The 288358-nt window shown below is 42.2% G+C and overlaps 1 protein-coding gene across 14 annotated transcripts; it reads right to left on the minus strand.

Moving 5' to 3' along the window:
- Positions 1-74289: 74289 nt before the first annotated feature.
- ZNF516 (zinc finger protein 516) lies at positions 74290-232459 on the minus strand. 14 transcript variants are annotated; one of them, XR_014790192.1, is made up of 7 exons: positions 227154-228433; positions 173058-175076; positions 113085-114551; positions 105003-105107; positions 103958-104025; positions 95388-95496; positions 81261-93708 (listed from the first exon to the last, which is right to left on the minus strand). XR_014790192.1 is itself a non-coding variant. In XM_084850022.1 (7 exons), exons 3-7 carry the CDS (start codon positions 174877-174879, stop codon positions 93649-93651), a joined length of 3522 nt encoding a protein of 1173 aa, XP_084706148.1. In that variant the 5' UTR covers positions 174880-175076; positions 205550-205722; positions 232336-232459; the 3' UTR covers positions 81261-93648. The 14 variants fall into 14 exon arrangements, 12 of the variants coding, with proteins under 12 accessions (XP_084706149.1, XP_084706148.1, XP_084706142.1 ...); XM_084850022.1 differs by lacking the exons at positions 95388-95496; positions 227154-228433 and adding exons at positions 205550-205722; positions 232336-232459; XM_084850016.1 differs by lacking the exon at positions 95388-95496 and adding an exon at positions 198982-199047.
- Positions 232460-288358: the final 55899 nt, after the last annotated feature.

Consider the following 288358-nt stretch of genomic DNA (forward strand, 5'->3'; position numbering starts at 1 on the left):
ATTGAAAGCCCATTAATCTATGGGCTTAGATTCGTGTAATCTAAACCCATTATTTTGCATCTCACAGCCCCAGATGATAGAGAACAGGCTGCGGCCCTCTTCTGAGTGACAAACCGATGGGTACTTGAAAAGTGCTATCATATCCCCCCCCCCCGTCTGCCCCCCAGTCTTCTTTTCTCAAGGCTAGCTTGGATGTCCTATACTGAGGAGGGGGTTGGACTGGATGGACTCTACAATTCTGTGGTTCCCAAAACTGCTATTTTTGATAGAAAAGGAAAAGGTTGGCAAGGGAGTTACATGTACTTGTATGGTAATGTCTGGTTCTACCCTCAGAAGCAGGTAGGATAGATGTAACATTTCAAGAAATTATGAGAAATAACACCTTACATATGCCATATATCCAATCTTTCATTAGACAGTGAGCTTCTCCTTAGTTTGTTTTACTCTAGTTGTCCCACAATCATATCCATTGTAAGCAGTGAGTTTCTTTATGTCTTTATTGGTCTTATTGGATTGTTTTGTGTGTGTATGTGTCTGTTTTGGTGTCTGTATTTTTAACTTTATTTCAAAATAAAATAAAATTCCATGAGGGAAATAACGTCTCTCTCTCTCTCTCTCTCTCTCTTTCTTTTCTTTAATTGGAAACGTTTGAGAAACGAGAAATAGCTGAAGGATTTACTTCATTATCAATACTAATGTTCTTTTTATATATTAGTGGGCTCAAAAATAAAACATAAAACAGACTTGCTATGACATTGCAACAATTCTCCTGGGGAAACTCAACAGATTTTATTTTATTTTTTTACTGATGGGATTAAGAATTCTTCTTCCCTCTCCTTTTTTTCAAATAGACTAGTGACTTTCAGGAAGGAAGGAGGCCCTCTCTGCAGCTTGGCTCACTTGCTTGCTTCACCTGCCGCCTAAAATCTGTGGAATAGGTTGGAATCAAACATAAGGAAAAACATCTAGAATTGTTTTCAGCAAGCATCTTGTGTTGTGCCGCTGCCTCCACTTATAGCATGTGGCCTGCATCATGCAAGCTGTTTTGTGGTGGAGGGGATATGGATAGCTTGACTCTTGTCTTGGCTTACAGGCTGCAGGGATGAGAATAAATAGCCCTTTGCTCTCTTCCGATACTATTATTCTATTACTATCATGCACATACAAAAGAAATTAATGTTTGTACAGAAGCAGCCTGAAATTATTATTTTTCAGATCTCCATTGTGAGAGTAAATATTTCATGAAATTGCTTTATTTCTTGTTCCCTCCATCTTTTTCTTATTGTTTTTCTTATTAGGTCATGGGGAGAATGAAAGAGAAAGGCATATTCCTGGTTACCCCCACACACACACACACTATAATTTATCCAGTTTATATGTGTGTGTATTTTGTAGGGGTTTGAGCAGGGATGCTTTAAACCACATTACCTGTTTTGACCCTTGAATGGCAACGGGGTGAGTATTTCATTCATTCATTCATTCATTCATTCATTCATTCCATTCTCCTTCCCATTAATCCCATTCCATTCTTTAAATGCACCATGTTACTCCTTACTAGAGCAATCCCTTTGGGATTCAACAGGGTTGTTGTACAATGGCAAGTTCAGTTCAGTATTAAGGGGTAGTGGGGCAGCACTTAAATATCATCCCGAATCATAATCCCTGACCGCATCTTGCCCTTCTTACAAACATTTTCAGAAACGTGCACTGGCATATATGAAAACAGGGGAATGGAATATCCTCAATTAAAAGGCAGAATCAAAGGGTAAAATGGGTATGAAAATTAGCCAAACTACACAATATTCCAAACAGTAAGTGGGAGATAAAAGCACAAAAAATGATGCTCTGTAGGCTAACAGTCTGTTTGACAGCAAAACCTATCTTTCTGGTTGAAGGTGCATCATCTTGTCATGCCATAGCTGTGGCGGGGGAATAGTATACCTGCCAAAATTCCTTCTCCTGCACAGCTTTTTAACTTACGGAAGCCCTACCCTCCTTTGTATCTAGTAACAATAAACTGAGCCTGCATTCATGGGACTATTTCTGGTACTGCCTTTTGCCCAAATGTGTAAAACTATCCATGTGCATCAAGGTACATGAATATCTGGATTGTGGCCATTCATTCTGTACATCTTTGATACAGTGAACAAACCATGTATCACTGAATGAGGAAGAGGGTCCTCATGCCATATGATATTGCCACATAACAGAGATTATCTACTCTATACAATTTTGCTCAGAAAACAGCTTGTATATGAGGAAAAATCCATGTCAAATTTAAGAGAGATTATTCCTATTTTTGTTAGCAGTGTGTTTGCCATTTTTAAATTTCTATTTTCACTACATTTGTTATGGATATGTTACTTCAGTCTGCAGAGAACCAAATAAAAAATACCATACACGTCTTTATCCAAAGTTTTCAGAAATGATTCTGAAAACATACACAAACATGATACCCATGTTTGTGTATGTGTGATTCTGAGTTTGTGTGTTAATCATCAGATGTATAGCCTATCAATAGAAGGACAAACAGGGACAAGGTCAGAGGAAAATATTCTTTAGAATGGCTTCTAAGCAGGCAGTAGAATTAGGACTGATTTATGAATGTATTTTCACAATTTACTTGAAAATTTGTAATGTCTCTGCAGCTTGGCAACAAAAAAAAGAGGTGAGGGTAACGTGAAGGAATGCTTCTATTCCACTTTATTGTAAAATTATCCCATGTTACCTGCTCTAATCCCCTGAAAACAAATTAAATCCTCACTAAGCTGACTTTAAATCAATAGTTTCATTTAAGAATAGTGTGACTTAATAAAAATAAAAAACTAACTGGTCCAGCCAATTTAAGAGGGAAATAAATCATTGCCCAAGGAAAGAAACAGATTTGACTTGTATATGGGCCATAGTTTTGTTGAGGGGGATGAGCTGGCTGTCTGAATTAACTCGGCGTATATTACAAATCTCCTTAGCTGTATTCCAAAATCTGCTTGTTTGTGTAAGCAACATGGCATTGAGGGAAAGGAAAATTGCCATGAACTGGAAAGTGTTATGAACTCTGAAATAATATATTTGAGAGTGCCTGATACATGTTGGAAGGGAAAATACATACATACATAAACTTGAACAAGGATGAAACATCACCTAATTCACCAACAATTCTCTGGATCATACTTGCCAGTATACAGTGCATAATATGAAGTGTCCTATGTGCGGCTGACCTCAAGAGCTTCCCTTGAGGTGTAGAAGTTAGATGTCACGTCCCCTTGGAAGTGGGCCTTAAAGCCTGACTTCATCCATCTTACCTGAAATGCTGGCTTCTGGAACTTCAGTAATACTTCTTTCTTTAGAATTAACTATGCATCTGTTCCAACCTTAGGGTGGCCAGGTGTTCTGCTTTACAGAGGACAGTCCTCTGAGGGTGTCCTTTATTTGATGGGCTGTCCAGTCCAAGTCAAATGACCTTAAGGAAGGAGAACAGGGGCCTTGAAATTGCCCATGGACCGTAGACTGAACAGGCACACAGGTTACTTGGTCAGTCTCCTCCTCCTCCACGTACTGTATTTCCATTTCAATTATAGTAAGTATTTCTAAATTTGCACCTACAGATATAAATCTGCATGTGTACAAATGGTATTCAAATTGACATCCTCTTTTATCCTCCTTTTTGGTGATGCAATTCCCTCTTCTTGGACAATGTGTAAGTGCCCCCCCCCCTTCATCACCCAGTGATAAAAGCTAAAGTTGGGTTGGGCGCTTCTCTCCATGCCTTTCAATGAGTCCTGGTTCCCACATCCTCACTTTGTGCTACTGTTCACCCATCCAAACTTACGGATGGGCCTGAGCTCTGTTTTGTGCCTCTTCCTAGCCTCCCTACAACATCAGAACCCCCATCTTCCAGTCTCAAGTATTCCTAAGTAGTTTGGCAGCTGCATCACAGGCAGCAGAAAGGGTGCCCTCTGTAAAGTGTAACCTGAGCCACCAGTTATGGATGCCATGTGCTCTTGTGTAGTACTTGTAACTGCGGCAAGAAGCAAAGCATGTTAATACAATTATCCACAAGGCTTCCCAGTCTTGCATGGAAAAGAGCAGAGACTAATTTTATGCAGCTTGTGAAAGCCACATGCAGCGGGCTGCAGGGTGTAGAAAGATGCAATGCCACATGACACTGAAATGTTTTACTGATTCCCCTCAACACTGCAGCCTATTGCCCTCATGCAGAGGCTTTTGCAGAGGCTCAAGCTCACACACATGATTCCACAGCAGTTTGTCCAAAAAAGAGCAGGGTCCATGGTGCTGTGGCATAACAGGGCAAGGCCTAACACTTTCCAGGGAGAAGAGCCTGCTGTGTGTGTTTTCTGTGTTTTACAAAACCATAGCATTATCTAGAATAATGCTGTCATGGAGGTTCAATACTATTTGGATCCCCATGTCTGCAGAAAGCAACATTTCTGACCACAAATCCCACTTTTCTGAGATCTGATAAGACATTAGTAAGGAAGGTATGGCCAATCTTCCAGTAGGCGGGGGGGGGGGTCAGATGGTGAGTATCCGTGGCCTCTGGCTGGCCCAAATCAGGATAAAACTCTTCCTCTTTTCTGCTCCTCAGGTCAGCTTGTACTGAGGTTGCTTTTCAGAGCATAGCCCTGCTATGATGGGTTCCATTTTAATGAGCTCTCTCACTGGAATGGAGGCCCCTGGGCCAAATCCAGCCCTCCGGGTTATGCCCACGCTCTTTTCCTGGCCACATCCCTTCTGATCATTTTGAGCTTCTGCACTGTTTCCCCCGATTCTGAAAGACTGAAATGCAGAGGCTCGGTTCCTAAGGTTTAAATGCAGAGGCTATTAAGGCTTACTTACTGGTGATAAGAACTTTAAAATATGGTGGTATTTTTAGTATTGGCCCACCCCTTTTGCCTTTGGCCCCACCCCTTTTGCCTATGGCCCCTCCCACCACTGGAATGTGGCCTCTGAGAGCTTCTCCAAAATTGAATTTGTCCTGCATGCTGAAAGAGGTTCCCCATCCCTGCTCTGTGAGTAGCTCCAGCTCGAATTAGGCCACGGATACTCACCATCTGACCCCCCCTGCCTACTAGAAGATTGGCCACACCTTCCTTACTAATGTCTTATCAGATCTCAGAAAAGTGGGGTTCGTGGTCAGAAATGTTGCTTTCTGCAGACATGGGGATCCAAATAGTATTGAACCTCCATGACAGCATTATTCTAGATGATGCTGAATACATGGTCTGAAAAGCATGTCCTCTCATTTGTATTCCCCCCTAAAAGCTTCTAGACTGTCAGACTCACTCTGATGTTAAGATACAAAATCTTAAGGGAACTGTATCAAGCAGTGTCTTGCAAGATCATCAACAACAGTTTTTGTTCTTTTTAGTGTTTGCTTATCATTTTTCTTATCCTTTCTTGATTCTTCGCCTGCCTATTTGTTATATGGATAACCATCTAGGTTAGAGTTGGGATGAAGGAGTGTCGCGCATTTCACATTTGTATTGGATGGAGTCTCTGTTGCTAGACAAATAGCGAGTGGGCTAAGCACTTTATATGGCCAGCAACCCAATGCTATAGATACATGCAGCTGTGATGGTGCACACCGTGGCTTGCACTCATGTGGCTAAAGCAATATCCTCGGTTTAGAAAGGGAGGCACGCCAATTTTGCTGTGCTGCCTCTCAGTGCCTCATCTCCTCTGCATGATGGTTACAACCAAACACTGGTGAGAAGTGTCATTCTGAAGCAGCCAAGATGCCTTTGAGATGCCATGTAGGCAGATCCACAGTCTGCCCCTTTTCAGATTTCAACATTCTCCAGCTCAGCCTTGTCATAGAGCATCTCTACACCAGCCTAAAATCCCGCATTTAAAATGGGGCTTTCTGCTTTCGTTTTAAATGAAGGGTCACAACAGACCCCCTTTACACGTGCTTCCTTTCCCCCTCCCCTTTCCCCCTCTTTCTCCCCCTTATCTGAGTCTTCCATATGTTTCATTGATCTCGCTCCTCTTCTTGCCGCTTTTCCTTTTTCACAAGGGAACTCACAAGTAGGGTAATTTGATACCTCATTATGTCCGATCTATTTAAAAATGGAATAAAGTGCATTAAGTGCAGGAGATGCTCTGGAGGTTCACGATGTCATCTAAAGAGCCCACAAACTTCCGTGAATGAGCAGCAATCTCAATAGCAGGATAAAAGCTCTGTGTGAAGAAGCCCATAGTGTGAATCATGTGCCTTTGTATCTTGGCTGTCTTCACATCCAGTCATTTGCCACTCTGTGCCCTGACTTTTGGCACCATGAGCTGACTCATTTAAAGAGCTACCACTTAATCCAAACCATCAGTCCTTACACTAATGGATGCTTTCTTGTGTTAGGAAGACACTGTCCTTGTGTTAGGAAGACACAAAAAAATCACTGTTTTGTCCTATGTTTAGTTATAATATAAAATCTTTAAAACTGATTATGTTTTCTTTCATCATATTGCATTTTACCGTTTAAACCTTTCTGAACCACTCAGAGATCTTTGGTTATTGAGTGATATAGAAATGTAATAAATAAACAAACATGGATGCCTCTTATTTCAGAACTAACTCAGCTAGTTCTAATTTGTATGTGTGTGTGTGTGTGTGTGTGTGTGTGCATGTGTGTGATCCAGCAGACCCTCTCCGGTACTCCAGTTTAAATTTTTTATTATTACATGTTTTATTTCACCCTTCCTCCAAGGAACTCAGGGCAGTGTACATGCCTTTCATTCCCTCTCCACCCCCCCCCCAAATGTATTCCCACAATAACCCTGTGAGGTAGGTCAGGCTGAGAGTGAAAGTGGATGGGGCTTTGAATCCTTGGTCCTAATCCAGCACTCTTAACCTCTGCACTATACCAGCTCTCATTGTAGTGCTTTATTCCATAAATATTTTAGGCACTGGATATTAATGGAACTTAAAATGGTATTTGTTGGTTGGTCAATGTTGTACGTTACTTCAGGTGCCTTGGGACTGCAACTCAGAAATAATTAGCACTTCAATAAATTATAGCATCCACACAAATGCCATTCAACTGTTATTGGCGGGGGGAAACAGTTGACCAAATGAGTTAAGGTCAGTTCTTATGTCAGGTTTGGGTATGTTTTGATGATTCAGGAGTCACCATACATGGAAACAACACAATGCTGTCAAGAAACAATTCCTCAGTCTAACCTGTTGGCAGATCTACAATCTCATGTGAACAGAATGCTGGACGAGATGGGCCCTTGCTCTGATCCAGCATGGCTCTTCCTATGTTCTTATCCAGTAGTTCTATTCAGGCTAGAGATGAGAGAGAAATTTGAGTCATCTGATCTGCCAGTCCCAGATCAATGTGTGGATTGGACTGTGGCCCACTTTGTAATCTGTACTGACATCAAGCTCCATGACAAGGTGGTCCAGCAGCTTTTCTTTTTTAAAGATACTTGCTGCCTGGAGCAGCCTGGAGCAGCTAAAAAGCATGGCTCCTGCTATGTGCAATGCAACTGAAGCCTCAAATGCCCCTGGGAGCAATGGCAACTGATGAGGTGCCATTTCGTCAAGAGACGGTGATTTTCTTAATTGCGTGGAGAGTCTCCACAGATACAGGAGGATCTCCTGTTCAGACTGTTGCCCTCCACATGTACAGCGCGACAAATGCGATGACGGGGGGGGGGGCTGCAGTGCTCCCCCCCTCACGTGTTCTTTCAACTTGGGAGGAAGAACCCCTGGAAAGGGCCACAGTAGCTCTTTCATCCTTAATAGTCCATGGTCAGTACAGGGGCCATCCTTTGAGCTGTAGAAAGTCCCTTAAAAGTTACAGCAACATTAATGCAGGGAGTTAAAAGAACTACAACAGTTTAGCTAAGGGCAAACTTCACTACCTCAAGCCAACTGAGACAATTTTAGATTTTTACCCATAATTCCTTATATTATAGTATAGCTCTTCATAGTTTAATAAGTTTCCACACTGTTGTGACACCTGACAGACAGTGCCTGTGTTGGTGGGTGAACCAAAGTATGAACAATGCATTGTTGACTGTAACGAAAACCTGTCAATTTCAAAGTGACAATTTCTACTTATGTTAACTGACGAAAGAAAAGGTAAAACACCCTTTCCCAGGGTATTTTCAAAAGAAATGAGGAAACATTTGATAGGTGCGTTTACAGCTAGAACAAAACCTAAAGCTTTAGCTTTACAAGATAAAAGGAAATAATAGAAAGGGGGGAGGAATTAACATATGACTTGATTGACAGGTACTATATGAAAAGCTGTACTTGGGTATATATAGCTCGCTAGTAAAGTCAGCTTGCATTCTGCATACATGGTCCTGGCTGCCCTGCCACGGGAATTTCCCATGCTGGTTCAAATGCATGAAGGGGCAGCTCCCACTGTTCAACATTCCATTCCATGTATAGTCTTGCTTGCACCGTTGTGCTTGCTCCCTGTGTAGTTTTGCTTGCTTATTATAAATGAGTCTTGCTCTTTATAATGAGGTACACCAACAATTAGGTGTGAAAATATCCCGTTTTCATAACAACCTTTCCCATCTCCCCTGATATGTGCAGTCTTGATCAGAGGCCCTGTCATATGTTCCACCCACAAGAGAGGATAGCTTGATAGGTACATAAGACAGGGCCTTTTCTGTGGCAGCACCCTAGCTGTGGAACTCCCTCCCAAGGGAGGTCAACTGGGCTTCCCATAGTGAGTTTTAGCCAGGCACCAAAAACTGTACTATTTCACCAGGCCCTTGATGGATTTTAATATTGGTTTTGGTCTGTTTTAGAGAACGTTTTGTTTCTGTTTTTACTGTATTGTTATTTTATTGTTTTAAATTGAGAGCCCCATTAGGCAGAAAAGCGACTTATACTGTTACTACTACTACTACTACTACTACTACTACTACTAATGATGAGTAGCTGAAAGCAATCCCACAGTCGTTAACCAGGTCAATAGCAAGTTTGTTGTGATGATAAATAAATAAGGCCCTAAAAAGATCAGGTAGGATCAATGGAGAACAAGGGAAGCAATCTTGAAACTTCACTGCAGGTTTTCAGTCATATGTCCATCAGTAGATTTAAAATTAAATACCCAAAGGTTATGTTAGCATTTGGAATATGACTTGTTAATAGATTCATGGAACTCCTGATTGAAATTCAAAATTTATTTCAGCAGTTTGACATTTGGGGACACAATCCAGCATATGATCCATCACAGGGTCCTACTTGTGAGGAGGAGGGAAGGCAATGGAGATCAAGAAGGCTTGGCAGGAGAATTCCAGTAACAGAGCAGCACCTACAGGAGGCAAAAGAACCAGCAATCAACTAGCTCTGCCTTCCCCAAGCTCTGGCACTCTCCAGATGTGATGGACTACAACTTCCATCATCCCCAGCTGGTAGTGATGGGAATTGTAGTCCAGCACACCCAAATGGCAGCCAGTTGGGGAAGGCTGGACTAGACTGCCCCCTTAGTATTCCGAAAGGTAGTTCTAAAGTTTCAATCCAGCTCAGAATTTAGTTCAAGTATTTTCATTTGTAATATAACGTCATTCATACAGAATTTTACATTTTTATTATCTGTGCTCTCAAAATTTCATAGTAGTGCTAACTCTTAGGCAAAACACTGGTCATTTTTTTCCTGTTTCTGAAGATTAACAGAGGAACAGATGAAGCAGAATGCAATCATACTTTTGCGATGCATTTTCTTAAAGACATCACTTTCCCATTTAATACCTTCTGCAATTGAGAAAACGGACATCATTAATGGCACTGTAGACAAATTGAGGCAGAAAAATTGTATCTGGCTTTTAAAAGTGTATGTCTTTAAACTGAAAGAGATCAATTACAAGAGCTATAAACATTTAAATCATTTTTCTGAACATATATGCTGTGAATCTTTTCAATAGAATATTCTTCAATAATAGTACATTTCCTTAACAGCTTTACAGTTCCCTGTTCATTTCAAAGGACTGCTTTCTTATATGAACATAAGTTTCCATTACATTTTAAACTACTGAAAGATGTATGAAAGACTTATCTAGGAAACTGCTTCAGTTAATTTTGCACTCTTTCTTTGGCTCCCTGGGAAATACGCACTGCATATGTGACAATAGATTTATTCTTTGAAAGCAGGGGTGAAGAACTCCCAGCCTGTGGGCCAGAGGTGGCCTGCAGGGTTTTTGGACCCAGCCCACTGCCTGCCTCCTCACCATGCCCCTAACCAGCAATTAGCCTTAAGAAATAAAGGCTCTATACACACAAAAGGGACCTTTTTTCTAAGGCTACTTGATGACTGGGGAGGGCAATTTTCAGTGGGATGGCGGGGAAAGGTGAACGTCTTCTCACTGTGCACTACCACCACCCACAAATCATGGTGGGCAGTGCATGGCAATTAGCCTTAGAAAATAGGTCAGTTCATATGAATGTGACCTATTTTCTAAGGCTAATTGCCACACCGGGGTGGGGGGGAGAAGGGGGAAGAGAGGAGAGAGAGAGAGAGAGAGAGAGAGAGGAGGAGGAGGAGGAGGAGGAGGAGGAGGAGGAGAAAAGGTGACACAGAGAAAAGAGGGGGGTGGAGAGGGATAAAAGAGAGGGAGAGGGAGAGGGAGAGAAAGAAAAGGGGAAAGATTGAGGAGAGAGAGAAGGGTGGAGAAAAGGTGACAGAGAAGAGAGAGAGAGAGAGCAGGAGCGCTAATATTGCTTTGGGCCCACCCACCATTTGCTTGTGACCCCTGGAAGGGGACACACACACAAATGCAGTCCATGAGCTGAACAAAGTTTTCCACCCCAGTTTTAAAGGGGCTACTTTAATATGCAGCAAGAAAAACATAATGTGTAAACAAGAGCTTTTCCGCAAATGCTATATATATCTTTACCTTATGCCATGGCATCAAGAACTTCTGGCTCAAACAAATCATATGAGGCAAAAGAGACACTGGAAATAATATTTAAAGAATTGTACAACCTAATGAGTAATGGTTAGATGCAGGTGTGTCCCCCCCCCCCCCGAATGGCTGTCTTTGAGATAGAATTCAATCTGCATCTTCACTAACAGAGCAATTCTGACCCATCCCAAGGGCCAGCTGAGGGGGGTTAGGACAAGGCAGAAAGGGCCTTCTGAAGTTCTGCTAGTAGACAGGAGCACTGCTGGCCAGCAGCTGAACCCCCTGGTTCGCCTGCACAAAGCACCATGGGCATAGGATTCCTGCTGGTGGTGTTTCTGCTGGCACTAGGCCCCAAAACAGGGTGTTCCAGGGGTGGATCCAAAGTCCCCTTGCTTCTCTGAGCAGTCTCTGGATCAGGCCCCTCACCTATGCCTGAACTGCTGGAGGAGATTCCTTTTTTAAGGATAGATCAGACAGACAGACAGACAGATGATAGAAGCAAGCTCTACTGGAAAATGGGAAGAAAAATACCACCCATTGAGGGAGCCAGCAGGGTTTTGGAAGTGGGGATTTGCCCACCATGACTCACACTCACTCACTCACTCACAAACACACACTTAGGATTGCTCTGCCGATCACATCCTATCCTGAAATGCTGTGAGCCTGTTTTCTTGCTGAAGAGAACAGTTTAGTGTTGTCTTCTAGGGTGGCCATGTGTCCTCTTTTAGAGAGGGCAGTACTCCTTCATGGATCACTGCCTTGTTGTGGCGAAGGGGCTTGCGTAACTCAGTGAAGCCAAAAGCTACGCCGTGCAGGGCCACCCAAGATGGACAGGTCATGGCGGAGAGTTCTGACAAAATGTGGTCCACCGGAGAAGGAAATGGCAACCCACTCCAGGATTCTTGCCAAGAAAACCCCATGGAACATATCACAAGGCTAAAAGAGATGACGCCGGAAGATGAGCCCCTCAGGTCGGAAGGTGTCCAATATACTACTGGGGAAGAGCAGAGGGTATTTCCAAGTAGCACCAGAAAGAGTGAAAGGGCTGGGCCAAAGCCGAAAGGACACTCAGCTGTGGATGTGTCTGGTGGTGAAAAGAAAGTCCGATGCTGTAAAGAACAATATTGGTTAGGAACCTGGAATGTAAGAACAATGAATCAAGGCAAGCTGGAGGTGGTCAAACATCAGGTGGCAAGATTGAACATCGACATCTTGGGAATCAGAGAACTAAAATGGACAAGCATGGGTGAATTTAATTCAGGTGACCATCATATCTACTACTGTGGGAAAGAATCCCTTAGAAGGAATGGAGTAGCGCTCATATTCAACAAAAGGGTGGGAAAAGCAGTACTGGGGTACAATCTCAAAAACGATAGAATGATCTCAGTACGAATCCAAGGCAAATCATTCAACATCACAGTAATTCAAGTCTATGCCCCAACCACTGAGGCCGAAGAAGCTGAGGTTGATTGGTTCTATGAAGACCTACAACACCTTCTAGAACTAACACCAGAAAAAGATGTCCTTTTCATCATAGGGGATTGGAATGCTAAAGTAGGAAGTCCAGAAATAACTGGGATAACAGGCAAGCATGGCCTTGGTGTACAAAATAAAGCAGGACGAAGGCTAATAGGGTTTTGGCAAGAGAACATGCTGATCATAGCAAACACTCTTTTCCAACAGCACAAGAGGTGACTCTACACATGGACATCACCAGATGGTCAATATCGAAATCAGATTGATTATGTCCTTTGCAGCCAAAGATGGAGAAACTCTATACAGTCAGTAAAAACAAGACCTGGAGCTGACTGTGGCTCAGATCATGAGCTTCTTATTGCAAAATTTTGGCTTAAATTGAAGAACGTAGGGAAAAACACTAAACCATTCAGGTATGACCTAAATCATATCCCTTATGATGTAGGTCATACCTGAAGTAAGTGGACTGGAGCGGCGACTGTTGACCCTCCGGGGAATAAGAGAACACGAAGAGTTCTTGGACGGAATGGGGGAACGACAGCAGCAAAGGGAAGACCAGAAGCTTGAAGAGCAACAGCAAGATGAGGCAGTGGGAAATGCTGAGGTGAAGAAAAATGGAATAGAGGATACTCCTTGGAAAAGGATGACAGTTAGGAGAAGAAGAACTAGACGCCACTCTGCACCAGTGGAAGCAGTGGAGCTGTGGAACCAATTCCAGGTACTTGCAGATAAGACTGGAGGACAGCCTGCAGAGGAAGAATCACAGGGGAACCTGCATGAGAGTGAGCAAGAGGCTGAAGGTCAGTCAAACAGAGGCGATGAAACCCAGGCCTACAAGAAGAAGAGAAGAGTGGTAGTAGTGGGAGACTCCTTGCTGCATGGGATCGAGACCCAAGTACGTCGCAAAGACCCGTGGACTCACCAGGTATGTTGTCTCCTGGGAGGACAGATTAGAGACGTAACTGAAAGGTTGCCTGCACTCATAAAGCCCACTGACAGGTATCCCTTTCTTCTCATCCATGTGGGAACAAATGATACCGCCAAGCGGAGTTACAAAGAAATCATGTCAGACTTTGAAGCTTTGGGAAGGAAACTCAAGAACTTTGGGGCCCAGATAGTTTTCTCATCCATCCTTCCAGTAATTAGAAGAGGGATAGAAAGGGAACGAAAAATACTCCGGGTGAATGACTGGCTACGAAGGTGGTGCCGACGAGAGAGATTTGGATTCTGGGACCACGGGCTATACTTCCTGGAAGATGGGCTGTTGGCTAGGGACGGGTTGCACCTCACAAAGGATGGGAAGAATGTGTTTGGCCACAGCATGAAGAACTTCATCAGAAGGGCTTTAAACTGAATCCTACGGGGAAGGGAGATGTAATGTTGGGGGTAACAATGAACGTAGGCACATGCACTGCAATGGAGAGAACAGCTCTGATAGCGCCCAATAATAGTCTTCAGACACATGTAGGAAGAAAGCCAGACTATGAAGCACATGGTCTTCCATGTCTATATACTAATGCCCAGAGTATGGGAAACAAACAGAACGAACTTGAACTCTTAATACAAGAGGGAAATTATGACCTGATAGGTATAACTGAGACTTGGTGGGATGACTCGCATGACTGGAATACAGCAATTGAAGGATATAACTTGTTCAAAAAGAACAGGAGAAACAGAAAGGGAGGTGGGGTTGCACTGTATGTGAAAAATACATATCTCTGCACAGAAATACAGGAGGAGGAGCTTGGTAGCCCCATCGAGAGCATCTGGGTTGAAATAAATGGAGCAAAGAATAAAAGGAACCTGGTGGTCGGAGTCTACTACCAGCCACCCAATCAAGGGGAAGACAAGGATGAAACTTTTGAAAAGCAAATAGCCAACGTTTTAAGGAAGCATGATGTAGTAGTAATGGGGGACTTCAATTTCCCTGATATTTGTTGGGAGACAAATTCTGCAAAACATGGCCCCTCCAGGAAATTCCTGACTTGTGTGGCGGATAACTTCCTCCTACAGAAAGTAGAGGAAGGAACTAGAGGATTGGCTATCCTTGACTTGATCCTAACCAACAGAGATGACTTAGTGGATAAAGTAGCAATTACAGGAACTCTGGGGGAAAGCGACCATGTTGTACTTGAGTTCTTGGTTCTAAGGGAAGCAAAAGCTGAGTGTGGTCAAACGCGTACCCTGGATTTTAGGAAAGCTGATTTTAATAAACTCAGAACAATGATCAGTAAGGTCCCATGGCAAGCGACGCTAACGAGAAAAGGAGTCCAAGATGGGTGGGAGCTTTTAAAAAAGGAAATTCTCAAGGCACATCACAAACAATTCCAACAAGAAGAAAAGGTGGAAGACAACAGAAGAAGCCAATGTGGCTTCACAAAAAGCTTAGGGATGACCTGAAAACAAAAAAGGACACATATAGGAAGTGGAAAGAAGGCCAAGTAACAAAGGGAGAGTACAGGCAGATAGCACAGAATTGCAGGGATGGCGTCAGGAAGTCTAAAGCTGAGAATGAGCTGAGGTTAGCAAGGGAGGCTAAAAACAACAAAAAGGCTTTCTTCAGCTACGTGCATAGTAAAAGGCAGAGGAAGGAAATGGTTGTTCAGCTATTAAATAAGGATGGCAAAACGATAACAGATGACAAAGAAAAGGCAGAAGTGCTCAGTTCCTACTTTGGCTCAGTCTTCTCCCAAAAGAGGGTCTATGACCCCCCTGGCAAAAGCAAAGTGCAGGCTGAAGGGGCAGGATTGCAGCTTGAGATCGATAGGCATATGGTCAAGGAACACCTAATTACTTTGAATGAGTTCAAATCTCCAGGGCCAGATGAACTGCATCCTAGAGTAATAAAGGAACTGGCGGAAGAACTCTCAGAACCGCTGTCTATTCTCTTTGAGAAATCATGGAAGACGGGGGAAGTGCCAGATGACTGGAGGAGTTGTCCCTATCTTCAAAAAGGGTAAAAAAGAGGAACCTGGGAACTACAGACCAGTCAGTCTGACATCAATCCCTGGGAAAATTCTGGAGCAGATGATAAAGCAATCCATCTGGAAGCACCTTGACAATAATGCCGTGATTACTCAAAGCCAACATGGATTTGTCAAAAACAAGTCCTGCCAGACAAATCTGATCTCATTTTTTGATCAAGTAACCTCCCTTGTAGACCGTGGGAATGCTGTAGACATCATATACCTCGACTTCAGCAAAGCTTTCGACAAAGTGCCCCATGATATCCTGATGAGCAAACTAGCTCAAAGTGGGCTAGATGAAACAACGATCAGGTGGATCCACAGTTGGCGACAGAATTGGACTCAAAGAGTGCTTATCAATGGGACCTTCTCAAACTGGGGAGAGGTAACGAGTGGGGTACTGCAGGGCTCAGTCCTGGGCCCAGTGCTCTTCAACATTTTTATGAATGACTTGGAGGAGGAGGTGCAGGGAATGCTGATCACATTTGCAGATGACACAAAATTGGGTGGGATAGCTAATACTTTGGAAGACAAAAACAAAATTCAAAGTGATCTGGATAGATTGGGGCGCTGGGCAGAAAACAACAGAATGACATTTAATAGGGATAAATGCCAAGTTCTGCACCTAGGAAAAAGAAACCAAATGCACAGTTACAAGATGGGGGATACGTGGCTCAACCACACTACAAGTGAGAAAGAACTTGGAATTGTTGTCGATCACAAGCTGAATATGAGCCAACAATGTGATGTGGCTGCAAAAAAGGCCAATGCTCTTTTGGGCTGCATTAATAGAAGCATAGCTTCCGAATCCCGGGAAGTACTAGTTCCCCTCTACTCAGCACTGGTTAGGCCTCATATGGAGTACTGTGTCCAGTTCTGGGCACCACACTTTAAGAAGGATGCAGACAAACTGGAGAGCGTTCAGAGGAGGGCAACAAAGATGATCAGGGGACTGGAAACAAAGCCCTATGAAGAGAGACTGAAAGAAATGGGCATGTTTAGCCTTGAGAAGAGAAGACTGAGGGGAGATATGATAGCGCTCTTCAAGTACTTGAAAGGTTGTCACAGAGAGGAAGGCCAGCATCTCTTCTTGATCATCCCAGGGTGCAGGACACGGAATAATGGGCTCAAGTTACAGGAAGCCAGATTCCGGCTGAACATCAGGAAAAACTTCCTGTCTGTAAGAGCAATACGACAATGGAACCAATTACCTGGGGAGGTGGTGGGCTCTCCCACACTGGAGGCCTTCAAGACGAGGCTGGACAGCCATTTGTCAGGGATGCTCTGACTTGGATTCCTGCATTGAGCAGGGGGTTGGACTCGATGGCCTTGTAGGCCCCTTCCAACCCTACTATTCTATGATTCTATGATTCTATGAATATACAGTGGAGGTGACAAATAGATTTAAGGGATTATGGATGGAGGTCCGTAACATTGTTCAGGAGACAGCAACGAAATCCATCCCAAAGAAAAAGAAATGCCAGAAAGCAAAGTGGCTGTCTGATGAGGCTTTACAAGTAGCTGAGGAAAGAAGGGAAGCAAAAAGCAAGGGAGAAAGGGGAAGATATACTCAACTGAATGCAGAGTTCCAGAGAATAGCAAGGAGAGACAAGAAGGCCTTCTTAAATGAACAATGCAAAGAAATCGAGGAAAACAATAGAATGGGAAAGACTAGAGATCTCTTCAAGAAAATTGGAGATCTCAAGGAAACGTTTTGTGCAAAGATGGGCATGATAAAGGACAAAGAAGGCAGGAACCTAACAGAAGCAGATGAGATTAAGAAGAGGTGGAAAGAATACACAGAAGAACTATACAGGAAAGATCTTAATGTCCCTGATAGCCATGATAGTGCGGTCACTGAACTTGAGCCGGACATCCTCGAGAGTGAAGTCAAATGGGCCTTAGGAAGCATTACTAACAACAAAGCTAGCGGAGATGAAAGTGTTCCAGCTGAGCTATTTAAAATCCTAAAAGATGATGCTGTTAAAGTGCTGCACTCAATATGCCAACAAATTTGGAACACTCAACAGTGGCCACAAGACCAGTTCATATTCCAGTTCCAAAGAAGGGCAATGCCAAAGAGTGTTCAAACTACCGTACAATTGCGCTCATTTCACATGCCAACAAGGTTATGCTCAAAATCTTACAAGTTACGCTTCAGCAGTTTGTGAACCGAGAACTACCCGAAGTACAAGCTGGGTTTCGAAGAGGCAGAGGAACTAGAGATCAAATCGCCAACATTTGCTGGATCATGGAGAAAGCAAGAGAATTCCAGAAAAACGTCTATTTCTGCTTCATTGACTATGCTAAAGCCTTTGTTTGGATCACAACAAACTGTGGCAAATTCTTCAAGAGATGGGAGTACCAGACCACCTTACCTGTCACCTGAGAAACCTGTATGAGGGTCAAGAAGCAACAGTAAGAACCGTACATGGAACAACCGATTGGTTCAAAATTGGGAAAGGAGTACGATGAGGCTGTATATTGTCGTCCCGCTTATTTAACTTATATGCAGAGTACATCATGAGAAACGCCAGGCTGGATGAATCAGAGGTCGGAATTAAGATTGCTGGGAGAATTATCAACAACCTCAGATACGCAGACAATACCACCCTAATGGCAGAAAGCGAAGAGGATCTAAAGAGCCTCTTGTTGAGGGTGAAAGTGGAGAGTGCAAAAGCCAGTTTGAAATGCAACATTAAAAAAAACGAAGATCATGGCATCTGGCCCCATCACTTCCTGGCATATAGAAGGGGAAGAAATGGAAGCAGTGACAGATTTTACTTTCTTGGGCTCCAAGATCACCGCAGACGGTGACTGTAGCCATGAAATTAAAAGACGCTTGCTCCTTGGGAGGAAAGCCATGGCAAACCTAGACAGCATAGTAAGAAGCAGAGACATCACCTTGCCGACAAAGGTCTGTATAATCAAAGCCATGATTTTCCCAGTAGTAACGTATGGCTGTGGACTCTAAGGAAGGCTGAGCGCCGAAGAATTGATGCTTTCAAACTGTGGTGCTGGAGAAGACTCTTACGAGTCCCCTGGACTGCAAGGAAGTCAAATCAGTCCATCCTACAGGAAATCAACCCTGAGTGCTCATTGGAAGGACAGATACTGAAGCTGAAGCTCAAATATTCTGGCCACCTAATGCGAAGAGAAAACTCCCTGGAAAAGACCCTGATGCTGGGAAAGACTGAAGGCAAAAGGAGAAGGGGACGGCAGAGGATGAGATGGCTAGATAGCATCATCGATGCAATGAGTAATTGAGCATGCTCCTGGAGAGAGCAGAGGACAGGAAGTCCTGGCATGCTATGGTCCATGGGGTCACGAAGAGTCGGACACGACTGAACGACTCAACAACAACAACTCTATATAAAGGGCTGCAAGAGGACCATCCTCTGCTTGAAAGTATCCTCTGTTTGAAGGCCTGTCATGTAGATAAGGAACCATAAGAATTGTTGCCCATCATCAGTTAGCACCTGGGCAGCAGATTGAACAGGCAGGCACCTGGGTCATGTGGTCACAATCCTCCGCACAGTGGTGAAATGTATCAAAGAGCACCATCATGGATGTTTAGACAGGAAAGAGTCCTATAACCCCCAGCATTCCCCAGCCAGTTCTGCTGGCTGGGGAATGCTGGGAGTCATACAGCCAGTTCTGCTGGCTGGGGAATGCTGGGACTTGTAAGACTTTTCTGTCTAAACATGCATAGGATCGCACACTTAGGCTACAAACTTATTATATCTCCTTACCTGGGAGTAAGCCCCACTGAACACAATGGGGCTTCCTTCTGAATAGACATGTATAGGATTACACTGTAAATCAATTTGCTCCTTTTTGTGTTTCCAGCTCAGTAAGGATGAAGATAGCCCGGCCTGTGAACACTGGTCTCATTGGAAGTGTCAATTGACAATCTCTTTCTCTCCATCCTTCCTCATGGAGTGATGCTTTTCACACATTCCTTTCACACACCAGCGCTTGCCATTATAGTGCCAGTGTGACAAACATTGCCTAAAGGTTTTAGGACAGTTTTATACAATTATGTGATTCATACATATACCCAGAAATGTTTGGGATTGTCTCGCTGATGGGAGGAAAGCTGATGAATTCACTGAGTCAGTCTGAAAGGAGTTAGTGCAAATAATGATGTTATTTTCTATGTTTGGGGAAACACAATCATGGCAGTCAAACACATATATCATGCATATCAAATAAAGTGAATTCTTTCAGAAGTGAATATGCAATGTATATTTTCATGTTCAGACTTAAGGCTGATTTTTTTGTACATTGTTTCTCGACATCATACATAGATTTTCCCACATCAGTTTCATAAGGAAAATATTTAAGCTCTGTTCCCGCCCCCCCATATAGTGACACCTGGTATATTTACCATGCCAGGGGAGGGTATTAAGGACCACTTCAAAACTGAGAAAAATTCTACACAGAGGACACTTATAAATGGCAGATACTGATGATTATATGAAAAATGTGGCGGTGTGTGAACCCATCTTAAGTGGTCATGGATTACACATTGGTGTGTCACGAATATGTACTTATTTATGTATTGTGCATTCTTTTACTCCACCCATCAAACAAACACCCAGGGCAGCTTACAAGAAAGGTCAAAATAAAATAAAACAATGAAAACCAGTAGAACGCATAAAATAATCAGTAATAATAATGATAGTAAGCAGCATAACATAATCAGCAGAGATAAAACAGACTAAATTCAAAGGGCTGGGAAAATAAAATAATTATTCACCTGGCACCAAAATGACATCACGATGTGATTCCACCCTTAAATGTAGCCTAAAATAATTTTAAATAAAACAAATAAATAAATAATGTTAGGCACCAGGTAGAAGAGCATTCTAGACTCATGGTGGCACCACCGAAAATACCCTTTCTCATTCAGATACACTTGTACTGGACCATGAAGGCCTTTTATAGCTCAAAACCAGAACTCTCAATATTGTTTTATTGGATCTATGTAGAGTTTAGCCTGTGATGAAATACCCTTTGCTCATGTCAACCCACATTCACCATGTGATTATAAATCTACCCATCAATAACATTGTAACAGTGCAATCCTAGACATGTCTACTCAGAAGGAAGTGTTGTTGAGTTCAACGAGACTCACTTCCAGGTAACATGGCATAGAATTACAGTCTAAAGTGAGTTAAGCAGTAACATAGTAACTATTGGTTAATTACAAACCAGGTACATGCTGAAAGTAATCACATGACCACAGGCCAATCTCTTCATGGATCCACTGGGTTAAGTAAGCTGTTTTCAGCATTCTTTTCTTAAAACACAAATTTGGTTGTATGACTTCCTCTTGAACTCCATACAGTAGGCATACATGGACGGTAAAGGATTTCCTATTTTGCCAAAATTAGGGATTGTGTGAGAAAATTCCATAAGGAAACGCAAACATAACAACAGTGCTCTTGACTCCACAGACATTAGGAACTGAAGAAATTGATTCTTGTGGTCCCTCCTATTCTTCTCATGGTTATTTTTCCTATCCATATTCCACACTCCTTCCCTGGATATTCATTCATGTTTAAACTCTGAACTTCACTAGAAATCCAAACTGAATTTTACAGCATTGCTTAACTTGAGCTCAGCTATCCCATCTTATTGTTAAATGCTATGAACGAACCCCATGAAACCACTCGGAGCCTCATGCTCAGAAATGCAAGTCAACATTCTGTAAACAAAGCATGCAGTATCAACAGTTGTCTCCCCACAGAACTCAAGTTGCAGATTGCAGTAGAGCTTACTCAGATTCCAATGTCCTCCTGTGCTTAATGCAACTACAGCACAAGAATACCTAGGACTGGAACATAGTTCTCATCCAAAGGAATGACTTTACCTCTTTGAATGTTTTGCCTGGATTTATAATGTAAAAGTGGCCCAGATTGCAGGGGTCAATGCCAGTTCTCAAGGCAGTGGAGGTAAGGGGTTATGTTTCTATTTGGCTGTGCACAGCAGTTTCCATTGACAGATAACACACAGTAGCATGGCATTCTGACACCATAGTGACTTTTCCATGAAGTTGCATTGGCATTGCTGTCAAATCACTGAGGCCTAGTCTAATGAGTGGAGAACTAGCAAGGTATCAGTTCTTTGCCCTAAAAATCTAAATAAAAGGTAACTAACGTTTGGTTTTGTTGTCATGGGGGTCTCAAAAGTGGTGATGCTCACACTTCCTATTGCCAGCTATTTACTAAAAGAGGAACCTCGCTCTCTAAACCCTACATGGCAAATAAACGTTTACTAATGTGACTTCACCCACCATGCACCTACTTTTCAGGCTATGAATTCATAATCTTACTCACCACTGATATTTAAAACAAAGGGCTTTTCTACATAAGATTGTTAACCCATTGCTTGACCGAGGCTTCTGCTTCCGGATTCTTTGTGGGATTAAGACTGGCTCCTTTACATAAGTGGTTTTCCTTCTGTACCTTTCTATATGTTCCATTACATAACCCCTGGGTGGTGATGCGGTATAGCGGAATTGAGCAAATACACTAGGGTTTCAAGCTGCCATTCACGGATATACCAGACTTTCCCAATTAGAAAAAAATCCACTAAAATGGTTCCAAAGAATGGGAAAGGCCCTAGAGGATGATGACGTCATGTAATACAGCTGCAAACTACCATGAGTAAGGAATCACAAGTGCACAATAACTGCCTCATGTAGAAAGGCTCAAAGCTTACAATCTGGGTGGTGGTTAATAATGGGTTTCATTCCTATGAGTGGAACCTGCAATAAAATGTTGGAGCATCTCTTCCAATTCCCCCTACCACCTAGTTTTCCAGTCTTCCCCAACCATCAGTTAGCATTACATGGCAACAGAGCACACACAGACTTCATTGGGCTGTTTAGGGGTCCCTCTGCCCTAGGTTTTATTTTTCCTAAAGTTTTTAGTACTTCTGTAAATTGGGGTTCCCCCAAATCATCTGATACCTCCCATCTTGTGCAGGGATGGTGCCATTTTGACTAAGTAATGACTGGTGCTCATAGAACTGAGATCACACTCTTAGTATGTGATGATAATCTTTCTGCTGTGTGACTGTTCCCCATCTGTTCAATGCATTTGGCTAACCAGGGTGTGTGTGTGTGTGTGTGTGTGTGTGTGTGTGAGAGAGAGAGAGAGAGAGAGAGAGAGAGAGAGAGAGAGAGTATAGGGGTAAGAATAGTCATTGCTTGACTAAGAACAAAGAAAAAAGTGACCAAGGACGATCCAAAGCATCTAATGCAGTGTTTTGCATGCATGCAGGAGCTTTTCAGCCTGCTCTTCTGATGGCATCCTTTCATCCCACCCACCCCCCAAAAGCACACCAGAAGCTGCAAGGCCCTCAGGAAAAGCATCCCTGTAAAGTCCATGGGGCTGCCAGATGGAAAATTCAGCTACTCTCAGTCAGCATGCAAGAAACTGTTTATATGAGGTGCGCTAACTACGAACTCCCAAATCTGGTTTTATTGATTTATTTATAAAACATGTATACTGCTTAATATAGTAACATCTCTAAACAGTTTAGATACAAACCTATAGTGCGTTTTTTTGTGAATCGCCCAGAGAGCTTTGGCTATTGGGAGGTATAGAAAATGAAATAAATAAACAACAAACATTTTGTGTTGTTTGGATCTCAGCTATTGGCACCAGTTCTTTCTTTAGCTGTGTGTGTGGGGGGGGAGTGATTTTAGCAGAGGAGGGAAGCAGCTGGAGGCAGAGGGAGATTTAAACTTCCCTACCCATGTATGGTGCTCCCAGTCCAGAGAAGAAACCTGCACGCCTGCACTAAAGGAAGAAGAAGAAGAAGAAGAAGAAGAAGAAGAAGAATTAGGATCAGCTACTTGCTATGCATTTAACATAGGGTGTAGTTTAGCCCTTGGTTTTAGATAAATCAGTCTTTATGTCATCAGAAAAGAGTAACCTGTTGGAGTGGGGAGTAAAGGTGAGGTCAGTACTAGCCACCAAACTTCTTATAGTCCTTCACGCCCCCCCCCAAAAAAAACCTGTTGATTTTAACTGAAGGAGCAATAATTATTCAAAAAGAGCACTTCTTTCCTCAAGGCTGCCCTGGGCAGGTGCTCTTTCTCTCTAGTGCTAGAACTAGAGATTTTAAAATTATGTCCCAAGAAATTTCAAAGAATTGGGGTGGGGTTGGGGGTACTTTCTGCCAGGCATTGGACTAGTTTTCCCACCTTTTATTGCAGAAGATTTGGTGGTGCCAAATGAGTTCCTTTTATTCTTTGTCCTCCATTTACTATACTCCTGAGAGTCACAGGCTGTTGCATGACTTTCATTAATTTATATTCTGCTTGTTTCTAAGGGATTATGCCCTGAATTACCAACAATTATTGTAATTTCATTACTGTGAGGGTCTCTCATACCTTTTACCTTTTTATCTTTGCCCTTGAATTCACCAAGAAATGAAATTACAAAGAAATAAAAGTGATCCCAGCCTCATCCTAAGAAGATAGAAATGAAAAAGTGAAAACAGGCTAGAGTCAAGGGGCCGATCTACATTGAGCCCGCCATTGCAATGAATTCGGTGTCCCGTCGTGTTAAACGTTCTCGCATTAAAATGTGATTATTCACACTCACACATTTTCTCTGTTGCAGTGCTTCATCGAATGCGCAAGCTCGGTTCACACTCGAGCGCTGTGCTGTTTTCCTGCGCGCACTTGTCTGATCTCAGATGCTAAGTGGGGTCAGCCCTGGTCAGTAGTTGGATGGGCCAAAATTTCACAACTTCGAATCTTCGAAGATCATGCCTGAATTAGGGGGAAAAAACGCAGAGAAGCCCCGATTCTGCGAGGATAATGCCTTAATTAAAAAAAAAAAACATCTGGAGCGGGGGATAGGAGGGGGTAAAACTTAATCTCATTTGAAGGGATAGAACAACCCCCTGCTCAGTGCGGGAACCCTGATTCCCAGGAGGTTGCCCATCCAACTACTGACCAGGGCCTACCCTGCTTAGCTTCCGAGATCAGACAAGCGCACGCACATCCAGCCCTTTGATTGTTGCTGAGGAAACGGGGGCTTCTGAGGAAGCTATGCGATCAGTAGCCGGAAGAAGACATGGGGCCGTCGAGAGCTGTGATTGGACAGGAGGGAAATACAAACACCGCCATATATGGACAAGCGGGGGAGGGGACTACGACCAGATACGGTAGCAAAGGCGGAAAATCAGAGCACATTAAGGGGAAGTATCGGGATATTAGAGTATTGAAAGCGGGAGCACGGAAGTGGGAAATTCCGGTTCCAATTCGAGGTGGGTACTGCGTAGTGTGAAAGGTGGGTGGTGAAACCTCATTGGAAGCAAAAAAAGGCAGTAAGTATAGAGCCAGCCAAGGTCTCTAGTGGGATCTTCCATGTTAGATCATCTTCATTTGCTCCAAGTCTCACCCATATTCAGGAACTGGGGGCTCACATACACAGTCCAAAAATACAAGTGAAAGCTCTGGTAGCACACATGTACCTCAAGAAATGCTTACTGACATGTCTACCAGCTCAGTTGTTGAGATCTTCCTCAGAGGGCTTTCTTTGGGACCCAGGGCAGCCCTACCATTAGGCAGAATGAGGCAGCAAACCTAGGCAGATGATTCTGAGTGTCATGAAAGGTAAGCAAATTGTTATTTGTTAATACATTATTGCTGTATTTTTACTGCCAGGGAAGGAAGGAGAGAGGCATCTGTGGGATTTTCTGCCTCAGGTGCTGAAATAATCTGGCCAGGCTTGGGTACAACTTGACTGTGTGTGTGTGCGCGCGTGCGTGTGTGCATGAGTGCGGGGGGGGGCAGTTGCTGTTTTGCCTCAGGCAGCAAAATCTCTTAGGCTGGCCCTATCATCAGAGGTGAAGCCGCCCAAACTAGGGCCTTTTTGGTGGTGGCACTCGATCTTTTCAGGAACACTTGCCAGGTGCAGACTTTATTTTGGGGGCCCATTTTATTTGCTCAGCCCTTTTTAGATGGCTGTTTTAAGTTTTTTTTTAATTATTTTGCTTAGCCCTAGTTTATATCTGATCTGCATACTTGTTTTTACTGTTCTGCTTTCTTGTTGTTATTTATTTAATTCCTGTTTTATTCAGATTTTTTTCAGATGTTTTAATCTTTTGATTTGTTAGCCCCTCAGGCAATGCTTCAGGGTTGAAGAGCAGGATATTAAACAAATAAAGAGACTCCTCAAACACACCTTTGTATTACAGAGATTTTGGCGATTCTTTGGTTGAATAAAGCTGTAGAAAATTATAAAGTCCATTGAATTTCTCCAGAAAACAAAAACAAATAATTCTCCCCACCCCCACTCCTCTTCTCATTTTAAGTGACAAATTGTTCATGCTGAATTTCTTTCAAACAAGGAGGCATTTATTTTTCAGCATGCTTTAATAGTCCACAACTTCCTAAAGCATCCTATGCAACCCAAGAAATGTGTGTGCAGCTGACATCCGTGGTAAAGCTGGCCTGATTCATGAGCTGAATCACAGCTGTGATAAGTGCATTCAAAAGATTATTAATGAGGAAGGTATTTAAAACAACGCCGTCTATAGATCCATTGCTTTCATGTTCAAAACTAACAACACAAGGCTGCTTTATTGTGATAAGTCTTCTGAAAACTGGCATATGTCTGTTAGTCAGGGCTTTGTTGCATTTATTCCCCGCTCCTCACAACTAAATCCTTATTTGTCTGAGAGTGTGGCTGTGGAGAAACAGGAGGCAAAGCAAGGGAAAAGGACTTGAGGACCATTTCGAGGCCTAAATGCAGTGGGTAGCGATATCTTGGAACTGTACAAGGTAAATATGGCCTAAATCACCTGCTTTCGCAAGATAAGTCCTTGGAGTTCTCTAAGCTAAATGTACACCACTGAAATTTGATTGAAAACATTGGGATGTGAAGACTGAAAATCACAAGGAGCAGGCAGCAGCATTTAATCTTCTGTTGGATAACAATTCAAGATAGACTGATAGAGATACCTGCTGCATGATAAACCAGTCAATACTGTAGATGGGAGATATTCACTAAAAACAGACACCGCAAAGGCAGGCAATAGAAGGGCGGGCGGGCGGGCGGGCGGGGGGGGATCCTGGTAGTGGATCCTGGTGCTTCTTTACTGTCATTCTGTTCTCTGCTCTCTACTGAGCAAGTCAAGGTCTGTATTTCACTAGGTTACTATCCTTGAAGGATGCAATCCAGCAAGCTCCATTACCCACACACAATGAATTGATGTATGCTGCTGGGTTTTCGGTTTTCTTTTCCTGAACATAATCCCTACACCACTGCTTTGCCAAAATGCAAAGTGCTGTTGTTTTTGAAAAAGCAGGTTGTAATGTGTGCATCTGTCAGGGATGTTCTGACTTGGATTCCTGCACTGAGCAGGGGGTTGGACTCCATGGTCTTGTAGGCCCCTTCCAACCCTAGTATTCTATGATTCTATGGGCTCTTTGAAAGCAACAGCCCTATAATTAGGGTTACCAACAGACTGGAAAAAATGGTCCATCTGATTTTTGGGCCATGGGTTGCCATCAACGGGAAAGCAGGTTCCCCTTCCCGCATCCAGTTTTCCATCCTGTTAAATTATTTTGAAATATTTTTTTAATGGTGGTACACATATATATTGCACACACATGGGGCAGAGGAACATGGAGGACTGTGTATGTGAGTATGTGCTACCAGCCCATGAGTGTACACTTTTGAAGTGGTTTCTGTGCTCAGCAGCAGTGGTCATTTCCCTCGAAGAGCTTGGCTGGCTGGCTCACTGGCTCACTTGGAACAGTGACCCTTGTGCCCAGTGACTTCATTCATTTCATTTCATTTCATTTCATTTCATTTCATTTCATTTCATTTATATCCCGCCTTTTTTCCTCCTTAAGAAACCCAAGGTGGCATACATAATCCTCCTCCTCCATTTTATCCTCACAACAACAACCCTGTGAGCTGGGTTGGGCTGAGAGTCTGTGACTGGCCCAAAGTCCCCCAGTGAGCTTCCATGGCCGAGTGGGGACTAGAACCCGGATCTCCCGACTCCCAGTCCAATACTCTTGTCACTACACCACACTGGCTCTCAATCAAAACTGACTACACTGACTACAATCCAAAACTGCCTATTGCAAGAAGCTATTTATGGCTACACTTACTTCCACTTTCCCAGCTAACATGCAGAGTGCATAATGAAATCCATACTCTACAGCCAAACTCTCTGGTATCACTAGCTCTGCACTTATCATGATGATCATGATGCTCACTTCACAGAACTAAGGCGAGCGACATTCCTAGATCTCCGGTAGAGGCTCAGGATAGCGGATAAACAAATGTCCCAATCTAGGCTTATCAGGCTTAGTGGGGGCAGCCCATGGAAACAGCTGCCGTGTTTGTCCCAGGAATGCCTCTGGGCATGATGCTACATCATCACATACAGTTACTTCCGGAGGAATTCTAGCTCTCATTTTCAAAGGAATGGCTGGAGAGGATGCTGAGCACAGTGAAGCTGACACATGGAGAAGCAGCCTCACTACTTTTAAAGTGAAAAAAGTGTGGGGGAGTAACCTTGGGGCCATCCACTCAAATGTTCACTTCTCACTAGGATGGCTACTTACACGTCGCAAAGAAAGAGGAAATCCACCCCCAAGATTTGCATGAAATTTGCATATGCTTATTTATATGTATAGGTGCATATTTAGACATACTATAGTTTAAAAAGAAATGCAATACATTGCATCATAGTGAAAACAACTGTGACCAGGTGATCTGAATGCCCACTCAGTCAGCTGAGTGTAAATGTTCATGGACAACTTCAACTACTCTCCCTTCTTATGTTTTTTAATCTTTAAACCAGACTTAAATAAAGGACACCTTCAAATAAAGGACTTTCCCCTGACAGCCCTTCAAATGGAGGACTGTCCTCTTTAAAGTAGGATACATGACCATCCTTCTCCCCACCCACAAATGTGCCCCCAGAAGGTGGACTAAATATTTTGGCCTAGCGCTAGCTTTAGGGATGTACGAAATGTACTTACCTTTCCGCGGATTATGTTTATGGGGGGGGAGGCGTTCCGTCCCTCCGCCCGGAATCCTCGATGGGGGGGGAGGCGATCCGTTCCTCCCCCCCAGAATCCTCGATGGCCGGCTGTGCTCTGCGGCAGCTCCACAGAGCAGTGGCCAGGCCCAGGCCAGAGCCGTCCGCAGCCGGATTTCTGGCCGCGGAGGGCTCTGGGTAAAACAAACAAACAAACCACGTACACAAATGGTGGCAGCTACGGCCACCACCATTTGCGTTCCTTATTTTTGGCCATCTTAGTCTACGTAAATATTTACGTAGACTATGACGGCGAAAATAAAGGGGAATGCAAATAGCGTAGCGGGTGCTATTTGCGTCCCTTTTTGATTTGCCGTTTTAGCCTACGTAAATATTTACGTAGGCTAAAACGGCAAATCAAAAAGGGACGCAAATAGCGCCCGCTACGCTATTTGCGTTCCCCTTATTTTCGCTGTCTTAGTCTACGTAAATATTTACATAGACTAATACACCAAAAATAAGGAACACAAATGGCGGCAGCCGTAGCCACTGCCATTTGCGTACGCAGTTGTTGTTGTTTTTACCCAGCCATGATAGGCTACGTAAATCTTTATGTAGCCTATCACGTCTTGAAAAAACAAAAAACAAATCCCCCCCCAAGTCTGCAAATGGCGGCGGTGGCAGCCAGTCGGAAGACCAGCCGCCTCCGCTGCTGCTGCCGCCACCCGGAAGATCCGCCCCAGGTAAGTCTCGTCCTGGGGGGGATCCGTGGGGGGGCGAGGGGCAGGCCGTTCCACCACAGATTTCGGGGGGCCGAATGCACTGCCATTCGGCCTCACTGAGATCCGTGGCGGAATTCTCTGCCATCCCTAGCTAGCTTTAACTTACATCTCAATACTAAATTCTAATTTAGTGGGCTGATATCCTCTGGAAACTAATACACTGTATGCATTAACAGTGTTCTTGGTTCTCAGCTAACCTTCTTTGGTTACATGCATAATGTAGAAGAACATTCCAGCAAGGTCAGTGGGAGTTTCATATCATGGGTTGGATCCAATGGTGCTCTTCTGCCAGCAGAAGAGAATTCACTGGAGGAACAGATTTTCCCTCCCCATGTAGCCCTCCATACACCCACCCCCAAATCTGCTCCAGAGGGTTGGGGGACCCTCCAGAGCAGATCTAGGGGCATGCAGGGGAAGGAGAGGATGGGGAAGTCCTGTTGCTCAAATGGACTAATACTCGCGTGACATTGGATCCAACACCACAAGATTAGGAACAAAAGGTTGGAGACGGACACTTTTAATAACTTTGGCTGCAACTTTTAATCGCTTTCAGTGTCTCCACCTCAGTCATTCATTATATTAGTTTTGATTTACAAATTTTCAAAAAGTATTGCTTGTTATTAAGTCTTTCACAATCTAATATGGGCATGATCTAGCCAAAGTTAACTACATGACTTTATTTCAATGGGGGAAACAAAAACACATGATTAACTGTAAAATTAACATGACATAAAAGAGCTTTCATTGGATTATGCCCTATATATATTGTAACATGCATTATTTATTTTGTACAATGTTCTCTACGCTTGAATCACCAGGTGTGCAGGGCAGTGTGGGCACTAATGTTGATAATTCATATCATTTATCTGATAGATCAGAAGACAGTGTGGCCTGCTGCGTAAATTCATATTTTGGCACTCTTTAAAAGGTGGATTATTATTGACCCAATAGACCGTAACAGTTCCAAAGAAGCCATTACTGTCTATTGTGTAAATCCTTCATGGCACATGTTTTATTGACCCTTTGGAGCCATCATGGTCTGTCTTGTCAATCCAGCTGCCATACATGCATAAAAGGCCTGTGTGCCTAAGATCCTGATAAAACCGTAATCATGTGATTGATGCATGCTCTAAGCACCCATCCACATTCCTAAGCAATGTTAAAGAGCTATTTCCAATCTATATCTTTTCTGCTTCAAAAATACCCATTGTCCAATGCATTTAAAAGGGAGTTGGGGGGAAAACCACAACAAAGGAAAAGGCATTTAAAGAAAATGTCGTAGCACACCACTTCCAGTATATAAGCATTTGCAAGTGCACATATAGTGTGATAGTGTCCTGCATTTTTAATTGGTCAAGATATTTTATTTATTTAAAAACTTTTACCCTACCTTTCCAGTCTGAAAAGAGAGCACTCCAGGTGACCAACATCAAAAGCCATTAAAAACAATCTATTAAAATCTATTAACAAGTCATAGGACAGTCCTTTCCTCCATGCAGAGAGAGGCAGGAGCAATTGCACTAAGCTTCCCTCTGCATGGAGAAAGGGAGCCGCATGATGTCAGGGTGCGGGGCTTTGGTCAGAGAGGGGTGGGGCTTCAGTAGGAAAGGAGAGGCTTTCAAGAAAGGGGCCTGCCCCCGATGTCAGAAAGATGCATTGCTGACTGAGGTGAAAGACAAGGTGCCCCCTGCTCATTCAACATACAAAAGCCAATTGAACTGCCAGTTGATTCTTACATCAACTCTGGTGACAGCACAGCGTGCTCCATCACACCTGAGGGCAAGAGAGAAGCTTAGGGGACACAGGGCAGGTTGCATGGCACCAACAGCTCTGTCTCCAGCACCGTTCACCACTGGAATGTGGTCCCTGAGATCTTCTCAGAAATGGAATTTGGCCCTCAGGCTGAAAGAGGTTCAAATAATTTTCTTTGGCCAAGCAGCACAAAGAAACATCTGAACATCTGAAATAAATTGATATATTATCCCAAGGGATTGCCAGTACCAATGACCTGTTGTTTCTGGGAACAGCATGCTCAGTCTTTTATGTTTATCTATTATGAAGTGCACAGCCATAGCAAAGAGTATTGCTGTCAAAGGTTTCAGTTCATATGCAATATCAGGCTACACAAGTCTTGCATATTATTGCTAACTGATTTTTTAAAAAGAAAAACTGACAAAACTAAACAAAATTCACAGTCCTGTTTAGTATGGTGTTTCAGAACTTCAAGAGAACTAGTACCATAATAAAATATATTTATAATGTATGCCTCCAAACTATGCAGATTTACAGGTCCTAGATATACAGTGGTGCAGTTAGGTAATTGTAGACCCTGGACGTAACTTCTCTCTACTCCCAGCATCTGCCAACCGAGGCTGCCTTACTGTGCCAAATGACAGGGCCGGCCCAGCTCACTGAGCAACAGGAAGTTGCATTACAGAAGATGCTCCCTAAAAGATGCTGTTATCATTGTTAATTCCCACAGTAATTCTCAGTTTCCATCAGATGTCATACAAGCAATGGTGCTGAGAGGACAGGACTTTGGGAATACAAATCCAGGGTCCTACTCAACAGAATGAGCAGGAAGGCCCTAAATACAGCAGGGATAGCTTACCACATTATGAAGTAAGTGAGGTAATACACATTAGCATCTAATCTAAAGAGGCGGGATCTGTGGAGCCATCTGAAGTAAGTGAAGTAATATACCTTGTCATCTGAAGGGCAGAGTCTCATAAGACGATTACGTCCAGGGTCTACAATTACCTAACTGCACCACTGTATATCTAGGACCTGTAAATCTGCATAGTTTGGAGGCATACATTATAAATATATTTTATTATGGTACTAGTTCTCTTGAAGTTCTGAAACACCATACTAAACAGGACTGTGAATTTTGTTTAGTTTTGTCAGTTTTTCTTTTTAAAAAATCAGTTAGCAATAATATGCAAGACTTGTGTAGCCTGATATTGCATATGAACTGAAACCTTTGACAGCAATATTCTTTGCTATGGCTGCGCACTTCATAATAGATAAACATAAAAGACTGAGCATGCTGTTCCCAGAAACAACAGGTCATTGGTACTGGCAATCCCTTGGGATAATATATCAATTTATTTCAGATGTTTCTTTGTGCTGCTTGGCCAAAGAAAATTATTTGAACCTCTTTCAGCCTGAGGGCCAAATTCCATTTCTGAGAAGATCTCAGGGACCACATTCCAGTGGTGAACGGGACTGAAGACAAAAAGGAGTGGGGCCAATATACCAAAACTGCCACCATAATTTAGCTTCAAGCTCTTAACTAAGCCTTAGGAGAGCTATTTCAACCTTTTACAACGAGGAAAAAACTAGAACTGTGAGCAGATGGCCTCTCAATATTCTCCAGCCTATTTGTGTGCAGTGAATTGTGGGGACAATGTCACCAAATTTATCTGAGGGGAGGAGAAATTCTCCGACAGTTTCTCACAGATAGGGCTCGCTATTGGCAGGGGTTGTAACATGAGTTCTTTCTTGTTTCCGAAGAGTTTTTGATTTATTGCTCTGCTTCATAGGTGGCAACAGCATCAACTGTGTTGAGGCTTCCACTTTTCTGAGGCAGAGTTTTGAATTTCTTTTGGTGGTATTTTTGAGCTCATCTAATCACTGCAAGGTGTTTGAGTTCTCTCTCTCTTTATCGCACATCTTTCCATTGCTCTGCAGCCTCCCAGGCCACCTGCACTTTCTGAACAGAAAAAGCCCCATGGGAGGAATTGCCTCATGATGTCTTCCTCATGGTGGCTTCGATTGAAGTGTGGGAAGCTGAGGACGCTACAGGCTGCCACAGAGATTACTGTACAGTGGCTGACAGGACACTTGTACACACTCCTCAGCTACCTCATAAGTAAGGTAAGCCCAAGAGCCTCAAACCCAACCCATGAGAATTTCTCCAAAATTTCTCCTCCTTTGAATTTCTTTTCAAAAGCAGTTTATTTTCTATCCAATTGAATGAGAACAGTCAAAAAACATGTGGGATAAGTTTTCGGCACAGCACTAGAAAAAACTATTTAAAAGCTGGGAAATCACCAAATGATCAGCAATCAGAGGAAATGGGTGAGGCCAGAGGAAGGGGTTGTGGCCATCTGGGGATCTCCAGTGGGCAGGAATGAGACCCCCAAAGGTCTGGGTTTGGCACCCTGGCCTAAAGTTCCCCATCCCTGCTGTAGAATATCTTGGGGTGGGAAGGGGTGTTCTACCATGGTCATCTGACTGGGATGGTGATACATGATACAGCTTTTCAGTGATTCCATTCCTATCTGGAAAGCTGGGCCCATGAGGATATGCTGGGAGACCTCTGTTCTACCGATGGCTTCTGGCCTGTGGCTTCTATCCTGTCTCCCATACTCTTTAACACCTACACAAAATTGCTGGGTGAAGTCATCCAGAGTTCATCTGCATGACACACAGCAATACCTTTCATTTACATCTTCCAATCCCAGGGAGGCAGTGGAAGTTATTAACCAATTTGGATTCAATATTGGAGTAGATAGGGGCTAACAAGCTGAAACTTAATCTGCAAAAAGCAGAGGTTCTGTTAGTTAAGCATATTGGTGATTTAAGTGTGGAAGTTCAAGCTGTCCTGGATAAGGTGGCATTTCCCCTGAAGGAACAGGGAATATTTTAGGGGCACTCCTCAATCTGTTGCTTTTGCTGCTCAGGTGGCAGCCGTTGCTACGGTAGCCTTTTATCACGTTGAGCAGATCCACCAGCTGCAACCTTTCCTGGAGAAGTTGGCCTTGGCCTCAGTCATCCATGATCCAGTTACCTTCAGGCTGAACTGTTATAATTCACTCTATCTTTGAAGACAGTCCAGAAGTTTCAATTGGTCCAAAAAGTGGCCAGGTGAGCAGAAGAGACAAGGCATTTTTTGTGGCAGTGTAGCAACTCTGGAATGCTCTCCCCATCCCCATCCATTCCTTTGGGTCTCTTGGCCAGAAATTGGAGACACTATTATTTCAATGGCCTTTTAATGTATAATGTATTTTCGTTCTACTGCTGCTAGTTTTTAATGTGTAATGTCTTTTAACATCTTGGTTTTTCTCAGTGCTGGTTGTATTATATGTTCTAATAATCTGTCTTATTTGTATTATATGGTTATATGCTACTGTTTTTTTCATTATTCTGTAAGCCACTCTAGTATAATAGTAGATCATATATTACATGAAGATGATGATGATGAAGAAATGTTCATGGAGTCCTAAAAAAAAAATCTTCCTTTGCAACACATATGCTCACTTGGCAAGGACAAAAAGGAGCCTATATTAAATAAAGAAGCCCATATTTTGGGGTCTCATATGTTGTTGCCTCTGCAGCACCCACATAAGGCAGGTTCACACAGTATTGTACATAGCTTTTCCATTCATGTTAGAATCATACCCACTGTTGGCCTATTGTGTGATAAGAAAGTAGTAACGTTACAGGGATCGTTTAAGGGAGCCTGGTCCATTGAGCATATTGAGGATATTCCCAGATAATTACATTTGAATCAGGAGCATAGCAAGCTAAGAAAGGATCTAACTGCCCCTCCAAACCTCCATCCCAGACTGATTTGCTTAAAACAAAATTCTAAATAAGTCACCTCCCTCATAAACAGCTTGTGGTCCACAATCCCTTCCTTCAAGGGGACGGTTGGCTCTTCTGGGATCCATAAATAGAAATGTCAGATTCAGGGAGCAGCCTATTTGGGCAAGGGCCATTTTCTACAGAATGATTTTGCCCTGGAAGGCGAAGATCAGGTAAGAGTGGCACGCAGCTATAATTATTTCTCCCCAAAGTATTGTCCCTATTGGTGAAGGCACCCCTTGTTGCTACCATTGCCATCTGCTGGTACTGGCAAAAGAGGTATACACAAATTAATGAACCTAGCATGAAAGAATGTGGTTACCATTGCAAGAATTCATAACAAGGCGAATTATCTCTCCCAACTTAAGCCCACTATTTTGATGAAATAATAGTTTCTTATAGTCTTTTCCCTGAGAGATGAAACACAGTGACAACAGTACTATACTATTGCCAGATACGATCACTGTTAGATGAAGGCAGGGAAGCAGAACAGAGTTCAAAGCCTTGGCACACTATATGCCTGTCACAATTTATTCCAGGTCAAAAATACAGATCACACCTTCTACATGTATTACAAATGTGTTGTTTGACTGTAGTTTTAGTTACAGAAGAGGTGCTGGCACATGTCAAAAGTATGGGACATGGCACTCCTTCACTGTATGCCCCACTCCCCAAATTTCTGCATTGTAGAGCGCAATGCTTAATACTATAGGCTTGGCCCTTACTTCTTCAGCTGACCTCCAAACAATGTGAAGCCCAAGAACATGGGATCACAATTGTGCATATTCAGCCCTTTAAAAAGGTAAAGGTGTCCCCAGCCAGTCGTGTCCAACTCTAGGGGATTGTGCTCATCTCCATTTCTAAGCCAAAGAGCCAGCGCTGTCCGAAGACGCTTCCGTGGTCATGTGGCCGGCATGACTGAACACCGAGGAGCACAGAATGCTGCTACCTTTCCCGCCGAAGCGGTACCTATTTATCTACTTGCAATTTTTTGCTTTCAAACTGCTAGGTTGGCAGGAGCTGGGACTGAAGACAGGAGCTCACTCTGTCACGCAGCACTCGGGTCTCGAACCGCTGTCCTGCCGACCTTCCAGTCTGCAGTTCAGCGTCTTAACCACTAAGCCACTGCGGTCCCCCCATTCAGCCCTTTAGTGTTGCCTATCCCTTTCTGCCCTACCCTACATTATTCTGTCATGTTATTCTGTCCACTATCAACATTCAAGTTGTAAGCTCCATGGGGCTGGGAGATGCTGGGAGTGGTAGCCCAGCACATCTGGAGGGGACCAGATTGGGGAAGGCTGCTCTACATCATAGGTTTCAGTTCTCTGCTGATGTTTCACAGAACTGCATTCCTCCCATTCACTGAGCACTTTGGTTCCTATTGTGACTACCATTCCCCCTGTAGTAGCAGAAGTGGTCGAATCCCTTGCAAATTTTCTTAACTTTATACATGAAGTAGAATGATCTAGCCATGATCCTAGCCAAGATTTTATTGTTTAACCTACTTTCTGCACACCAGTTAGAAAAATGGCATAACTTCTTGACTTTCCCATCCCTTAGGTCATTAAACATAAGAAGGCACTCATCCTGAGTAGACCCCACCCTCTTGCTGAGAGTAATTGTCGAGAGAATAGCAGAAGCGGAAAGCCTTTCCGAAAGAGAATACAGACAACATCGGATTCTGAATCTGAAGCCCTGCAGATTTTTTCCTCTCCCCCACCTTCCTCTTTGTTGGGTCTTGCAGCTGTTTCCCATCACTACTGTGAAAGATTCAGCAAAACTGAGTGATTCTGTATCACACTTAGTTTTGCAGGCGTCTAATAACTTCCTTGCCAGCTATGCCTGATTTAATCAGGAGAACGGGCCTGATTTATGGTTGTTTGTCCCAAAGTCTGATTTCCTTTGCCCGCACATCCACCTTCTGACTCTGTCAGGGCTAGAATTTCACCATGGTGGGCAACTTGAAGAATGCAGGTAAACAAGGATGCAACCATTATAGCAAGGGTAGACAACCTGATGCTTTCCAGATGTTTTGGACTACAAACTCTGACCACTGGCCATGCTGTCAGGGGCTTACGGGAGTTGTAGTCCAAAACATCTGGTGAGCACCAGGTTGCTTACTGTTGGGTCAGAGTATCTGGCTCAGGTTCAAATCCACATTCAGCCATGAAACTCACTGGGTGACCTTGAGCCAGTCTCCATTTTTCACCCTAACCTACTTCACAGTAGTGCTGTGCCGAAGCCTCACCTGCCCTTTTGCAATTTCCCTGCAAAAGAGGCAGTTCCTTTGCAGGGGAGATAGGGTTCAGGACCTTGGATAGCTTGTTTAGAGTTCTGGCTGGCTCTGACTGAAACCCAGAATGGGTTCCCAGCCCCACCAAAATAGGGGCCACCAGCCCCTACTGCTTTTAACAACAACACAACCAAACTAAAAATGCCTCGCTCAGCTTTCAGGCACTCAGCTCCGAGATAGTCTTTGCCTTCCTGCCTCTCTCTCACTTCCCAATTTCTCTCATCTGGAGCCACCTCCACTTGAAATAGCCCACAACTGCCTCTGATGAAATGTGCTCTGGCCTCTGAAAGCTTGTGTCACAATAAATGCTAGTCTTTGAGGTGTCACAAGACTCTTTTTTGTTTCTGCTGCAACAGACTTAACACAGTGCCCTTCTGGAATTCACCACTTGTTCCAGTAGAGTAAGGATGTAGAACCTCTAGCCCAAGGGCCAAATCCTGCCCTCCTGGGGTCCCAATCTGGCCCTCTGGGGTTCCCCAGAAGGCCAGAACCCTTCCCCTGGGCCCACCCTTTTCATCCAACGACCGACAACTTGGTTGTTTCCCAGCTTTTGTGCAGTTTTTTCCCCGTTCTAAAAGGTTGAAATGCCTCTCCTAAGACATAGTTACTGGCAGTGAGAGCTTTGAGCTAAACTGTGTTGGAGGGAGGGGGGGCTCACCCACCATAGGAATTTGGCCACTGAGAGATTCTCAAAAAAGTTTTTGGACTTCAGGCTGAAAGAGGTTCTGCACCCCTGCAATAAAGGGACACTTCTTTGCCCACTTACAGAAGTTAGAGAAGCTGGTAGTTACACTAGTGCTGTGCCAAAAATTTCTTTGACATTTTTTTTCAACCGTTCTCATTCCATTTGATAGAAAAGACATTGCTTTTGAAAAGAAATTCAAAAGAGAAGAAAAGTTTGGAGAAATTCTCACGGGTTAGGTTTGCGGTTCTTGTGCTTACCTTACTTATAAGGCGGCTGAGAAGTACGTGTGAGTGTCTAGTTTTTCACGGTACAGTTATCTCTCCTGTGGCCTCCTCAGCTTCTCACGCTTCCATGAAAGCCCACAGGAAGTCATCATGAGGTGATTCCTTCAGATCAGGAAGTGCAGGCAACCTGAGCAGCTGCAGACCAATGGAGGGAAAAAAGCACACGCACACACCTTGCAGTGATCAGGTAAGCTCAAAACGCCACCAAAATAAATGCAAAATAAATTGTAAAATGCCCCGAGAATGAGGCAGAAAGACTGAAACTCTTTCATAGGGGAATTAAACCTTCAGGATACTGGAGGATGGATTTTGGCACAGCACTAGCTCCCCCTGTTTCCTAGAGCTGTACACAACACTGCCCCCTCACACCTGCGTTGTGGAGGCTGTAAAATGGAGGCCATGCTGCCAACACAGTTGATGCTGTTGCCATTTGCAGTGGAAGTGCAAAAACGGGTGGGGGGGGGAAGAAGCTGCCCTACAACCCCTGCCAATGGTGAGCCTAGGGATGCGCGGATCAGCAAAACGTGAGCTCGCTAATGTTCTACAAATCGCATCTCGAAGTTCGTTCTGACTGTAGAGTCACTATCGGATTGTGAGCTTTGTTTTTTTCTTTCTGCAGGAAAATCTGTGCGTATTTTCATGCGTATTTTTCCAAATGTATGCATCAATTGTGTGCAATTGGGAGCCAGTGTGGTGTAGTGGTGAGAGTGTTGGACTGGGAGCTGGGAGATCCGGGTTCTAGTCCCCACTCAGCCATGGAAGCTCACTGGGTGACTTTGGGCCAGTCACGGACTCTCAGCCCAACCTACCTCACAGGGTTGTTGTTGTGAGGATAAAATGGAGAGAAGGAAGAGGATAATGTAAGCCACCTTGGGTTCCTTGCAAGAGGAAAAAAGTCGGGATATAAATGCAATAAATAAATAAAATAAAAATCAAATCTCTGAAATGTATGCATTCTTCTCCCATTGATTAAAGTATACTTGTGCATATTTTTCAAAACTACACATTTTCCTCATGCACATTTTTGAATTTATGCATGCTGTTATATGCAATTGCGGGGAGGGCACGAATCACGCTGCAAGTTCAGAAATGTCTGGACTTTGACCATAGATTGCATCTGAGTCCATGTTTAATCCGGGAAGTGCAAACTGGGTAAAAATGAATTGAAATGACTTTCTCACACATTCCTAGGTGAGCCCTACCTGTGAAAAACTACTGGAGAATTTTTCTTTCGCCTGGAGAAATTTGGTGAAATTTCTCTGCCCACAAATATGGTGTAGAATTTCAAGAGGCCATTTGTGCACAGCCCAAAGTTACATTAATAAACTCTTATCTCAGTAGCCCACAACAATCTCCCTCCTAAGCCGGTCTCACTGCATCGGTGAGGTCAAAAGGTGATTTTTAGCTGCACATTATGTCAGGCGTGCAAGCACTGTGCCTCTTGCTGCTGAGGTTTCCATCAATGGTGCCAAATTATGCGTGGCTAGTTTTTGCAAAGTGATCTACTGCTACTGCTCATCAGGGACTAAGCTGAGATGATCCAGCTCATTTTTCTCAAGGCTGCAAGCTGGGCGGGAGGAAGTCCCAGTGGTGAGAAGCCAGTTCATGCTTTGCTCATTCAGCAACTACATTCCTTGGAGTTGGGGAGGGAGTGATATTCATAAGAAACTTAGCAAAAGGTCCTTCTTTGGATCTGATGTCGCAATGAAAAGGTATATTAGCAATGCTTCTAAGGAAAGTTACCATGGGGAAGGAGGGCACTAGGTAAAAATTAGCCTCCTATATGTTTTAAATCTAGAGTAGAAAGATCAGGGTTTTCTTTTATTTCAAAAGTGCAATGCAGTTCTTTTCCTAGAAATGCATTAGGGAAATAGGTTGGGATAATATTAGTAACGATCTCCAAAGAAGATTGAAATACTATATAACATGCATATTCTCATGCGTTAACAATATTTAAAATAACCTCCAGTAGAAAACTGTATCTTTTCACAATTGCCTCAAAACTATTGCCTTTTGAGGTTCTTAATCTTTTGAAGGAAAGTATTTGTAAAACTACCTGTGCATTTATCTGGGCCCATATCTGTGTTAAGACAACATCTGCGTATAAAACTTGCATGTTGAAGCCCAATCTCATTTGGCAAGCTGTATCATGTTCTACAACGTTTGTCAATGAAAATAGGTACATATGTTTTATTGTGAGAGAGGGAGTATTTTATCATGTAGATTACTAAGCAAACATGTGCTAGCTGTTTAGATGGGGTCCAATGTTTGGCATACCTTATTAAACAATTTTGGAAGTTACAACTTCAGAATATTCACTCATTACTGCCTAAAGCACATATATTCATGTTTAATTAGTGTAACAGCTATGCATGTCTAGTTAAGCTCCATTAGCTTAGGTTCTGAACCTACGCATTAAAGGATGATTTGGGTGTTGGAGGCTGGCAAGTGGAGCAAGATGACCAGTTATTACACAGTTCACAGACATTAGGCAGAACTGCAGATCAATACTTCCTAGCTCATTACAGATTTCCAGGAAACAGTAGTCCTGTTCAGGTGTGACGGCTTACATTGAATAGAAGGACGAAGTCATGCACGCTGGCTCCACCCCCTACAGAGAGCTTCGGCTATTGGGCGGTATAGAAATGAAATCAATCAATCATCAATTAATCAATCAATCTCTGGGCACACTGGCCCCGCCCCCTCAGTTCAGACCTTGCCATGCTGAATTGGAAAATGTCTGAAAGGGAGCTCTACTCACATCCACTTGAACATGAGTAGAACCCTCTACACGACTGGGAACCTGGATAAGGCAGGATCTGTGATTGCACGGAAAATTCTGTTCATGTTTAAGCAAATGTGAATAGAACTCCCTTTCAGACTTTACTGATTCAATATGGTAAGGTCTGAGCGGAGGGGATGTGGCCAGTACACCCGGAGATGTAGGGGGTGGGACCAGTTTGCACAGCCCTGTCCCTCTACCCACTTTAAGCCCTCATGCATTCAGGAGAATGCCCGAACTGGGCTACAGCCACAGGGTGGATTCAGATGACCAGGAACCACACAGGAGCGGCTTAAAATCTTACTGCATATAGACTGTACCTATTTGGAAAGACTGTAATTTGTAAGTCTTCAACCATACAGCTCGGCTTAGCTTTCCCCTGCTTTCTACGGGAAGATTCTCACAGCAGCGTCCTATGCATGTCTACTCAGAAATGCCATTTAGTTCAGTGAGACTTACTTCCAGGTAAACACATAGGAATATATAGCCTAAATACACATAGGAATATATAGCCTAAGTGGCTGGAATATATCATGGCCCCGGCCTCGAGCCAGAGAAGGATGAGCCATTTGTCTTTGGTGCTGCTGTACCACTGTATGGGGAACTGGGCAGGTTCCTGGTACTGGGCAGGTTCCTGGTACTAGCCTGGTACTGAGTCTAGTGGTCATGTGCCTGCAGCATCCAAAGCAGGACTTTCATCCCCAAGCCTGATTCACTTAGATTCCTCCCACTCTACTATGGTGCGCATCAGGCAGGAGGCCACAGAAAGGAGAAGCGCTCACCATCAGGACAGAGGGATGGCCCTGCCTGAGTCTTTTCAGGTAGGGGTGGCTGAATATACACATAGCAGTTATACCATTATCATGCCATTATCATAATTATTGGTGCCCACTGGTGTCATGTGTACCAACAGTTATGATAACGGTATGATAATGGTATAATTCCTATGTGTAGATTCAGCTGGTGTGTGTGGAGTCTATTTCTGCCCAGGTCTTGCTTATAAATCACAGGCTAGAGCTAAGAAATCTGTTAAGTTAAAAAAAAAAAAAAAAACTGTTCTGAGGGCTGCGGCAATCCTCAGGAAGTTCCACAGATGTGGCAACAATGGAACTGTGTAATCCATCAGTTTCTCTGGCCTAGAGAAGCTTCCTGACCCAGACAAGATAGAGTCTACACAGAAGCTCTTTGTATCTTCCCTGTAAGCTTTCCCGCTTGTCTTTGGTTTTCTTTAACTCTTTTAGGGTCCAATCCTATGCATATTTAGACAGAGAAAAGGCCTACACTTCCCAGCATGCCCCAGCCAGCACAGCATAGTGTAGGCCTTTTCTCTGTCTAAACATGCATAGGATTGCACTCTTAGTGTATGGTGAGGCCATACCTTTGCTCCACAAAGCCACAGCATTAAATGCAATTGTCTAACTTTAACAATTAGAGTTGACATAAAGGCATCTAATTTGTGTTTAATACCAAGGCTTCTGGAAGAAAGTTTATGAAGGGGGAATCACTAACTGCATTTAAAATGATGTATTTGATGCCCATTTTTTTGCAGAGTAAAAAGCATCTAATTTGCAGACTTTGGGGATGTTTCCTTTGCATTAGTCCAGGGGTAGGCAGCCTGATGCCCTCCAGATGTTTTGGTCTACAGCTTCCATGAGCCCTAACCACTGGCTATGCTGGATGAGCCTACTGTTAGTTGCAGTCCAAACCATCTGGAGGGCACCCCTGGCCTATGTGTTTAGTCCTGTCCACAAAATCACGTTTCTTCTCCCACCATCGCTGAGTTCAGCATAACTTCTGAAGTAGTGAGCCTCCTGTACTTGTGGAAGCTCCTTGTGTAGAACCTCCTGATTATGCAGGGTTCTACAGGAGGTTCCCTGCTTCAGAAATTATGTCGAACATGGTGATCACGGGGCTGGGAGGAGCAGCACAACTCTGGGGGTGGGGCTAAATGTGTGGCCACACTGCCTCCTTTCACCATGCTTACCCCATTCATGCAAGTAATACCTGAACAGGGCTCTTGTCTGAGCTGGGATTGATGTCCATAACTTGAGGAAGAAGTAGATAAAGTTTTGAGCTGCATTTAAAAATAATGAGGAATATGATAAGGTCCAAGCAACATTACAAGTTAGTTTACAACTCTCTGTCAAGAGAGTACCAATTTTTTTAAAGCATTCGCTGATAATGCTCATGATTTCTTACCCAATTTTGAACTGAGTCAAAGGGTGTTTAGTTGTTCCTGATTGTCTGAATCCATTCACAGTCTCATTCCATGTTTATGACATGTCAGAATATTTAAATTACTATCACAACAAAAACAAAATAATTCCCTAGTAACTTTATCATGTCAGCTACTCTCCAAGATGCTTATTTGAATCCACCTACTCTTACGACCCACTGTACCATCAGAATCATGCTCTGGCATCACTCCCTCTAATAGCCAACTCAGGTGGTTGAGAGCCAACAGGACTGGAGCCAAAACAGGGCTACTGAGAAACAAGAGGGAAGTATCATCATTCTCAGGAAAACCCTTGGATTTGCAGAAATACAATAATCTTAAAAAAAAAAAAAAAAAAAACTAATCTAAAGGAAACACCTCAAAAACACAGCCCAACGAGCATCGAGCATACTGAGTAACCATGGAATGTTGAGTGTCAGTCAGAAATGAAAAACCAAAAACTGGGGGGCAGAAATAGGATGGTATATCCTGGAGGAGGGAATGGTTGCCTACATTTCATTGTTTCTTCCCAAATATCTTCTAGGGTGCAATTCTATCCATGGAGAGAAGTCCTACAACTGGCTGGGGAATACTGGGAGTTGTAGGACTTTTTTCTGTCTGAACATGCATAGGATTGCACCCCTACTTTCATTATCCCATGGTTGTTTAAGGGAAGAATCTAAAAGCTCATCTGCATCATGACCTTATTTTATTAGTACACAGCATCCCTAGTTCAAACTCCCCTTTCCAAGGGACAAGACAGCCCAGTCCCATCAAAGGCCTTTTAAAAAAGAGAGATCAAAGTTTGTAACAATGTTCCTGAAACACAATTCGTGCTTGGCATTATTTCATATGCCCTTCATTTTTTATTTGACTGTTTATACAAAAGACAGGCCCGGGTTCATTTATATCAGTACAGCCCAACCATGATACTCAGTGAGCAGCTAATACACATACAAAGCAAGAAAGAAAAAGAAAAAGTGACAGTCTATCTATCTCACTTGGCATGTTTATATGTCCTTTTTAACCACACACACATACACACACACACACACACAAAGAGGAGGAAAGGAGGGGAAAAAAACTGTTTACAAAGTGGAGTGTCAGTAACATTATGTAAAGGAATACTTATCTGAAAAACTTTGATCTTTTTCTGAAACTCCATTACTCTGAGCCTGAAAGTCTAATGGCCCTTTGGGTGGGAGGGAAAAAAGTTTTTCCCCCTTTCTCCCAACAGGAGATGAATAAAGTTTATTGTGCTATCTAGTGGACACATGTAGAAAATCCAGCTCCTCAGAAATAAACTGTGGCAGGCTAATCCCTTTCCTCTATTCCAGAGGCTGCTATATGGGGAATGAAGTAACATACTGACCAGGCCTAGCCTAATGGGATGCCAAGTTAGAATGTTATGCCTTGAGGACAGGCCCATTATCTCACCCACTTAAGTAATGGACATACTAATGCAGCTGAGAGCTAAACCAGACACAGCAGTCTGTCTATAGAATCCAAAGTTCTTCATGTAATTATATGCCCTGTATCACATTTTTTGCAATATTATTACACTTAATTCAAATTAGTTGTCCCACAGGATTTACTGTATGGCTACATGCATAGTTAGGTGAGGCCTATCTGCATGAGGAAGGATTTTGAGAACTAAGCTTAAAGCACTCCAGAATGAAGAGATAAAGGTTAGTGGACACAATCCAACCAAGTTAACTATTTTTAAGTCTCATTGATTTCAACAGGAGAGTTAAGCACACACTTAACATTCTCTTATTAGAATAAATTACAGGCCCTGAGAATGTTTTGCTTTGGCTGGATCATACCTAGTGATTTTTTCCCCAGAAGAAATTGCTAAACTTCTGTGATCTGAAATTGGAATTTTTAGAGTCGAGGCAGAGAATCCAAAAGTTTATGTATTTTCCATAAAGCTGAAGGTCAGCGCATTCTAATTATAAGCATCTGTTTTGATTTTGTTTCTATTTTTGTCTTAGTTTTTAAGAAAGTTTTTTAAAAGGAAGGTACATCTGAAAATATAATCAGAAATTGGAACACAAAATAATAATATATGGTCCTTATCTTCGTAGCCTCTGTCAGGGCTAATTCACACAATCCAAAACTGGCCCTCAGCAAGTATGAAGGTCAAGTGGTCATATGACCCAATTTGCTGTTCAGCATTTGATGAGTGAAAACAAATTCTTCACCTCATCATGTGCTGAACACAGCAATCTGGAGTGTGTGGCAGATTACTCATATAACTGTTTCACTGTATGGCCAGCTGTTACATGCATTGGATTTGCCACATACTGTGGGCCAATTTTTAGCTGGCCCTCACCGGCGGCCCATTCATTACTGGTTTTACTGCCATCTATTCAACAGTACACCATTGTTTCCTTCTATGCTGCAGGGCTTGGCATGCTGCTGTCTCACATCTGTCCTAAGAGGACGTAATCTTGGAATGGAACTTCAGTGTGAGTTGGACCATATGAATGCCAAAATCACAAAGAAAAAGACTGGGTGCAATCCTCCAAGCGCAGAACACAGGCAGGTTGCTTCTGTGACTGTCAATCCTGGTGCGTGTAACATTTCAACACATACAGTGCAGGAGTTCTCCAACATCAGCATCTACATGTGAGGAACAAGAGTGAGCCTTATTCATTAATGATTATGATTATTTATATAGTGTCCTCAATGTGCTTTGCATCGTGCTGGGTAACAAACAAATAACTCAAAATCTCTGACCTGAAGAACTTTCAGCCAAACATTCTTGAACTCACATTCTGCATAGAGCATGAAGGCTGGCATGGAATTCACATGTGCAAATTCAACAGGGGAACAGGCACTACCATATGCCCCCCAAAAGGGATAAATGAGGATATCTCTACACTAGCCTAAAATCCTGCATTTAAAACAGCGCTTTCTGCTCCTTCTTTAAATGCAGTATCACGACTCCCTTTTACACCTGCTTCCTCCCCTGCTCCCCTTTCCCCCTCTTTTTTCCTGTATCTGAGTCTTCCATTATCTTTCATTGATCTCACTCCTCTTCATGCCACTTTTCCTTTTTCACGGAGGGAACTCAAGCGGAACACAACGGGGTATTTGGTAATTCATTATCTGCAAACTATTTAAAAATGGAACAAAGGGCATTTAGTGCAGGAGGGTCACGGCGTCATGTAAAGAGCCTGCAAACTTCCATGAAGGAGCAACTGCAGGATAAAAGCTCCGTGTGAAGAAACCCTGAGTCTTGTAAAGGGGATGGATGGGCGTGACTCCTGCATTAGACATTATTCTGTACATGCAGCAGTGGGAAGCAGCACAATGAGATGGAGTATTGTTCCCATGCTTCACAACACATGAGGGTGATGTGTATGAACCTGCCCGCAGGGCTGAAATTGGACAGTTTTCTGGAGTTGACATTATCAATTCTTGGCTGAATCTACACATAGCAGTTATACTGTTATCATAACTATTGGTGCCCATTGGTGTCATGTGCACAAATAGTTATGGTAACGGTATGATAACAGTATAACTGCTGTGTGTAGATTCAGCCCTTGTAAAGAAGAAAACAGCTTATCTTGTTAAGGGTCCCACTTCAATGACAGAAGCAATCCCACTTTTGCTAAATCATATTCTAGGACCCATAAGCTTAGGGTTGGCTCTACCATTAGGCAGAGTGAGGCTCAGGCAGTAGATGATTCTGAGCAGCAGTGAAGCTGCAGGACAGAACTGTGTGTGCGCCATATGGCCTGCCCTGTACCCCCTAAGTTAGCCTGCCAGTGCTGAAATGAGATTCAAATGGATGGAGGATGGATGGAATGGGTAGAAAGAATGGGTGAAGGCACTAGGGATGTATGTGAATTCTGTTTGTGTTTGTTTAAAACCAGAACTTTCCCCATTCTCGCCCCCAAATGTGAGCACCTTTTGCAGGCACAGCTTTCATATTCCTAAGCTTGTGATTGCTTTTGGGAAATGCATACTTTAGAAATATGTGCACTTTAAAAATACACATTTTGGGGAGCGTGCAAAAGATGCATTTTCATGCCTTGGTCAATGGGGAAAGTATGCATTTGGGTCCACACTTTAAAAAATGTGCACCTAAATGTGTCCTTTGCATGTGTACTTATACATGGTGTGGAGAATGTGGACAGGGAGACATTTTTCTCCCTCTCTCATAATAGTAGAACCTGGGGTTATCCCATGAAGCTGATTGGTGGGAGATTCAGGACAGATAAAAGGAAGTACTTCTTCACACAGTGCATAATCAAACTATGGAATTCCCTTCCACAAGATGTAGTGACGGCCACCAATCTGGATGGCTTTTAAAGGGGGTTAGATAAATTCCTGGAGGAGGAGGCTATCAATGGCTGGAGGAGGAGGCTATCAGTGGCTATGTGCTACCTCCAGTAGCAGAAGCAATAAGCCTGTGTATACCAGTTGCTGGGGAACATGGGTGGGAGGGTGCTGTTGCACTCGTGTCCTGCTTCTGGGTTCCTGGTCAACAGCTGGTTGGCCACTGTGTCAACAGAATGCTGGACTAGGTAGACGCTTGGTCTGATGTTCTTATGTTCTTACTTTTTCCATTCAAACAACAAAAAAACTCACAACTGGGACCGGGAAAGAGGCAGAACAAGCTTCGAGGTGGAACTCAGAGAACTCGACAAGCTTTAGCCCCACTGATTCTCCCAACCCCAGGGGGCATCATCTTGTCCTTTGCCTCAGGCAGCAACATATCTTGGGCCATCCCTGTCATAGACTCTGACTGTGCTTATATAGAAGTAACTATATTTCTCTGTAAAGTAAATTCAGTCTGCGAAAATTATCACAGTATGCTTTGCAGGCTAGTGGTTAAGATGCTGAATTGCAGACCGGAAGGTCGGCAGGACAGCAGTTCGAGACCCGAGTGCTGCGTGACGGAGTGAGCTCCCGTCTTCAGTCCCAGCTTCTGCCAACCTAGCAGTTCGAAAGCAAGAAATTGCAAGTAGATAAATAGGTACCACCTCGGCGGGAAAGGTAACAGCGTTCTGTACACCTCGGTGTTCAGTCATGCCGGCCACATGACCACGGAAGTGTCTTCAGACAGCGCTGGCTCTTCGGCTTAGAAACGGGGATGAGCACCACACCCTAGAGTCGGACACGACTGGTTGGGGACACCTTTACTTTACTTTTTACGATCTTACATGTCCTCACACATGGCCGGCAATCCCCCTTTCTGTGTTGAGATGTGAGGCATTTTGAAGAGACCAGAAGAACCATCATCTATAGAGACCCTTCCCCCTGTACTTCTTCCATCAGAGGTATGAAGATCATATACAAGAGAGAGGGATTTCTCAGTAGTGACACCCTGATTATGGAGTGCATGCCCCAAACAGATTCTCCTGGTGCCAACACTCTATCATTAGGTGCCACAGAAAAACATTGTTGTTTATCCAGGCAGGGCAATCCTATACATGTCTCCTCCGAAGTAAGCTCCATTGACTTTAATGGGAGTTAGTCTCAGCTGATGGTGTATAGGATTGCAGTCTTACCATGTAATCCTATGCATGTCTACTTAGAAATAAGTCTTACTGAATTCAATGGAGTTTACTCTCAGTTAAGTGTGCAGCCCCAGTATGTTTCAAACGTAAAACAGAAACTTAAAACTGAACGTGTTATATGCTGTTTTCTTGTTTGAGTTTTTTGGATTAGTTTATCCTGTATGCAGTCCTGAAATCTGAGTTGATGAAGGGTGATATAAAAGTATTTTAAACAAATAAATAAACTAAGATTAAATGAGGCAAAGTTTCTCACAGAAGGATGTGCTAGGCAGAAAGTAGGGAGACAGGCAGGAAAGGCATGCCTATGGTGAGGAATATAAACTTTCGGAGTTGCATTTTTAAATTACGAAAGCATCTCTAGTAGAGGTGGGTGACCAGGCCTGTGTTCACCCTGAAAATGAATCAGGACCTTTTGAGTGTTCCATTTGAATGCTTGGAAACCTTGAGGTTTCCAAGCATTCAAATGTTCAGAAGAATGCTCAAAGGGACTCATTTTCTCTACTGCCCACAATCCCATTTCCAAGGGGAACTCATCTGGGGGGCTACAACAGAGTTGCAGGCTGCAGAAGCAACTCCCTTAGAGATGGGAGAGTTTGTTTGCAGCATGCTCTTTGCTTTCTGCTTTCCTTTCCTGGCTCTCAATGTGAGAGAGAAGGGTGTATGTATGAGCCGAATCAATGCAGACATGTGACCTGTTCCCAGACACTGTACACCGAATGGAAGATCTGCAAATGTCTGTTGAGCAGAAGGTCTGCATAGCCACCTCGTTGCAGCCATGCCGCTCAACATGCAGATGTCTGGAGGGTGAGACCCACAGAGCACATGATGTCGGGGGCAGGGCAAGCAGGTATAGTGTATAGCAGCTTTCCCCAACCTGGTGCCCTCCAGAAGTTTTAGACTACAACTCCCATCAACCTCAGCTAATATGACCAATGATTGGGGTTGTGGTACTTGTAGTCCAAAACATCTGGAGGGCACCAGGTTGGGGAAAGCTAGTGCATAGAGTAAACATGTAGAAGGTAATGTCTACATAGGGATTATATCTCGTAATATTTGAAACAACTGATTGAAAGAAAGAAAGAAAGAATCTACATATGTTTCAGTATGAGAAAAATAACTGAATGTTTTTTTTTTAAATCACTGCTCTGAATGATAAGAGCAGGGTATAAATCTGTTTAATAAAATAATAATAATAATAGGATATACCATTTTCAGCATCTAAGATGAAATGCCATTCTTTGAGCTTAAATATACATAGAGTTTTTCAAAATGGTGATATGTAATAATAACTCATAGGCTTCAATCCTACACGTGCTGGATGTAATCAGGGATTCTAACTTCGGACTAGTGTAGGATCATGCTGTGATTGAGAGACAGACACACAGACATAGACATGCACACACACACACACACTGGTATGCATAAAAAAAAATATGCCAAAAATATATGTGTGTGCCTGTAGAAAAATCTACAGCCAGTGTTTCTCTGACTTTGGAACTCTCAGTTGGAGAGGACAAAAAAGAGGTGTTCTGGAGATATGTCAGGAGCATGCCAGGAAAGCCGGTGGATCCGCATGATCCAGAGCTCTCCCGTGTCCCCGACATGCCCTGGAATGGGGGAAGAACTATGACACCACTGGAGCTGGCACAGTTAATTTCTCTCCCATTGGAATCAGTGGGGAGGGAGGTTTTTTTTAAAAAAAGAAAATGGCTGAAAACAGCCAAATAAAAGAAAAAACAGCAAGAGGGCACAAGCCAACAGAATATTGGAATAGGTGGTTCTTCTGCCTGGGTACCTCCCTCTCCATCCCCTAGGATTTCTCAGATGCAATGTTATGGCACTGTGGGTCTTCTTCTAATCCTTGGCACATTTACAGAGACCATGGCTTAGTTTGAAAGTCTCCTCTTCACTCTCATTTCAACCTAAAGTTCCTGGGGTAATTCAAAGAAACTCAGCAAAACTTTATGAAAAAAGCAAATTAAGAGAAAGATCCTCCCCAGGGCATCAACAACAACAACAACCACCACCACAACAATAATAATTGCAATGCTGTCTACAAAACAGAGGGGAGAAAAATGAAAGGCACCCTGCTCATAATATGAGTAGTGACATGTTGTCAATACAGAACCAGCACCCGAGCAGTACTAGTGACATCTTGTGGTAGAAGAGAGTGACAGCTCTTCTTTACACCTTCTCCATGAGAACACAAGCTGTCCATAAACATCAAGCCATGTCATTACTCATACATCAGCAAAGAGACATCTGGGATGTTGATAACTGCTGCCAGAATGTACAACGCAGACTGCTTTAACATCTCTCCCTCTCCCCCCCCCCCCTCCGTTCTTGGCTGTGACGCACGATCATTCAGTGCCAGGTTTCCCTTTCGTTCCAAAAACCTCTTGAACTGGAAACTGTTCCTCCCCGTCCCATGTCACTACCCCAATGAATCGCAGTTGTTACTCGTTAAGTTAACAGTAGATAAGAAGATTCTTAGGCGCAGTTTTTAATCCAGCAATTCTTTTTCCACATCGGGGAAACTCACAGAAATTTCTAAGGTGGTGACTTTCTGGGTGTGGAGAATATGGAAGCTGTAAGGGTGTGCTGCTTCTTTTTCATTACTTCAAAGCAATCCCATTGGCTTCAGTAGTCAGGTCACTCCAGAATACACAGACTGAAGTGCTCTGATCTACTTTTAGACTGAAAGGCCATTTTGTGCTGTGCTTGGAGAGAGGTTTTATTTGGACAAATTAGACAATGATTTCTGTGTAACTGTAGCTGGCAGAATGGATGTAGCTGGCAGAATGGAAGCTCACTGGGTGACTTTGGGCCAGTCATAGACTCTCAGCCCAACCTACCTCACAGGGTTTCTGTTGTGAGGATAAAATGGAGAGGAAGAGGATAAAGTAAGCCGCCTTGGGTTCCTTGCTAGAGGAAAAAAGGCGGGGTATAAATGCAATCAATCAATCCCACTGAAATTTGGTAGCAGATTCTAGGGTCTTCCTCCATGGATTTGATGGATGATTCCTGGGAAGATCTTGTGAGGTGCCCTCCCCTGTCGAACCTCATTGGGTCTCCCTGGTCTTGTGATAAGGCCTGGTGTGTCACACTGGGCTAGTACAAGCCAACAGAGAGCCAGTGTGGTGTAGTGGTTAGAGTGTTGGACTGGGATTGGGGAGACCTGGGTTCTAGTCCCTACTCGGCCAGGAAGTTCACTGGGTGACTTTGGACCAGTCACAGACTTTCAGCCTAACCTACCTCACAGAGTTGTTGTCCTTCAAGGAAAGGCAGTATATAAACACAATAAATGTAATTAGGAGTAGTGATGCTAAGTTTTGGAACTGGCGGCAGGGGGGAGTAGTTTGGAAACAACTCCCCAGTCCAGATATACTGAAATTATTTACAAGCCATGCAGACCGCACTAACTTGACTCCTAAATAAGCTTGACCTGTTCTGAACTACCCCTTTCTTCCTCCCTTTCCGAAGTTTTACTTTCCAGCAGCAGAATTTTGCTCCTCTGGCCTTTATTTGGCAATAAAGCCTTATCAGCAGGCTTTATTGCCAAATCCCAGGACGTTTCTGGGCACTGTGATTTCCTCAGACTTTTAGGCCTAGTAAGGGCTTCAAAGTCCCCACAAAGTAACATCCCCTGGGATCTTTGCACTGGAAATGTTCTATTAGTAAGGCTTCATAGCCCAATGAAGGCCCAAGGAGCATTCCTGGCTTTCCTGGGTCATCTCCACTAGTTGTTGCTGCTGGAAGTTATGTTTCATGTATTTATTTATTTTGTCGTTTAAGAAAATTTGCATACTGCTTTTCATTTTGTTTTTTAAACTCCCAAAGCAGTTCACACAATAGAATAATAGCAAATACAGTAACAGCAATCTGAACGACTGGGAGCTTTCTGAGGTTTCAGAGAAGTCTCTGCAAGAAGACTATAATTCTCCAAGAATTATATGGAAAAGTTTTGAAAGAGCAAGCCCATTCCAAATTGAGATGGACAGATTCTGCTATCTGTAGTTAAATATGCTGTGTGTTAGATAAGTAAAACCATGAACTCACTTGGCCTTAACCAAGCTACTCTTCCTCAGCATCAGCTCCGGTCTCCATCGGTCATATGGGGATAATAATACCTGCCCACCTGGCAGTGTTGTTGAAATGGCTACTGAGATAATATTGATTTCCAGCATTGACTCTTGTCAGTGTGATGGCCCTTAGGCCTAGTGGCTGGGGGCGGGGACAGCTCATATCCAAAAATAATTTGGAAGATTCAGTGAGACAGTTGTATAGGAACGAAGGGACTGTTTAATTAATAATCCTCTAATGGCCTTTAGTGATGAACAGATTCCGACTGTCTTCGTTTATTTGTACAGTTCTGTCACTTGAGAAAGAGTTACCCTAGAAACAAGTCAGGAATAAAGGAAATGGTCTCCCCCACCCACACACACGTAGCTGTCTTCTTAGTTTTACTTTAGTACTTGTTAAAGCTGTTTGATCCCCTCTTGTTGATAAATTCTGTCCTATCAGATCAACAAACTCAATGTCTGGCAGAATTTGGAAAAATAATCTAGTAGATCCAAATTATTTCTGCACTGGAACTGGAGAGTTCATTCACAGAAACAGCCTCTGTGCTGTTTTGCTTTCAGTGGCAGTCTCATGACCCAGGATAATATAAGAACTAACCTTCAAAAAGGAGGGGGTCGTGAGGCAGCAGTGCAATGCGAACCATTAAAACCAGAATAAAATATATTTTTCCTGTGGGTAAAAAATATGTTGAATAATATTGTGTATATGCTTTGCATAAAGGAATCAGTTGACTAATGTTATGCATATAGCAAGCAGAAGTGTGTATAAATGGGAGGCCCTGCCCAGGATCATACCCTGCCTCAGCTCTGAAGTTCACTGTGTGGTCTAGTCACTGTTTCCCAACCAAATGTACCTCAACATTTTTATAAATGACTTGGATGACGATGTAGAAGGGTTGCTTATCAAATCTGCAGATGACACGAAGCAAGGATGGACAGCCAACACCCTAGAAGGCAGAATCAAGATTCAAAAAGATTTAGACAGGCTGGGACACTGGGCCAAATCTAACAAGATGAGATTCAACAGAGATAAATGAGAGCCAGTGTGGTATAGAGGCTAGAGTGTTGGACTGGGACTTGGGAGATCCACTCGGCCATGAAGCTCACTGGGTGACTTTGGGGCAATCACTGACTCTCAGCCTAACCTATCTCACAGGGTTGTTGTGAGGATAAAATGGAGAGAAGGCGGACAATGTAAGCTGCCTTGGGTTCCGTGCAGGAGGGGGAAAAGGTGGGATATCAATGTAATACTAAAGAAATGTAAAGTCTTGCTTTTAGATACAAAAAAAATCAAAGACACAAGTATAGGATGGGGAAGACTTGGCTGGGCAGTAGTTCATGGGAAAAGGACCTAGAAGTCTTAGGCTCAGTCCCCACCATGGACCTTGTTGCCCCAAGGGTCCTTGTTGGGAGGGGGTGGACTACACCCCCACCCCAGCCATTTTTCAGCAGGGGAGCTTTTTTTACTCCCTATTCAAGGCAATGGGAGCGTTCTCCATTGGCTTGTATAGGAAGCAACCCCCCCGCCACTACCGGAAATTGGCTGGAAGGGGGACAAGGCTCATCCTCTGCCAAGGACCCTGTTGCCCCAAGGGTCCTAGGTGGGGGATGCACTTCACACATACCCTCCAGCCCTTTTTTGGCAGGCCATCTCCACTGGCTTCTATAGGAGCATAAAAGCCCCCCTGTCAAAAATTGGTGGTGGGCGAGTTCACCCTCACCCCCCACACACAAACCAAGGATCCTGTTGCTTCAAGCATCCTTGGCGGGGGTGCACTTCACTCCCCCCCCCCTCCGCCATTTTCAGCCAGGAGAACTTTTTCCTCCCTCTGCAAGTGAACGGAGGAATCGCTCCATTCACGTGCAGAGGGGAAAAATAGCTTGGCGGGCGCCTCAGCCTGGCCTTGTGCTTGCAGTGGCACCTGTGGGCACTGTGTTGCGGACCCCTGTTCTATTGACTATTTCTGCAAATTTCAGCAGAATGGCAACTGTCTGTTGCCAGCATGTCACCTGTCCACACACATACACACATATCGAAAAAGGCAGACGCTATCTCATGCCTAGATATTCAGATCAATGGGACTTGGGTACATATAATAGATGGTAGGATTGCATCTGTAATTAGGTGCATTGAAAACAATTAGTGGCAAAGTTACGTTATATGAACAACAAAACCTGAAAAAATCTTCACTGGGACATATATGGAGGTGGTGTGGTGGCACATTAAATGCCACCTCTTCAGCTCCTTGCGTATCCAAATTCTGTTCTCAACTGTTCCTAGAACACCTAGCTTGAAGGAGTGTAACAAGGCTAGTACATCACACACAGCTCCCTAACAAGGCCCAGCAGATCTGCTAGTACATCACACACAGCTCCCTAACCCTTCTCCCATGGCTAATAGTCCTAGTCAGCCTGTATTCCTACAGTTCACCTGTCCTGCAACATATGCTCTCTCTTTCTCCACATTACTTTTTCTCTTTATCCTCTGCATATATTGCCAGGACATCCATTTTTCCTGCATTCTGGAAGTAATACACATTAACCTGAGTACCATTTTTCTTGGTGGAAAGGAGGGGTACAAATAAAATAAAATAATACATAAACTATATGCAACAATTTACTTGATTTATTCCAAATGCCATTTTTTATTTCCTTTGTTAAATGTTTGGATTTTAAAAAAGCAGCTGCTGCTGCTGCTGTTGTCGCTGCTGTTATTGTTATTATTGTTGTTGTTTTTGTTATTATTATTGTGAATACATCCAGTCCTAGTCTTAGACAATGCTGTCTGATTCATATGGAAAATATAAATATAACATCATCTCCTAGAAATTAATACTTGGCCAAAATGTAGGATGCAAATCATAAAGGCCTGAATCTTCTACCATGCATTGCATTCAGCCCTTCTTTCTAGGGCTTTCTTCACATGGAGTTTTTATCCTGTGATTGAGATTGCTCCTTCACAGAAGTTTGCGGGCTCTTTACATGACGCCATGAACCTCCAAGGTGTCCCCTGCACTTAATGCCCTTTGTTCCATTTTTAAATAGATTGCAGATAATGAGCTATCGAATTACCCCATCGTGTTCCGCTTGAGTTCCCTCTGTGAAAAGAGAAAGAGCAGCAAAAAGAGGAGTGAGATAAATGAAAGATAATGGAAGACTCAGATATGGGGAGAAGGATGGGAAAGGGGAGGGGGAAAGGAAGCAGGAGTCATTGTGATCCTGCATTTAAAACAGAAGCAGAAAGCCCCATTTTAAATTCAGGATTTTAGGCTGGTGTAGAGATACCTTAGGCGTTGCTACTCAAAGTTTCCACTCTCCTAAAAATCCACTTAATGGATTTACAGCTTTCCTTTCTCTTCATTGCCCTGCCTTAACCTCACAGTGCTACCTCCTCTATGATCCTTCTTATGACAGTCTCCCCCTCTTCTCTCTCCTTCAGTGGCCATTAGAGATTATTCACACAGGCCTCTACATCTCTGTATATCTTAGCACTCATGGCCAGGTCACTTGTGGCCAGGTCACACACACGAGTAGGCCACACCAGGGCTTCATTATTTGATGAGGGAGACTGGTTTCATCAGCACTCAGGTTTCCCCCATGTTTATTTTTGTTTGATTGAATGTTTTGTATATGCCTGGGTACTGGGCAGCTGAAAGGCCCAGGCATGGAAGTGCTGTGTGCACAATACCTTTCCTGTTAAGAGATACTGTGGTGGGCAGAGAAGGAGACAGTCACCACTACTGCAACCTGTAGTGCTGTAACACATACTAGACTGCGGCCTAGCAATAGCGCATCTTATGGAAGGGCTTGTCCTAGTATGTAAGTTGCAGCAGTCACCCTGTTGTGATGGTGGCAGTGGGCTGGCAGTGGCAGCCTGGTTCCAGCCAATTGGTCCTGGGAGGTGGCGGCAGCCAATGGGACCATGAAGAGTAGGGTTGGTGGCAGGTCAGGCCAACAGTAGCCTGGAGCCTGGTCCCAGCACACTGCCCTGAGTCTGCCTGTCTGCCAAATTCATTCACAGCTTTGAATGGTGATCCCAGCATGCAAACTGAAGACAGCATGGGAAGGCAGCCAGCAACAGCAGATGGGGCGTGTGTGTGTGTGAGAGAGAGTTAAGCCAGCTTGAGAAAGGAAGGATAAAAGAGAGACAGAGTGAGGTGCATGGGTGTATGAAGGAGAGATTTGTATGTGACACGTGGGACAGTTGGCTAATTTTGTTGATTGATCTGTTCTTCGTGGATTTTGAGGTTGTTTCCTCCATGAGTTCATTTGATGTGGGTTTGGGGTTACTTCCTAGCTTGCTCTGCTTTCCATGGGTTTGTGTTCTTGGCCATTCATTCACTGATTGTCATTCATACTAGAAACTCTCAGCCTCAGTGTTTCCCATCTGTAAAATGGGTAAAAGCCTTCCAGAATGTCTTCTGAATACTTATTTCCTTAATAATATGCACGCGCGCTGTGTGTGTGTGTGTTTGTGTGTTATACATGCAACTTAACATGTGAACTATGGCTACACTCACCTACGTGAGTTACTCAGTTTTATTTCTTGTTTTGTGTTTGTATCGTGTTAGGTTGATCTGTTGGCCATGTATCATATATATTGCTTCGTGGCAGAGGACTTGGAAACACATGGAATAGTTGTGCATCTTAGATGAATAGGGAGTTTTCTGTGGGCTCCACCCATTCACAAATCAGTACCACCCTTTTATTGCTCTTGTTCTGCCCCAGGTGCTGCTGTTCCAGCCCTTGACTTCACTAGGCTCCACACTTGGGCACACCAGTTCTGGTCCCAAGGCACAGAGCTCAACCTTTGGGGTACCATCTAGATATCAGAATTGCGCTGGACAGCGTTTAGCAATCATACACATGGATCAATCGTGTGTTTTTTCTTTTCTCAATACAATTGCGGTTATGAATGGAATTGCATAGGGGCATAATATGAATTCAGCAATGGAGATACAACTCACATGGACCAATATTTGTGTCTGGGGTATGTTTTCCAGCTGTGATCATGGAAATAGCGGCTGGATACTGGAACAGTGGCACTAAGTTTTCTCTCCCTGACAAGGAAAAGATTGTGCAAAGAAAATCAGCAGCCATCTTGCATGTGTGAACCAGCCCTCTGTGACTTATCGACTGATTCCTGAGTGGGGATTATGTGTGATGTTAACATGCAAACTCACGTTTATGCTTAGACAGCAAGAGGCACAACATGATTATACCACCTTTCTCACAGCAGACCAGCTGCTCCAGACTTTGTGCAGTTCTAGCTCTGATCATTGTTCACTGAAGGCTGCCACCAACATCATCTCTACTTTGCCAACATACAACTTATTGGCTGAGGAACACAATGCCTATTTAAACACAAATGTTTCTATGAACTTTCAAAAGCATTTTCTAAAACAGAGGCAAGAGTCTTCATAACTAAATGTGCCTTTATGTGTGGTCTTCCTTTCCTTCTTAAAAAGAAGCACAGAAACCTCTGTTGATGTCGACTTCTATTGCTGAAATATAGTAAAAAGGAAAGAAAGAAGCAAACACTGTTCTGGACTGAAACTAGCCCCTACTGTACACCATACTCCATTTCTCCTCTGTTTAGGTGTAAATAATACTTGATGTGCAAGAAGCTCCCCCTTTCATATTCATTACTGTCATAGATTTGAAAAGAAAAAAGCAGAGGTCATTTATTAGAGGCTGATTTTCATGCAAAACACCCTGTGGTTGCTGTCACTCAGAGCTACTTAGTTTACGCCCTCAGCCATCTATTAGCAGGGCTTCAGGTCATAACCTTTTGTGGCATTTGGAATTCTAGAACCTCTGATTAGTCCAATATTTACATATCCTTCAGAAAAAAAATGTAGCTCTATAGAAATGCATGAAGTCTTGTAAATTTGTTTGGCCTTTTGTCTGGAATATGAATGGACTCTGAATTCAAAGCAGGGTGCATTAAACTATATTTGTTCCTCATGTTATAGCTGCTCTGTTAATGTGCTACCAGTTAACCCATTGAAGACAGACTGCCCTTTCAAAATGGACTCTTAATGGAGTAGAAAGAACAGTAGCCAGTACAATTAGCAGGCAAAGGCGTACACCATCTAACTTGAGTGCAGTAATCCCTTTTGCATGTTTTTCCCCCAGCAAAGAAATATTCATGCCTGTAGCAAGCTTGATTTAAAGGCCCCAGCAGGGAATCCACAGGGCGAAAATTTACTGGAAGTTGTTAGAATATCACTGAATTATTGTATCAGCAACACTAGGAAGATATCAGGAATCATGTATAATCTTCAATAACATGAAAGAACTGCTCATGTGCATTGCTGAATCAATACAGTAATTTTTTTGTTTGAATTCAGAAATTAGCCCAATTGATACTCTTCCTTTAAAAACACACACACACAAAACAGAGATACTATTATTGAATCGTAATGTAATTGATTGGTTGGTATATTTCATATATTCATATAATTTCCCAGATGCTCATGTGTTTCAAAGTGAATATGACCTGTCTCAGGGAAGAAAATTTATACTGGAAAGTTTTCTATGGGACATATCTGAAACAGAGAATAAGCATCCATCCATCCTTCTCCTTTTAAAAATTGATTTGGGCTCAAACTGAAATAAACTCACAGAAGTGGTTGCTTTTGGTTGAAGACAGTGGCAATATTTCTTCCAGTCTTCTAAGTCAGTGACTTAATCCAGCAATCAAAAGACACCCCCCAGGTTGCCATGGCTACACTGTGGCACCAGGGGAGGTTGCTGGGGCTGGAGAGAAGAAATCTAGTAGTCTGCCTCATAACAGTGACCTTCTATGGTCATGCGGTACATAGGATTTGGGCATAAAATAGGCCCTGTTCCCACCAAAACAGGCAAGCTTCATAACTAACCCTTTCATATGGGTACTTGGCTCTGGCGGGTGACTGTGGAGGCCTGGATTAGCTGTTGAGCCTGGGAACCCTGGGGTATTCCTTCTCTAGGTGGGATTTTCATGTTAAATATTCATTGCTTCAATTTGGCTGTTGGTTAATTCTGAAGTTTCCAACGTGGTGCCCATGGACACTAATGTATGCACAGACACCTCTCTTGGTGCTCACCAGCCAACCTGCCTCTCCTGTTTTTTATTTTATTTTTAAAGATTTTCCTTAAAAATAACTTTGTGTTTTGGGGCTGCCTTCCAGCACCATCTTTCTTTGGGTTCCAAAGTATGGTTTTGTGTTTTGGAGCTCAGACCCCCATTTCTGCCTTGTACTTAGGTTTTTGGGCAAGTTACTTTTCTTTTAGTCTCCCCAGTTTGCCTTCTGGGAAATTAGTGATTTGTGACCCTCATGGCAGCCATTTTACAAAAGTGACAGTTCCCTGGCAGCCATGTTGTGAGAACACCCACAACACTCTCAAAATTGCAAATGTGCCTACCATCCCAAAAAGATTGGGGACTGTTAATTGTTTGGTTTTTTTAAAAAAAAATCATAACTAAATCAGGACCAGTGGGTCTGTGTGAAAAGCAGAGACAACTTTTATTCTTTGTCTCTCCCCTTGGTTAAGAGAGCCAGACGTTTTAGTTTATCTTAACTACTTTTCCAACTTCAGCCTCAACTATGCGGTTTGCCTTTGGACCATTCTATTGTGCTTTCATAAGTATGGGGTTCCCTTAGAGTGGTTTCTGGCCATCTTTTCTGGATTCTTCCGAGAGGCTCTTCCAAGAGGAAGGGACTGTGGCTCATGGGTAGAGCACATATTTCCCATGCAAATGGTCCCAGGTTCACTCTCCAGTTAAAGGTCAGAAGGTCACCCTACCTTGGCGTTGCCATATTCTACCTCTGTACTCACACAGACATGTGTTAATCCTTTCATAACAAAAAGTGCAAAAGACACTACAATCAATTCTGCAAGTCTGTATTTTGATTTATGCACGCAATTGTAATTTGCAGGTACCTAACTGAATGGAAGTTTTAAAATAAATGACTAAAATATTACACTCCCACTTTCAAACTGCTAATGTAATTGATAAAAAAAACACACACAAAGAAAATCATGGTTCTATTACGTTTTTTATTACTAATGATGTTCTCTGAATTGACATAGCCAAGACATTCCATGAGAGACGTAATGCTACCATTTTTATTCATTTGTCTGATTTTCAGCACTTGGAAAAGGGTGCATTGTGCTTCTGCCTGTAATAATAAATCTGATACCATCATTCCTTAAGTTTATAGCTCTTTTCTTTTTAAATACAGGCAAGCCTATGCCACAACAGATTCTGTGCCTACAGCTGGAAAATTATACCATGACTACATTTAACTGACATTTGGTTTTGTTAAAGAGGAGAGGCAGGAGGACTAAAAATAATTCTATCGCTCACCAATGGCTTCTATCATTTGCATTAGTTAAAACAGCATTTTCCAGTGGGGTATGTAAAGCAGATAGGCAAGAAGAATAATGCTCAACGGATTTCTTTTATAAATGGGTCCAACGTGTCCCAGATTTCAACTTCTGTATGCTGGCATTATTTAGGTACTATCATTACCAATGGGAGTTTTGCCATTCAGGAGCTGCACTCTTTTTAAACCCCTATGCAAAAATATTCATATTGCCAGGGCTGGTAGGTAGTCAGGTCCTAAACTGCAGCAGAATGAGGACTATGGGAAGGGAATTCAGCCAAGTCAAACAGGAAGTCAGAAGGAAATTCAAGTGAACTTTTGATGGTGGGTTTAAGTTGTTTTTTATTGTTTCATATGCAGATATGTCCCCTTCATGGATCACTGCCTTGTTGTGGCGAAGGGGCTTGCGTTACTCAGTGAAGCCATAAGCTATGCCGTGCAGGGCCACCCAAGACGGACAGGTCATGGCAGAGAGTTCTGACAAAATGTGGTCCACTGGAGAAGGAAATGGCAACCCACTCCAGTATTCTTGCCAAGAAAACCCCATGGAATGTATCACAAGGCTAAAAGAGATGACGCCGGAAGATGAGCCCCTCAGGTCAGAAGGTGTCCAATATACTACTCAGGAAGAGCAGAGGGAATTTCCAAGTAGCGCCAGAAAGAGTGAAGCAGCTGGGCCAAAGCCGAAAGGACACTCAGCTGTGGATGTGTCTGGTGGTGAAAAGAAAGTCCGATGCTGTAAAGAACAATATTGGTTAGGAACCTGGAATGTAAGAACAATGAATCAAGGCAAGCTGGAGGTGGTCAAACATCAGGTGGCAAGATTGAACATCGACATCTTGGGAATCAGAGAACTAAAATGGACAAGCATGGGCGAATTTAATTCAGGTGACCATTATATCTACTACTGTGGGCAAGAATCCCTTAGAAGAGATGGAGTAGCACTCATAGTCAATAAAAGGGTGGGAAAAACAGTACTGGGGTACAATCTCAAAAATGAAAGAATGATCTCAGTACGAATCCAAGGCAAACCATTCAACATCACAGTAATTCAAGTCTATGCCCCAACCACTGAGGCCGAAGAAGCTGAGGTTGATCGGTTCTATGAAGACCTACAACACCTTCTAGAACTAATACCAAAAAAAGATGTCCTTTTCATCATAGGGGATTAGAATGCTAAAGTAGGAAGTCAAGAAATCACCAGAATAACAGGCAAGCATGGCCTTGGTGTACAAAATGAAGCAGGACAAAGGCAAATAGAGTTTTGCCAAGAGAACACGCTGATCATAGCAAACACTCTTTTCCGACAGCACAAGAGGCGACTCTACACATGGACATCACCAGATGGCCAATATCGAAATCAGATTGATTATATCCTTTGCAGCCAAAGATGGAGAAGCTCTATACAGCCAGTAAAAACAAGACCTGGAGCTGACTGTGGCTCAGATCATGAGCTGCTTCTTGCAAAATTTTGGCTTAAATTGAAGAACGTCGGGAAAACCACTAAACCATTCAGGTATGACCTAAAACATATCCCTTATGAATATACAGTGGAGGTGAGGAATAGATTTCAGGGATTAGACCTGATAGACAGAGTGCCTGAGGAACTATGGACGGTGGTCTGTAACATTGTTCAGGAGGCAGCAACTCAATCCATCCCAAAGAAAAAGAAATGCCAGAAAGCAAAGTGGCTGTCTGAGGAGGCTTTACAAGTAGCTGAGGAAAGAAGGGAAGCGAAAAGCAAGGGAGAAAGGGGAAGATATATCCAACTGAATGCAGAGTTCCAGAGAACAGCAAGGAGAGACAAGAAGGCCTTCTTAAATGAACAATGCAAAGAAATTGAGAAAAACAATAGAATGGGAAAGACTAGAGAACTCTTCAAGAAAATTGGAGATCTCAAGGGAACGTTTTGTGCAAAGACGGGCATGATAAAGGACAAAGAAGGCAGGGACCTAACAGAAGCAGATGAGATTAAGAAGAGGTGGAAAGATTACACAGAAGAACTATACAGGAAAGAACTTAATGTCCCTGATAGCCATGATAGTGCGGTCACTGAACTTGAGCTGGACATCCTAGAGAGTGAAGTCAAATGGGCCTTAGGAAGCATTACTAACAACAAAGCTAGCGGAGATGACAGTATTCCAGCTGAACGATTTAAAATCCTAAAAGATGATGCTGTTAAAGTGCTGCATTCAATATGCCAGCAAATTTGGAACACTCAACAGTGGCCACAAGACTGGAAAAGATCAGTTCATATTCCAGTTACAAAGAAGGGCAATGCCAAAGAGTGTTCAAACTACCATACAATTGCGCTCATTTCACATGCCAGCAAGGTTATGCTCAAAATCCGACAAGCTAGGCTGCAGCAGTATGTGAACCGAGAACTACCGGAAGTACAAACTGGGTTTCGAAGAGGCAGAGGAACTAGAGATCAAATCGCCAACATTCGCTGGATCATGGAAAAAGCAAGAGAATTCCAGAAAAATGTCTATTTCTGCTTCATTGACTATGCTAAAGGCTTTGATTGAGTGGATCACAACAAACTGTGGCAAATTCTTCAAGAGATGGGAGTACCAGACCACGTTACCTGTCTCCTGAGAAACCTGTACAAGGGTCGAGAAGCAACAGTGAGAACCAGACATGGAACAACCTATTGGTTCAAAATTGGGAAAGGAGTACGACAAGACTGCATATTGTCACCCTGCTTATTTAACTTATATGCAGAGTACATCATGAGAAAAGCTGGGTTGGATGACTCACAGGTCGGAATTAAGATTGCCGGGAGAATTATCAACAACCTCAGATACGCAGACGATACCACCCTAATGGCAGAAAGCGAAGAGGATCTAAAGAGCCTCTTGTTGAGGGTGAAAGTGGAGAGTGCAAAAGCTGGTTTGAAGCTCAACATTAAAAAAAATGAAGATCATAGCATCTGGCCCCATCACTTCCTGGCATATAGAAGGGGAAGAAATGGAAGCAGTGACAGATTTTACTTTCTTGGGCTATGAGTTCACCGCAGACAGTGACTATAGCCATGAAATTAAAAGACGCTTGCTCCTTGGGAGGAAAGCTAAGGCAAACCTAGATAGCATAGTAAGAAGCAGAGACATCACCTTGCCGACAAAGGTCCGTCTAATCAAAGCTATGGTTTTCCCAGTAGTAATGTATGGCTGTGAGAGCTGGACTCTAAGGAAGGCTGAGCGCCGAAAAATTGATGCATTCGAACTGTGGTGCTGGAGAAGACTCTTACGAGTCCCCTGGACTGCAAGGAGGTCAAATCAGTCAATCCTAAAGGAAATCAACCCTGAGTGCTCATTGGAAGGACAGATACTGAAGCTGAAGCTCAAATATTTTGGCCACCTAATAAGAAGAGAAAACTCCCTGGAAAAGACCCTGATGCTGGGAAAGATCAAAGGCAAAAGGAGAAGGGGACAGCAGAGGACGAGATGGCTAGATAGCATCACCGATGCAATGAACATGAATTTGAGATAGGGGTGGACGAAAGTCACTTACCTGTCCTCGAAGGATGTTCGCGGTGGGGGGGAGGCGCTTCGCTGGTCCCCCCACGAAGTTCAGGCCGGGGGGGGAGGCTTCCCGCCTCGCCCCGGCCGAAATTCAGGCCGGGGAGGAGGCTTCCCGCCTCGCCCGGCCGTGAACGCGAAAGTTAAAAAAAAACAAAAAAAAACGCCCCCTGATAGGCTACGTGACGATTCACGTAGCCTATCATGGCTAGATTTGCAAAGACAGCCATGATAGGCTATGTCAATCGTCACGTAGCCTATCACGGGTGACTTAAAAAAAAAAAAAAAGCGCATACGCTAATGGCGGCCCCCATAGGGAGCCGCCATTCGCGTTCCTTATTTAGTCGCTGTAGTCTACGTAAATGTTTACGTAGACTACGGCGAAAATAAGGGCAATGCAAATAGCTTTGCCCTTATTTTTGCCGTAGTCTACGTAAATCTTTACGTAGACTACAGCGACCAAATAAGGAAGGGGAATGGCGGCTCCCTATGGGGGCCGCCATTATCCGTACACACTTTTTTTTTTTAAGTCACCCGTGATAGGCAACGTGACGATTTACGTAGCCTATCACGGCTGACTTTGCAAATCTAGCCGTGATAGGCTACGTGAATCGTCACGTAGCGTATCAGGGGGCGTTTTTTTTTTTTCTTTCATTGCAATGGCGGCGGCGGCAGCCGGTCGAAAGACCAGCTGCCGCTCCCACCTCGCTCGAACACCCGCCGAACCGCCGGCCGGACCAGCCACCGGGAGGGACATTCGGTGAAGGTAAGTCCCGTCCCGGGGGGGTGGGGGGGGTTCGGAGGATTTCTCCCCGAAACTTGTTCGGGGGGCCGAACACGTTGGCGCTCGGCCCCCCGAAGTTTTGGGGAGAAATTCTCCGCCAACCCTAATTTGAGCACACTCTGAGAGAGAGCAGAGGACAGGACGGCCTGGCGTGCTGTGATCCATGGGGTCACGAAGAGTCGGACACGACTTAATGACTGAACAACAACAAATGCATATATGTAGCCCATCCTGGGACCATAAGGTGAAGGGCAGGCTATACATTTCAATAATCACCAAACAAACAAGCAGAAGGTCAAAGCTGGCTGAGCAGAGTTCAGGAAGTGGAGGTGGACCAGATGAGTTGTGTATGAGGACCAGATGGGCATATAGGTAGGTAGGCATCAGGGCCAACCCAAGCCATTTGCTATCTGAGGCAAAGAAGATGTCCTTCCCACCCATTCCACCTACAGAAGCTTGGCAGTTGAATGTTAATTCAACACTGGTGATGGAACAGTATCTTCCGCCTCACCAAAGCGCAACAGGCTAGCTCAGGGGGTGCAGGGAAGGCAGCCTGGAACACACAACTCTGTGAAGAGAATCTGCCACTGCTGCTGTCACACCACTAAGTATCTGCAACCTGAAGTCATTGCCTCACTCTGCCTAATGGTAGGGCCACACAAAGATATCAGGGAGATGGGAAAGCAAAAAAGCTTGGTCCTTGCTGGAGAAGCCAGTGGCTCAGAATTAAGACCCAACTCAGGCTTAGATGTTTTATAGTGCATGCTAAAATAGCACTGGTTCTCTATGTCACCTGACAGGTGGTTAAGTTTGGCAGGGCTTAGCCTGGGCTGAGCAAAAAGCAGACTCCCTTTGTCAGTAGCTCCTACAGCCAGCCTCAGCTGTGCCCAGGAGCCTCAGCCTGGAAAACTGACACTGTGTACTTGGAGCTCCATCTTCTGGCCAGTTGCCTCTGTGACAGACAGAATAAGAAGCCAGTATCTGGTTGCTAGAGTGTCTCTCATTTGAGAGATCCATAGGAAGAAACAAAACCACAACAATAAATATGTTATGTAAATATCTAGCTATAGAACTTCCATATAGTGAATAAGCAAGGGAGAAACATTTTTTCACAATCCAAATTGTTTGAAAATTAAAAAGGTCTCCCGCTCTCCACAGAGCAGTTCAGTTCCCCTCTTCATACACATGCAGAAAGATTCTCCCCACAAAACAAGACTTTGGCCAGCTTCCCTGCTAAAACCTTCACATTTACCGAAAGAGTAATAATATTTATTCTCAATATTATGACTTAAGCATCAGAATTTGCTGATGTGATTCACACGGTTAAAGAATGACAACAATGCCATTTTCCCCTCCCTGTGATTCTCCACATGATTGTGAAAGCATCTTCGCAGCCATATTTACTGTATACACCACCACCCTTTTATTCTTGATGAATTAATCTGCAGAGCTCTCAAGACAGCTGACAGCAAACACCACCTGGCTCACAATGCAGCTGCAGGTGAAGGCAGTCTTTGCTTTTATCAAGAGCTGCCCTGCCAGTTGCATGGACCAGTGAGCAAACTGACCTGGAAGCTCTTATAGTTGTCTGGGAGCATCACCTGACATACTCTGGCCTGTTGGTGCAGCAAGTCTTCCTTTGCTGGTGTTCCTGGTAGGTTGCCCACTTATGAATCTCCAAAAAAGAGGAAATGCATCATCAAAAAAGAGGGTGCCAATCTGCATAAATTTGCATGTGTTTTATATGAATAGATACAAATTTGAACTAATTATTCTAATTCAAATAGAAATAAGTACACTCACCAGAGGATACAAGGTTGTGACCAGGCCTTTCACAGTCTGCTGTCCAGGTGCTGTTGATGAAACAAAACCGGAAATGCCCAACCCAGTTGTTCAGGTGCTTCAGATGGGCATCTTCCAGGCCCAGCTGTTTCTCCTAATGGTTCTTTACTTTAAACTGGACTTGGGCTGGATAGCCCTTCAAATAGACGATGCCTTCAAAATAAAAGAATCCTCTGGCAGTCCTTCAAATAGAGAACTGTCCTCTATAAAAGAGGACACATGGGCATCCTTGTTCCTGATTTCCCTGTAGTTCACCCCTATATTCAGAAGTGGGGTGTGATATGATCTGGGCTAAATTCCCATCCTCCATTTCTGCTGCCTCTTGCCCCAGCATTGGGAGCATCATTTTTTAAGAAGGAGTGTGCATGTGCAAACAAATAAGGAAAAACATTGTTTGTTTTTAAATGGACCTTTAAAACTTAAATGTTTCAAACTGCATTCTCATGCTGCTCTGTTTAACATTTGTAATTAGATTGTTTTATTTGTCTTCTTAAATGATTATATGATTTGAGTGATCATTTGTAAGCTGTCTTGGGAGAGCTTTGCCCTGAAAGGCAAATAATGCCCTAAAATAAGTAAATTAAATTAAGCTGTGAAATAATAATTAGCATGAGATCTTCAGTAAATACATGGTATTGAACCAAGGTCTCTGAGGGCTATGTGCCATCCACTATACCACACTAAGGCTGGATTGAACTTTCAGATTCTTGAAACTTCGGCCTGAATTTGGGGGCAAAAAACCAAATCTTTCCTTCATGTGTTTGTGCAGGAGCTGTAATTTTCGGAAGGCAAAATTCACCAAAGCTCCCTTGCAGCTTTGATTTGCTGATGGTCACCATTTTCTTTTTCCAAGAATGCCCTGTTATGAAGGACTTTTCCCCCTCCTAAAATACCCTTCAGAACTGCAGTCTGTAAAAATAAAATGGTGATGTAACAATCAGAACTATTAACGATATGAAAGAGAGCAGTCTTCTTACTTTTTCACCTTCACCTTGGGCTTTCAACAATTCAAAAGCCCAGTTATAGTGGTGATGCATAAACTTAATCCTTTTCTGACTTCTCCTGGGTCACCATTTGGCCTGCTGCAAGCTTAATTCCTAAAACCACAGTATACATGACCATGGTGCCTCCCAGCAGGTTTAGCCTGTAGGCTTAATCACAGGGCATAGCTGACTTCTGTTGTGAGTACAGAGCTGTTCAAGGAAAAGGTCATCTTAGCTCACATTCTGTGCTACCCATTTGGGCAGTACCACTCAGCATCAGCATCATAATAGATTTGTATAAGTTCAAAGAGCTTCACATGCTTTCAGTGCTTGGTCCAGGCTTTTTAGGGTTCTTGGGCAAGACACCCCCAGTTGCCCCCCTCCCTCAGTGAGCAAGCAGGCAATGGCATCTACAGCTCCTCACCACCATCACTATCTGTCTGGCCCAGAGTGAGAGGCGGGTGAACAAGCAGGATGCAATGGTGAAGAGGAGGTACAAGTCCAAGGAGCCCCTCCAGGTGTGTGGGTCCTCAGCAGGTGCCCAACCATGCCTACCCTAGACCCTGGCCCTGTATGCATTATCTAGTTATAATCCTTACAACTCTTTAAGGTGTCTGTATTATTACCCTGCATATTGTAAATGTGGGGCTGTGGCTGAGAGATAGAGTGGCTTAAGTTGCCTAAGACAAACTAGTGAGTTCTTGGAAGAGGCAAGATTCAAACCAGTGAGTTCCTGATTCATAGGAATCTGGCCTCTTAACCAGCCGCTACCATGAAAATCTGCCTGAATATACGAAAAATAACAAAACTTCCTTTAAATTGCTCTTTGGAAGAATGAGGTGGGGGGACAATTTACTATGCTTTATCTGCATTGATCATGGCAATGGAAAGGTGGTTAAAGCCATGTTGAGGGATAACTGATCCACAGCAGGTGAATGTCCTTTCTGTCTTATTGGGTGTGGGTGTAGGGGGAGGGAGAGGGATAATGGCAGCAACTCTTGATTGTTACAAAGCTGTTTCCCCCTCTACCACATTAGTTAAAAAACTCAATGATTTGGTGTGGAAAGAGGAGAAAAGAAACAGATGTTTTAAAAGCTCCAAGTCAAACTGTTTGGAAGGTGTTTGACATATGGGAGGAGGCAATGCTTTTATGGATGGAGTGAAGTAGATATTTATTCCTTGCACCAGCAGAAATTTGGAGTGGAGTTCTCTCTCTCTCTCTCTCTCTCTTTCTGCCTATAGACAGCCCCTGTTCTGGCACAGACAGTCAAACTAAGTTGATACGTACCATTTCCCCCTTTTCCCATTTAAGCTGGAACCCAGTCAAATATTTCTCTTAACCCCATAAAGTATTATTATTTTTTGTAGCCCTGGCTTTCAAATGAAAGTGTGCCTGGTTGAGTATTCCATATGGATTTGATAAAAGTAGCAGGACATTAAATTTCTGTAAAAACAAAAGGGATGGGAGAGGAAAAGGTTTTCATGATTATTGGCATTATACAATACATGGGAAGTCCTGCATAGCTTAATGTTTGAGTGGTGTATTAACAGTCAGGAAAACAATTATTCTTTCACTGAACAACTATTCCAGAACTGCCTGGGAACAAAACTACTAGGAAGTTATCTCAAGAAAATGCCATTGAAATAAGTGGGAGCTGTATTCTGTCCTTATGCAGGCCTTACTCAAGTTGAGTGGAGCATGCACTGGAGAATAATATCCTCATACAGCTCTCCCCAACCTGGTGCCCTCTAGACGTTTTGGGCTTCAGCTCCCATCAGCCTCAGATCACATGGCCAATGTGAGGAATGCTGGGATTTGTAGTCAAAAACATCTGGAGGGCACCAGATTGGGGAAGGCTGTCCTAGTGGGTTGTACCTTGTCTCATATTTTAAAACTAACCCACGTGAATGTTATTCTGCATTTCTTCCTTTTCTTGGACTATTCTCTTGAGTGAGTCCTTCATATTTTGCTTAGACAAATTTACTGCTAATAAAACTACCACACAATGCAAAGCAGGATGATTCTGCAACAGGTCACTATTTCTTTTAGCTAAGTGCACTGAATGAAATTGCAGGTATAGAATCTCACATTTTACATCAGTACATTTACTTGTGGTTATAAAAGCCTGCATGTCAGAGACTGTGCCCCAAACTGTATAAAAAGCACAATCTGTTTACATAAAGTTCCCAGCAGACTGACATCTGCAAAATAGATTTAAAAAATTAAATGTATTCCACAGTTCCACATACATTCAGGGCCAGAAATATTGGAACAAGGATAACTATTTTGGCAGTTGACCTCTGTACACCACCACATTGAAGTTGAAAGGAAACACACCCAGGTGGAAGCGAAGTCAGGACTGTCTGCTGTAATTCAAGGGGTTTGACAAAAGTGGGGCACTAACCATTCAGGAAGTACAGCCAGTGGCATACACACTCACCCATCATTGGTGGCTCATAAGTAATGGAACAAACCAACATCATTTCAAACTTAAAGATTGCCTTTAATACCTGGATGAAAATCCTTTGCAGTCAATGACTGCCTGAAGTCTGGAACCCATTGTTGTTGTTGTTGTTCAGTCGTTCAGTTGTGTCCGACTCTTCGTGACCCCATGGACCATAGCACGCCAGGCCTTCCTGTCCTGCGCTCTCTCCCGGAGCGTGCTCAAGTTCATATTCATTGCATCCGTGATGCTATCTAGCCATCTCATCCTCTGCCGTCCCCTTCTCCTTTTGCCTTCAGTCTTTCCCAGCATCAGGGTCTTTTCCAGGGAGTTTTCTCTTCGCATTAGGTGGCCAAAATATTGGAGCTTCAGCTTCATTATCTGTCCTTCCAATGAGCACTCAGGGTTGATTTCCTTTAGGATGGACTGATTTGACCTCCTTGCAGTCCAGGGGACTCGTAAGAGTCTTCTCCAGCACCACAGTTCAAAAGCATCAATTCTTCGGCACTCAGCCTTCCTTATAGTCCAGCTCTCACAGCCATACATTACTACTGGGAAAACCATAGCTTTGATTAGACGGACCTTTGTCGGCAAGGTGATGTCTCTGCTTCTTACTATGCTGTCTAGGTTGGCCATAGCTTTCCTCCCAAGGAGCAAGCGTCTTTTAATTTCATGGCTACAGTCACCGTCTGCGGTGATGTTGGAGCCCAAGAAAGTAAAATCTGTCACTGCTTCCATTTCTTCCCCTTCTATATGCCAGGAAGTGATGGGGCCAGATGCCATGATCTTCGTTTTTTTAATGTTGAGTTTCAAACCAGCTTTTGCGCTCTCCTCTTTCACCCTCAACAAGAGGCTCTTTAGATCCTCTTCGCTTTCTGCCATTAGGGTGGTATCGTCTGCATATCGGAGGTTGTTGATAATTCTCCCAGCAATCTTAATTCCGACCTCTGATTCATCCAACCCGGCATTTCTCATGATGTACTCTGCATATAAGTTAAATAAGCAGGGTGACAATATGCAGCCTTGTCGTACTCCTTTCCCAATTTTGAACCAATCGGTTGTTCCATGTCCGGTTCTTACTGTTGCTTCTTGACCCTCGTACAGGTTTCTCAGGAGACAGGTAAGGTGGTCTGGTACTCCCATCACTTTAAGAATTTGCCACAGTTTGTTGTGATCCACACAATCAAAGGCTTTAGCGTAGTCAAGGAAGCAGAAATAGACGTTTTTCTGGAATTCTCTTGCTTTCTCCATGATGCAGCGAATGTTGGCGATTTGATCTCTAGTTCCTCTGCCTCTTCTAAACCCAGCTTGTACTTCCGGTAGTTCTCGGTTCGCATACTGCTGAAGCCTAGCTTGTAGGATTTTGAGCATCACCTTGCTGGCATGTGAAATGAGCGCAATTGTGCGGTAGTTTGAACACTCTTTGGCGTTGCCCTTCTTTGGAATTGGAATGTAAACTGACCTTTTCCAGTCTTGTGGCCACTGTTGAGTGTTCCAGATTTGTTGGCATATTGAATGCAGCACTTTAACAGCATCATCTTTTAGGATTTTAAATAGCTCGGCTGGAATACTGTCATCTCCGCTAGCTTTGTTGTTACTAATGCTTCCTAAGGCCCACTTGACTTCACTCTCTAGGATGTCCGGCTCAAGTTCAGTGACCGCACTATCATGGCTATCAGGGACATTCAGATCTTTCCTGTGTAGTTCTTCTGTGTATTCTTGCCACCTCTTCTTAATCTCATCTGCTTCTGTTAGGTCCCTGCCTTCTTTGTCCTTTATCATGCCCGTCTTTGCACAAAACGTTCCCTTGAGATCTCCAATTTTCTTGAAGAGATCTCTAGTCTTTCCCATTCTGTTGTTTTCCTCGATTTCTTTGCATTGTTCATTTAAGAAGGCCTTCTTGTCTCTCCTTGCTATTCTCTGGAACTCTGCATTCAGTTGGGTATATCTTCCCCTTTCTCCCTTGCTTTTCGCTTCCCTTCTTTCGTGAGCTACTTGTAAAGCCTCCTCAGACAGCCACTTTGCTTTCTGGCATTTCTTTTTCTTTGGGATGGATTTCGTTGCTGCCTCCTGAACAATGTTACGGACCTCCGTCCATAGTTCCTCAGGCACTCTGTCTATCAGGTCTAATCCCTGAAATCTATTCCTCACCTCCACTGTATATTCATCAGGGATATGATTTAGGTCATACCTGAACGGTTTAGTGGTTTTCCCGACATTCTTCAATTTAAGCCGAAATTTTGCAAGAAGCAGCTCATGATCTGAGCCACAGTCAGCTCCAGGTCTTGTTTTTACTGACTGTATGGAGCTTCTCCATCTTTGGCTGCAAAGGACATAATCAATCTGATTTCGATATTGACCATCTGGTGATGTCCATGTGTAGAGTCGCCTCTTGTGTTGTTGGAAAAGAGTGTTTGCTATGATCAGCATCATAGAACCCATAGAACCCTGGAACCCATGGACATGACCAAATACTGAGTTTCCTCCCTCGAGATGCTTTGCCAGGCCTTTACTGCAGCTGCCTTCAGCTGCTGCTTGTTTGTAGGTCTTTCAACCTTCAGTCTTGTCTTCAGTAAGTGAAAAGCATGCTCTATTGGGTTGAGATCAGGTGACTGACTTGGCCATTGAAGAACATCCCACCTCTTTGCCTGGAGAAACTCTTGGGTAGCTTTTGCTGTCTGTTTCGGGTCATTATCCATCTGCAATATGAAGCGGCGTCCTATCAGTTTGGCAGCATTCGGCTGAATCTGAGCAGAAAGTATAGCCCTATACACTTCAGAATTCATCCTGCTGCTTTTATCAGCAGTCAGGCCATCAATAAACACCAGTGACCCGGTTCCATTGGCAGCCATACATGCCCAAGCCATAACACTGCCTCCACCATGTTCAACAGATGATGTGGTATGCTTTGGATCATGAGCTGTTACTTTCCTTCTCCATACTTTTCTTTTCCCATCATTCTGGTACAAGTTAATCTTGGCTTCATCAATCCAAAGAATCTTATTCCAGAACTGGGCAGGCTTTTTTAGGTGTTTGCTGGCAAAGGCTAATCTGGCCTTTCAGTTCTTGAGCGTTACCAGTGGTTTGCACCTTGTTGTGAAGCCTCTGTATTTACATTCATTAAGCCATCTCTTGACTGTAAATGTTGACAATGACATGCCTACTTCCTCAAGAGTGTTCTTGACCTGGCTAGATGTTGTGAAAGGGTTCCTCTTCACCATGAGCAGAATTCTGCGGTCATCCACTTTAGTTGTCTTCCGTGGTCTTCCAGGCCTTTTGCTGTTGCTGAGCTTGCTAGTTAATTCCTTCTTTTCCAGGATGTTCCAAACTGATGTTTTGGCCACTCCCAATGTTTTTGCTATCTCTCTGATGGGTTTATTTTGTTTCCTCAGCCTAATGATGGCCTCCTTCCCTCGCATGGACACCTCTTTGGACCTCATGTTGGGAGTTCCAGTGAACAACTACCAAATGCAAATGTACCACTCAGAATCACCTCCAGGCCTTTTATCTGCTTGATTGGTCATGGGGTACCCAGGAAACAGGTCACTCCTGACCATGCAGCTGCTTGTCAGCCATTTGTTCCATTACTTATGAGCCACCAATGATGGGGGTGTGTGTATGCCACTGGCTGTACTTCCTGAATGGTTAATGCCCCACTTTTGTCAAACCCCTTGAATTACAGCTGGAAGTCCTGACTTCGCTCCCATCTGGGTGTGTTTCCTTTCAACTTCAATGTGGTGGTGTACAGAGGCCAAATGCCTAAACAGTTATCCTTGTTCCAATATTTCTGGCCCTGACTGTATTACACTATATAAGTGTTATTGCAAAGTATTAGCTGATGTAGTAAACACAGATCCCTTAACACTTTTAAAGGAGCCTGCACTACAGTTGTGAAGCAAAAAAAGTTTTAACCACAACTGTAGCAAATGACTGTACAACTTGCTAAAAATGCAGAAGAAATGTACACTTTTTCATTTCTCCTCAGCACATCTAGAAATAAAAGATGCTGAACTCTTGATTCAGTTAAAAGTAACCATATTACCAGTGTTTGGAGGCATCATGTAGGGAAGGTAACAGGCCGTTTTCTCTTTTACACCCCACCTCCTGGGTTTCAGACTGCATGTAACATTATTCCTGAAGGGAATTTATATCTTTGGTCAACACACTGATTCTGTTCTCCAAGCAACTGTTGTTGCAGGGCCGACCCTATTATTAGACAAAGTGAGGTGGCAGCCTCAGGCAGCTGATTCTGTTTGTCATGAAAGGGCAGCAAATTGCTAGTTATTTATTATTATTGTATTTTTTACTGTCAGAGAGAAAGAGACACGCTCATGGGATTTTCTGTCTCAGGTGTGGAAATAACTTGACCAGCCACGGGTAATATCCACTTAGGGTGGGGCACTATATTTTGCTCTGCCTCAGGCATCAAAAATGTCTTGGGCTGGCCTTGTATTGTTATTATAAATAACTAATTGGGAATAAATAACATATTGAAAGTAAGTCCTATTGAACACAATGGGGCTTGCTTCTGAGCAGACATGTATAGCATTGCACATTAAATGAGCCAATACAGTAAGCACACATACAAAACCTTCTTCCAAAAAGAAGAGAAGTCAACACTGTTTAATTTGTGTTGACAACACTGGTGTAATTACTATGAGGTATAGCAATCTTATCTGATGTTAAAATATACCACCTTTTTGCCATGTAATATTGAATATATTAAAGACCAGGCTTTTAAACGTTGAATCTCCCTCTCCCCACTCATCTGCAGTGGGATCTTTGCCTCCGTTATGGTTTCATCGTCACATTACTGAGACACGCTTATAGGCACAATAAATATGCTCTCCCGTAGTTTGGCCCTGGTTTGCCTCAGTAGAGTGTGGTCATCATATGTGGTCACACTGATTTCATCATGATGCAACCTGATTCAAAGGTTACCAAGATGACATGTGACCAAACCATGATGAAGTGAGAAGTTTAGACAGGTACCAAACTTTGTTGTTAATATGAAAATGGGCTCCATCTGAGTTACATTTCCCTGTTCAGGAGAGGGACACTTTACAAAATCTCTCTTCAAATGTCTGATTCACAAAGGCTGTACGAGTACACATACAAAAAAGAAAAAAAAGAGGAAGTGAGTCCCCCCCCCAAAGAACACAAAATTAGCATATTCTGATTTATATGGATAGATGGAGATTTAGAAATAATTACTACGGTTTAAATAGAAATATAAGACATCTCATCGTAGTGGGGAAGAATGTGACCAGGTGACCTGTGTCCCTGCTCAGTCTGCTGCCCAGTTGCTAGCTGTTGATGGCCAGTGTCAAGGCCCCTGCTCTCCCTTTGTGTGGTTCTTTATCTTTAAACTAGACCTGGACTGGTCAGCCCTTCAAAGAAAGGACTCTCCGTAGAACATATCACTCACCATGCGGCGGTGACACAAATAATTGTTCTGCGTCACGCAGCGATGTCTCTGTTCCATTGCAGCACAGCTTCTGGGATCCTCAAAGCACAGAGACGTGTTCTAGCATGCACAGAGGGGAACCAACACGTGCATGGAACTGCATGTGCACAGTCATTGCCCAATGTGTTCCATGGGTTAAAACCTGTGCTACAAAAGTAAACATCTACTCGTGCAACAAGAGTTTTCCTCGTCCACCCATGCAGCCCACCCCCCAGACTGGCTCTGGAGGATCCCCCTGACTCTCTGGAGGGTGTACTGGTGGCTGCAGGGTAAAGGGGTAATGTGATCTGCTAGCGGCATCCATTCTGCTGGTGGAAGGAAATTGTTGGCTACAACCCACTGAGTTGGAAAAATGCTCGACATATACAATGCGGATTTCCATTAAAGTGTGAGGCATTGAGTCATACAGAAGAGAATGGGACAGTCCCTGTGCATGCTGAATGGGCATGCCCATAACATGAGAAAACTTTGTGCAGAATACAGATATGCCTCTTTTCACAATTCTTTTCTAAAGATGTTGCCAGGGCTGGCAATTGGGCAGGGTGTAGCAGACAACAGATTTCAGGCCGCTGCTACTGGGCTGCGAATGGTCATATGGGCATGATGTGGCATCATTTGGATTTGCTACATATAATTATTTAAAGGATAGATCAAGTGAAAAATAGACAGTGAGCTTTGCATTGTTTCTTTGTTTCAGAGAGTTATATCACCGTTGTCTTAGCCATATAAAATCACGATAGTGTCATGGCTGGCATATAAGGAGGGAAGAAACATGCATAGCATATGCTCTATATAATAAGTGGTAGAGTCTACATTATCTGCCAGATAAGTTGAACTTGGGAGGGCGGGAAGGAGAGAAATAATGAGACAACTTCACAGCATTTTAGTCCATGTTCTGTTTCTTCACCATACAAGCTCTCGAAGAAATGCAAAACACCGTTGAGAAGTTCAAAGACATTGCTCCAAATGCAACTGCAAATTCAAGAAATACTGACATGTTGAAGACTGGATAGCTCTATTGCCAGGGTTGGGGGGCACACGGGGGGAGGTACAAATAGGGAAAATAAAGAGAGAAAATTCCCTGAACAAAATATAACACACAATAATCTAGTACTTCTATGCAGGGTTGGCTTCATTCATTTTGCTCACTGGAGGTCCCCGATTCTAATGCACACCATAAATCTACCCAGGTTCTTCTGAGCAGCTAAAACATTACTCAGTGTAAATGATGCAGAGACTCATGCAGCTGAATGTATAAATTGGATTGAAAAGTTTGACATACTGAATTAGATTATACTATATAATGCATCGCTAAGCAATTGATATGTACATTATGTGCACAGAGAGCCTGGCTAACTGAATTTTAGCTTCTACATTATTGTGGAACTTCACCTTCAGCTTGTTGCTATGTGAGCTTTAAATGCCAGTGAACATAGGAATGTGTCACAGTGGATTTTTACCCCCCAAAACAGAACATTGGGCTTAGGGTGTCATCAGGAACACTACAGTGTGTCCATCTCAGTCTCAAAAGAAAGGGGTAATATAGCGAAGCTTCTTCTCCTCCTGTTGCACAACTCATCCATCATGAGCCCATAGGGATTACTTGTTGACCACACCCCCATGATCCCTAAATAGCAGTGCTATTCATGCATTCTCATTCTCTCAATGACTCATGTCACAAGATCTGAAAACTCCATGGAACGGGGTTCTCAGCCCTGGTTGCCTTGGGAATACCACCATTGGTTGGTCTCCGTATAACTGCTGATCTACCATGATGGTTTGTCCTCCCTGCTTCCCCTCCTCTAGCATAGCCTCTCCCTCCACAGAAGTAAGTTTTGTCACATTGTACCAAACTGTGTACCTGTGGCCAGATGATAACATTTTAAAAAGCTGCAGTTGGGACAGCCACTAATGGATTCTTCACACTTGGCATTTTTCCTACATGGAAAGCACTTCTGTGTAGACAACAGCCTGCAATCAGCATGGAGATTGCCACATCTGATGTGACTTTACTGTGCGTAGATCAGAGGTGTTGTACCTCAGGCCTGTGGGCCAACTCAGGCCTGCCTGGGAACCCAATCCGGTCCTCTGGGCTTTGCCAGATGGCCACGACCCTTCCTTTGGCTCCACCTCCTTTCCCCCAACTGCCAATCATTTGATGGTTTGCTGTCTTTTGCAGTTTTCACCCATTCTAAAAGGTTGAAATGTCTCTCCTAAGGCTTTGTTACTGGCAGTTAAGAGTTCTAAGCTAAAATACGGTGGCATTTGTTGCCCTGTCCCTTTTGCCTTTGGATTCACCAACCACTGAAATGCAGCCCCTGAGATCTTTCCCCAAATTGAATTTGGCCCTCAGGCTGGAAGAGGTTCAACACCCCATGATATAGAGACACTGGCAACCTGCAGTTGGCCACGGCTTCTTGGCATGTGTATAGACTGCAAAATATACGTGTGTGTGTGTGTGTGTTTATCGCTCATGATGCTCCACACACAAGTTGCATGTTATTTCCTAAATCAGGGCTGCATAACTTGTTGCCCTCCTGTGGGGCTGACAGGACTTAGATTCTCAACTCCCATTAGCCCCAGCGAGCACGACCAATGGTCAAGGATGAAGGGAATTGCAGTTCAAAAATATCTGGATGGGCACAGGTTTCCCCTCCTGTAAACAAAAATAAATGTTAAAACATGGTCAGGAAGAAAAAAGTGAAATCAAGCTGCAGTTCACTTCGTTGTCAGTGTCTTATGAGTTTGTTGTTTATTCGTTCCGTCGCAAGAAAGAAAAGTGATAATATGGAGGAAACAATGCTCTGTGCATAATAGACATGAGTGGCTATTTTAAAGAAGAGGAAAGATATTGCTATCATGCAGGGCACACAAAATCTTATACCACGTCTCATTTATCCTTAAGCCCTGTTGTTGTTTATTTGTTCAGTCACTTCCGACTCTTTGTGACTTCATGGACCAGCCCATGCCAGAGCTTCCTGTCGGCCGTCGCCACCCCCAGCTCCCCCAAGGTTGAGCCCGTCACCTTCAGAATATCATCCATCCATCTTGCCCTTGGTCAGCCCCTCTTCCCTTTGCCTTCCACTCTCCCTATTTATTTATTTATTTATTTATTGCATTTATACCCCGCCTTTCTCCCTCTCGCAAGGAACTCAAGGTGGCTTACATTATCCTCCTCCTCACCGTTGTATCCTCACAACAACAACCCTGTCAGGTAGGTTGGGCTGAGAGTGTGTGACTGGCCCAAAGTCACCCAGTGAGCTTCCATGGCCGAGTGGGGACTAGAACCCGGATCTCCCGGCTCCCAGTCCGTCACTCTCACCACTACACTACACTGGCCCTAGCATCAGCATCTTCTCCAGGGTATCCTGTCTTCTCATTATGTTGCCAAAGTACTTCGCCTTTAATATCATTCCCTCAAGTGAGCAGTCTGGCTTTATTTCCTGGAGTATGGACTGGTTTGATCTTCTTGCAGTCCAAGGCACTTTCAGAATTTTCCTCCAACAAATATCTTATGAGTTAAAAGTACAAAAAGACCAAAGGGAGGAAAAGAATCATTCAAAAACAAAACAAATGCCATTTTTCAGTTATTCAATTTGTTATTCCCAGCCTTTTGGTGATGATCTGCATTCATTTAAAAAAAAATGTATCCTCTATAATTACTAGTATGCTTCTGCTGATCGCAGTTCAGAGTTTTAAATCTTTGTACTCTGCCTGGAATGTTATTAAATATTAGACTTTAGTGTGATTTGTTTTCTGACTGCTTTACTTGGAACTTTACTACCACTCACCACCAGGAGACCTTGAGCACAAGTCTGTGGCAACTTTAATCTCAATTTCTTCAACTAAAAATGCAAAATTAAAGAAAAAGGAGGAAAGCTGAATATTGCCAGACTGCATGATTGATAACGTTGTGTCATTTTCGGACATTTAATATTATAAACTGAATTCTGTGCCACTCTAGCCTAATAGTGACATATTTAACATTTTAAGGCTTCATATAATAATTTTATGGGACAAAATGGCTATTATTAGAAGATTATACTGTGGTACTTTGTCAAATCTTTGTATGTGAACATAACATACATAGATGAGAACTACAACCAAATAATTGTAAGAACCTGATTTCTTTTGAGAGCAGCAATTAAATCATCTTATCTTACTATGTCATTGAATTATCCCAAAGGTTTCAGGTTAATGTCTATTATAAAGTAAAATCATCGCTGCGATACTGAAAGGCCCCTGAAGGAAGGGAAATGATGGCAAAACTTCAGGAGGCCAGGTGTGAGTCTGGATGCTTTCATCATAGCCCCCAGGTTTGAAGGGCTAACAAACACTGGCAGATTTAAGACTAGAAAGACAGGTTATTAGTAGTATCCTTAAAACCTTGCTGCTTACAGAGCAATGGAGCATAGTGACATTGGTTCTCTCCTAGATGGTAAACCTGTGTCTACTTTGTATGATTCAAACTACAGGTGAAGGCTCATCTGATTGAGTTTTACTGAGATGTAAGAATAGGAAAGCCCTTGATCAGTTGGAGTGTTGTTCAAGGCTCAGTGGATATTTGGTAGTTCCATGATTCTAGGCCTACATTGTGTGAATTCTGTTTCTGTCCAGCTTTTATTAATATTTTATACACTTTCTTCATGCCTAATTGCTGTGTGAACCCATTTCAATGCATATTTCCCTTAGAGTCCACCTCCATTTTTAAGATAACTAAGAGTCCCCTCTTGCCTGATCTATTCATGTGCCATGTTTGAACAGCACCAACATACAGGTGTGTAAAGACTAACTCCTCTCCCTGCATTCATTGAATATGAGGAGAGAATGGAACCATACCCAACTACCCCTCCCAAAATGTTGACATTCCCTCTGGCCACACCCCTCAAGCAACTACCCATACAGCGTTAATGACACAGTGGTAGGTGCATATTCCTCTTTCCTATGATTGGGAGCCACAGCCTACAGGGATGTGGGGAAAAATTCCAATGCAAATGAGGTTAATTCGCTTACAGTCATTTGCATAGAAAAAATCATTGTGTTGGGAATTTTTCCCATGCAAATTAGGTTCATTTGCATGGGAAATTTTCCAGTTTGCATCAGAAAATGTTCCGATGCCCTAGAACAGGGGTGGGGAACTTGTGGCCCTCCAGACTTTTTGGCCTACAATTCCCATCAGCCCTTGGCACTGGCTATGCTGGCTAGGGCTGATGGGAGTTGTAGGCCAAAACATATGGAGGGCCACAAGTTCCCCACCCCTGTCCTAGAGAGAACTAATTTGCCATGTTTATTTTACTTGTATTTAGTAATCAAAGCTTTAGAAAAAGGTGTCTCATGTTAATTTTTTGTCCTAATACACACAGGTATTTGATCTGAAATATCTGAGGAGGAAAATTAAAGCACACTAAGGGCACAATCTATGGGGATGACCAAAAGCCTCTGAACTTGGAGGCTTATGGCCATCCAATGCAGAGTGGGAGGAGTGGGGAGGTAATCTTTGCCTCCATGCTCCTCCCACTCTGCATTTTTGCTAGATGGGCTTTTTCACCGGTCTAGCTGGGACTCTGCAGATCGGGAGGGAAGGAGGCTGGGGAGACTGGAGGGTTCTTCGTAACCTGGCCTCCTCACTCCTGTCCCCTCCCCGCCCACAGAATTTCCCCCTTTCCCTACTCTCTGAGGTTGTTGCCTAAGTTCTCTCCTGGGGGGGGGGGAAGCTCAGACTCCTGGGTCTGAGGGTGGAGCACCATTTCCAACCTGGGATCCAGGAATCTGAACTATCCTTTGGCCCCCCAGATGCTGTCTAGGGACCACAGGATTGCTCTCTTAATGTAATATAGATGTTAGATTATGTAGATGGGGTGTGTGCGTTGAATCCTTGTAAAAAATTTTAAGACAATAGTATCTACCTCCCTTTAAATTTAAGGTGGGGGAGGGACACACAAAGATACTGAAAACTGTTGACATGCTATTTAATTGTATCAACCCAAAGACATATGCATGATATGCTGGCAACTACTCATCTGTTTCAACAGAGTTCAACTCTCTTCCACTACAGTTGTTGAGGCACCTTCAGTTTTGCTGTCACTGTTTATTAGTTCCATTTCACTCTGAGACATTTATGTATTTCAATGACATATATGTATTCTCTGTAATACTGGTTAGGGATAATCACCCAAAAATGTTAATTACAACTTTGAAACTGCCAGGCTTGCCTAATATTGTATTTGCATTTGGCATCCATTCATTTCTACTAATCCGCTTATGAAATGGAAAATTTTTCCACAGAAAAATAAAGCACTGGAAAACTTCCACCCCACATCATTGCTGGTCTATCAAGGATACTGATCATGCCTATTCCCAGGCATTTGATGGCATATGATGGGCTCTTTAATACATCACTCGAATTGTTTATAGTTGTCATTGATCTTTCAGTTGTTTTGATGTAAAGGTTGTATTTTAGTGGGCGATGGTTTTAGCTGTTTTCAATATGTACATTTTAATTTTGTTGTAAGTCACTTTGAGTCTTTTTTTAATTTGAGAAAGGCATCTAAGAGATCATCATCATAATCGGACATGTGTAGAGGCCTTTTTCATCAATGCTAAACTTGTGCCCACTGCAGGACATGGGCCAGCAGGTGTATCAGTATTTAGGGTTTAGGGGGCATGGGCTGCAGGCAGAGTCCAGTCCCACCCACCCAGGCATTCAGGGCACATATGTAGGGATGCTGGACAAATTCGAGTTGGATTAAAATGAGCTTGGATTTCTAAGAAGCCGACCTGCGGAATCTGCTGTGGAGCGACCCCCTCTGGCCCTGCGGAGTCCATGGGCTTTCGGAAAAATATCCGCATCCGTCTGTGGGCAGATGACAGAACGAAAGGCACCTGACAATCCGCAAAACACAGACGGAGATTTTATACAGTCCGTACAGCCCTATATACATAGGGGGCAGGGGGAAATGTCTGCATATCCTCACAGAGCACGGTTAAAATGGGACCTCTTTCGCCATGCAAATATCAGGAGCTGGACCCTGATACATGATTAGGCCCACAGCAGAGGGCAAAGGCTTAAAATTCCCCCTAGCCCCAATGCTAGGGTCCCAGTCCAGATTGGCCACACATACCCCACACTGGCTATCTGTCAACAAATCCTCTGCACTTAAAGTTGAGATGTGTGACTGATGCCATGTGTTGTCTTCCCCAAATCTTGCCACAAACAAACTTTTAGCTGTTACTGAGGCCAGGCAGGGTCAGCGCATACAGCAAAAAAGAGGAACTTGGTGTCCTGTGGCTGTTGAGTAAACTGTGTGTAGAATCATAGAAGTGTGTTTCTGGTTCTTCAGAGTTGGTTTAGAGGAAAAAACTGGCAAAGATATGGTTCTATAATATTACAACAAATACGTTATCCTATATAATTAATGAACTGTGTTTTTTTTCCAGTAATTTAATGGGGAGGCTCCATTAATGGATGGATCTCTTTAGTTTACAGCCTACTTTAATCCTTTGGGATAGATCTAACTGCTTGATCCTATGGTCAAGATCATTCTTGTGTAATCTGGCATGTCTCTCAAACTTCTGTGGTGCTGTTGAGATTGCCTCCAATCTGAGGAAATCACACAACTCTGAATCTGCCCTGGGCTGAAATGGCTGCTGAAATTGGAGGTGGGAGAGTTTTCAAGGATGGGAGGGAGGGAATAGGCAAAAAATTCAGGGGTGTGCCATTTACCTTGCCTTTGAAAAGACAAAAAAAGTAGTGTACTCTTATCTCCCAAGTTCTCTCTCTGTCCTGCACTGCTGCCACCCTCCACCCCCAGAAGTTGATGGCAGCAGCAGGAGGGGGAGAGAGAGCACTTAGGGGTGGACTGCACTACTTCTGAAAAAGAGAAAGGGTAAGTGCCTCCTGAATAAAATTTCACCTGAAGAACAGCCGAAATGGCCCTTCCCATTTCACTGTCCTTGAATGGAGTTCCATTTTCGTTCAGCCTTAGTTTGAAAGAGTTATTTCCAAATTAAATATGGATCAATGGTGGTGTAGTTAGCTTCTTTACAAAGGTACATTAATAAAACATGTTTTATGGTTTATATAAGGACCTGAGCAGAATGAATGGAATAGGTAAAATAAAGGGAGGTGCAGAGAAACCAAGAGAAGTGCCAAAAGCTACTGGCTGATGAGGCTAGCAAGTGTTACAAATGAAGAGACATGCTAAGCCACACGGCAAAAGCTAATGAGAAAAACAAAAATGAAGGCTGCGTATCCACTATATCATTCGACATGGAAACAAAGAGTGTAGTTAGTGCAAGAACGTAAATTAGATTTCTGCGAGAGAGATCACTGATCTGCTCAGCTTCTTCCTGTTTTGAGTCGTTGTCTGCATTGGGTTAAAGCATGGGTGAGGAGCCTATGGCCAATGGCCAGGGATGATGGGAGATCTATTTATTTGATTTATACTATGCCTTTCCATTAAGAAAATGGCTCTCAGGTTGTAGTCTAGCATCTGGTGGGCTGCATGTTCCTCACTCCTGGGTTAGACAGAGCTGGGCTGGTATCACAATATTGGCTGGGCTTCTAGAAATCCACCTATCTGCCTTTGGACAGAATGGTGTTAGATATCCTGTAGTGATACCCCCTCCCCACACGTTATGTAACCTCAAGTTATATAATGACTATATCAAGTGCTAAGTGGAACGAACTACTGCTTTAACTTCCAGCTGATAGAAGAATGGTGTCTTCACAGCCACCTCTGCCTCTTTTAAAAAAAGATGCTGGTGAAGACACATACTTTGGGCTCAGATACAAACTTTGGGGGCTCATAAGGCTCACCTCAAAGGACAGGTGAGTTTTATGACCCTAAAATCCTTCTCTGTTTTGGAAATAGCTTATTTCCAAGCCAAGCTGACATGAGACAGAGTGGGGAGCTCTTCCATTGCTACTTTTAAAGCTAAGCCTGTTGCACAAAAGAGCGAACAGGGTAACTGCAGGGTTGTAGGCAGGATGGAGCTGATGGATGCGCTGCTCCAACTAAGAATGTTTTTAAAAATTAGTCTTTTAATTTGTGACATAACAGCTTCCATTTGAAGATGTTGTTTTCTGGTTAAAACTATTAGTGGCATAGGGTGCCCCCTAAAAATGACTGTATTCTAAACTATGCGTACTTCAGCCACCCAGCTTTGCCCACTCAAATTTCACCCCTGGCTCGGGGTAGATTTTTCAAGATCACTATCCTTTCCCCTTATCATGCTTAAGTGAGCCTGAAAAAGAAGTCTACCTTTAGCTATGTTAACTGCAAGCACTGGAAAGGCATGTAAAGGGAGTTAAAGGTAACTTAAGGAAGGTATTTAAGGAAGATGTGAGTTATAAGAGTGTTAAAATGTCTGAACTTTAAAATGTTTCTTCATATACATGCATACACAGAATTTGACACTAAAAAACCAAACATATTTAAAATACCCATACTTGGGCTTGGTAAGAAAGTTGTAGAACTTTCTGTGGATTATGAGGAACTCAATTCTTCTTTCATTTCTTTGAAGCCCCAACTGGCAGACCCTCCTAGTGAGGAAAGATGGCAACAGCCCTGGATTAAAGAGAAACATCTACCACACTGTTGCAGCAGCAGCCATTGAGGTGGTAAACTAGGTGAAATTGAAGATGGCTGCTTTGTGGCGATACAGCGGGAAGGGGGAATTTCCTTCCCTTTCTGTGCCAGGATGTGGAGGTTACAGTACCACAATTAGTACCATCCAAGTGCATGTTTTCTGAAGGGATCGTTGCCCTGGTGTGAACACAGGCTGCTAACGTCAGCAGCAGAACTCAGTGCCAAAGGGTAAGGACTGGAATTCCTCTTCTCTCAAGTGACACGCTATTGACAGTTTCACCTAGAAAGCTGCTTCACTTGCCATTGCTGTACTATTAGCATTCGAAACCTGAAGAACATGGGTGAACGTTCAAAAATCTGAACGGTGGAGTACCTCATTGCACAAAATTTTGTAGAGGATCTATTATGTGTGGAAGAAACAGCAAGAATTCAAGCAGGGCAGCACTCTCATTTATGGAGAATTCTGAGTAACAGCTGGATTCTGTACTTTGAATCAACCACTGTCTGTCTGATTCTTCATCCCAGCAATCCCAGGGACAGCCCTACTTGCAACTGGAAAGCAGCACTGCACCAAACGGCTGCAGCTTTCTCCCACATTCCATTTTAAGGCAGACTGAATGCAGACTCCATAGCTTTGACCTTGCCAATACTCCTCCTTTTACTTTGTTAACCATCTAGCTTGATGAAGAGTTCCAGAGAAGTCAGCCGCTTGTGCACTTTGTTGTAACCTTAGAGTTGGCTTAAAGTTATTGTCCTAATACGGAGTTCAGAATTTTGCTTATGGCCAACACAGCCACTTTGTTTTTTATCCCATTTGTATTGATACCTGTGCAATGCAGTTTTAAATCCAGTTTACAGCTTGATTACAAATAAGTGTGAGTATAAGCAGGGAGTATAAAAAGGGGAGGCTATTAGGGACAGTAAGGGAAACTGTAGTAAAAAAGGGAAATGAAATTTAAAAAGGTCTTCTGCTCAATGATAGAATCAGATTTTTTTAACCTGAATTTCATTCTACTGCTACTTTACATTAGGGTTAATGCATATGAATGCAGATTAGCACATTTGCACAAATGCACATTAGTGCTAATGTGCATGTGCGAATTAGCACAAATCCCCCACAAAAGTGAAACATGAGTCTGCAAGTCTGTGTGACTCAGAGAAAGCTGGTCTACTGTGGAATCTGCAGGTCAGGTTCAGAAAAATCTGAATTCATTTGAATCCATTGCAGATATATCCAGCATCCCTAGGCTAGAATGAGGCTTCTTATATGCGAGGCACACATTTTTATTATTAGATGCACACTTCACTTTTACAATATTTAGAGCAGGAGTAGGCAACCTGTTGTTTAGGACTAAAACAAAACTCCCATATTCCCCGACCATTGGCTACATTAGTTGAGGATAGACATTGTAGTCTAAAACATTTGGGAGTGTGCCCGATTGCCTACCTTCGATTTAGTGTGAAAGATTATGCGTTACCCCACCCACAGAGCTCAACCCGTTTTTCTGCAAGCATTTGGGGGTATTCTCTACCACGATGCCCAATTTATGCGAACAATCTTCCTTTGATGTCTGTTAGTTCACCCATTCCCCAAAGAGTATCACATTCTGTATATCCCAGTATTTATTCAGAATTTGCATTTTCTTGGCAGATAATTTAGTCTCTGGCTTCCATGGCAGAACTGTGATGTGGACCACACCCATCCTGGATTATAAACTGCAAGTTAGAGAGCCGAGTGTGTTTTCCTTACATCTTCTAATCTAGAGCATGCAAGAGAACAGGTTAGTCATAAGGTTAATAAATCGTTTTCCACTTCTCAGAATAACTCTCCTCCCCTGAGGACTTTTTATGGCATTGCACTCATGATGATGGAGATAACAAATGACAGAACATGAGCTTATTTTACCGAAACAAATCAAGGGAATCAGCTAGATTCTCTTCTTAAGTCTTCTAATTTCTTGAAGAGCAATACTTCTTTGACAGTAAGTGCAATGTTGGGTAGAACCCTGTTGGGTAGAACACCTTCCAAAAGGAAAAACATAAAGCCGGCTTTTGTTTCAGCTACTACGATATACAATTTTTGGTAGAAAAATATTCAAAGCAGTAATCAGAAATTCATGAAGCTATTTAAATATTAAATGTGCTTTCATGAAGGCTTAGGGCACTACCACCCCTTCACTGTCATCCAATGCATAGTGTTGAAGTGTACAAACCATGTACTAGAGAGTGCTATATGTACAAGACCTCCAGCAACCGCAAAGGACTGCTGTAGCAAAGCATCTGCTTAGAAAAGAAATAATAGTGAGCATTCTGCATATAGAGAAAACTGGTTTCTATAGTTTAGTGTGAAAACTTCATTTTCAGAACACTTTGCAAGGAGGTACCTTGCCACCTGTGTATTCTACGAAGATGTAAAGCTACCGTTGCCTATATATGGCAATAACTTCAGAAGACATGGCGAACAGTGGAACAAGAGCCAAAATTAGGGCCAGTTGCACATACTTAGAAGAGATTGACAAGACTGTTTAAATAACCTCCTTCGCAACATTTCAAATCCTTGTTTCCTTCTTTATTTGGCCCCACACATGACTATTTCCCCTGGTCACCATCCAAATCAATTTGCTTACTGCTATGTGACATGGTCAGGGTTGATTTTCAGCAGGCTGGCCTCTTATACAGTGCTGTACATTTGGATTCTAGTGAATCACTCCACTCTCCCTTTGATTTGCTCTTCTGTATGGTTTTGTTAGTGCAGCACATGCCCAAGTGAGCATATGATGAGTGGTATGTGTTCAGTAGATTACATGGATATGAGACTGCATCCAATCAGTGGGGGATACCAAGTCTGATCTCCCACTAGTTTTACATCTAGAGACCAGTTCTATGAATAACTAGTAGGAGAGAACATAAATGCATTAGGTTAACTTATTAATAGTCCCATTTTTCTTCATTGATTTTTACTGTTTTTTCAAAAAAATAGAAGATGTATAATTAAATCTTGAATGAACAACATTCCACTGTGTTGCCTATGTACTCGCAGGAATTGTTGTTAAAGACATGCTAGTGCAGTCTTCCCCAACCCGGTACTCTCTAGATGTGTTGGACTACAACTCCCCAGCCAGTGTGACCAATAGTCAGGAATGCTGGTCCAAAATATCTGGAGGGCATCAGAGTGGGAAGGCTATGCTAGTGATTTCTTCTTTTTAGAAGGGTGAGTATAATACATGTAGGATTTTCAGTTTTCATTAAGGTTTTTGTTTCTAATAGCAATAATGACAGAGTGACCCAGTTCACATGGCACACCGGGGCTCACTGTTCATTATTTAAGCCACGATCAGCTGCAACAAGTGCTGAGCATGATTTGAATATACAACCCACTATTGAGGATTGTCGTGTCATGCGAACCCAGCCATTATGGATTATGTCAGAGTTAAACATTGCTAACCAAAGTCAACGGTTTCATGAGGGTTGCTTAACCCTCACGTAACCCCCAATGGTTGGGTTTGGACAACAAAGCAACCCCCCGATTGGGGCTTGCATATTCAAAATGGCAGCTGACATGCACTGTGGCTTATTAGAGGTTAAATAACCCATGATGGGGTGTCATGTAGTGCAAATCGGCCCGTAATCATAAGTAGGGCATAGAAATTCCATTACACAAAATACACAAATGGCAATCAAGGTCTGCTCTTAAATGAATCTGCTACAGCTCAGGCTTATTCAGTAGAAAATTGAGGCCTGCACTTAAACTCATTGATTCAAATAAAAAAAAATTGATTTGGCATTTTACTGAATAATAGGTGCTAGAAGTGTAGCGGTTCACAGCCAAAACTAGGACAAATGTTTGAAGGTGCCCTACGACTGAGTATTTTTGGAAAATGTCATTCATTGAATCGATTTGATGTTGTCTTTTAAACTGGAATTTCACATCCCAGTGATTTGGACACATCCCAAAACTGTTGCGCTTTGGATTGTTAGAGCAACACTTATGGCAAAGCAAACTGTATCGCAGAAATCACAGTCTTCATCTACAACAGAACATTGCATTGAACACCTTTTATATTTTCATTAAAGAAAAAAATTATGCACCAGAGGTAAGTCAGAGAAATTCTGCAAATTGTGTAAACTATTGCTAGACATGTTCTCTATTTGAGTGTTGATCTTTCACACTTAGTTTTAAAAAAAATAATTATTTTTCTCTTGCAGCTGATTATATTCAGTTGGGGTAATTGGGTAGAGAAGTTCTGCTTATCTGCGCAATATATGTCCATTTAAAATTCTACCACAGAAATATTTGTTAACTTCCTGTCAAAATTCAAAAAAATGTTCATATTTATTAGTATTACCTTTTACTGGAATATTAGTACTATTATAATTGTAACTAGCACTAGTAATTATACACCATTGTATAATTGCTAGCAAGTGGTTTGGTTAGCTTGCTTCAGCTATCTAGTTTGTTTTACAAAACTATTTCTGAATGATTTCACCACTTCTGGGAAAGGAACCTTGGCCATTCTTCCTTTCTGCATATACCTTACTCATGTCTCCATGATGGAATGTATTGGGCTGCAAAGGAGCTAGTGTAATGCAGTGTGAGACAATTTTCAAAGCCTCCATTTTCTACATCTCAAACTTGCATCAGCTGTTCTGAAATTATGACAACTTGTGTCTTCTTCCCCAACTTAAAAAAAAATGCTCTGAAGTGGTTTTAAAGCTTAAAGCTACCCCCCCATGTTTCTTTATTTTTTATTTTTTCAAGAATATAAGACCTTAGCCACTGATTTGCAATGGAAATAATCTTAGAAATATAAAAAATGAAAACAACCCTAGTAGTTTTGAAAGATGCCATTACTCCAAGGTATCGATTTTAGTCATTGTACAATATTTTAATGTAGGCAGAGGGAGAATTGCTATAGACGGGAAGCTCACTTTTTTATGGGAGAGCAAAAAGTGGAAGCAAAATGAAAGGAGAAATAGAAAAAGGGATGTCTGATACACCATCTGCAGTGCTCATAATCGAACCCTTTATTGTCTAAGGTACATTAGACTGCAACACTGTAGAAAACCTGTTAAGGAAAAGAAACAGATTGATAGAGGTAGTAGAAAATCTCTGTAACAGTCAGAAGATGGCTTACAAAGTGTGTCATGCTACAAAATTATCAAGTTTCCTTTTTTTAAAAAAAAAAGCTATTTGAAACCCAAAGAACTAAATAAATAAGAACACAAATCATACTAAGCACTAGGGTCTAACTGAATTAACAAATCGATACAATATGGATGATAAAGGAGGAAATTACAAAGCTTGGGATTCACACGTGAAAATGGCTGGTCTTTAATGACGGCTCCCCCTCTCCCTCCCCATTTCTTGTTTAATTAAGTGAAAATCTCATTTCTGTGCTATACACAGCATATAATTATTTAAACTGATTTCCCCTGCTGTTGTTCTTCATGTAGCTAAATTATGATTGTAAACTTTGCTGATTAGTACCCTGGTAATGGCAGTGACAGCACTTTCCTCTCTCTCTCTCTCTCTGTCAGACAGTCCTGAAGTAAACAGTATTCAGGAAGAGCTTTTAAACTCTAAATATTAACTAAGATCCTTCCATATCAACTTACCAAAAAACACACACACCCCAACCCCCACTCCCAAAACAATTAAAACACACACGCTCGCACACACAAATCAACCAACAACAAAAAATAATTATAGCTGTACATGACACTTGTATAACTTTTGGGGGGACAGAAGGGTTTTTAATAACAGCAAACACACAATCAGGCAAATAAGTTACCTTTGTGCATTCCCAAATCCTCACCTGCTTACTTCAAACAAGGAAAATAAGTGCTCAATAAAGGAAAAAGTAGCACTTGAGTGTGAATCCCAAATTGATCAATTGTTATTCAACACAGAAAAAGAGATGATGGGGAGCGGGGGGATGGAAAGATGAGGACGGAGCGGGATATAGGGGGAGGAAAGAGGGAGGAGTGTGGAATGTGTCTATGTGAATTTCTGCAAGATAACTTCAAAAGAAAGCTGATTACAATCACTTATATAGGCATTTGCACAGACATTCTTAGCTACACCAGGATTACAGCTGGCATACAGCTGGTGTATCAGTATGTGGAATAAAATAAGAATCCCAAGCCAGCAAATTACATATGAAAGTTACAATTGCATTATTGTCTGCAAAGCAAGAACAGTCAAGTAATTTGCAACAAGTAGTATCCCAAATCAAATACAGACAAAAACAAAATTAGAACAGAAACGAATTACATATTAAAAATCTTTGTGTAAGAAGCCCATTTACTACAAAAACAGCACTATCCCATTATTGTAGAAAGTAAACAGTTGCTCTCGATCAGTATTAAAAGGTTAGCGCCATTTCTGTACATGTAAAATTATTGCTTTGTTGAAAAATATAATTAGCATGCTAGTTTTTTAAAAAGAAAATCCATTTCCTGCCTATACAAAAATGTTACAATAAAAAAAACTAGTAAAGCTTTTTTTTTTTTGCAAAAGAAATTCACAGAATATTTTTTCAAGGCAGCATATATTTTTTGACGATGATGCATAAAATTATATGTGCAAAACCTGAAACTCTGAATTATTACCATCACACACAGTGTCACAGCAACAAAGGAAAATAAAATATTTATACCTGTGGAATACATTTTTTTTAATAAATTGCAGACACTGCATGGTTAACAACCAGCCACCCTCACCCCCCTACCTTGAAAACTTGCATTTAAAAGAGTTACTGTAGAAGAGGTATATAAAGCTTCCTTTCTCTGCCCCTCATCCCAGTGATTACTAAGTACAAGACATGACACATTAGATGAATGCTGACCTGCTACCACAAAAGAAGTTATTCATCTTTTTCTTCAAAATGTCACCAGGGCCCAGAAAGGGTAACTGGCTTGCTGCACAAAAATCCAGGCACATACACTGTACCCTAAAGGCCCAGGTCTGCCTGAACTTCTCCTTTTCCCCCTTTCTTCTATTAAAAGCATACAAATCAGCAGCTTTAAACAGCTGAATCAAATATATTTTTTTCTCCTTTTAATTTTCTTTTTAAAAGCATGCACATTTCCTTTGTGATCAGGTCACAGAATGTAGCAGTGTTAAAGAAAGGAAAAGCAGAATAAACAAACAAATAGAAAGGCCCTGAGAGTAAAACAACAACACACACACAGAAGCCTGTTTTCTTCTTCTTAGTGTTTGACTAGCTGTTTTCATTTCTTTCCAAAGTGAAAAGAGAAACATGTCTTAAGAAGTGTTTCGATTTCCATATTCACATACTATTAATGGTGTGCAGTCAAGAATAAGCCCACTGGAAATGCAAGTGGTCCCCAAACTATCATGAAACAACCTCACTGCAGAATGATGGCCTGCCTCTCCCTTTAGTCCCTTCCGTCCTTCATCAAGCTTGGCTTTCACAGCACAGAATGACTCCTCCATTTTGCTTGCTTGCTTCCTTTTTTCTTTTCTTTTTTAAGGAGTTGTTTTTTCCAGCATGACAGCTTCATTAATCACTCCTTCCCACATTCCCAAATCCACCCAGCTTTTAAAAGAATAAAAATAAAACATATCAAAACAACCACGAGGGAGGATTTTGTTGCAGTGCTGCCCTCCAAATCATATAAAGTTTAATTTTTTCCAGTGTCTAAAAAAGTTATCTTGATTAATATAGATGCCTTGCGCCACCACAAAGCTTGCCAACTCCACTGTTTATTATAAAGGAAATAAGGAACCGTGGGGACTGATTAGTACGTCAATTTGTATATATCTTGTGTAGCTTCTTCATTTATTTTAAAATGATTAACAGTTCGGAGGCATCACTCTTCTAGCAAAGCACAGAGCACAGGTCTCGCTATAACACAGTTGCTCCAGGGACTGGATGGATTGCAAGGATGTTTTCCAGCTGTTCTTCCATGGGGCCATTAGAATAATTATGTGGAGGCTGTTGGAACCGTTGGTCAGGGTACTGTCTGTTGTCAAAGGGTACCCGGTGTACACACTGGACATGCGTTTTTAGGTTCCCTTTCTGAGAGGCACTGTATGGACAATATCTGCATTGGAATGGTCTCTCACCTAAACAAAAAAGGAGAGAGAACAGAATAGGAGAGGAGGGAAAGCGTCTTATTATTCTTATTTCCTAGTAACAGCCTTTATTCCTGCTTCCATTTCTAGGCTAGAGCACGTGAGCAATTTTACATTTTTACTGGCCCTAGCTACTTTTTTATTAGCATTATGCACATTAACGTTGACCTAATACATCACAAAGAGTTATTTTTAATCATCTCCAGTGAGAGCACAGCACGTCAGGTTCCTATAAACTCTATGACATACTAGAATAGCAAATAATAGTGACTGAAGGAGCATTTAAGAAAAGGTTAAGAATAGCTAGAAGAAGGAGAAAAGACTAGAGGGGAGGGGGGAAAGCAAAATTTTATGGTAACTGAGGGGATTTATAACTGAATGCTAGGGTATTTTTTAAATTGATTTTGGTGGCAGTACTGGATTAAAGTTCATGGGAGCTGTATGGTGACCCCTGTTCAGGTTCTCAAAATGTCTTAGGCTGTACTTCTTCCTCTGCCTGTAGTCACTGGGATAGAAAGAAGCAATCATCCCAGTATAAAGACACACAAGGTCCCCACTAAGTCAACACACTGATACAGTATGCAGACTCATTGGGTTCTTCATGCTGGACATCTTACTAGTAAACTAAATTTCCCAAGTATAATCGTTACTCAAGTGAAAAGAAAAGAGCCATCATGCACTGGCCCAGGGGTGGGAAACCTCAGGCCCAGGGGCTAAATCCGCCCTTCCAGGTCTTCCCAGATGGCCATGCCCCCTTTCCCCACTGTGTGGTTTCTCGGCTTTTGTGCAGTTCCCCTCCCCTCCCCTTTTGAAAGGTTAAAATGCCTCTCCTGAGGCATAGTTACTGGCAATAAAAGCTTTAAGCTACAATGTGCTGGCATTTTTTGCTTATTTTTGGCCCTGCCGACCGTGAATTTGGTCGCGCCCACCACTCGAATGCAGGCCCAAGACCTTCTCTGAAATTAAATTTAGGACCTTGGTCTTTTTGGCTCTAATGAAAAGAATGGAGGAAGCAAAGGAAACAAAGGCCTTTTAATGATCTGGGCCACACACATTCTGTTTAATTATCTGTTTTAATGACATGTTGTCCTGCTCCTGTGAACAGACCCAGCCCTATTCATACATATATTAAAAGCTGCATGGTTGGATGCTTGAAACAGAATTGTGCAGAAGCTGTTCCATGATGGTTCTAAGTATTTTTAACCACCGTCGACACGCAGAACCCCAAACCAAAAAGGCAGAGTTGCATTCAAATGCAGCTGGGAAGTGACATACAGAAATGGCTGGTCACATGGAACAACCTCCACATCATTGTGTCTCAAATGACCATCCACAGTGCTGCCTGCATGGGCAAAGTCACGCTTAACCAGATCTGCTGATGGCTGTCTCTACTTTTTGTAGAGCATGTCTGGCTACCTTAATTACGTAGAATGGCATCACCACAAAGAGGAGATGCATCACCAAAAAAGAGGACACAGATTTGCATAAAATTTCCATGTGCTTATTTGCACTTATGCAAATTTAGAAATAATTACCATAATTTAACTAGAAATATGCTGCCATAGTGGGGAAGACAGTAACCAAGTGACTGATGTGCCTGCCCAATCTGCTTTCCAGGTGCTAAATGTTGATGGCAACTTCAAGGTCTCTGCTCTCCTGGCTTCCTTTACCTTTAAACTGGACTTGGGCTGGACAATCTTTTTAATGACCAAAATATAAACACCTCTTCTTGTGAAAGACAGCTTGCTGTGATGGTCAAAGCCAACCATGGTTTTGGAGCTACAAAGTGGAATAAAGCAGAGCTTTCACAACGGCATGTCAAAATGTAAGAATCATATCATAGAATCATAGAATAGTAGAGCTTTGGCCAGGTTCTATGAAAGGAAATTACCATGGTGGAAAAGCACAAGCAGCCATTCTACACCCAAGTGGGCCTCAAAATAAAGTCATGAATAAATGGGAGCCTACAGCTCCCAGGCAATAGCATTCTGAGCAGCACTGTCTGAACAATGTGGCTTACAACCCTGATGGCTAAGGCTAACATGGCAAGATGCATCTTACATTCATACATTAACCTTAAGCCAAAGCCTTGATGAAGGGAAACAGACCATTTTAAATTAACACAACATAAGATGAAACAACCATGTGAAAATATTCCCGGTAAATTTCAAACCATGCCTATGGCAGTCCTGGAAAGAGCTAAAGAAAAAGCCAGTGTTGTTTGACATGATGTATTAAGTATCTTTCCTTTGTTAATAGATTTAGAAAAATCCTAATTAAGACTGGCCCAGGATTCATGACATTTACCAGTCAAAGTCTGCTGTGAGTAGGGAAGATTTGCAATGAAATTAAAGGGGGGGGGGAAAGGGGGCAAGCTGCTGTACAGACTGCAGTATATTTGAAATGTAGGAAACAGTAACTGAGTGAGAGATGTGATAAAACTTCTTTAGTTGGATGCTAGCTTTCTTGCAGTAAGAAAGATGCCTTATATTTTTGCATGGCTACATCATGCCTAAGATACAGACACACAATTCCAAGAGGGAAATGTTCATCATTGAATTAGAAACACCCTGCTTAAACTCAACACACTACACACACACACACACACACACACACAGAACAGGCAACACAAGGGAACATGACAAGACTCTTTGGGGTGGGAGGGAAAAGGAACAGCTTGTTCCAGTTTCCCTGGGTAAGAACTGTCAGAAAAACAAAAGAGAAGAGAGAGAGAAATGGAATAAAGGACCATGGCCTGAGGTTGCAATTAAGATATTTATCTGGGACAGCCATCTAATCAGTGATTTCTTGGGGTGGGTTGCCCTAAAGGTCCAGTTGTAATTCACCCACATAGCAGAGAAACATGAAAGGGGTTATCACTGTCCCACAACATAAGAGTAAAGAGAATGCTGGGGGCTGAGACAAGTGGGAGGGGATGAGAATTCTTCTATAAGCAGACCAAGTTAAGTAGAATTATCTCTGGGTTCAACACTGGAGGAGAAGGCCATAGCTAAGAGCAAAACTTTTCCACACTGGTGTTACTAGGATGGTAACAGAGCCCTCTGTGCTAAATTAGGATATGTAATTATTTTGTGTGAATGTCTCCATTATCATAAAGGAAAGTGCTAAAAAAGGCATGAGGGTGAAAGGGTTTAAAAAGAAAGTTTGAGGAACAGTTTCCCTGTCATATAGAAGAAGAGATGAACTGCAGCCATTACAGGCTGGGGCTAAGGAGATACTAAAACGCCACTAAGCTATAAAGATGTCAAGTAACTGAGGCTATTTTAACTGTCTTCAAACCAAACAACTTCAAATCCATTATTTGGTTGCATGTTCATAAAAAATTGCCTGCACATACAGCAGCCAAGCATTAAAACATCTGTTTTTCTCCAACCCAAATGTGGCTACCTCTGATCAAATAACACATTTTTGCAATCAGAAGATGGAAACACTATATTCTACACTGTTGGTGTTGCAGTTCTTCAACGTTTGGCTCATCACAACTCCCTCTGGGGCTTAGAAAGTTCCTTCTGAAATCCAATCTACCCACTGAGAGCCAGTGTGGTGTAGTGGCTAGAGTGTTGGACTGGGAGTTGGGAGATCCGGGTTCTAGTTCCCACTCGGCCTTGGAAACTCACTAGGGGACTTTGGGCCAGTCACAGACTCTCAGCCCAACCCACCTCACAGGGTGGTTGTGGGAGGATAAAATGGAGGAGGAGGAGGAGTACGCCACCTTGGGTTCCTTAAGGAGGAAAAAAGGCGGAATATAAATGTAATTAATAAACAAACAAACAAACAGTGTTGGCATATATTTAGGAATGACTTGAAATTACTCAGATGATCATTTTGCTTGTTAGAAAGAATTGCCATGGAGTAAAGATCATGGTGTTACAATGCCTTAGAGACCTTCAGTGGGCTAAGGAAGAACATGATGCTTGCAGGGCAGCTAAGATAGAAGCTGCTTAAGCTGCTACACTGCACAAGCAGAAAGCTGTGCCACTGAATCTCTTGCAAAAACACTGAGGATTCTGGAGCAAGTTACTGAGATTCCACATTGCTTTATTGCCTGACCAACCTTGGGTGGCTAGTGCAATCACGGCAGTCCAGTGACTGGCAATCTTTGTTCATGGTGAAAACCTTGTCACCAATTTGCAGTGAGCATAGGTGCAACATGAATAATTTTGACCCACTTCTAGATGTGATAAAAGGATTGAGTTAATTGGTACCAAGAAGAAACCATGAAAATAACTGATCTAATGAAAAAGAGACTTTTTCTAAAGTAAAACAAAATTATGGTGCTAGAAAAGCTTGTCTGCAAACAAAAATCCAGTCAAGGCTTACAAAGCTTGGATCCAGATTGGCCCCTCTGTTCATGGAAGGACTGGTGATCCAGCAGATGTTGCCACGCATGGAAAGGGGAGAGAAAGCGATTTTCACCCTGCAGCCTCCTGAGCTAGCCTCCTAAGCCACCTTCTCCAGAGAGTCCTCCAACCTTCCAGAGCAAATTTTCAGGTGGTGGGTGCATGGGCTGGTTGGGAAAGGGGGAATCTGTGAAAATTGTGTTCTTCCATTTCTATCAATGAAAGTTTCTGTGAATGGAACTATGTTCATGAGATCTGCAATCCAACCCACTGTCTTGCATTTTAGTTAGTCTCATCCCAGTTTATCTTTCTTATATTTCCCCACCATAGCTCACTCTCCTCTCAACATTGTAAACTCCATGGGATTCTTTGGGGAGATTGGTCTTGTTTAAAACAGCATTGAATATGTGCACCTGGACCTATTCATATAATAAGGTTGGTGCAACATGGAATAAAAAGAGGGTCATGAAATTTCTGTAAGTTGGTAAATGATCCTGTGGTGCCAAGCAATTCTCTCTCCCCTGCCTCCACAAATTTGCAGAAGAAATTAGTGAGGTTTTTTAAAACTATGATAATGAAGGAGGCGAATGGGTGGATGTGCGCAAATTCAGCTAAAAAATTAAAGGTTGCTGGAATGTAGTTGTGTATCATCTGTAAAACATAAAAGGCAGAAACATAGCAATCCTATTCAAACATCAACCTACCTGTTCCTTGATTGTTTGTACTATAACATTCATAGCTGTGAAAGAGACAAATTAGATTGCCACCTATTTATTCATCATGTATTATTTTGATTAATGGAATTCTTGAACTCCACATTACTATTTAAAAATAACATTTGCAATAATCAGAAATAAACTATTAATCATGAGATTAAAAAACTAAAAGACAGCAGACATGATATTACACCATACGTCAGTGAAATGTCATAAACAGGCCTTTTAGCTTAAGATATTGAAGCTGGTAGTTTTATTATACTTTCAATTGGAATTTGATTCCTTACTATGTTAGAAAAAAAGGAGGAAAAGATCTTGTTGTAGTAGTATTTGTGGCATTTTCCCTTTGACCTCATTTTTTCTATTCTGTCTGAAACAAATGGACATTTGGATGTATTATACATATATTCATCTCTGAAATCAGCCTTTTAAAAAATCTGTATATTTAAGAATGTTTAAGGTACCTAATGTTTTATTGTGAACGTTTATTTCAAATCTTTGTACACCGCCCAGAGAGCTTCGGCTATTGGGCTGTACAGAAATGATGATAATATTTTTTCACTGGAAGGATTTTTGAAAAAAGTATTATTACATGCCTTTGAATTACTGTAGGGCTTGCACATATAAAATATATTCATTCATGGTACGTTTTTCTATGAATTTTGAGTCTGGTAGTAAATACCATGGTCTCTTGACCAAATCTACACACCTTTCCAAACTGTTTTCAATAACTGATGAGTTCCACTGAAAGCAGCTGAATGCTGCCATTCAGGACCCAAGTATACACTCCAGTGTGTACCCAGAGCTTCTCATGTGGGGACTTCACTCATATCTATGATGGGGGAAGCTCTTTCACATATCTTCACATACATAATGCTGTCACTTCCATTAAAGTATATGGGAGAAGCTAGTGCAGACATCTATGTTCCCACCCTAGAAAGAGATACTTGGATAGGGGTGTTATTTATTGATGAAACCATTTATACCACACCTTTCCTTTAAAAAAAATAAAAACATGGTCAAAGTAACTTACAACATTTAAAAAATTGAATTTAAAAATGACAAATTAAAAAGACAGGAGTGCAGCAGACAAAACAAACAAAAATATTATCCAAGGGATCAGCAAAATAACTTAAGCTTGGCAAGCCAAAAGCCTGTCAAAAAAGGAAAGTATTGGCAAGATGGAATAAGACCATCAGAGAGGAAGCAAGACAACTGTCTCTAGGTAGAGTTCCACAGTGTATACATGGTGACAGAGAAGACTATCTCCCACATTCTCATCACCCTCAGGTATCACTGGGATGCAGATAAGAGCCTCTCCAGTTGATCTTAATGGATGGGGAGGCTCATACAGGGAGAGACAATCTTTTAGATATTGTAGTCCTAGGGCACTGAATTGTGCTGGGAACAGACCAGAAATCAATACAGCTATTGTAAAGAGTCATATGCTCCCACAAATTGGCTCCAGTCAATGCTCTAGCTGTTGCAGTTATGTTCTGGAAATCCAGGGTTCTCAATTATCTATTTTTAATAATTATTTCCATTACACAAAAACAGTTTCTGCATAGTGCTTCAAGATGTGCTTGTCATATCTGTTTCAGTATGAATTTATTAAAAATCTAAGAAGATAATAGCCCTGTTCAGGTGTTACTGAGTTCCCTACATGCATAAGAAGGAGCGCTCTAGCCCCTCCCCCCTCCTCGCGTGTTTCCTCTGCCCTGTATGATCGGAAGAGGGGGGCCTCCTGTATCTGTGGTTCCAGAGTTCCCAATCGCGTGGAGAGCCTCCAAGGATACAGAAGGCTCCTCTTCAGACACAATTCAGATAATCTGTAAAGTCCATGACTCTTGCAGCTTCTTAACTATGGTAGTAATACAGTTGTCATTACAGTGTTAAGAGCCACTATTGTAGAATAACCTAATCTTGATTTAACATTTGTTCTTCAGAATACTGAAGAATTGTAGAAATGCAAAATATAAGTATCTACAAAACTCATTTCAGTTATTCCAAAACACCCGTAATGATCTGAGATGGGAAGAGTTTGGAAATTCAGACGTGGCACTGCAGCAACCAGAATTTGACATCATCGCCAATAAAGACATCAGCAATATTTAACAGAGAAACAATGTTACCAGAGTGCTGGAGGCATTAAAATCTCCCACCCACCTTTAAGAATGAACTAGAAAATGAGACTGAAGATAGATTCACTATTGTTTACTGCAGTAATAAAGATAACAGTAGATACAGTTAATGTTTGCAGTTTAATTAACACTGACAACTCAGCAGATACATATATGCAAGGAAACTACAGCTATAAGAAAGGTAAGGGACAGAACTGCTTCAGATGTCTAACCACCTAGGACCTTTGCAGAAAGATACTCACCGTGTTGTGAGATTGGTGCACTTTGGCCCTCTCTAGTTATTTAGAAGCTACTGTCATTAGCTGCTAACATATATAACAGGGGTAGGCAGAAGGTAGGCAAGATCTACTGGTAGATCTCTGGGTGATTCACAGTACATTGGCAAGGGTCTCCAACTCCCAGCTGCAGGGCTGGCCCAAAACATTGTGCTGCATGAGGAAAAGGACAAGATGTCTTCTACCCACCCCCATTCCACAGAAGCCAATCAGACTAGCAGCTGAATCTTACTTCAACACTGGCAGCGGGACAGAGTCGTCCACCGCATGTGAGGACAGCAGAGTAATTTAGGAGATGCAGGGCAGGCCACAAGTCGCATACAGTTCTGTCCTCCAACACCTCACTGCCATCCCTGCCACCAAGCATCTGCAGCCTGAAGTCGCCATCTCACTCTGCCTAATGGCAGGGCCAGCCCCAAGATACATTTTCACAAATTCTTTTCCCTCTTCAACTACAGAAGAGCTTTAACCCTGTACATAATTATGCATTCCTTCCTACTAAAATCGATCATAATTCTGTTTATTTGTCATATTTCTGTATCCCTACGCCAACCAATGGGTGCTGAAGGCAATATACAAATTAGATAAAACAATAATAATAAATCACTAATGCATCAAAACCATCAACTCAAAACAAGAGCGGAGTTCTTTTTTAGGATAAAACAGAAAGCAAACCTTAACATCCATTAAAAACTTGAGAGAACAATAGTCTTCGCTGCCTGTCTGAAACAGGCCAAGGAGTGTGCTAATCTAGCCTCCCCAGTTTAGTTCCATAATTGGGGTGCTGCTATGAAAAGGCCCTGTCTTGTGTACGCATCAACCTAAATTCTCTTGGTGATGGGACATATAACATGGCCTCTGATGATAAGCATAAGTTATGAGCAGATTCACCATGAGCAGGTGGTGTTTCAGGTATGGCTGGCCTCAAGCCATTTAGGGCCTTACAGATATGAATCAGCACCTTGAATTGGGTGCAGAAACAAACTGGAAGCCAGCAAAATGAAGACTGGTATTACGTGGTCTGTAAAATGCACACCAGACTGACTGACTACCACATTTTGTATTACTGTAGTTTCTGGACACTTTTCAAGGGAAGCCCCATGTAAAACCTGTTACAGTAATCTAGCTGAGAGGCAATTAGCGTATGGATCACTGTAGCCAGTTCTGTCTTCTCCAAGAAGGGGTACAGCTGGTACGCCAACCAAAACTTGTTATCAGCAAGTGCCTTGCAAACACATCACAAGGTTCCTGCTCACTACCCTGCGGTCTAAAATGTAATATAAAACCCCTTAACCAGCAAAACTGTTCTGCTGGATTACACTGTGCGGATGTAATGGAGGAAGAGAAGAAATACATCTTTGCTGCCCTCACTGTTATGGAATGGAATGTTCAATCAGATTCAGCCCAGGTTTTTCTCCACTGTCATTCTGGTCATCTGTCCAGATGCTCACGTTCTGCACCCAAGCAGAGGATGCTTAGGAACAATCATATCTATCACCAAGGTCATCTAGGGCTTCAATAGGATCACCAGCTCTAGTGTCCAGAAAATCCCCTAGAGCATTTAAGGAACCATTCTGGATCCATTAGTTTCCAAGGACAAACCAGTTTAGGTTTACCCCTGTAAAGGTTTAGAGTCCCAGAAAATCTAAACCCTATCAGGCAGTGATCTTTCCATAACAATGCAGTCCATTCACTCCTGACAGCCACTCCCAGGGAAGTGGATATCCTCAGTGTGATGCTAATGATTCCCTTGGTGAACGTCTCCCAGTGTTCTGGATGGGGCAGGGGGTGACTTGCCACAGAGAAGCCATGTTTACAGGCATCTCAATGTCAATATATTTCCAAGGGAGTGTGCTCAGGATCACACGGGTGCAATCGCTTGTCCCATACCTTGTGCTCAGGATCTTTGGCACAATTCACCAAGCACTGCTGCCACTCTTAAATTAATGGTAGATATTTTATAATAGTAGATAAGGTAAATTCCTCAGATAGGTTGAAATTCAGTAATGCCTGAATGGGGGTTGGGTTTGATTTCTGTGCTCATAAAGGATTCCGTTAAGAGCTAGAAAAAGCAATGGAGCTTTCTTCCACAAGTTGTTAGGTCCATCCTATGGGTGGATAGATTGGTAATAACTAAGTGGTCTAGAAATGACTGGCTATAAAAATAAAACCAAAAACACCAGGGAGGAAGAAAAAGTAAGAAGGATAATGTCCAGGACAGCTCATAGCATTAGTGAGAATAAGAAAATTTAGTTGACAGCCAAGTTCTTGTCAAGAGTAGAAAACACACACCACCACACAGAGTCCACAGATTGAAAGATAAGTATCTTTCAAAGATAAGAGCTACATAATACTGTGATAGGAATACTCTTCAGAAAAACACAGGATATGGATTAGTTTTATTGTTGCCGCATTTCAGAAATCAGAGAAGTGAAGAACTGAAGAACTATCTAGTGAAACTGGTATGACAATTTTACATGCTATTTTGGTGCGTTTTACAAAAGTGACCTTCCCAGCTTCCTTATCAATATATTATTAGCGTTTTTGCTCACATTCACTAATAAGTTGCCTCATCTGTGTAAGGGCTTCCCATAAATTTTAGGATCTAAAACAAGCACAGCATTATGAGTGTTTACACGCTAGCTATCTAAAGCGTCAGTGCTTTACTGATGAGTATCACCGTGCAACTTTTTTTTCCCCCAGCTATCACATTAAAAACCAAATACCCAATTAATTGTAAAACATACTTGTTTGGGGGCATCTGCGGAGGTGGTGTGAACTTCAGTACCTCGGAGTCCATTAGACTCAAATACCACTGTGGGAACAAGGGGGCTTGTTAACAGATGAACATTCAAGCTTCGTTAGTGTGTCTACATTATTTAAGTCCATTACAGATTAACCACATTTGGGGAAGGGTGGGGAAAAAGCAAAGACACCAGCTCCTCGTCAGTAGCCGGAAAATACCAATTTACCGTAACACTTACTGTAAGAGAGTGTGCTAATGGCAGCCTAAGGCCACTGCCCTTTTTAATTCAGACTTCAGTGCTGAAGAAAGCAATCACTGACAACATTAATTATCAGTGAATGTGTAAAGGGACCCTCTTCTTGAATTACTTACCATTTGGCCTCTGTCATTTTACATCAGACTGGCTTATGTATGCATCATTCACACTTCTCCAAAAAGAAAAAGGGGGGGAAAAGGAAGAGAAAAGAAACTCGCTAGTCTCATTGTCTCATGTAATGCTATTGAGGTATCTTGATGCACTAGTAGCTTTAGCTTGCTAGGTTCTCCATAGTATATCACTTTCTAGCTTTAAAAGGGCCAAGATTGAGAGTTTATCACTGTCCAGGCTAAGTAGGATTTAGATTTTTAAAGAAAAAGAAAAAACCTCCAACCCCCAGACTTTCCAAGTCCATAGCAAGGAGAAAGAGAAACAAAGCTTTATGTTTGGTTCAAAAAGGTTCTTTGATTTCAATTTGTGCTGGTGGCAAAAGAATTCATTAGCATATTCATTCCAGAGTATTCTATCTAATTAAAATGGTGTTGTTGTTTTACAAAGAAGAAGCTACAAATAAGCTTATTTCAATTGCAACGCAATGCTATGCAAGAGAGGTGGAGATAAATCAGGTATGTGAAACGGAACAAGAGCAATGCTAATCAAATTTGAAATGCTACAAAATGGGAAAGCTTTCAAAAAACATTTAGGTTAGTAAAGCAGATTAGGAATAAGGTCAATAATTGTTAGTCGGGGCTTCTCCCACCCCTCTTTAAGGGCTGATAAGAAGATGTACCTGTGTGAGACCTCATGTGGGTCCTGAGGTGGCTAGGTTGGGTAAAGCCCTTCCCACATTCTTTGCAGAGATAGTCTCCTTGGCGTGTTTGTGTCCTAAGCATCCCTGTGGTGGAGAGAGAAGGGGAGGAGGGAGAAGAGAGGAGTAAGGAAAGTTGAGAAGAAAACATTATGCCAGAGGAAAACATCATTAGTATGTCTAATGTGTCATTATGTGAGGCTACCTTCAGGCCCTGGATGACAACTGTCAGCCTTCATCTAGGCACCGGCTGACAGGCCAGGCACACACAGGACTGCAAGAATGCATAAATTACATTGAATTAAAAAATGCTCCCCATGATGTGCCCGCACCAGGACTGGCATGTCAGGTGTGCGCTTTTCATAGCAGCTGGATCCACTTTTCAGCCATCACCCAGCTTTGTCAAGCAGTACATCAGGCAAATCAAAGTGACTCCAGCGTGGCGGAGACAAGTCACATGGATAATAGGAAGTGAGTAGAACCAGAGCCCGACTGTCCCCCCCGGGCTGCAATACCTTGGAGACAAATGCAGAGTGAGTGGAGCCATCACAAACTGATCAAACCTTTAGCCCTGCCTTACCTGCCTGCCGGTGCAGCTTTGACCCCAGACCTCTGAGGCACAGACAGGAGACATCTGTGAATCAAAGTGTCATTACGGACATTTTGAGATAGTAGCAACACAGCAGTCTTCTGCCAGCCCTCGATAAACATGTTTTCTAGGCCATTAACATTTGAGAAAAATGACTCAAACCTCTTCTTTTTTTTCCAAAGGTCAGTTTACAGTATCTGACTTAAAGGGCTGGTCTTTGTCTTTTTACTGCTGATCTAAAAGGACACATTTGACTTTTACTGGGTTACTTATTTTCTCAAAATATTTGAGTATATTCCTTGCTATTTTGGTAAGACCGTCTCTTCAAAAGGGGTGGAAAAAAAGTTTTTTATTTGCCATTAGCATGTCCTGCTGTTGGGGAAAAAAAAAATCATCTAAGGGTTGTATGTGAAGTTTCAAGATTTTGAACCCAGCAAAATGGGGTGGGGTGGGGGGAGGATGAAGGGTAAAATAATAGAATTTATGCCCATTTTAACTTTCTTTCAGGAACAGAAAGTGATAACACCAAAATAGGTATTATCTGGGTTTGCAGACTGAAAGTGAAAATACATCACCTTCGACACCTAACTGGTAGAATCTAAAAACACACTCTCAGACACATTCAAATGTAACATTAAACAAGGGGTGGGGAACATAGCTCAGTGTGTGTATTTACTCTGAACATTTCTAGATTGCTTTTCTATCAATTAGGTGTCCAAGATTATAGTTCATTTAGCTTAGATGATGTTTGTTTGTACACCTGAACCAGCCCCAACCAAATAATAATGCTGTGTTTGTGGCCATGGTTTCAAGTTGATTTGTGAATCTTGGCTTTCATTAACCGTGGTTTGTCATTACATCTGAACCAGCTATCCTGGCTTAATCCTAGTTTCTTTCAGCACTTCACCCAAGCCATCTCCCTGGCTATAGAGATGTGAGGGAAGAGCAGTTAGAAAATGAAACCACTGATGTGACTAAGATACTGTCACGGGAGCCTTTCCAGACCTTGCCTTACCTTCCTCACTCTGCCAGGCAAGAGGCTCCTTTCCCTGATCCCCTCTTCACTGACAAGCCTTCCCTCTCCAGCCTACCCACTTTGCAGCCTTGCAAGGAGAAAAATATTTGAAGGGACCATGGGCAATTTTACCAACATCTATCCAAGAATACATGTTGAAACAAAGCTGGGCCTAAAATCCTCCCCTTGGCCCTTTCAGGGGTTCATTTTTCTACCTCAAGTCAGGGGGGGGGAGGTTCAGAGACTTTTGGAGGCAGGCAAAATGCTAATATTTTTGGAGGGGTGGCAGCTTACCATGATAGAGATAAGGCAGCATCTTTTACAGAAAAAGACCTTGCGGCAAGTAGCAGCAAAGCTTAAATAAGCACCAGCCCAGTGGCATTCCTCACTGAAAACAGAGTAGTCTAATGGGAATGATACCACATCATGTGTCATTTCCAGGGGCATTGTTAGTTAAAAAAAAAAAGCTGATGCACCACTGGTTAGATCTCTAATTTGCAGACTCCAAGCTGTATCAAAACACATTAGAAGGATATATATAAAGCCAGTTCTCGGGATACAATCCAAATTTAGCATGGACAAAATATAGAGCCCAGGGTAGGCTCCCATTGACCTGGTTTGCACGACACAGCTGCCTACCATGTGTTTCAAGGCAGAGCAGTATGTGAGGGGAATTGGTAAAAATATGCAAATTTCAAGGTGAACAAGTGAGGGGGATCAGTAAATATACGCAAATTTCAAGGCAGAGAAGTGGAGGGGGAAATTATGCAAATTTCATAGCAGCAGACTTTCGAATGGGCACACTTGCATAAAACTGAATATGTATGTATGTATGTATGTATATTAAGGGTGTGAATACATTCAGGACACTGTCTGTTGCCTTTTCTTCTCAGATTTTAGTGACCCCCCCCCCTCCCATCTCAGGTCTTTAGCAGGCAGACCTTTAGCTAGCACTGAAGAAAGACTTTTATGTCATGCAGCTTTATTTCCTGAGTTTTTCTGGTTTTCTTCTGCTTGCGCTCTTCCTGCACCAGGTCAAATGTAACATGAGATCATCATAGCTTGCAACTACATTCATTGGTGAGGCCTCTTTTTCTTAGCCTATTTGCTGCCATGACCCACTGAACAAATCTCATCAACCAGAGACTTCTATCAGTCCCTATGTATGTTAGCTAAGAACCTATGCTAAATTATTTTTCTGGACATTTTAGTTTCTTCTTTTTAAAAAAAGGAATATATTTAGTCACCTCTTAATGGAATATTTTAAAGTAAAGGGGAGCATCGAATGTGGTAGTGTTTTAAATGATGCTTAACACCTCTATGATGGAAGGCCTAGAACAGTATTTCTTCTTGTGAAATACAAATGCTGCCAACCTGGTTACTATAATTTTGTTGCAATCCATACAGAGGACATCTTCTGAATGTGATCCAAAAGTGTGTTTGGGTTCTCCTACCACCACATTCATTCATTTCATTCATGTATTAATTAGCCGGGAAAGCTAATTCTTGAATTGATGGTAAAGAACCTGAACTATACTGGAACCATTCACAGAACCCCTCTAAGGAAATGGTTTTCAACTGTGCTCTGGGAAAACCCTCCGGTTCTTCAGTGTCAGTGCCCTTCAGTGGGAAGATTACTAATGGCGGATGAGCTTACCTGAAAAACAGTTTGCCCACTGGCAGTGCAATGTATGGGACCATTCAGCTGACACAGGGAAATAGCACTGTCAAACCCATGTCCTGCATGAACTGAAATCAGGGTGCATTTTAAGGTGCAGAGTTTGTTGTGTCACCAATGAGTACCACACCGGACATGTTGATGTAGAAAGCGTTCCAAGACAGAAAGTTCTGAAATCACTGATGCATAGGGATCTCACAAATGACTGAGATAAAGTATATGAAGTGGTCTACATCACCTGAAAAGTGCTATAACAATGCTAAATATCATTATCTCACCATGAAGCAGTGGTGTAGAGAAGAAAACAGCCACTGAATTGGTCCTAACGCATACAGGGTTGTAACCAATTAGCCTTTCCTGCCCAAGGAACGGCTTCCATCAGGGCGGATTTCTTTTCCCCCATGTAGACAGATGGTTGGGGGGTACCCCTGGAGCAGATGTTTGGAAGGCATGGGGAGCTACAGGAGGAAGGACAAGAGGGGAAAATCTTGCTCTATGAGTGGAAGTCCTCTCACACAACACTGGATTTTGCCCATACAGAATAAACACTATAGTGCTTTGCAAAGAATATGGAATGTTCAGCCGCACCATCTATTAATTCAATGCTTTCTGTCAGATTTCTCTCTTGACATGTGTCTGACTTGTACAAACACAAGTGCAGAAATATTTCTGCACAACAATGTGCAGAATGGAATTAGTTCATTAGTCATGGGTTGGACCAGTCCAAGGTAGATTGTATGCTTAGACTGTATACTCTGAAAGTATGCTTTGCTAACTCTTGAAGATAAACAACATTCACATTTTGCATTCCCAGGTCTTTTTTTGCAAAGGGCTTTATGCAGATCACAGTACCACTTTTGCGGAGTTCTCTCTCAGGATAAACTATATTATATTAAGAGGGTGTAGATGTATATAAATATTATCCACTTTTATTTACATAAATCTCAATTTTTCATCATACAGAGGAATTCCTGTGAAACCAGAAGGGGTAATTGCCATGCTACTAGTGTCATATTTAATACGATAGCTGTAAATAACACCAATATTCAAATAGAAAAATAACCTCTACAGATTTGAGGTGGGTTTTGTTGCTGCTGCTGTTGTTTAAGAAATTCTTAAGCAAGCATCAAGCTACTGAATGGCTGACATAATACAAATGCTAATAGCTTGCACTGAGATTCTGGCAGCACTTGTAACTATTTCTCTGAGGGATTGGAAAATCACTGTGTTACTAGAAGGAAACAAAACTCTGCACTTGTCTCCTGAGAACAGAGGGCCAATTTAAAATGTAAAAGCCGAAGCTCCAAACCTGCCCCAATTCCATTGCATACTAAAGCATTCATCAGGGAATGCTCTACTGGGACCAATAAAGATCTACTGTAATGGAGAAGTATACTGAATATTCAAAATTAGAAGATGAATAATGTTCCCAAGTCTGTGTGTGAGAAGAGGGGCGGGGGAGTGGCTGGGTGTGATCTCAAACAAAAACAAAACAAGGTGATCTGGACAATGGTGCTCCAGCTCTGGCAAAGGCACATTAAAAGAATGCTAAATTCCTGTTAATCTGAATCCGCAGGTTGGCTAGAAATATAATCATTGAACTGTTCTGCTGAACTGAATCCTTTATTCAGCAAAGAAATCACTTCTGCAGTGCAAGCAAGTACAAGTGTGCCCTAACTGTCTGCACCAGCACTGGATTCAATAGAGCAGAAAAGGAAATGAAAGGTATACTAATAGGCAAAAATGATGAATTCCTAGGATTTATTATTAGGGCTGAAAAAAAGCCAAGCGTGTTGGGAATGACATGCCCAGGAATTTGACAATGCAGTGCAAATTGTGCTGTAGGAAATATCCTAATAAAAACTACTTTTTCAGTTGCATCCTGTTTTTAAAACACGGGAAAGTTGAAGCTCCTGTTCGGCTTTGCTCTAACTATTATGTTCTCATCCATGACTATTGAGACTAGAGTATACAGTCACATGTTTGAAAACCTATTCAGCCTACATACTTTCCTCCACTTTCCTTCTCTACTAAATTTTCAATTCACATGGTTCTTTGAGCAGCATGAGCAGTCTGATGTCCAAAGCCAAATGCTGTGGGGGGTTGGCTAATGTTTGCCAAGTGGGTTTCACTTACCGTACATATCCCAATTATAGGAAATTGCAGGGTGTCCTGTTGCTGAATTAAGGTTCTGTGCCCAGATTCAGAAGCAGGGCTGCACTTTTATAATGACATAATCAGAATAATCAAAGAATTGTTTGTTAGTGGAATCCAACATCTTTTCTACATCTGGGAACCCAACGTACAGAATTAGGCTGGGAGAATTTGGAAAAGCTATCCAAGTCAAGGAGCCTTTTCACATCACCTATATAGCAGGGGAGCTGCTGCCATCCTGCTCCTTCCAACAGAGCAAAGTTCACCTAAGCCCCCAGAAGCCATGTGAGAGGAGGCTAGGCTGCAGCTCCTCCTATGCCAGAATTGGCCCTTCCGGAAATGGGGCAATGTTGACACGGGGACGAGCCAAAGCATGGGCTCATCCCCATGCAAGGAGCTTCTGGCATTTACTTTGCAAGATGGGAAGAAGCTGTGCGATGGTAACGAGGGGCCCTTAGCCAGAGACATTTTTAAAATGGGAAAGCTAAGCTAATGTGCATTTTAATCACAACTTCTTAGAGCTCTTTCCAGATGTCTCCTAATGGGTCCGCTTTATTGAGCTTCTTGAGCTCTTTCACAAGTGTCAACATCAAATGTGTATGCCTTTTTTTAGGACTGTCTTCTTATCCACTATTGCCCTGGGTCTTTCACTTTTGAAATCTATCCATTTTAAGCTCATAATGAAAAGAAAAAGTACTGACCTCCTTCTTTCTATTTCTTGGAGGACACATTTTTATCTCTTTCTGCTCAGCAGATGCCTTGCATTTCCATTGTTTAAATGAAGTCTAGTTAAAAGTTAGTTAAATCTCTTATTTTAGCCAGTAAGGAATAACAGCTATATTTATCATGCTAAGAGAACAAGCAACAAGGAGTCTTAGAATTTTTTAAAAAGATGCTTTCAGCAATTAACAGAAGGAAGTGGGTTTTAGTATCAGTTATTTTATACAAGCAAAATCCCATAGGAAAGACAAATTCTTGGGGTTAACTACCTGCTATTCCTTTACCTTATTCTCCTGTTTATGTGTCACTTAACTTCTGAGATCAGTATAACCCAGTTCACATGATCAAAACAAGCCACCATGGCTTAAATAAGCCATGGTGGCTTGTTTTATATCCCAGTGCCCAGTGGTGGCTGGTGACTCCAGTTCCGGAGGGGCTGTGATTTCATTCAGGGTTTTAGTTACCACCAGCCAAAACTCTAATGGTGCTATCCAAGGTGTTGAAAGGTGCTATCCAAGAAGGTGAACACATTTGGGGGATAGGGTTTGACACCTGGCAGCATGGTTTGAGGGGGAAATAACCCTCCAATAACCCATGACCTATGGAAGGGTTATTTGAAGGTTGTTTACTCCTTAAACAAGCCACGTCACCCAGGTTCGGACAACAAGCAGCACGCAGGCAGATAATTAGGGAAATGGCACCCAGCATGTGCAGGGGTGTAAAATAACCCAACATGGCTTCTTTAAGCCACAGTGGCTTATTTGATTTTGCAAACTGGCTCTATGTTTAGCATCATCAAGGAACACAATACCAAGCTAAGTTAAAAACAGAGACTCAGATTCCTACGCTTCCCTCAGCCTGTGTATGTCTCTGCCTCTTTTCCTCTTACATTGCTGCTGTCACCACACCCCTCTGAATGTGAAGGGCATAGTTGTCCCTGATCGTTGAGGATACTGCTGTACTTAACCATCCTTGATATTTTTTTCTAGTTTCCATACAGTAGATATATTTTACAACTTCCAACATAGTAAAAATAAAGCATAATAATGGTGCAAATTGATAGTAGTGATGGATTTTGGATGCACGAAGAAAAGGGGCAAATACTCCCTGAATTCCAAAATCTCCAAGACCCAAAGTCACACACACCCCCGGAATGTGAGTTTTGCAGAATGGGCATTATTGTACCAACTCAGCCAGTAAAGGTGCATTCTAGCAGGTAATCAGAACTGGGGTCTGAAAAGCCAATAAACTTTAAGGCTAGACTGTCAAAGACTTATGTGCTGCTGCCCACTCCCACCCCTGAAGAACCACCTATGACCCACCAGATATAGCACTGGCTCTGCCATCATTCTGCTCCCAATGTTTTGCAGTCAACCCTACAACACAATGCACAGCTGTACCATTGTGCTCTGAAAATCCCTTACACTAAAAACTCCTCCAACAAAAGCAGTTTTTCCTAAGATAATTGCTAACACCAAGTAATTACAATTCTCTTTCCTCTGGAATGGAGACAATGAACATTGATATTGCTACCTTTCCCTTGGAAGCCTGTATGTAGATGAAACTTCCACAAGGTTTTCAAAGCATCACATTCTCTGAAAGGTCTGTTTACTACACACAAAATAAGGACAGAACATGAATCTGATCAAGCCCTTCACTGAAGGTATAGCTCTAACAGTGCAATTCTATATATGTCTACTAAGAAGTAAGTCCCAGCAAGTTCAGTCGGAGCTTACTCCCAAAGTATGTGAGTATAGGATTACAGCCTAGTTGACTTGGTGTAGTTAAATAAAGGATGTAATCTAGGCAAACATAGACATTAATACCACACCGTTTCAAGGAAGCTATAATGCCAGCAATAGTTATTAATTAAAAATAGACTAGGAAGGCCATTCTTAGGATTCTTACCAGCATGGTCCATTACAGGGCTATTAGCACCCCATGTTTGGTAGAGAGTAGCCAAATCCTTTGGAATGGAGGTCTTAAAGATGTTTAGAATGTCCAAACGCTTCTCATGGCCCTCAGGTGGTGGCTCCTGTTTGGTGGAATGTACAGTTGGAGGAGGTCCTGCTGCATTAGGCTGAGGTTGTGTCAGAGGACTTACTCTGGATCCAGCCGTACAATTTGTCAGTGCCCTCATCTCATTCTCTCTCCTGATATTAGGCTCTTGCTGAGGCACTGGCGGATCTTCTTGAGTAACGTATGGCTCAGTTTTACACAGAGGGTGGTACTGAGGTGGACAGAAAAATTTGGCCTTCCCTGGGTCTGAAGTACAATGCTTGCTTAAAGGGGCAAATCCAGCACTTACTTGGGGAACTATATACTTCTCTGCTTGTTTGCTGTGGGATGGCTGTGAGCTGGGTTTAGATACAGGTGTTTGGGAAGGTGTTGAACTTCTGCTGAAGCTTCCTGCTTGCGTCAACTTGGAGTTCACGTCATATTTTGCTTTCAATTGGTGCTGTTGGGCTACTGTGCTATATGGTTCATGGGTGTGGTTCAGCTTGGGCTGCCTGTACCCATCAGTACCTGATGATCGTGGGCCATAGTTACCAGTGGATAGTGCATCTTTAGGCATAATCCCAGGCTTAGCTGTTACAGCAAGACCAGAAGAATTGTTTTTGGATGCTGGCAGCTCACTCGGCACCTGAGTACGTGTAAATCTGGCTATAGGCAATGGTTGGCATTCTTGACCACCAAGAACAGGAGGTGGTCCAGTGCGCCCACTTCTTGCCATGAAAACCAAATTGTGTTTTATACTCTTGAATCCATTTTGAAGAACCCAAGGAGGAGCCACAGAGTTACAACTGACCTTGTGCCAAATTCTTTTGTGCATCCACAGGACTTCTGGGTAATAGGTCTTATGACTGCAGTAAGGACATGGGTGGACAATCAAAGCAGCCTGCAAGGTTGAGGTAAAACTCGTATTGCATGATTCAGCCCTAGTTGACTTCTCACTTAAATCTAATGGAGTCTTCTCTGGTACATGCGCATCGTTACTGAACACAGAGTGCTCATGCATCTCAAGAGGATTCTCTTTAGAGGACTTGTCCTGAATTTGCAGTGGGGTTTGCAAGTCCAGTCTTATATCTGAACATGTTTGGCTGATACTGGAAGCCAAGTCAGCAGTCCTACTGGAGCAAGGGAAATTGCAGCTTTGCTGAAATGTCGACCTCTTTGAATCTGGGGAAATTTTGCACTCCGCATATTTCTGAAAGGGTTCTTTGATCTTGTTTTCTGGTGTAGATGCTGCAGTTGGCATCTCTGGTTTAGTTGCACTGGCATTTTTTTCTGTTGTATTGTTTCTTCCATGATTGAACTGTAAAGCTGCCACAGGTGTGCCTTCTTCAGAAAAACTGCAGAGGTATGGCTTTTTACCTGTAGAGCACATAGGGAAACAAAATTACTATGAACACAACACAAACAAGAAGTCAATTTTCAAGTAAAAGATAGGACAAGAGGGAAAGCATCTTTGGATGGAAAAATTGCCAAGCCCAAAGCACACCATCCCAACAATGTGTCACTACAGGTGTGGCAACTCCCATGCACACAGTGTCCCCTCCCACTACAAGAATTCTTTTGTTTTGTGCTCAAGCAACTGCTCTCATTGAAAAAAATGGGGAAGCCTCATTTGGACAGGATATCTGTAGGGCTATCAGGGTACTTATTATAAAAGTACGAATAGAGAAGTGAAGGCCTAGAAAAAAATGGAAAAATTCGGGGAATTTTTTTTCCCCCAAGGACCATTTTAGCTTTTTCCGTAAAATTGGAAAAATTGAATAGCTTAGAAATATGAAATATTTTATTTTAGAATTTAAGACAAAGTATTTATATATTGTTACCCAGCATTTGCTCACCCAAAACGATTTCCAAAAACTATGTGATAAGAACACTTTTATAGAAAGACTATAAAATGTAAAATGTCTGGAAATATGAAGCAATGGGGAAAATGTTTTTTTAATCCTCTCTCTAAGATTCCCAGCATAGTTATTTCTTCCATTCTTTATTAAAATTATTGATCTAAAGTAGGAATGGTGCAGGCGCCGATTGGGTCTGGGAATTCAGCGGACTCCCCCCCCCGCCTTGCTGCCCTGGACCATGCCCACTGAACCACCTGCCCCACTCAAGCTCCCCCTGTGCTTCCTGAGCCACCCACACTCACCCTGAGCCCATCTGGCGAGTTCTGCAATTGCCAATTTGGAAAAGAAAATGGCGATCACCAAAATGCAGAATCTGATCCTACACAAAATGGCGCCATGAATGGCCAATATATGTAAAATTACGTATGTCCCATTTATGCCTGTAGTCTTGTGTATATCGGCCATTCATGGCGCCATTTTGCATAAAATCGGATTCCGCATTTTCACAATTGCCATTTTCTTCTGCAAAATGGCGATTGCAGAGCTCGCTAGACAGGCCCGGGGTGAGTGCAGATGGCTTGGCGAGTGTGTGGGGAGTTCGGGCATGGGTCCAGGGGTGCACGAGCTGCATCAGTGGCTGGGTGGGTGCCTGGAGGACCCGAGCTGGGGGGCATCCAGCCAACCCTAATCTAAAGTGTATTTTACTTATAGACATTTATGCTCAGTTTCCCAACATGTGAGTAGAGTCACCATTGTTCATTCATGACAGCAAATGTGCATTCTTGACAGTTTGGGTTTTGTTCTTTAGAGCCCTGTGTTCCTGATGCTGTAGCAGTCACTTAATCTAGTTCTAATCTATTCAGATAATAATTACAAATTTACTAATGGAGTTTACTTTTAAAAGTTAAAAAATATAATGATAATTTTATGAGCAAACTAAGTTATACATAAAATAACTTTAGCAACTTTATGTTCCTAAAGCAGACCTCCCCAAGCTGGTGCCCTCCATTTCTTTTGGACTACAATGCCCAGCATTCCTGACCACGGGCCACGCTGCTTGAGGCTGATGGGAGCTGAAGTCCCAAATATCTGGAGGGCACCAGGTTGGGGAAGGCTGTATTAAAGCAACAAAGGGACTTTAGATCTGTAAAGAGCGCTTAAAAAAAAAGAGTAATGATTATTTTTCAATTTTCTCAAAATTTTCCCCGGTTCTTTTCATGGCTTCAAAATTTCCAGAAATTTTATATCTCTAAAGACCCCATTGACACAAGTTGAACCTCTTTTAGCCTGAGGGCTGAATTCATTTTGTAGAAGCTCTTGGGGGCTGCATTCCGGCGGTGGGCAGGACCAAATGCAAAAAAAGTGGGTGCTGGATGCAAAAGGGACAGGGCCAAAAATACCAGCATACTTTAGCTTAAAGCTGCCAGTAACTAAGCCTTAGTAGAGGCATTTTGGAGGGAAAAAAACTGCACAAAAGCTGGAAAACCACCCCGTGACGGTTTTCCATCACTGGGGGAAAGGGGGTGGCGAATGGTGGCATGGCCTTCTGGGGAAACCCAGTGGGCCGGGTTGGGATCCCAGGATGGTCCAATTCGGCATCTGGGCCCGAGGTTCCTCCCCCCTGTATTACTTGCTCGTGTTGCTATAAAAAAGTCTGATAAGCTATGATTTCTGTAATTGCAGCCACACATTTTGGGACTGCTGTGATTGTGGAAATCACTACAAAGTGTACCAATGGACTTCAGGTTCAAGCCGTATGTTCTCTACATGATCGTATACAAAGAACAAGGCATCTAGAGAAAAATGACGACATGAACCAGTCCTAGGTCTGCATCTGCCCCTATTTTGCTGCTCTGTTGCCACACTGCTCCCCTTTCACCAAAGGGGGCAGTGTGCACGGAGGATGGAGCATAGGCACCATCCCAGCAGCCACGCAACTGGCTCAGTGAGTTACTCCAGCCTGCAGTACAAATCCTCTGGCTCAGATGCACAGTATGGTGTGGATTCTTCAGGGTAGTTTTGCCAGAGAACTATGCAGTATTTTTCCAAGAATGGAATAGACACAGCATAATTGAAGGATAATATATAATCATTGACACCTTAAGGTTGATGTCTTTACCAGGTAAGAATCTGCCAGCATTCCCATTACAAGTCCTTAATTTCCAAAATATTAATTCAACTGTAAAAAAAAAAAAAGTATAGACTAAGCAATATAACCTGGTACTGGTCTTAGATAGGCATACAACCCAGATAATGCTCATGTTATTTTGACATAACGTGATAAATTTTTAAAAGGCACCCTTCATTCTGAACTCTGCAGCTCCCCCCACCCCCACAGAAACTTGGATATCTAGTTTTAACAAATTTAAACATTTGAGGTGAGTATTACGCAAGTGCATATTTGTCGCTATTGGTGTATCTTCTACGTTAAGAGTTCTACAGGCCAAAAATACCACATTAAAACTTCTTCTTGCTTTGTCCCATATAATTTCCCCCTAACATTCCAAAACATCATATATAATGAACAGAGGGCGGGCAAAACTGTATTTATAGACCCAGCAGTTAGATTCTAATCACTTGTGGGGTGGAAGAATGCTTAAGATACCTTTACCAAACATCTGTCTTCAAACCGAGCCATCTTTTTCATTGTCTCCCCCTCCCACTTCCTACAATGTATACCATAAGTGTCTGCCCATGTTAATTTTCTATAATGCATTTAGTTTACTTTTTACTGAATGGTGGTTCCACTGGTCAGTTAATGTGCATATAATGTCCAGGAGGAGGAGTAAATCTTACATCTGTATAAGAGTCCTCAGAACTAATAGGAGTTGAGAAATCACACCCTAAGTGATCTTTTCTATATCTGCATTTCCTCTCAGCAATAACTCTAAAAGCAAGTGTTTTGGAAAGTCAAACACATCACAGTTGCTTAGTGTAACTTTGGTACCACAGGCACTGTTCCAACCCTGCCAAATGTGATCTGTTCTAGGCTGAATTTTCAACAAAAACAATGTCTCAGCTTCAATTTAATTTGGCCTCAGCTCCAGTTCAGGCAAAAAGCCTTGAGCCTTTGTTTAATTCTGAGTAATTAGCTTAAAAATAACCCATAGATTTGCTGTCTAACAGGGTTGAATACTCATTCAGTTAAGATCATTTTCTTTTCAAATTCTCAATGGGACAAGGCCCTTTGTATTTAAAGTGCTTTTCCTGTTTTACAAGAAGTTAAGACTTCTTGAAAGCACATGTCCAACGCTACAAGTTAAATCTATACTTTGAATCAAAAGGTTTGCGTGGAATCGTGAAATCTGACACTGCACATCTGCGTTCTTTTCAAAGCACATCTGTCACAGGCACAGCTCAATGTCTGAGTTGTTAGAACAGTTCTGAGTCTTCACTACATTTCATGTGGTTGAGTCTATTTGCTTAAAAACCTAAACAATAAACAGTAAATGATAAAACATTCCAGGTAAACTGTAATACAGCAGGTAGCCTGGACCAGTATGCATGCATGCATAAAGGAAACAAATTACTCGGCATGGTGGGTTTTTTAAATCAAATAAATAGCTAGGAACGAGAAACCAGCAAACTGTCTTTCTCCTGTCTTTCATGAGAACAGGGATCCAGGCGGCCTACTGGTTGAGCTAGTAGTTACCCGGCTAGGGTAGTCTCCTAATGTTCCCCAATGCTAATGACACTGTGTTAGTGTAAATCAACACTTGACTTGTCCAATGTAACTAGCACTTGCTAGGTTAATGGAGAAAAGTGGTGATCGGCCACCTAACCGCCACTTTTCCCATTGCCCTAGAAAGCACCAGTTGTGATACACAAGTGTTGGTTTATGCTAATGCAATGTCATTAGTGCTAGCGCCAGGGCACAACTGAATATTACCCCTAATTTGCACCCTATGCATCAGCATGAACATAACTGCACTCCTTCCCCAACTAATGCCAAACATCATTCCCAGCACATGCCATGCCATGCCATGGGCTGAAAGACCACACACCGGCCTTTTCCACACAGTTTCTACATGATGAATTGGCTCTTAAGACTTCAGATTTCAGTGTCAGTATCTAGACAACATGCAGAGAAAACGTGGAACTGAAAATAACAATGTCACACTTCTATATTTAAAATGATGAGCTTTAACTCGGGCAACTTATTTTGGAAAGATATTGCATGAGAAATGCCTTGAAACTTCCCAAGCCCCTCGTTCCCTAAGTCCCACAACTCGTCCTTGATGTCAAGAAGTTGCTAGAGGTGCTGCTGAGTATAATTTTTTAATGAACTGTTTTAAGTGTGCCCCTGGTATTAATACTAAGAGTTCTCTTTTTATTGACCAATCAAGAGACCTACTGTCAGGAAAAAGTTGGTAATAGCTGCCAGGAGGGAAAAGTGTATCAACTAGGAGAATGTGGAAATGCAGAATATTGAGGATGTAGGGAAAACTCAACTGTAGGAAGAAATTCTGTCTTGCAAGGGGCATAATTCCAGAGGGATGTGGAGGGAGCTTTTCCACTCAACCTTAATTCCTAAAGATCACTCCAGCACCTTCTGTGAATGTCAAGTACCACTGCTGTGGTATGACATCCACATGCCTACGTAATGAGCCTTAGAGTTTCAAACTATGGACATGTAATAGTTGGAGCATCAAGAACACATGGTAAAAAGAACAGGCTTCTGATTGTATGAATGCAGCTGCTGCGTCTTAGGTGCAGGTGTGTGTATGTGTGTTCCCATACACTAATGATAGAAGCTGAGTCTGTGTGGCAGTTTTGAGACCTCTGGCTCTAGTACAACATGATAAATGGTTGCCCAAAGCTTCAGAAAGAAGCAACCAGTGTTATTCTCCTCCTTCAAAATTACTCTGACAGCAGATGAGCAGATCCTTCTGTCATAGCCCTACCCTACTTCTGCATCTTAAAAGCACCTCTCCAAAGCTCAGCCATTTCATGTTCCACATTCCCTTGGTACCTATGAGGACAGCCTCACTCACATATAGACCTTTGGTCCAGAACAGACTATATCAGCCTTCCCCAACCTGGTGCCAAAACCGAGCCAAAACCGAGTTTTATGCAACCCCGAGCCAAAATGGGAGAGTTAGAGTGCTTGATTTTAAAGGAAAACCTGGATATAGTGGCATTACAGAAACCTGGTGGAATGGAGAGGACCAGTAGGATATGGTCACCTATGAATATCAACTCTATAGGAAGGACAGGGAAGGGTGAACTGGGGGAGGTGTAGCCCTATACATCAGAGGGCATAGTGTCTTGCGATTGGATAAATGCATGTTCCAGCCATGACAAAGTGGTTAAATTTCTAAATGCCCTAAATGATTGTGCCCTTAGAACAGTTGGTCATAGAACCGACCAGAGGGGAGGTGACCTTGGACTTAATCCTAAGTGTTGTCACCCAGGACCTAATAAGCGATGTAAATGTTGTTGAACCAATTGGAAAGAGTGATCACAGTGGTATCAGATTTAATATATATTTAAGTGGAAAATTGCCCAGGAAGTCCAACACTGTCATATTTGACTTCAAAAGAGGAAACTTCTCTAAAATGAGGGAAATGGTGAAACGGAAGTTAAAAGGTGGAGTCAAGAGGATTAAATCCTTTCAAAATGCTTGGAGATTGCTCAAAGCCTCAATAATAGAAGCCCAGCTAAAATGTATACCACAGATTAGGAAAGGAAGCACCAAGTCCAAGAGGTCTCTGGCATGGTTAATGAACAGTGTTAAGGCAGCTATTAGAGAAAAGAGAGCTTCCAGAGAACTGGTTAAAGAACAGAAAGCAGAGAGTAGGAATAAATGGTACATTCTCCCAATGGAGGGAAGTAAATAGTAGTGTCCCACAGGAATCTGTATTAGGACCAATGCTTTTCAACCTGTTCATAAATGATCTGGAATTAGGAGTGAGCAGTGAAGTGGCCAAGTTTGCGGATGACCCTAAAATTATTTAGGGTGGTTAAAACAAAAAAGGATTGTGAAGAGCTGAAAGGATCTCTCCAAACTGGGAGAATGGGCATCTAATGGCAAATGTAGGTCAATGTAAGCAAGTATAAAGTGATGCACATTGGGGCAAAAAATCCCAACTTCAAGTATAGCCTGATGGGATCTGAACTAGTGGTGACCAACCAGGAAAGAGATCTTGGGGTTGTGGTGGACTTCTCAATGAAGATGTCAACCCAGTGTGTGGCAGCTGTAAAAAAAGCAAATTCCATGATAGGCATAATTAGAAAAGGAATTGAGAATAAAACTGCCAATATCATACTGCCCCTATACAAATCTATGGTGCAACCACACTTGGAATACTGTGTACAGTTCTGGTCACCACACCTAAAAAAAGATATTGTAGAGCTGTAAAAAGTGCAGAAAAGGGCAACTAAAATGATCAAGGGGCTGCAGCTCTATGAGGTTACAACACATGAGATTGTTTAGCTTGGAAAAAAGGAGGGTTAGGGGAGACATGATAGAGGTCTACAAAATTATGCATGGTGTGGAGAATGTGGATAGGGAGACATTTTTCTCCCTCTCTCAAAATACTAGAACCCAGGGTCATCCCATGAAGCTGATTGGTGGGAGATTCAGGACAGATAAAAGGAAGTACTTCTTCACACAGTGCACAGTTAAACTATGGAAGTCTCTACCAGAGGATGTAGTGATGGCCACTAATTTGGATGGCTTTAAACGTGGGTTGGACAAATTCCTGGAAGAAAAAGCAGGCTACTAGTCTTGATGGCTATGTGCTACCTCTAGTACCAGAGTCAGAGAGCTTATGTACACCAGTTGCTGGGGAACATGGGTGGGAGGGTGCTGTTGTGCTCATGCCCTGCTTGTGGGTTCCCGGTCGGCAGCTGGTTGGCCACTGTGTGAACAGAATGCTGGACTAGATAGACCCTTGGTCTGATCCAGCATGGCTCTTATGTTCTGCCCTGGTTAGTAAGCTGAATTAAATTGCAGTTTCTCTGTTTGGATGTAATAGTAAACTCTGGTTTAAAGAGTTCAGGATAGGAGCACCAAAGTTGGCATGTAAGTTGAGTGGAGAAGATGACAGAGGGGTGTGCAAGCCCGATGCTCATTCTCAGCATAAGAGTTTATGCTTTATCAAGCCAAACTCATTATGTCTAAACTGGTCCATAGTTCCTTTATGCTCCACAGATGGGCTGTTTCTTTTGTTGTTCATCCCTCTAGTCAGTCTCTTACCCTCCTTTGCCCTCTTTGCCTAGCATGGACCCCATTCCTGTGTCCCACAGCCTTAGTACAATGGTGGTGGTGGTGGTGGTGGTGGTACACCATAAAATCCACACAGTTACCCAGCACTCCTTAAGCTTATTGAAGGAAAAACTAAATGATACCTTCTAAGAAATGGAGCATGTGTCATGAACATCATTTGGGGACAGCTGATAATTGTCTTCACTTGATAACTTTCCCCCACCACAGCTGTAATGTATAGTGCTAACCATTACAACATTCTGTTGTCTGGCATGGAATATTCTGAGAATACTCCAAATGCCAGTGTTAGAACTTCCAAGAGGTCATTGATGCCAGTGTGGAAACTATCTACACATAATGCAATCCCAGGGTAAGACATCATAAAGTCTTCTCTGGCTTGCTGCATTTGTACCATATACAAATGCAGCAAGCCAACCATGGTTCCAGGGCAAGGGCATTGCACAGTTCTTTGACATGTGACAGAGATGCTAGGGGCATACAAATGTTTAAGAGCAGCACTTTGGGAAATTCATCAAAACATATTTAATGTGTTTCTTCATATTTTCCACATATGTGTGTAGTAACCGATAATCAGGTGCATCCTACAAATTGCTAAATTGGCTAAACAGGTCAGAGTGTACTTCTGCGGTGCCAAATATTTAGGGAAGATTTACACAACCATACTTATCAGCTTGATACATACAATCGGCTGAGGTGGTGGTTATAATCCCATATGGTACTGGGCCATGTAGGAAAACTAGCTAGAAGTATTGCTTGTATTGTGGCTAGGATTACTGCTGCATGTGATATTTAATCAATCTCACCCCTACCTCTTCTTCCTGCTTAAACTGGTGTTAGATGCAGTTTTACAGTATAAAGAAAGTGACTACTGACATGATAAAAGCATGACCAAAGCAACATTCAATGCCTTTTAGAGTGATACACGGATGGAAGCCTAGTTTAGTCAAACAAGTTAAGTGGAAGCTCACAGCACTATTCAGTAAAGGTGCATGAGCAGAAGACTTACCTGATCAACTGCAATACCACAAAGGACCTCAGGTTAAGTTCGAAGCCTTATGCTCCTCCAGATAATTTCCTAGCCATTGTACATGCATTCCTGGTTTGTATTACATGGACTTTTATTGTTATATTGGATTGATAGACCTATGGCTCTGTTTTGATGGGTGGATATTTTTATTGGCAGCACAATATTAAAATGACAAAGTTTAATACATCCAGAAAACCTAGTTAATTCTTACATGAATCCTATATTTTAAAAGAGAAACAGATTAAAATACTGTAAAACATATAAGATTAAGTTGGTTGCTTTTCAATTCTTGTAGTTTGTTCCCAGGCCGTTTTATTTTCCCCAGCTATACTTTTATAGAATTTTGCTTACTTTTGCTGAGGAGCCTTCTCATTTAAAAATGCCATCAAGTATAAATAGAAATCATAATTTTGGATCACCTTAAACCAGCCTTTCCAGACTTGTTGCCCTTCAGATGTATTGGACTACAACTTCCAGCATTCTTGACTATTGGCCATGCTAGCTGGGGCTGATGGGAGTTGAAATCCAAAACAGATGAGGGCAACAGGTTGGGGGAGGCTGCCCTAAGCTGAATATTTGAGAAAGTGTACAAAAAAGGGGTATTTTAAATGAAGAGAAATGTGTGTTTAAGAATATTTGTCCTTCCTTTTCCCAATCCAGGTCCAGTTCCCATTCTAAAGGTTAAACAAATCATCGCTCATAGCACAATATAGATTAGGGATGGATGAGAAATTCATTTTGTTCGATATTCTATACAAACATACCCAGTTCATACCTCCAGAATACATATGCAAACTGTAACTCACTTCCACCTGAAATCCACACTTTTCAGAATGTTGTGGTACAGTTTGCAACTCAAAAAAAATGTGCCCCCAAATGCATATATTAAGGAAAACTGGGTACCGAAGTGTGTCTATTACAGGAAGGTATGCACAAAAAAGCATTACATTGGGAGGAAATTGCTTGCAAAAGGTGTGCGTGTTAAGAAAAGTGCATATTCCAAATGTGTACATTTGGAGAAATGTGCACAAAAATGCATACAAGTTCATGTGGATTTTTTTTTTTTTTTTTGGTGGCCAAATTCACAAACTGATGTGGAAATGGGTCAAAACGAACGTACAGTTGGAAAAATGTGAAACTAAGTGAAAAAGAAATTGCTCATCCTTAGTATAGATCATAGTCCGTAGCCGATGCTGAACTGCAAAAAGCAAGTAGCAGAAACAACCAAGAAGCAGAAAAGACATAGAATATATTTAGTAAAACAAATTTAGTAAAACAAATATTTAGCTTATGCAATTAAATGCAGAATGGAAGAGGAGATGTATACAACCAAAGCAACTACTCTCTACATTGGGAATAGCTTCTATTCAGTTTGGTGGATCAGCCTGGAGTATTAAGGTCCCTAGTCAATCATCTTTGTCTGCTTTCGAATGGGGAGGAAATGATGCAGCGGAGCTTGCATCATTTTAGAATTTGACCTTATTATGTGAAACAGCACTGGATCAGACAAATCAAATTACATCTTCTGATCTTTAACCTGAATTTAAAATAATTTTTTTGTTGTCGGAGGGAGATCAGGGATGCACTCACTGGTTATGTTAATTATGTTAAAAATGAATACTTGTGCATTGGGGAAGAAGCAAATTAATAAATCAAGCTTACATGAACTGTATAAAAAGCCTGTGATGAGGAAGAATTCATGAAGAAATGCTGTTACTTATTCAGGGCAAGCACAATCCTACATGTCTACTCAGAAAGAGCCACACTGAGTTCAGTGGGGCTTACTCCCAGATGTGAAGGCGTAAGTAACAATAAGTGTGGCCTCAGTGTTAACAGCAATTGAGAGGAGAGAGAATGCACTGAAGAGTAAACTACTCCTGAATCCTTCTTCCAGCAAACCACAGATGTAGCTGTCCATTGTATGTCAGGAGTGGGCCCACAAATAGGTCTTTGTTCATCCTCTATAATAACTGGAAATCTCTTTTTAAAAAATTGTGCTGTATTTCATGCACTTCTGTTGGCACATGCTTCTTTTCTCTTATGGATAGCCAAAGGATCTGTTCTAGAAGGCCTTCAGGGCTACTTTGTTGTTTTACCATCCCCATCTTAAAATAGCCCTTGTGAAGTTAAGATAACAAAGAACACCTTCCATCTAAATTATTTTTTTGTTTTTTAAATACTTAAATTACAGTAAAAATGCTTTACTGTCATTCTCCTGTAACCATATGTTTCAGCAATTAAACAATCCAGGAAATGAATGAGGAAAGATGAACCAGGAATGTATAACTCCTAACATGTTTTATTATTGTAGTGCAGTCCTATACAGCCTCAGTGAGAAGTAAATCCCACTGGGTGCAGTGAGGTTTATTCCCCAAAATGCAGAGGATTAGAGCCCTGCAACGTAATCCTTGTATGCTTATCCGACAGTATATCCCACTGCAGTCAATGGGGCTTATTCCCAGGCAAGCGTGTACAGAATTGCACACTTACCTGAGAATAAATCCCACTGAATTCCATTGGACCTACTTCTGAGCAGACACTCACAGGATTGCAGCCTCAATCTCTTTAGCACTATCTAAGTGAACACCTGGTGCTTGGAAAACAAAAGCTACTGACCTCTTCCAATCTGGGCAATGAAAACCATGAATGGACAATCACTTCAATAATATGTTCAGTTCTGGGCTGCATATCTGTGCTCCTTTGTTGCAAATGCTGACTAAGCTGGCATTGCATTTTGAGAGGTCACTGGGCTTTATTAATAAAATTATTGCATTTTCAGGAATAACATTTTCATGTCTATGCTGTGTGTTGTTGTTTTTTTTACATAAAACTTTAGCAGTCATTCATGCAAGAAATTCCCATTATGGCTAGAAGTATAAATTTGTGAACCATGACATCATGTGAGGTAGGATTTTATCTTGCAGTCACAACAGTAGAACTGTTAGAAGTTGGAGAGAGGAGAAAAAATGTACTTTGGGAAGAAATACTAGTATTTTTGCATAAAGAAAACCAACAACTGTAGCAGCAGCAAAGAAAGAGGTCTGTCAAAAGAGACAATGAATATTAATATCATCAAGGTTATTATTTACCCTACTGCATTAATGGTGAATGCTGGCTGCGTGCACCTGCCGTTTTGAATTCACAACCCCTTATCAGCATGATCAGATCAGGTGGCTGTAAACGTGTGCAGCCATTGTTTTGAATACACAACCCCCTATCGGGGTGATCAGGGGTTGTACCGTCTCCTGTGAACCTGGCCATTGGGGGTTATTTGAGGCTTAAACAACCCTTGAATAACCCTGGATTAGGGTACTTGGGCTATGCAATGGTTTTTTAACCCTCAAATAACCCATGATGCTTCGGTTCACATGAGACGGTGAACCCCCCCCCCCAATAGGGGGTTGTGTATTCAAAACTGTGGCTGCACACACCCAGCATGCACCACAGCTCATCATGGGTTAAATAACCCACTATGAGCTGGCTGTGTCATGTGAACGGGCCCTATGGTTGGATCCAGACTTAGTCAGAGTACATCCACTGAAATTAATGGACTTAAGTTAGTCCTATTGATTTCATTGAGTCTACGCTACTCTAACAATGATTAGTCTGGATCCAATCCTATGTACATAAAAGATACACCTGCGTTATTTACATGTGATGGTGTATACCATTTTACATGTTTTTTCTACATAGAGAAAATATCCATGGGAGCAAAATGTCATGTGTGAAGTAGTGAATTCTACTAATATAAGATAATGTTGTCACTTGCTCTAAAGTGCTCTAATATTTGGTGTTCCACCACAAAAGCACAAACTAAAGTAAATGTCAGGAACCAGATCCCTGTGGAAAGAACTTGACATCATGGAGTGGGGGATGAGCAGTGAGACAGTGAAGTTTGTGGATAACACCAAATTATTTATGGTGGTTAAAACAAAAAGGGACATAAAAGAGCTCCAAAGGGATCTCTCCAAACTGGGGGTAATAAGCATTCAAATGGCAAATGTGACTCTCTGTAAACAAATATAAAGTGATACCCACTGGGGCAAAAAATTCCTAACAGCACATACACTGATGGGGGTCTGAGATGGGGGTCACTCATCGGGAAGAGATTGTGGTGGCATTATCATAATGCCTTCATACAAATCTTCAGTGCGACCATACTTGGAAAACTGTGTACAGTTCCGGTCACCGCACCACAAAAAGGATATTGTAGAGCTGGAGGAGGTACAGCTTAGCTTAGAAAAAAGGCAAGTAAGAAGGGGACATGATAGAAATGTATAAAATTATGCATGTTATAAAGTGGAGAGGCAGAATTGTTTCTCCCTGTCTCATATTACTAGAAATTGGGATCATCGAATGAAGCCAAATGGTGGGGGATTTTGAACAGATAGAAGGAAGTCATTTGACTTCCTTTTAATACTTTTAGGATGCAATCCCATGCATGTTTAGACAGAAAAAAGTCCTACAACTCCCAGCATGGCTGGCTGGGGAATTCTGGGAGTTATAGGACTTTTTTTCTGTCTAAACATGCATTGGATTGTGCCCTTAGTTCCTTTACTTACATCTGTATAAGGAAGTACACAGCACATAGTTAAACTAAATTTTGATACTACAAGATGTAGTGATGGCTGCCAACTTGATCAGCTACTGAAGGGGATTAGACAAATTCATGGCAGATAAGGCTATAAATGGCTACTAGTCATGATGGCTATATATTCCTTCCAGTATCAGAAACAGTATGCCTCTAAATACCAGTTGTGCTGGGTAATATGAGCGGGAGGGTGCTATTGCACTCATGTCCTGCTTGTAGGCTTCACATAAGCCACTGGTTGGACACTGTAGAAACAGAATGCTGGACTAGAAAGGCCTTTGGTCTGATCCTGCATGGCTCTTATGTTCATGTGTTACTCCTTCTTAACAACACAGTAGATATAATTGCATGTAGACAAGGTGTATTTATAACTAGTGCTCTATTCTGCCATAAGTCTCAAAATCGTTATATTGGGGGGAGGGGTGTAAATCCATCCAAGTACATTTGGGGATTTTCAATTTGTAGTAATTTTTTACTGTTAGCATGGATTGAAGATGGATATGGTGAAATGGACTACCTACGTCAACAGAACATACCAGTTTCATCATTCAGCTAAAAGAAGAGGGGAATGGGCACCAATTAATACCTCAAAGCCAAGGCCAAATTGAAAGGAATAAAAAAGGGAACTCTAGGTAGACAAAACTGTGAAAAAGAAAAGTTTACTTATATTAGTTCCCCTTTCAGGTAATGGGAAAGAATTCAGTCTTGTTTGCTGTTTCCTACTCACAGCCCCACATATCTGAAAACAATGCAAATCTGAAAGCCTCTGGTACATATTAAACGCAAGTAGGGCAGAATACTTAAGAAACTGTGTTTTTTAAAACAATTTAGGGCACAGTCCTATTATGCCAATGCTCGTAAGCCTCTGAACCTGGAGGCTTACAAGCATCCAGTGCAGGGCGGGAGGAGCGGTGAAGGTAATCATTGCCTCCCTGTCCTCTGTCTCTGCATTTTAGCTAGATGGGCTTTTTTGCCCATCTAGCCGGGGCATTCCAGAGGGGGAAGGAAGGAGACTGGAGAGGCTTCAGGGTACCTCATATCTCAGCCTCTCCAGTTCCCCCCCCCACCAACAGGAATGCCCCCTTAACAACTCTTCAAGGTTGCTTTTCCGACCTTGGAGAGGCAGCTGGGGTGGTTCTTTCTGCACCGGCTGTGAGAGGGAGGGGGTCAGAGTGCTGTCTCCAACCTCAGATCCAGGAATCCAAAGTATCCTGTGGCCTCCCCAGACACTGTCTAGGGGCCATTGGGTTGCTCCCATAGTGTCTGTAAAGCACAATGTTGAGACGTCTTGCTTCAGATATTGCACTGTAAGGCATTTTGTATCTTTTCTTCCCTGCCCACCCTCCACCACAATAAATTGGGGAAAGAGATGAGCTTATGTTTGAACCAGACATAATTTTTTGTCTTAAAAAGGGAGGGAAAGGCAACAAGGGAAGAATATGCACAACTGCAGATACATGAAGGAGCACGGGGTTTAGGGCTTCATGTTCCACATGGCTTTTCTTGTTGTAATATAGCTCTGAAGGTCTACTAAGTTGCACTTTTCAACCTGTGGCCAAGAGCTGATAAAACCTTCTATACTATTCTATGAGTCAATATGTCAAAATCTCACAAACATTCCACAGCCCCTATACCAGTCTCAACTCTTTTAAAAACGGCCAGAGGATTTGTCTGGACGACCTGCTGTACTAACAAGTTCTCAGGTTGAATAAATACTATATAAAGCTGCATTTCCTTTTCCTTTCTTTGCAGTGCCCTCCATTTTCTCCTTTGTACAAGAACTGAGAAAAACAACAATAACTATGTGTGGCATTAAAAAAAAAAGTGAATGGCTTTCAAGGCCTACTACAAAACACTCCTGTGACAGCCTTGCTAAGATCACAAAGACATCAGCCATTTACTGGCAACTTCAATAAACTCCTTTAAGAGTCAATGGGACAACAAATCTATGAGAGAATCCTCCTTGAACAAGGAAAGGGAGAGGAAGGGGTTCCAATTCTGGGTACACTGGCCTCTAAATCTATCAACCTCATTATAACGCTTTTAAAATGAGTCTGGATTTTTAAAGCTCACAAGAGGAAAGATTTATTTAGTGCTTAATACTTCAGAAATCACAGAGAAAAAGAATGTCTTACAGATGTGACCAGTCAACTTTTTCTTAGAAAAAAATCTCCCCATACTTCCTAATTCATACAGTGTTGGATTTCTTATTTTTAAAAAAAATGAAGGAGCCAAAAGAATGTCGATCAATGGAAAAATGAATAAAGCCTAATGAGGGGAGGGGGAGAAGGCTACATCAATCAATACCAAAATGTCAGAGCTGATTTATTTTAAGAGTAGAGGGATCCTGCATGATAGCAAGGGAAACTGGACAACACTCATTTCACAAAGCACCCATCTGGAAGATTTTTTTTAATAATAGCGACACTAGTATATTAGGCTATAATGCTATACACACTCATCAGGGAGTAAGCTCCACTGAATTCAGTGGGTCTTACTTCTGAGTAGATATGCACAGGCCTGCACTATCACTGAACAAGGCAAACAATCTGAATTTCTGCCATTAAGTCATTTGCAAAGAAGTCCAAATCCCTTTTAAAAGCATCGCCAATAAAGTACATTCATCTGCATGCAGTACTGATTCTAGAGCGCATTGGTGAGTCACAGTGACTTACACATTGCACACTCATTTTAGTAGATGGGAAAGGCTGTTGTTAATTTTATACAGATATTTTACTGTTTGATTTACATGCAACATGTTTTGGGCGGGAATGATGTTTTTACAAAGGATTCAAGTTAGAAACTGTGTAGGAAATATAGGCAATTTGGAATGCACAAAGAAAATGCTGAAAGACACTGCCACAGCCTGGCTCATTTTGGAAGTTCTCCTTTTTGAGGGAGGAAAAGAAAAGAGAGAGAACTCAAAGCTCTTTCTATCCCTAACCCATTCACTAACATGTGTGTGTGTTATGTGTGTGTGTATAAAAAAAAAAAACACCGTGACAAAAATATGCTTTGCTTTTACACCCCAAATGGTGCAAGACTCGTAGATTCTACAGTACAGAACATAGGAAGCTGCAATACACAAACTCAGACCACTGGTCCATAGAGCTGCATATTGTTTACACTAGGGGTTGGCAGAAGGTAGATCTCCAGATGCTCTGGACTTCAACTCTCAGTGCATTACAGCTGAGCTATGGGCCTTGCCCATCAGGGCTACCCTGAAGACTTGAGTGTAACAAACAAGATAAGTGAAAAGCATCTGCCCTGTAGTACAAGTAGAAATGTTTCTTTAATGTCAACTAATTATACCTGTTCCAAAATATTATCTTACTATGTGACTCAATACACTGGGTGGTCAATATATGAACATAGTGGCACATTTACTCTCAGATAAGTGCATATATTAAAAAAGATGCATTATTTGCAACTGCTGCAAAGAAAATCTGTGTGGTTTTAAAAATAGAAAATTGTTAATTGACTATAAAATTCATTAATTTGAGCAAACTAAGGTTAAAAATCAGAAGTTATTAGTAAGGATTTATTTTAGCAATGTTCTGCACATTAAATGACAACAGGAAAGCTTAATTGCTCCTATTTTATGTCTGTGTTGTAGACATTTCTTTTTTATTTGTATTGTATGCAGTGGCCTATGGCTACAAGCAATAAATACTTATATTGAAATGTCAACCAGAGACAAGACAGGCCCCTGTTACATTAGATTCTCAGTTACCATATTATCCAGTGAGAAAGAAAACTTTCTATCTTGATTCATTACATTACCATTTCATGCTCACTATGTACAGTGGCTTAAGCTGGGTTAAATGTCTAACCAGCCAAAGACTGCACAACTGGTGGGATACATACCAAGAAAACAACAAGTATTTTCCACAAAGAATTATTCAGTTTGCAAGCTCAAATATAAAATGCAATCAAGTTCCACTGAAAAGAATGGGGCTGAGTCAATGTAATCTGGATCGAAGTGTAATACATCTGTTTATATGGTGTCCCTAATAAATCAGCCATATTGTCTTTATGTCACGTGTAAGATTATACCACCAAATGAAAATTGTCTTACACTGCAATCCAATGCCTACTTATGTGAGCTCCACTGAACTCACTGGGACTTCTTTAGAAAGGAAATGTATACGACTGCACTAATAAAGAAATTTACAAGCAAATCCTTACCTAAATAAGTGAGTAAGTAGTAACTGCATGAATTCATAGTTATATTAAATCTATTTGGTCAGACCTGTTTAATCCCTTTTGTTTTGTCAACTACCTGTCTGAGTATATACAAGATTGAAGTGGTAACTCAGACTATCCCACTGGGTAATCAGCATTATTTTTCTTATTAGTCAGCATAGAAATGTATCATCAAAAGTGCCTGAAGAGTAAGCAATCCAGATCTATGTGGGTGATTAATTTATGTAGCTTTACATAAATTATGTGTTCTTAGCATGGTAACCTTTTCTAGGTTACTTCAAGCAGGCCTTTGTTTTATCAGGTAGATAATTTCCTATACAATGTCTTTGTTTATCTACTGAACCTGTCTGCTTTATCATATTGTTATTCTTATGGAATGGTATTGTGAGGCAGAAGGTGAGATATAAATCCTTATATGTAAAAATAATAAATAATATAGAGTTCCTTAAAGGGAGGAGGATAATATTCATCTTCTGTTTCACATGTGTGCAGATGCTTATAACCAGACAGGGCCCTGTCCCCCCACCCATTTTTTTAGTGGTTTTTCTTTTCTTTTGTGTTATATTCTGTAACAGCCTCTTCCACCATTCAGTTCACTTGCACGTTTTAGGACTTGTGTCTTTGTTGGTCCCAGCTTCCCTACAGACTCACAAGCAAAACATCCTAGTGCTGTACTCCTAACTGTCATCCACTTAAACAATTTAAGATTTTCATGCCACTTATCCCTTGGCCAGTAATCTGGAAAATGCTCTTCTTTTTTGTGGGGTGGACATTCTACTTGCATGATCCTTGTCTCTTCCTCATTAACAGTGGCTACATTCACACATTACACTAAGCCAAGATTTCTTTTAACTATGGTTTGTTGAACAAGTCGGAGACATTCCTACAGACAAGCAAAGCAATTACAGCTTGTTCAGCCAGTTGCCTGTTTGTTTTCCCCCTGCTCCTTCTGCCAGTATCCCAAATGACCTAGCAGCAGCAAACTTTAGTAAAACTAAGTAAACTTTAGAAAAACAAAAAAGGGATGAGAGGGAGAGAAAAGAGCAAGACTAGGAGCTATAAAGGGAGAGAAAGAAGGCTAGGGACCAGGTAGGGAGAACCTTTTAGTCTATTTCCAAATTCTACAGTCAAAGACTGCAAATGACTTCCTTTCTGAAATAAAACTTTTGTGAAAGTTCATAGAGAAGAATCTGCTGTGCATCAATTGCTTCCCTGCTCCTGAAAATTGTTTTCAGAGCACGCATATAATTTTTACTGCTATTGCTATGGATTATAAACAGCAAAAACTGACTAATCAAATGCCTACATCGCACATGTTGTCCAGATTCCTTTGCTTGACCAACAGTGTGGAAATCTTTAGTGACAAACATTAACACCCTGACATAAATAAAAATACAAGATTTCTGTGTAAGCAAGATTCTTTGTGGCATAATGTTTCAGTATATTGCTGTAGGGTACAAAGGACCCATTGATACACACTATAGAAAAGTGACCTTGTTTTTAAAAAAAAATGTTTCTGAACATGTTAATTGTTTGTATGTACTGAAACAGTTTATTCCTTTTTAAAAATCTCCTGGAAGTTAATAATTAACCTCTATTTTTAAAAGGCTTATTCCTTTCTTGATAAGCTTTTACAAAAATTGAACTGCTAAATGTGCATAGTGCATGCCACTGCACACACAGAGAAAAAACCATTCAGAACATAAGCAATCTTTGTTAAGAATGTAATACAATAAGACACTGGCATTCATTCAGAGGACAGCTGCCTCAAATTTATTCAGTTGGAACTGCATTGTAACAAGGGAACCACTAGATGGCACCTATTCACAAGTTATAACCCAAACTGCTGCGGCAACCTTTGTATTTGCATGATGTGTGTCCTGAAATTCCATAGGAATATAACTGAAAATATGTCAAGCTTTGACCAATTGATAACAATTGGAAAGAACCTGTCACATTTTCACAGTCTCTACTACTATCTTATAAGCAAGAAAACCTTCAAAATTCAAAGACATACATATATTCTAGGCAGTGGTTTTAAGATGACATTTTCTAATTCAGTTTTCCCCCTTCCAATTCTCCACATTCCTGAACAAATTCACACAACCCAAACTTTACAGAAATTCCCAAGGAAGGAATTTGCAAGCAAATCTAGAGTAGAGACAGAAATTCTTTCCAATCATTCCTGTAGTATCCCAAATCAACAAAATCCCACCCACTTTCTCAGTTAAGAACTGAAGAAAACACAGTCCGTGTTATTTCTTACATTCTAAAATACTGTTTAATTAGCATTCTTGTAAAGAAGAGATGATGTGTTTAAGAACAGCCATGCAAAACAGATTATGACCCGGTTCACACATCATGGCAATTCCTGGCTTGTTTAGCCATGGCCAAGCAGAAGCGAGGAAATGCGCTGCCTCCCATGGTCGCTTCCACTTTCAATTAACAACCCAGGAATGTCCTGTTCCTGGGTTGTTTAGGAGTTAAACAACCCAGAGTTCACCCAACAACAAACCATGGGTAATTGTTGGTAATCCAAGAACGTGGAGTTAAGTATCATCAGTACATGAATGACACAGAGCTCTGTTTCTCAATGTCATCTAAGTCAGGTGGGTTAAGACAAGAGTTGAATCACTGTCTGAGCTCGGTAATGGGCCTGATGAGGCAGAAAAAATAAACTCATTCCTAATAGGATGGAGGTGCTGTGGGTAGATAATTCAGTAATCCATGAAGGGGGGGATTCAATCTGTTTTGGATGGGGCTGTACTCTCTAAAAGATCAAGTTCAAAATTTGAGAGTACTCCTTGAGCCTGCTTTGTCACTCGAACTACAGGTTTCCTCAGTGGCAAAGACAGCTTCCAATCAGCTTAGGCTCGTATGACAGCTGCAACCCTGTCTTGGACAGGGAAAATCTGGCAACAGTCATCCGTGGTCTTCTAACACTCCATTTAGACTACTGTGATCTGTTGCAGGTGGGGCTGCCCTTGGAGACGGATCAGAAGCCGCAACTAGTTCAAAATTCAGCAGCCAGGATTTTGCCTGTAACAACTCACTGTGAACATCTCACCAGTTTTGAGGGATCTACACTGGTGAACAGTTTGCTTCTGAGCCCAATTCAAGGTGCTGATCTTAATCTTTAATGCTTTTTAACGGCTTGGGACCCAGATACCTGAAGGACCACCTTCTCCTATCAACGTCCCCATTATTAATTTCCTCCACGAAGGCCTTTTCAGAGTGCCACGACCATCAGAGGTCGCATAGGTGTCAAGGAGAGGGCTGCCTCATCTGTGGCACCCAGTTAGCTAGATCCAAGCAGGAAAACCTGTACAACGAATAGGAAAAAACATGGAATTGACGAAATCTGGTCTGAAGGAAAAGCTGCTGAGAGCTTATTCTCTTATCTATTAGGAATGGTAACCAAGCACATTTTATTTTAGGGCCTTTTAGCAATCTCAACCTATTGTTTGAAGAATGACATTTCATTCCCTTTTGTAAATAATTCCCCTTAATACACAACTTAATTTTTGTTTACAGTTGAAAGGAACCAAGATACCGAGAGTTATAGAGGGTTTATTTTGGTGGCAGTGGCTGAAGATTTCATAGCTGAGGCAGCTAACATTGAGGTCTAATTGGGAATTTTACTGAAAACTGTGGCAGTGAGTGCCATAGATCCTGATAAAGTGACTCTGTTCACATGTTGGGACTACTGAACATGACTTGGAGCATCCCTAAATGTCTATCCATAAAAGATATATAATGATTTTAATAAGGAATGGAAGAAATAACTGTTGATAAACTTACAGAGAGGATTTAAGAAACTATTTTTTCCTCATGGCTGCAAAATTTCCAGAAATCTTACATCTCTTCCTATAAAAGTCTTCTTATTGTAGTTTTTAGAAATCATTCTGATTTCTAAAAACTTATTAAAGGCCATGTAGCAATATATGAACATCTTGTCTTAAACATTTTATTCATCATTCTAAAAGAAAACATTTCATAATCTAAAATTGTTCTTTTTTTTTCCTTCAGAAAACAAAACAAAGAAGTTCCTTCAGAAAAAGCTTGGGGAATGGGCAGGACCAGGCTCCTTTCCTAAATTTTTCCATCTTTTTCCTGGGCTTTCACATCTCTGTTCAGACCATTTATGTTTACTATATTGTAAATGAGGATTTTGACTGAGAGGGCTCACTAGGAACATCTCACCACTTTTGAGAGATGGGCAGTGCTAAACTATACGTGTCTACTCAGAGGTAAGTCCTATTGACTTCAATGGAACTTACTTCCAGGAAATAGAGTACAGGATTGCAGTGTTACACTAATAAACAGTTTGCTTCTGAGCGCAATTCAAGGTGCTGGTTTTAACCTTTAAGGCAGTGGTCCCCAATGAAGCACCTGCAAGGACCTCAAACAAAGCTCTCCCCTCCCTGCCCCCTTCAAAAACTGAAGAAAAAAAGAATAACACTAGAAAATGTCGGATCAGTCTTTTTTCTCTCCTTTTCTAGCCTCTGACCTTGCTCTTTCTCTCCCCTTTATTTCTTTGCCTTGCTCTTTCTCCCTCCCTCCCAGCCTCTAGCCTCGCTATTCCCCATTCCTCTCACTTTTGACTATCCAGACCCATGGCAGCCATTATGTGGTGGTGTCTACCGCAGTTTTTCAAATTCCCAAATATGCCCATGGGTTCAAAAAGATGAGGGACCCCTGCTTTAAAGCTTGCCCTCCTATCCATCTATCTGCCCCAATATTAAGTTCTTAATATTAAGGACTATCTCTTCTGTAGTGGCCAGCTAACTGGTTTGTAAGCTACATCCTAACAGGAGAAGATATAGAATGAAGAATTAAAAATAAAATTGCAGGTGACTAAAACTCCTTCCTGATGTGAATAGGTAGGCAATATAGTTTCCGGCAACTCTTTATTGTTCCCTCAGTTAGCATGGATAGAGGATTTCATTGGTTGATGAAGGAACAGAATGCCTCCTACACAGAATTGCAATACAAGAAAAGAAGATCAACGCTGCGCCTCTAGATGTTTTAGAGTACAACTCCCAATAGTTGGGGATTATGGGAGTTATAGTCCAGAACATCTGAAGGGTACCAGGTTGGAGAATGCTGCTTTACACCCACTCTCTCACTTTTGTACTCAGTCCCTATGGATTTAGTTGCTATTTTATTGTAAACAGAAACTTAAACACAGTGCAGGCCTATTTGCATATAATTTTATTTTCTTGTTGCTGTAAAAGGAAGGATACAAAGAAGACCAGTGAAAAGGGTGCCTAGGCCTATTTTAGAAAACCTCAATCCAGGAGAAAGCAAATCAAGAAATTAGCTGCATTCCCAGTACACATGGGCTAAATCATCATTTCTAAGCTTTAAAGTGACTTTTAAAAAACTGTTACTTTTTTCTGATGTTATCTTATACAGTAAACTGTCATCTGTACAGTTGTGTGAGTTACTCTTGTTATGCACATTGGCAAAGAATAAGGAAATATCTTTCAAGGTAAGTTTGATGATAATAATCATGTCAGCATAAGCTCTTGAAGTGTCCAACCGTTTCCCACACTCCTCCCGCATGGGAGTTGTGCCTGATTTACAGCATGTTCAGAGGAGTGTAAATTCTTTTACAAAAGTAACATTACTGCCTTAGTTGTGAAGTCTATTATTACAATGGTTTTGCCATGCTGTGTAAAGAAATTAGGCCTGATGCAAACATTAGTACTGTGGCGAGGTTACATGGCGCGCGCATGCACACGCACACATATACTACTTCTACATCAGGGGTGCAAAAGGTGCAGGCCATGGGCCACAGGAAGATCCCCAAACTCTGGCGGCTCCCCAAAAAAGAAATAGAAGGAAAAACACTCTAGGGGCAGGTTCTATGTCATATAAGCCTTGTTCCTAGAGCATCCCAGAGTATGCTAAGAATAGTACTTGAGGCTCCTGCTTGCTTTTTAGGACACTCTAGGCATGAGGCTTCTATGTCCTGAACTATATCCTAGAGCATTTTTCCACTCTTTTAATCCCCCTCCCCACACACACACATACACACACACAAAAGCTTTCCAGGTAGCAAGATCCTTCAACAAGAGAGTGGATTAGAAGAGGAAGAAGGGCTGGGTGCCAGGATTCCTGGATGGTCTGAGAACTGAGGTTTCTGGGCGGAGGATTGGGTTTATCTGAGCAAAGCAGGTGCCAGGTCTCTGAAACAGTTTGGGTAGGAGTTGGATTTGAGCGAGTGTTTGCTTATCATTTTTTTAAATCAAGTTTTATTAGTGATTATAAGCCTCCTTGAGTGCCATTTTTGGTCGAAAGGCAGGGCATCAATCAAACAAACAAACAAAAGAGTAGCCTTCCCCAACCTGGTGCCTTCCAGATGTTTTGGACTTCAACTCCCATCAGCACCAGCCAGCATGGTCAGGAATGCTGGGAGTTGTAGTCAAAAACATCTGGAGGGCACCAGGTTGGGGAAGGCTGTTACAGAGCATAAGGCTGATTAGGCATAAGTGTTGTGTGGGATTAGGGGGGAAAAAGTTGTGATAGTAGAAAACATTCAGTGGAGATTACTTCCAGTTCAAAGGGTAAGAGCAGAAGTTGGGTTATGCTGATGCAAGACATGTGAGTAATAAAATGGGCAATCCTGAATAACTGATATTAGAGGGTTAACTATAAGTAAAATTGCTGGGAAATTGTTGAATTATTAATGGAGTAACCAGAAAAATACAGAACAGCTTTCATTAATAAAGAAGCCTATATTATTATTATTAGAAACAAAAGACTGCTAAATGTTGTTGAATTCTAATTACTAACAGCTTAACAGCAGATAGGAAACTAATTTTGAGTCTTGTACAGTAAAAGTCTAAAAACAGTTCAGATGCTGACAAGCATCTAGCTATAAAGTAAGAGTCAAACTACATTTTAACAGTCAGGTGGGTTAAAACAATAACAAACTTAACTATCCAGAAATTGTTTGTCTGACTCACATGTTACAAAGTTCAGAAAACAGTTACATAGAAGTAATGTTGGACCCCTCATATGCATATACATTAATTCTTCCTCTGGAAGAAAATAAAGCAAGATTGCAGGAAAAGATAAAATCTTTGTCTTAATATCTTATTTGTGCTAGATTCCTTCTGAGAAATTCAGATGCATATGCTGAAATTCTTTTTTACAGAAGCAAGGATCCCCACTGGCAACGCCAGTTACCCCGCCAGGTCAGCTTCTGTATTTCAAAATTAAGGAAGGTGATTTGGATAGCAGAGCAATAAGCAAAAGGGGATGATTCATTAATACCCAAGCTCCTTCTCCCACTCTTGTAAATTAGGCCTTGAATAATTACCACATGAATTCATGATGTCTGATTAGAAACACAGTTTTGGAGCCACTGGAGAATATGAACATTCTCTAGAGCTGGGTGATGCTGTAAATCTTGTCTGGATTACATCAACAGGGCAATGTACTGAGAATTGTCCCTAAAAATCTACAACCTAATCACCTTCCTATCTGAATCCATCTTCTAGTATTATCTGTACAGGCTCAGAACAACCAGCCATACTGGTTACTATTGTTTTTACTATTCTGTTTCTCACATGATCTGAAACTTATGAGCTCAAAGCACAACTTCAAATATCTTGAAGCAGGAAGTCAAGAGGACACAGTGATATTATGGATAAGTATGTTTGATTAGTGAATCCCCTGCTCCTGTTTCAAAACATTTCACATTTCAAAAGTACATCTGGAATCACTGACTGGATGATTTTGTGAGCCAGAGCACCAGAAGCAGGGTCCCTGTCTCAAGTTCTCCACCCACTGAGCATGGCTCACGATGAAGACAGTCACCATCATGTAAAGCAGGGATGGGGAACATGTTGCCCTCATGATGTTGTTGGACTGCAACTCCCATCATCCATAACTATTGGCTATGCTGTCGAAGTCTGATGGGAGCTGCAGTCCAACAACATTTCGAGGGCCATATGTTTCTCACCACTGATGTAGAATGAGTTTCTGTAGTCAGTCTACATTCCTGACATGTACTGTTGGTGATGTGGACACTTCCCATGTGATAGTGGGCATCTATAGAAAGAATAGCACTTTCTACATCATGGTGGCTCTCTGCATGATGTCTCCATTATGATAATAACATATGCTCTAGCAATGCTTTATGCTATGACTATTTAGCCAAATAAGAACTAGTCTGTGGACAAACTACAATTAATATTAGTTGCCCTATGAGTATTTCCTTCTTTCTTCCACATTCTCCCAATATCGACCTATTGCTTCTTGGATGCATAACATGACGAACAGAAGACAAGCAACACTACAGAATGTATTCATTTTTTCATTTCTCAAGGTCTTTCCAGACCAATCACAGTTTAACTGTGTTGGTTTTTGAAGCTGTGTGTTGTTTTTTCAGGAAAGGGGCTGCACTCTTGGAAATCCCCATATGTCTGCTGCATGGCATTGAATTGCATGTGGTGGGGGAGTACACATTATCCAGCTACTGAAACTTATAAAACCCTTTTTTAAATTACAGAACTGACATGGCATCTTTGAACAAATATTTATAGAAACATGTAAACCCTGCTTCACCCGCCACCACAAGAAAGGAGTTGCTCAAAGCAGCTTACAAAATATAAAACGGCATAAAAATAACCACCATCAATCATTAAAACACAATTACCAGACTAAAAGCAGAATCAGAAAGAATCGGAAAGCAAGAATACAAACAGCCCACACTAACAATCAATAAATTAAATTAAGCAACAACAGAATCAAAAGCTTGTTTTAAAAATGTCTTCAGTTAAAGGCAGAGCACAAAGAGAGAGGAAGATAACCTAACCTTTGGGGAAAAGGAGTTCCATATAATGAGCACTGCTACAGAGAAAGCCCTCTCAGAATTTGACAGTGCAATCCTATACATCAAAGGTGTGGATGCATTTTCATGCCAAGGGCCACATTTTGTTGTAGGTACCTTCCGGGGGGTGCACTTGCCAGTGGTGGGTGGGCCAAAGCCCCCCCCCCACACACACACACTTAGGTGGGGGGGACAATCAAACCTGCACTGGGAGAGAGATTGATTTGGGAGCTAACCCTCCATTCCCCAGTTGTGACCCTTGGCATCACCCCATGCTGCAATTCAGGGTTGTTGTTTTTTTAAAAAAAATTCTAATAGGAGCTTTTTTCAAGCCTATGTGCTGCGGGCAGAGCCCTGGGGGTGAGGGGAGAGGTTTGCAGGCCAGTTGGGGAGACTGCACAGGCCATCGGTTCCCCAGACCATCCAGGCATTTAACAGCATAACCCTTAATGCCTATGCAGAAGTAAGGCCAGCTGAGTTCAGGGGACTTAGTTCTAGACAAGTATGTATAGAACTGCAGCCGGACCAGGGTTTAGCTATAGTCTGCAACAATTTTAAAGCTGTTGTGTAGGTACTGTTTGGAAGAACCATTGTATTTTGAAAGTTACAAAATAGTGCAGTTAGAAAATATGGCCCAAATCCTTTTGACAACAATTGCTACCCAAGCTGTGTACTGATTTTTTGGTACTACTACTGGTAAACCACTATACTAGCGCAACGTCTGTGTCGAGGGGTGTAGACACTGATCTCTTTTTTGTTTTCTATGCCATGACTTTCAATAACTTCTAAAAAGGTAAAGGTGTCCCCAACCAGTCGTGTCCGACTCTAGGGTGTGGTGCTCATCTCCATTTCTAAGCCGAAGAGCCAGCGCTGTCCAAAGACGCTTCCGTGGTCATGTGGCCGGCATGACTGAACACAGAGGTGCACGGAACGCTGTTACCTTTCCCGCCGAGGCAGCACCTATTTATCTACTTGCAATTTCTTGCTTTCAAACTGCTAGGTTGGCAGAAGCTGGGACTGAAGACGGGAGCTCACTCCGTCACGCAGCACTCGGGTCTTGAACTGCTGTCCTGCCAACCTTCCGGTCTGCAATTCAGCGTCTTAACCACTAAGCCACCGCGGCCCCTCTCAATAACCTCTACACACAGTATTAACCAGCATCCTTATCCCTATCAGCCATGTCAGCCACAGACCCATAAGAAACAAGTAGTGAACCGGCATAATTTTTTGTTTTGCATTGTTTGCAATGTCGATCTGTTGATGAATTTCATTATCTTTATGGATATTCTGCCAAGAAGGGCAGTAGTGGCCTATGCAGTAATGCTGCAATGCCAATCCGCCATCAACAGATGGTGGCCAAATAAGGGTTGGGGGAGGCCACTGAACACCGACTGGTGTTGCCAATGATGGCTTATGAAAAGCCTGGTACACAGTCAAGTTTCTGCCAAGTCACACATGGCCACTGTGAAATGTCATCAATGGTTTGTGAAGGCGACTACAAGTAGCACTTTGGTTTCTTGTTTTTTGATCTAGCGGCAATGTTAAAAGCAGGGTTGAATATTCCTCCTAATAGTGCAATCCTATACATGTCCATTCAGACATAAGTCTCACTGAGTTCAATGAGGCTTACTGCCAAGTAAGTGGTGACAGGATTGCAGCCTAAGTGTGGTAAGATAATGCTAGCATTGTTACGTTATGCCTCAGTCTTATAAGCCTAAGAGATTTAGAGCACTAACTACATTTTTAAAAACTGATCCACACAATAAAGATGTCTTTCTTTTCTCTAAATCTAAACTAAGAATGGCGGTTTTCTTTAAAAAAGAAAAGAGAAAAGTAATGCAACATTTGTTGTCACCTTCCTATGTTCTTTTTACAAATGTGCTTTTTTGAGGTGTTGTGATACATGAAATCAACCATTAATCAGTTAAACCTGAATAAAGGTGCAATCCTATGCATATTTTGACAGAAAAAAGTCCTACAGCACCCAGTATTCCCCAGACAGCATGGGAATGCTGGGAGTTGTAGGAGTTTTTTCTGTCTAAACATGCATAGGATTGCGCCCTAACTCGCTCTATTAAGTCAGACAGATAATCACCTAAAGATCTTTAACTTGGCTGACAGCCCTACTTTCTCCTAAACAGAAATCCACATTAACTTGACTTTAGAGAAAAACCAATTGAGTGGGTTTTTTAAAAATATATCCTTTCTAGTCTTGAGAAACCAGCTGTAAAAATGCAAGTTGTTCTACAGGAGAAATGAACAATGAACAGCCTGGGAAACTTAGATAGCCCAGTTAATACAATGTCCTTAATAGATTTAGAGCCCCTTTGTGGTGAATCAATTACTTTTTATAACATGTTGCAAACATTACTATTGCCATATATTGCCTTTGTCATGAATAAATGATAGAAGTTATCCATTTGTCTTACAGCCTGTTATTCAAATCTTTAAAGCCTTTTGGTAGTCAATAGTAAAATAGTAAGAATAAACAGTATTTCGCTGGAGGTAAAAATGCAGAAACACTTCATTGTATTTGTTTGCTTTTTACTGCATGAAAATCCTACGTGGATTTGCCCAGGACTAAAACACAGTCTAAGGTTTAAAAGCCTTAAAGTCCTGAACAAGGACTGTTTCTTACTATGCAATCCAATACAGGTCAACTCAGAAGTAAGTCCCATCAAGTTCAATAGGGCTTTTTCCAGGTAAATTGAGTATAGGATTGCCATCTTAATTGCCTCCAGCAGACATCCTTAATTATATAGGGGAAACAGGCAATCTTGTATCTTAAATCTTAAAACTGGTGATTTTAGAAGTCTGAAACAATCTTGCACTATGCAGGCGTCCAACACGTTGGGAAGACATCAGGATGACCGGGAGAGCAATCCTATGGCCCCTAGACAGCGTCTGGGGAGCCACAGGATAGTTCAGATTCCTGGGTCCGAGGACAGAGACATCACTCTGACCTTGGAACCGAGCTCCCTTCCCCTCACGGCCGGCGCGGAGAGAACCACATTAGCGACCTCGGAGGGAAGCGAAAGGGGCCATGGACCAGGAGGGGACTCCAGCTTCCCCAGCCTTCTGCCCTCCCCCTCCCCAATACCTCAGCTAGATGGGCGAAAATGCCCATCTAGCTAAAATGGAGAGCTGGAGGTATAGTGGAGGTAAGGAGTGCCTCCTCCACACCTCCCGCTCTGCACTGGATACTCATATGCCTCTGAGTTTGGAGGCTTAAAATTACCAAGGGTGGATCCTATAGGATCACGCTCTTAGATGATGCATTTTTTCTCTGCTTCCATTATGTAGTTAACCAGTATGGCATATGGGTTCTACACTCCTTTATCCGAGGCATATCGAAGATTACAAAATGGCACTGAACGCATGGTTTCTAGGCAATCCCAGACCAGGAGCAGCTCTTGCAAAGCTTCATGTCTCTTGCATAGATTAAAAAAAAACAGCAAAAAGGAAAGAGAGAAGTTCCGAATGCTTCCAAACCCCACCCCCCCACCCCCACACACAAACTTTTAAAAAACCTACTAACTCACCTTGGTAAATGAATTGGATCTATGTGCTTCCAGGGCCCTAGGAAAGGCATGAATGCTGTAGTACAGTGTCACTGGGTAAACACCTACAATAGGTAACTGCTTTGCAAACTAGCCTGTCTCCCAAAAGGGAGTTTTGCGCTCTTAAAATGGAAGCTGGCAGTATCAAGCTGGCCAAACCTTAGCAGTCATATCCAATACAGGCCAGTACTATTTCAAGTTCTCTGGGAACATTCCCTTGCAACAAAAGCTGAAGTTTTACTAAAAACCCTGGAGACCACCCTTGTGCAGAACCAAGCAAGAAAGCACAAGAGAGACAAATAGCAGCTATATCTGAGCTTGATATTTCATTCTCAAGTTTCATTAAAAGCCTTGTTATTCATGAGTTGTGAAGCTCAAGTGAATTCCTGCTTATGTTGTCCAGTGTATCTATTTCTTCAGTTATATACCTGTAGCTTACAAATTGAAGACAAGCTACCAGAAATGGGCTAATGATATAAAGATTAAGAAGTCGTAATACTTTAAATGACAGCAGATGATTCAGCAATTGAAATCTGAAAAAATGCAGCCTAGATCAGTGGTCCCCTACCTTTTTGGCACCAGGGACCAGTCTCGTGGAAGACAATTTTTCCACAGACTGGTGGGGGATGGTTTCGCTGGTGGGCTTCCGGCCGCTGGGACGCCATTTGCGTCCCTGTTCTTTGCAGTAATAGGCTACGTAAAGATTTACGTAGCCTATTACTCGAAGAACAGGGACGCAAATGGCGTCTGCTATGTGGACGCCATTTGAGTCCCAGCAGCCGGAAGTCCACCAGCAGCTGGAGCTGGCCGCGAGCTGGACTCGCCGCAGAGTGGAGCAGGCCAGGGCCGGCGAGGATTCCAGGGGGCGGGGTGGATCGCCTCCCCCCCCCTCCAGACCCAAGGTGAGCGGATTTTGCACACGCCTACTGCGGCCCGGTTCCTAACAGGCAACGGACCAATACCGGTCCATGGGGGTTGGGGACCCCTGGCCTAGATGATATCCATTATGAGTGTAAATGATACCCGATTAACTTGTTCTACCAGTTTTATTTTCTGGACAAGTGATACCATAACTGAAGACACCATCCTATGCATGTTTAGACAGAAAAGAGGTCTACAGTTCCCAGCATGGGTGGCTGCAGCATGCTAGGAGCTGGAACTTTTCTGTCCAAACTTGCATAGGACTGCACCCTTAGACACTGACAGGAATCAATGGATAATGCCAGTGAATCCAGCGAACTGGATAATGCCAGTTTTCTTTCAACTGCTAACGATCATCTAACTATTACAATGCATTTAAAATTAACCGTCAGTGAATTAAAGATGACAGCATCGTGAACACTAAAAGCACACACTACAAAAGTGTTACAAATTCAGGGGCATTTGGGTTATGATATTAAAATGATTGCTCAGGGAAGTCAGAATGACGGACAGTGTGCTGAGCAAAATGTTTGAATAAAAAATATACAGCCTAATACTGCTTACAGCATCTAAACCACACTGAAATGTTTAGGCAAATTTTTCAGCAAGTTCTGAGGTAAAACGTACTGAAAGGTGTAGTGGGATGGCATAAAGGCTCATCACATATTGTAAATACAGTAAACAATATTTCTTTTGTGCAATATGGAGGGAGAGTAATGGATTGCAAACCAATCTGCTCATCCCCTACATAATCAATGGCTCTGATTTCCCGGGCAACTCACTTCCAGGATTATAGAGTCCTGATCAAACACGGTGTTGTCCATTCCAAAGGAAGATTACAATTCATATTCTAAACAAAATGCCCATCTATGAAGGGATAAAGCAGTGTAATATGCAATAGTGTACTGTCACAGTCCAACTTTTTGCAACGATTGTGCATTTCTTCATAAGAGCACCAAATTTATGGGCTAATTCATAGTGATTATTTTCAGATATTGAGGCATGTGACATGGCAAATGCGTGCACATGTGCAGAAGATTGAAATAATGTTTCTATCTAAACATGGCATAATACACAGTTAATAATTGAAAACACCAACACAGCTTGGAAGAATCATACAACTGTGATTTTTAGAGTGTTTTGACATAATTTTTATTTTTTTATTTAAAACATTTCTATCCCGCCCTATATCATTATGATCTCATGGCGGCATAAAAAGGTAAACGTGTCCCCAACCAGTCATGTCCATCTCTAGGGTGTGGTGCTTATCTCCATTTCTAAGCCGAAGAGCCAGTGCTGTCCGAAGACGCTTCCGTGGTCATGTGGCCAGCATGACCACAGAAAGTATTAGCTATCCCGCCCAATTTTGTGTCATCTGAAAATCTGATCAGCATTCCCTGCACCTCCTCCTCCAAGTCATTAATAAAAATGTTGAAGAGCACTGGGCCCAGGACTGAGCCCTACGGTACCCCACTCGTTACCTCTCCCCAGTTTGAGAAGGTCCCATTGATAAGCACTCTTTGAGTCCGATTCTGTAGCCAACTGTGGATCCACCGGATCATTGTTTAATCTAGCCCACTTTGAGCTAGTTTGCTCATCAGGATATCATGGGGCACTTTGTCGAAAGCTTTGCTGAAGTCGAGGTATATGATGTCTACAGCATTCCCATGGTCTACAAGGGAGATTACTTGATCAAAAAATGAGATCAGATTTGTCTGGCAGGACTTGTTTTTGACAAATCCATCTTAACCACTAAGCCACCGCGGCCCCATAGGGCGGCATACAGGGTGGCATTTATTGTACAATGATACAATAAAATGATTGTAAACAGTATAAAACAATAAATAATGTAAACACCTAAAAACGTATTAAACTATTAAACAAGCTAAAACCAGTTAAAATCTAAAACAATAAAACAGTTAAAACGTGCTAGAGAATGCATTTAGCCCTTATAGGCTTTAGTAAAAAGCCACGTTTTTACTTGGCTCTGAAATGAGACTGATGCCTGCGCCAATCGGGCCTTCAAGGGGAGGGCATTCCACAACCAAGGTGCCACAGCAGAGAAGGCTCTCTCCCACATCCCACCATAGTGTATGTCTCGTACTGGTGGGACGCAGAGGAAGGCCCCTCCAACAGATCTCAGTTCTTGGGCAGGCGCTCCCTCAAATATTGAGGTCCCAAGCTGCTTAGGGCTTTAAATGTCATTACCAAAACCTTGAATTCCGACTGGAAGTGTATTGGCAGCCAGCGCAATTCCTTTAAAACCAGTGTTATATGGTTTTTATGAGGTGTTCCAGTCAGCAGTCTAGCTGCTGCATTTTGCACTAGCTGCAACTTCCGAGTCATCTTCAAGGGCAGCCCCACGTAAAGTGCACTGCAGTAGTCTAATCGGGAAGTTACCAGCACATGTACTACTGCGGCTAGGTTATCCATAACACGCATGCATGAACATTTGATATAATTTGTCTGTGCTAGCCACATGTAGTAGTGCACTGGTTCATACAGGTCAAGTATAAATTTGGACATATGATGTTAAAAAGTGATATTCCTTTTTAATTTTAAAAACACCCGTGCTGAACAAGATTGTTTCAGGTTCTCAAACATAACTGCTGGAGCATTCTCCTTCAAAAGAGCGGAGTGAGACGTGAATGGCTTGCCTTTTTGCACTTGGAGCACTTCTGACATTCTTTTGTGCAACCACAAGAGAGTAGCTCATAGAAAGTCTGAGAAACTTCAGGAAATGTTGTCTAGAGGGTCTCATACGGTCCATCATCCATCATAAACCAGCCCCAGCTTTTGGGGGAAAGAACAGCAGGCCTTGGAAGGCTCTCTCTCTAGTTGTCATCCACCCAACATCTGAAGGGGGAACAGATCTAGATAAGGGCCTTCAATGGTAAAGTTAATGTACTGGCAGCCATATGTCTTAGTGGTTATATCCTATTAATAGGCTCATGGTTCCCTATAGTGTGGTTTACAAGTGGTTTACCCATCTGGTGTGCAGATGGGTGTGTTTTATGTTTATAAGTGCTACAGGCCCAGGGTTGGCCCCACCATTAGGCAGAGTGAGGCAGCCACCTCAAGCAGCAAATTTTTGGTGTCATGGGATGGCAGCCAATGGTTAATTATTAATATATTATTCTATATTTACTGCCAGGGATGGGAAAAGGTACTTGTGGGTAGGAGGGTGCCTCAGATGCCAAAATAACTTGGTTGGGCTTGGGTACTATGTACCTTGCCTTGAGGGGGGGCGGATTTGCCTCTCTGCCACAGGCAGAAAAATGTCTTGGGCCAGCCCTATATAGGCCTAGCTGTTCAGGTGGAAATAAAGTACAAGGGAGGTGGGTGCAAAGGAACCTGAGGGGAAAAATGGACTATGCCATGTAGTAACTAGGAGGACGAGCAAGAGGTGAAGCAGCAAAGGATGGTGGAAAATGAGATGATTGGGGACAAGATGGCACAGTGCCTTATGTTAGCCTGGTAGGATTACCTAACAAAGATTACTTGGTGGGGAGGAAGGTTCCAGTAAATTGGGAAAATATGATGTTGTAAAGCTTGGGAAACACTGCTTTACGCTTTTCTAATACATAGAAAACCGGATAGTAACAGAGAGCAATATAGGTATATTTCCTATATTATTGGAGGCACTTATCTCCAATAGATAAGGCAGTGAGTCAAAAAGTATTCTGCCATGTTAAACAGAATCTTTGAGCAGTTGAATATAGCAATACAATGGGGAAGGGTTTGACCTATTTTGCCAGCCCCCTCAAACAACATATTTGACCAAGGCTACAATTTAAAAAAAAAAAAATGTAAATGTGTCCATATGACAACACTCATAAAGAGCAAGTGGCTGGAACCTAATGGCAGTTAGTTGCCAGAAAGCAGGAGATAAATTCAGCCTCTCATTCTGGTTTAAGCTGCACAGATGTGACAGTTGCTATCTTATCCAATCAGGTGAGAGGTCTCAACTTAAAACAGCAGAAAATATAGCAGACACTAGCACTTTTAGCTTTTGCATCTCAGCTTTAGCAGTGTTCCAGAAGCTTTGCAGGCCAAGGTAACCCCTTAAACAAAAACATTCTTGGTAAAATGTTGTGCCTTTACAAAAATCATTCTTAGAAAAATGTCTTGCCAAGAGGACAGTGGTTCAGAATATGAGAAGTTTTTCTTTTAAGGAAAAGGACAACATATGAAATATATATTTCCAGTTAATATTTTTTAAAACTATGGTTTAATAGGTCATCATTCTTATTCAGTGTTCTGAAGAAACTACTCTTGCTTATCTTGTTACACTTTAAAAGGTAATTTTGTCATGAAAACAAACTATTACAAGAACTGAGATTCTCTGCTATGCTGTCCTCTTTTTTATTCCTGCTAAAATAAAATAAAAACTTTATAAAATATATTTCTGGTATCATATGCACAATACCTGCAGTACATCAAAATGAATGGGAACTTCAGGAGTACTTTAATAGAAAGTAAATAAATGCTCCCCCCCACCCCCTTAGCAGTCACCCCGTAATCAATTCAACAGTAATCAGTTGTGAAGTTGCAAACTAAGGATTACAACTTCAGGTAGTGAAATAAACTGAAGGAACAAATGGTTGCTAAGAAACAAAAGGCTCCTACTAACCAAACAGAAAACAGTACGTTAAATACAAGAATATACACGAATAAGAAGACTAAAATTACCCATCACTGCAATGGTCTTTGTTAAACCACTTCACATTGTTATGTCACTTCATCTTCTGATATAAAACTACCTGAATAGGAAAGTCAGTTTATCATAAAAAATACAGAGGGGGAAATTAACCCATTTCCTCTTTTGCAAGAAAATAGATTGGTATTACGTGTGTCCCATCCCTGTCCCCCCCATTGTGAAGTGATCTTTGGGTTAGCAGTTTCATCCTAATCTCATGAATGGTTCACCGCACACTCAATTCACTTACATCAAGTGTATGTGTGTGTGTGTGTGTGTGTGTGTATGTGTAGTGTAAAACAAACCAACCCAGTGAACAGTTCTCCAAAGTGTCATGCAGGTTATGTAGGTGTCTTTCCCAGCCCTACAGAGTCCTTCTACACTCAAAGCATGCTCCCCACTGGTGAAGACAGATGTAACGCTAACCCATGGCATGGGTTGTTGAGTTCTGGGTTATCATGATAGGCCTGTTCAAATGTAACAACAACCCACTGGTTTAAAAACCCAGCAACAAACTATGGGTTAACTGCTGGGTTTTTTACTCCTTCAACAAACCAGCAGTCCAGGTTTGCATATCATGTTGCACAACCTACGAAGAACTCAATCGAGGTTTGTGTGGTAAAGCAGAAAAGGCAGGTGTGCTGCAGGGAGCATGCCTGCTCATGAACAACAACCCATCAGTTTTTAAACTGATTGTTGTTAGATGCGAACCAGGTCGATGTGTGAACACAGCCATGCTAACAAACCAAGGTTTGTTGTTGAAGAATAGCCCAGAAAGAGAACCCATGTTCTGTTGTTGGGTTGTGAAGTCTGGGTTGTTTAAATCATGTGTTGCCATTATGTATGAACCCAGAACCATGGGTTTGTTCATGGGTTGTTTTGCCAGGCAACAGAGGCAGTAGGCAAGAGTGGTCCAGACATTCTACATGCCAGTACTACAGTACCAAAAAGCCATTTGGGATACTGGGAGAGAATGGGTGAGGGAGGAGGTAAGCAAACAACCCAGGGATTGAGAAAACAAACCAGTGTTTTATTGTCCGCCAGACAAACCCTGGATAGGGCAACAAACCGTGGGTTAACCATGGGTTAAATAAACCATGGGTTAGCATTATTATGAACCAGGTAAGTCGGTGGAAGTGGTTTGAACACATTTGCTGCATATGTATAGGCTCCCCCCTCACTCTGTATGTGTGTGTTCAAACCATTTCTACCATGCTTAAAACATATGTCTCATATGTCTGTTTTCACCTTACCACTTATTTATGGGCTTCTCAGATCATAAAGCATTTTATTGCCTGAGAGCAGCATTTATCAAGAAAAACAGATTGCACCAGGGCTATCATGCATTCCCTCCACAGATGTATGAATGTCAATTTGATACTAGGACAATGTTGTGCCACAGTTTTGCAATGGAAATCTTGTGCAACACTTGTCAAAAATGGAGTAATTCTTCCACTGCATCAGTTTTAAGCCAAAGATCAGGATGTATACCAGTTCTGATCCAAAAAACTTCAGTCTGATTCAGTTATAAGTGAGGTTGTTTATATCGTTCATATAATGATAGATGTTCAGATTAGGATTTTTTTCCCCTGTAACTTCACTGATAATCATACAGATGGACAAATTAGGTTTATGATGTTTCATATTAGTTACTTTCCCTGATGCTGTTTGCCAGTACTCTCACTGAATCCATATTATTTTCTTTTATTAGATATGTGAATATTAACCAACAGTTACAGAAAAGTTTTTAATGTTCAACAAATATGCTTATATGTTATAAAGGAATTTTTCAACACTGTCTTCCTCTGCATTTTTTTGCTCACTGTAAATACTTGTCTAGAGAGGACTCTATGGACTTCACAAAGTCAACAGAATTAATAATGAACAATTTTAATAAAACAGTTCATTTATATTTCAAGATGAAAAATACACAGAAGAAACCCGCATTAACAATACTTATCTATCTATCTATCTATCTATCTATCTTGTTGTTGTTGTTCAGTCGTTCAGTCGTGTCCGACTCTTCGTGACCCCATGGACCATAGCACGCCAGGCCTTCCTGTCCTGCGCTCTCTCCCGGAGCGTGCTCAAGTTCATATTCATTGCATCCGTGATGCTATCTAGCCATCTCATCCTCTGCCGTCCCCTTCTCCTTTTGCCTTCAGTCTTTCCCAGCATCAGGGTCTTTTCCAGGGAGTTTTCTCTTCGCATTAGGTGGCCAAAATATTGGAGCTTCAGCTTCAGTATCTGTCCTTCCAATGAGCACTCAGGGTTGATTTCCTTTAGGATGGACTGATTTGACCTCCTTGCAGTCCAGGGGACTCGTAAGAGTCTTCTCCAGCACCACAGTTCGAAAGCATCAATTCTTCGGCGCTCAGCCTTCCTTATAGTCCAGCTCTCACAGCCATACATTACTACTGGGAAAACCATAGCTTTGATTAGACGGACCTTTGTCGGCAAGGTGATGTCTCTGCTTCTTACTATGCTGTCTAGGTTGGCCATAGCTTTCCTCCCAAGAAGCAAGCGTCTTTTAATTTCATGGCTACAGTCACCGTCTGCGGTGATCTTGGAGCCCAAGAAAGTAAAATCTGTCACTGCTTCCATTTCTTCCCCTTCTATATGCCAGGAAGTGATGGGGCCAGATGCCATTATCTTCGTTTTTTTAATGTAGAGTTTCAAACCAGCTTTTGCACTCTCCTCTTTCAACCTCAACAAGAGGCTCTTGAGATCCTCTTCGCTTTCTGCCATTAGGGTGGTATCGTCTGCATATCGGAGGTTGTTGATAATTCTCCCAGCAATCTTAATTCCGACCTCTGATTCATCCAACCCATCCATTCATCTATCTATCTATCTATCTATCTATCTATCTATCTATCTATCTATCTATCTATCTATAAAACACAGCTTTCACTGAACACATCAATAGCACATCTACAATAGCACTCCATTTCCTCTTCTACTTTTGGAAGTCTCAGAAGCAAGCACTAACGCTGGATTTTGACCAAAGAAATACTTAGCAGAATTATGTTGTGCATGGAATCAATCTCATAGAATATTATACTCTGGAATGGGTTTGGCAGACTGAATATTTCTATATACTGAAAGGCATCTTCAGAGAGATTTGTTTTAAAGGTACATTTTGTAACTGAGCTGACCAAAGGCGGCCAAGGAAATCGTAATTTTCTGAAATGATAAATAAACATATTTGCTGAACATTAAACATAGGATTGGATCCAGATTTAGGCAAGTGCAACAGGGCTGGAGGAAGCAGACTGCCCCATCCCCTGCTCCCCATAACTGCCTGAAAATTCTACACAGAGGGTCAAGGGACCCTGCTGACTGGGGTTGCCTGTGGTGCAGAGGGCTGAGGAGAAGAGGGTGATCCCTGAAAACTGGGCATGTTGTGGTTAGACTAGGACTGGGAACCTTGGTTCATATCCTCACTTGGCCACGAAGTTCATGGGGGTCAGTTATTCTCTCCCAGCCTATATCTCAAAGGGTTGCTGTGAGGATAAAATATGGTGTGGTTATGGTTAGAACCATGTATGACCTCCTTCGAGGAATAGTGGGATATTAATTAAGTACTGCATATTGCCTCATTTATTATTACAACCCCAATCACATATTATTAAACTAAACCGTGAAAATTTACCTAATTTTTACTAAACCAAAGAAATTAGATGTCAACTTTTTAGTTCAACTATCTTACGGAACATGCTGATTATTTAATTTTTGTTTGGAATAACGTAATGGAGTAAGATTTTCCTTTATTCCCAGGCATTTGATAGGATATGATTGGCTCCTGTTATTAACTATTTAATGCATCAGTTGAATTGTTTATGGTTGTCACTGATGTTTTAGTTGTTTTATTGGGAGGAGTATTTTAGTGGATAATAGTTTTTAGCTATTTAAAATTTCATGATTTAATTTTATTGTAAGTTGCCTTGAGTCTTTTTTTAGAAAGCTGTCTAAGGAATCTAACAGCAACAACAACAACAACAACACCTGCTGACATATTTAAATGTTGAGCAATGAAGCATTCATTGTTTGGGAAAACACACATCTCTGATGGCTATCAGGTGGATTTTATGCAGGAATTCCACAATAGGCTTAAATGTTTAATAATCACACGGCAATAGTTTCATTTCATCCTTTTATTTATTTAGAAAGTAATAAGAAATGTTACTGGTGTTACAAAAGAAAGAAGTAAAAATGGATCACTTAACCTCTGTTCCATTTAATTAATGACAACTAATGCAAACTATTACCAAATTACCTAAGGGTAGTGGCTAATAAACCATGGTGTTGCACATGCATGCTCCATTGTTGGCCCTCCCTTCCTCCCCTTGCATGCCCAACTTTTATTGTAATTAACAATATCCTATTACATCTTGACCAGCAAACTGTGGTTTAATGTCTGTTTAAAAACGAAGATCTGAAACCAGTTTCTTGGTTCAGTTTTAACACATAACTGTGTTTTAATAAACCCTGGAGGGCAACAAAAGGAAATGGGAAGAGTGAGAAGAGGCTGCATTCTCAGTCTAATAAACTGAGATCATTACATCTGAACTGACCACAGTTTTAATGGCAATAATTATGGTTATATATTTTTTTTAAAAAGAGGCTAAAAAGAGAATAGGTCCAAGAGGATCAGTTCAGAACTCTAATACATTTGGAAACACACCATGGAATTCATTGCTCTCACTTCCCCCCTCACATACCGATTACCTACTTGATTTCCAGGTTTCTACTTATCACGACTTAAGAAACAACTGCTTAGATGATGCGTGCTAGTCCAACGATACAACAGAGATTGTATCTGTTGGTCCCTTCCCTTTGTCAGCTGCAAGCATTGGTCCTACTGCTGAGCTGAGGCTCCTCCAAAGACACAAAGAGTATTCTCACATGGGAGAATTAATATTAAATAATAACTAATAGTTAAATAATTAATTTTAAAATATTAGTGCCTCTATAATTGTATGTGTGCGAATGCTTTTAGTATCAGACACATATTCTAACCAACATAGTTTTTACATTCACACTACAGATCAGTTTAGGGTGCAATCCTATACATGTTTAGATCCTACGCATATTTAGAACTGACAATGTTCATCAGGCAGCCGTGTTGGCTGGGGAATGCTGATAGTTGGTGGACTTTTTCCGTCTAAATATGCATAGGATTGCACCTTTAAAATCGGATTTATCTCTCATGTACTGATAATAAACTTACCCTTTAAATTTAATCCGTATATTTGTAGTCATGTTAGCCTGTTACAGCAAACACAAAGGATAGTCCTATGGTGCCTTAAAGACTAACAGATATATTGTGGTCTAAGTTTTCATGGATTCAGCATCTGATGAAGTGAGCTCTCTTCTATGAAAATTACACCACAATAAATCTGTTACTATCTAAAGCAGCCTTCCCCAATCGTGTGCCCTCCAGATGTGTTGGACTACAATTTCCATCATCCCCAGCTTGGGAGTTGTAGTACAACATATCTGGAGGACACCAGGTTGGAGAAGGTTGATCTAAAGTGCCACTGGACTCTTTTTTGATGTGTTTTCACAAATTAGCATTCTGGCACACACACAAAAATCACACACACACACCAGCACCACCTGACTTTGGACCTTAAATTGGATTTGGACCAAAACAGGAATTATGATGTAAGAGGGAACGTAAGATAAAATCTAGCAAAAAAAAAAAGATTATAAGGGTATCTATTGTTTTGTCTTCTGATATTTGTATAGTACACCTTTAGAGCTATTAGGAATTCTATTCCATACAATTTCCAGTCAATCATTCACAGACTACCAGATCATGTACCCGTGATGCTCACATATCAGTTAACATTTTTGAAGTGTTCTTGTGATTAATTACAGCCTTCTTTTTCCCAAATACAATTTTACTAGGAGGAATACATATTATAATTTTGAACTGTGTCTCTGGAAATTACCTTTCTTCCACCTAATATGTTTTAAAACTTAATATACTGCAATCAAAATTCACAAAATCTTTTAATATAAAATTAAAACATCCAGAGTGAAACAGGTTTTTCACAAGTCAACTAATTATGTAAAGTGATCAAATGAATGAAGAAACTGAATATGACTTCTATATGAGCTGAGACACCTTTGTAAATGTTTTTACATGTTTCGTGTGTGTATGTCAAGGATGGTGGAACTCAGACACTTACATTAATGAGTCAAAGCAGATACCTCATGGAAAGTATTTTACACATGTCCATCCAGAAAGGCAGAGGACTGAAATGCAAATCTTTCTCATATGTAGGGATGTACGGACTGTGTAAAATCTGCTCCGTCTGTGTTTTGCAGATTGTCAGGTACCTTTCGTTCCGTCATCTGCCCAAAGACGGATGCAAAAAAAAATATTTCGTCATGCAGAAAAATACAGAAATAATTACGTAAATAATTTTTACGTAACATTTAGTGTATTGTCCCCTATTCCATTCTACGTTTCCTCAGCAGAAACTTACATATTTTTCTATGGATTTATATGCGTAAATTTCAGGAAAGTTAAAAAATCATCTGAAAGTCCACAGACTCCACAGGGCCTCAGGGGGGTGCTCCGCAGCAGATTCCGCAGGTCGGATTCTTAGAAATCCGAGATCATTTTAATCCGTCTCAAATTTCTCCAGCATCCCTACTCATATGCAGCATTTTCTGCTGCGGCCGCACTCTCCTCACCTCAGTTACTTCTTTGGCAGTCCGCTAGTGTGGACCTGATCTATTTGTATTCATACCTTCAACACGTGTGTCCAACTCTACCCATGATTACAATTCTAAATAATTTATTAATATCCTAATAGGATGATATAATGAGACTATATAACTGTACATAAACATTATAACTGTGAAGTGCTTTGCATCTATGACCAAAAAATCCCAATCACCATATCTTTTCAGCACCTATTAACATAGTGTTTTCAGTTATGAAATAACCCTATGTGTAAAGTGAGTTTCTAAGGTGTAAGGAAAAAAAACAAGTTCAAGATATGGTGCTGATCTTCTCTTGGTTTCATGGCAGCATGGGCTTCACCAGATGCCAAACGCTGTGCCAGTTCGCAAGATCACTGTGGGTTAAACAAACCAGAGCGGCTTGTTTCAAGGCACAGCGCGTGCCAGGTGCCATTTGCCTAATCACCCTCCTGGGCACGGCTTGTTGTATCATCCAAACCCTCAAATAACCCAACAGCCCATGGGTTATTTGTATATTCCATACTAAACCAGTCACTCATAAGATAGAGGACTTTCCCAACAGTTACACACATTTTATATTATATATAAAACTGAAGGGCTGAAATATTTTAAATCTACATGGAATCAGCAGTTTCTGAGCCAAGCAAATCAGAATTGCTGGAACTGAAATTCAAAAACCAAAGTCTCAGTTATCAGAACAGGCATTTGAAATTTGACATTTAATCCATTATTCAATTAACTAGTTCTGGGTTTTTGTTGTCAGTGTAAGAGTATCAATGTAAGAGCTCTTTTGAATTCTAATAAACTTGCTCTAACTTTAACATCCTTTACAGAAGAACAGTAAAGAAAATTCAAAACTTTATTGCTAAAAAAAGTGTCACATTGTCTATTTTGATAACAGGCCCTATTCTAAAATGGAAACAGTGAGTTTTAGAGGAAAAAGAAGTAATAATGACTGTTTAACTATCCACTGCGGAAATCACGTTGTTCTAGAATTCTAGAGTGCCATTCATTGACAGCGTTTTCCTACATAAGTTAAATGAATGCCCATGGTGCAAGAATTAGAGCTTTCCCTCAACACCATCCTTGCTGCTTCTACAAAAAAAATGGCTGTTATTTCCAAATTACAGTGCCACTTTACAATATGGAAAAAAGAATAATCATGCATTTCAGTCTATTTCTGTAACAATCTTGGTATGTGGAACAATTCTGCTGATATTTCTGTGTCTGCCATCCGTTTTCTGATTTAAATACTACTCATGTAGGGAATGCAAAGAAACACACACACAATCTGCTTTTAATCCTTTCTGCCTTTCCTCCACCCTGGATTTTTCCTTTTGTCATTAAAAATGTTTTGTACATAGAGATAAAAAATAAAGTCTCTTCCACTCTGAATATTTTGTAAATTAAGTGATTAATGACTTCCCGATATGGCATTTTCAGTTGAGACTGAATATATTTGAGGGGGAGGAAAAAAAGACCAAGGTCAGTAAAAAAAAAATAAATTGAGCAACAGCTGTTAGCACCTACTGAAGCAGCTTCAAATGTAGCTGTAATGAGAATTTTATCTTATTTGTTTTTTTACGAGACAGAATCGTCTGATTTCTGTAGGGTGGCTACAAAAGGGCACCTGCAGGGTTATATCCTGTGCATCCCAGAACATTCCCCAGAATCCTCTTGAACTTGCAGGGGTTCCATGGCAAAATGTTTTTGCACTTAACAATAAGCCAGAATTGCTGCTTTATCCTGGTTTTACTATGAAAGAGCAGCATGTTGATGGTTTATGAATTGTGGCTTGTTTGAGAGTTAATGCTTCCTCCTTAGTTTTATAGAAAGCTAATGCTTCCTGGTTAGTTTTACATGGAGAGGAACAAAGTGAGAGATAATGGGCTGCATGCACCATCATTATTCAGACTAATTAGGGATAAGCCAGCAATTCTGGGCCTGGCTTATTCTTATGTGCAAACATGCCCACCGAAGCAGAAACAAAGTTTGAAAACCATCCTGCTCACATAAAACACTTTTGTAGCAACCAAAGGAACTATTTACACAGAGAAGTGATATTTCAAGTGTAGGCAACCTGGTGCCCTCCATATGTTTTATACTATATCTCCCATCAGCCCCAGCCAGCATGACCAAGTGATTGTGGGAGTTGTAGTCCAAAACATCTGGAGGGCACCAGGTTGCCTACCCCTTTGATATATTTCGCATTATCTTGTCACAAAACTTCTAACATCTGTCAGATGAACATAGATACATTAATGGGAAAATAGTTCTTTACAGCAAAATAGAAAGAATGTGGCACAATAAATGGTTTTTATGGGGTTTGATACATGGCACACACCATAAAAGAATTTTGCAAATCCTAACTGCAGACAAAGGGTTGGATCCAGATTTAGTCATCTAAATCAATAGTCTCATTGATTTCAATGGGTCTACTCTAAATTTGACTAAATCTAGATCCTACCCAAACAACTTCTCAGCCATTCTAAAACAGTGTATCCAAGCCCAAACAATTTCACAACCATTCTAAAATAGCGTATGTTTATACTTAATTCAATACCACAAATTCTTCAGAACATCCTACAAAGCTCCCTAATGCTCAATTCTTCATAATCTAGTATATATCTACACTGACAACTAGTAAATAAAGTCAAAAAGCACAAATGGTGTCTATGTAAAATACATATATTTATTTCACTTTGGAAACCTGTGGCATACACAGAGATAAAAAAAATCCCAGACATCTGGGCTACTCAGTTCCTAAAACTAAAATGTTTATTTCAGGCTTACACAGGTGCCTCCCAAGCTGATACTGATAACAACATGCCTGAATTTCCACCATCACCACCACCCCAGCCCTGGACAAAACACTGAACTGGATTTGCAAACAAACCCATATAGCCATGGGAGAAGAATTATCAGCAGCCGACAGCAAAATGAGAATTATGGAATTGTAGAAGATATAAATATGCAACATAAGATATAAATATGCAAATATGCAACGGTATAAATATGCAAATATCCATTATTTATACCAGCCATGAAATAAAAACATTTCACGTCACCTCCCAAAAAGCAAGCAGGAAAGCCACAGGGGAATAGCACAGGGGAAACTCCACTGGACAAATCTCTTTTACTCTCTGCCCCTCTCAATCATCCATGATCCATAAAGCTTCAAAAGGCTGCTTCCAGCTGAGTGCAGCATAGATTGCAACAAGACACAAGAGAATAAGTTATCTCTAAGGCATGGAACACACTCAGGCTGCCTTAATCAAGGGGATCCATATGAATGAAGGAGCTCTGATGCAGACCTGGAGCTCTCACCTAAGTTAGGATTTTTCCATTGATTTCAATGTCCAAGGCAACTCTTCTCGTGCATTTCCACTATTCTGCACAGATCTACCACTAACTGTAGACTTTTGGAGTCAGCATATATCTACTTCAACATACTAACATATATGAATTAGGACATCTTGACTAACTTGAGTAATCATGTGTTACCACAAAATTAAGCCCTGAAGGCAAACTCCAAACTGAACTGAAATCTAGGCAATGTCCCAATGACTCTGATAATTTGTACTGGGAGTCATTTCAATCTATTGTATCCTCAGTAACGTATATTTTGCTTCTCTTCTTTTGCCCTGGACCATGCTCCAACAAAACAAAACAAAAAACACTAAATTGAAATCAACTTGCTTTAAATCTCATTACATCTTCCTTAATGGATTGGCAGAGCAATCCTACACTCACATTATACTGGGAGTGGGGCCAAGAGATACACTGCCTCTACACTAGTGGAAGAACGACCACATCAAATGCATCCTCAGCCTGGGAGGGGAAGGGAAAAAATGGCATAAAAATGGAAAATGCTGTATCCTTGCAAATACTGCCAAAGCCAACTAGTCAGGGACTATTCAGACAATGATACTCACATGTGCCCAAACATGAAGGGAGCCAGCAAATTCACAATGAGGACACACATCCCAGCATTACCACTCACACACACACACATCATGGCACTATAGTTGGACTCGATGGTGTTGTAGGCCCCTTCCAACCTTTCTATTCTATGATCCACTCCAACAGCCCCAGTGGCACAGCCAGCAACAACCCCACAGATGCCAGTATGCAGGGATTCCTTCAGGCAGGGGTTCAAATGCCCTCATGCCATTCACAAGCACTGTTTACAAGTACAACAAACGCAAAGGGAAGTAAGGAAAGCTGACGCAACACAGGACCCACATAGCTCCCTGGGCAGGACACTTGTGGAGAACACACACAGCTCTCCTGGGACAAGGGTTCAAGAGCCATCAGGGAAGGAATAACTCTTTTGCCAAGTGTTCCACACATCGACACGTTCTGTCAATGTATCTGTCACGGTGGTGGTGGTGTATCTGGTGTTCCACTGGCATGGCAGGGCTTCCGCCAAATCCTACAGCCATCCAGCCAGCATAATTCAAGTACAGGATTGCATCCTAAATGCCTAAGGGGACATCAATGTACACATACAGCTCAGGTTATTAAAAACATTAAATGAAGAACAACAGTGTATATAAAACAACACTGGCAATAGTTTAGGACCACTCAGAATGGCTCCCAACTATATTTGAAGATTTTTAAATCAAATGATAAGAGTATAATGAGGAGTTTCAAAACACTCTTATTTTTATCCAATACTGTTGTGGTTCGAACAACAGTAGTTTTCCTTTTGACTGAAAAGGTCAACCACTTAAAATTCTTGCAAACCTCAACAGCAGGCTGCAGACTACAAACCCTTAAGATAACATAAAAGATGAGCAAATAAAAATCAGCCTTTGATTGGATTGTCTGTTTGGTTATGAGGATGGCAACAGAGGAAAAAAGAAGGAAAGGCACTTAGGAGGAAGAAACAAAAGGACTGAGGTGATCTAAATTTCTCAGTCACTTTGTAACAGACCACCAACAAAGCTTGACCATTGCTTGTTTTACACTGACCCTGACAAAGACTGAAATTGTGACTGCATGTTACCATCTGCTGCCTGCCTGCGGCTTCTCCAGAGAGGGTTGTGGTGCCTAGATAGCTTTATCTCCTAGAAGGCCCAGGCCTGACTCAACAGTGTTTAGCAGCCACATTCATGGCTGCTTGCACCAGCTTCCTGGGGCAGGACCTTAGTGAAGCATTGTCTTGGGCTCCAGAGTGCAAGCACCCAACAACAGGGAGGGAGAAGGAGAAGAGACCACCAACCCAGGTGCACATTGATGCAGTTTGCAATCTGCTCAGGCTCATAGCAAGGCTAAATGTTCCGGGGGGCGGGGGGGGGGTTCACCAAAAAAGCAGGAGGCGGTTCATCTGCTTTGCAGGCCTTTTAAAGACAAAATTGTTAAACTGTTCTTTAATTATTTGTTTGTAAAAAAATTTTAGAGGGGGCAGAGAAAATGGGAGGGGGAGCTACCCAGTCCAGCTCTGGCTACGAGCCTGAATCTGCTGCCGGCTTACCTGTGGCTTCTCCAGGAAGACTCCTGATGCCTGGAAAGTTTTGCTTCTAGTGGGGTCAAGGCCTGATTCAGATGTTTCCAGCTGCATCCTGTCTACTTGCATCAGCTTCCTGGGGCAGAGGTTTAAAAGGAATGCTGCCTTGATAGGTGGGCCTACCACTGCCGGAGTCACCACCTAAGGATGACATCATTGGGGATTTCCTCTTCAGGAGCCATGAGGGTAAGGGTGTCATTTTGTTTGTTTTACTGCTGTTTCAGTTATGGGCCTGGGTGGGTTAACTTAGGGAGGCAATGGAATGGGGCTGCCCCTATAAGAATGGTTATGGCTAGGGAGAGATAGGATGGTGGGATTCGTATAGGCTGGGATGAGGCATTTAAAATTAGTGCTGTGCCAAAAATTTCAATTCTTCAATTTTCGGCATTTCGGGGGTAGGGGAGGCAAAATGAAAACTCTGGTTGAGAGGCTGGAAGAGGTGAGAATTTCAGAGAGTTTTCTCCTTGGGGAGGGTGGCAGGGTTTCCACATATCTTTTCAAGTGTAGGCAATTCTTGAGGGTTCTTCTTTCTTTTTTTTTTAACACCCACTGCACTTGCAGGAGCCCAGGCCTCTCCACTAGCCCAGCAGTTTTTTCTAAACTCCCAGGAGACCATGTGACCTTTCCTTCTCCAATAAGCATTCAGGAAGAACTCCCAGCTGGAGAAGAGTCCTGGGCTCTTGTAAGTGCAGGGAGTGTGTTGTTGTTTTTTAAAAAAAAATAGAAAGAAGACCCCTCAAGAATTTCCTACACTTTAAAAAGGTATGTGGAAACCCTGTTCCCCAACCCAAGTAGAAAATTCTCTGAAATTCTCCCCCTCCCTGTGAAAGAGGCAGAAAAAACAATGCCTCTTTCATAGGGAGAAAAAAGGGGCAGGATTTGGCACAGAACTACTTAAAATCTTACATCTGTTCTGGTCATTTTCCTAACAGGAAGGTTCTATGTTATCATTCAAGCCTGTCCTCTGGCCTACTGGTGCTTTTGTTGAATGCCAGGTCAGTCCAAAACAAAACCTGTATTATCTATGACTTAATATTGAAAAAGAGGACTGGGCTAAGTTTGTATCACTGACCTAGGTGGGAAGCTTGGATGAGTTGGGCTCTCCAAGCTGTGCCTGCCTGGGTATTTAGTGCCACATCAACACAGACTGAAGGTATAGGGAGAGGGAATTGCTGTCTATAGGAGTTCCCTCTCTAGGTTTCTAGTCTGTATAAGTACTAATTTGGAATGCTTGTACCATGTGTTGGGTGCTTGGGACAAACTGGCAATTCTGCTGGTGCACTGCCCAGGATTCTTCCTGACTACCCATGCCTTTGAGTATGGGAAATGGTCTCAGATTTGGTGTTGAAAACTCCCAGGGTGATTGTCAGCGGTGACTTCAACATCCATGCTGGGATGTTCTTTTTCTGGGGCAGCTTAGTACTTCATGGCCACCATGACAATCCTGGGGCTGGCCTACATGTCTCTGGTCCAACAAATGAATCAGGACACATTCTAGATTTGGTTCTCTCAATCAGAAAGGAGGATTGTGAGCTGAATGTGGGGATTCAACATCTATTCCCTTGTCATGGTTGAATCACTTCCTACTGAGGTTTGGGCTGTCAGTAGCATTACCTCTCTGCAACAGTGGGGGACTTCTTGAAATTGTCTGTCCCTCGACAAAATCTATCAAATTGTCTGATGGATTCCTGAGAGGCTCTGGGTGATTTTCCAGTTGGTATACTTGGCTCTCCTGTCAAAGCTCTTGTTGCCCTCTGGAACTGATAGATAAAACCTGGGTAATTGACACGATCACTCCCAAGCACTCTCTTCCACCAAGCAGAGTCTGTGAGGGTCTTTGGTGTGCACCTGAACTGAGATCAATAAAGCAAAGCGGAAGACATCTGGGAACGCACATGAAGAACAAACTCATGAGTCTAATCAAACATGAGTGAGAGTCCATTACTGGGCCTATTCAGTGGCTTCCTATGGCACCCCAGATCCATAGGTTCCTATGGTACCCCAGATGCTATCCAGGAGCCATAGATTTGTTCTCTTGTACTGCTAAAACAGATTACATTTTAGCCACTAATTTTGGCAAAAAACATTTTATTATCTTAAGTCTTTATAATGACAACTTAATTGCTGTTGTTAGTACATATAAGCTGTAAATAGGGGGTGCCAACATCAATGCACTTTAAAAGTTCAAAAATATTCTTATTTCTACAATACATTCAGCTAGTTTTCAAACCCGAAGTTGTGGAAAATATAACAAACTGAACTCACTGTTGGTGCATCTGACTCAATCTTTCCCAAATATTATCTGTAATTAACTTGTCATTTTCAACACCACATTATTCTCATGCAGATTTATCCTGAATTTCAGTTTGTGCATGGATATCTCATGCACTTCTCTATTTGACCTAATTAGCAGCACATGGATCAAGACATACTTCAAAAAGATGAGGTAATAGGACACAATCTTGACTTGTGTTTCACATTCCCAATAACTGGGAAACAGTTATTGTGTATTTATTTATTTATTTATTTATTTATTTATTTCTATACCGCCCAATAGCCGAAGCTCTCTGGGCGGTTCACAAAAATTAAATCCAAGCAACACAGAATAAAACAATTTAAAATATACAGAACATTAAAACCACAATATAACAATGTTGTTGTTGTTCAGTCGTTCAGTCGTGTCCGACTCTTCGTGACCCCATGGACCATAGCACGCCAGGCCTTCCTGTCCTGCGCTCTCTCCCGGAGCGTGCTCAAGTTCATATTCATTGCATCCGTGATGCTATCTAGCCATCTCATCCTCTGCCGTCCCCTTCTCCTTTTGCCTTCGGTCTTTCCCAGCATCAGGGTCTTTTCCAGGGAGTTTTCTCTTCGCATTAGGTGGCCAAAATATTGGAGCTTCAGCTTCAGTATCTGTCCTTCCAATGAGCACTCAGGGTTGATTTCCTTTAGGATGGACTGATTTGACCTCCTTGCAGTCCAGGGGACTCGTAAGAGTCTTCTCCAGCACCACAGTTCGAAAGCATCAATTCTTCGGCGCTCAGCCTTCCTTATAGTCCAGCTCTCACAGCCATACATTACTACTGGGAAAACCATAGCTTTGATTAGACGGACCTTTGTCGGCAAGGTGATGTCTCTGCTTCTTACTATGCTGTCTAGGTTGGCCATAGCTTTCCTCCCAAGGAGCAAGCGTCTTTTAATTTCATGGCTACAGTCACCGTCTGCGGTGATCTTGGAGCCCAAGAAAGTAAAATCTGTCACTGCTTCCATTTCTTCCCCTTCTATATGCCAGGAAGTGATGGGGCCAGATGCCATGATCTTCAATTTTTTAGTGTTGCATTTCAAACCAGCTTTTGCACTCTCCTCTTTCACCCTCAACAAGAGGCTCTTTAGATCCTCTTCGCTTTCTGCCATTAGGGTGGTATCGTCTGCATATCGGAGGTTGTTGATAATTCTCCCGGCAATCTTAATTCCGACCTCTGATTCATCCAACCCGGCATTTCTCATGATGTACTCTGCATATAAGTTAAATAAGCAGGGTGACAATATGCAGCCTTGTTGTACTCCTTTCCCAATTTTGAACCAATCGGTTGTTCCATGTCTGGTTCTTACTGTTGCTTCTTGACCCTCGTACAGGTTTCTCAGGAGACAGGTAAGGTGGTCTGGTACTCCCATCTCTTTCAGAATTTGCCACAGTTTGTTGTGATCCACACAATCAAAGGCTTTAGCGTAGTCAATGAAGCAGAAATAGACGTTTTTCTGGAATTCTCTTGCTTTCTCCATGATGCAGCGAATGTTGGCGATTTGATCTCTAGTTCCTCTGCCTCTTCAAAACCCAGCTTGTACTTCTGGTAGTTCTCGGTTCGCATACTGCTGAAGCCTAGCTTGTAAGATTTTGAGCATCACCTTGCTGGCATGTGAAATGAGTGCAATTGTGCGGTAGTTTGAACACTCTTTGGCGTTGCCCTTCTTTGGAATTGGAATGTAAACTGACCTTTTCCAGTCTTGTGGCCACTGTTGAGTGTTCCAGATTTGTTGGCATATTGAATGCAGCACTTTAACAGCATCATCTTTTAGGATTTTAAATAGCTCGGCTGGAATACTGTCATCTCCGCTAGCTTTGTTGTTAGTAATGCTTCCTAAGGCCCACTTGACTTCACTCTCTAGGATGTCCGGCTCAAGTTCAATGACCGCACTATCATGGCTATCAGGGACATTCAGCTCTTTCCTGTATAGTTCTTCTGTGTATTCTTGCCACCTCTTCTTAATCTCATCAGCTTCTGTTAGGTCCCTGCCTTCTTTGTCCTTTATCATGCCCGTCTTTGCACAAAACGTTCCCTTGATATCTCCAATTTTCTTGAAGAGATCTCTAGTCTTTCCCATTCTGTTGTTTTCCTCGATTTCTTTGCATTGTTCATTTAAGAAGGCCTTCTTGTCCCTCCTTGCTATTCTCTGGAACTCTGCATTCAGTTGGGTATATCTTCCCCTTTCTCCCTTGCTTTTCGCTTCCCTTCTTTCGTGAGCTACTTGTAAATCCTCATCAGACAGCCACTTGGCTTTCTTGCATTTCTTTTTCTTTGGGATGGATTTCGTTGCTGCCTCCTGAACAATGTTACGGACCTCCGTCCATAGTTCCTCAGGCACTCTGTCTATCAGGTCTAATCCCTGAAATCTATTCCTCACCTCCACTGTATATTCATCAGGGATATGATTTAGGTCATACCTGAACGGTTTAGTGGTTTTCCCGACGTTCTTCAATTTAAGCCGAAATTTTGCAAGAAGCAGCTCATGATCTGAGCCACAGTCAGCTCCAGGTCTTGTTTTTACTGACTGTATGGAGCTTCTCCATCTTTGGCTGCAAAGGACATAATCAATCTGATTTCGATATTGACCATCTGGTGACGTCCATGTGTAGAGTCGCCTCTTGTGCTGTTGGAAAAGAGTGTTTGCTATGATCAGCATGTTCTCTTGGCAAAACTCTATTAGCTTTTGTCCTGCTTCATTTTGTACACCAAGGCCATGCCTGCCTGTTATCCCGGTAATTTCTTGACTTGCTACTTTAGCATTCCAATCCCCTATGATGAAGAGGACATCTTTTTTTGGTGTTAGTTCTAGAAGGTGTTGTAGGTCTTCATAGAACCGATCAACCTCAGCTTCTTCGGCCTCAGTGGTTGGGGCATAGACTTGAATTACTGTGATGTTGAATGGTTTGCCTTGGATTCGTACTGAGATCATTCTATCATTTTTAAGATTGTACCCCAGTACTGCTTTTCCCACCCTTTTGTTGACTATGAGTGCTACTCCATTTCTTCTAAGGGATTCTTGCCCACAATAGTAGATATGATGGTCACCTGAATTAAATTCGCCCATGCCTGTCCATTTTAGTTTGCTGATTCCCAAGATGTCGATGTTCAATCTTGCCATCTCATGTTTGACCACCTCCAGCTTACCTTGATTCATTGATCTGACATTCCAGGTTCCTAAACAATATTGTTCTTTACAGCATCGGATTTTCTTTTCACCACCAGACACATCCACAGCTGAGTGTCCTTTCGGGTTTGGCCCAGCCGCTTCACTCTTTGTGGTGCTACTTGGAAATACCCTCTGCTCTTCCCCAGTAGCATATTGGACACCTTCCGACCTGAGGGGCTCATCTTCCGGCGTCATCCCTTTTAGCCTTGTGATACGTTCCATGGGGTTTTCTTGGCAAGAATACTGGAGTGGGTTGCCATTTCCTTCTCCAGTGGACCACATTTTGTCAGAACTCTCTGCCATGACCTGTCCGTCTTGGGTGGCCCTGCACGGCATAGCTTATGGCTTCACTGAGTTACGCAAGCCCCTTCGCCACAACAAGGCAGTGATCCATGAAGGGGCTTGACAATATAACAATACAACCACAATAAAATCTAGCAGCAGTGCAGGAGTTTAAAATACAGATTTAAAACAGCAAAGATAAAAATTTAGAAAGCTAAAATGCTAAAATGCCTGGGAAAATAAAAAGGTCTTCACCTGGCGCCGAAAGGAATACAATGTAGGCGCCAGGCGAACCTCACTAGGGAGCTCATTCCAGAGCCGGGGTGCCACAGCAGAAAAAGCCCTCTTCCTAGTAGCCACCCGCCTCACTTCCTTTGGCGGGGGCTCATGGAGAAGGGCCGCTGATGATGATCTTAAGGTCTGGGCAGGCACATATGGGAGGAGGCGATCCTTCAGGTAACCTGGCCCCAAGCCGTTAAGGGCTTTGAATGTTAACACCAGCACTTTGAATCAGGCCCGGAAATGGACCGGCAGCCAGTGCAGCTGTAAAAGTATTGGCGTAATATGAGCTCGCAGGCCAGTCCCTGTTAACAATCTTGCTGCCCTATTTTGGACCAGCTGAAGTTTCCGGACCGTTTTCAAAGGCAGCCCCACGTATAACGCATTGCAGTAATCCAGACGAGAAGTTATCAGAGCATGGATAACTGTAGCAAGGCTATCTCTGTCCAGATAAGGGCATAGTTGGTATACCAGCCTAAGCTGATAAAAAGTGCTCCGTGCCACTGAGTTCACCTGTGCCTGAAGTGACAGTTCTGGATCCAAGAGCATCCCCAAACTACGAACCTGATCCTTTAGGGGGTGTGCAACCCCCTCCAGAACAGGTTGAATATCACCTAGCCGGGCAGACGAACCACCCACTAACAGTACCTCCGTCTTGTCTGGATTGAGTTTCAGTTTATTAGCCCTCATCCAGTCCATTACCGTGCCCAGCCACTGATTCAGAACAGTCACTGCCTCACCTGGTTTTGATGTAAAAGAGAGGTAGAACTGGGTGTCATCTGTCTTCCATTGGATTAAGAACATAAGAACATACAAAATGACACAATCTATTATTTTAATGTTTCCTTCAGTTTATGAGCCTTAAAAACTGCTTAAAAATTAATTACCTGAACTGAAAGCATCTACTAATAGCCATACCTATTTTTGGATTTATTGGCTTTTAATAAGATTAATTTCTATCTGAAAACTATCTTCTATAACCTGGATTTTGATGAATCCTGTTTGTTCCCAATCAACATATTTTATTTATTTACTTATTAAAACATGTATATACCATCTTTCAACGAAGTATTCAAGGCAGTTTACATTAAAAAAACACACTTTAAAATTTGCAAAAAAACTCTTTGTAAAAACAATTTAAAACATAAAACTTATCAGGAGCAGAAATAAGATAAACTCATTTTCCCAAAGCTTCACACAATAGATATATTTTCACTTGCTTCTGGAAAGAAGCAAGCCAATGGGAGAAATGAACTTCCCATGGGAGAGCATTCCTTTGCCTTGGAGCGACCACAGAATAGATCCTGCTGTTTAGATGACAACCTGACATCCATAATGGACATAGCAGGCCCTCATTAGTTGGTATCAAAGATTGGGGAGGGGGATCATGAATGAAGAAACGTCCCCCCAAAAAATGTCATTGCAGCTGTTTAATCCACGACATCAGATGTAGTCTGTATGTTTAATCTTTAACAGTGCAATCCTATACATGTCTACTCAGAAATAAGTTCCACTGAGTTCAATGGACGTAACCCAAGAAAGTGGATATAGGATTGCTATCATAATATCTCAGGTGGAGGGGGCAAACTAAAATATGGAAGTTTTCTTCTGATATGCCATCCAACTCACATGATTAATTCACTCTTGAGTTTTTTTATATTATCACTTCCTGTTTCTCCATTGTTCTATTAACATAAAATCTATCTTCTTATGTAACTTTTGGAGCCTTCTGACTTTTTTTAAGAAACCAAGGTCTCATCAATACTTGGCAAATTCACTGACAATCACTCTTTGGGTCCATGTCCTTCTTTCTTAAAACATGAGAACAGCTCCAGTTTTGGCTAAAATATTTGCCAATAATTCGTTTGCAATGTTAATCAATGTTATTATCATATATTTTAATAGGTTATATCAATATATTTACACTTTGTGTCTCTTTATGTGTTCTATCATAACCAGACTTAAGAATGCAGTGGGATAGAAACTTAAATAAATACATGCCTGACTTTCCAGAATACCACAGTGATCTGGAAATGCCCTTTTCAAAAACAGCAAGCACATTATTACAGCGTCAAAGATTAAGGAAAAATAAGTTAATTCATGATGATGCAATATGAGTCTTTGGACCATTACACAGATACAGAGTGTAATGCATGAACGCAACAAACACATCTGTAAGTGATGGATGATACAGGTACACTGCACTCATGAGGGAGCAGTGATTGGTTTCACCTCTTTGTCAAATGCAAACTAGGTGGCAAACCTAGATTTGCCTCTGCTTAATGTGTGAAATGTTCATCAGTATAGGAACAGTAAATGTTAGCTAAATTTCCTTCAGAGCTGTGCTGATTATTTCTTCAGCAATGTTCCCAACAGCAGGCTAAAAAACCTCAAAACTCAAATCAGCTAACTCTCAAGGGGAAAAATAATGTCAGCAGGAAAGCATTGTTCTACCAACAAGAAAAATAGAAACAAGTTGTAGGAAAGCAATTTTCTTTTCTCAAAATTTGAAAGAACCTTATGAACAAAGAAAAATCAACAGTGAAAAATGGGGGGGGGATGATACAAAAGCAGTCACAATAGTTTCCTTTCAAATATTTACATTGCTTCTATTTGGAGAATAATTTGTTCCATTTAACCAGAGTCAGACTCTGAGGACTGCAGTAATCCAGAGAGATTAATTACAGGCTTGGTGTTCTTTGAACACAACTTTTTAAGGCACAGGAACAAAAGGAAAAAGAAGAGAAGAATGTACCCTTATCTCATTGATGGTTGTTAACCAATCTAGGTGCTTTAAGGGTTACCATCAGTGAAAACAGACTGTCATTTCTGAATCAAGGAGAGTCTTTCATAAATGAGAGCAATATTAGGACCCAAAAGATATCCATCATATGGTGATGTGCATGAACATATGACACAGACCACAGCGTTTCTCAGAGACAGTGACATCCTAATGATACATCCCAGACCTACTGAAGTCAATGGAACTCACATCAAAACAACACTTCTAAGAAGCTAACGACACACTGAAGCAGCATGACCCATGTGGAAGAATGCAAGCAGTGTCGAATTCCTATAAAAGGGAGTGTAACGTACAGTGCGGAAGTTGTGGGTAAGAAGGGGATAATGAACTCTTCTTTACACACTTTGCTATCCCTCCCGCCAAAAAAAACACTCTGTCCTTAACCACCGGCAGAGTTTACATCTGACCTTGGAGCCTCACCAGGAAAGAAAAAACAGTTGAGGGGAGGCAGTTTCAAAGGGATAATTGTGGAATTCCTCACCTCTCTTCACTTGCCCTTTCTTGCTTTAAATTACTCCCACTCATACCTTATAGGAATTTGAGAGGGGCTCATGTTCTAACTCTTGGGTCCGCCGCCATGTTGTCTACTCAGCCCATTCAGGAGCCTTCTACAGCTTTTATTTCAGGCAAGCTCAGACCTGATGGGATTTCATAAGTACTATTTACACATGGCTGCTTTAAGCAAACGTTTGGCTTCTTAACACATTCAAGGTAGCAACCACATAACTGCCTTCAATCTTGGATTTGTAATCATGGTTAAGAGGCTAAATCACAATTGTAAACTACCTCATGTTAAGTTGTGGATTCAAGCTAATAATGCCAAATAAAGAACCTTAGTATCACCTACTCAGTATCATCTTTAATCATATAGAAGGCCCTCTTTCCTTACACAGACACAGTATGGGAGTTGCTTCCATGTGGTGCAATTCAATGCCACCAGGGAGTGGGCAAGAATCAATCACGTGGGCAGAGCCAATTCCCACGCAACTGACAGCTCAGTGGAAGGGAAGGTCCTGCTCAGATGGAAAAGGTCTGCAGAAGTGGTCATCCTCTTGCGGTTCATTAATTTATGCACATTCTAATAGCGTGGAATCACACAATTTTAACAAAAACCTGACAGTGGTTAAAGGTATTGGGTTGAATTCAGACATTAACCCTATTTGGGGGTACAGTCTTCAAACATGAAGGGGAGAGTGGTGCTACACTCATTGGGTCCATCCTTTCCATCACATCTCTACCAACCTCCACTCGGTGGAGAAAGTCTGAACCGGGGAGCCTACTGTACTTGCATAGAACCCTGTTCTAAATTGTGCAGAGAGAGCCTACGTGGGCAGAGCAGGCTCAGCACAAGGGCAGCGAGGGGAGGCACCAGGGAAAGAACCAAGAAGCACCTCCCCACTCTTCCCTATCATATGATTCTAATCACATAGGATTGAATGACCAAACAGAGCTCATTAGTCACAATTCTCATTCAAATCAATGAATGGTACATCAGTCTGGCATGACCAATTTTTCACACTGATATCTAAGTGCAACTAGCTTTGTCTTGATTCAACCCATGGTTCAAAAGCCTTTGGTGAGGTTCAAGGTTTGGTAAGATTCTTACATGTTGTTCAGACCTTTGTTTCAGTGTGACCAACATTATGCATCCAATGCAGTTGAAAAGCTTATGAACTACTGTAGCTTACAAGAAATAAAGCAATATAATTAAAGGTACAATCCTAGGCATGTAAACAGAAAAAAGTCCTACAACTCCCAGCAATCCCAAACCAGGAGTGCTTGGTGAGGGATGCTGGGAGTTGTAGGACTTTCTTTTGTATAAATATGCAAAGGGCTTTGTCCTAAGGGGGAAAGTAAGGAAATTGTAGATACTTACATGGTGATGGCTCGTGTGCTCCTTCCTCTGAACTATCCTCAGGCCCCTCCTCACCCACTCCAGAGGTGACTGAATCTTCTGGGGCAGAAGCAGAACTTGGAGTGCTTGGCCCACTGACAGACCCAGAATCGCCATCCTCACTGTTTGAACCGTATCGATCTTGTTGAGCTGCTGCCCCGCCCTCACTGCAGCTTCTGCGGTCTTTCCTGTGCACACGGGAATGAAGCACCATTTGGTGATAAGTGCGGAAGATCTTGCCACACTCAAAGCACTCTGTAGACTTGTTCTGTGATGCCCTTCTGCTCTGTCGTGAGGATGGTCTGTACTCTAGGTCATCTTGGCCAAGGATGCAGTTGTCCCCTGACTGTGTACTGTTGGTTTTCTCTGAACGCCCACTACTGCAATTCTTCTTCTTCGGATGATTGGAAGAGCTTGGCGAGTCCTGCTCTTGTTTGCGCTTCTCTTGACTGACAAGAATATATTCCCTTTTGTCCCTGTCATAAGTGACATCAGCATCGGCTAGGACTTCATCCCAACCTAAATACTTCACATATTCAGAAGGTTCTGCAACCTTTCCTTTGGTAGCGAGGTGCCAAGCCTGGTAACTGTTTACTGGATCCAGCTCAGCTACTCTTTTTCCCAACTGGCCCCTTGGAATGCCATCAACCCCTACAGTTGGCCTCAAGTTTAGATATTGGAGGAAAAACTGCTTTGCTATAGATGTGTCAAGGCTTCCATCAACTAGCCTCTCAGCTCTGTGTTCATTACGGGCTGCTTGAGATCTGCAGTGTACAGAATTATGTGATTTTAGGCTTTCCATATTTGTAAACAGGTTTCCACACTTTGTACAAACTTCATACAGGGACAAACCAGTCACAATGGTCTCCTCCTGAATGACATCATTAATAGTGGCCATAGGCTCTAAATCATTTTTTGGCTTGTTTTTACTCCCTGATTTTGGGCCATGGGATTTCATGTGATTTTTGAGGAACCAGGGCTCTTTAAATTTCCTGCCACAAATGTGGCATCCATGGTCAAATGACCCTCGATGCTTCTTCATGTGAGCTTTGAGGAACCATGTTTGACTAAAGGCTTGTCCACAGACTTCACAAGGAAACTCCCCTGCATTTGACTCAGTCTTGTAGTTTTCAGCATATGTTTCCCCATTTGGAATCTGAGTGGTAATGTGGTCTCTCTCTATGTGGTTTAACAGTGTCTCCTGTCTTAATGTCATGTAGTTGCACAGCCTACATTTGAAAGGTTTGTGGACCTGATGTATGTGCTGCTCCAATTCTTTCTTCCCTTCAAACTTGCTTTTGCAGAAGGTGCACTGAAAAGTGCATAATTTAACATCTTCTCCAACAGGTGCTTCTGCAACCATTTCTTTCCTGCTGCTTCTGAGCAAGATCTTTCCTTCTTCTGTTGGAATTGCTCCATTCAATATCTTGTTGCAGGCAGAGGTGCTTTTGGTAGGGCTGGTGCAACCACCAAGGCCTTCTGAGACTCTCATCTCACTAAGTTGTGCCTCTCCTCCCATCTCCACTTCATTCCCCTGGCTGATAGTGCCTGTTCTGTGACTCCGAATGTGAATCTTTAAGTTGCCCTTCTGGGAAGCTCTGTGGTCACAATAAGGGCACTTGTACGGTTTCTCCCCAGTGTGTTTCCTCATGTGCTGTGATAGTGAGCTCTGGAAAGGAAAACTTTTGCCACATATGCAACAGCTGTGCGATACCAACTTATCCGTATCCACGTCATTTTTGTTCGACTTGTGAGGACTCGAGGCTCTTCGTAATTCCATGTTTGCATCTATACTACAATCCATCTGTGCTACAGCAACATCAGTCAAACAGTAAAAACCCTGTACAGGAGTGGGAGATTATGTTGCCGTTTCAAGCATGAATTTCTGCTGACTGAGACTTTTATCTCTTCATTCTCATATCCAGGTTTTCCCTCAGCTGTTTGAAAGCATTTCGAATATATGTGTTCATTAGTGTTTTTGAGTCAGATGGCAAACCAGACCTAGAAGCAAAACAAAGAACACAACACAGCATTACTAAAGGCAACCCAATTCAATTTTTTAAAAAGAAAAACACCTTTTAGCTGGATCCCTTGCAATAGGCTGCTATCAAGATTTTATTTTCACCTGTATCAAAAATTGTAACTTATACTGTATTACATCTGACTTGAATGTTACTGTAATTCATAAAACTAAAAGTTCAGTAGGAGAATTCATACATACCTATGGAAAAGTAGTTTCAGACACTGAGAGACAGACTATGTGTGTATATGTAATTGGTATTTACTAAAAATAAGAATATAAGTCTCAGAAACACTTGATTTTTCTTTCCAACTCCAAAAAAAGTGTGTACATAGTTTCAAGTGAATAAGCCCTTTCTTGAAGTAGCTGTAATATTTTAAGTCTGTGGTTTTATAGACATGTATAATTTCATGAAAAACAGCCAAACTTTTGTTTGCTTAGAGATAAAAGAGTTTTGTAGACTACAGTACTCTATCCTAGCTGAAAATGGCATCTTAGGCATGGTTGCTATACAGAGACAGAAAAGGATGCATCCTATATTTTATTTAAGGGGAAGCAACAATGCAGCTAAATATGTATCCTACGCAGGCCAATTAAATTGGTAATAATACTAATACTTTGCTTAGGCAAATGCTAATGTAGACTGGGAAGTCCTTGCTAATAAAGGGATTAGAGGGAGAGTGTTCACATGAACAAGCTAAACAGTTTTAGGCTGAATCAGGATATTGTTGGGAAGGTTAAAATAGAATTCAACAGGAGCAACATTTGTTATCGAAGAGTGGATGCCTTCATTTCTGCACTGCTCACACAGACTGCAAACTTAGGCAGCTTAAATCCCATTGCACAGGATTACATGTCCAATCTTTGGCTACAGGTACAATCATGTTTAGTGAAGTCACTCTGCCCTGCTTTTTAAGAAAGATGTCCTTTGCTTTGTTGGTGAAAAGGCATCCTCTGGGCAATCCTATGGGCCTCCAGTGGTAATATCTGCATGCCCAACACTTCAGAAGGAGGCTTCACCAATATGTTTCAAGAGGCATCTCTATTACTGCCCCCTCTAACTTTAGTTCCTCTTACACCAAGAAACAACATGAGCTGGAGCTTATTAAGAGTCTGTTGCCTGAATCAACAGTTTCCTGTGTATATAACCACCAAGCAATTAACATGAATGTGTGAACAGTGCAGTAGTCAAAAAAGATTTCAGGATTGGGCAAGTATCCAAGAAAAAGGGAGCTCCAGAGCTGTAGAACAGCCACACAGAATAGTACTTGCAAAGGATACTTTTATTGCACTGAGAGCAATGTACTTTCTTGATAAAAGATGGTAGGATGATTAAGTGCTTTGTGTCTTCACTACTCAGTTACATGCCATTGAAGAACTGTGAGCAATCAGACCCTACTACAGCCAGTAGTGATAACTATTACCTGTATGACAGATCCTACCAACATCCCTGCACTTACATAACTAGCTCAGAATGACAATGTGTACCATAGGTCTTGATGTTAGGCTGTCAACAGGAGTACTCAGGCCTAATCTTGCACATTATCTGTTAACACAGGAAGTTGCAGGGTGAGGTGCTAAACCAGTATCTTTCTTAGATCAACTGATTTTTCAACTTAATAGCAGTTGAATCCACTTATCATTTTAAACTGATAGCCACTTGCATTATCAGTGATAACTATGAACATATACAGGCGGTAGTCCACACATTCTATATTGCATTTAGAGCATGACACTTTTTCTATTGAGATTATGCTCTGAATAGATGTACTCCTTCATCGTTCAATATACTGAGAATTAAGATGTCTGCCTGCCAATCCTGTGTACCAAAAGACTAGCTGAACTGACCACAGAAAGTTGAAGTTTTGAACGGAGGAAGCAACGTGATAAGTAAAAGACATGTTGATGAAGGGACTCCCCCAACATCTGCAGCAGGAGTATTGTACAACACAGCCATACCGATCCTTTTATTGTACTGACTGAGAAGTGTTTGATATTTTGCATTCTACGCCAGTTAGGAAACATAATGCAGGAATGGCAGATCCCACTTCCATGGAAATTGCCCACACTGAAGGTGGGTATCACTCCAGATGTTGTGCTGCAACTCCCAGCAGCCTTAACCAACATAGCTAGTGGTGAGGGATGATGGAAGGTGTAGTCCACACCACCTGGAGCACAAGTTGCCCACTGCTGTATGGTAGTAAGCAGTGATTTCCTTATTCTGTCTTTTAGACACTTCCTACTGCACTTAATTGTGAACTTGCTCACATGCAGACTTTGGAATTGTTGACTAAGGTTCACGACTGTCATGGCTCCGGCCTCGAGTTCAGAGTCAGAGGTGGATGAGCCAGCCTAGTCTGGAGGCAAATATACCACTGGCTGAGGAAGAGGAACAGCTTTGTGATACTGAACTTGTGGCTGGTGGTCATGAGCCTGCAGAGCCTGAGGCAGCACCCTCACAGACACTTTTGCCCAAGCCCAATTTGCCTGAAGTGTCAATTACCGACTGCGCCACCATACCTACTCAACAGCACAGGAAGAACACAAGAGACCGCAGAAAGGAGGAGAAGCACTTTTCTTCAGGCCAAGGGGTGCTGTGTGAGTGTGCGTGAGAGAGGCAGGCCCTTTAAGGATTCACTTGACTCAGACCAGTGAGTGAATTGCCCAGATTCATAGAATCATAGGATAGTAGGGTTGGAAGGGATAAGACCATCGAGTCCAACCTGCTGCTCAATGCAGGAGTCCAAATCAGAGAATCCCTGACAGATGGCTGTCCAGCCTCGTCTTGAATGCCTCCAGTGTGGGAGGGCCCACCACCTCCCTAGGCAATTGGTTCTCTTGTCATATTGCTCTAACAGTCAGGAAGTTTCTCCTGATGTCCAGCCGGAATCTGGCTTCCTGTAACTTGAGCCCATTATTCCGTGTCCTGCACTCTGGGATGATCGAGAAGAGATCCTGGCCTTCCTCTCTGTGACAGCCTTTCAAGTACTTGATGAACGCTACCATATTTCCCCTCAGTCTTCTCAAGGCTAAACATGCCCAGTTCTTTCAGTCTGTCCTCATAGGGCTTTGTTTCCAGTCCCCTGATCAACTTCATTGCCCTCCTCTTTTCCCTCTCCAGTTTGTCTGCATCTTTCTTAAAGTGTGGTGCCCAGAACTGGACACAGTACTCCAGATGAGGCCTAACAAGTGCTGAGTAGAGGGGAACTAGTACTTCATGGGATTTGGAAGCTACACTTCTATTAATGCAGCCGAAACTAGCATTTGCCTTTTTTGCAGCCACATCACATTGGTGGCTCATATTCAGCTTGTGATCTACAATAATTCCAAGATCCTTCTCGCTGGTAATATTGTTGAGCCACGTATTCCCCCATCTTGTAACTGTGCATTTGGTTTCTTTTTCCTAGGTGCAGAACTTGGCATTTATCCCTATTAAATTTCATTCTATTACTTTCTGCCCAGTGCTCCAGTCTATCAAGATCACACTGAATTTTATTTCTATCTTCCAAGGTATTTATCCTGCCCAATTTTGTATCATCTGCAGATTTGCTAAGTATTCCCTGTACCATTAATAAAAATGTTAAAGAGGACTGGGCCTAGGACTGAGCCCTGCTGTACCCCGCTCATTACCTCTCCCCAGTTGGAGAAGATCCCATTGATAAGCACTCTTTGAGTCTGAAAGTGTGTATCACTCCCATCTTGCTAATCACTAGTTCATGTGTTTCTACACAGGTCAGCGGTGTGGAGGGGACTCATGAGGCCTCAGTCCACTGACAGCCTTTGTTGGAAGAAGTTGCTGACTCGGATCTTTCCATGGTGCTGCAACCAAAGTCCTGCCCTGATTTCCCACTGCAGGTGCTTCAGAACAACTATCATAATTGGAAAGCTGTCCTGATCTAGTATCTTTAATCAGGCTTGTCTTTGCTTGCAGGCTGCACCCCCACCCCCATGTACAGTAAAATATGTCTATTGTAATAGGTTTGTTTGTTTGTTTGTTTATTTATTGTATTTTTTATCTGCCCAATAACAACAGTTCTCTGGGCAGATTATATAAACCAAAGCAATACAAAAAACAGCACAGGAAAAACAATATAAAGTATATAAAAATCTAAAATGCATGGGAGAAATGTTTTTGTCTGGTGCTCAAAAAGTAACAATGTAGGTGCTGGCCAAAACTCTTTGGGGGGGGCATTCCATAAACAGGGTACCACAACTGAGAAGGCCCCTCTCTTTTAGCCCCCCAGCTAACTTCCTTTGCTCTGTGATAGAGTATTTTCTCAGTGTCAGCTTATTCTTGTATTTTGTTGTATTATTTTACATATGGCACATCTTATTGGAGACAATCCATGCGTTTCAAAATATGTACTAAATGTAGCTTTAAGCAAAGTTGACTTAACTATCACAGCTCATCACACCAGCTGTCCCTAACATTACCCTTGTTACATTTAAGCATTCACTTAGTTAAAACAAACACTGAATGCACCCAGTTCTGTTTCCCATACTTCAATATACTCTCATATATAAACATGTTAAGAATCTAGGCTTTTGTTATTTCAGCAGGAGATCACCTTGAAATAAGATCTGTTCAGACTGGAGATTGTGTGGAGGGGAGGGTTACCCAAGCAACGAAGCAAGTTTTAAAACAAACTTTTGGTTCCGAAATGAGAATTCCAAGTTTTGCACAGCAACCCTTGCAACCTCAAGAGGAACAGCCAAAATGCTCTTGACCAGATGTCAATGTTTTGGACGCATTTTTTAAAATCCGAAATGCACTTACGAAGTTACGATCCTATACATGCTTACTTGGAAATTCATTACCCTTAAGTCAATGTGACCTACATTACAGGAGTGGTATGGTCTTCAAGGCCACCCAGATAGTCTATGGCTGCCCTAGAATTTGATCCCAGGTCTTGCTGCTCCATTTCCAACAATCTATTGCAGTGCTCCTTTCCCAACATCAAAAAAACCCTCTTCCACTGTCAAGGAATTAAAACTCGATGTAAAACTACATGTGGAATGACCAGTCCTTACTTCCTTGCTCTGGCAAATATCCTGCAGAAATGCTTTTCTTTAGTCCTTTTATGGACAACTTCATTCACCTTTATACTGCTTACTTCCAAAGATAATATAACTGTTCTGTAATTCTCGAGCAGCTAATGCACAGGGGCAGGAAGATGAAGGCCGGGGGGGGGGGGAGGCGCTGCCTGTCTTTAAATAGTAAGCATATCCTTGAATTCACAGGAAATCCTAGCAGTCTTCATCCTTCAAAGTAAATACAGGCATTAGGAAAAAGTCAGCATGACTTTGCCTTGATTTGTTCAAAGAGGCATTGAAGCTAAATTCTGCTAAGTTTTTTTTTGTTCTTGTTGTTGTTAATCTAGACAACTGACTTAGTTATCAACTAAATTAAAGCAGGAGCCACCAAAGCAGTGAGGTAGAAGTGAAAAGGGGAGAATGCTACTAAGACAAAACGGGGTGGGGGTGCACTCTTTAAATTCAACTTGCTTCTGTTTTAAATGCCACAACAGCAGTGTGTTTAACTTTATTGTAAACGGGTCTGCTCCTTTTCATGTCCTGGGATACATCCTTTTCAGATTTGCAACTGTTAACCCTGCAACTTTATTTGGAGATTCCTTGACCACATCATTTGTTTTTTTCTCACTCCCTCCCTCCTCTGATCTAATGGTGATATTCTAAATGGGCTCCAAACCTCCTGAGAAAATAATTAGGTTGTTCTGAAACAGCACCACAGACAATAACCCTTCTGGAGAGACAAAACACACCCATAAACACCTATATTAAACAAGTACAGCACCCTGGCAAAGGAAAATCTGCAATGATGGGAGGGTTCTCAAAAGAGAAAAATGGGAAACAGTGGCGATGGTCAAAACATAAGTCACAAAACACTTTCTAAAGGAGTTCTACGAAGAGGTTATTCTGGTTCACTTCTACAGGGTATGTTGAAAAACGCTGGCCTATCACCCACTCAGTACATATTTTGTGCTTCAGTATACTGGCCATGTTTGTCCTCCCAGAGACAAAGAAATGTATTTTATTGGTTATAGTGTAGCACTATAAGGAATGAATTAAAATACATCATTAACATCCTGGTCCAGCTTATCTTACTACCCAAACAAAGAAGCTATTCTTTGAACACATGGGTGGGGGGGGAGTGGGGGAGAGCCCATAACAACAATGAAGAGCTCCCTGCCCTAAAAACTGCTCTGTTACAAGATCAACAATTATAAGCTTATATTCTACAGATTTGGATCCCGCATAGCAGCATGAAGTGATGCATTCTGTAATGGGAGAGTAAGTACCATTGATGACAAGGCCTTGGGGCTTCTGCTGTTCTCAGACCAATCAATAATCCATTATGTCCAAACTACATTTCCACTCTAATTTGAAGAATAAAAGGCCAGCCAGTATTAGCAGTTATTCCATGGTCAGAAAATAATAACAACAGTAATAGTAATAATAATAATAATCGATGCTATAACTCCCAAACACGAAATGCTTCCATCTCATGAGTGACATGATTGGTCATACATAACACTGACAAAACTATTACAGTACCCGTTACCATATCCCGTTATCTCAAGAACCTTTTGTGTATGTATGTGTTTTAAAACATATTTCACACACATGAATATGCACTCACAATCCCTGGCATGCTGTCCTTTCACAGTTAGTGTCTTGCTATACTTGCCAGCCAAAGAAACGGCATGTTACATCTCCAAGAGGGTGAAAAATAATTGCCATCTTCTTTAAAGCTCTTTGTTTCTCTAAATAAATAACAAATCTGAAATGTCATATCCAGTTGCTGATAATATAAACTACTCATCGTAACACAATTTAATCTTGAAGAAGTTATCATATATGATATAAACAATTAAGAAAAACATGCATCCATCATTGTCATGTACATTTAAAATATTCATTTGTGTGAATGTAAACTACACTATTTTTCATATATTTATTGTTTGCCAGCATGCCTTTAAAAATAGTTATCAAATGAGAATGAGTGAAATAAACAACAGAAACACAACGAAATAGTGAATGTTTAATGATACACATCAAAGGGCTAATCATGCATCAGGTCATCAGTCTAATTTCCTGTAATATGAGATTAGTAGTTAAAGCTGACCTTATAGACTGAAAGCTGGGGTAATGTTATAATAAGATTCAAAAGGCTAAGAACTTAACTTGTACAGTTTTTGCCAGGGATATTTTGATATATTTTGGAATGCTAACATGTTTATCTGATGTACTGAAGGTATTATTGGTAATTCTGGGCTAAGGTGAAGCTGAGATGCAATAGGCAAGAGTAATTTGAGCAGAGTTCAAAGCTTATTATCAGTTTTTAACCACTTAATCTAAATATGTTCTGGACAGTTCACAAATAATGTTTCATTTTTTATAGCATGTTCTAAAATCAAATGTAAATATATTACACTGCAGATAACAAAAACCACTAACACAGATGACATTTTAAAATAGTTTAGAAAATTTCAATCCAAAATCTATTATTATTTTGTTATTCTGCATTAATTGAAGTTTCCAAACAATTTTCAAGCTATCTACAGCACAAGTGGCCAGGGTCCAAAGCACCATGTGCAGTGTTCCTCACAAGCACAAGCCTTTAAGCTCCTTCCCTCCTGGTGACAGCCTTCTGTGCTCCCAAAAGCACAGGGTCAGGGACCTCCAGAGAAGCATCCATAACAAGACCTTCCCTGGATTACTGAGACCTGGGGAGACCAGATGGCTGTCTTCACGAGTGATTTAGTGCGAAGCTAGAGCAGTTTGAGTTCCTTCATGGCAGATGACGTCGTCAACAATCTGCTGCCAACCAGCCACTTCCCTCTTGAAAAGCCGCATTTACTGAAACTCCTTTTACTCCAACTTTTTTTTAGTGAAAGCGGCTACCTGGAAGTTTTACCACAGTGTGTCACCCCACCACCACCCTGCATTAAATCCTGGGCATGCCTCTGTGACCTGGCAGTGATGTGGTCAAGGGGGTGGGAAACCCCATTCCCTCTTGTTTCCCATCCCCATTGAGAAAATCCCCAGGACTGCAGCAGTGACCTCTCACATTACCACAGCAGTGGGGACACTCTATCACCTTAGGTAGCCTGCTTTTAAGATTTAACATATCCCCCCTCCCTTTCTGTGCATTTTTACTCAGAAGTAAGAAATAAATCTCGCTTCCCTGCAGCGAAAGGTTAAAGGCCAACTTTAGTAACTCCCCTAAAGCACTCTTTCTCTTCTCCAATGCTCCCTTAAATCACAATTGCGATGTTGTGCTTCTTTAGCGTTCTGTAGTTTCTCTGTGTTACGTGAAGTCCCGTCTCTGCTTTGTCACAGTAACAGGTTTACGGGACCTTCTCATTGCGACCAGGGAGAAGGAGAAGGGGGGAAGGGTTGGAAGCAATAGGCAAAAGTGTACACTTCGGGGAAAATCGGGTGGGGGCAGTAAATCCGCAGCAGATTCCTGGGTTGTGATGAAATTGGGCTAGGGGAAGCTCTCAGGAACCTTCAGATGCTGCACTGGAGAACTGGGGATTTTGGTTTCTTCGGGGAAATCTGCACACATGGGGACAATTAGTCGCCCTGCATTCATAATGTAGCAGCAGCGGGGAGCCTGGACAGAGATGGGAAACAAGCCTCTCTCATGGGTTGAGCAGCCCCTGCCAGTTTGATGACGTTCAGTTCTACTTCCCCAACCACGCCCGGAAGTATGTTCCTTTCAAGCACTGAAAACCAGATTTTAAAGGTATGCTACTTTTGGCTTATCTTGCTTCTTGTATCCCTGATGGACCAAAGCCAATTCCATGAAAATCCAGATAATACTCCAATGTGCTTCTCATTCCATTGTCGTGAAGATCTCCCCAGCTGGGAGGTGGATCTTTCTCAGCTGTGTCTACTTTTGTTTGTAATGCAACACCTACCCCATATTGATTTTTGAAGGGGTATTATTATTATTATTAACATTTCTATACCACTCCATAGCTGAAGCTCTCTGGGCAGTTTACAAAGATTAAAATATTAAAAATACAATATGCAAAATTAAAAAAATACAAACAGACAGTATATACAAAGACCGCATATAACTAAAAAAACATTTTGATCAATCAGTCAACCATAAAACAAATCCAGGATCAATTAAAACTCATCATATGCTGCCAAATGCCTGGGGAAAAAAGAAAAGTCTTGACCTGGCTCCGAAAAGATAATGTTGGTGCCAGGTGAGCCTCAATGGGGAGATCAAATTGGGGGGCCACCACCGAGAAGACCCTTTCCCTTTTTGCTGTCTTCTAAGCCTGCCTTGGAGTAGGCACCCGGAGGAGGACCTCAGATGCTGAGCATAGTGCATGGGTATGTTAATTGCTGACTCCTCCAGGGTACATATTTCTCCCTCCCCATGCACACTTACAAAAATATGTTTCTTTGCTGGGGATTAAGGTTGCTATCTTACACTCACCCACCTAGGAGTAAAGCCCATTGAATATAACAGAACTTACTTCTTAGTAAACATGCATAATATTGTAGTGTTAATCTCTCATCCCCTGCCAAAATTGTCCAGCTACCCAATCCCACATCAAAATAAATGGCATGGGATGCCTTAAACCTTTGGTCTGCTTTTATATAAAACATTTAATAAAATAACAAAGAAATCCAAATGTTAAAAAAAGCTTTCCCCTAGTTTTCAGGATTAAAACTATCACAGTGTGAATTTATATTTTTAACAAGCCTTCTTCAACCACTGCCCTTTCTTTGGAGGAGTATTTTCAACACTGCACCTCTCTAATGAAACGTAAAATTGTGGGTTTTTCTGTAGATATTCAATTGCTGCCCATTATAAAAGCAGCTCCAGTGGGTGGCAATGGATGCATTCATCTTTTATGGCAGACGCTTTTTTAATTTTCCAGAATGCACCGCAGAACAGGGCATTCTGAGAAAAGCAAAATAGCGGCCACCACTTTAAAAAAAAGTTTGAATCAAAACCCACACACCCCATTTCATGTCAGCCCCACCCAGTAAATAGGCTGATACTCTTAACTGGTACATCATACTAGGTTGGATAATCTACCCATTGTCTATAGGAGTTTCATTCTTCTCTGCAGAGGTAGGCTCCACTTTAGAGTGCTTGTACCTGGTGACAGACTTTTGAGAATGATTAAGGATGTTGTTGATGTACCAACTAGCCTGTTGTCCACTGCTCTCCCTGTCTGAGCTGACAGCCCCAGATGGTTGTTCTTGGGGACCCCAACATCATGCTAAAGCTGCCTTTTCTGGTACAGCTGAAGATGTCATGGCTGCCATGACAACCATGAGGCTGTCCCAACATGTCATCAGTCCAACATGTGAAAGATCACACCCTTGACTTGGTATGCTCAGCTAGACAGAAAGATGGTGGTCTAGATGTGAGAGAATGATTTTTGTTTTCCTTGTCATGATCAGATCACTCCTAGTGAGGTTTGGGCTTGCAGAGGGGTTGCTGACAGATTAGAATGGATCACACTCACAGGCTGCTGGAATCTAATGATTCCAGGAGTTTCCAATCAGTATGGCTGACACTGCTGTTGAAACCCCAATCACTCTGTGGGATGCAGAAATGGCTCAAGGGGCAACACAATCGCTTCTAAGTGCTCTGTCCCACCATGCAGAGTTTGACTCCCTGATGTGGTAGGCAGTTTGGCAGGTAGAGATGACTTGAACACAAGTGGAAGGTCACTCTGCATGAATCTGACTGAACACAGATAAGAACTGGGGTGATGGTGGCTGAGAAACAATTATTTCCTACCACCAAAGCTACCACTGTAGTCAATGGAGACTTCTTTTAAACACACACTTCCTCCTTCCCACACACAACCCCACATGGATTTTCAGGGGGGAAAACAGGTGGGGGGAAGGTTTAAATCCACCCTCACAGAGCGCCACAGGCCAGACCTGAAATGGGGCCACACATACTTACACAAAGGTAAATAAAACTCTCACATGTCGCTCCACTATGCATGATTAGCTAAATGTTTAGTTTGGCCCTCAGAAGGTGGTCCTTAGAGACTAATGCTTGGTTGTGTAGCCTTTATGCCACAGGGTCCCAAAGGGTTCCATATTGTCTCCCATGCCTTTTAACACGGACATAAAATAGCTGAGGTGGCCATTTGAGGTTTTAGAGTGAGACATCATCAGTATGCTGAGGAAACCCAGCTCTATCTCTCCTTGACATCCAAATTAGACAACAGAAATGCTAAACTGTTGTCTGGGATCAGTAAGGGATTAGATGAGTGCCAATAAATAAATTGAAGCTGAATCCTAACAAGAGAAGTACTGTTGGTAGTACATTTGCCCAGGGAGGTCATGTTCATCTTCTTCTGGATGGAGTTGGAGATGGGAGTGCTCAGGTTGGAGTTCCTGACCAGTCAGATTTGTCTCTGGAGGTCCAAATGGGTTCAATGACATGGAATACTTCCATCAACTAAAGCTGGTGTCATTCCAAGACAAAGGTAGGCTGGTCTGATAATTTCCAGATTAAACTATTAGAATTCATTGTACATGAGGCTGCCTTGGAAGACTGCTCAGAAAGTACGGCTAGCCCAAAGTATAGCAACTTGATTACTAACTAGGAAAGACTCATGTGTGAAACCCTGAAAAGACACTTCTAGTCAGTATAGATAATAGTGAGCTAGCTAGGCCAATAGTCTGTCTCAGTATATGGCATCTTCCTTTGGGTCCCCACCTTTGGGGGTTGGGCAGGTGGCTAATTCGTTCAGCTGAATTTGCTTCTGTCTGCCATTGTATACTTTAGCTGACATGCTTTTTACTGTGGTTAATTTGTATTGTTTAAAGGTTTTTTGTTTTGTTAGCCTCTCTGGGAACAGAAATACTATAGAGAATTTACAAAATAAATAACAAAATCCCATAAAACATGAGAGGGCTGCCAGAAGGAAAAGCCAGCCACCTTTCTGTCTTTCCACAGAATCTGGATCCCATTCTTTGTTGAAATTAGTCATGGACATTCCAAGGAGTGTGAGGGTTGCCAATCCTACAATCCAGGCAAGGCTACATTCTGCTGGTCAGACAGAAGTATTAAATATATTCCCAGCTACCAATTCCTATCTGTGATTTCAAAAAATAACATTGGATGCCAACCTAGGCTATGAACTTGTTTTACTGAAGCTTTTGCAGTCCCACCAGACATGGGCAATCCTTTAACATTGCCTTTTGTTGTTGCTCTAATCTGTCTGTGAGAGACCTTTCTGTTGGACCCATGACCACAGAACTAAGTTCTTACAAGGCTGATGGATGAGGCCAGAGCGTGCTGCCCGTCAGCTCTGGAGGGCAACTTATATATGTAAGCATTATTCATTGCAATAAGCTGCCCTAAATAACAGATAGATAAAACAACCATAATGGGGTGGGGGTGAGACAATTTGGAAAGTAATAGTTCTGTGTAACAAATAAAACGTGAAATCTAAGCTGAGTATTTTGTATTTCAAAAGCTGCTAGGCACTGTAATCCTTGGAGAGGAGAAATCGAACCTGAAATCAAGCTTTTCAGCTGTCACCCTGTTCTGGCTTATTTGGGTAGAAAATACTAAACCACTTACATGGAACTTCAATGTAATACGTCACACTGCACAATGACAAAAAGAAAAGCACTGCTTGTTTCTTAGCAATCACATTCTCAAACCTTCTTTCACTGTCTCAGTACATTTGCTTTACAAGGGAAAATAACCACAAACACCAATTAAGGGGGTTTTTTAGCCTCTCATTCGGTCCCTCTTTCAATATAGAGATGTATCCTAATGCTATCCTCACCAGCTATGAATAGATGTACTTTCTGTTTTCTAGCAGTCAGTTGCTGAAAAACAGTACACAGCACAGGTGGTGCAAGACAAGGTTAGTTATTCAAAGACCATGAAACCAAAGACATAGAAGTCCCTCATATGGCTGTGCCATAGTGACAGCATAAGCTTGCCTGTTATCTTAAGGAATGTCGAGAGCAATACAGGTTTTAGGGGCACTTCTGTTCTACTTTCCATGGCAGCTGCAAAAGCAGAGGAACAGAGGAAATATGGGAAGCACCTTGCATGCGACATGTGTCCGAGGCTGCATTTTGTTTTATTTGATTACCTTTTTTGTTTTTGTTTTTTAAAAAAACTGCATAAACAGAAACTGCTGATACCTACAGAACACTGGAAGCAAGGCAGAGTTTAGAGTTATGTTGGCACTCCAGCCTCTTGCTGAAGCTGCTGCCATGATGTGGTTTTAAATTATCCAGTATAATGCATTCTAAATTTTCACTAAAAATGGAAAATCAACATTCCTAGGTAGAAATCTAATGCATAGCAGCCCTTTATTTTTCACGTAGAATAACAGTGCTCAATCCATGATAAATGCCAAACAATCTTTAACAGGACATACATTTAGAATCAATAAACATTAAACATCTTAATATAAAAGAAAATGCAAAGAAAAATAAACCAAACCTAAATGCAATGCAAGTAGTCCAGTAAGATTAAATAAACAATTCAAAAACATTTTATTTATTTATTTATTGCATTTATACCCCGCCTTTCTCCCTCTCGCAAGGAACTCAAGGCGGCTTACATTATCCTCCTCCTCACCGTTGTATCCTCACAACAACAACCCTGTGAGGTAGGTTGGGCTGAGAGTCTGTGACTGGCCCAAAGTCACCCAGTGAGCTTCCATGGCCAAGTGGGGACTAGAACCCGGATCTCCCGGCTCCCAGTCCATCACTCTCACCACTACACTACACTGGCTCTTCTAACAAATCTGATTTCAACAGCTGAAATGGAGTCCCTGTAACAATGGAGAGCATTAGTTCCAATAGGTATTTCACTAATTTTCGCAGCAGCTACAGGAAAAAAAGCTACACACACAGCACATCACTGTTTCCTATCTGCTAGCCAAAACCAGGTTTTCTGAGTTTAACTCATGTAAATACTTTGCCCTGAGAGAAACACAGGGAAGGATCCAGTGGTGTCACACCACCAGTCTATTGACATAGCGCTAGTGTAAACCTGTGCTAGTGCAACGTCAATAGCATTAGCACAGTGACACCATCATATCCTTCCCACTGAGCCCATACAGACGGGCATTTGACCACATATTTTACCCACACGTCAGGATCTGACTGACAAAATTCTCATTATGTTTTTTGGCAGGATGATATAGCCAACCAAACTATCACTGTTCGCTCATTTGCATGGGTTCAGATAAAGAATATCCAATGTCACAGGTTTTGAACAAGTATCATAAGAAGCCTTAGTAGGGCATTCTTCTATTACCACAGTATGTATTAATTGGAGGCAAAGTAAAAGCTATCTACAACTTAAAAACATACTGATCACTCAAAGCATTCTGTAATCCATATTCTAATTTTATACATGTAATCCATAAGCAGAACTGGGGTGTGGAATATTACTTAGATTATCACCTCACCTTCCAAGTCATGAATTCTTGCTTTGCTTGAGATATTGAGAAAGCTATATCCATCTTTCTTAAATATATGATTGAGAAAACAAGTTAAAATCGACACCCCCTCCAAGTTAACCTCATTCTTATTCCAGTAAAAATAATCATAGTAGTCTGTTGATATCACTGGGTTAGATCCAATAGTGTGGTTCCACGAGCAGAAGGAAACTGCTAGCAGACTGGATTTTCCCTCCCCACTGAAGCCGCCCCCCCCCCCCGGTGCATTCCCCAAATCTGTTCTGAAAGGTTGAGGGACCTTCCGCATTAGACCGGGGGTGCACATGAGGCTGTGGATACGAAGATGGGGAAGTCCGGTTGCACATGCTGACTTCTGCTCACGCGACTTTGGTTTTAAGCCAACAACTGATACATTTACAGTGCAATCCTATGCATGTCTACTCAGAAATAAGCACTATTTAGTTCAGTGGGGCTTACTCCCAGGAAAGTGTGTACGGGATTGCAGTCTTAATTCAGTAATCTGTGGGAACAAAACAAAGCCCCATGTCATAATCTGAAGGCACTTGATGCAGCTACTTTGCTGAAGCTAAGCAGGTTTTGGTTTGGCCAGTGTCTAAATGGGAGACTGCCTAGGAACCCAATGTATGCCACCATGGTAGAAGAAATAAGAAATGTAAATGGACTAAAATGTGCAAGCTGTGATAAGGCAAGGTGTATCTTGAAGACTGACAAGAGTACCTTTTGGAGGGGTTAATGTAGATCTTAAAAACTTACTATGTATTGTTTTTAAAGCCTTAATATCACAGTGGCCCCATATGTCCAACATCTTGTATGTTGTAAATGTGACGGCGTTACCACTGATCATCCAAATTATTCCCCTTTCATTTTGTAAAATGAAAGAGTGTCTAGAAGGCAGCATTCTCTGTTCTAAGCCATGTGGCCTGGAGATGTACAGATCAAGCATTTCTAAATTCAATCAACCTTCTGGCTGTTAATGTAGCACTTAGGGAAAGACGGTGGTGCCCAAATACAGGCTTTTCATTTTCTTATAACTCACAACTATATCAGCTTTCATACCGGTCCATATTTTAGGATCTCTTAACCTATAAAGACCAAGACATCTGCGTGTATGAGCAATTGTTTGAAATGGATACCAAGGTGGCTCACATGCTACTTATAAAATAAATTAGAACAGGATAAACAAACAGCCCTCTATTGCTGTTGCAGGTACTACTTGCTACCTAGTTAGGTAACTGACCATTAAGACCATGTATTCTTTGGGCTGTAATTTTTGTGAACTGCCCAAAGAGCTTTATGCCAAAGGGCAGCATAGAAATAAAATGAATGAATGAATGATCTGTGCAGGCCCAGTATTGATGTAAATCTTCTACCCACGTTTGGAGGGCTTCATCAACTCCCCCCCTCACCTCACTTTTATTTTCAGTGTTAACCATAGTTTTCATTAATACCTGGACTAGTGTGTGGTAAAGGGTCTGTTACACTCTCATTCTTGAAGGAAAATGGAAGGTGCTTTACTGGCCCATTGTACTGAATTGTCCCTTTTGTTTAAAGGTCAAAATTGTGATTTTGACCTTTAAAGCCCTAAGTGATCTGGGGCTGGGATACATTTAAGAGTGTTCCTGACCAGTCAGATGTTTGTTAATTTTGTATCCCACATTTCTACCAAATGGTGCTCAAGGCGGATAATAGTAAGAAAATATAAAATAAAGTACAAATTATCAAAAACATAAAACAAGGCAGATAATAAATAAACCTGATAACACCCAGCTGAACAAAGTGAAGCATATTTACAGTGACCATTAGCTGAGGCCCCTCTTCATGTAGCTCTCCCATCTGAGGTGCAGCAGGGTGGCCATATGAGGCAGGACCTTTTAAGTTAGGACACCAAAGTTCTGGAATTTCCTTCCATGGGAGATTGGTTTAGCTCTATCACTGCTTGGCTTCAGCAGCCTTCCTCAACTATTACATCTGCGAATTTGCTATGAGAAGGAACAAGTGAGACTTGCAACAAAATATTGCAGTGTATCCTCACCCACTAACAGGAGTGCTTCTGTTCAGGGTTCCAGGCATAATGATAACAGTGGATTATAGTATAATTTTAAGAGGCTCAAGTAGGTTAATTCACTTCCCCTGCCCCATTTTCTTTCTTTTTTTTCTTTTCCAACTGATACTCAACATTCCACAGGTGCTGGAAGAGGCTGAGCTAAGTTTTTTTTTTTTTAATTGTGATTGTTACTGTTTAGGTTTTTTAAATTGCTTTTTATTGTTGTGGTTGTTACCCTTAAGGTTTTAAAAAGGGTTTGTGCTCTGGGGTTCACCCCTCTTGCTTCTCTGTGGGCTTGCTTTGGTTCTAATCTTGTCAGCACTCAGCCATCTGAGTTTGCTATTAGAATGAATAATTATGAAGATCATAACCCATAGGTCCATGTACATGGCACTGATGTATGCACTCAGTGTTTTCTATTTCTGTTTGAAAGGAGTGCTCAAGCCCATATTCTGAATCAAGCCTTACCTACAGTTCACACTATGCAGCAACTGCTGAAACTGGATGGGGCTAGATTTTTTTTTAACTTGTCCCCGCTCACTTTTGCTACACAACTGAGCCATGCTGCCTCTTGGGCAGTGCTATAGTTCTGGCCAATCTGATTTGACCTTGCCCCAAGACATCCAGCTGCACCCATAAACTTTCCTCATTTCCCAAAGGTGCACTTACCCCTTGGTCCCTTGCTTCTAAAATGCAGTTTTAAAAAGACAAAGAACCTTGCATAAGGCAAGGCGTATCCCAGCTGCTGAAATGATAGCATTGCTTCAGCATGTTCTAATTGTCCATCACATAATGGTACAACTTGTTCCACTGCTTTTAGACATATACTTGAAAACATTACAGGTCCTATCATGCACTATTTTACTTAATCCATAATATTATTAAAGAAGATGGTCACCGTTCTCCAAGCTTTCAAATTATACGCAATACACCAGCCCCTCAGCTTTGATAACCTTAGCTCAGCTGTCCCCAACTTGGTGCCCTCCACATGTGATAGACCACAAGTCCCATAATTCCCAGCCAGCATATTTAATGGCCAAATTGGCTGAGAATTATGGGTGTTGTGCTCCAGCACATCTGAAGAGCACCAGGCTGGAGAAGACTGCCTTAGCTTGTGTGTCTGAAGCTTCATCCCTCTCCTACCGTTCTTTCTTTCTCCAGTAAACTGGTGTGGTCATGTCCTTTCATTGTAAGAATGTTTAATAATATACGTTCTGAGCAGCACCTCAAAACTCTGATGCCTTAAGCATAAAACCATTACTATATTATTAAATTATTAGAATACAAACGACAACAAGGCCATGCATAGTCCTCAAGACTTCTCTTACTCAAAAGAAGTCTTACTGACTCTCACATAGCATTTGTGCTTATGGTCTTATACTGAAGCTACCTTGTGTCACTGAAGTTAACATAATCATGCAGACTAGAACAGAGCACTGGCCAGAGCACTGTCTCCATGTTGCAGCTTCGGTTTAAAGGTGAGTCCTGGATCTGTTTGTAACGGTTGAAATCCACAGTGCTACACTAATACAGCCTGCCTCACTTGTAATGAATATCAATTCCTTTCGAGCAAATCTGCCACAACGAGTACAGGTGCCTGCAAAACTGTGAAATGGTAAATTGTTTTCTGGACTGATGGATTTATTTGGTTTTGGGCTTATTTTTTTGGAAGCACTGCACAAACTAATATTCGAGTGTCTAGGATTTCAGAGAAAGTATTCATTCTCAAATTATTTCAGTGCTTCACCTCAGGTGGTTTTACACAGGGCAGTAGGGCTAATGTTTAGTGTGCTAACAGTCTGTTTATTAGAGCCTTTATTCTCCAGGAAAGCCCGTAGTCCAAAAAGTCATTAAAAAATTAGATATGCACATGCTTTGGTCACTTGTTATGTTTTTTACCTTGAATTACATCTTTACAAAGAGTTTGTGTACGAACACCAAAGAAGTCTGGCTTCATAACTAAAAAAGCCCACCCTAATTATTAGTGATTTCCCTGTCATTCACATCTGAAGGGCTACACTGGAAATATCTGATTAACTCCAAAGCTTCAACTAATTTTCAGTGTTCAGAAATATGTAATGAACATGTCTACCACCTGGATGCGTATACAGATGTCAAAAGAATGCTGTTATGCTTTCGCCGTTGCGTCCTTGTTTAAAGTTAAGCCAACAAGTGGGGGGGAGCTGAGTAAAGCCTTAAAATCATACTAAAAGCCATGAATAGAAGTTCAGATTTTGCTTGCTTTTTTGTTTTAAACCTTCCAAAACATACTGTCACTTTTCAAATTCACTTCTACAACTAGGACGAGACAAAGCAATTAAAAGACAAATAGGATTTGTATAGTTCTTTTAAAAATTCCTTAGGGGCTCATAAAAGTGCCTCAGGCCTATATGTTGCCATGTAAGCTATAATCTTATGTATCAGTGGCATCTCCCCTTCATGGATCACTGCCTTGTTGTGGCGAAGGGGCTTGCGTAACTCAGTGAAGCCATAAGCTATGCCGTGCAGGGCCACCCAAGACGGACAGGTCATGGCAGAGAGTTCTGACAAAATGTGGTCCACTGGAGAAGGAAATGGCAACCCACTCCAGTATTCTTGCCAAGAAAACCCCATGGAACGTATCACAAGGCTAAAAGAGATGACGCCGGAAGATGAGCCCCTCAGGTCGGAAGGTGTCCAATATGCTACTGGGGAAGAGCAGAGGGTATTTCCAAGTAGCGCCAGAAAGAGTGAAGCGGCTGGGCCAAACCCGAAAGGACACTCAGCTGTGGATGTGTCTGGTGGTGAAAAGAAAATCCGATGCTGTAAAGAACAATATTGTTTAGGAACCTGGAATGTCAGATCAATGAATCAAGGTAAGCTGGAGGTGGTCAAACAGGAGATGGCAAGATTGAACATCGACATCTTGGGAATCAGCGAACTAAAATGGACAGGCATGGGCGAATTTAATTCAGGTGACCATCATATCTACTATTGTGGGCAAGAATCCCTTAGAAGAAATGGAGTAGCACTCATAGTCAACAAAAGGGTGGGAAAAGCAGTACTGGGGTACAATCTTAAAAATGATAGAATGATCTCAGTACGAATCCAAGGCAAACCATTCAACATCACAGTAATTCAAGTCTATGCCCCAACCACTGAGGCCGAAGTAGCTGAGGTTGATCGGTTCTATGAAGACCTACAACACCTTCTAGAACTAACCCCAAAAAAAGATGTCCTCTTCATCATAGGGGATTGGAATGCTAAAGTAGGAAGTCAAGAAATCACCGGGATAACAGGCAGGCATGGCCTTGGTGTACAAAATGAAGCAGGACAAAAGCTAATAGAGTTTTGCCAAGAGAACATGCTGATCATAGCAAACACTCTTTTCCAACAGCACAAGAGGCGACTCTACACATGGACGTCACCAGATGGTCAATATCGAAATCAGATTGATTATGTCCTTTGCAGCCAAAGATGGAGAAGCTCCATACAGTCAGTAAAAACAAGACCTGGAGCTGACTGTGGCTCAGATCATGAGCTGCTTCTTGCAAAATTTCGGCTTAAATTGAAGAACGTCGGGAAAACCACTAAACCGTTCAGGTATGACCTAAATCATATCCCTGATGAATATACAGTGGAGGTGAGGAATAGATTTCAGGGATTAGACCTGATAGACAGAGTGCCTGAGGAACTATGGACGGAGGTCCGTAACATTGTTCAGGAGGCAGCAACTCAATCCATCCCAAAGAAAAAGAAATGCAAGAAAGCCAAGTGGCTGTCTGATGAGGATTTACAAGTAGCTCACGAAAGAAGGGAAGCGAAAAGCAAGGGAGAAAGGGGAAGATATACCCAACTGAATGCAGAGTTCCAGAGAATAGCAAGGAGAGACAAGAAGGCCTTCTTAAATGAACAATGCAAAGAAATCAAGGAAAACAACAGAATGGGAAAGACTAGAGATCTCTTCAAGAAAATTGGAGATCTCAAGGGAACGTTTTGTGCAAAGACGGGCATGATAAAGGACAGGAATACACAGAAGAACTATACAGGAAAGATCTGAATGTCCCTGATAGCCATGATAGTGCGGTCACTGAACTTGAGCCGGACATCCTCGAGAGTGAAGTCAAGTGGGCCTTAGGAAGCATTAGTAACAACAAAGCTAGCGGAGATGACAGTATTCCAGCTGAGCTATTTAAAATCCTAAAAGATGATGCTGTTAAAGTGCTGCATTCAATATGCCAACAAATCTGGAACACTCAACAGTGGCCACAAGACTGGAAAAGGTCAGTTTACATTCCAATTCCAAAGAAGGGCAACGCCAAAGAGTGTTCAAACTACCGCACAATTGCGCTCATTTCACATGCCAGCAAGGTGATGCTCAAAATCCTACAAGCTAGGCTTCAGCAGTATGCGAACCGAGAACTACCAGAAGTACAAGCTGGGTTTAGAAGAGGCAGAGGAACTAGAGATCAAATCGCCAACATTCGCTGCATCATGGAGAAAGCAAGAGAATTCCAGAAAAACATCTATTTCTGCTTCATTGACTACGCTAAAGCCTTTGATTGTGTGGATCACAACAAACTGTGGCAAATTCTTAAAGTGATGGGAGTACCAGACCACCTTACCTGTCTCCTGAGAAACCTGTACGAGGGTCAAGAAGCAACAGTAAGAACCAGACATGGAACAACCGATTGGTTCAAAATTGGGAAAGGAGTACGACAAGGCTGCATATTGTCACCCTGCTTATTTAACTTATATGCAGAGTACATCATGAGAAATGCCGGGTTGGATGAATCAGAGGTCGGAATTAAGATTGCTGGGAGAATTATCAACAACCTCCGATATGCAGACGATACCACCCTAATGGCAGAAAGCGAAGAGGATCTCAAGAGCCTCTTGTTGAGGGTGAAAGAGGAGAGTGCAAAAGCTGGTTTGAAACTCTACATTAAAAAAACGAAGATCATGGCATCTGGCCCCATCACTTCCTGGCATATAGAAGGGGAAGAAATGGAAGCAGTGACAGATTTTACTTTCTTGGGCTCCAAGATCACCGCAGACGGTGACTGTAGCCATGAAATTAAAAGACGCTTGCTCCTTGGGAGGAAAGCTATGGCAAACCTAGACAGCATAGTAAGAAGCAGAGACATCACATTGCCGACAAAGGTCCGTCTAATCAAAGCTATGGTTTTCCCAGTAGTAATGTATGGCTGTGAGAGCTGGACTATAAGGAAGGCTGAGCGCCGAAGAATTGATGCTTTCGAACTGTGGTGCTGGAGAAGACTCTTACGAGTCCCCTGGACTGCAAGGAGGTCAAATCAGTCCATCCTAAAGGAAATCAACCCTGAGTGCTCATTGGAAGGACAGATACTGAAGCTGAAGCTCCAATATTTTGGCCACCTAATGCGAAGAGAAAACTCTCTGGAAAAGACCCTGATGCTGGGAAAGACTGAAGGCAAAAGGAGAAGGGGACGGCAGAGGATGAGATGGCTAGATAGCATCACGGATGCAATGAATATGAACTTGAGCACGCTCCGGGAGAGAGCGCAGGACAGGAAGGCCTGGCGTGCTATGGTCCATGGGGTCACGAAGAGTCGGACACAACTGAACGACTGAACAACAACATCAGTGGCATCTAAATGCTTGTGCTTTAAACAGAATCTAAGCGTGTACAACCCTGAGTGTGCAGCTGTCTTGCAGTCACAAAAAACAAGGAAGTATAGAAATAAGATATTTGGCTACATGGAGCCAAATATGGAGCCAAATAAGATATTTGGTTAACATGGAGTTAAAGCTTGGAGCTAGAGAATGAAGCACCTAGATCTTATATTTGACCATTAACACTGCAACCCAATGCACACTTACCTAGAAGTAAATCCCACTGGATTCAGTAGGACTTACTTCTGAGTAGACATGTATAGGATTGCACTTTAATTTTTTTAAAATATTTGTAAATATTGTATAAATAGGCCACAATTCAACACAAACAGGCATGCTTAAGCCCACTGAATGCAAAATAAATTTACACATAAATCTTGTTGAATTGTACAACAAATGGGGTCAGCTACAAAATACTCTATATTCTTTTAACCACTTTACGTTGCAGTGTGAGGTTAAGTAAATGCTCCTGGTTACGTAACTCAACAACATTGTTGTATGTCAGTTTGTATGCTTTCTCTACTTAAACTAGTCCTAACTTTATAGTTTAATTCTGCACTTAGCTGTATATTTTTTAAATAATTTAAAAATCATTAGACTGCAATATATTATCAAACATCTCTGTAAACACCTGCACCATTCAGCAATGTTGACTGTGTCTTCCAAAGATGCTGCATAACTTTGCAGGGGCAGCAATAGATGATGATTCTTCATGCATCATTGCTGTTACTTTTGAGCAATAGGAAGGAAGGAGAGTTATCAGCATGTTAGCATTAGGCAAAATGGCGGCCAACAGTGTAAAACTGCAACATGGTCTCATTCATTTTAACAACGGATTCTGTGAAGTTACCCTTTCTGTTCCCCAAATGAATAATTTATCTTCAAAACAAAACATCTATACAAATCTTCCAAACACTGAAATAGAATAGGCATATATGCTTAGCAACACATAACTGTGATTAGTTTAGCTGCTATTCCTTTGGGTTTAAGGTCAAAATGTGCTCCATAAATTCTAGGAAGCAATAATCACTACTTTTCTTGCTGTTCCCCTGCAAATATATTTAAAAGAGAAAACAAAATGCATTGGACATTATTTTGCACACCTACAAATTCGACACTTAAGTGATTTTTTAAATTAGTCATTCATTCTCATGTTTGCCAAACCCACAGCTACAGTGCACAAGTCCTAAGACCAATGAGTGACACCGCAGAGCCTTTAACAGCCGTACCTAGGCATGAGCTGCTAATTAAAGCAATGAACGGTGTTAATATTGAACTGTTGCTAGGCTGTAGTGTGCACTATAATACACTATAGCAGCTCTCACTGCAAGAACGTCCATCTGTATTCACTCATTCACTAATTGTATTGGGTAAAACGCCTTTCTGCCAAATGAAAACACTTCACGCTTTAAAACATACTTTAAAATAACTCTGTCCCGTTACATGCATGCACTGTCATCAGCTTAAAGAGACCAATTTGTGCGATTTTGTAGTTCTGTGTATTACGGTCGTATTTGTGGGGGATGTATATGGTAAAAGACAAAGTTCTAATCCAGTTTAACTAAAGAATTCCTAGGAAATCTACACCACACTCCAAAGAAATACCAGACAAAGTACTAAATGTCTATTCTCCCACACATTGCCTAAGCATTCCATAGAATGTCTCATGCTGAATCAGCAAAGTGTGGAACAACAGGTATCTTAGGCTGCAGTCCTACACACACTTACCTGGGAGTAAATCTCCTTGAATGCAGTGGGATTAACTCCTAAGTAGACAGGCATACGATTGCGCTGCTGGAGACAAGATGTAAACATGTACTTCATAACATACTGCTGATATCCCAAAAGATAAAGAGTTGTCATTGTGATACTCTGTTGCTACAGAACTGACTGAAGCTGGGCAAGCTTTCAAGAAACCTTATTTCAAGACTAGCTGACAAAGTCAAAGGTGTTTTGTGTTAAAATGAATGTTCTGTTTCAATCTAAGTGTCATGCAAGTTTGTCATGTTGTAACAAAGAACCCATGTTAAAATAAAACATATTGTATGGCTGAAGAAGCCTGGCTAAATCATTTGTGGTTTATGCATTAGTATTTCGTTCAGTTATAATTACAAAAAATGTTAATAAAGCCATATTTAATATTTAATCACATATATTATAGCTTATTTCTTTTTTTTCCTTTCTTCTTACTTTTTAGTGAACATTGTATAATGCTATCCAGCAAATTCCAAGGAAGAACATACAATGCGTATGGAAAGCACATAATATTTTTCTGTGTATTTTCATATTTCCTAAGCCTTATCTGGAAATCTATAAAATCCCTTGCATACAAAATTTCAAGGTTGATCATGTAATCTAATTTTCATTTGGTCTTCTTTTGTTCTTTACCTACTACCATTAACTAATTAATAGAATAACTTGGTTGGATCCAAACTTAAGTTAGTCACAAAGTCCCATTGCTTTCAATGGGCCTACTCCAAGTATGACTAAGGGTGCAATCCTATCCAGATAGGCGGCCGCCTCCGAACTCGGAGGTGACCTCCTATCCAAACCAGGGCAGGAGAAGCTCAGAGGAGATCGTTCCCTCCATGCTCCTCCTGCCCTGAATTTTCGGCTACACAGCCGATTGTGGCTATCTAACCACGGGAGGGCAGAGCAGAGGAAGAGGCTGCTGTACAACACATTAGATATGTCGTACAGGCATTTCCGCCCAGAATGCCCCCAGCCACGCCCCTTTCTGGCCCCTCCATGCTCCTCTTGCAAGCACAGAGGATGGGGAAGTTCAGCGCTGCCTGCAAGGCAACTTGGAAGTGGGGGGGGAGGTCGGTTCTCTGGAGCGCAGGCCCTGAGGTCAGTTCCCAGAAAACCAGATATCCTATGGCCGTCTAGCCACTGTCTAGTGGCCATAGGATTGCTCCCTCCATCTGGATCCAAGCCCCTAGTTTATGCACAGATTCTGAAAAGATGTGCTCCTTTTCCCCTCCAAAATGCTTCCTTGTTAGACATCTTATTATCGTTTTACAAGTCTGCGTTCCCCTTTCTCCAGCCTGTTGCACAAAATAGGGAAGAAACATTGCATTTAGAAATGTTCATATTATTATAACTGCTATTGTGCTCCTCTGGCAAAATGCCTAAGGGGGAAAAGCAGTGTAGATAGCCTGAAGTGCCTTACAAAATAAGAATGAAAACAACAACACCTGAATACCTAGCACAATGAAATATTTCCGGAGAGATTGCCCAACATGATGAAGCATACATACAACACACATATATTAGAGATCTTTTTCTCATTAATTCCAGCATTTCTAAAGAAGAGTAGCTTCACAAATTAGCTTCACAAAGCTTTTTTTCCCTTTTCAAAAAGTAATTCTGAGATGGAATAAACAGCAACTTTTATGCTCAATAGGCAAATACAAGATTTTTATTAGTGTGCCTATATATCACCCTCAAGTGTGTTCTAACTTGCTTTTTCTAGTTATGCCAAGGAAAACAAATACAACTCAAGGTCAAAGAAAAAAGTTGTTTTTAAGCTTTATCTGAATTCCATTCCAGGACAACAAAATACAAACCATTTCAAACGCGAAACTCTTCCAAGTGTAATTAATTCAACTTACAAGTGAATGTAAAATGCAGAGGATAAGTTTTATTTCTACACCTTGCAGAAATAATCCATGATACTCACACAGTTCGTTTATGTATTAAGGGAGCAATGCTATACATATTTAGAAAAAAGCTCTACAACATCCAGCATTCCCCAACTATCATAGCTGCAAAATGCTGGGAGATGTAAGACTTCTTTTAGTTTAAACATACATAGGATTGCACCTAAAGAGAGTAATTCCATAGGATTGCCCCTAGACAGTTCTGGAGGGTGGGTGGATAGGATACTTTGGACTCCCAGAACTGAGACAGCACTCAAACCTCAGGGGAGGAGTCTGCATTTCACCACCCCTCCAACCCTTCCCTTCAGCATGGAAAGAACTGTGCTGGCTGCCTCTTCGAGGTCAGAACCTTGACCTCAGAGAGGGCGTAAAAGGGGCATCTACTGGGCAGGGAGGGAACCAGAGAGCATCGGATACGAGTTATCCTCAGTCCTCTGTTTTGTTTGTCTGTGCCCCAGCTAGACAAACAAAAAAGCCAATCTAGGCCGTCTAGCAAAAATGCTTCATCTTCCACACATGATTTGTGACTGGAAAGCTTCATAATTTGGGCCAACTGAGGCCCTTTTCATCCATGCAGGTAGTCACAAGAGAAATCACTGAAAGCCCAGTGGTACAGAAGCAGCTTCATGTAACAAGCACTTTGTGTGAAGGAACTCCATAGGCGCTTTGGGTGATTCCTTCCCACTATGTGAATGGAAATAGCGAAATAAGAAAGTGGGTTATATTGGCATGGTTGGAAGAGTCCAATGCAAGCAGGTCGCTGTTTGGTCCATAAAGCCGTCTTCATGGTGTGTTTCAAGCAGCCGCCCATGCAGCTTCTTGCACCTATGAATCTGGTCGGGGAATGTTGCCTGGTGAATAACAAAAAGCTTCCAACAAAAACAGAACCCCATTTGTTAGGTCCTGTCAAAACACAATATGCACTTCCTTGAAGGGTTTATATCATGGATACAAAGCAAACACACAAGTGGACATGGAACACCATGGATGGGCACTTGTTTCTTGTAGAAACAAATCCCTCAAAGGATACGTTGGTGCTAAATATTGTAATAGGAAAGGAGAGCCATCAGGATCCGATGGTACAGACTTTGTTGTTGCCCAGACAGAATTCTCTAAAAGCAAGCCTGACACTAAAAATGTTTTAAGCAATACTCAAAATGAAGACCAAAGCCCATGCTCAGATACACCTCATGAATTTCTAAACAACTATTTTTTTCTAAAAGACCAAAAGAACACAGCAATTTTTCTTTTTATATTCCAGGAGTTCGTATTTTGTTTCACCCGACTGAGAACATGAATCTCCAGTTCCACAGGGCTTCTGTGTTCACAGTGACTATACACACACGCATACAGCTTAACTAACATATAGCTGTGACTGACTTTGCAGCCTGTCTAAAAACGCTTACAGACAAAGCAGTGATTTTCATGGCTCTTTTTACAGTATGTTAGGAATGTATCTGCAGGTATCTTAAACGCTTCTGTAATCATAAACTTTAAGAAGCAGGTTTGATTTAGTGCAAAGAAAACAATTTGACGGAAAGCCATTTATCCTAAGTTTAAAACAAATAATGATAACAATGGTAAAAATTCCCAATGGCACTTTCTAGTATCTATACAAACAGCCATTAGGATAAGGAACATAGAAAAAAAATATCCAAGTGACTGATCAACTACAAAAAGAAACTTTATTCTGCTAATGTTTTATTCATAGCAGTCTTACCTAATAATTCTATATACTAGCTGTAATGTCATCCCAGCCTCAGTTAGGCTTCTAGGTACACCAAGGAATTAATAACATTCCCCTGAGTTCTTCTTACTGCATTTTCTTTGGAACTATTATTTTAATTTTCATTATTAAGAACATATTTTCCCTCTACATATTTCTAAGCAACACTAAAACATCTTGATAAAAACCTAGCTACTAAGCTACTCCCTTCCCCCAAATAGTCTAGTTATCTTAAATCTTAATTTGGAGGGGGGGGGGGTGATTGGTCAAGAATAGATCACTTTATTTTAGAAAACAGTTATGCTTTATTATAAGTTTAAAGGTTATTCATATCTAGATTTGTTATTGTTTTAAGATATTTCATGGGTCTCAGTGCTTTTTAATGTTTGTAATAGGTTTTAGTGTTTACAATGTCTAAAAAATATTAATATCTTAGTGTTTACAGTGATCTGTTTTGTAAAGTAATCTGTAAAGTAATAAATTTATTATTAATAAATTCAAAATAAAATTCAAAATAAGAACCCCTGTTGTACTGTTCCTGCAGGCTGCAGTCCTGTGCACCATTAGACTATTTCTATCCCATGGAATTCAATGAGATTCAAGAAGCCTAACTGAGAGATCTCCTTAAATTAATTAAACTAACTGCTTATCAGACGACGGCTGTGGACTATCAAGCCATCTGCCTCATATGGAGACGAGTTATTTGTTATATATAACTTCCCACATGCTGCTGCTAACTGCTTTATGTTTTGATAAAATTCCTCTTTAATATCATATGGTTCTTATCTAAATGACCGGGTGGGGGTGGGGGTTGTATCTTATATGTGCTTGTGTATTCGATGTATGTTATAGCTATTTTGTATTTGTATACTTTCTCAATAAATAAATAAATAAATAAGAAAAGTTATTATGAGCTAATAACAGAATCATATAAAAGAAGACGTGTTTTCAGTTATGTCTGTTTTTCACGTTGCTAGTTGTGTCTTGACTTTACTTAATGTATCACATTATACACATCAATGTGTTAGAAATGTGGTTAAAAAAATATGTAATGCTATGGACTATATATATTACCACCCTCATTCACTGCAAATTTTATAGACAGTTCAGAGTTACATTCTGAAAACATTTACAGATTTTCAGAGTTTGGCGAAGAGCTGGATGAAACGATACAAAGGCAACTTTATGTAACTACAAGCAATAAAAATCACTCAGCTCGACATAGGCATCGAACATATATGGTTGCATACAGAATCATGGTGAACACGACCATCATGATAGGAAGGAATAAATAACATGACGTGGGTTGGACTGTTAATCTCTAATCATCTTAAATACAGGTTTAAAACTAAAAGTCACCATTTAGACTTGAACTCTGGAATCAGCAAGATTTAATAAGCTTGTAAGTAGTCTCAAGACTGTGGCTTTAATAAGTAAACATAATTAGTTACAATTATCCCAAGTCTAGCTCCACTAGCATTTAAATTAGATGAGAGATTTCTTTAGTTCAGCTAATTTGGTTCTGAATCAAGATAATAAAATATATTCATCAAGTATATTTTGAGAAAGAGGAATAGGTTTCCCTGGGGTAAAGAGCTGTGAACTACATTACAGCAAAGCAGGGTTTGCACTAAGTACACTTTAAAGCCCAAACCGTGTTTTAGAGCTGCGTGTCTTGATTTCTTTGTCCACGGTTCAGCATTCCAGTTAATAGGTGCAGAGGCATTTGGAGGCCAAGCCATGGCTAACATAATTTTTCAATTCAGACATCATAGCAAACCTTAGTTAAACTTTCTTAACCATCGTCTGGCGAGATGTCTGAATGGAGCCTGTGGGGGTGGCCCTACTCTCTTACCTTTTATAAAGTCAGATATACTATGAACAATTGCTGAGGAGTAGTGACTTCCATAAGGGTGCACATCAATGAAGAGATACTTTGGGATGGTCCATTATTACTATTATTTTTGCACTTAATCGGGACACAGAAGTAAGTAGCAAGCTAGGAGCCACAAAAGAAGCCACAAGAATGGTAAAATATATGAAGGTTACAGTTAAATAGAGAGAATTTGTTAGGGGGCTACTGGTCCCATATGGAAGAGGATTCAACAGCAGGTGATAGAGAGGTAGGCAGAGTATGGGATCCTTTATATGAGATACAGGGAGCAGGCTGAGAAGGTTGTGTGCAGTTTGGAGATCAGGTGGGAATTTTTGTTTGGCAACTTTGGGTTTTTATTTTTAGTTTTCTACAATGATTTTGTTTACATGTTTTGTACTATTGTGGGACCATGGCTGCATTCACACGTCACTTTAAGCCAAGATTCCTATTAAACTGCAATATTGACAAGCTGTGTGCTCAGGCATGCAGCCCATTCACTCCTGCTTTGCTCCTCCTCCTCACATGAGCAGGTAAATTAATCAGACATGGATAGCTTAACATTATGTCTGAACCCTGGATTATGGTTTATTGCACCCAAATAAGCCAGGACTTGTAAGCCAACAATGCTGTTTTCAGAAACAATCCTCCTTGAGATACTAGATACCTCAAGGTCAACACATATTCAATAAATCCAAAGTTGTGAAATAAACTAGTCTGTACCCATTTCAATAGTTAATGAACGACATCCAGATTTTTTGAAAATTCTGTACAGAGTTCATCCTCCCGCTCCCCATAACAGTTTATAAATGGTCATCTTATTCATCAACATGATAATCCAGATCTTCTTTTTCCATTGTTCAATTGAATGTATGCAAGTTCTTAGCCAAGCTTTTGCCAACATAATCCTTGCTGCTATTAATATATACAACAAAGTCGCTGGGGATCTGATCTTTAATATTTTTATTTATTATTAACATTTATATACCACTTTTTTTTCTAAAAAGCCATCAGTGCGGTAATATTTATAATTACCAAATTATAAAACATGTCCCAGAAGGAACTGATATGTTTAGGGATATCTGGCCAAGCCCCAGGGAGTAGATTCCTCTGTGCCAGAAGCAGGTCCAGTGGTACAACCAGGGAACAGACCCCAGAAGATTTTGGCAAGTCCAAGGACGATACCTGGAGGAAAGCTGTTTCTTCACCTAAAGTATAGAGCAAAAAATAATAAAAAATAAAATACTGGCAAAGGTGGGAGGAAATGACCTTGCCCCTTGCTTTTCTGGCAATCTGGCCCAAAAGCAAAACCAAGGCCAGTATTATTTTTTCTGGTCAGCTGGCAGCCCTGTTTTAAAAGGAGTTTGTGAATTACCTAAAAGCTACTTTTCAATATGTCCTTCTGGAGGTTAACTGCTAACCATGATAGTTAAACAGAACACAGATATACAGAGGCAGCATATATCTATGTTGGAGATATAGAACAGGGAAGGGCCAAGTCCTTCCTGCCCTGCTTGTGAGGTTCCAGAAACATCTAACTGGTCACCACTGGAAACAGAATGGTTGACTAGATGGACCTTGGTCTGACTGAGCAAGGCATTGCATCTTCACAGGATCAGGCAGTAAGATACATACATTTTTCAGCCAAGATCAAACTGGTATAAATACCATCACGTTAAAAATATCTCTTAATTAAGCAATCCAGGGCCATTAAAGTCAATGAGAGATTTACCTTTGACTTCTAGGGTATTTATATAACACTATTCATCAATTACTTGTATCGGTATGACATTTCAACAATAAATATCTACAGGCGCTGTACTAAATTAAATTACACTATGGGGTGGAAGGGATGTCGGAGAATTTCTCCACGAATCTCCGGGAGGCTGAATGCCAACGCATTCGGCCCCCCAAAGTTGGTGGGGAAATTCTCCGACACACCCCCCCTCCGGATGGGACTTACCTCGCGCGAATGTCCCTCGCGGCGGCGGGTCCCGGCAGCGGTTCGGTGGCGTTCCAGTGGCAGCGGCGGCCGGTCTTCCGACCGGCCGCCGCCGCCATTTCCAAGTAAAGTGTAAAAAAAAAAAAAAGTGATAGGCTACGTAAAGATTTACGTAGCCTATCACGGCTAGATTTTCAAAGTCAGCCATGATAGGCTATGTAAATCTTTACGTAGCCTATCACGGCTGACTTTGAAAAAAAAAAAGCGTGTACGCAAATGGCGGTGCCCATGGGCGCCGCCATTTGCATTCCTTATTTGGGCACGGGTAGTCTACGTAAATCTTTACGTAGGCTACCCGTGCCCAAATAAGGAATGCAAATGGCGGCGCCCATGGGCACCGCCATTTGCGTACACGCTTTTTTTTTTTTTTCCAAAGTCAGCCATGATAGGCTACGTGAAGATTTACATAGCCTATCATGGCTGACTTTGAAAATCTAGCCGTGATAGGCTACGTAAATTTTTATGTAGCCTATCATGTTTTTTGTTTTTTTTTTACACTTTACTTTTTTCTTTCGCAGCCGGGGAGACGGGGCACTCCCCGCCGGCCAGAATTTCGGCAGGGAGGGATGGGGCGCCTCCCCCCAGCCAGAATTTCAGCGGGGAGGGGCAGGGCGCCTCCCCACCTGACAAGAATTTCGGGGGGAGAAACAGAGCGCCTCCCCCCCCCCGAAAACAGCTGCAGGACCAGGTAAGGGACCTTCGTCCATCCTTAGGTGGAACCAAACCAGCCATTATGTGACTGAGGTCTAGCAGAGGGTCACCACTGGAGAAAACAGGGAGAGAGAATTTTAGCCAGTTCCCTTTCCCCTGCAGTCCCCTGCACTGGCTCTCATGCTGTTCTGTAGGATCCCCCCCACCCCAACCCTCTAGAGTTGGTTTTCAGGGAACACATGCAGCCACAGGAGGAATCAGCTATAATAATCTCTCCATCTTTTCCTCTAGCCTCAGTGGATTTCCACCAATCATTAAGTCTGGTTCAACCGAATAACCTGGTTTGCACATAATGCTAATCCGTGGTTTATTTAACTCATGGTTAACCCATGGCTTGCTGCTCTACCCAGGATTTGTCTAGCAACAACTGTGGTTTGTTTTCTCAATTCCTGGGTTGTTTGTTTCCCTTCTCCTTCGCTTGCTCCCTTCCTATATCCCTAATGCCTTTGCACGTAATGGGACTTCCTTCCAGGTAAGTGTGTATAGGATTGCAACCACAAAAAGGAGTATTTCAAAGACACCCAAATTACTGCTTTTATGAGTGTCTTATGAATTTTGAAAGTAAACTTTGACATACTTTCTGTGTCTTTAGTAATCAAGTACAAAAATTGCATTTCAGGTACTGGAGTGTTAAGAATCATTCCACGGCACAAAAACATTTATCCCAACCAAAAGAGAGTTTCAAAAAGTCTGTTTATTCCAGGCACATCTTTCTTCATTTACTTTTTCTTTATTTCCTTTTTCAACAAGGGATATTTGCAAATGGATAACAAAAGATGGGAATCTTTTAGGCTGGTGTTTTTCTACAGAAAGACTGGTTTGAAACCAATTTCTGACTACCTTAGAACAAGCTGACAAGACTAGTGAAGAGCTGACCCCAGCAATTTGGAACAGGTAGGAGCTGGGCCCAAATTCAGCTACAGTTTCTCTTGTAATCCCTGGAGCAGCTTATCCAAAGAACAATTTCTAATTGTGTCCATCGAGTTCTCAGTTGACATGCAAAACAACAAAGTTAAGATGATGTCATGTCCCTTATTGATGTCTTTCCATTCATACAAATCTTGATGTAATGGGCCAGTCCAAAAGGCCCATTTTCCCCCAAAACAAGAGGAGATAGCGTAAGTATTATATGTTTCATGAGGTCCAAGTACTAGACATTTACAGGTGTTATTTAACTTCAGTGCAGGAAGCTGCCTTATTACTGCCTCACATCATTGATCCATCTAGCTCAGTACTAAATATACACTGACTGGACATGAGTCGTTCACAGCCTTACCTGGAAATGCTGTGGATTGAACCTGGGACTTTCTGCATACAAAATATGGGCTGCCCCACTGAGCTACATCCCTTCACTTAATTTCTCCTTCAGCTCCCAAGGATTGGATTCCTTTCAAAACACTTCTTGTCAACCAGCTTACAGCTTAAAAGCCTTACAGTTAAGTTCCCCAGGGTCATCTCGGGCCATACTGCCATAAACATAGAAATTCACAAAACAGAATTGAGGACATTTTATCAGGATATTTGAAAAATGCAACATGAGGGCTATTCAAAGAATGCTATGGATAATATTGGACACACAAAGGTTTGGTAAAATAAAATCACTCAGATTTCTGAGTAGCATGCAAAATGTGGGGGCACATCTTTCACACTAAGAGTTGCACATTGTTCTGACACTTAAATAACACATCAGCACCCCCACTTCAGGGGAGACAGTGCTTATAAGAGACATTGCATATTTTTGTGCACATGGAGATAGAGAGCAGTATCCAATACTGCCACTGCTCATCTGCTACTTTCGTTGTTCTGTGGGACCTACCACGAGTGCGACAGGAACTACCGCTTCAGAAATCAATCCTGGAGACAAGTGGAAACATTCATCCCCAGAATAGGATATGTCAGCGGAGCTCCCTTCTGCAAGTTCCACTGACCTATCCTGTTTTTGAAATTAGTGTTGCGGCTCTTTGCAATTGCCTTATGAAGCACTAACTTCCTGTTGCACTAGTGGTGGGTTCCATTAGCGCAGAGGCAGGATTGGATGCTGCCTAGAATGTCTATATAGGAAAAACACAAAAGGACGGTATCCAATTAAGCCCTTGGGCAGGCACCCCAAGCCCTCTGGCCCCAGTGCGCACACAGCCAGCCCTGCCAGTGGTGGCATGCACACAGCCCCTACCACTGGTGGCCACAATGTAGCGCTTCCGGGGGAAAGCAACAAACAGAAACACTAGTTTCTGGAAGGGGAGCGACCTGCCTCTTTCAGAAACTAGCATTTCCACTCATTGCGGCACTTGCCTCCGGAAACGCTACACTGCGGACACCAGCGGTACGGGCCATGCACCAGGGCCAGTGGGCTTGAGCCATCCGCACAAGGACTCCATTGGATACTATCCAATATATAAAATGATCCATCGGTACAAGATTACTGTTAAAAATGCTAACGCTAAATAAACATAGCATGATATCCCAATATCATAACACAGTCCAAGACTATTTCTTAAAACAGTTTTCCTAATTTTCAGCAAGCATATAGACTCCTTTCCATCACTTAGAAAAAGGGAAGGAAATGTTTACCACCAAAGGGCATAGATGAGATAGATAATGAGCATACTGGTTACTGCTAAATTTTCATCTTCAGTTACAAGAACATGACGTACATATTTTGTAGTAATTGTCCTAGAAACTGGGTTCATATTGCTTGCTCAAAACATCCTTACATTGTTTATTTATATAGTGCTATCAATGTACATGGATTTGGAAAGCATGAAATCTGAAAACTGTAATGAATTTGGATATTTTCTGAGCCTTTAATGGCCACCATAGTTTTAAAGATATCTCTGCAAATCATGATGGCTAGATATGTATTATCTTCTAAAAGGTTCTAACATGTTTTACTGTATATGTGTGTGTGTGTGTGTGTGTATATATATATATACACACACACACACACACACACACACATGCTCCATTAAAACAAAAGCACACCATATAGAAACCAAAATTCTGGAATTAAAATATACAGTATACATTAAACATTTTTATGAAAAATGTATTGGTATAATTCATTTTCGCTGAAAAAAAATAGTTCTGAAGGAAGGATTTAGGATCACTGGAAGGGGAAGGAACTTAGTAGAATTAAGACTACCTTTTCGTCCACTTTTTCCCATTGTTTTCTCCATGAAGATGGAGACCGTAGAAACCTGCACTCAGCTATATATGCATTATAATCAATTCTATATCATAATCTAAATGCTGCGAAAGCAAGCTCTCATGGAATTTATCTAGCCTTCCTGATAACTCATGCGCATCCAAGAAAATTGCCGATCAATCTGATGGTAAAAAAACACACCATATTTTTATGGAAACCTCTTTTTTCCTTACCATGAACCCATTCATCCCCAGACGGTAATGTTGCATGTTTTGAGCCAATGTTTATCAGTGAGTTTTGTTGGCTGTTGGTAAGTATTTATTTATTTATTTATTTAAATATCAGTCAAAATGTTTGCTCCTCTTAAGGAATTCAGGAACCATCACTCCCACGACAGTCAACCTCCTGAAAACAATTTCAAATCAAAGCCGTATGCTGGGCCAATCACTGGAACATTGTGTGCAGTGTTCATATTATCAACTCCTCCAAACATACCCCATTAAGAAAAGGCATAAATTATTCTGTTATACCACTGGCCTTGGCATCTTCAGCAATACCAGTTTAAACATTTTCTGACTACAGTTGCTAATGTTAACTGCACAGTTTTCTTAACCTGGCATGAAAACACTTCCCTAACATCCCTGTTAATGACAATATAAATTATGCAATACACATCATGACATTAACTCACAGCATTAAAATTCATCTAGAATCAAGCCCAGTCTGAATCTAGTATACCATCTATGTAGTTCTTTTTCTAGGTATCTGCAACTACACATGCCTCCTTTTATTATCAATATATTAGCACAGCCATTAATTAAGATGTCAGCAAGGGACTGATGTTAATCAACCATGGATAGAGCTACTACACATACAGTTTTCCAGGGGTCAGGTGAAAGAATGTATGAAACATGCAACTGAATTCAAAGAGACACTGTGACTGACTGAGGTTTGCAGAATAAATACAGAATTCTCTCAATGATGGCATCTGAACAGAATCTGCAAATCTAATTATCATCTCCCATTCACTAACACAAAAATAAACTATAAACTTACACCTACAGGAAAATCTTTTTAAAATACTGCACTACTGCAGGTATTCAGAGCAGACATGAGAGATTTCTTGTTAGAGTAGCATGCTTACACAGCTATACAATCTAAGGCCACATGATGTCTATCACTGAAGACAGGCCGAGACAATGGCCTGGATCAGATGTGGTTTCCCACTACAAGAATAAGCAGCAGCAAGTCTCAGGTTTGCCCATTTCCCACTGCCCTCCTCTTTCATGTGCCAAAAGAGGAATTCAGAAGCGTCCACTTCCAGTTTTAAACTAACCACAGTTTCTCATGATGTTCAAATTCAGTGAACTGAGGTTTGAACTATGGTTGTTTGTTTAAACTATAGTTAATTACAACAAACCAAGATCAAACCATGGTTCAAGATCCTAGCTTATTCAGCAGTTTTGGTGAACGTCATGGGGACAGTGGTTAGTTTAAAACTGGAAGTGGATGCCTCCAATTCCTTCTTCTTGAGCACAAAAGGAGGAGGAGAGGGAAGTGTTTAAGCCTGAGGCTCACTATGGCTTTCCCATGTCTGAACTGAGCTATTATTACAAACCACCCACATTGGATACATAAGTGAATCACACTTGGAAGATATGAAAGCAGAATACAACACCCATGCTCAGAAACAGGTGTACCTATGATTAAAAGATGCTGGATATAAACAACATGGGGTGGCTTTCACTTCCATGCTCTGATTCTGAGCTTCCCAAGAAAGATCTGGCTGTCCAAAATGCTGGACCAGATGGGTATTTGATCCAGGAAGGTAATTCTTATATTTCGCTGGTAGGCAACATGGTGCCTATGGGCACCAGTGTGCCCCCAGACAACTTTCTTGGTGTCTACCAAGGCGTCCTACTCCTCCCACTTTTAACTTTTTAAAAAATCACAAATTTTCTTACTGGCAGTTGGAATCATTTCAAAGAAAAGTGAAGACCTCCAGCCACTTCCCATGTGTCTGCGCCACCCACAGGGCTTGGAGACATTCTTAAGAATGAAGATGGCAGATGACTACAGACTGATGTTTTTCTCTGCAGCGCACCCAGGCATCAAGAAAAAGAAGGGGGAAAGCAAAAGGGACTTCTGTTGCTTCTGTCTGGTAAACTGGAGAGGCTAAAGAAAATAGAGGGAGGCTAAAAAATACAGGGGGAACTGGGAAAATCAGGGGTAAGCCAGTTCGGAGGTGGTCAGGGAAGCTAGCGGGAAGGTAGGAATTATGGACAGCACCAAGAAGAAGCCAGCATGGGCTGGGGGAGCCAGATTGGAGCAACCCTGGACAGGAGGTGAGGCGTGTTGGAGAGGGTTGTGAGCTTGCAAGTGTGTGAGAAGACAGAGAAATGGGGGGGGGTGAGTGGGGGGGTTCCAATGTGGTTTCCATGTGCTTGCAGTGAGAAGGGAGAGCCATGTGTATATATGCATTGATATACTCTCTCTCTCTCTGTGTGTGAGAGAAAGACAGGGAGAGGGAGAGAGAGTGAGAGAGAGGTGATTGGTGGTGAGAAACAGTGTGTATATATGGGTGATTCAGAGTGAGAAAGAAAAAGTGACAGGGAGGAATGAGCTGTCTACCAGAATGAGATGGAGAGAGAAAAAAATCTGCCTTCTCTTGGCAGAAGCTTTCTGTTGTCATTGAAAACTGTTGATTCAAAGGAATTCTTTAATGTAATGGGGCTCAAACTTCATGTGTATCTTGTAGTCAAGGCTTTGGGGCAGGTTATTTGTCCTTTGTGACTAGCCACACACCCCCATGGCAGCCATTTTGTGGTGGTGTCCCAACAGTTTCTCAAACTGTCAAGTGTGCCCATGAGCCCAAAAAGGTTGCCTACCCCTGTTACATTTTATCCCTCTTTTTTGCATTGCTCATGTAATATGAGAGCTCAACATATGACACTTGCAGCTCAAAAAGCAGCACAAGCTATTCTTCCTTAGTAGTTCTTTGTAATTTCTGAGCCATCCTGAGATGGTATGATTTGCACTACTTTCTTAGTGCTCCAGTTAATATTCCCAAATACATAGATAGGGCAATTATTCCCTGGTTTGTTGCTGGTTTGTGATCCTAGCTTGTTTGGGAGAAGCAAGCCAGACGTTTGGGTTCAGATTTGACAGGAAGACACCTATTCTTGGGTTTTTCTTCCATTTGTGCAGCTGGGAGGAGCAAGGCAGAAGTGAATAGGCTCCATGCATGAGCATGCTGCTCGTTCACAGTAAGCCAGAGTAAGCTTATCATTATGTGTGAATGAAGGCTATGCATTCCAGTGTGCATCATGATGTGCCGTTACTTTTTCCAAAAACATGCTCAAATCTCTCCCATCATAACTCTGCCCAGTTTTGATATTATTTACCATTTAAAAACCATCTGAAATAAATCCTCTAATATCTCATCAGGTGATTCTGCCATAGGTGACTTCATACAGAGTTGTGGCCAGCGTTGTGATCAGGTAGCCTTCTCCCTGAATCCTATTGCATCTTAAGAACAATTTGCAGAAGAGGAAAAGCTCCTAATGGCCTGGTTTGCACAACATCACAGCCCACCGTGGCTTAATTTTTCTGCGGGGGCTGCCACGTCATGCTGCAGGGGCTGTCGCATCATGTTTTTTTGTCCCATAAATGGGATAAAATTTAACTGCCACAAGGTCATTACAATAATATATAAACAATATTTTAGATCATTTTGGCAGGAACATGAAAGACAGACTTTTCAGTGGCCACACCCAGATTTGGAAATCTGCCCCTCAGGAAAACCTTCCAGCACCCTTTTTAATGGCATTTGGCTGACATTTGGTCAGCTGATATTACTTTCTGCTTCTTGTAAATATGGACAGTGCTGTCTTTGTTTTTTTAGTGGTGCTTATGTCTCTGGTTTGTGGCTTTTAATTTTAGGGTATTTTTTAACAACGCTTTTTAGTTTGTACTTTGATTAATTTTCTTTCTTTTCTTTTTTTTAATTGCTCAAGCCACCTTGAGCAATATTCTGTTGGAAAGGCAGAATATCAATACTCTAAATAAATACATACTTTTGGAAGTGCTGCTATCCTGCGTCCCAAACAGGCCTTGTTTCAACTAGTGACAGCACTCATTTAGTGCTACTGCTCTCAAATATGCCATGTTCTGCAAGTGATTCATACAAATAAAGAGGCCACATATATTCCAGTATTGAATACTTTTAAGTATTATAACCCTGCCCCCCTCAAAAGAAAATCTGGTAAAAATATAAAATGGTGCTTATTCATTCATCCAGGAACATGATACCTGTTAAACCCACAGATCCATTGCACGATTTTATTAGAGTTTGGAAAAGGACATTTGGAAACACTGAAATGAACTAATGTTTGATTTCAACCCCAGATTTATTCACAGAGTATGAGTAGGTACAATCTTAGCATATGGAAGACTAAGGGGGGAATCCTTTAAAATTCTTCAGGAGTTGCAGGCGAGGGGGTGTTAAATGCAAAAAGAACTAAAGATAGATGTGGCTTTTAAAATTTCCACTTTGATCTTGCCATATTTTACACAGGAATAAATTTGGAAGTCTTCAATGGTTATAAATCACAATGAGTAAACAACTAAATCAACATCCACCAGCCTGTGCCTCAACACTTCCTGAAAGCTAATGCCACAGGCATGGTCTCTATGTACCATATTTTTAAATGAGCCAAGCAAAAGAATAATTATAGGACAGCTATATCAAGGAGTCTTATCTGACAAAAGCAAATTCCTACAGTGAGGGAACAGTGACAATCCACCTCCATCATCTATATTATATTGCGCTTGTTGCATGACGGCCTCTGAAACTGACTGCCCGAGCTGATGCAGTATCACAAAGTATTATCAAATTTTCCAACTGCTTAGGGAATGAACATTAACAGAAAGTTCACAGTACAACTTCTATAATGGAAAGGACTGTTGTAAGTTTGGCTGGAATTAATACCTTGGACATATCATAGGGATAAGAAAATTTGTGTAGGATAAGACTGGAAAAAATTAGTGAAAAGAACACTCTGATGGTAGTTAAGCTAAGGGGATGAAAGATAGTGGCAAGATTGCTAGATGGGTAGGCAGCAAGAAACAGGTAACAGAAGGCTTTTAGCCTTCGTTCTATCAATTCGGACAAAAATCCTTACAAGATGTATTATACATATGGGTTTGGATCCAGACTCAGTAATACTGAGAATAGACCCACTGAAATCAGTGGGACCTAAGTAAGCTATTTCAATGGCTGTATTCTAAGTATAACTAAGTGTGCAAGCCTATGTATGTTTAGATGGAAAAAAAGTCCTACAGCTCTCAGCATTCCTCAGCCAGCATGGCTTGTTGAGGAATGTTGGGAGTTTCCATCTAAACATGCATAGGATTGCATGCTTAGTTATACTTAAGAGTACAGCCATTGAAATGATGGGGGGAGCAATCCTATGGCCGCTAGAGAGCGGCTAGACAGCCATAGGATATCCTGTCTTCCGGGAATCTGTTTTCTGAGGTCGATTCTCAGAGAACCGACTTTCAACCTTCCTCCACATCCGCGCTGCCTTTGAGGAGCTTGCAAGAGGAGCACAGAGTGGCAGAAAAGGGCCATGTCTGGGGGCGTTCCGGGGCAGGGAGGGCGGAAATGCCTGTATGACACATCCAATGTGTCGTACAGCAGCCTCTTCCCCTACTCAGCCCTCCTGCAGCTAGACAGCCGCAATTAGCTGTCTAGCAAAAAATGCAGGGCAGGAGAAACGCGGAGGGAATGATCCCCTCAGTGCTTCTCCTACCCTTTTTTGGATAGGCGGTTGCCTCTGAGTTCAGAGGCGGCCGCCTATCTGGATAAGACTGGGCCCTAAATGTGCAATCCTATGCATGTTTAGATGGGAAAAAAAGTCCAACAACTCCCAGCATTCCTCAACAAGCCATGCTGGCTTGGGAATGCTGTGAGTTGTAGGATTTTTTTCATCTAAACATGCATAGGATTACACACTAAATTTGGATCCAACCCAGTAGAACGAGATTAACACATATCCTGCTTTTCGCAACTGTTGTTCAGATGTTCAGAACTGTTTGATGCACAAAAGTACCCCTGTTCCTTAAAGTACATTAATAACACATATAAAATCATTGGGCTCCACATCATAAAAGCAACAATAGAATAATAACAGCTAGGAATTATAATGACAAAACTAAATATTATTAAGTAGATGCAGAATAACCATATAATTTTAAAAGTTCTAAGATTTCCTTTTTCTAGATATTCCCATGGTTTGTTAAATTGTCTGTTAGAAAATATCCTAAATAAGTCTAACTACTAAAAATAGATGCATGTTGCAATTACAGAAGCTCTGTAGTTACCATTTCACTATGAGAACAAGATTAAAAGCTAGGAAAATTTGGAAACTGCACTTAAACATTTGAGGCACAAAATTATACCACTGTGCTTGAAAACATTTCCTCTGACAGCACCAGCACAGAAGGGAGCACTTATAGCACAATCCTATACATGTCTTAAAAGTAAGTCCCCTTGAGTTCAATGGTTTTATTCCCATTGAACAGTGGATATAGGATTGCAGCTTTATAGACTAAGGGAGAGATTTCTTCCTTCGTTCACTAAAGTTTGTTTTCATATCAGTAATGAAAAGCTATGCACAATGCTCCATTCTGCTCCTATGCACTGGTTTTATTACTAAACAAATCCTCTGAAATTAACAGAATTCCTTTTAACTTTCACTGATCTGTAGTGGTAGAATTATCAAAATATTTGTAAGGGAATAACAGACCAAATGCCTACTACTCATTTTTGATACTAATTTAAATTTTATCCAGAATGAAGTAATTCTGGATAAATTTAATTAGTAATTTAATGCACGGTTAGCAAAAAGCTTTAAAAACAAGAACAACTTCAATAAATGCAAGTTGTTTTGAAACCACAGTGAAAGCTTCTGTTCATTCATTTGGTAATTCTTTTAACAATACTGAACACAGAATTTATTAAGTGTTACTGACTTGTGACCATATCATATGAGCAAATAAAACTGACAGCATATAGGAGAAGGGAGGGTACATAGAATCATCTCCTTGGTAAGCAAGCAAGCATTGGGGAGAAGGAAGATGGTGGATAGTCCATCATCTCCCACCGTCTCCCATATCATTGCGTTTAGCATTGGCCATGCTTGATGGGAGTTATGGAGTGTACCAAGTTGGGGAAAGGGCTTTTATGACAACAGGTACTCTCTACATGCATGGATATTTTTCTATTGTTCATGCAAAGCCCCTGAATTTGCAGAGCTACAGGTGCATATTGAAGGTCCTGAACATCTGAAGTAACAATGGATTGGAGAAAATATGTTTAAGAACATCCTATGAAGAGATCTCTCTCTCCTGTGTAAGTCCTGTCTTTTCAGAGATTGTACATTTTTCAAAGGGGGAAAGGGAATAATCTCTATTGTAAACCTTTAGAGAGTCTACCACAGAGGTGGGCAGAAAATAGACTGGGACCTCTGGAAGATTTGCAGTTGATTACCAAATATTGCTTACTCCCAATTGTTTAATAGTAGCAGCAACAAAATGACTTTCCTGAACCCTAAATTATACTGCTGAAACGGAGAAAACTAGCAGGAGGGAAGAGGTAACCGGTATTAGATTTTTGTGTGGAAGGACAGATTTCTGTTTAATTCTGGTACTCAAAACAAATTCCAGGGCACATAATTCTTTAGTTCTAAGTGTATGTCTTTTGCACCTTATGGTGCTTCCAGACAGAGGACTCCTAACACTATAAATCAGAAGGTAACAAAAAAGATGAAAGAAGCGGTGGAAAAACACCGGAGCGTTACAAATGTAAAATGTCATCTAGACACACACCCCCCCCAATAAAACTCCACGAATGAGGCAGGACAATTACAGAATAGAAATCTTAACATGTTCATATCAAAACTTTCTGAGGACATAAACTATCAAGCAACAAAATGTAACACATTCATACAATGATACTGTTTATTTATTTCCTTCTTTTAGTTATGTTTATTATGTTTTAGTGTTGGTACTGATGTTGTTGTGACACAGCTGATAAACCAATAAAAATATTTCCCCTTCCACCCTTCCCCATTCACACAAAAGCCTTGTCTGAAAGCAACCGAGATTGTATTGCACTTTTAGAAGACAGCCCTTTGGCACTGACTGGCTAAGCTAGGCTAGAAATAAAGCTAACTTGCAAAACTTAATATTCAAGCCATTACCTCATAGCTAAGAAACAGTAAATCCACAAATCACATAGAACAAAACATTACTGGTACAAACCTATTGGGTAATAAGTGATTTGGCAGCTACTAAACAGATTGGCTTTTTTTCTGTCCTTGTACTAAGCACGTCTCAGAACACATGAACATATCTCAGCATGGTTGGAATAAACAACTGTTGCTGTAATCAAACTTCAAGAATGTAAGGATAAACTAGCAACTGCAGGAATGTAATCAGGCCTGATGTAGCTCTATTGATCTCCAACTAAAAGCATACAATAAAAAGCAACAGATATGTAGTCAGAACTAAGCAATGATATGTGTAGAATAACTATTATACCAGGCCCCACCTCCCAAAAGACTACCGAGCTTGAAACAGGAAGTCAGGTTCAGTGAACTATGAGACAGCACACTTGCTAGATGTCAAATACCCAATGAAGTATACCCCTTTCACTAAGACGACACTAACAAAAGTTACAGCAGTGTTAACTACATAAAAATAATTTACTCAGATCATTTAACGTTTCACTTTGTGAAACTATGCCAACTGCAATGATTCCCAATTAAGTAATTTTTAGTTTTAAAATAATAATCATGCAAAATGTGAGAGTTAAGAATAAAAAGAAGACTTACAGCCCAAACATACACATTTACTCTGAAGTAGGTGCCATCATGCTCAGTGCTCTTACTTCTACCACAGTATGCATTGTAAACATATTGGTCTGGTTCACACATAACACTAACCCATGGTTTATTTATCCCATGGTTTTTTGGCCTACCCAGGGTTCGTATGGCAGATGATCAAATAAACTGTGGTTTGTCTTCTCAATCCCTGAATTGTTTGTTTCCCTCCTCCTTCACCTGTTTCCTCCCTGTATCGCAAATGGATTTTGTGATTACTGGCATGCAGAGTGGCTGGGGTTTTTACCGCTCTTGCCCCCCAGCTCCGTAGCCTGGCAAAAAAAATGTGAAGAACTCATGGTTCTGGGTTCACACATAATGACAATGCATGATTTAAACAACCAAGAGTTCACAACCCAACAACAAGGTTCTCTTTCTGGGTTGTTCATGATTAACAAACCATGGTTTGATAGTACGGCCACATCATGACAATCCAGAATTCAACAACCCATACTGTGGATTAGCATTATGTGTGAACTAGGCCATTATCTTTGCACTAATGCAAAACTGGCATGCCAATAGAGTAACCAAGATTATTACACCAACGAAGTAGAGATCAGAATTTTGCCCTAAATGAGTCATAACAGCTTTAACCTAAAACTGAAAAAGTATAAACATTTACAATATGAAAGATGTCTGCTTTGAAAAAGGAATGTTGCTGGAAGGTACAAATATTTATACTGAAGATGTCGACTCAAATAAATGGGCCTTTCGGCTCAGTTTTGCTATCCGGTCATTAATTTTCCAACACAGTTGAACATTTTCTTTCACTAATGTGAAACTAAGATTGCAGTTCTTCAGCTATCAGTGTTCAAAAAGAGATTAAGGTGACCTAAGCATAATGACCTAAGCAGAACACGGCTCCACCCTCTCCAGGCAAAAAGGTCACTGCACTACTTCCATAGATTTGACTGGCATTTGAGAGTTTACAGCAGTAGGGCCCTACTTTCTCACTATTTGGACCACAACTCCGAAGATCCAATCTGTCTTTGGAGGAAAATATGTCTAGTTTTGAAAAATAACTAGGGCATCTTTCTAACACAAATCCTGTGACCTCTTTCTTTTAATTCTTACACATTAATTGAACATGAATCTTCAGACACAACATGGGTGTACAAATGCACCATCTTTCAGAATACAAGAACTGGTCCTTAGTTAGTCCACACTTAGAAACAATACATTACAATAAAAGGGGTTAATAGCTCTTATAATGGATTCAATACGTTACTCTTTTCCAGGCTCCCATTTAAGTGAAAATGCACACATGGAATGATATCAAAATGCATTGCACTTCTGCCATAAAATGCGTTCAAGCTTTTTGACAAGTACCACTAGAACCTCAATAATAATATTAATTATTTTCCTGGTAATTAATTCCATAGTAGAAGCACGTAAATATACTTTCAAGTACAAGAATAATTCACATATTAAATGCTTTCATGCTGGATGCTAATTCAGCTCCTTGTGTTAGAGTTAAGACTAATACAGCTCAACGCCATGAATTCTCTTTTCCCACTGAGCATTATGTTTCAAGAGGTGCCCGATCCTGCAATAACTGGCACATTGCATGTCAAATGTTCAGCAAGGGGTTCCCTTCAAAACAGTGAATGGGATGAAACCCTAGTTTCCCTAAGCACAACAGGTGGTTTCACACAATAATGTAAGACAGTACTCCTAAGTGTATAAGTATTAACTCTTTAAAAGCTTTCTTTGGTTGTTTGGTATCTGTGGGTACTGAATGTATGAAGACACTTCCAAGAATGCACCGGCAAGCCAGATCCTCAGACACTGACGCATGATCAGTATCAGTCTGAAGGAGGCTATAAATGTGTAGATCTATGCACATGTGGACCCCTCTGATTAATTCATTGTGGGAGCCCAAAGCATATACATCCGGTGGCGAGGGGGCTCCAAACATATGCCAATAATGTGATGTCCAGAGGACATGGCCACTGCCAGTGTTAGCATCTTGGGGGTGGGGCTAGCCAGTGTGTTCTTGGAAGCTGCTTCACATGTTCATTACTGGGCACCTGAACAGGACTGAAGGGGTCCTTCCATGATAGCTGGAATCAAATTTTTAAAAGGAAATGCCAAGTTAACTGAAGGGTTGCCCCTTCGGATCAAGTTCTTTACCAATAATTTTTAATTCAGCAAAAATAGACTCACATTCAAGGTAAAGAACATAAAGGTATCATAAACCATACCCAGCAACATGTAATAATAGACAAAAAATGGCTGGATTCAGACATAAGTGGAAGCATGGCTTGCTTAGCTAAACTATGGCTTGTTTTAATGGTTTGTACCCAAGCCTACCCACAAAGCATGGGTGATTCTGGGAGCTAATTGGTAACTACGTTTGAAGCTGGTTCACAAACCATAGTCTCTGCTAATTGTAATTTCCTGTTATGTCTGAATTTACAGACCACTGACAAACCACAAATAGGACCACCGCTCCGTCTCAAGAGGCTGGTGCACCACAGAAATGGGAATGAACATATAAAGTTAAGTGATGACCAAATTGATGGGGGGGGGAGCAAACAAGCAACTCTAAACCAGGGATTGTCTGTTGAACGTCTGAAAGCTCAAACCATGCAGAGATAGCACAAGTTATGGTTTGTGCTAGCTCACCATGATAGCACAAAACCATGTTTTAACTATGGCTAGCACAAGCTATGGTTTCGTGTTATGTTTTAACCGGGCCAATTAGTTATCCTAAACCCTATTTATTTTATTTTATTTCTATCCTGTACTCTCCTAGTAAGCTTTGGTGTGTGAGCCTAGTAACCAGGCTCACACACTGTTGTCTACACTCACTTGTTCAAATACTCTTACTCAGTTCCTGGTTTGAGAAAACTATGGTTTGTTGTGAAGTCCAAATTGGGTAAGTTATGTCTAGCATAAACCATGATTTCTCCAATTCTGATTTCATGCCAAACTATAGGTTGCTTAAACCAGAAAGTAAAGGACAGAATTGAGATGGGGGAGAGAAGGGGGGTACATTATATAAACATACACACTAACACATACACTACACACTTTGCTATGTAAGATGATAAAATACTATCAAATAATTCAATGTTATTATATTTTCAAATCTACTGATACTCTTTAATTGATTTGGAGGATCGCCTGAATAGATTCAGTGTCTAAAAGTTCCATACTTCTGATTCTAAACTTTCACTTTGAGCTTCTTGAACTTCAGAAAATGCTTTCTAAAGCTTTGCATGAACTGAAATAAGCTTCTGAAGAATTTTCTTTTCACATGTTATTTTGTTACAAGTTAGTTACAAGTTTGTATCTTCATTATTTTACTTGATGAAAGAATCAGGGGCAAAAAGAACCAGAGGCTGCATTGTACAAAGCCCTTGCTGCCATGTTATAAAAGCAATAAGCTGGGCAAATTCCCAGACTTCACTTCCAGACAAAATACCTTAAGGGCGCAATCCTATGGATTTGGGCATACTGGAAGTTGTAGGCCTTTTCTCTGTCTAAACATGCATAGGATTGCGCCCTAAGATGGTTTGTATTCTGAAACATCTCAGAGTACTTTCCCCACATCAAGTCCTCTACAGTTTACTCTTTAGCCCTCCATTAGCATTCCAATACCATATGCATAGAAGGATGAGCAGGACCGTGTCCTCAGGCCACCCCCTGCCCAATGATCATGTTCAGATGTAACGGCAGCGTCTGGTGGCAATTCATGGGTTAATTAACCCATGAATTGCAAGGATGTGCACTGTGCCCGAGCTGCTTCCCATTTCCTGAAACAACCTACAACTGCGACATTTGTAGGTTGCTTTCATGATGTCCAAACGGGGGCAATTAGAGTTGTTCATGGGTTGAACAAACCCAAGAACAAACCATGGGTTTGTTGTTCCAGGAAACCAGAAGCACCTGAAAGTTGTGGGTCAATTAACCCACAAATTGTCACCAGGCACCACCATCACATCCATACAGGGTCATTGGAGGGCAGGGCTGGACAGTGGATAGCCAGAGGACATGTTCCTGCTCATCCTTCATTACATCCAAGCAGGCCCAATGTCTGGATATTCATGGGAATGTCAGAAATGGGAGCTTATGTGCAAAAGGGGAGCCTATGTGCTTACAGCAGTATGTGCATACATGTATAAATTCTGCTTTCTGATGTTCCACTGAATGTGCAGATGCCAGGAGGTGTGGTCAGAGAGTGGTCATTGCAGCGGACCAGATAGCTCCCACTGCCAGTTCCACATGCATGGTATACATGTGGAAAGCTAAGGGTACACAGCCCTGAAGTCTTTTGCATTATTACACTTGACTGGACAGTGTGGCAGAGGACTAGCACTGTAGTATATATATGTATATAGCCCAATCCAAGCAAATCTGTATATAGCCCAATCCAAGCAAACTATAGAAGGGCTAAACAAGGAGTTTGTGCACCTGGTTACAAGCTCATACCTTCTCCAATGTCAAGTACACATCCTTCATATCTCACAAAGGGGGGCGGAATGAGGGGATACTAGCATCACGCAGCTTGTTAAACTTCTCCTTAATTTATGCTTTTATGTGTTAATATTATTAGCCATCCTGGTAAGTCTGATTTGTTTTAAGTGTGGGATATAAATTGAGTAAATCAAATAAATAAATATATACATACATACATACAAATTATATCTTAGGATGTAATTTAAAGTGGAAAGTTCAAGTCAGCAAGACAAGCAAAGATTTAGAATGATGACACAGTTGTTTTTATCTGTTCTTTTAATGATTTGATACTAATAATCAATCTTAAATTTTACTGACAGCAGCGCATGATGTAGCTGGGTTTCTTTTCTTTTTTTAAATGAGATGTTATTCAATGACACATAGGTTGGCAGGTAAAATGTCACTGCAACCTCCACAGTACCTGACTAGAAACCTGACTCAACATCTAGCAACAGCAGGGCCATATCTAGGGGCGGTTGTGCCTGGCGCAGGCTTACATTCTCCATCTTCTCCCTTCCTTATATTCCCAAACTCCACCAAGATCCCTTACCTCCCCAGGCAGATCGAGATTCTTTCTGTGACATCAGTATTATCATTACATGCAATAGGTAATTAAGGCAACATAAAAAAATGTTGTTACTCCTAGACTGACTCATATTGGAAGTGCTGCAGGAACCCTCAAGTTCTTAATGCTTACGGGGGGGGGGGGGGCTGCTGTTGCTGCTGCTGCTACTTGCAGCTCTGCAGTGACTCCAGAGGCTTCACTAGTAGAATACTGTAGTGTGTGTGTGTGTGTGTGTGTGTTGTGGGGGAATACTTGCTGCAGTCCAATCCAGATTAGCAGCTAAAGAATATATCTCTGATACTCTTCTCCCTCATCAGCAGTATTGTTGAGGCTATAACCCTAACACACTTACTAGGGCAGCTTTCCCCAGTCTGGTGGCCCCCAGATGTGTTGGACTACAATTCCCACCCCGAGGCAATGGCTGGGAGTTGTGGGGATTGTGGTCCAAAACATCTGGAGGGCGCCAGGCTGGGGAAGGCTCTGCTAGGGAGTAAGTTTATCTCATTAAGACCTACATCTGAATAAACATGCTTAGGATGATGCCGTGACTTTGCACGCTGCCCAATCCTATGTTTTATTCACCCAGAAGCAAGGCCCACTGTGTTAAGCAGTAGGCACAGAGACAATGAGAAACTATGAGGCAGCTACCCTGCCTGTTTTACTAAGCCTCCCAAGAAGCTGATCTCCAGCTTTTCGTCTGCCCCTGAAACATGTGAATTACGTGTTTTTCAGTTTTAAGTCATGTTAATAATTATACAGACATTCCACGATCGTGGTGACCCATTGGGCACCCCTATAAAAGCTGCACCTGATACTGCAACCTAGTTATGCTGCTAGGATATGACAGTGATAGAAACTGTTATATCGGATTTTTTTTTTAAATGAAGAACATTTCCAATAAGCCAAAGATACAAAATGTGATATAATGTAAAAGGTTGTACTCACTTAATACACATAGAAAATAAACCATGCCAATTTTTTTAATGATTGCCACTTTTCTGGAAATATAAAATATATCTTGATTGACAATTCACAGTGCAGAATTTATTAATGGCTGGCTGCGGAATGCTGGGAGTTGTAGGACTTCTTTCTGTCTAAACATACATAGGATTACACCCTTGAAAGAGGTTTAGGCAAATTTATGGAAGATAGGTCTGTCAAAAGCTATTTCCTGTTATGGTTCTATAGAACCTCCCTGTTCAAATGCAGTATACCACAGGATAATTAATACCAGTTGTGGAAATGAACAGCAGGGCCAGCTGCTGTGACCCTCCTTGTGGGTTACTCAGAGGCATCTGGCTGGCCACCGTGGGAAACAGGATGCTGGACTAGACAGACCTTTGATTTGATCCAGCAGGGCTTTTCTTACATTCTTAATTTTGAGTGAACCAGAGAGGCCTTTAAGAACACATTTATGTTCAGTTTGTCATCAATTTTACATTTAAGATTTTATTTAAACACCCTTGAGATGCATGCCTTAAATAGAATATAATAAGGTCCTTAAAAGTTTGAGTATTTTTTTAAACCCTATTGGTACAGAATACCATCCAGAATAACTAACCATGGAGGCTTTCAAGGATTAAGGCCCTGCATATAAATGAGATGGTTACTCTGTACATCTTCTATATTGTCTAAGGCCTAAATAAAGATATGCCTAATACGAATAACTCAAAGTAGAACAAACAGAATTGAAGATGACTTTATTACTCAGAGCTTACTCAAGATGGCTATGCCAGTTACTCTTGTGAAACTAAAGATGTCTCCTTGAGTAGCTGAGCTGTAATACTAATCACACCACAAGTGTTCCTATGCAACCCCAGTCTCCAGTTCTGAAAACCTGTACATAAACTCCATTCCCTCCCCTACCAATCTGATAGAGAGCATTCAATTATATATATGCAAGTAGCAACATGACATTGCTCAGTTTTTGATAGGATACAATTAAATGTCATATTGACAGAAAAAGGAAGCAAACCTTGCAAAACAGGATTCCCTTCTCCCCTATACACACACACGAAAAATAATATTCACATAGTTGCTAAAATATTTATATTTCAGAGTGACATCACTCTGAGGACTGAGCTGCATATATGAGACTTGATAGCTTGTGAAAACATTTTGGTGGGATTTGTTTCACCTTTAAATTCAGCTGCTGAACACACAGCAGAGAAAAGCTGCTAAAACAATATAAGGCCTTGGTTTCAACTTTTAAACTCTTTTAAGTTTTTAAGGTTCAGAGAACTCTGGAAAGCACTCTGTTCAAAAACCTTCCTCCCCAATGATTAAGATACAGCATGACATTAATTCCCCCCCACCCTCCAATTCAAAGTTGCACTAATTGAAATTCGGGCCAATACACGGGGGGGGGGGGGGCGGCTTCAAGGAAAGCCCAGAAGAAGGCGAGATTATATGAGAACTGGAATTCAGGTTCCATCCTTGTCCCTTTGTTATGCAGAACTGAGCTGCATTAATCTCACACCCAAGAAATACATCTGGGTTTCTACTAAAGTTTCATCTCTTCCACACTCGAGAGATGATCTTCTCCTTTAACCCCCTTCCAGTGCACCCTCTTTTTCCAAGAAAAGCTTTCCAGTTGCGCCGAGGGGTCGAGGTCCCCCACACAGTTCGGGGAATATCTCTATCTAGAGAGATAGAGATGCATCATACATATTTCTCTTTCCCCTCAATCTATTGCACCTAATGCTTTTTTTAAAGACTTATGCAATGATTGCTGGGCTCGCCACGCCTTGCAACACTCCCTTCCTTTCAACAATAACAAACTGAAGTTGAAAATAGAAAGCAATTACCTTCCGAGCCAGTGTGCTCCGCCAGCCAGAGCCCCACATAATCCAATAGGGCAGCGCTATAACCTCCTGAGCTTCTCCTCCTCCTCCTCCTCCAGAAATTGAGCCTCGCCTGATTATCACAGGCTGTAGCCTCCGCCCCCCCCCCCCGCTTTCCCCCTTTTCTCTTTTGGGCAGTGCCTTGAGAAATCCTTTTTGCCTTTGTTAAGGGTTAGAAGTTGAGCCTTGCCTGTTCACTCTGCCTCTCTTTCACTTCTTGTATTACAGTTACATGGCTGTGTGACGTTTCTGGCTACATGAAAAGAAGGAGAAAACAACTGAGAGTGAGAGCCGCCTGCCAGAGCGAAACTCCGCCCTTCTTCGCCTCGCTGCTGTCTCCTCCCTCCTCAGGACTAACGCACAGCAACAAGCGGCGGGGGGCGGGGGGAGAAAACAGAGGTTTGGCCCTCTTCCCTCACAGGTACGATCCCCTCCCCTCTTCCCGAACTCACTTGCAGCTGCAAATCCAACTCAAAATATGTCTTCCGTAAACATCGTTCCACTTTATTATGCCGATTCTTTTTTGACTTCTCCTGGGATGGTTAATCGCAGCCCTGGCATACAGTAAAACCTGACCCTGCCGCAGTGGGTATCACAATGGCACGACTGATCCCATGCTACTACAGTGGCGCTCCAAACACCACAGTTGCGATGCTAGCGCCACAGCGTTTGCCGGTACAGGCGCTACTGTGGTCTAAGGGCATTCCCACACATGAGGCTGCTTGTAGTTCTCAGAAATAATACTAGGTGACAGTGAAATCCTAGACGTTTCTATCGGTGGTAGGCGCCACTGAATTAAGGGTCTTCAACCCTATGCACACTGACCTGGAAGTAAGTCCCCTTGAACTCAGTAGGGCTTACTTCTGAGTAACCATGTTTTAGACAATGCTTTAAACTTCCAATTCGATACACACGTATTTGGAAATTAGGTCCCTTTGGGCTAAAAAGCGGTTTACTTCTGAGTAAACATGGATATGATTGGACTGTAAATGCACCTTTGAACCTTTCTAGCACTACCTGTGTGCATGCAAGACAAAAGGCAGAAGAGAGATATTTTAAAATTGAATGTACATTCCAGCCAGCGTGGCTTTTCCTTTTGTATCACAGATGTGGGAAATGCGAATGTGCTCATGTGGACGGATTTCCCATGGTTATTTACTCAGAAGTAAATCCCACTGATTTCAGCAGGACTTTCTCCCAAGAACATAGGACTGTATCCTTAACTTATGTCCAAGTAAATGTACATAGGATTCTGCTGCTGGTGAAAACACCACCCATGCAAATACCATATGGCTTCAAAAGGCTGCCATGAGCTGTTCTGTAATATTAACAGTGATCTTTTTTACACCATAATGTCTAACAATAAGTGCAACCCAGCACTAATAAAATACAGGGGCCCAGTGCCACTGAAGTTCAAGGCATAGTACTATTACTATATTCAATTTCTGCTTGCCTATGGCAGCAAGCTGCTGAAATATTGATAGACAACTCCCTCCACCTGCAAACACACACATATTTGCCCCAGGCTGGGATGGAGAAGAGGGGTAGGAAACAGGTAAAAAACAATCTGGCTCTAAAACTGTGTAACAGAATAGTGAAATGTTCCTACTGTGGCGTTCTGCCCCCTTTTAAGTTATGCTCTTTCAAAAAGTTAAATATATGGCTGCCAAGTGAGTTAATGAAAAACTCTTTGGTAGTTAACTCATTTAGCGCAGCAGCTATGAAATAAAGTATGTGGCACAAGGCCAAAGCATAAAGACTCTCTTTGAACATGCTCGAGTTTCTTTGTAACAAGAAATAGTTCTGACCATCTTCAGAGTGAAGTGGGCAGTTGGCTTCTACACAAAAGGTTGCATTTAGTCCTTTAAATGTCCATCCCACCCCTTCATCCAAATTTACAAGATGAAAGTATCCAAGAAATCAACAATTTATCCTTGAAAACAGTGAAATCTTAATTGCCCCAAACAATCAATATGCTAACAGGCAGTTTATGTTCCTGAAACAAAACCAGAATCAGTTATAATATCAATATTAGGGACAAACATACGGAATCACAAAGCGAAGAATTTAAGTACTAAACAGGACAGGATCCATGATAGGCAGGGGCCATTACAGCTATTCATTTAGTGAATGTGCTTATTGTGTGGTGTAGAAATGACCATTATTCATAGCATTCATGGAGTATGGTGACCAACAGTTCTTCTGTTGTGCCAGGACAGTGAGGTCTGACATTTGCTAAAGTGAACTTTTTTTAAAAAAAATGTGTTCATACTTAAAAATATAGCCAATACAGAAAGAATCAAGAGTAGTTTGCCTTAGCACTGGAAAATAAAGCTGGGGGTGGGGGGTACACATCAGTCTCCTTCGAAAACCATAAAGAATTCAAGCCCCCCCCCCCTTGTGATTCGATGTGATTCTGAAACCCCTCCCCAAAATCCGTTTATACCAGGGGCTCAAATAGATATAAATAATCACATTATTGGAGGGGAAATGGATGTAATTTTTGGATGCACGCCACCTTTTCCCCCCTCAGATAAGCCCGTCTGCCACATCGTTAAAATATACCCATATATGATTGTACCCTTCCTTGCCTTCCGCAGATCTCAACTTGATACTTGAAACCACCTCCTTATGATAATTCTATTCATGATTAGAGTTCTTCTGGTCCGACGGACTGGATTTTGGTTCACAGCAGATGGAGGGTGGGGGTGAAGAAGAGGTATTCATTTACCTATCCAGATATTGGCGTATATGCCAACAAAGACAAATGCATGTAGAAAAATACAAGGGCACAGTTCTTCCGAGGCTGTACTGTGGAGTTGCAATGCAAACACAGTAAGCGGTAGGAGCTGGTGATTGGAGGATTGGACTGCCAGTCTTGGCTAGAGGCAGGAAAAACAGGGCTACTTTGCATCGGTGTGTCCCATTCTTCTTTGCCACTGAGTCACTCAATGACCAAAAAAAAAAAAAAAAGCCCAGAGTTTAGGAAACAAACATCCATTTCCATGGAAGGAGTTGGTCTCCTTAACCAATAGCACTGGGGATGGAAAATATTTATGCATTGCTTCAGTGGGAGATGGAAAAGCGAACTGGAGACTGGAACACACTATTCGCTGTAAAGCTTGAGAGGAGGAGGAAGGGACCGTCGAGGTTAGGTGAGAGAAGGAGTTGTGTCGCTCCGTTGAAAAGGGCTTTGACCTTACATTGATCTCTCAAACTCTTGAGTTTAGTACATTTTTAAAGGCAAGCCAGTTGGATTATAACACCCCCCCAACTCTATCTAATTTATGAACTCATTAGTCTAATTTCATTATTTAATCATGTGCCTAGCAATCGTGCTTCCTTAAGAAAGGGCTGACCTATTTTGGGCTGGAGATAAACGATCATGTTAACAGATGTTAATCTTGTAATCTGTTTTCCTGTGAGCACTTCGCATACCCGTATTTGAGACATTAACAACAACCACACACACACACACAAAGGATGAATTGACGTCACTATTCAATACTTCGTGTTGTTGTTTTTAATGGAGGGGGAGAGAGAGAATCCGCCCAATGCTTTCAAAGACATTAAATCTTTTCCCCCACTTTATAAATGCTGATTTGTTCTGCCTCAACTCCCACAGGCTTTTTAATTTGCATTTCGAATTCCACAGGTTACACCAATCTCCTTTTATACACACGCACAAATGGAAACCACCAATAAAGTAGTACATGTGGATTGAGGGAGGTGGGGACAGAAGGGTACATCTGGATTAAATAAAGGCCTAGAATTAATAGGTTTCCAAAAGGCGTGTACAGGCAACAACACATATGTCTTTCTATATCGAGGTTTTTCAAATCTCTCTCTGCTTAATGGAATGAATAAGATATGGATACACACTCACCCAGAGCGCGCGCGCGCACACTCTCACACACACTGCCCATTCCCTTGAACGCGCTTGTCTACTGCTACGAGTTTGATCACCGCTCCCAAAGCGCTAACGTTTCTAGCCCGAGACATTTGCCGCGGGAAAGGGGGCAGGCTTTATTGGAGCATTCGGCTGGGGAGGTCAACCGATGCGCGAACGACCACCACCACCACCACCACCACCACAAAGTGAAACATCCCCGCGTCGTCACCTTACACGCGAGAGCGTTTGAAAATACTCTTCCGCCCCGAGAGCTCTTACAACTAACTCTGCCTGATTCCGTCTAAAGTTTCTTCAACTTGTCGAAACAGCTTAATTCAAATGACGGTTGCAACTATTATGCTGATTCTGGGTGGAGTTGGGAGGGGCAGAAGAGGAGGAGGGTTTCATAGGACAAAATGTCTGCATTATTTCTCTTCTTTTTTCCCCCACTAGGCACTCCTCTCTCGCTCTCGCTTTCTCTTTCCCATTCCCTCTCCCCCCCCCCCCCCAGTGTATACATTCAAGACACATCAAATGAGCAGGACTCATCCACGATTATGGCCTTTCAAGGGCTCCCGTTCTATCACCCTTAAGCGAATAATGTTTAGCATTTACAGCCCCCAACTTTCTTAAAACCATCCATGCCCTTTAATTCAGCGGATGGTAGAATGACCACCAAAAAAAAGTGGTGGTGGGGGAGGAGGAGAGAGACACTTTCGCTCTCAGCATTCAATCAATACAATCCGCAAAACACCCTTAATAATTTAAGTGGCTCCTGCCCGAGCTGGACGGGCTTGGAGAACTATCACCTACCCTCCGTCAGCCAAAAGCATTTCATTTGGAAGACAAGCCATTTGCTCCCTTTTTCTTTCTTAATGGATGGGCATTACATTCAAGATTTCCGCCTCCCACCCCCGCCTTCGACGGAGTGTACAATGCCCCAAAGGTTCACATCATCTAGAAATCCACACGGCAACAATTCACACAGCGCCCCGCAAGAGCAAAAATAATGATCCCTCTTTTATTTTTTCATTTCAAACGGCCTCAAACTGATCGTTTCCGTAGAAAGCCCCTTCAATTACTGGGTGAGATTAACTATTAATTGGAGCCGCGAAGTTTTTCCCACGGGTGTATGAAGAATATTCTCATCCCCCCCCTCCTCCCCATTTCTTCCCCGATCTCCCTCCCATCTCCTTCCCCAACACCTCCAGAGAAAGAAATCAGCCCCTTGGAAATCTCTTCCAAATGCCCTACCTTGCTACAGTTAAGGTGATGTGATTTTAGAAGGACACAGACAAACAAGAACCTGAAGGTGAAACCATGCGCTGAATGCAATAAGGAAAAGACTGCACATGATTCACTGCGCCAGCTCCACTCTGGCGAGCAGGGAGGGGGCGTCTCTACGCTCCTCTCTGCCAAGCCCCGAGCAAGGGGTGTGCCAGCTCCAAACTTTCCATCGCCCTTTGGCCCGTCTGGGAATCCTTTCACAGACCCGAGTTGGAGTACGACTGGGGCATTCCCTTATTTTCCTTTCCCCCTTTTCTCCTTCAATATATAGGTGGATGTCTTCCCCCAGCAGGGAGAATGGTCTGTCCTATATTAAATGCACACACTGTCTACTATTGTCTCATCAGCACAAAGTTCTTGTATAATGCAGGAAAGTCTAGATGGCCAAAAATGAGTCACATAAAAACAATTATTCCACTAATAGCACTGATTCATTAGCAGATCTGTTATTCATCTCAGCTTCTGCCAAATGACTAAATAGATGGAATTACTGGAAGCTATCACATATATTCAATATATTTTTATACACACACACACACACACACACACACCACAAAAGTATCTCAACTTTTAAATAAAGAAAGTGTTGTAATTTGGGATTGTTCTATTTACACCCTATTATTATTATAACTATTATAATAATTATTATTATTTCAATGCACAGTAATGAAAGTGGCTTCTATAAATGTCTTTTATTATGAATTTCTGTACAGGATTGTTGTTGTTGTTCAGTCGTTAAGTCATGTCCGACTCTTTGTGACCCCATGGACCATAGCACGCCAGGCCTTCCTGTTCTCCATGCAAAACGTGTAGACTGCCATATGTGTGTGACAATTGTAGCTGTATCTATCTGATCACATGTGCATACGTACAATCAGAGCTTTCTAGCAAGTGTACATGCATGTAATATGTGTGCAGTCATCTCATGTGATAGTCTACTGGTATCTATATTAACACACACTGTTAAAGGTATATATTGTATGTTGTCATAATCATGCATTTATCAATTCTATACACTCATCCTACTTATATCTGAACTTTCAAGTAAAACTGTGATTGCATGATTTGGAGTTGTCCACAGTATGTATACAGAGAGCAAAAAACCCCACAAAAAAACCCTCTATGCAAGCTAGTGTTGTGTACTGGTTAGAGTGTTGGACTGGGACTTGAGAGATCCTGGTTCTAGTCTTTTCTCAGCCATGAAGCTCACTGGATGACTTTGGGCCAGTCACTGACTCTCAGCCTAATCTACCTTGCATGGTTGTTGTCAGGATAAAATGGAGAGAAGGAGGACCATGTAAATTATCTTGGGTTCCTTGCAAGAGGAAAAAAAGGCAGGATATAAATGATGTACTAGTAGTAGTAGTAGGAGGAGGAGGAGGAAGAAGAAGAAGAAGAAGAAGAAGAAGAAGAAGAAGAAGAAGAAGAGTGCCTGTTTTGGATGGAATTTGGATAGAATTTCCTAAATACAAGTGGAATCCATGTAGCAAATTCATAATAACTTTAGTTGCCTACCTCTGCCCTTTCTCCATTTTACTAGCCGTTTTAAGAAGAGGACAACACTCCAAAACAGTGGAAAGAGCTAAAACCTCTCTGAACAAATCCATCTGTCATATACCTTTATAAAAATATAACTTTCAAAGTTCACATCATATTTTCCTGTGTTTTTTCTAAAGCTCATTAAGTTCACTTTAATCATTCCAAATATGCAGCTGAGATATGTTTAGTCTGAGGCTGCAGTGGTAACCTTAAATCAATCTGCTAAATCTTGGTGCTAGACATTGGAGGCATGGGGGCAAGATTTGGGCTTTGTTTTGGTCTCTGCCTGTGATGACGTAGAATTGGCAATGTAAACCTTTTGAGGGAGGTTGATGCTGTCTTTCTCCCATAGATCTTCCTCATCTTGCATTATTCCTCCTCCCCCTTTCTCTACTCAGCCAGGATTACTGAGCCGTTAAAAGAAATACACTGTCCAAAACTCTCCAGCGTGGTTCTTTGCTTGCCAAATAATCAAGGATAGCTCTGCTGCCATTTAAACAGTTACCTAGTGCTCTGGTATTTGGTGTACATTCTGTTTGACACTGCTGTATAACTGTTCTCCAACTTCTTCCCATTTGCTAGCATCACCGATGCAATGAATATGGACTTGAGCACGCTTCGGGAGAGAGTGGAGGACAGGAAGGCCTGGCGTGCTATGGTCCACGGGTTCCCGAAGAGTCGGACACGACTGAACGACTGAACAACTGCTACCTAACATGTTGAGGCACTGGGCGGGGGTGGTGGTGCAGGAGTTATCTGTAACAACTCAGCTCATAAATACTTCGAAGCAGAGAGCACTTGGGGATAAAGAAGAGGAGAAGAAAGAAGAAGCAAAGTTTGTGATGAAGCACACACATGTAAAATGTATGCTGTGTGTGATTAATAATCTGCATTCATTTAAAGAGCAAGCATGTTAAAGGTCATTGACAACTGTTGCTCATTTCAGCATGAAAGCCTGAGCGGGATACATTTTGAGACATTCTTATTTCACTCCAATTCACAGACTGGATCTTATTCAGTTTATGCATAGCCTATTTCAGTGCACATTAACATTGATTTTTGACAGCAGCTTGGACCAGCATATCCTATCAATACTTTCTTTTCAATGGTTTGGTGTGTGTGTTTTTTTTAATGTTAGTTAATCTATATCCCAAAGGATGTTTTTTGCTGTTTCATCATTCCTGTATGTTTGTTTTGTTTTGTTTTGAAACCAGATTCTAGCTGCTTGTTCTATTTATTATACACTCCAGTTGCTCCTGCTTTATAACAGATACAGATCAAGAATAGCATTTTCTTCCTGGCAACGTCACAGCAAATTTTTGAAATGTTACAGTGTATACAATAGCATGGCATTTATCTGCACCAATGTTTAAAGCATCCATTGCACACCAGCTTTCCTGGGCAGTATTTAAGACTAATATGGGGCTAATAATTTCCATATGTGGAAAACTGACACATTAGTGGAGTGAAAGGTGGACAGGATTCCAAAACTTCTCCACATTATGTGAATTTCATGACTGATGTCTTTCATTTGTGGGCTGCTTCTGAGCCTTGTTGTGTCAGCAGATAAATATTTTGGATCCTCTGTTCACCAAATGTAGTAACAGCTTTTCAGCACAAACCATGATGGCGCACCAAATGTCAGACAAATGACTAGAACATATGAACATAATACAGAATCTAATTTGGAATTAAACGTACTTGCAGTGCAATTCTGTATATGCCTACGCAGAAGTAAGCCCCATTGAATTCAGTGGGATTTATTCCCAGGTAAATGAGTAGAGGATTGCAGCTGATATCATTATGCAGTCTTCTAAAAATGTTGATCACAGAGCCCATCATCACATGCAATAAAAGCAAAAAAGCATCTTAGCAAGGGCTGCCTAAGATTTGGGCTCATGATTTGGTGAAAAGGATTTGTGATAAAAAGAAAACAGAAAAAGACACTCACCCTTAATTAAAATCTCCACTGAACAGAATGGAGGCTGCAGTCCTATGTGTATTTACTTGAGAGTAATTCCACAGAAATGAGCAGGACTGACCTCTGCATAAAGATGGTTAGAATCTCACTGTATTATGCAAAGAAACAGAGAACTGGTCCAAAAAATGTCAATCTATAGGCTTTTGTTTTTACATCCCTAGGTTTTTACATTCTACTGTTTCTGGGTTTCAAACATGAAAATATAACAGGACTAAAAGAGTTGATCATTGACTACACTAAAGCCCTTGATTGTGTGGAACACAACAAACTGTGGCAAATTCTTAAAGAGATGGGGGTACCAGACCACCTTACCTGTCTCCTGAGAAACCTGTACTAGGGTCAAGAAGCAACAGTAAGAACCAGACATAGAACAACCGATTGGTTCAAAATTGGGAAAGGAGTACGACAAGGCTGTATATTATCACCCTGCTTATTTAACTTATATGCAGAGTACATCATGAGAAACGCCGGGATGGATGAATCACATGTTGGAATTAAGATTGCCGGGAGAATTATCAACAACCTCAGATACGCAGACAATACCACCCTAATGGCAGAAAGCGAAGAGGATCTAAACAGCCTCTTGTTGAGGGTGAAAGTGGAGAGTGCAAAAGCTGGTTTGAAACTCAACATTAACAAAACTAAGATCATGGCATCTGGCCCCATCACTTCCTGGCATATGGAAGGGGAAGAAATGGAAGCAGTGACAGATTTTATTTTCTTGGGCTGCAAGATCACCGCAGACGGTGACTGTAGCCATGAAATTAAAAGACGCTTGCTCCTTGGGAGGAAAGCTATGGCAAACCTAAACAGCATAGTAAGAAGCAGAGACATCACCTTGCCAACAAAGGTCCATCTAATCAAAGCTATGGTTTTCCCAGTAGTAATGTATGGCTGTGAGAGCTAGACTATAAGGAAGGCTGAGCGCTGAAGAATTGATGCTTTCGAACTGTGGTGCTGGAGAAGACTCTTACGAGTCCCCTGGACTGCAAGGAGGTCAAATCAGTCAATCCTAAAAGAAAACAACCCTGAGTGCTCATTGGAAGGACAGATACTGAAGCTGAAGCTCAACTATTTTGGCCACCTAATGTGAAGAGAAAACTCTCTGGAAAAGACCCTGATGCTGGGAAAGACTGAAGGCAAAAGGAGAAGGGGACGGCAGAGGACGAGATGGCTAGATAGCATCACTGATGCAATGAATATGAACTTGAGCATGCTCTGGGAGAGAGCACAGAACAGGAAGGCCTGGCATGCTATGGTCCATGGGGTCACGAAGAGTCGGACATGACTGAACAACAACAACAAAAGAGTTGAATTTAAAAAAAAATAACAATTAGCGTACCACAACCTCATTCGATCAATCTCTTTTAGAGGCACTGTATTTTCCATTCTCTGTTTCAATCAAATCTTACAGGAGTATTCCAATTTGAAATTCTTTTGTTAAATTACAATGCTGTGTATGAGAATGTCAGTGATATTAATAGCTCAATACATGTTTTGCTATTTATAGTTTACTATGTATAATAATTCTGTAAAATGAAATACAACAAGCAGAAAAAAAACATTTATTTACCTTTGCTATAGCTGAATAAATTATTTCTTCAATGTTTGGGACTAGGTTTTCTCAAGCACAGGGAAATGACATTTTGATGAAAATCTGTGCAAAGACTTGGCTGCATAACTTAGCCTTAAGAATGATTGGTAGAAGTTTAGATAAGAAAGAGTCCTGAGAAGAACCAGGTTAGGAATAAAAGGCCATATATAGCATTTTCAAAGGCAGGCTAAGGAACTGAAATTACATCCATTGTGTGTGTGTATGTTAAAACATATATAGTGTATGCATTTGTTTTAGTTTGCACTGTATGTGAAATGGATATTTAGTGTAATACTGTCAAATGTGATTATTATTTTTAATTGCATTTCAATATTGACTTAAGTACAGAGAAACAGGATTATTTCCAGGCCTTTGCAGTCTAATACTATATATATGTTTACTTGGAAGTAAATCCCATTAATTTCAGTGGAACTTGCTCCCATGAAAATGTGTACAGGATTGCAAGTTTCATTTTTCCACAGAGCCTATCTGTGCATCTCAGAATTTGCCCCAGGTGGTAGTTCCTGTGGAACCACCTTTTATCTAAAACATGCCTCAAAGCATTAAAATTTCACTTTTCCCTTTCATTTACTTAAGGCAGATTTCTATACCAAGTACAAAAGAATCAAATGAGGTACAATGGTTTGTTTGAAACTCAATAATCATATTTGTTGTAGCAGTAAATCTCCTGCCCTTTTCCCCAGACATCTATAGAACATCTGCAGTTTACAGAATAAAATATTAACATCACCACTATCACATGCAAAGATTACAAGGCACAAGGATGGTGCTTTGAAACAACCTACCCCCGCCCCCTTCAAAAAACAAAAACCTAGTCAGTTTGAAAATAAAGCTGGCTAACTTCTGTTCAAGAAATGATGTTCCCAGCTGTCATCAACATGAATTTTGCTCATCTACAAAGAGGGCTCTGACTCAACACTGTCTGTGCCACAAAAAACCCCGACATTCTTTTGTAACCATGAGGTGCCAGAGCCACTCCAAAGTAAGCATAAGGCTGATTTCTTCATTTCTATCCAGACAAACATAAAGTAAGTTTTTAAACCTGTTAGATTTCCAGCCTGCTATATAGCTATTGCTTTTGGCAACAAGATAGCATTTTAGGACATTATAAAGATATTCAGGCTGCAAACCTATACCTACTTACCTGACAGCGTACTTCTGAGTAGACATGTATAGGATTGTGCTGCCGTATCCTGATAGTGTTTTAACTGTATGGGCTGTCTTATTACCTTATGATGAACTAGAGGGGATCATGATAATGGAATAAGGTGTGCGTCAGAGTATTATCTGGATTTTCATTGAATCAGTTTTAATCCGCCAGGGACACATGAAGCAAGAAAAGCCAAGTGTGCCATACCTTTAAAATCTGGTTTTCACGAGTCACTAGGGATGTACGAAAGTCACTTACTTTTTCGAAGGGTGACATTCGGGGGGGGGAGGCGCTCCGTCCCTCCCCCTGAAAATCTCTCTGGCCGGTTCCGCTCCGCAGAGATTCCGCAGAGCCGCCGGCTGGGGCCGCTTGCAGCCAGACATCCGGCCGCTGTGCAGCCTGCAGGGACACAAATGGCGGCGGCTGTAGCCGCTGCCATTTGTGTCCCTGTATTTTGCCGTGTTAGGTTACATAAATATTTACGTAGCCTATCATGGCAAAACAACAACAACAACAACAACAGCGAACACAAATGGCGGCAGCTATGGCAGCCACCATTTGTGTTCCCCTTTTTTTTTTGTCATGATAGGTTACCTAAATATTTACGTAGCCTATCATGGCTATAGTGATGAAGCAAATGGCAGCCGCAGACACGGGCACCATTCGCAAGTCAGCACGAACGGCAGCAAGTAGGTATCTCGTTTCGCGCGCCTTTCGAGGGGTGGGGGGGGCTTCATTCCACCATGGATTTGGGGGGGCTGAATGCACTGGCATTTGGCCTCACTGAGATCCATGGCGGAATTCTCTGACATCCCTATGAGTCACACAGTGCTTGAAAGGAACTTACTTCCAGGTTTGGTGAGGGGTAGGGGGAGTAGAATGGAACATCATCAATCTGGCAGGGGCTGCTCAACCAGTGAGAGAGGCTTGTTTCCCATCCCTGTCCAGGCTCCCCTCTTTTGCATGAAGAAGCCAAAATCCCCAATTCTCCAGTACCACATCTGAAGGCTCCCTATGAGAGCGTCCCAACACCCCAATTTCACTCTGTTCCAGCAAACTATCGCAGAGTTATTGCTTCCACCCCATTTTCCCCAATGTGCGCACCTTTGCCTGAAGAAGCCCAAATCCCTGATTCTTGAGTGCAGCACTTGAAGGCTCCCCTGAGACATCCCCCCCCCAAATTTCACCCCGTTCCAGCAAACTGTCATGGAGTTATTGCTTCCACCCCCCACCCCTCTTTCTCCTTCGCTGGGCACTTTCTCCCTGCTTGCAATGATAGGCTCCCAAGACCTCACCAGATCAGAGAAGTGACTTTACATAACATCAAAGAAGTGACTTTACACAATATTGGAGATATGATTTAACACAACAATGGAGAAGTCAAATAATGCAAACACCAGAGAAGTGCATCATCATAGAGGATAATGGGAGTGCAGGGTGATTCTGAAGGCTGAAAAGGCTCAATGAGATCACAGCCAGGTGAAAGACACACCCCTGGGCACGGTTATCATGCTGAAGTAAATGCGGGGGATACAGGCACACAGCACCAGAAGTGCACAGAACCTGAATTAAAGGGGGAAAATGGAGTAAAAGTAGTCTCAGAAAATCCAGCTTTTCCACTGGATGGCTACAGATTGGCCACAATGTCATCTGCCATGAACAACCTCAAAATGCTTCAAATTTGCAGCAAATCCCCTGTGAGGACAGCCCTCTAGTCACTAGCATAAAGACAGAAGGCATCTGGCACGTTATTATTATTGTAATTGGGCTATTTTTTTTTCCTGACAGCACAAATAATCAAGTGAAAATAGACATCATGGGTGCCATTTTCCCCTTTGAAATGTTTTGCTGCTAGTGTTACATAACGTGTGTGTGTGTGTGTGTATGTATAAAATCTGGCCAGCTATCCATACATCTATACCAGTAATCTTATTTCAAAGGTAAATTGTTGTTTTTAATGTTTGGCGTTTCTAAGGAAAAGTATATCCAATCTTTGGAAAAATATAAACGAACCCCAACCCCAGATTCATATTCACCAACTGAAACACACACACACACTCTATGTGTGTGAACCCTGAAGAACAATGTGCTAAAACTGTATAATGAAGACCTTTCTGTTCTGGGAGGCATTTGGCCTACAAAGCTGATGATTATTTTAAATTAGTCCCTGAATGATTTTTAAACAAAGAAAATACAGTATTTCCTATTGCTTCTGTCTGCTGTTCCAACCTCTTTATTTTTTTAAAAAAATCATTACTTCTTTTGCAATATTTTATTGGCTTATAATGTATTGCAAATCACCATTAGCATTTTCTTAAATGGAAGGCAGAGTATAAATAGTTTAATAATTAATTGTCAAGAAAGAAAATGCATCCAAAAAAAGAGGACAGAAGAGGATGCAGATTTGCATAAAATTTGCATGTGCTAATTTAGATGTATAAATCTGGAAATAATTACTGTGATTTAAACAGAAATATAATACATCTTGCTATAGTAGGAAAGAGTGCCCAGGTGACCCGTGTGCCTGCTCAGTCTGCTATCCAGGTGCTAACAGCTGATGAGCAATTTCAAGGCCCCTGCTTTGCCTTCTGATGGTTCTTCATCTTTAAACTGGACTTGGACCAGACAGGTCTTCAAATAGAGTATGCCTTCAAATAGAGAAGTGTCCTCTGTAAAGGAGGACACATGGCCATCCTATTTAGTAAATGTACAAATAAATAATTGAATGAATAAATAAATAAAAGGAGTAGTAGCATTGCCTCTCCCATACTTCAGATTGTGATACCTTTAAATTTTTTGTCTCTGGTTCAGTTTCTACACTTGCAATCAATGTGAAAAATGTTTTCTTATGTTTGCATTCTGCCATGCTTTCAAGTAGCTCAGAGTGGCAGCATAACCTAATAACAACCCCAGGAGGTAAGTTAGACTGAATTTTAGTGATTTCACCAAAGTCACCTAGGGTGCAATCCTATCCAGATAGTCGCCAGCCTCCAAAATCAGAGGCTGCCGACTATCCTGTGCAGGGCAGTTGGAACACAGAGGGGATCCTCTCCATGCTCTGGCCACCCTGCATTTTTGCCTATATGGGAGAATTCACCTGCCTAGGCGCAGCTTTGGGGAAGGGGAGGGGAGGGAAGGGGCCTGAAGACTCAATAGAAAGATGAGTAAAGCAGCTTCCATAGTCTCCTCTCCTCCCTACACCTGGGACCGCCCCCCCTTTTCCCATCTGAGCACTCATTTTACGAGCACGGAGACGTAAACAGTGCGGAGAGAACCATGCAAACTACGAGGGGTGGGGGAGGGGAGCACGGTTTCTGAGAAATGAGGCCAGAGCCCTAGCTCCAAATTCAGCTCCCAGAAACCAAACAATCCTATGGCCCTCTAGACTACATATATATATATATATATATATATAGAGAGAGAGAGAGAGAGAGAGTTTTAACTGGATTATTATTATTATTTTAATAATAATAATAATAATAATAATACAAGAGTACTTTTTATTTTATCCAAACATTAGAAAAACTGAAGACTATAGAATAAATACAGTTTTCAAATATATTTAACTTTTAAAGAAAGAAACATCCTTAGAAGTCATACATTCTTAGCCACATTTAATTTCACAGCAGGTAGAAAACCCAAGAAACCTGTTCTTAATTTCAGCCTAAACTGAAAGAATCTCAACAGCAGCTGGTTTCAGAATAATTCACATAGAATTCCACATATGTGGTCCATCACAGCCTTAGTAATAAAAAGAATGAAGCCACAGAATAGAGTTATTTTTAAAGAGAAGACAAATTGAATAAGGAGTTCTGTATTGAATAATGTCCTATCTTTCTCACTGCACATTTTGGTGGTCTGTTTATTTTTCTTTCATGTTGACGGCTAACTATTGAACTGTAATATTTCTAACTACTTGGTCTAAACTTGGCCTATTAATGCGCTTCTTGCAAGATTCACAATGCCAAAAATAACAAGTCCAAGTGATGTTGTGATGTCTTTGTAATATCAAACAGTAATACAAAAATTGTCCTGTGTGCAGCATGATTCACTTCCAGCACAAGTTCAGAGTAACTGTGCACCAGGACATATGAAGCTGACTTACACTGATTCAGACCCTATATCTAGCCTAATATTGTTTTCCCTGACTGGCAGTGGCTGTTCATGGTTTCTGGTAGAGGTCTTTTATACTCTACCTGACCATTTCACTAGAGATGCCAGGAACCGAACTTGGGGCATTTTGTATGCGAAGCATCTGCTCTACCAGTAATCTATGGCTGTTCCCTGACCAAGTGAGGATGTATAAAGATTGTGAAAAGAGCCAGACCTACCATAAACCAGAGTGAGGCAACTCCCTCAGGTGACAGATATTTATGGACAGGGAGTGGTGTAGAGGGGCTGGGGGGACAAATCTGTGCATACCATACAGCCTGTCTTCCACCCGCTAGTCTGCTGCCCACAGATATGGTGGAGGACACTGTCCCATTGCCAGTGTTTGAACACTACAGCTACTAGACAGATCACAGTTTCTGTACATGGAATGGGGAACAGGGAACCATCTTGTCCTTTGCCTCAGCAGCAAAAGGTCTTGGGCTGGCTCTGGTTGTAAAGATTCCTAAGCCTTAGTAGAACTATGGGGTAGCAGAAAATGAGCTGCATTCACATCCTCAGTTCCTCATATGTTCTGTCATGAATCTTCACAAGTAAACTTACATGGAAAATGTTGATTTCTTGCAACCCATACGGTTGCAAGAAATCAGGACCTATCTCTTTCTCACCCACACCATGAAAGCCACCCAGATGCTTCCCAGGTTGGGTGCAGAAGGGATTATCTTCAGCATGACTCTTGCATGTATAGCATCATCTTGCTTAACTCCTGTTCACTGCAGAGGAACCTGCACCGACATTCCTGGTGCCATTTCAATTAACAGAAACCAATTCTTTTAAACGTGTTTTGGCAATGTCCAGTAGTTGCTTCTTTTGGGGAGAAGGTTATTACATGCATAATTTTTGTATTGGAACAGTCTTTGATATTCGCTGGTGTACACACTCTTTTATTTCTTACCTGCTTATGAAAATTAATGAATGGTCAGCGTAAATGGATTTTCCATGCCCTTTTGACAGCTAAAAGACTGCTATTACAACATTAGAAGGATAAATGCTAACCCCCTATAATGCAATGGATTGAGGACCTTATAACGCTTTCAACATTTGAACAGGTGGCACCTTCAAATGGATACTTATTTGGATATCTGGTTTGCTTTTGTTGAACCCTATGTATAACTGCTAAAAAAAAATACTGTATTTTCATATATATATATATATATGCATTTCTTATGTATTCATTGCTATGGATATATACAAATTCACATATATTAACAAAATAAAAGAAAAAGAAAAAGAATTAACAGAAATATGTTCAATGCTCAACTCTGAACAACTATGCTACGTTATTCCTTAGTGTACTTTGAAAGTGATCTAAGGAGCAATCCTATGTCCCCTAGACGGCATCTGGGGGACATAGGATTTTTCAGTTTCTGGGCTCCAAGGTTGGAACCAGGGCTCCAACCTCGGAGCCCAGAAACCATGCTCTTCCTCCCCGCCCCCTCATAGCCTGAGCAGTTCTCTTTGCACAGGCTACATCTCCACACTTGGAAACAGAGTGCGGAGATGGGGAAAAGGGGGCAGTCCTTGGGGTGGGGAGGGCAAGAGACTACGGAAGCCACATTACACAGCTTCCTATGTGCCACATGGCCTCCCCCCTGCTCCAAAGCTCCCTTGCTAGACAGGCAAAATCACCTCCATGCGCCGGTTGCCCTGCATTGGATAGTCATCCATCTCCGAGTTCGGAGGCTGTCAACTATCTCCAGGGCACTGCGCCCCTAACGTGTTGGTTGGCTTCCTGGTTGTTGCTTGTTAAATCTAATCCCATCCCCTGCTGAGCAGGCAGTTTACAAGCATGGCCAGTGGTTACCACAGTTCTGCACATGTTAGTACTCTCCCTGCCACTTGCTATGATTCCAAAACTATTTGGATAAGGATGGAGAACAATGTTCATCCCCAGTGGACAAACAATGTTGGTACGTAGTTCCCACATGCCATCAAGGTAGATTTGGGTGCCATATGTTATTTATTTTACGGAAATTACTTAGATTACATTTAGAGGAAGAATACTGAATACATTTGTATTATAAAGTAGTTGTCATCCCCAGCAATCTTAGTCGATGAATATGTGCATATTTATAGTCCAATAGTGTATCAGGAATGGAAAGTATTTTAAAAATCACACAATTATTCCTTTTGATTTAATGCCTGATAGACTGTTTTCTCGATCAATGTCCATATGCCAAAGGGGCTAAACTCCTAAAACACGGATGATGTATACATTATACATCATCCGTGTTTTGTGTAAAGCACTGGAATCTGTAAACTTTCTAAAAGGAGCTGAAACAAATAATTAGCAGGGTAGTCTAGCAAATATTAGGGTTAAGAGACACCATTATTGTAAATAAAGGTCATATAATTCCCCCCTCCCCAAACAGTAATTTTCATTTAGCATTGTAAGCCAAAATAGGCTATTATGGGCTGTGCCTACTGCAAAATTTGGGAACACTTTTCTATTTTTCCCCCTGTTAAACTCCAAAACTAATAAACCTTGAGCATTCTATAACAAGTGAAGTACTCATATCAACAAAGGCCTTACTTAGAGGCTACAGAGCTTTAAGAAACTTGTGGTGAGGATCTGAAGATATTTTAGTCCTATGCCACATACACAGCAGCTGAACATGCTCCTCAGCTTTCTAAAAAATCCACAATTTAATCCCCTTTGCTTTCTTTATAGTATGCCTTTAAAATCTGTGCAGAAAAGATGCATTATACTGTGAGTAACTCTGCAAGACAGCTGATTATTAAGCACAAAAGTTTTCTCCACGAAAATCTAAGAACTGCCTCAATAACCCTATAATTCTATAGAAATTCAGTGTTTAACTTACCTTTCATTCATGATCTCCCAGTGTCTTTAAGGACGGTGTAATGGTTGATATGATTGTACTAGGAGCAACAGAAGAATAAGTGATTCTAGACAGTAAACTGAAATGGACTACTGAGGCATCACTGGCAGTGGAAGAAGTGTAAGAGTGGACATTTAATGCCTTTTCTATTCAGGATATTCAATGCGTGTGCGCACACACACACACACGCACACACACACATCAAAAGCAATGGCATAATGTCTTATTCATTTCAGTGGGTACTCGCTAAAGAAAAAAAGTTATTCATAATAAAATGATTGTTGCTAGAGCTGTTGTCCAAACCAATCTTCTCCCTGTTACACAGCGGGCAGCATCCAACTGTGTCATTCCTCTAGGGTTGATGACATTGTGCTACCGGAAACTAAGTTCCAAGTTATGCACAAGAGGAGAATCCAACTAAAGGTAAGTTTGTGCAAGTGTGGTTGCACAACTGCTTGCACATTACGTGTACATACCTGGTTGTGCAACTGGTTGTGCATGACAGTTGCACAACTGGTTGTGCATTATGCTTGCACAAGTGTAATGCACAACTACTTCCACAATGGAAAGATTCGGAGGAACTGTGCTAGCGCTATTTCAGTTTGTGGAATGACATTGTTGGATACTGCCCAATATCCAAAATATTTTATGTTGAAGCCCCCTAACCTGGAAGACAGAAGCATCTTTGATTCAATGGGCTCCAGGAAAAAATAATTGGGATCATGTCTCCTTGACAACGGAAGGAGAAGGAAGGAGTGGCTTAACCGCATTTTTCAAGGAGCCAGTTTCCGTCTGGGCAGGGGTCCACAAGTGAGTGCATCGCTCCATTCTAAGGCATAAGACTCCAATCCTACATACACTTACCTGGGAGTAAATTCCATTTAATTCAGCATGGCTTACTTCTGAGTAAACATATTTAGGATTGCACAATAAATTTGATGTGATCCTGAACATGTTTCTCCATCCACAGATCCCTCTGTACCCCTAGTTGTTTCCCTACACCACATAATTTCTTGTACCATCTTAGCTACCTTTTCCCATACCACAGATCTCCATAGCGATATGCAGGGCTGGCCCCAAGAGATGCTGCTGCCTGAGGCAGAGCAGAAAATGGTGCCTCCCCCTCCCCACAAATCCCAGTCAAGGTTAGGGATGTCTATCACTGGGAAATTTGGTTCTTTTTTTCCTCAATGGAGTTCCATGGAAAGTATGACTCACTTTGCATCTGTGAGCCGAGGTGTGGGCTGTTCCTAGAACTCCGGAACTTTTTGTGCGCTTTTTCTTTTTTTGGACGGTTCTGCAATTTGTGCAAATTATGGCTGAATTTGTGGAAATTATATGAATTTGCCCCCCCCCCGCCACCTATGCACAAAATTCCTGGAAAATCTGCAAGCTGGCCCAACTTGCCGCAGATCGAGTTAGGCACTGCAGCAGGAACCAAAACGAAGTCTGGTGGGCCGAGCCTAGGAAAACTTGAACTCCACCCCCAAACGGATTTCTCCAACATCCCTCTAGTCAAGGTTCATAGTAGTACTAAATACCAGTCAAGTTGCTAACTGAGGCAGAAAATCCTACAAGCCCCTCTCCCCTTCCCTGGCAGTGAAAATACCATTAATATAATCAATAAATTAAATAATGAATAATTTGCTTTTTCATGATATCCCAGATCAGCTGTATGAGGCAACTGCCTCAGGCTTTAAATTGAGTGTGTGCGCGCGCACGCTATATGGAGAAATTACAGTTCTGTGTGTGCTATGTGGTGTTGTGTGTCAGGTGGCTGGCTGGGGTTGGATACTAATGATTGATCTGGATCTCAAGGTGTTATCTGAATCTTATTTCAGTTCTATTTACCTTCCCCCCCCTTGCAATATGTGCATGCACACACATGCATATATTCATATTAACAATACTTTTCAAACGTGATGAAGATTGTGTTATTGTTTCCTGGGTGTTTAGATTTGTTACATTCATTTCTGAGGATTGGTTAAGCGGCACCAGCTTGGTACTGGTAGTAGGAGAGACTTTGTACTCACTTAGATCTCATTTCTTTCTGGAAACATGAGCATGCGTGTATGTGACCGCACATGCTTGCATCACAATTATAATTTTAAAAACTAGACCATGTACATGCAAAGAACAACACCCTTGGATAATCTGAAATAACACACCATAGATAGCGTCATAAGCTTAAAAGCAATGCAATAGAAACCTTCAGGGGCTTAAAAGCCACACAATATCCTTTTTTAAAAAGCCATGTCCCCTCCCCCAATAGGAGAGGTTTAAAGTGAGGGAAAATATTTTATTGCCCTTTGTGAAACAGCACCATTATCTATATGAATAAACTCTGCGATGATTTTTTTTTTCTAATTGAGGCATGATCTTCGAAGCTTCATCATGCCTGAATTAGAAAAAAAACATTGTGGAGAAGCCCCGATTCTGTGAGGATAACGCCTGAATTTAAAAAAAACCCATCCAGAGCGGGGGATAGGAGGGGGTAAAACTTAATCTCATTTGAAGGGATACAACAACTCCCTGCTCAGTGCAGGAAGCTTGATTCCCAGGCGATCACCCATCCAGCTACTGACCGGGACCAACCCTACTTAGCTTCTGAGATCAGACAAGTGCGCGCACATCCAGCCCTTTGCTTGTTGCTGAGGAAAGAGGGGCTGCTAAGGAAGCTATGCAATCAGCTGGAAGAAGACAAGAAGACACGCTTCACAACGTCAAAGCTTCAAAGCTTCAAAGATCATGCCTCAATTAGAAAAAAAAACAATGGGGGGAACCCTCGATTCTGCGAGGATAACACCTGAATTAAAAAAAAAACAGCTGAAGCGGGGGATAGAAGGGGGTAACACTTAGTCTCATTTGAGGGGAATACAACAACCCCCTGCTCAGTGCAGGAAGCCTGATTCCCAGGTGGTCGCCCATCCAACTACTGACTGGGGCCGACCCCGCTTAGCATCCAAGATCAGACAAGCGTGCACAGGAAAACAGCACAGCGCTCGACTGTGAACCAAGCTTGCGAATTTGATGAAGCACTGCAACGGGGAAAATGGGTGAGTGTGAATAACCACGTTTTAATGTGAGAGCATTTAACCCGACGGGACACCGAATTCATTGCAATGGTGGGCTCAATGTAGATCGGCCCAAAGAATAGTTACTTTGCTAATATGTCTGGTATCTATGACAAGAGGTTATTCGGTAGTTTATGCCTGCTGAGCTGTTTACACATATCTTTATCAAATGTATATACTGCCGAACTGGCAAATGCCCTTGGTTTACAATAACAAACAACAATACAGTGACAAAAACAATACATACAACAATAAAAATATTAAAATATTATATTATTAAAAATATTAATGAGCCAGCAATAAAGGTAATAAAAGCAACAGCCTAAAGATGAAATGCCTGTTACAACAGGAAGGTCTTAACTTGGCATCTCAAGGTATACAGTGAACACATCAGGTAGATCTCCCTGGGAATGACATTCCATGGATGGGGAGCCACTACGGACAAGACTCCTTTCCTGGTAGCCACCTGTCACCCCATTGTGGGCAGCACTCCCAGAGAAGAGCCTCCAAAGATAATCTTAGTGTCAGGAATGGATCGTCCTTCCTCTTCACAATCAACACCAAGGAGACAAAGCTTCAGGCTAATACTACTTAATTTTATTACAGACTAGCCTCTCTACAAATGCAGATTCCAGGAAGCTCTCAGACTGTTTCAGGCCCCTAAACAACTAAACTGCAATCTCTAGTTAGAGGAGACAAACCAAAGGGTAGTGAAGATGCTGACAGTTTGGGCATGAACCTCATGGCCAGAGTTGCTTTGCAGTGATGCCCCTCCCTTAGGGTGGTTCCCTCCTACGCTGGCTTCCAAGAGTGGCTATCCTGGCAGAGCACCTGAGCCCTTTTCCCACTTTGCTTTGCGACGTGCCCTAGCATCTCTCAAGTCACGTCCCTCCTCCTCCTCTGAAACTTGAGTTCTCATGGTGAAAGGAGGGGGCAGAGACTCAGCCCAGGTCATCTGTTTGTCAAGGCTTTTGGAGGAATCTCTCCCAGCATCTTGGATCACTAGGGAGCGTCCTTCCCCCAAGCTCTGAACTAGCTGTTCCAACTCTGATTCAGAATCGGAGCTGTCAGACATCTCAAGGCACTTGGACTCATCCCTGACACTTAGCCATTGGGCAGGAACATATGGGAGAAGGCACTCCTTCAGGTTCATGGTCTAGGAACAAGAGTATGGAATGCTGGTTTTATCCCAAGAAGATCACAACTAATGAAATCATGTGGGGATATCCCACAGTTCTTTTAGTTCCGTTTTGTATCACTCAAGTAGATACACCCTTTGGCCAGATCAACACCTTGTGACATATCATTAGGATCCCATCATGGCAACGCTATATTCCTCTTGCACATTTATACCCTGTAGGACACACAATGACATTTGTTGTGATATATTGGATAATGTGGAATAAAAAGCAGCAAATAACACCATGAAAGTGGTATATCAAATGTGTAATGTGCCCCAACGGTTATCAGTGCACTTCAATATCACTATAAAGCAGTAGTGTAGAACTAGCCTTCAAGGGGAATAGAGACACCCTGGGAAAGTGAGGGATGGACACTGTTCACAAGCACATCTCAAGAGTAAACAGTTTAAGTGTAAGAATACTATTCTTTAAAGAGCCATATATCGTTCTGTTCCTTCCTCATGTTTAAGAACAGGAGTAAACAAGCGTTAGAGACTTTTATCCCAACAGTTAAACTGAAGTAATTAGTGCTTTTCAGACATTCTGTCTATGGTGAGTGAACACACATGGGAGAAGACAGAACATGCACACACTGATGGCGGATGCTCAGTTTTGGCCATCAAATGAGCATGCATAGGTCAGGGACCTGTGCTGCATTTGTTTTCCCCCCACTGGCGTTGTGATCGTTCACCACAGGGTAGTGTACAAAGCAGGCTGCAGCTGTTCATACAGATGCCAGGTTTCAATCCAGAGAATAGTCATATACTTTACATACCCTCTGTAGATCATGCACTTCCATATAACCATATCAATACAAATTGAGCAGGTAGCAGCTCGTATTTCAAGATAAAAAGCTTTCTAAACAAGAACTGAAACATTGGTCAGAATAAGGAGGTCCTCAAAACAGAAACTGAAAGTGACAATTGCTTTCTTTTCTTTTCTTTTTTAGCCACTCCAACCAATGTGACTGTACTCCAGTATAATAAAAAGAGTGTCTCCAAGTGCATGTCGACACCAGGTTTCAACCTGGTGCAATTTGTTACCACCGTGATATGAAACGCCAAAGACTATATTAACAACGGAAACGGTGATAAGATTTAACTGCGTAGCACGACTAGTGGTTACCACTATAAAAAGTTCTGTTTTTTCAGCAACACAATAAAACAGCTAATAAATAGTAAATCTGATTTTAATCTCAGGAGCTTGTTTAATTAAGGAGTGACCTTGCTGTTACTAATTATTTCTGAAAGTGACATTCCTCATAAAAGTGAGTGTTTAATCAGACACCCTATATTTGTTATCAACAGCAGTAAGTGGTATCTTTTGCCTCATTCCTCTGTCGTCCTTGTAATTTAAATATCCTGTTGTGTAAGTATAAGGACAGGAAGTGAGTTATACAAAACCTTAGAATAACAGTATTAAGTTTCAAGTAAGCAGATGTGCTCTGTATGTGTTTTTCCTTTCAGAGGTAGCATACATTTTCCAAATACTTCAAAGGACTATCTTTTCTGTTAGGAAAATGTTTTTTTTTAAGCTTTCAAAATAAGCATTGTCAGTAATGCACAAATACTTTCCAGATAATTACAAATTACATTGTCCTGTAATGCCAGGTTTTAATTATTTAGCTTCATGCTTTATTTGCTCCATGAAACCAAAAACTCCCTTTCAACAGACAGAGGCTGGGTGGCAGAAAAGGTTTTTTTGTTTTTTTTTAACCTATACAGCCTTCCATTGGTTAGTGCTATTTTTATGCAAATTCACAGCTCTGGAAGGACAGAGTTGACAAAGATATTCTTACATTTCATACACATCACAGTTGGTTTTCTCGATGCAACTGCAACTCAATAATTTCCTTTAACAGAGATTACAATTTGGATTTCTACAGAGAGTAAAAATTGACTCCTCCTTTGAGAAGTAGAGAAACAAAAGCTGATGTGTGTCAGCTCTACATTGCTTGTGTCTTCAAACGTTTTTGCTGAAGAATTCTCTCTTATTTTGCTCCAATATTTACAATCAGGTTTTTTTTTAATGCATCAAAAAACTTTTACAATTAAAATGACTAATTATTATTGCAAAGTATACACAACCCATTCCCTGCCATTGATGCTGGTTACAAAAGCTGAACACTATTTGTGAACCTATTTTACTCTAATAAGATTATGGCTACGATTATCCTGTTCCCACTGTTCAGCCAAACCCAGCAAGTTTTGTCTGTGAATGCACAGAGGGGGTGTGGGTAATTGCACATACAATGATTAAATCCTTGCTTCACTGATAGAAATGAAGTTTTGTCAGTGAGTTCAGCACAGCCAGAGTTTTACTTTCTTTCCATTCAGCCATCTGCATGCCATGTTGATTGTGAAACAGAACAGGAAATAAATATCGTATGGGAGAGATTCAAAAACAACTTACACTGTGTTCACTGGGACCACACCAGGGCTAGATCTACATTAGTGTTTTTTCTCAGTATTGGAAGTCCACGGCTGTTAGGGCAAATTACATATACTGTATACTGCTATTCTAATTTTATTTCCAGTTTTAAAAATTCCATATTATCCAAAATAGCTCAATGGATGTCACTGTGTGTGTGCTATTAGATATAAATGCGCAAGACAGATATAGGGTCATCATGATGGGATCAGATCGATATGGCACAAGGTATAGATCTGGCCCAATGCAAAAAAACAACCCATAGAGCGATTGTCAAGAGAAGAAGGTGCTACAATTGCAATCACATGCATGGTTTGTGCTGGGACTTCATCCACTACTAATCTAACATTACTTAGGGCAGGTGTACTCTCCCAGCTGCATGAAGTGTTGGGTGGGTGCATGAGGATTGCACATGCACATACACATAAACACACACACACACATATTCGCACATATACACATGCAAGCCTCTTCCTGAAGATTGCTGCAGTGGGGGGAAGACTTTAACTTCGCCCCATCACAGGCGATATGTAGTAGAGTTGCCCACCCCCAACTTAAGGTATGGGCTGGGGAGAGGACAACCTCATCACCCCACCCCAGTGATGTAAACATTCAATGAACCCTGGCCCTGGATATAAGCTACAAAAGGAGAGTAAACATCTAGGTGCACAACAATATAATTTATTAATTTGGCCAAGGTGTTTCAATTAAGATCTCTGCCAGAACATGAAACATTTCGTATTCTCTAAGTACTCTGCTGCAAAGTGATATGCATGAGTTCTATGTGCATATCTAGTTCACACATCTCCCCACAATGACGGTGCACAAATAACCATTTGGTGCAGGATTAAATATGAATAAGGTACATAACGAGATGGGTGGCAAATGGCAATTCCTCCTCTTGGATGCAAGTCCTGTTGACTACAGCAAAACAAATGTACCTAGAGCCACAGTCTTGAACAGATTTCACAGCTAACCTTATGTTAAGCTGAAGTACAATATCTCCCTTAACTGGTTTGACATGTTGTTAGGGGGGTAATGCCCACATGGCATTACTAGATTCCAGTTTTAAAGCCCTAATGAACTTAGATAAATATCAGCAGGATGTTCTGTTACAAAAAGCATCACTTTGTTGGGAGGGGCGGGGAATATTGACAACAGTGTGCTTGGACTATATTTGTCTGCTGATTTTCCTGAAAGGTTTATAAAATAGTCACTTCTCCTATAGATTTGCCCCAGGGTCTCTTGAAGACATAATTCAGATAACAATATTTCACTACTTAGCTCAATACATGTGCAGCCAACGCAGTTTTCCAAGCACTGGGCCAGTATATATTTGTGTGGGGTTGGTGGGTGGAGGATCAATGGAGGTTTAAAACACATTTTCCACAGTCTGCTTAATTGCGTGCTTTCCCCCTCCCCCGTCCCCAAGTCTTCTATGAGATACATTTCCTGTTTTGCTGGAATCTGTCCTACATTTCACATCCCTCACCTTTGATTTAGCTGTGAATTGATGCAGTATCACATTTAACAGCCTTTGGGGTTTGCTGTGCAAACTGTCCTGCTGCCCATTCACAGAACCTTATAATGGGACTTAACTCCAGTTTATCCATGGAACTGTCAGGCTCTGTGGGAAGTAATGGCTGTTGACAATTGTGCAGTTAAAATACGGGATTCATGATCAGCTTTTAATGTGCAAATCAGGTATTCAGCATTCTCCACACCCACTGTATTTAACACAAATTAAGTGTCAGAACAGGTAAGCCCGAGCTGATTCTTCACTCAAAAACAGCTTGATATGACTGAGCCAGAATTAGTATTGTGCCTAAAATTTATTCCATGTATTTTTACAATTCTCATTCAATTTGACAGAAGGGAAATTGCTTTAAAAAAAAAATTCAAAGGAGAAGAAAATTTTGGAGAAATTCTCATGGGCTGGTTCAGGGTTCTTGTGCTTCCCTTACTCATGAGATGGTCGAGCAATGTGTGTGAGTATCCTGTCTTTCATTGTGTAATCATCTCTCCAGCAGCCTGTGACATCCTTGGTTTCCCATACTTCCATTAAAGTCCAGGGGAAGACATCATGAGGTAATTCCTCCCATAGGGCTTTTTCAGATTGGGAAGCACAGCAGCCTGGGAGGCTGCAGAGCTATGGAGGGATGTATGATAGAAAGATATAACAACCCAGGACCTCCATCCATAGTTCCTCAGGAACTCTGTCTATCAGGTCTAATCCCTGAAATCTATTCCTCACCTCCACTGTATATTCATCAGGGATATGATTTAGGTCATACCTGAACGGTTTAGTGGTTTTCCTGACGTTCTTCAATTTAAGCCGAAATTTTGCAAGAAGCAGCTCATGATCTGAGCCACAGTCAGCTCCAGGTCTTGTTTTTACTGACTGTATGGAGCTTCTCCATCTTTGGCTGCAAAGGACATAATCAATCTGATTTCGATATTGACCATCTGGTGACGTCCATGTGTAGAGTCGCCTCTTGTGCTGTTGGAAAAGAGTGTTTGCTATGATCAGCATGTTCTCTTGGCAAAACTCTATTAGCTTTTGTCCTGCTTCATTTTGTACACCAAGGCCATGCCTGCCTGTTATCCCGGTGATTTCTTGACTTCCTACTTTAGCATTCCAATCCCCTATGATGAAGAGGACATCTTTGTTTGGTGTTAGTTCTAGAAGGTGTTGTAGGTCTTCATAGAACCGATCAACCTCAGCTTCTTCGGCATCAGTGGTTGGGGCATAGACTTGAATTACTGTGATGTTGAATGGTTTGCCTTGGATTCGTACTGAGATCATTCTATCATTTTTAAGATTGTACCCCAGTACTGCTTTTCCCACCCTTTTGTTGACTATGAGTGCTACTCCATTTCTTCTAAGGGATTCTTGCCCACAATAGTAGATATGATGGTCACCTGAATTAAATTCGCCCATGCCTGTCCATTTGAGTTCGCTGATTCCCAAGATGTCGATGTTCAATCTTGCCATCTCCTGTTTGACCACCTCCAGCTTACCTTGATTCATTGATCTGACATTCCAGGTTCCTAAACAATATTGTTCTTTACAGCATCGGATTTTCTTTTCACCACCAGACACATCCACAGCTGAGTGTCCTTTCGGGTTTGGCCCAGCCGCTTCACTCTTTCTGGCACTACTTGGAAATACCCTCTGCTCTTCCCCAGTAGCATATTGGACACCTTCCGACCTGAGGGGCTCATCTTCCGGCATCATATCTTTTAGCCTTGTGATACACAACAACAACAACAACCCTTGGTCACCTTGCAGTGATTAGGTAAGCTCAAAAACACCACCAAAAGAAATTTAAAATAAATTATCAAACACACTGAGAATGAGGCAGAAAAATGAGGCTTCTTTCATTGGGGAAAAAAACTTTCAGGGAACTGGAGGACAGAATTTGGCAGAGGGCTAGCTCCACCTCTTCCCCTGAGCTGGACACAACACTGCTCCCCTCATACCTGCATTGTGCAGGATGCAAAATGGGGTCTAGGCTGCCAGCACAGTTGATGCTGTTGCCACTTGCCACAAAAACAAAAGCCTCAGGAAAAAGAAGGAATTCCTGCCAATGGTGAACCCTGCCTGTGAGAAACTGTTAAGAACACAAGAAGAGCCATGCAGGATCAGACCAAAGGTCGTGTCCATCAGGACATGAGTGCAACAGCACCCTCCCACCCATCTTCCCCAGAAATTGGTGTAAATAGACTTTCTGCCTCGGATTACTGGAGGTAGCATACAGGCATCAGGACTAGTAGCCAGTGACAGCCTTCTCCCCCAGGAATTTGTCTAACACCCATGGAAAGCCATCCAAATTGGTGGCCATCACTACGTCTTGTGGTAGTGAATTGCATAGTTTAACTGTGCACGGTGTGAAGAAGTACTTCCTTTTATCTGTCCTGAATCTCCCACCAATCAGTTTCAAGGAGGACCCCAGGTTCTAGTATTATGAGAGAGGGTGAAAAATGTCTCCCTCTCCACATTCTTCACACCATGCATAATTTTGTACACCTCTATCATGTCTTCCCTAACCCTCCTTTTTTCCAAGCTAAACAATCCCAGCTGTTGTAATCTTCCCTCAGAGGGGAGTTGCTTCAGCCCCTTGATCATTTTAGTTGCCCTCCTCTGCACTTTTTCCAGCTCTACAATATATATATTTTTTTAGGTGCGGTGACCAGAACTGTACACAGTATTTTAAGTGTGGTCGGACCATAGATTTATTTAAGTGCAGTATGATTTTTGCAATTTTATTCTCAATTCCTTTCCTAATTATGCCTAACATGGAGTTTGCCTTTTTTACAGCAGCTGCACACTGGGTCAATGTTTTCATCGAGCTGTCCACTACAGCCCCAAGATCTCTAGGTATCTGCACCTATATCTTTTGCAGTGAAGACAAATGAGAAGAATTCATTCAGCTTCTCCGAAATCTCCTTATCCTCCTTTAGTACTCCTTTAACTCCGTTGTCATCCAATGGTCCAACTGCCTCCCTAGCTGGTTTCCTGCTTCTGATATATTTAAAGAATTCTTTATTGTTGGCCTTGATGTTGTTAGTGATAAGCTCCTCAAAATGCTGTTTTGCATCTCCTATTGTCTACTTGCATCACCTTTGTGCAAGCTTCTGCTCTCTTTTGTCTTCTTCATTTGGGCAAGACTTCCATTTTTTTAAGGAAGCCCTCTTTTCTCTAATAGCTTCCTTGACATTGTTCGTTAACCATGCTGGCGAGCTCTTGGACTTGGTACTACTTTTCCTAACCCATGAGATACATTTTAGCTGGACTTCTATTATTGTGGCTTTAAGTAATCTCCAAGCATTTTGAAGGGATTTAATCCTCTTGACTCCCCCTTTTAACTTCCATTTCACCATTTCCCTCATTTTAGAGAAGTTTCTTCTTTTGAAGTCAAATGTGACTGTGTTGGACTTCATGGGCAATTTTCCACTTAAATATATATTAAATCTGATAGCACTGTGGTCACTGTTTCCAGTTGGTTCAACAACATTTACATCTCATACTAGGTCCTAAGTGACACCATTTAGGGGTAAATCCAGGGTCGCCTCCCCTCTAGTTGGCTCCACGACCAACTGTTCTAGGGCACAGTTGTTTAGGGCACTGAGAAATTTAACCTCTTTGTCATGACTGGAACATGCATTTATCCAATCAAAGTGGTGGTAATTGAAGTTGCCCATTATTATAACACTTCTTCTTCTGGAGGCCTCCCTGATTTAATTTTCTATCTTAATGTCAACTTGAGCCCTCTGGTCTGGGAGATGATAGCATGTACCTAGTACTATATTAGTTTTGTAGCCTGAGATTGTCGCCCACAATGCTTATATGAAAGAGTCTGCCCCTTTAGGCGTTCTAGTCTGCTCAACACTATGCTGTCCTTGACGTATGGAGCAACACCACCTCCAGTACACCCTTCCCTCTCCTTCCTGTAGAGTTTATATCTAGAGATGACCATATCCCACTGGTTCTCCCCATTCCACCAGGTTTCTGTAATGCCCACTATATCTATGTTCTTCTTTAAAACCAGGCACCCCAGCTCTCCCATTTTGGCTTGGAGGCTTCTAACATTTGCACAGAAAAACGCATACATGGTATTCCTCTGCTGGAGACTTTCTCTTCCTTCTGGATAAATTTGGCAAAATTGGCCTCCCATTTTCTCTGCCTGCAACTAAGGTAGGGATGTACAAAAGTCACTTACCTTTTCCAAGGGTAACATTTGTGGTGGGGGGGAGGTGCTCCGTCCCTCCCCCCGAAATTCTCTCCGGCCGGCTCCACTCCACGGAGCCGCCGGCTGGGGCCGCCCGCAGCTGGACCTCCGGCTGCTTGGCAGCCTGCACAGGGACACAAATGGCAGCTGCCATAGCCGCTGCCATTTGCGTCCCTGTATTTTGCCGTGATAGGCTACGTAAATATTTACGTAGCGTATTATGGCAAAAATTGAGAGGGGAACACAAATGGCGGCCACTACGCCATTTGTGCCCCTCTCTTTTGTCGTAATAGGCTACGTAAATATTTATGTAGGCTATCACACGGCAAAAAAAAGGGAATGCAAATGGCGTCCCTGCTTAAGCCATGATAGGCTACATAAGTATTTACATAGCCTATTACGGCTATATGGAAGAAGCAAATGGCAGCTGCAGACGCGGCCGCCATTCGCAACGCAGTGCAGACGGCAGCAGGTAGGTGCTCCATTCTGGGCCCATTTCGTGGGGCAGGGGGGCGGGGGGCTTTGTTCCACCACAGGTTTCGGGAGGCCAAATGCACTGGCATTTGGTCTCACTGAGATCCATGGTGGAACTCTCTGACATCCCTGAACTAAGGTGGAGAATTTTGAGAGACTATTTGTGCACAGCTCTAGTCAGAAGAGTCCCTAGATTTAACAATATCAGCTCCTGAATTCCTCTGACTCTCTTGAATCTTTTATTAATATTATTAATTTGATTGATTGATTTCATTTCTTTAGCACCTACTGGCCAAAGCTCTCTTCACAAATGGCATGCACCATTCTACCCTACCTCTTTTCTTCCTTCAGCAAATGAAATAGCTGGGGATTTCCTGGATCAATGCTTCGTAATGCCGACCTGGTTATACAGGCATGGCTTGGCTAGCCCCTCTGGATCTCCATGTTTGGAACCAATATACCACGATGAATCCATGCTGAAGGCAAACAAAAAGGAATGGCTAGCCTTACCTTACTTTCTTGTGAGCAACTGACAAGCAACAGTTAGAGAACATACTGGACATGATGGAGCATTGACTTGTTCTAGTATCTTGTTATGCAAAGCTAACCCAGCTCAACATTCTGATCTACTTATCCATTTGCACAACTAATTGTCTGATAGGATCGGGCCAGTTCCAGGACTGAGAAGGCCTCTGGCAAAGGCCTTTGCTCTCTGGTTTTCCCCCTCCTACCCACCCCCTGCCACCACCCTAGTGGGCCTATCTCCATTGAGTGCTGAGCAGCTGACCACAATAACGTGGAGCAACCATGTGTTAGGGGTATTACTGCAAATTAAAATAGTGGCAACCCCCCAACAAAATGATGATTTAATGGAAGAGAGACCAGTTCAACAGTCAATATGTTTTATTGATTATTTTTTATTTAAAATATTATATACCACCTTTCCTTATCAAATCACAGGGTGGTATACAAAATACGGGGCTGCAGTGGCTTAGCAGTTAAGATGCTGAACTGCAGACCGGAAGGTCGGCAGGACAGCAGTTCAAGACCCGAGTGCTGCGTGACGGAGTGAGCTCCCGTCTTCAGTCCCAGCTTCTGCCAACCTAGCAGTTCGAAAGCAAGAAATTGCAAGTAGATAAATAGGTACCACCTCGGCGGGAAAGGTAACAGCGTTCCGTGCACCTCGGTGTTCAGTCATGCCGGCCACACGACCACGGAAGCGTCTTCGACAGTGCTGGCTCTTCGGCTTAGAAACGGGGATGAGCACCGCACCCTAGAGTCAGACACGACTGGTTGGGGACACCTTTACCTTTACTTTTTATACAAAATGCATTAAAACAATTAAAATAAAATTCAATGATAAAATCAACAGCAAAGAAAATCTACCAAACACATTTCTGGGTATACAGAAATTTTCAACAGGTGCCTAAACACCATCAAGGATGGGGCCTGTTGCAGTGTGGGGGCGGGGGAGCAATTCCAAAGATGGAGGGTCTTGTTTATTGTGGTCCCCTCACTGGTTCCTGTCAAATGTACCTGTGTGGGTGACAGGACAACTACAGATCTCTGATCTGTGCATCTCAGTGAATGGGCAGGTTAATATGGGAGAAGGTGCTCCCTCAGGTAGCCTTGTCCCAAGTTGTTTTCAGTAGATTATTTTCAAGCTTTTTTTTCCCTTTAAATTATTATTATGTTGAATATTTTAAATTCTAGCATCAAGACAAACAAAAAAACATTTATTCAGATTCTGACCTGTTACATGCCACTCTGGTTATAAATCCTAGTTCGGTGGCTGCTCGCAAACCACAGTATGTGAGCTGCCATTGGGTTGGACATCACTATACAAACCATCGTTGGCATTATATCTGAATGCAGCCACTGTGTCAGTGCACATTAAAATGTACTTATGAGCTACATGAATACCCTTCCACCATGCCAATTGTCAGGTATCTGCAGCTGTTTCACAAACAGATATTTTTGTGTTTTGTTCAAACATACTTCTATTATACTCCCTAGAATCTTCAGATCTCTGAACTCCTTTGCAAATGCACAACCTCACTGATCTAAAGATCCACCTCTTGGATAAGCCCTACCATTAGGAAGAATAGGGCTGCTGCCTCAGGCAGTAGATGCTGGGAGGCAGGGAACTGCAGCAACAGCAGGGTGCTGGGAAGACACAGCTGTGTGTACCATGCAACCTGCCCGGCACTCCCTAAGCTAGCCTGCTGCCTTCAGGTGTGGCTGAGGATGCTGCCCCATTGTTGAAGTAAAATCCAACTGTTCGTCTGGTAAGCTTTCATCCATAGAATGGAAGGGGCCACTATCACCTCAGGCAGCAAAACGTCTTGGGCTGGCCCTGTCTTGGGTCATTGGGCAGCATTCCCCATGCATGGAAACCTTCCTCTAGCCAGCCAAGAGGAACAGGCTTTTAATCAGATGTGCAGTATAGCTTTAATATTAAATACAGAAATAGATACAGGCACAGTGTTTGCTTAAATGGTCTCCAATACTACAAAATGATCAGGATCCCATATTTAATACAAACGAAGAAAGGGCAATTTCTGTTGTAATAGATAGCTCAACTTCATATTTTTATTAAAAGTTTAATAGGCCTGAGTGAGTGGGTTTAAAAAATTATATAGTAATTTTCAGCTGCTGTAGAATTCCATTAAAAACTTGCTTATGTATACAGAATTAGGTTATTTGTTAAAGAGAGGTTCTATACATGTATAACTGGGAAATACATTTCATGCTGCAGTATAATAGTAAGTATTTGGGGCAATACATTTTACAGTGATGGGCAAACCCTGGGAAGAGGGTGGTATTTGAAGAACAGATATGAGAAATATGATATCCCAACACATATGTGAAGGAAGACAGTATGACTGAGCAGAAGCATGAAAGTAATTATGTAGGTAGCATACTCTGTGTACGCAAACACGCAACCTGTCATTCTCCAAAATGTTCCATGTGCAATTTGTGTCCTTCTTTATTCATTCTAATTCCCAACCAGCATTTCTGAGGATAATGAACAGAATGCACATAGGAAGCTGCTTTTACACTGAGTCAGAACATTGGTCCATCCAACTCAATATTGTCAATATCAGGGGTGCACAACCAGTGGCCTGCAGGCTACATGTGGCCCCTGGAGGCCTGCTGTGCATCCCCCATGCTTCTCCGCTGCTACCACTGAATTGCTCCCCCCTCCCCCACTGTCAGGGTGGACACTGAGCCCATAGAATCCCAGAGTAGTTCTGATTCTGAGGAAGAGCAGCCGCTCCTGGGAGAGGAGCATGCTCATCCTTCCCAGGGCCAACAGCTGGCAGAGATTCCTCCCACCGGCATTCCTGGCATAGATAGCAGTCCCGGGAGTGAGAGAGCGCGGGAAGCAGACTTGCTGGATGCGCGACGCTGACGCAGGGAGCGGCGCCAAATGGAGGGCGCCGAAAGGAGGCGTAGTGCCTGGTTGGCGCGCAAACAATGGTTGCACCCAGAGGATCCAATGGAAAAGGGGAGGGACTCTCCCTAGCCCATAAGTTCAGGGGTCTGCCAGTAATTCCCTTTCAAACGGGGACCAACTGTTCCAACTTAGGGCATAGGTACTGTGCTGCTCAGATCTAGTTGCAAACGGTATAGTTGTTAAGTTGTAAAAGAAGAATAAAGCTTTGAAAGGAATCCCTTTGTCTGTGTCTGGACTTAGCTACTGGATTAGACTGAGAGAGCCCTCCAAGGAGCCCTTGACACCCACCAATCAGCATCACTGCTTCCACACTGCTAATGGTAGCATGGAAGCAGCAATGCGAGGCTGGGTTACTGGAAAGGAGAGGAAACTGAAGCCTCTTCCACCTCCCAGTAACAGCTGGTATTGCTGCTTCTATGCAGCAATGCCTGCTGGGGTCACTGGGGGGGGGTCTTTAGTCTCCCCCTCCTTCAGCAACCCCCAAAGCAGTCTCCCTCTCAACTCTAGTGACTGTGCATATTTCTATCTATCTATCTATCTGATTTACTAGCTGCCCATCTGGCTGGCTACCCGACCATTCTAGGCGGCGTACAATACTAATAACATGAAATACAATGAATTTACATAACCAGCTGAACAAAACAACATAACAAAACACCACTCTAAAGAAAACCCTAGCCCACCCCAAATGCCCGCCTGAACAACCAGGTTTTTCAAGCCCGGTGGAAGCTCATCCTGCATAATTATTATTTTTTGCATAATAATAATTATTTATTTATTGCATATATAATAATTATTTTTTTAAATCCAGTTCAATACATAAAATACAAAAAAGAAAACCATCCAAGATAACATTGTACAAGAACATAACAGCTGTTTAAAACTTTTCAGATCAAAAGCCTAGTTGAAAGCAGAGCAGAATAGCCAGGTCTTTAAGGCACACTGAAAATTCACCCAATGAGGGTGTTAATAACACATCCCATTAGAGCGAATTCCATAGGGGTGGAGCCACCACTGAAGTGACACTGCCTTTCTACACTCAGTGACAACCACTGCAAGTTTTTGAACTGTTCAGCATTCTAGGTATCTATGCCAAAGGCAGAAATGCTCCCTCCTGTGCCACAAAGGGACTGTTTATCCATTTTATAACATGTTCCCAAGTCATTGGAAGATATAAAAATGATCATAACAAATACTTTAAAAATGAACTGCTTTTAACTTCCAACCTTTCCCTCTCTGGCCTCTATAATGGATTATCTGCTTAGTTGATTTATCTACCTATCTATTTCAAACATTTCTATGCAATTCAAAATGTCCTGGGCAGTTTACAATAAGTAGTAAAAACACAATGGCTTGGATTCAGAGAAGTGCTGGAACGAAGGGGGTCAGTGGAAGGTGACATCTCCGGCCCCATTTCCCCCAGCACCCTCTCATGAGGATTGGAAGGCTCTCCTGAATGGGGTGGGCTGTAGCACAGAAGACTGAAGGGAAAAACGGTGGGGGTACCCATTCACAGAGAGCTGCAGCTATTGGGCAGTATAGAAATGTAATAAATAAAATAAGATACCACCACTCAGTTTGTATCAATCACTCCTTTGCCCTCAGCCCCCCATGCCACAGTCCACCCAATTCAGGAAGGAGATGCCTTCCATGGAGCTGTACTGGCCCCAGGAGCATAGCCAAGCCATTTGTGGTATTAGAGGGGCCTAGAGATCCGTAATGCTTTGTTTAGGCTCCTTGTAAGCCTCTGAGCATGTGAAAGGAGACAAAAGCCAATAACAGCTCGCTTCACATTCACTGAGTAAAGTATCTTGTGCTTGGGAAGCGACGTATGTTTGTGTAAGCTTCAGGTATGCTGGGAATGGACGCTAGGGGCGCTTGCTGCTGTTATGCTGCCTTATTGCCAACATGTAGAGTATAAGACCCATTGTACCCAGTGGCTCAGGGTTCAGAGAAGCTGTCTGATCCAACCATTGGGTAGGCCTGTGTGCTGTAAGTTACTCAATAAAGTACTCCTTTATCAGTAAACCTGATAGGGATAAACCTGATTTATCACTATGTTGCCACTTCTAACCTAAGAGTTCAACGCCCACTGCAGGGGTGATACAGGAGCTAGCAGACAAGAAGGGGTCAGGACATTCTCCTGCCAACCCCAGTGCTTCTCTGGACCAAACCCAATAAAACACAGCACTGCTAAACACAATCCCAGCAAAGGAAGCAGGAATGCATCAGAGGCTAAAAGCATCCTGCAAATTATGGGGCAATCCAAGAGGCAAGACAACAAAGCAGGCAAATGGTCATGCACAGAAGTTCCAGTCTAGTATGGGATCAAGCAAAGGCAGGAGTGGTCCAGATACAAGCAAAAGTTCAGTTCAGTTCAGCAGTACACAATACAAGCGCAGTTCAGCAGTATGTTACCATACACAGCCCAGAACCAGAGTCAAACAGGAGTCCAAGGGTCAGTAGCATAGAAGATCAATCATATGACAAGGTCCAGAAAGCACAGTACAAGGCAATGGAGCTCATGAATGATGATGTTTTAGCACTGGCTAAGCTTAAATGGAAGGCTTGTATAGCTAGAGCTTTCTGAGCCCCACCCAGGGCTCAGCTGCAATTCCTTACAGGCCCTCTGGCAAAAGTCCTATCCAGGGGGAGGACTTTGCTCCTGAGGAGCCCTTCATAATCAAGCACTCCTTCTCAGATAAGCCCTGCTAGTCTTCCTCTTGAGGTGGCAGCATGCTTGGGGGCTGGGGGCTGCCCAGTCTCTGCCTCAGAGGTGGAATTTCCCTCCTCTGCAGGGATGCACTAGCAGTGATCTCCTCCGAGGGCCCAGGCTCCCCCAGATCTGCTGACATGGGTGGCTCCTTTGCATTGTCTGTCTCTGTCTCTAGCTCCTCCTCAAAGAAGGATTCCTCCAATAATGGCATGACATCAAGCCTGAGAAAAGGGGAAAAAGGTTACCTGGCACCTAAAAGGCATTGCTTAGGTGCCAGGAGAACATCCCGAGGGGTAGGGATGTACGAACGTCACTTACCTTTTCGAAGGATGACATTCGTGGGGGGGGGGAGGCGCTCCATCCCTCCCCCTGAAATTCTCTCCGGCCGGCTCCGCTCCGCGGAGATTCTGCAGAGCCGCCGGCCGGGACCACCCTCAGCCGGACATCCGGCCGCTGGGCAGCCTGCAGGGATGCAAATGGCGGCTGCCGTAGCTGCTGCCATTTCCATCCCTTTATTTTGCCGTGACAGGCTACGTAAATATTTACGTAGCCTATCACGGCCAAAAAACCCCACAGCGAACACAAATGGCGGGGGCTATGGCGGCCACCATTTGCGTTCCCTTTTTTTTGCTGTGATAGGTTACGTAAATATTTACGTAGCCTATTACGGCGGGGGAAAAAAGGGAATACAAATGGCTGCCACTATGCCATTTGCGCCCCTCTTTTGCCGTAATAGCCTACATAAATATTTACGTAGGCTATCACGGCAAAAAAAAAGGGAATGCAAATGGCGGCCGCCATAGCTGCCGACATTTGCGTTCCCTTTTTTTGCCATGATAGGCTACGTAAGTATTTACATAGCCTATCACGGCTATAGTGATAAAGCAAATGGCGGCTGTGGACGCAGCCACCATTTGCAAGTCAGTGCAAACGGCAGCAGGTAGGTGTCCCATTTCGCGCGCCTTTTGCGGGGCAGGGGGCTTCGTTCCACCACGGATTTCGGGGGGCCGAATGCACTGGCATTCGGCCTCACTGAGATCCGTGGCAGAATTCTCTGACATCCCTACTGAGAGGGAGGTTTCACAAGCAGTAAGCTTCAGCCAAAAAGGCTCTTTGCCTGCCCCATAGCTACCTACCTAATTTCAGACTGACCCTTAGTAGAGCTTGTGTAGGTGAGTTGGACATTTCTCTTTCCAAAACATACACTTGTGTTAAACAGTGCTGAGTAACTTTTAAGGCCTATCAGGCCAGGCAAGTTACCAGTGTACCTGATGTAATCTTGCTAAATGTCTTGCATCAAAAATTTAATCTCTTTGAGGTTGTCCTGGGGAACTAGGTCAGCTGGTATTTCATAATTCACCTTCCAGCTGATATTTAAGTGAATGATCATGATGAGATCATGGGGTGAGATAGAAAACTGAGTGAAATACTTTTGCTAAGTGAATTTGCCCTATGCAGAAAAGGCACCAACATTCTTCATAGACTGTGTGAGCAGAAGCTGGATTTTATAGTCAAATGGATAGACAAGGCATGTTCTTTTTGCAGTCCAATAAAGCTGAGAATTCTCAGTGAAAGAGAATCAACATTACTGCTTTTAACTAATATTAAAATAGTACTGACATCAACTGTATGATTACAAAAATTGTTATTCTTAAAAAAAGGCATTGACTTTGCTTTCCACTGATAATGCTCTTGCAGTTGTTTATAAAATATTTACATTGCTCTTTCAGTCTCCCAAGGAATTTAATCAGCATTCCTTTTAACTAGAATAGACATAACTTTCCTCTTTTAAAAAAATGCAAATAAACAAAAAATATTTGAAAACTCTTGACCTAATCTTGTTTGCTACAAGAATTAGTGTATGGAACAGATCATTTATTTCATGTAAGGAACCCGGAAAGAAAATGGCATATTCTGAATGGGTGGGTCACGGCTTTAATTTGTAGAAACACAAAGAGAATTTGTATGCTTATTTTTTTTGTAGAGAACATATCCCTTGTGAAGAGGTATGTTACTCTATTGCTGAAGGGTCAGGTGGTGGGAACTGATCACATAACAATATGTAGAGTGTTTTCAAGCTAAAAGGAAAGACCCCTTCATTGATTCATTGCTTGCACTGGCCCTTTGATTGTTTGATGTCCCATTTCTTCATTAACAATAAGACAGCTATCTAAAGTTCAGGGCAGGGTGATTGTCCTTAAAGTGCTAAATCATCCCTATTTTCATTAGAACCTGCCGGAACACTATGTGAACTGGGCAAAATGTCTCTTTCTTTTCACATAACATTGATTTCATATTAGATAGATGCCATCTCCTGACACATTGGCTTACATTTTTGTGTGCTGGGGCTTGAATTTTATTTTATTTATTTATTTCATTTCTATACCGCCCAATAGCCGAAGCTCTCTGGGCGGTTCACAAAAATTAAAACCAAACAACACACAATAAAACAATTTAAAATATATAGAACATTAAAACCACAATATAACAATACAACCACAATAAAACCTAGCAGCAGTGCAGGAGTTTAAAATACAGATTTAAAACAGCAAAGATAAAAATTTAGAAAGCTAAAATGCCTGGGAAAATAAAAAGGTCTTCACCTGGCGCCGAAAGGAATACAATGTAGGTGCCAGGCGAACCTCACTAGGGAGCTCATTCCAGAGCCGGGGTGCCACAGCAGAAAAAGCCCTCCTCCTAGTAGCCACCCGCCTCACTTCCTTTGGCAGGGGCTCACGGAGAAGGGCCACTGATGATGATCTTAAGGTCCGGGCAGGCACATATGGGAGGAGGCGATCCTTCAGGTAACCTGGCCCCAAGCCGTTAAGGGCTTTAAATGTTAACACCAGCACTTTGAATCGGGCCCGGAAATGGACTGGCAGCCAGTGCAGCTGGAAAAGTACTGGCGTAATATGAGCTCGCAGGCCAGTCCTTGTTAACAATCTTGCTGCCCTATTTTTGACCAACTGAAGTTTCCGGACCATTTTCAAAGGCAGTCCCACGTATAACGCATTGCAGTAATCCAGACGAGAAGTTATCAGAGCATGGATAACTGTAGCTAGGCTATCACTGTCCAGATAAGGGCATAGTTGGTATACCAGCCTAAGCAGATAAAAAGTGCTCCATGCCACTGAGTTCACCTGTGCCTCAAGTGACAGTTCTGGATCCAAGAGCACCCCCAAACTACGAACCTGATCCTTTAGGGGGAGTGCAACCCCCTCCAGAACAGGTTGAATATCACCTAGCCGGGCAGACGAACCATCCACTAACAGTACCTCCGTCTTGTCTGGATTGAGTTTCAGTTTATTAGCCCTCATCCAGTCCATTACTGTGCCCAGGCACTGGTTCAGAACAGCCACTGCCTCACCTGGTTTTGATGAGAAAGAGAGGTAGAGCTGGGTGTCATCCGCATATTGATGGCACCTCAGCCCACACCTCTGGATAACCTCGCCCAGCGGTTTCATGTAGATGTTAAACAGCATGGGGGATAAAATAGAGCCCTGTGGCACCCCATGGCACAATTGCCATGGCACAGAGCAATAATCCCCCAGCACCACCTTCTGGAATCGGCCATCCAAGTAGGAGCGGAACCACTGTAGTACAGTGCCTCCAACTCCCAACCCAGACAACCTATCCAGAAGGATACCATGGTCGATGGTACCAAAAGCCGCTGAGAGGTCCAGGAGAATCAACAGGGTCTCACTCCCCCTGTCCGTCTCCCGGCAGAGGTAATCCCACAGGGCGACCAAGGCAGTTTCCATTCCAAAACCAGGCCTGAAGCCCGATTGAAATGGATCTAGATAATCCATTTCATTCAACAGTGCCTGGAGCTGTCCTACAACTAGGGGTGGACGAAAGTCACTTACCTGTCATTGAAGGCCGTTCGCGGTGGGGGGGAGGCGCTTCGCTGCTCCCCCCACGAAGTTCAGGCCGGGGGGGAGGCTTCCCGCCTCGCCCGGCTGAAATTCAGGCCGGGGGGGAGGCTTTCCGCCTCGCCCGGCTGAAATTCAGGCCGGGGGGGAGGCGCCTCGCCTCGCCCGGCCGCAAACGCGAAAGTAAAAAAAAAACAAAACACGCCCCCTGATAGGCTACGTGACGATTCACGTAGCCTATCACGGCTAGATCTGCAAAGTCAGCCGTGATAGGCTACGTGAATCGTCACGTAGCCTATCATGGGTGACTTTAAAAAAAAAAAAAAAAGCGCGTACGCGAATGGCGGACCCCATAGGGAGCCGCCATTCGCGTTCCTTATTTAGTCGTTGTAGTCTACGTAAATAGCGTTGCCCTTATTTTCGCCGTAGTCTACGTAAACATTTACGTAGACTACAGTGACCAAATAAGGAACGGGAATGGCGGCTCCCTATGGGGGCCGCCATTATCCATACACTCTTTTTTTTTTTTTTTAAAGTCACCCGTGATAGGCTACGTGACGGTTCACGTAGCCTATCACGGCTGACTTTGCAAATCTAGCCATGATAGGCTACGTGAATCGTCACGTAGCCTATCAGGGGGCGTTGTTTTTTTTTTCCTTTCATTGCAATGGCGGCGGCAGCAGCCGGTCGAAAGACCGGCTGCCACTCCCACCTCGCTCGAACACCTGCCGAACCGCCGGCCGGACCAGCCACCGGGAGGGACATTCGGTGAAGGTAAGTCCCGTCCCGGGGGGGGTGCGGGGTGCGGGGAGGTGCGGAGGATTTCTCCCTGAAACTTGTTCGGGGGGCCGAACATGTTGGCGCTCGGCCCCCCGAAGTTTCGGGGAGAAATTCTCCGCCATCCCTACCTACAACCACCTGCTCAAGCACCTTGCCCAGGAAGGGGATGTTGGCCACTGGCCTATAATTGTTAACATCCTCTGGGTCCAGGTTAGGCTTTTTCAGGAGTGGTCTAATTACTGCCTCTTTTAAAGCGGCAGGCACCACTCCCTCTCTCAAGGAGGAATTTACAACCTCCTGGACCCAGCCAGACAACCCCTCCTTGTTTGATTTAATAAGCCATGAAGGGCAAGGGTCAAGCACACAAGTGGTCGATCGGACTTGGCCAAGCACCTTGTCCGCATCCTCAGGCCTCAGTAACTGAAACTCATCCAATAAAACTGGACCAGACGGTGCTCTGAACGCCTCTACCAATGGAACTGCATTAATGGTGGTGTCCAGTTCATGATGAATCTGAGCGACTTTATCCTCAAAGTGCCGTGCAAACTTGTCACAGCGTGCTACCGAGGGTTCCACCGTCTCTCTCCCTGGCCCAGAATGTAACAGGCCGCGAACCACTCGGAAAAGCTCCGCTGGACGACACTGAGAAGATGCAATGCTGGTGGAAAAGAACTGCCTCTTTGCCACCCTCACCGCCACAGAGTAGGCTCGATAGTGGGCTCTTACCTGTGTTCGGTCAGACTCAGCACGAGTTTTCCTACACCTGCGTTCTAGCTGTCTCCCCTCTTGCTTCATTGCCCTCAGCTCAGGTGTATACCAAGGAGCTGGCCGGGCTCTGCTCAGAGGGAGAGGGCGCTTGGGCGTGATCGTGTCAACCGCCCGAGTCATCGCTGCATTCCACAGAGCGACCTGGGCTTCGACAGGAGCACCAGCCATACCAGCAGGAAAATCCCCCAGAGCCCTCTGCAATCCATCGGAATCCATTAATCTCTGGGGGCGGACCATTTTAATAGGTCCCCCACCCTTGCAGAGGGGAAAGGCCGCCAGAAGACTAAACCTCAGCAGGAAGTGATCTGACCATGACAAAAGGACAGATGTTAATTCCTCCACTTTCAGATCACCATCCTCCTGCCCAGTCGAGAAAACCAGATCAAGCGTGTGTCCTTTTATATGCGTTGGGCCGATGACATGTTGGGACAGCCCCATGGTTGTCATGGCGGCCATGAAGTCCTGAGCCGCCCCGAATACAGCGGCCTCAGCATGGAAGTTGAGATCCCCCAGGACCATCATCCTAGAGGTCCTCAACACCAAGTCTGAGACCACCTCCGTCAGCTCAGGCAGGGAGTCTGATGGGCAGCGGGGTGGGCGGTACACCAACAGAATCCCTGATCTGTCCCGGGTACCCAACACAAGGTACAGACACTCAAGATCTGCACTCGAATGAGCAGGAAGCCTGGAGAGGGAGATTGAATTCCTATAGACCACGGCAACCCCCCCTCCCCGACCCTCAAGTCGGTGTTGGTGCTGCACCGAGTACCCAGGAGGGCACAGATTTTTGAATCTTAAAAGGATTTTTGAATCTTAAAAGGGTGTGTGTGTACAATCCTGTACATAATTAGGCTGCTTTAATTCTCATTGGCCTCAAGGTAACCTAACAACATACAGGATTGTAGTCAAGTTAAACTCTAGAATGAGATGCCCAACATTCTTAAAAACCTCTTGCCTGAATCATAACTCCAAGATAATTTGTATAGTTCTACTCCAATTTGTTGCTGGTCTTTTTGCTGCATTTCTCCGCATTTGTAGTTGCTATTGCAATTGGAAAACATGATGATGCAAATTTAGAAAGAAAAGGTGAATTGCTCCTGACATCTCAAGATGGAATTGGTCCTTCTGACTGTTTTATTTGTAGAGGGCAAGAGATGTTTATTCTAAAGATCAGCAAGGTTTAAAGGGAAATTTGGACATGAACACCACTACGTCACAATGATATACAGACACAGAACCATCCAATCTAGATCTTGATTGATTGATTATATTTTTAGATTTCCCACAAACCAAAGTTCTCTCCATTGTGTACAGGTAAATAAAAAAAATAAGAATAAAACAATGATAATAATACAGCATATAGTAAAACCAGCATCAAGGAGTAAAAACAATGCAGCACTTAATAAAACCAAGGTAAAACCAGCAGCAAAATAAAACAATGTGCAGATCTTAAAGAACAAAATCAGTCTTAAATGCCTGGGAGAATTAAAAGATCTTCATCTCGTGCCAAAAATACCACGACATAGGTGCCAGGCGAGCCTTTCTAGGGAAGACATTGACAAGCAGAGTGCCACCACCGAAAAGGCCTTCTTTCATTTCACCTCATTTGGCCTTTGCACCTGGATGAGAGCTTCAGATGAAGATCTTAAGTAGGTAAATATGGGAGGAGATGCCCCTTCTGGTAACCTGGCCCTAAGTCTATGTTGGTGCTACACAGAGTACCCAGGAGGACACAACTGGAAGAAAGTAACCCCTTCCTGTTCCCCCACCATGCTGTCAGGTATGCAGCTCAGCCTTCTCCTCCACAATTAAATTATAGATGAGAGAGATTTTATTTTGGACCAACTTGGCATTCAGTATCAGGACCAACAGACCAGAGGATTTTATAATCTGTAGGTTTTCTCACATAACAGCTTTATCCAGGGCCAGTCCTACCATTAGTCAGAGTGAGGCTGTGGCCTCAGGCAGCAAAAGTGGCCCCTCCCAGGGGTACCCCGTGAACTCCTCTTTAGCCACTGCCCTGGTGGCAGCAATGCTTGTTGATGACTGGCCTGGGCTGGCTTGCATCACAGGCAGTGCCACTGAGAAAGGCCCCTGATTGAGTGAGCAAGCAGAGAGAGGCAGTCAGCTCAGGCCACACCATCCAGCAAGCATTGCCCATCTGCATGCATCACTCTGCTCATGTGATGCACTTTGTGCACTGAATGTGCACTGCAGCATTCATTTGCGCAGGCAACAAGCAAATGCCAAGCAGAGAGATGACTGAGAAGTGACAAGGTGTTGGAGGACTCATCTATGTGTACTGGGGCTTGTCATACACCTCAAAGGTAACCTGCTGCCCTCAGATGCAGTGCTCCAGGTTTGGGGCGGCAGCGCTTGGGCAAGATACTCTTAATGAGCCCTGTCCCTTAGTGAAGTCTAGCTTTTCATGGCCATTGTCACTAGCTGATGCTCCTCTCCCTCCTTTTTCTTGTCGCTGCTTGCTTGCCAGGCAGACAGCCAGTGAGCAACGGCAGATGTTCCACATTCTCTCCATCACTGCTGTCTGGGCCAGAGCAAGAGCCAGGCGACTGAGCAGGTAGCAATGGTGAACAGGAGGGACTCTTGTAACTGGGCCTCCTGCTGGAGTGTGGGTCCTCAGTAAGTGCCTGACCATGCTGATCGCTGACGTCAGCCTGGTCAGGTGCAGTGGAGGATGCTGTCCCATCGTTAGTGTTGAAGAAAGATTCAACTGCCAGTGCAGTCATCTTCTGTGCATGGAATAATGGCGGACCCCATCTTGTCCTTCTCCCCAGGCAGCACCTTCACCTTTGGCTGGCTTTGTTTGTACCTCAGTCCCTAGAAGGTGTACTGCCATCATAAATGGCAACAGAAAAATAACAGTAATGTACAAACTCCCTTTTTTGCTACCGTGGTTGCTACCTTTGAAAATGCATTAAGGGTACTCCAGATGGCGGGCTCCCAGCACTAGCAATCAGAAGGCACTGTGCAGCATCTCTGTCTTTTTTCCCTAATGGATTTTTCATGGTAAGAAAAAAGGTGGAAGAAGCAGTAAGAAAACATGGGAGGGCTATGAGTGGAAGATGATGGCGTCTGGACCCACCCTACCCGTACTAAAATTCCATGCACGAGGCAGGGCGGTGGCGCCATAAAAGCATCATTTGGCAGTATCATGAGTGCCAACATTGTGCTAAGTATCATATTACACATAGACCTGTTGTGCTTATGGGGGCTAAAATGTATTGACTAAGTTTGGGCGACATGGCAGTTCAGCATGGGTTATTTAACCCTGACGAACTGTGGCACCCACGAATGCAGGTTGCATATCCAACCCCCCAAAGAACTGACAATTCCCTTGCGATACAGGATGTGGTGCCAGGCCTGGAGTGGCTTTTAACACTGAACATGTGCTCTGAGAACCTTCTTATTTAGAAGGCAAACTCTTTGTGCCACCCCTGATTGGTGGTGATTACCTGTCTCTCCCCTCCGCCACACCTTAATGATAGTTTCAAGAAGGTTATAATTCTATAAGCAAGGAAACAATTATTATATTCTGCAACAACATTACAGTGTATCATTTAGCTGTGGGAAACATTACAGGATCAACTTTGTATAACAGAAAGGAATCAGTCCAGTTTGCCTTCTGCCAACAACTCCACTGACGTGAAACTATGAAATACATAGTATAAACTAGATACAGATCATTAGGAAGGTGCAATAGTAGCGGAAGGGCTTGTCTACACGTATTAGTTTAGCAGGGGTCAGTGCGTAGTTGTAGCTGATTTCATGCACAGCTGATCTGCAATGCCTCCACTGAAAACATCTGGCAAACAGTGTAAGCATGGTAGGAAACTGTCGTGTTCTTTTTCCTGAAGTTGTTCTTTTAAAAGAGGCAAATGTCCCTACTGATGATGTTTTTAACATCAGTGTTTTAACAGTGTTCTTAACATTGATGTTTTTAACACTGATGTTAAAAAAAACATCAACAACGTGGACAGGAAGTCTGCATTAACCCTCAGCTTACCAATCAGTTCTACGATTTTTCCGTGCATCTTCCCTTTGGTCTGTTTTACAACTGAAGCAGATGCCTGTTGTCTGGCTGGCTGGCTGGCTGGCTTGCTCTAGCGCACATGTATATTTCCCTCCCTTATGGCTGTTTGTGCCATGGCTCAGACTGCACCATGAGCAAGACGGTGCGCATGCTGTAATTCCATGATTACACGGTGCAAGTATAGAATGTAGTAATGGAGAGAACCAGCATCCAGAAAACCTCAGCTTTATCTTTTTAAAATAAAACATATAGTTCTTAAAGCCAAGAAGGAATATTTTGAGAGGGATGTTCCAATGTGCCCCGCATTCATACATGCAGCTCAAGGAAGGGGAGCATGACTGTGCCTGCCAGCCCTGCCCAGAGCCAGCCCTGCCATTAGGCACAGTGAAGCAATCACCGCAGGTGGCAGATGCTGAGGCAGGTGTGGGTGTGTGGGTGGGTAGGTGGGTGGCAGACTCCTGGCTATTCCTTCTGAACTCCGTGGTTGTTCCCCTCTGTTGGAGGACAGACCTGTGTTTGCCACACAACCCACCTCCAAACTAGCCTGCTGCCTCAGGTGTGGTGGGGGAAACTATCCCATTGCAAGTGTTGAAGTACGTTTCAGTTGCCAGTCCAGCCATCTTCTGTATGTGATATGGGGAGAAGGTCTTGATCTGTAGCCTTAGCAAATGATCAAAGGTGAAATAAGGTGTATGTGCAACAAGTAGATGCACAGCCTGCATCTATGGTTGGTCAGCTCACCTCGGTACAAAGATAGGATTGTTGTGTTCAGGGGCACTCTACATTAACAGCTTCCTTGGTGCTGTGTTCCCAGGTCACAGTTTGGGTATGTCTGGTCCCTGCTGTGCCTGCTCTTATTGACTTCAGCAGTATTTGACCTTGTAAAACAAAGGTCATCACCTCCAAACATTCCTTGTTGAGGCTTGATTATAAGGTTAAGGTTCAAACTAGATTAACCAAGAGATTCAACTCAGATTTATCAACCTTTCAAGTAAATTATGCCGATTCCATAATAAACCAGTACAGACTTATGAAATATATGTAGGGGTTCATGTGGTTTTTGAGTGATCAGGAACTATTCCTGGCCATTTGGGATTCATTGTGCCTGTAATTGATTTGGCTTGGATCTTAAGCATAAGGAAGTATGAGGGCAACTCCTCTTTAAAAAGAAAAAAAAGCCTTCTCTAAAAACAGAGTAAAGACAAGAGATGTTGTTTAAACAAACTCCTCCATGAAAATGCAAACTTTGACCCAGGCCGAGTCCTGACATTTCACTCTCTGCTTTATTAATCTAGATGTGATTCCATTTGTATCCTTCATCCTGAATAAAAAAGAGGCAGATTTTTTGCAGAAACCTTTATTAAGACAGTGTTGGTGGAGTTTTAACATTTTTAAATGGTTCTATCTGTTTTTATGTGGCTATTTAGGTATGTATTTTTGTACCAAAAATGTACATAAACACAAATACAGTCGTGCTAGTTTTAAAGTGTGTTTACCTCAGGTGGCCCATCGTCCATGAAGCAGCATTTCGAAATCATGAACTCTTGAGCTATTTTAAATGTGTGGGTTTTTTTTTCAGTTGCTCACACTATGGGAGAGGAAAGAGAGAATTAATCAACTCCTATTCCCTTCTAGGCAGGGGAGCCCTGAGTGTGACTGCCTGGCTTGTTTTTTGTTTTGTTTTTTGTTTTAATGGGACATAAAACAATCTTGTCTCTGTCTCCTCCCACTAACATCAGGCATCACCACCACCGGCTTTTTTGGTGTTCTGTTTTGTGAGCTTTCTATTAACATAATTTACAGCAACAAATTCAACACATATTAAAAAAAAATAAACAACAGAAGGAAATATAAAACAAGATGGGAGTGAGAAAAAGAGGAAAAGGGAAAGAAAATGAGGCTGTCAGGGGATATATGTCGATTTGCCACCTGTTCCTTATTTAGGATTAAATGTAGTGTTGCTTTTTCAAGTGAGAAGGATCATTTAATGCATTACAAGTTAATGATTTAATACATTACAAGGACAAGTCTTGCAACTCAGGCTACAGATATGAACAAGGCATTCCCAAAAGGCAAACACTGGGACAAAGCAGAGATCGTGATTTACCAGGGACTGGGAGCAGAAAAGGACAGTTGGAGCTGCCCTGTCCACCAAAGAAACTCAGTGGGCCTAACTATATACAACACTAGCAACATGAGTAACAATCATGTTGTTGTTTTTTTCAAATAAAGTAACAGGTGTGGGAGGGGTGGACTGATAATCACCCAGCCATGATCTCAGTAAAAAGCCCCCCAGTGCAGCAATTAGTATGGGGGATGGGTGGGATTACTATATCACAGCTGGGAGGGAAGGCTTAAACCTCCCCTCCCCATGCACTGCAATGCAGGTGACTATCAGTTCCCCCCACCCCCAAACACACCTGGCATTTAATTAATGTTTAACATGGCGGCAGTGCCGGGGCTCACAGATGCACCCTGAGGGAACATTGGAGGCTGGAAACTCTGCGTAGGCCTTGCCTTGAGCCCTCCTGCTCTAGTGAATTCCTGCTCTTATGTCTTCTCTAAGTTATCTTGTCGCTGTCTAGATAAATGAAACCATTCCTTCTTTCCCGTTATCTATCACATACATATCGTTGGTTGTATCCAGGGAACCACTTGCAACCCCTGACACACACACCCCAATCTGCGCGGGAGGGATGGGGGATCCCCTGGAGCAGATTTGGGGTATGAATGTGTGGGGCTGCAGGGGGAAGGAGAAGATGAACGTCCTGTCACATGAGCAGACATCTGTCTGTGTGAGGGTCAGATCCAGCCCTCTGTGTTATACACCAGGCATGCACAAGTTTTGACACACCAAGCAAAACACAGCTGGCTAGCCTAGTATGGTGGCCTGCGAGGGGCTCAGTACAGCTCCTAGTTTTGCTGCCTGCTTGAGAATGTTAAATTAAAAAAGAGAATTTATTTAGCACCTGGCAGGCCGCAATACCTGTCATACGGGTAGGGCTGTCATGTAGGATCATCAAAGAAATACTTGTTGATTCATTCATTTTTACATTTATGTCCTGCCTTTTTTCCAAGGAGCTCAAGGTGGCAAACATGATTCTCCCCCTACACACACACATATACGCACACCATTTTATCCTCATACCACCCTATGAGGTAGGTTAGGCTGAGAGAATGTGACTGGCCCAAGGCCATCCAATGAGCTTTGTGGCTGAGGGAGGATTTGAACCTGGGTCTCCCCGGTCCCAGGCTGTAAAGCAAAAGACACCTGTCAGGAGCGCCTTGGCGGCCTCTCTCAGTAGATTCCAATAGCCAACTCAAGACACAGACGAAAGGGAATTCTTTTCAAAGCTTTAATCCCATTACAGCTTAATGACTCTTTCAGATGCTGATCACCAGCGGCTAAAGCAAGGAACAGCAGCATGGACTAAGCTTCAGGCAGGCAGTTGATCCCCGTTTGAAAGACAGTCGCTCTTGAAGACCCAGAACTTATGGGCTAGGGAGAGATCCTCTTTCCCTTGGGTCCATGGGAGGCAGCCGTTGCTTGTGTGCCAAATGGGCGCTACACCTTCTTTCTGTGTTTTCCATCGCTCGTCGCTCTTTGCATCTGTGTCGAGCATCTAAGAAGCCCCCCCCCCTCCCCGTACTCCCTCACTACCCGGGTCACTAACTATCTCAGGAATGCCGGCAGGAGGAATCTCTGCCAGGTGCTGAGCCTGTGAGGGATGAGCTGGCTCCTCTCCCACGGATTGCTGATCCTCCTCAGAATCAGAACTGCTCTGGGGCTCTCTGGGCTCAGTTTCCACCCTGACAACACCCCCCCCCTCCAGTCTTGGATCCTAAGATAAATTATTTTAAGGACATTCACCAAAGAAAACTTTATTGTACCATCTTCCCCTCTGTAGCCACCTGTGCCACTCTCAAAAGCCTCTCTAGAGGGTTGGGAAGCCCTCTTGAACAATACGGAAGGGTACAGGGAGCTGCTAGAGGAAGAGGGAAATCACCTAAAATTGGGCAGGGAGCTATCCAACTTTGGGTGATTCTCTTTTTCCTCAGCATTGCACCCTTCTATATTGTTCTGGAGAGGCTCTGGGGAGGGGGAAGCAGGTGGATGCAGGAGAGGGAAGGAGGTGGGAAGCTTTCTTTCCATGAGCTTCCTTAAGTTAATTCATCTTAGGGCCAAACTACATGTGATGCCCTTCATCCCATAAGGAGCTGGGTAAACGGCTTTTTAAATGTAAATTGATCTGGATTGGGACCCTGGTAGGGGATTTATCCCTTTGTCCCCCATTGTTGTAATGATGTAGATTGGGCCCCCATACCTGTTATTTACATGGTGGGGGAGTGTCCTTTTGCTCCAATAGGACTTTCACCAGGCCAAATAGAAATAAGCAGGCATGAGAAAATGATGCAGATCATTTCCACAGAGGGGGAGAAAAGGTTGAAAGCCCCCCTACCCCATGCCATGGTCCCAATCCAGATCAGCCCCAGCACACCTGAAATTTACTTTTAAAAAGCCATTTGTCCAATTGCTGATTGCATGAATGATGCCACATCTATTTTGGCACTTTGGATCCAAGACAGATTAGGCTGGTTTGTATGAGACAACACCCCATTCCTTACTCATTAGGTGCTGTGGTGAGTGCCACCTGCCGTTATGAATATGCAAGCCCCATCTGGTGATCGCCATAGCTTGTTGTGTCATCAAAACCTGGGTGGTGGGGGTTATTTGAGGTTTAAATCATCTTTGCATAACCCTAAAACAGACTGTGGGTGTGTTTAGCTCTCAGATAACCCCCCCACCTGAGTTCATATGACATAACAAGCCAACAAGCAATTCCGGGACAGGGCCTGTATATTTGCAATGGCAGAAGGCATGTGCTCCACCACCCTGAGGATTAATTGTTCTAGCAGGCACCATCTTTGAAGATACTATCCATAGTTTTTGTTAAATATAAGTGTCTCCATTAAGTTTTGTTATAAGTTTATAAAATACTTTTTATTTAAAAACCTGCTGTCCCATTTAATCAGGGGAACTTTTTTAAACTTAGCAAACACATTTTAATTGATTCATCTAACTGACTAAATAACTAAATTGTAGCCCAATTAGTGGGCTACAATTGCCATGGCAGGTCACAGGCTGTAAAGGCCTGCTTGACATCATCCTCATAACTGGGACTAGCAAAAATTAAGTAATAACATTTAGAATTGTGGTGGTAGTTGGTTTCAAAATAATATTTCCTTGTCCAGAGAGTTGTCTTAATATCTTGTTGCCATTTGGATGGATTTCATAAAAAGATGGTATATAATAGCTTCAGCTATTGGGCAGTATGGATATGTAATTAATAAATACTTTTATAACTTAATTGTATTTGCCAGTGGATCTGACTGCTTAGAAAATAATGCTTTGCTGCACTTATCTAGAAGGAATGATGTTAAGAACATTTTTCTCTTCATAGCTTGGATCTTGTCTGGAAGGTATTTCAAAAACTAGAGCAGATTAAAAGAACTGTGCAAAACACAGAAGGAAAAAACCTCCACACACAACATGATCAAGTAAGAGTTGCCATGCTGTTTAGTATTCAAGAAACTTTCTCTAGCCTAGAAACTGGGCTCGGGATCATATTGCAAAAGGGCTGTCCGGCTTCACTGCACTCCCTCAGTGCTACATATTTACTTTTGTTACTGTGTAGCAGCGATTGTATTATATCCTTCCTGCTAAGACACCAAAGAAAAAAGAGAAGGTTAAGAATAAAAGGAGGAAGGGTGGGGGAGGAGAGGAGTGTGTGTGTGTGTGTGGGGGGGAGCAATGAGCAGAAGCAAAAGCGAAGACAATATTGCTGGAGAGTAAGGAGTGGTGTGGAGGGATGAGATTAGAAAGACGATGGAATAACAAGTCCAAGCAAAAATACATGCAAGCAGAGTATGTGTGGGGGAAGTGAAACATAGCTGCCACTTTGCTTTGCTGCCACTGCAGACTGAGAGAATATGCAATAAAACTTGGTCACAGGGGAAGGAGAAGGCAACCAGGAACACCTTTGGAATAGCCGACAGCTGAAAAGCACCTCTCTGAAAAATGAGAATTTGACATGATCCTAATACATCCATTTAAACAAGGTAGCTGCAGGCGTGACCTGCACTCCTGCCATGCATACAAGCTCTCACCCACACACTGCATTGGTCGTCTCACCCTTCCGGTTAAGTGGCTTGCACACAAGAACATATTGGTTAAAACAATCTTGAGATGCTCTGAACAGCTAAGCCATTGACTTCCAGAAGAATTGGCTGTTCCTTTCATTCATGTCAGAAAGATGATTCCCTTCTCTCCATCCCACCCCACAGCTGTGTTACTGACTTTCTCCCATTTCAACCCATCACCTGGTCTAGGAAAGCTAACTTAGGACCATTTATATTATCTGTTTTTGTTGGCTTTAGCATTAGGTTAAGCATATGGCATACACATCGGTTGTCAACACCTTGCTTTGCCTGTATCTACATGAACAAAGGTAGCAGCACCAGTTGTTTCAGCAAGGGCTATTCAGGGGGATGTGCCTTATTCTTATCCTGTTATATTTTTTTTTTATGTGCCCTGTGTTTTCTCCCATGTCCTGTGGCATCATAGAAGGCTAGAATGACTCATGAAATGCTTGGTTTCAGAAGGAAGCTTTGAGAAAGAACTTAAAAGGTCCAGGGGATTTCAGTTGATGGGGAACATGGCATAAACAAGGGACCTATTTAAAAACCACAACCATCCACAGAGAGCAGGAAATCATAAGAAGCAACAATTGCCACCTGCTGGATTAAATCTCACATGCAGCAGCTGTAAATGAAATATGAGATTTAACTAGCCAATCAGCAATGAATAGAGCACTGCACTTGGAAATCTGAGTTCAAATCTCTACTGAGCCATGAAAATCAGTGACATATGAAGCTCCTTTACACATAGTCATACCTCTGGCTGATGTAGCTTGTATTGTCTATTCCTGGATGGAGAATGTATGGCCATCCAGATTGGACTACAACCCCCATCAGTCCGAGCCAGCATGGCCAACAGTGAGGGATGATGGGAGTTGCAGTCAACAACATCTTGAGGGCCACACATTCCCCATCCCTGGTCTATTCTAAATAGCAGCAACTCTCTTAGCTCTTAGCAAGGGATCTTTCCCAAAACCTTTTAACTCAGGGACAGGGAATATGTGGCACTTAAGATGTTACACTTAAACTCCTATCATCCCTCCTCATTGACTATGCTGGCCATGGGTGAAATCTAACAACATCTGGAGGGCCACATGTTCCCCACCCCTGCTTTAATTAAAGATTTCAAAGGCTGAACCCGAGACCATCTGCACATACTCTGCCACTGAGCTGGGGCCCTACAGCTTGGACTAGTCATTATCTTTCATTGTGACCTGCACCATAGCACTGTCCTGAAGGTAAATGGGAATCCTTCTTGTATGCTGCTCTGAGTTAATTGGGTGAAAGTAGGGATGCAATTTGATAATTTAATAGGGATGTATGAAAGTGACTTACCTTTCACGGATTATGTTGATGGGGGGGGGAGGTGTTCCATCCCTCCCCCCGGAATCCTGGCCGGGGGGGGAGGCGCTCCGTTCCTCCCTCCGGAATCCTTGAACAGCCGGCTGTGCTCCGCGGCAGCTCCGCAGAGCAGCCGGCCAGGCCCGGCCAGGCGAGAGCCGTCCGCAGCCGGATTTCCGGCCGCGGAGGGCTCTGGGTAAAAAAAACAAAAACAACCGCGTACACAAATGGTGGCGGCTACGGCCACCGCCATTTGCATTCCTTCTTTTTGGCCGTCTTAATCTATGTAAATATTTACGTAGACTATGACGGCGAAAATCAAGGGGAACGCAAATAGCGTTGCGGGCGCTATTTGTGTCCCTTTTTCATTCACCGTTTTAGCCTACGTAAATCTTTACGTAGGCTAAAACAGCAAATCAAAAGGGGACGTAAATAGTGCCCGCTATGCTATTTGCGTTCCCCTTGATTTTTGCCGTCATAGTCTACGTAAATATTTATGTAGATTAAGACGGTAAAAAGAAGGAAGGCAAATGGCGGCGGCCATAGCCGCCGCCATTTGCGTACGCGTTTTTTTTTTTAAACCCACCCCCAACCATGATAGGCTACGTAAAGATTTACGTAGCCTATCACGTCTTTTTTTTCTTTTTTTAAAAACCTAGCCATGATAGGCTACGTAAATCTTTACATAGCCTATCACGTCTTTTTTTTCTTTTTTTTCTCACAAGCCTAGAAATGGCGGCGGCGGCAGCCGGTCAGAAGACCACCTGCTGCTGCCGCCGCCAGAGCCACCGCCGCCCGGAAGATCCGCCCCAGGTGAGTCTCATCCCGGGGGGGATCCGCGGGGTGGCGGGGGGGGGTGGCAGGCCGTTCTGTCACAGATTTCGGGGGGGCGAATGCACTGGCATTCAGCCTCACCAAGATCTGTGGCGGAATTCTCTGACATCTCTATAATTTAATATATAAAACAACCAATACATGTATGTGATGGGGTTATCTACTTGTCCAGAACTATTCACATAACTGACTGGTACCATCCTGGGCCAGAAGAAACTCAACTGGGAATGAGTTTCCCAGTTATAGGTAATTGCACTGTCCTTTGCTTTTCTGTAGAATTCAGTGAGCTCTACAGATCGCTTCAAAAAGCATGCTTGCACTCCGATCAATTTAGTTATAACATGGTATAAGTACAATAAGGCCCATATTTGTAGGCCATGATTTAGAGCAGGGATGGGGAACCTGTGGTCCAGATGTTGCTGGACTACAACCACCATAATCCTTGACCATTAGCTATGCTGGCTGGGACTGATGGGAGTTGATCCAACAACATCTGGAGGGCTCCAGCTTCTCCACCCTGATCAAGGGGCTTATTCAGAGGGCATCTTCCTCTTCATCGTGGGAAATTTCCTCCTTGGGCTATCTCTTCAATGTGGGAGTACTTTCCTCCTTAGGTTATCCCTAACCTCAGCCTGGGAAGGCTGCTTTGTTGACTTAACAGCTTTCCTAAATTCTGGATGGTTTCTATCAACTGTGTGAACCATCATAGCCTATAAGTCTAGACTGCTAGGATGAGACAGGCTAAAAAAAAAAGGCAGTTCGAATCCCAGCACTCTGACCTATATGGGAGTGCTGTAAAGAGAATAAATGTGAAGAATGAAGAAGAAAACAAAACCTGGGGGTGGGGGAATGGTAATGAATTACCTCTGTTATTTTGCTAAGACACAAGGAATTATTGCGAAAGAAATTTGCAAGTCTCAACTTGTTGCGAACACATCAGTCTTAAAACATTCTCATTATGCATATCTAGCTTACAAGCATACACAGGGCTGGGTGCTTAACTCTGATCCTGAGAAATGTTGATGACACAACATTCCTAGTCCTTCCTCAAGCTGTGCAATATATGTAGCCATTGACCAGGTTTGCATGAGCATGGAGCAGGAAATAAGCCATGGTGGCTTATTTCCCCTGCTGTGCGTGCCAGTTGCATCATGCGGGGATTTGCATAATTACCCTCACTGTGGTTGTAGGGTTCTTGGGTGACTTGTTAACCACAGTAACAAGCCACCCTGGCTGGGTTTGCATGACACGGCAAGCCACACTGGTGAGGATAATTATGCAAATCCTCTGGGACGTGTGGTAGAGGAAATATGCCATTGTGGCTTATTTCCCCCTCCATGATTGTGCAAACAGGCCCATTCACTTTGTTGGCACATAACCTACAGATAAGCAGGGGTGGGAAGACCTGTTTTTGTAGCAAAAGTTGTTTGAACTGCAACAAAAATATGTCTGCCCTTAATGGGTTAACTGAGTATGGATAGGCTGAAACTCAAGCTATAAAAAATACAAACATATTATGCCAGTGCTTTGTGATCTGCACTGGCTTACAGCTGGTTCCAAGCCCAATTCAAAATGCTTGCATTAACTTTCAAAGCCCTAAATTGCTTGGAGCCAGGTTACTTGAAAGATCATCTCCTCCCATTTATATCTGCTTGGACCCTAAGTTTGTCCTCAGAGGCCTTCCTCTGGGTGCCTCTGCCAAAGGAAGTGAGGTGGGTGGCTATTAAGGAGAAGGCCTTTTCAGCTGTGGAACTCCGGTTGTGAAATACAAGATTTGGACTGAGCCATTTTCTTTTCATTTCCTCACAGGGTGGCCTATTCTGTAAAAGACTTAATGTCCTTGGTGTTGGGTCATATCTTCAAGGTATTCCAGTGGCTCAAACCTGGGCTGGAAATGATAAGGCACCAATGATCTTGCACAGAAGTACTCTAAAGGGTTCAGCCATTTAGAACATATGTGCAAGCCAAAACAGGCAAAGGTGTCATGACCCCCTTAGAGGAACCTTCATCGGGGGACAATCTAAAGCCCCCTGACCTGGATGTACCCAAAGAATGGGCCCTTTTGGGGAATGCTGGGGCTGACCAAGAAGATCCTGAGCGGGGCAGTTGGCATCAGGTCCACCCCCTTGAGAGGTGGAGGGCTCTGCATCTGATTTGGAGGTGGATATTGAACTACAGCCTAGCCCCCAGGACCACCTGCATCTAAAACTACAGGCAAAGGTGGCCAAGTGAAGAAGTGCCCACTTACAAAATAGAGCTCCTCATGAGTAAAGGGCAACTCATGAGCAAGGCTCTCCTCACAAGTAGGACCTCTTCCACGGTACCTCTGATGACCTGCCGCTGAGCCCTGGGTGGGGTTCAGGGAGCTCAGGCTTAAAAGCCTCAGTCTCAGGCAGAGAGTTGTTAGAAGGATGTTTTTGTATCGCTATCCACTGGCCATCTAGCTCTCTTTGCTGGACACCCCCCCTGCCCCCCACTGGGTGCTCTGGTGCCTGGGCCTTGACTTTGGAATTGCCCCTGCCTGGCTACCTTGTTCTCTGCTTGGCTCCTGCCTGTTCAGACCTGGACTGCCTTCTAACCTTGCCTTGGAACGTAACCTTTGCTGATGGCTTGCTCCCCTGCTTTGGCCCCACCTGAAGCAGGACAAAAGGACTGCAGTGGCAGCAAGACCTGTATAATTCAATACATGAAAGGTTCCCAAAGCTGCTTTCTGAGCTCAGTTAAGCTTCCTCAAAGATGGTGCTCTAAAAGCAGCCAAAATGCAATCCTGGAAAAAAAAGTTACACAACTTTGTACTTTCCTGGAGAAGGCCGAATTTATGTGTTCAACTCCTCTGGTTGTAATAAAAAGTCTCTTGAGTATGTTAAGAAATGGCTGGACCCAGCCCACTTTGTTTCCTGAACCTTCCTTAAAAGCAATTTCAGATTCAAACCATTTCCACACGGTTTGCCTGCAAGCATTTTTTTTTTAAGAGGCAGAGATCCACGAGGTTGTGATCCATGTTCCATTTTATCTGAAAACTGGTAGTTGAGTACTGTAAATCCAAACTAGTTATAGCTTCAGCTCATTTCTTCTCTGCTGTGATGCTTATAAATAAAAAAGGAAGGCTATTTGAATGATAAGGTTCATGGAGGCTGCATAGTAATAGATGGAGCTACTTGAGTCAGGAACAAGTAAAACCCCCAATGATACGGTAGAGCAGGTTTCACCAACCTGTTACCATCTAGATCAGGATGGGCAACTTGTAGGCCAAAACATCTGAAAGGCCACAATTCCCATCAGCCCTAGCCAGCATAGCCAATGGTGAGGGATTATGGGAGCTATAGGCCAAAATGTCTGGAGGGCCACAGGTTTCCCACCACACTCTAGATCTTTTTGGCTACAGTTCCCATAGCCTCTCACTACTGGCCATGTTGATTGGGGCTGATGGGAATTGTAGTCCAAAACATCTGGAGGCATCAGGTTGGGAAAAGTTGTGGTACAGTGTCTTTCAGCCAGGGTCAGCCCACCCATGAAGGATGGTGAGGTGCCCGCATCAGGTGCCACAGCGGGAGGAGCAGCTAATTGTGCTGCTCCAGCCCACACCAGGAAGGGCTGCCGTTGCCTCCAGTGAGTGTTCTGGAGAACCCCACCAGCTGCTATCCCCGGTGGCATTCGCCTGCCCTCTCCCTGCCTCATTCTGTGGCTGTGTAAACTCCTGTGAGAGCTGTGGTCCCTTCTTCCTGCCACACAGCTCTCTACAGAGCCAGTGTGGCAGCAATGACAACTACAACAAAGGTAAGGGGGTGGGTGCAGGAAGCAGTGCTGCAGCACCTCAGGTGGGCAGAGATCTCGTGCCGGGCTGATTTTCAGCGGAATCATTCATTTCCGTAGCACTCACTACTAGGACTTTGTATTTGAAAAAATGGTGCAGTATGTGAATACAGAGCATGAATTTCTGTAACGTGTTAGGCAAACACGAATCACTTTTAAATAGTGTGAAGTGTAAGTGGTATCCTAGCAAATCTAGCAGCAGCTAGTCCGTGTTTTAAACAGCTTCTGGGCCTTCCCAGTAATGGACACGGTAGGTATTTCCCCAGATTTCCACCAGATTCAGAATGAAAGAACCCTGCAGAATTAACTGAATGTCATTGCTGTTGGTTTTAGTGGAATTTAAGCAAGTTTGACTGTGTGCTGCCTTGTGAGTATTTTGCAACAGAGCCCCGAAACAGCGACTAAATAAAGGAAGGGCATTTTCACAAGAGAGTACTTGTTGAACTTCATACATCTCCATGGCATTATAAACATTTACAGAACAGTATTTTTTTTCACTTCTAGGTCACCACAACCACAAGACTGGGAGAGGCCATGCCAGCCCTTAGGATGGGAGCCTGAATATCTTATTTTCAGTAATGTTGCTGAAACATCTCTTAAAGCAGATCCCTTCAGGAGGACAAAGATCGAATTATGACTAGATAGTTCGAAAGTTGAAAGGGTTATTTCCTAAATTCAACTCAATGACAATAATATTTAAGTAACAACCAAAAAAACCTGTTTTGGTGAATGCCATTAATTTTCTCTGCACCTCTGAAAGTAACCTAACACTCTCATGCTAATTATATCATATATCAAGGACCCGGTTCTCACGACACAAGGTGGGCTCATTAGGGTTGTTTAAGCCCCAAAGAGCCATGATGCATGCAGTGACATTTTGAATATGGACCCCCATGCAGGGCTTGCCATCTTGTGCCAACCCGGCCACCGAGGATTATGTGAGTGGAAAACCAACCAGGTGACCTGTGTGCCTTGCCCAATCTGCTGTCCAGGTGCTGTTGATGGGCAACTTCAAGGCCCAGCTCTTCCTTCTGATGGTTCATTATTTTTAAACTGGAATTGGACAGCAGCCCCTTCAAATACTGGACACCTTCAAAAGAGAGGGCAGTCCTCTGGCAGTCCTTCAAATAGAGGACTGTCCTCTATTTGAAGCCCTCTCTTTCAGAGGTACTGGAGCCAATGTACCGTCTCCCTCCTCCTTGCTATTCAGTACTGGTTCAGGGCGTACTGTGCAAGAAATAGCAAACAATTGCAGGGATTCTGTCTCCTCACTTTTCAAAAAATGGCTTCCTCTTCTTTTGTACCAGCTGAGCACTCCAAACATTTAGGAAAACTTTGTCAGTGTGCACTGTTTTTGGAAGCTGCACTTCCAGTGTCATGAATCAATGTTCATTCACAGTGATGAAATCAATGTTCTCCGCCTAAAAAACCAACAAAAACACCCACAAAATGGCCCTACAGCAGCTTAATCTGAAGGACCTTAGTAGACCCATGAACCCCACTGTAATGTAAATAGTTTGGAAATTACAGTCTCAGGCCTTGCTTCCTGAAAACCCATGGGACACTTATCACACTGAAGTATCATTGACTTCAGTGGAATTTGCATTCAAGCACAAGAGGTTTCTGAAGGAGAACTTTGCTTTGTTGTTTTGCAATTGATTTGCCAGGTCCTTCCCTATTCATCCTGCCCTTAAACTACTAGGGCAAGCTTTGGATGTCGTTAAAATTCTAATCAAAATAAATCACCCCCCCCCCATTGAACTCCATGTTTTAAAACTCTTTCTAAAGAAGGACTTTGTCCCTCTAGTCCAGGGTTGGACAACTAGTGGCCCTCTTTTGGCATAGAACTCCCATCATTCCTCACTATTGGCTATGCTGGCTAGGGGTGATGGAAGTTGTAGGTCAAAACATTTACAGGAGAGACCACAAGTTAACCCACTCCTCCATCTTTGAATGACAATCATTTACTGA

The sequence above is a fragment of the Heloderma suspectum genome, chromosome 4 (assembly GCF_057233095.1).
Source record: "Heloderma suspectum isolate Gila_16-S chromosome 4, 16-S_ref, whole genome shotgun sequence".
Taxonomy (NCBI): domain Eukaryota; kingdom Metazoa; phylum Chordata; class Lepidosauria; order Squamata; family Helodermatidae; genus Heloderma; species Heloderma suspectum.

What these genes read in the sequence shown, in the direction of transcription:
- ZNF516 (XM_084850018.1), bottom strand. Translation starts at nt 174,879, where the DNA reads ATGGATTGTAGTATAGATGCAAACATGGAATTACGAAGAGCCTCGAGT. An exon ending in CCACATGAGGTCTCACACAG is followed by an intron (nt 104,026 to 105,002) that starts GTACATCTTCTT and finishes TTGTTCCCACAG; the next exon opens with TGGTATTTGAGTCTAATGGA. An exon ending in CCGCAGATGCCCCCAAACAA is followed by an intron (nt 93,709 to 103,957) that starts GTATGTTTTACA and finishes TTTTTTGTTTAG; the next exon opens with GTGAGAGACCATTCCAATGC.